The sequence below is a fragment of the Vanellus vanellus genome, assembly GCF_965231255.1.
Source record: "Vanellus vanellus genome assembly, chromosome: 2".
NCBI lineage: Eukaryota > Metazoa > Chordata > Aves > Charadriiformes > Charadriidae > Vanellus > Vanellus vanellus.
The window spans coordinates 154,827,442-155,115,799 of NC_138906.1; the positions used below are offsets into that span (position 1 = coordinate 154,827,442).

The window sequence follows — 288,358 nt, forward strand, 5'->3', positions numbered from 1 at the left end:
AGATGGCAGTTGCTCTACTTCCCTACCTCACTGACGTGATGTGAAAGACTGAGAGGTGCCTTGACTTTGCAGTAATGAGGGACAGTAGACACCCTATTTACAGAGAGGACAGGAAGAAAATGTGTTGTAGGAATACAGACATGTTCTGTCCCTGGCTTTATGAAAGATAAAGAGCAGAATTCACTTCAGCAGAATGCTTTAATGACTCCCAAGTTGAGAGCAGGGTAGAAAAAATGCTACCTGGAAGCACAGCAGTGTGCAATAACACAGTGACAATGAATCTCTTTCTTTTAATACGATCATCTGTGGTTCTGCTGACATAGCCCTGTAGGCCATGTTCCTGTGAAGTAATGGAAGAAAGCCCTGGGTTACAATTTCCAGGCTCTTAGAGAAACCCAGTCATGACTTGATATGGCTTCCATCATGCCATTACTAGCATTAGCAGCCTGGAAGGAAAAAACTAGAGCCCTTCAAAAAGTTATTTAAGAGAGATCTACAGGGAAACTGAACCCATGTGAGCTCTGGTCTAGTTTAAGGACTGTCAGAAAGGGTTAAATAATTTTCTTCAGCAATATAAGGTAGACAAAACCTGTCCCAATTAATTTAGCTGCAAACAGGCACCTACTATCTTTTGAGACGATTTTGGGTACCCAGGACAGCCACGTGAGGCAGCCAGATGAGGCTCTGAGTTTCCAGGTGACCCATCACTTTCAGAGGGCTGACTGCAGAGAAAGAGGTACCGAGGGCATCTGCGGTGGCACAACGAACTGCACTTGGTTTTTTACAGCCACAGAGTGGTTCAAGTTAGATTGAGCTGCTTTGGGTTCTGACCCCTGAGGCCCAGAAAGACAGCAGAGACCTGCCCCACTGGTCAGCACGGATGGGACCTTTGGCCTTTGCAGTGGCAGAAGAGAGCTCTTCTGGTAGCTGTGAATCACTACCTGCTGACAAGGCCCTTCAGCTTCACGGAGCTGATGATCTTTTCTTTTCAAAACTGCGCTGTGAGCTACTTTTCTACACTGTAAACCACACGCCTTTTATCTCAAGCCCACTGTCTATGTGAAAAAATAACAATATACATGGCTGTACTTTGGGCTACAGCAACTGTGAGATGCAGCCACATTGCAATGAGCGGGTTCCAGAAACCAAGGAAGAATCAAAGTCAAGGTGCACGCAGTGCTAGAGCCATTTCTGTTGGACAGCCTTCAGCATCGATTAGATTTTTTTTTCTATTTTTACCCGATTTATTGTGGTTTTATGTAAAGGGCTCGGAAAATTGTTAGTAGATAAGTGTCCCAGAAATACAAATATAAAAATATACTTATGTTTCTATTTTTCAAATCACTTCTTACAAGCTGAATCTTGTGGCCACAAGGAAGGTACACTGCATAGATTACTAAGTGCGTGCAGGGGAAACTGAAGTGAAGCTGGGGTCCGCTGAGAAAAGGCCGTGATAAAAAGAGAAAGGCTAAGAACCTCCTGGAAAGCTGTAAATATAATTAAAACATGGAAAGGAGAATGTCAAATGGATTAAGGTTAATGGTTCATGGACTGCCACAGCTTGCTCATGAAGAGCATTAATGGTTTTATCAGAAAGGAGTGGAAAAGGAGCCAGTGCACCAATCTGCCTCATTTCTGAAGCAATCTGCAAAGCGCTGGCTACTGAACTCAGAGACATCTCTTGACCAGGTCAAGAACAGCCACCTGAAGACTACGGTATATTAAGGTGAGGAGGGAAAAAGCCTTAGAAACAGGGGTCTGCAACCTGAAATCTGACTGAACCTCACCTGGTTTACAGTCTGATCCAAAAGAAAATGTTGCAAAACGCTTGGGCTGACTTGAAATATTATCTCAGGGCATCTCTTTCAGCTCCCTCAGAGCATCTCTTTCAGCTCCCTCCTGCATTATTTGGCAGTGTCTTTTGATACCGCTGTTGTTCTCCCAGTGATTTCAGGCGCAGCTGGCTTTCCTCCAGGCAAATGCTGGCTGGGGAGAGGCCACTGAGGAGGAAAAGCCCTTGTTATATGTGCTGTGCATGGAAAGGAAATCCTAGTGGTGTTCACATCGTGTGTGGTGGGAAAGAGGGGACAGGGACAGTACAGTGAGGAGCTGTATAAGAAACGGAAATCCCCAATCCAGCATGGAATGTGAAATAAAAGCTAAAAACAGTAATAATTTGAGAAATGGTTCAGAAGTGTAAAGGTTCTGGTTTCTTCAGGGAATTAGTAACACAGAAGTCAGTCTGATTTTGCTCAGCAGAAGAGAAACAATACCTAGCTGACAAGATAGCTCCAAGTACAGGAGATGACTAGTTAGATTACTCTGAACAAAGAAGGCTGCCGTGACAGCAAAGTTTCCTTTCTTGTGTCTCTCGCTCTTAACAGATGTTTACTGAGAGCACTTTTTTTCCACTCAGTCTTTTCAAAAATCTAGTTCAAAGGAGTTAGGAATTCATGACCATCGACATAACAAAAGAAGCAATAAACTTATGCATATCAAGGCTGATGTGTCAAAAGCTCCAAAGACCCAGGCAAGCAATACAGTGATGTGCTATGATACAAATAAGACGCTGTGATCCATCTCAATAAATTCTTTTTATTACATAGTCAGAGTGTCTCCAAAAAACACACCTTTGGAAAGATGGCTTCTCTAATAGAGAAAGACTTCCCTTATGAAGAGAGGTATTGGTTCTGTGTCCAATTTTGGGCTCCCCTGTGTCCAATTTTGGGCTCCCCAGTTCAAGAGGGACAGGGAACTGCTGGAGCGAGTCCAGCAAAGGGCAACTAAGATGATTAAGGGCTTGGAGCATCTGCCTTATGAGGAAAGGCTGAGAGAGCTGGGACTCTTTAGCCTGGAGAAGAGAAGGCTGAGGGGAGACCTTATTATGGCATACAAGTATCTAAAGGGTGGGTTGAAGGAGGATGGAGCCAGGCTCTTTTCAATGGTTCCAAGTGACAGGACGAGGGGTAATGGGCACAAGTTAGAACACAGGAAGTTCCGTTCAAATACACGGAAACAGTTCTTTACGGTGAGGGTGACAGAGCACTGGCACAGGCTGCCCAGGGAGGTTGTAGAGTCCCCTTCCCTGGAGATTTTCAAGACCCGCCTGGATGCAGTCCTGAGTAATGTGCTCTAGTCAATCCTGCTCTAGCAGGGGAGTTGGACTAGATGATCTCTAGAGGTCCCTTCCAACTCTAATAATTCTGTGATTCTGTGTATCTGTTTTATGGGTATTCCAAGTGTTCTTTGTCAATTGGACATTTTTTGCTTTAGCAATACCATTTCTATCCTAGTTTTGATTGCCATAGTGTGATTTGTATCATAATAAGTAAGCAGATAATTTTTTTTTTTTTTTTTTTTGGCGCACAAATGTAGCACCACCCCTGTAAAGACAGGCAGGCCTTTTTATGTCATCTTTTCAGTTGTGGAAACAGAGACACCTTCACCTTCATGGAGGTAAGATGAGTTTTTTCAAAGTGATCGTTGCTAGTCCACATGCCTCTCGATATGAGTTAATTTATCTTGTTTATTTCTACTTCCACATTTTGGTCCAATTTAGCTGTTTTACCATCACACACTAGCTTCACATCAAAGATGGCAGCAAAACGTATGCTTCCTGATTTATTACCCTCCAAAAATGTTTTCTGTTTTTAAAGAAGGAGTGGGAGCAAGAAAAGACAAGGAGTTATAGTAGGGGGAAGGTGAAGATATTTGTTCATCACTGTACACTTTAAAACCTGAACAGGGACTAGTAAGAATGACATCCATCTGCAACAGCCACAAGGACTAGTGAGGATCACAGATTTCCTCAGGTTTGGGGTGAGAATTCAAATGATATTTATAGACCTACTGTTGTGCTGGGAGCTGCTTGTGGCTGCCAACACGCAAAACAGAAGACCCCATATTTTTGGTTAAGTATTATCAAAAGTGACAACTGTGTTTCAGGAAGAGAAGTCATCTCTCTGGTACTGTCATCCAAACTTTTGAATTCAATCTACAAGCTCATGGGTAAGCAGTACAACTTTTGTCCACGCTGCAAGTGTAACAATTGCCATAGCAAGTGATGTTCTGCACCATGGACTTGCTTCAGCTTCTGAAACTTCTCCGTAACGCCAAAGATTTGCCTGAGAGGTACAGTTGTGAGGCAGCCAGAAGATCTTAAAGTATGGCCCACATTCATAAAAAAAAAGATGCTTCTCTTACTATATTTCATTGAAAATCATATTGGTTGGACAACAGCCACTTGTGTCCAGTAAGTGCCGTCTGCCCCATTGCCCAACATCAGCTGCTGTGCACACAATTTGACCAAAAAAGGGTCCTTCATTGGTTTCTGGGTGCCAGTTTACCCCCTTCAGTGCTCAGTGTAAGAGACACGCTAATGTCCACTGACGTAGCCTCATACTAAGAGGTGAGGATGATTTGACCCTGCCTTCTTACATGGATTTTAGTGTTAAAGCAGAGACATTAATCTCCAGCAGTTTTCTTCCAGCCATCCAGACACTAAGGTACTTTGCCGATTCTAGTTGCCGTGATTAGTTTAGCTATGAACACTAAGGCATGCAGACAGAAATATGATACTACCGAGACTTTGGACTTAGGCCAGTCAGTCGTAAAGGCAGGGGAGTTAGAAAGTATTTTCCAAGCGAGGAGGCACACATACATCTGGGTAAGTTAGTGCAAGCAGGAAAGGATGGGCAGATAGCCACAACTTCTGAGGCACACATGCATTATTTTAAAGCAGTTTTCCTTTGGTATGTCTCTCACAGCCAAGTTTATTATCTTCACATAAAACCGATTCCTTTCACGGAACTGGTTGCTAGCCATCTCTTTCTAAATTATACGGGATTCTCTGGGGCAGTTTTGCTGTTTGGGAAAGGCACTATAATCATCTGGAGTAACAAGGCCGATTCACACAGAAATACTTCTCACAGAAGCTCAGTATTAAGATGGCAATATGCCTTAGGCTCAGTATTCCTACGTCTGGGAGATTCTGAGTTTCGCTGGAGAGATTTACTCTCAAGAGCTAAATAAATGCCTAGTTGTGCGGGAAGTTCAATTGCCACATAAACTTGGCAGGTTATTGCCCTTTTGTACCACTGCTCTTGTGCCATGCCCTTATCAGCAAACAGCATTTATCCACCTTTGCACCTCCTTTGAGAGCTCAAGATGCAAAATGGTGATCAGAGATGGAAGAAAACCAAAATGGCAATTCAATATCATGGTAAAAAGGGCCACTAAATTCCTCTGGGCAGTGGCGTCTTGCACATTGTTTGGGTATTGTCCACGTCCACTTTGGTCTGAATGCCTGAAAAATTATGGGAGAAGGAGAAATAGGGGATAAAAGACCGAAGAAAAGCTCATGAGAGTCTTTTAGTATTGCAGCTATTTATCCAGTGACCCTCCTCAGCTGGCCACTGTCTCCCAAGGTGCCAGCAGACGTGTCCTGTGGGTCCAGACTCATTGTGACTCACAGCCTGTCTGAAGAGGTGCAGCCCAGGCTCAGCGCCTGGAGGTGCTTGTCTTAGAGAAGACGACAACAGTTTAATATGGCAAACTGACCCTGGAGATCCCCATTTCCCTCCTCTGCCTCTATGCTTATCTGTTTCCCTCCAGCTCTCTTCAAGGTAATCCAACCCAGTACTGACAGCTTGCTTTTGCACTTACTTTTTGGGTTGTCCTTGACTGAACTAGATACAAATGTAGAAAAATGTCAGTTTTGATACTGTTGAACACTTCTTAGTGTGATATGGAAACCTGCTGAACCAACTGGAGGCCAAATTGTCCCGTCACATATGGGCCTCTTCTGCTTCAGGCAGGTGAGTAATCGCTTTGGGCATGTTTCTGTCACTTGGAAAGAGCAGCGTGCCGAGCAGCCGGGAGCTCGCTGGGCTTGGCCTCCACCTCCCATCCCAGCCCTTCCCTCCCCACTGCGGGCATCTGGAGGAAGGTGTCTCTCCAAGTGCCTCAGCTCTGCTTCAGCCCGCCCTTGCAGATGCAGGGGCTGCAGGAGAAGCTGGGCTGGCCACGAGGCCATACCGGGCTGCTGTTAGCACGCGGAGCAGACATCTCCGCTAGCCAGCGAACCCACCAGCTCCCCAGCTTTGACGCGCTTCAGGGAATGCAGCTGGGAAGCAACGACGAGCAGAAAAACTGCCAACGGTTTTTAACTTGTCTTGAGCACGCTGTGTTCTCCTCTGGGGGAGAAATGTTGAATCACACTATCCTTCATGAAGCTCATACACGTGCCAAAACAGTGTACCTGCATATGCTCTTTGGAGCAAGTAGGTCCCCCGTATGGTGTTAAGTCATGGTGTGAGATGAATGGGAAGGCAAAGCTCCAGCTCTGCTCTTTCCTAGCAAGTCCAGAAGATAAAAGGTTAACTAGCAATAAAGTCCAAAATGTCCTTCTTGTGGTCTTGATGACAGAGAAAAACACCTTTACTTAAACACTATAGGAGAGCAGAGAGGAGGAGGAGGAGGAGGAGGAGAAGGCAGAGGAGGAGAGCTGTGCTGGATGAGGCAGCGAAGAGCCCTGAGGCCCCACAGCAGCTCCTGCCACCCTTCCAGGGCTGTGCTGTGCTCACCAGCCCTGCTCGGGACTTGCACTCCCAGCACAGCTATGCCAACACTTCAAGCTTTCTACTTCTGGTCCCTGGGTAAAGGTGCTGAGGAAGCATTGTATTCAGTCTCATCACAGGGCAAACGAAATGGTTAATCCATCACTGCCACACAGTATCACCTGCTTTCTGATGTTACCTGATTTTAAAACAAGACTTAAGGCATTTCTGATCTGGACCATCAATTGTTACCATGCTCTGCTCAGTGGCCTTCCTCAAACATTTCTGCAACACTTGTAGATGATTTCGATATACTGCAGCCACTATTTAGCCACAGGTTAACTCAAATGCACTGCTTCCCTCTTTGCAGTCAGTTCACTTGCTTTCTAACTGCTATCACAGCAATTACATTTTTTCCCCTTTGACTTATCAGCCCTCGTCCTTTCCCACCAAATAGATCTGTGTGCCCGTCTGAAGCTTTCAATAATAGGATGGAGGAACCCTAACCAGCCTTAAACATCGTCTCGAGACATACAATTTGTAGAGCTCTCAGTTGCTTCACTGGGAAGCTTTCATGGTCAATTAAAGTAAGGATTGTCAAGACATCTACTTTCAAAGTCCAGAAAATTGTTTGGTTTGGCACTTTTTAAAGAATATAATTTTTATAAAGACTATAACTGCAGTTCAACAGAACACGTTGACTCCTTTCTTCACAGATTTACTCATAACGATAGGGAGCTTGGTTTTCTGTCACAATGTTTCCGATTCAGACAATCAGTAGATGTTTATGAAAACGCCCTAAGTTGTGGGAGGGATGGCTATCTGTCTGAGAACACCCGCTGAGTGTATATTTTCTGCAGTTATTGTTTGAATTGTCCAAGCTCCCTACAACCCCCACTGCATCTGTATAAACCACAGAGGGGCTGACAGGAGTCGTCTTCTGAATTATCAGATGGCTATCTTTGCAAACCTGGCAAACTACCTAAACCCAGAGAATCGCAGTGATTTCCCAAGATCGTTTATAATACGTGCTCCTCCTGACACCCACCCCAGTACCCTAATCAGAGAAATCAAAACATTTCTTGGTTTGGGTGTTTGGGGAGTGTTGGTTACTAATGTCCAACATTAATCCTTTCAGTCAGCAGAACTAATACCCTGAGATAGAGATGACCAACAATTTTCAAAGCAATAGAGAAGTGTAAATATCATCAATAGATGAGATTAGAGAGATGTGGTCTGTATTGCATTTATAACTGGCCTGCATCACAAAGAACATGTGCAGTTTAATGCAGTTAAAGATAATCTGTATCGCTTGCTAAACACATTCCATCAGTTTTACATTTATGCAGCTAAAGGCAAATGTTTAAACATTTGGTTAATGCACCATATGTCTAAAATGTTTTAGTTCCATCTGACATTTTTAAAATATTTTTATTTCAGTGGTAGCTCACTGAGTAAATTCATTTCTTCTAGAGCCGAGTATCCCATACTCCCTTTTGCCTAAGCATTCCTAGACCTGTCTGCCATGATGTCTTAATTTTTTGGCTCACTAATCTAATTTAATCTAACGTAATTGGTTTGGCAGCTCTATTAACTATTTTTTTTGCATCTAGGTGCTAAATGAGGCAGAATGTGCGCATGGTATGTGAGGCTGCCTTTTTGCACTTGCCCATTTTAAAGCATGATTGCAATTTTCTGGACGGGGGCAAGAAAAGTGGGACAACACAGCCCCTCTGTGCGACCCACCTGGCAGCAAATGAAGCATCCTTCATGGTAGATTAGCAGCGAAGCCTGCTGGCAAGCAACGGCACAGTGCAGATCAGGATCAACTCCGTGCAGACTGCTCAGGATGACTAATGTGCATGAAAACTGTACCTCAGTAAGAAGACCTTCCACGGCCGTATATAGAGACAAGGGAGAGACAGTACAGGGGCAGAAGTTTTTCTTGCTTCATCCAGAGGAATTTAGGTTTGGTAATGGCTGGGAACTCTCCCTACTGCAGGCTGTGCTTTGGGCTCCTCATAATAACAATAGGCAAAAATACCCAAGCAGGTATTATTACTTCAGTTTTTTCATTTGATGACTGCTTCTTCACACATAACTGGCACTCTGCTTTCCAAAAGGTTGTAGCTCTCCAGAAATTCTGTACTGAGGGCAACAGCGCAACAAGTTTTCGGTGAGACACAAAAGCCATTATAACAAATATCAAAACAGCAAGTCAGCCTAAAAGTTTAATGAAGTAAGATTCAAACATAGCTTAATAGATTTTCTTCAAAACTTCACAGAAACATCCTTCTTGGTTCTGAAAGAAAATCTTCCAGTTTTCTGTCTGGATCAATTTTGTAAATTAAAATTGTAAGGAAACCCAAGTAAGTTTTATTGCTGAATCTCCATCATGCAATATTGCGAGGAAGATTTATTAGTGTGCTACTAAAACCAGAGCGAGTGCTCTGACTGCAGTGATAGCAAAACAAATTCTCTGCTGATGTAACTTAGTTTAGGTCCTGGGTGCCATGCCGAAAGGATACTTCACCTGATGCCACAATCAAGTTGCTCCAAGTGGTAGATTAATTTAGATTCAATGGATTTATGTCAAGAGAGAATTTAGCCTAATATTCCTCACTCTGGCTTCTATCTAGGGAAATATTCTAAGAGGAATTTTAAGTGGGTTTTGACTGATTTTACTTATCGAATTCCAATAGAAGACCTTACTGGAGAAAGGAGAAGGTCAGCTTTTCCTCAGCACAATCCAATTTAGATGATTGTCAGAACAACAGCAGGTGCTTTTGAAAAACCAATGATAAATATTTTTCAGAACTGAGGGACAATTCCTTTTTCACGGATGGGGAGGCACCACTCAGTCACGACAGGGTGCAATTTCCAAAAGTACATCTTAGCCATCAACATCAGTTTCCCCAATGTCAGTGGAAAGAGGCGTAAGAGAGAGGTTTGCATGGCTGCAGATTCAGGCCACAAAGGATGTGCAGGACTTCAAGAACAGTTTACACAAATGTCTGACAGGGAAGGCAAACTGTGGGTTTAATCGTGTCTGCCTTGGTCGGAGAGAGAGACTGGACAAGCTCTTGATGTGGACTCCCCTGCAGACCTCTCTGTGCAGCACAGGCTGCTTTGCTGCCGTCTCCTCTCGTACAGATCCTGCCCCCTCGGCAAAGGAGTAAAGCTGTGTACTTCTTCCCTGTGCAACACACTGCTTTATACAAATGCCAGCAAATGAATTCTGATAAAGTAATCAATCAGTTTAACAGAATGAAAGCCCTGTGTACTAAATGGTGATGTGAAATTATTGCCTAACCTATTAAAGGAATAAGCCTGCTGTAGCCCAATTACACCTTCACTGTATACAATGAAATAGCTCTCAAGCAATTCCTCAACAAAGGAATAAACCTGTCATGAAAGAAAAATTTATTGTTCATCAAGGCTATGTATTCAGGAAGTAATACTTCTCTCAGGGTCATGCTGGTAGTAACTCGGCATGAGATTAAAGGAAATTAGAGAGAGTCTTCATTGCATTTTACATTTTCCCTTTGTTGAGCTACCAAATGTCTATCTGAATCCCTAAATTCCACCAGCAAAGGATTATTCAGTGGAAAACAAAAGTGTAAATTGATAAATACAAAGAATAGCAATGTACATATCTACCATTTTTGACTTTGCAAGAACTTTCTTCCTGAAAATAATCTTTGTAAGAGTTATACCAGCTAAAAACAAAGTAACTACACTGACTTTTTTAAAAACTTCTGATTTGCTCTGGCGTAGCTGAGAGTGGAGTCTGGCCTGTTGTCAATACCAACTATTCGGACTCCAGACTCCTGTATCCATCTGTAATTCTGTTTGTAGTCTAACAAAGAAATTGTGAGGTGAAACAGTTCTAATGATTTTCAGCGTTAAGAAGAATTCCCCTATCAATCTTTGCAAAAAAAAGACATACTAAAATAGAAAGGGTCATATCACAGGCTCTTGGTTAGCTGAGCAGCAAGGTAAAAATCACAGGGAGAAAAGGTCGTGAAATAGGTTTAAATATTGATTGGATGCCCAGTCTCATTCTGAAAAGTTTAAGCTGTATATTCCCGTGAGCTTCAGTTGCTAAAACCTTTTCTAACAGCTTTTCCAGGCTATGCAGGCAACTGTATCTCTCCCTAACAACTTATCTAATCAAGCTGTAATTAGCATGGTTTTCTTTAGAGAAAAATAAAAAAATGACCCAATGCTATATTATAGAAGATGCACATTTGGTGAAAGGAAGAAATACAAGAGATTTAAGAACTGCCATTTACAAAATGAGTGATGCTTTTCCCATCAAGGGTTTTTGTGAAGTTCGGTGGAACAATTGCTCCAGATAAATATGATTCCTGAATCATTTAACAATCATTTAAAGGAGAGCAGGTTCTGCTTCTGAGCAATTAGAGGTATGATCAGAAATCACAGAGCTGCTGAGCAGCGAAAGTGAAGCTAGTTATAATTCTGCTCCTCCACAATGGGGTGAAGAATTGCCATATAATTAAGCTTCCTCAAGCTTTTATGGAAATATTTATGAAATGAGAACATCTTTTAAATAAATTACTGGTCTATTTATTATTCTAAAAATGTCGCATTGACAAAATATTCACCCTGACTTGATTGTTAAACTTGTTCGTGAGTCAGGCTCAGCAAACAGTCAGAAGCTAAAATGCGGAACATTACAACCACAGGACATTTTCAGTCTCTGCCAAATACCTGACCACATCAACTCAGGCAGAAGAGACAAAACATACTGGGATCACAGCAAGTGGAATGGGGAAAACATGCCTCCCCAGCATTGTCTGCCCTTACCCTGACTACACAAAGGCTCTCAAAGAAACACTGTGTGAATTACGGGTCCCCTTATTTCAGAGAGAATACTGCAGAGCCGCAGGGCTACAGGAAATCAAGGCAGGTCAATAGACACAATAAAAGTCTTGGAAACATTATCCTAGGAGAAGAAATTGCAATGATTGGAGTTATTTACCTGAAAGTCCCGGTTCATGAATAGGAACCAGTTAGCTTAGGATGGCTGCAGCAGTTTCTGACTTCCAGATGTTGGCTCTGCTCTCTTGGAAGATCCCAGTTGTGCAGCAGCGCTGTATCAGAGATGTTTGTAGAGCTACTGCTGAGCCCCATGGTGCAGGTCAGCTGGAGAGGGACTACTAGGGTCAGCTGCCTTCCGGGCTGTGAAGACCTTAGAGAAGGCAGAAGGGACATTTGTGCTCTTCCTGTCTCAAGGCACCAGCTGGAGGCAGGAATGGAGGTAGTAGGAAGGGAATAGCAATGAAATTAAACACTGAACCAAGTCAAATACAAGAGAAAATTCCTTCCTGCCAAATGAATCTATGCCATGGACCTTGATGCTGCAGGGCACCACTGAAGGTGAGAAAGTGAAAGAACTGAGTGTGAATACTGCTTTGCTGAAGTTGGTGTAAATGAAAATAACTACAGTTTTGATTCTTACTAAAAAGAGTAATAATCTTTCTTGTGTTTACTTTGAAGTATTACTTCATTGCTGGAGCCAATCTGTAATAAGTAGCATAAAGAGGGTGCCTAAAGCAGTAGCTGTCATCAATGGAGGGCTTCTGGCACCTTCCTTCGAAAGGAGAAGGATGGGACACTTCCAGATGTACCGTCAGAGCTGGCCCACTGTACTGTATCCTGTGCTCATTGCCAGCCCCGTTGGGCTGCAGCCCCGGGATGGTCCCCAGAGCCCCTCTGCTCAGGGTCACAGCGAAAGAACAAGGCAATGGTCACAGGTTGCAGCAAGGGAAACTCCAACCCAGCATAAGGAGAGATTTCCCAGAAGAAGCCTAGAGAGGCAGTGCCACCTCTGTCTTTGGAGATATCCAAAACCAGCCTGAACAAGGCTCTGAGCAACCTGGAGTAAGTTAGCCCTGCTTTGAGCAGGAGGCTGGAGTAGCCAGTCTCTCCTGTCAAATGTATCTGATGGCCTCATGTACTTCACCACAGAGCCAGGTTAAACATTTAATACCTCAATATTGGTGAGATTTGTCCTGTGAGATGCTGGAAGGAAAGATGGAAAATTGACTCATAGGAATGACAGTGTGGACTAGTCCTGGGCTCTACAAAACTTTATGTATGGGAGAAGAGCCAGTGCTGGATGCCACCAGCTCTCTATAGACCTGGAGGAAGGAAAGCATCAGTGTGTGACAGCACTGAGGATGTCTATCTCGATAGCTTGATTCTTGACTTGCTAATGGATATACTTTAGTGAGAAGGGAGTTAAATAAAGATTAATCTTTGTATTCTTAGGGAAATGAGAAAGAAATGTAGAATGACCTTTTACCAATTCACTGATACACTTTCCTCACTATATCTGGTAAAAGGCAATAATAATCGCCCTACAGAGACTCAAGGAAAGTCATCAGCGTACATTGTTCCCATTTGATTTTTCATCATTTCTCTCTATCTCCTGCTACAAATCATCTGAAATTGTCTCCATTCATTAGAAAAGAATATAATTAGGAATCATATGAAAACATTTCTTTTTCTTAAAGAGCGCTAACTCTGCAAATGTCTGGTAGATCAAGAATATTTTCCAGATCCGCAGGCCACAGTGGAATGAAACTGAAGCTGAATTATTTTTCAGACAGATACCCAAACCTCCAACATTTTCATTTTATTTCAATATTTTTTTGCTATCCCCACTGGCCTCAGAAACTCATGCCCCCAAGTCACGGAACAATCAACTTTTCTGTTATTATTCAAAGAGAGGTGGTAGTTCCATATTTTTAAATAGCAATGTGATAATAAGGCACAGGTTTATTTGACTCACAGATATCAGCAGCTGCAGTTCCCCTCAGCAGAATAACCACAGCTTCCTAGGCTGCAGGGTTCACATGGCACTCTTGCACATCCTACGCACAAATTTATGGCCAAGTCCATCTTCAAGGCCATCTTAGGAAAAATGATTTTGTAATTCTAGAAATTGGGGATCCAAAAAGCAATCTAGTACATATTGGCAAAAAAAAAAAAATCATTTTTCAAAGAGCAGAAACTCTTTCAAAAAGATCAAAATTCATCCCACCACAAGGAGCTTGAGTAACAGTGTTTGTGATAGTACTCACACAGCTCGCATAGTGCACAAAGACTTGCAATGGCTTCATGCAGTGGTGCTAAACTCAGACAGACTTGACTAATTACCTCTCCCCTGCTTTTTGCCTTTCATTCAAGTCTCCAAGCATGCAGCAGTCATATCTGGATACAGCATTTCTTTATATCTTTCTGGCTACTTGTCCGGTCCTCTTTTAAAAGCACCACATCCTCAGTAATTGTAGTTCTTTGCTCTTCCCTGTAGTTTCATGATGTACTACCAAAGTGTAAGCCCTTGGCTTTTGAGACTGTTAAAACTCCCCTTTATGTTCTGTAGACATCAAGTGTTCAGTGTGAATGAGATCAGGACACCTACATGTTACACAAGCACAAATACTAAGCGCAGAACAGTTACTTTCTGACTTAAGAACTGACTATTTTTCTCCCTCCATTCCCTTCATTTTTGTTAGCAGCATATGAAGGAACTAATTCTGCATATGCTTCAGTGAAGACAGCAGGATGTCTTTTTCTCCATTGACTTCAGAAAAGATGGGATTTCTTCCATGAAATGTAACTGATCTTGAAAAAAATATTATCCTTAAAGACAGCTGAATAAATCTGATCAACAGCAAATTTCAGATCAATCGACTTAAAAGTGTCACCTTTCTGATTGAGTCTCGTACTCCAGTGCTGGTCAGCCAAAGTAAATTTGTTTACCACTCCATGTCAGCAAAACTTGCCATCTTACACCACTCAAGGATCTGTCTCAAATTACAAAGCAAAATCATATCAAACTAATTTTCATTTATTCTGTGACCTTCCCTTACAAAATTACAGTCACTCAGTGTGAGTAATTTCCACTGAATACATTTTCTCCATTACGATCACTAATGGAAGCAGAGAGCAGATGAGAAGATATTGTAGCTATGTTGGCAAATTTTCCCAACAGATTTGAATCACTGTTTTATTTCTCACAAATACTACATTTTTAAAGCAGTCTTACATGTTTTAACTGCGATGGGTAACATAGCTCGTTAGACTATCACTGCAAAGCAGTGCCTGAAGCTCTAAAACATTGAAACTAATGATCTAAAATTTCATAGAGAGAACCACAGGCTACATAGTGGGTCTGTGTTTCTGTTACAATAAAATATTTTTATGTAAACCAAAATGACACATATAATTTCATGAATAGAGCACAGACTAAGGGAAAAGTAGTGGTGTAGCTAGTATTTTTATATATAAATATATATATATATAACATGACTGGTGGGAGTCTATCCCTGTCATGTCAGTCTGAGTGCATGCATCACATTGGGTGGGCTAAATTCATTTTATTTCTACTTTTCTCATGTCAAGGAATTAATCCTCATGATGAAAAAAATCTCCTTTTAGTTTTCATGTCAATTCTCATAACATCTGATAATTTTTTTGTTTTGTTTTAAATGTCTTCATTAACTTTTGACAGGCTAGAAAGGTCACTAAATGATTTCAAAAGAGCCGTCTGATAATTTTCCTATTGTGTTGGTGAGCAACATCTTTATTTTAAATTCATGAACAACAAAATACATTTTATTTTTCTTTCCCCACAGGCAACCTCAACACCATGAGCGCTTGGGTTTTCTGCTTCACGTTGGAAACGTAAGTGAATCATTGCAAGCTCACTATCCCACCTTTTTTTTCTGCTTCAGAAATTAAAACAATATTTACTGAGCTGGTAGTCACGATGATCTTTCATATAAAAAGAGTTAAGGGGTATAAGGTAAAGAAGTACAGGATCACAAGTGGTGTTCCCCAGGGCTCACTATTGAGGCTGGTTCTGTTTAGTATCTTTATCAATGACCTGGACAATGGGATGGAGCGCACCCTCAGTAAGTTTGCAGACGCCACCAAGTTGGGCGGGAGTGTTGATCTGCTTGAGGGTAGGATGGCCCTACAGAGGGATCTGGGCAGGCTGGATTGATGGGCCGAGGCCGATGGTAGGAGATTCCACAAGGCCAAACGCTGGGTCCTGCACTTGGCTCAAAACCACCCCATGCAGCACTACAGGCTTGGGAAGAGTGGCTGGAAAGCTGCTTGGTGGAAAAGGACCTCGAGGTGTTGGTCAACAGCTGGCTGAATATGAGCCAGCAGTGTGCTCAGGTGGCCAAGAAGGCCAACAGCTTCCTGGCTTGTATCAGGAATAGTGTGGCCAGCAGGACTAAGCAATTGATTGTACCCTTGTACTTGGCACTGGTGAGGTCCCACCTCGAGAACTGTGTTCAGTTTTGGGCCCTTCACTACAAGAAAGACATTGAGGTGTTGGAGTGTGTCCAGAGAAGGGCAATGAAGCTGGTGAGGGGTCTGGAGCACAAGTCTTATGAGGAGCGGCTGAGGGAACTGGGGTTGTTTAGCCTGGAGAAAAGGAGGCTGAGGGGAGACCTGATCGCTCTCTACAACTGCCTGAAAGGAGGTTGTAGCGCGGTGGGGTCGTTCTCTTCTCCCAAGTACCAAGTGACAGGACAAGAGGAAATGGCCTCAAGTTGTGCCAGGGGAGGTTTCGATTAGATATGAGGTAAAATTTCTTCTCTGAAAGTGTTGTCAAGGATTGGAACAGGCTGCCCAGGGAAGTGGTGGAATTGCCATCCCTGGATGTATTTAAAAGATGTGTAGCTGTGGTGTTTAGGGACATGGTTTTGTGGTGGACTTGGCAGTGTTAGGTTGATGGTGGGACTCAATGATATTAAAGGTCCCTTACAACCTAGACAATTCTATGATTCTATGAATCTAGGATGGAATAACATTTATGTCAGATACAATGCAGCAATGGAGTACATCTGGTCATCCAAAGCTTTCGGCCAAAGGGCTGCTGAGGTGGTATTTATAGTGGTAGGATAAGCGTAAGTTCTGGGTTTTGTTCCGCACCTTGTAACATGCACACTAGGTATGTGCAAGGGATGTCTCTGCCCAGCGTAGGCTGGGGGGGACAGGTTGACTCCTTCTCTGAAACTCACCAATAGCCATTTGAATTTCTCAATGCAAAAGCAGAGGCTCCATTGCAGCCTAAACCAGTACACCTGGTTAGAGGCAGGAGGTGGGCTACTCTCAAAAATCACACACAAGTATGAGTTTGGAAGCAAAAATGCCTACAGCTGGCATGAGGAAGGAGACATCTGTCCTGCCTACAGCATGCTGCTGGAGAGGCCACCCACCTGGGAGTCTGGGCTCATCAGCCATACGGCCCACGCATCAGCCATTTTGCCAGCAGGGATCACCGGCACGTGCAGTCCTTCAGCCCCTGGGTGTACACTGATACCTACAAGGTTGTAGCAACACTTCATACGGCCACCCAAATTACACTGCAAGCATAGCACAGTGAGGCAGCCAGAGTCACAGCGTGGGCAAGCATGAGAAGTGCCAGGCTTGGGCATCTTCTCACAAGCTGCCCATTGACTGCTGTAGAGCCGCAGACAAAAATCTCCACTGTTTGAGTGTCAGACAATGTCCTTCACTGGAGGCCTTATTCTGTGATCTTCATGGGTGGTAAAAAGCTGGAGGGGGAAATACTTATCCCCCGCCAGGAATTATTAATGCCTTCCTTTATGAAATGAGAAAGGCGTGTATGAGCAATCCCTAAATGCAAGCTAGATGGCTAGATCAGGGGGCTGTCGGCCTGGCAAGGTGCCATCTCCTGTTTTGCCATGAGGTTTCAAGGGGGGCCTCCAGCAGTTCCTTGAATCCTCAGGTTTTCTTCCCTAGTTAGGATGGGCCATGTGGGTAAGGGCAGCAACTGCACTTCTTTCAAGAAATGAGCTCTTCCAAGCAGTGAAGAAGGAGCTACTGACACTTGGCATGTCTAGAAATCATGTCAAGTAATTGTCTACAGGGGTATAGAGCTCAGGCTAACATCATCAGCCTGCTTTTAGAAAACTGGATCTCTCTAATTGTTATATGCATATATTATACATATTACATACATGTATCTATTTGCAAAAAGTATAAAGATGCACAATAGAGTAACAGTTGGGAATATTTAAAGCTGTTCTGCCTTATTTTTTAACCAGTCTTCTTCCCTAGCGAAAACCAAACTAAAAAAAAAAAAAAGCACATGAAAGAGAACAAGAAGGAAACGATATCCAAGAGCAGGATGGGTTTCTGATTAGACTAGGAGAGGGAGCAGGTTATTAATACTAGTTACTTTTTTTTTTTTAACAGTCTTTGCCCATTTATTCTGATCTTTTTTAAAAATGACCTACCAATCCACAGGTATTCTGTAAAATATTCCATGAATTAATTACAAAGGGATTTATCAAATTTTTTGAAATAGGGAAAAACTCTGTGCTGAAGTAAAGAAGCGGCCTTCTACTCTGTAATCGGAACTTCTAAGAATGAAAGTCTTGACTGAAATAAACATCACACAGAGCTGAGACCCTAAATAACCTAAGTGCAAGTACTAAGGAAGTCAAAAGCATACCAGAGATTTCTTAAAAGAAACACCGAACAGCAAACAAACCCAAAAGAAAATCTGCCCGTGATTCTTCTCTAGGAATGACATTGTGCTTTATACTTGTAAATCCCATGTAAAACTCAAGAAAACAAGACTACTCCCACCCTTTCAAAAATGCATGCCGGCCCTCCTGGACATCTATGATCGGGGAGTGACACCTGGCCTTTGTTTTGCCAGTTGCTCTGTTCTGGCAAGTACGTTTGGGTACTTCATTATATATTATCTAAGGTTTTGTTATGGGAAGAAACCAGTGGATTCAGGGACACTGTGAGACCACGAAAGTACCGTCCTACGATTCTGTGCCTCCCATGGCCTGGATGTGTTATTTAACCTTCACTTTCTCAGACCCTTGCTTGTGTAACGGGTGAAATGATGCTGTCCTCTTCAAAGGACTTTTGTGTGAGAAAGACCTTAAACAGATAGTACCACACCTATGCCTTTTTGGTAACTGAGATATCATATGCATGTAAAACAGATCGCAACGCTGCACAGCGGGGAAGTTGCCAATGCAGCCCACATGGCAGAAGGATTCCTGGGTTGCTCCATTGCTCCTATATTCCCCAAACAGGACTAAAATAAAAAAGAAATCTTGTGTATTTGCAAGTTTCCTAATACAGGTATCAGACTTCCAGTAGTCAGCATTTTAGAGAACAGCAATATTAGAAAATAACTTAGAAAAGGGGAAAAGAAAGAGAGTCATAACAAAAATAATAAAAAAGTCAAATGTTCTTGTGCTTCTGCTAGATGAAGTGCAGCAAATTCAGATTTAACAAAAAGTAATCAAAGATAAGAATATAAGTCATAAAAACCAGCAGGTACTGTACGAAGGAAGACAGAGAAATCTTGCAGCATGGGGTGATGGCTGTAGCAAAAAAAATCCCATACCAGGCAAACAGGAAAAGCTAAGGAAAGGGTGAAATGAAGACTGCACAAGGACTTGAGGTAAGTAATAGAACATTTTTTTCAAATATATAAAGAAGAAGAGGTCAACAAAGGAATCATTAGGGTCTCCCAGAGAAAGAAGAGCAGAGACCAGATGCCAGAAAAGGTAAGCATTACAGAAAAATTAAATGAACTTTTTGCTTCACTGTTCATGGGGGAGGAGGACGAACTGTTGCCAAAGAGAGAAATGCGCTTTCCTGAGTGAGAAAAATGAAACATGAAAAAGAACTCAAGGTCAAAGAATATAAAATGATAAAAAAATTAAATTCTGAGAATATTTCTGAGGCTCTGGGGCTGAACGGGTCCCATCCCACTCATTGGGAAGAGCACAGCGAGGAGCCCCTTAAACTGAGTCAGCTTGGATTTACTGAATCAACTTCTAATCAAACTGATTGCTTTCTATGATAAAATAACTGGATTTGTGGACAAGGAGAGATCAGTGGACACCACTTAGGTCAACTTTAGCAAGGCTTTTGACAGCGTCTGCAACAACATTCTTGTAGCTGAGTTTGGACCCTATGGTCTGTATGGGTGGACAACCACGTGGGTAAAAATTGGTTGGAGGTCTCAGAGGAGAGTCATTAATGGGTTGTACTCTATCCAGAGTCAGTCTGGGGCTGACTGGATTTACTGCAAAGGCTCTTGAGAGTCCTGGCAGACAGCACACTGCCCGTGCATCAGGAGTGTGCCCTGGCAGCAAAGGCAGCTAATGGCATCCTGAGCTGTGCTAGAAAGAGCACAGCCAAGCGCTTGAACTAAGGGATTATCCTCCTACTCAGCACCTGTTGGACCACATCTAGACACTGTGTCCTTTTGAACCCCTCAGTACAGGAAAGACATCCAAAAAATGGAGAAACAAAATGTTAGGAACTGGAGCACTAGATTTGTTCAGCCTGGAGAAGAGGTGGCTTCAGGTGGACCTGATAACAGCCTGCCAGAACCTATGAAGTCATCAAGCAGAGTACCAAACTCTTCATAGTCATGCACAGTGGGAGGATGAGAGGCACTGGGTAGAAATTGGAACAAGAATGGTTCAAGTTGAGTGTCAGGAAAAACTTTTTCCCTGTGAGGACAGTCAGGTATTGGAGCATGTTACCCAGAGAACTTGTGTAGTCTACCTCCTGGAAAGTTTTCAAGACTGAACTGGATAAAGCCCTGAGCAACCTGATTTGATCTCATATTTGGCCTTTCTTTGAGATGAGTTTGAACCGGAGACCTCCTGAGGTCCTTTTCAGCCTGAATTATCCTGCAATCCTATGAACTGTGGAATTCAAAGAGGAGCCATCTAAGAAGAGAGCAATTGAAGGCCCAATTAGACCTTGGAAACTTAGACGTGCTAAAGAATAAAGCCCTTGAGAGTCTCTTGGAAGAGAAATAGCAGCAACAACAACTAAACCCAAGATTAGGAACAGAGATTAACCAGCAAGAGAGGAAAAAAAGGGCGTATAGAAGCAAGGGTAGAGGCTACAGTTCAAGGCAGAAAAGTTGTTTCCACCAGCACTGTCCTTGGTTTGATGTGCAGATTTGTAAAAGTCTCGGGGAAAGTTTTCCTCAGTGGTTAAAGCCATGCTATTTCCTGCCTGTCTGATGTAAAAATACAGACAACCAACAACCCAGCCATGGGAATGTCTACCAAAGCAGAGGCAGCTTTGCTGGACCCAAGGACATGATAATGATGACTGTGTTGAAGATACACAGATATGTTCACAGGCATGTTCTCTCCAGCACAGACCTGTGGTCCAGGCCTGGACCTGAGAACAATTCTCCTACCTCTGGAGAAACCATGCAGAGAACCTCACCAGCAGAAGCAGCCACCAGAACAGGAACCACTCAAAAAACTTCCACCATTTTTACCAGCGTTTTCTTTATCCTGGCTTAAATGCCTGTTTGCTGTGGAGGGCTAGTAAATGCAAACATACCAACTCTGCCTGTGGAAATCCCTGAGAAACCCAAGTTTCTGAAGGCTGGAAAAGTATCCTAGAAGTATTACTGCTTTTCCATCCCATTACTATGAGGGACTGGGCTGGGTAGACTTTTTTCTGTTATCTTTTGTACTCTGTTTTTCCCAAGTGATTTTGATCTCTAGCCATAAAATGGGGGAGAAAACCTTGATTCCACTAATACAAGGACTTTGTCAGACTATATTCACTATATAAGGGGCTGTTAGATCTTCAGATAAATGCAGATCACGCAAAACCATGTGTTCTTATGCTTGTAAATAATTACAATTTCAAATGCCGTAAAAAGAAGTCAATAAACCCATTCCCAGGAGATCAGCAAATAGCATTGTCCAAAGATTATAACTCAAGACTGGGGTCATTCTCAATAGATAGCTGTCTCATTTCCCTTTCAAAGAAACAGCCATATATCACACTGTAACTCATCACAAAAGTGTAATAAAAAATACACATTCATTAACCTGCAGAAAGGAAATGGGAAAGGATAAAACATGCTGATGAAACAAAAATAAGTCAGCCTAGCTAAGACAGGAGATTGTCGGGAGTTCCAAATGGACTAAACCAAACTAGGTGATTGGACAGTAGCATACTAGATGAAACTCAGCTTAGACATGTGGTCTGCAGGAAACAGTTTAAAACTACTTGTAAACATTTATGGGCTTTGAATTAGTTGTAACCTCCAAGGAAAAAGATAAAGGCATTATTGTGGACAGCTCAATGAAGACATGTATTCAACATGCAGCTGTAATAAAAAAAAAAAAAGGAATAAAAAGCTAGGGGATATTGAACATGGAACAGACAGAGAATAAGAGAGAGAACATTGGAATCAATGAGACATCCTCAGCCTTGCCAAGTCAATAGGCATTTATTTTGTATGCCACCTCTCCTGAAATCCACAGCCCAAAGTGCCTTGCAAACCAAAGTAACCTAATTGCAGAATTAAATAATAACAAGGGGAGATAAATTTGATTCTCTGTTCACAAACTGAGTAAAGATCAAAGGGTTGAAATGAAGTCTGGATGAGGGCTGCAGTCCTTCACGACAGATAGAGAATTTCTGTCTAGAGAAGATCAGAGATAGAGGAGAAGAAGAGCAAGAAAGCAAAGAAAAATAAAGGCCTGCTCTGACTGCTGAATGGGAAGCAGTGTGAGTAGATGGCTAGGTTTGTTTGCGGGTAGACATTCCCATACATAGCAAAAATCTATATATAATGGATTATCAGAGGTTAGTCCCAGGGGAATCACAGTCACTGGTTCAGTGGTTGCAAGGGTGGACTTCAAGTGGGGCAGCCAGGGTCCAGAGTCAGCTGTTTCGACTTTCTGTGCCTATTTTTCACATTCCCATTTTTGTCTGTTTTTTCCCCTTTGGCTATATATTTTGTAGGTTACAAACTATTTTTTTATGTTTTCTGTGCGTTTGTGCAGAATGGGAAAAACACAGGGTGTTAACTGTGAAACAAATACGCAGAACAATGCTGACAGGCTCAGAGCAAGCCAGCTGAACATCTGGTCTATCAAGGCCATGTCATACATATGCAGTTTTTGACTGGGTAGATTTGCAGACTCAAAAGGAGGAAAAGAATGCAAGGATAATACCAAGATAACAAACAGTAAAATTAATGGAAAGCCTGAGTTAAGGAGGTTTGAGAAATTTAGGTAAAAGTAGCTAAATCTCAGATGAAGGAAGTCACAGGCAAAGTAATTATGCTGAACCCTACTGGAGTGGTCACATTCACACTTTTAAAGGTGGAAAGGAATCACTATCGCCACCACACAGATGAAAAAATAAGAAGAGAGGAGTTAAAGGTCATCCACAAAGTCATAGAGTCAGGCATTAGTATACAGGGAAATCAAACTCAGCTGTGCAGTAACCTACCAACAGACTATCCTGCTGAAAGGTGACTGAAGTGTTCTACTCTGAGAAACACCATTAATGTGCTCTGAAAGTTTCCAGTTAGAGGTGAGCTACGAAGAGTAAAAAGGTGAAAGAGGAAAGAAAAAAGTGTCCTGAAAATGGCATTAACTTGAGTCACCTCATTTCAAAAAAGATGTAGCAGAAACAGAACTGATCAAGAAAGAATAAGTAGATTGAATTGGCACTGCTCAGCTTTTGGGTTGTAACCCCAAGAAAGGGTACAAAAGTCAATGCAAGAGGGGAAGCTGAAGGAGAACTGGCAGTATAATATGCCAAGAGCTTAACTTCAGTCCAAGGCAATTTCATTCACCCTTTGCCTACACATCCTACCTTGGAGGTCAAGTAGTCACTGCCAATCTCTCAAAGCACACACTAGGGTCGACTATGTAAGCTTCATATTGGTATCATGGATATATATTTTATTCTTATATGCAGTGTAAATTTAAATGTGCCAGGAGTGTTTTGGATTTGTTTTTTTTTTTTTAAGTAAGGAATTTCAATCTGAGAAGGTTGCATTAAATTAAATTAAAGATCAGCTTGGGCAGATTTTGAAAAGAAAAATAAATTAGATATTGAAGATGGACCTATTTTGTACCTTTTAATAACTGAAAAAAAAATACTAAAAAAAAACCCTCAAACTCCAAACCAAAAAGGAAAACCTCTTTACTGAGTGTAAACCTATTTTTAATTGAGAACTGGAGCCAAAAATGCCCAGTTTTCAATTTTTTATTTAGCAAATTCTCTCTTCTGAAAGAGTGAAATAAAGGGGGGGTTAAGGGAGGACAGGGGACAAAGCAGTTGGGAAGGAGAGTGAGCATTATTTCTTAAAGAAAGAAGTTCCAGTTTAAATTTGACTTTGTGTAACACAGAGATGACCTTCTCTCTTTTAAAGAAGTGAACAATTAAAAAAAAATAAATCAAAAGTGGTCCTCTTAATTAAACACTCAACATTGTTTACTTACATTTGCCTTTCTGTTAAAAGGGAGAAAAGGGAGAAGGTAGAAATGCAAATAACATGAATTTTTCCTTTCACTTAAAAAAAAAAAAAGGCAACTCTAAAATCTATTTTTGAAAATTAAAAATGGCATAAAATAATTTGAGGAGAACCTATTTCATCAAAAAGAAACTGTCAACTTCATCACAGCCATGCAAATTACTGTCTGGGACAAGAGTTGAGGAAAGACACACATGACCCTTTTCCTACAGCCAAATTCCCAATTGCACAAAAAAATGGTAAAGCATTATGTGGTAGAAATCCAGAAATTTCAGAAAACTGAACTGGAAACCCTGTCCTCCCTACAAGGCCCTCTGCTTCTATATTTAAAGCCTATTCCCTGCTTTCAGTGCTGTCATAGCTTCCATTTCAGTTCTCTCTCCTCTTAGCTCTTCTCAAAGTAATACAGTTGGCTAGATTAATTTAACCTGAAACCATCATCCAACTATAAATTCTATATTATTCCCAAAGTGGTAAGTTCTTTTTGCTCACTGTCCTCATGGTACTTTGGGGACAAGAGTGAATCTGGACTATAATAAATATAAAATATTTCTAAACCTTTTTTTCCATATACAGCTATCCTGAGTAGACACCACAGCCAGGTGTTACAGGATAGAGGAGTGCTTGAGCAGTCATGGTCTCTAACCACTTGCAAGTCAGTTTGACTTGTTGAGTAACTAAAGGTCCTTTGCTTGGGTTGCTGATGTTGATTTGCTTGTGCTGTTGATGTGGAATTTCTCTTTCTTGTTTCCTGTAAGGTATTAAAACCAAGAAGGTTCCTTCTGTAGAACTCCACTATCCTCCTCTGCCATCTGAAGACACTATCCTCACTGCTACTGATACTATTTAAATACAAGGTATTTGAGTTTTTTCCACTTTTCTTCCACATCACTGTTTGTGATCTCTCATTACATGAAATTGTTTGGGCAAACTTGCTCATTGACCCCTCCTCGGAGGTCTTAATTTTTCATCTGAATGACTTCTCTTATATGTCTTCCTCTGAAATATTGGAAGATTGAGGAAATACCTTTCTGCCTCAGTCAAGTAAGTGGAAAACCCATGGCTATGGCAATGAAAGAAAGACCCACCAGCTCTCCTCAAATTCGCATTCCCCTCCCCTAACAAAGTGATCCTGCAAGAGGCTCATTCCATCTGGGAAGAGCAATGTGCTCCAAGTCCTCCATGCAAACTGTCCACAAGTGGGAAATGGGGCAGTCAACATCAGCAAAGGCAGGTAGGACATTTGGGACATATTGTGCTGCTTTAGCATCCTCCAACATGGCTGCTGGCTCCCCGATCCAGCGGTGCAAAGCCATTGCAGGCCCACAGTTCGCTAAATCAACCTTCTGGAGCACCTTCCATAGTGGTTGCACACCAGCAGGACTCACATCTCCTTTGGGCCCCACGCAATGCACCTGAGACCCTAAGACAGAATTAGGACTTTTCATTTTTTTCTCAGAGACACACAGTGGGGCCTGTACCGCAGCAACCAAAGCTCCACTTTACAGTGTGGAAAAGACGGCATGTGTTGCCTGCCTTGCACCACTGCGCAAGAGCACCTGGTGTGTTTTTTTGGTGAAGACTCCGTTATCCAAATTAACATATGCCACTAACTATTGCCATGGTTGACTTGCCATCTTCCACATTCAGAGAAGTGAGTCAGTCTCAGAAAGAGCACCCAGGTCCCCAGTTATTTTTCAAAAGAATTTCAGGTATCTGAACTCCTTTACATGCTATGGACTGACAACATCTATCTTATCTTCATATTGAAAATGTCACATCTAGTCCCAAGCCTTCCCTAAACAGCTGCTTCATATTAGCTGTAACACTTGTTTAAAAATAAGCTAAGAAATAAATGAATAAATTATTAACCTTGTTAGTCAGTTGTACAAGGGATCTGGAGTCTATAATAGAGTATTGTCCAAGGATTTTTTCAGAATCTAGAAATACAAAATTTAAGCGTAAACCCAACTCTTAGAACAACATATCCTAAGTTTTCTTGGTGCTTTTTTTCATTATGTCTGTGTATTGTAACCAGGACAAACAATGTGCCCTTTCGGTTTGTTTCCCCCTCTCTGCCCTGTTGTTTTTCAAGAGAAAATGTCGTGTTCTACATTTACGCTGCTCCAGCTGTTGTTCAGTTATAACTTGCTGCGGGAAACATCCTGGCAAAAGGACCTCAGGAGGGGATGTTACTTCTCTGAAGCATCTAGAAATTAATCTGCTGCTCTGAGTGTGCCTGTGCGGGCAGGACAAGCAAGTCAAGTCCCTTTTGCTCACGTCTGGGCCTGTATTAATATGTTTCATCCCTCGGGGATTCATGTAAAGAATAAGAGCAATAAATGGCTGACTTATTAAGCAGATTCCAGACCAGATGGAGTTAATGCAACTCTACATGGCTGCACCTGGTCAAGAAGACATCCTCCCAGGAGAGGAATGCACTCTTACTATGGCAGTTTATGGTTCCTGGTATCTATACACTCCTCTCATATTAGTCCTTGATACTTTCCTTCTTTTATGCTCCACTCCCATCTCAGAAACTGAAAGCACTCCGAAGAATTGATTGCTTAGAACCACTGTGGAAATAAGAAATATTTCTGGAAATCAATTTCCGCAAACATACAAGATTTTCATGCAGAAATCTGGGTTTGGTAAAGTTTCGGTGCTTCTCAGTTATGCAGTAAAACAGTACCAAACAAAAGGAGGCCAGAAGATTGACCAAGGTCACAACGGGAATCAGTATCTCAGGTTGAGTGAAGCGTACAAACATGTGAGCTCTGATTTTCGTCATCTAGCTATTGGACAACACTCTTTATTTCCAGCTACTATTGATTTACACCCTTCTACCCTCGGAATCCAGCTGGCATTTTGTTAATTCAATATCCAATAGCTCATAATGATCCTGCTAAAGATAGACTGCTACGGGGCAGTCAAACTCCATGAAACGATTGCTTAAAAGTGTGATCAGGAAGTCATTTTTCTTACATAGTCTGATATGTAATTCCTCAGTCTGAAGAAACTTTTTGCTCAGCTAAGTTTTTTGTAGAGCTGGTAAAAAAATCTCCAGTGAAAGAGTTTTCTGGCAGAAATTACCGAATACATTCAGACTGAATGGTTTTCAGAAATGTTTTTTTGTTTTGTTTTGTTTTGTTTTGTTTTGTTTTGTTTTGTTTTAATTTTCAATGGGATGCTATTGAGTTTTTCCATTTTGATAAGACGGAAATTCTTTCCCCTAAAAAGGAAAGAAAGAAAGAGAGAAACTGCTCAGGAGGCATGACTATCAGGAAGATTTCCTTAAAAGAGAGGCTAATAAAAAAAGAAGGAATTTTATCACATTGTTAATTTTCCAGATTCCTTGGATGACACAACATGTCAAGCACCATCACTCACATTATTTGCCATGGCAGATCCTGCTTGACACAGTGAATCACAGTCGCCCAGGGCATGTGACTGGCAGCCATTAGTGTAGCAGGGCTGGTAAATCACTGGTTTTCATTTACACCTACCTACTGCACACATGCAAAAGCTGCGGTCGCACGTGCAGCCAGCTGCTCTTGGCCTGTTTGCAGATTCAGAGAGACCAATAGCAAGGGACAGAGAGTCCTTTTCAGCACTCCTATTTCTTTCCAATTCTCTGTGCAAAATGACTATATATTTCCATTAAAACACCAAAATATCTTTCTGGGTGTAAGACTAACTCTGCATAAGATAGAGAAATAAAAACTGTATAAACAATCTTAGCATTCAAAAGACTTTCCAAGCCAATTGCAGTATAAAGAATTCAGTGTAAATTTGTGCTGACCTTGGATACGAAATGCTCTCTCTCTGCCAATAATTTGCGTAGTGGATATTGCTTTTGAGTCAGGAATACAGTAAATTTCAGTCTGAAGGTTTTAAAGGATGAAAAGAAAGTAGAGACTGAGTCTCAGATTAGAAAGTCCTCCACAAGCCAGAAGGGACACCAAAAGAGTCAGCAGAATTTCCTTCCTAGAGGGAGGAGAGAATTGCATTGTTTTTAAGGAGTAAATGTCTGTGTTTATTTATGTGTGCTAATCTGTCCGCATGTTCTGTCTGGAAGCTGATAAAGTAAATTGTACATAGGGCAGAGATGACAGAAAATGGCTGTTCAAACTACACCTGCTGCCCTGACAGCCGAATGCCTTCCCATCAACCTGGGCACACCTTTGCGTTTAGGGCAGAGGGTAGTGTGGACCCGTGCACCTCATGCTACACGCATGGGAACCAGCAGCTGGATCCAGAACCAGCCTGCATGAAAGCAGAATGGAAAGGAGAAGAAAAATGTTTTCTGGATTCTGCACCAAAAGGCTTTGCTCAGACTGCTCTCTAAAAATTTCACAGGCACGCAACATGCCATTGGGACTTTTGTGATCCACCCAGCTGCAAGGACGGTGCCTCAGCACAGACAGAGCAGCGCTGTCCCTCTGCCAGCACCAGCCTTGGAGGGTCTTCCCCAAGCCATGGGCAAGGTACTGAATAGTCCCAATCCTCCCTGCTCTTGTCAGTGCTTTCCGCTTTCTTCCTTGCCCTCCTGTTACATCAGCTCCTCGGGGTGTCTCCAACATCTCCCCTACCCCTTCAAACCCCATAGTCCTATCAATAGGGCACTTCTTGAGTACTTCTAGAATAGTGAAAGTTAGTGGAGGGCACCTTGCATATGCTAAACACCACTGACCTGTGAGCAAAGGATTCTCTGAAATGATGGAAGAACTGAATGCATCTGAAAGTTGCAGTCCTACACCTTCGAAGCATCAGTCTTAATCACAGTTTGTTGTATGCACTGCACGTGCCTTTAGCAAGATACTCTCTACTGAAAGACTGTTTAGTCTCAGTGTAATATCAAGCCAGCACAGGTATTTCCTCTTACAGGTTGATGTTGTAGAGCATAAATTGTAGTTGCTATTTCTCTGTCTCTTTTTAACACATACAACTATTTAGTGAGTCATTCACGCTACATGATCTTATCTAGTTCAGTCGTAATAAACATCATCTCATGTTTGTAGAACACCTTTGTCCCATAGGACCTGAAAGTACTTAACAGAATTGTACTGTTTTCCTGGATAGACTCATTTTTATTCAATAAGATCATAATGTGCTTTGTACAGTCAGAGATTTTTTAAGCGAATCTTTAGATGTGTCAGCCCTTGCCCAAGAGAATTTCAGTAAATATGCCTAGATCATTGATTCATGTAATTCTGGACCTCTTCCACTTTATTCTGAAAAGTCAATATTTTTGAAGGATTTGGTATAGGAATGTTAGTACAGTACATTGGTAAAGACAGCTCTTCTTCTGAGGGGATATGAATGCTAGCACCAGAAAAATACTGTAAATATTAAGAGAATATTGCTCATGACAGAGGAGTAGATGAAGTAAAATGAGGCCCTGACTAGGCACATGCATCGTTTATTGGGCGGGCACTTCCAACGGCAAGGAAGGGATTCCTGCTACATGGCATGACAAAAGAGATGTCAAGAAATGCAGCGTGGTTTACAAATATGCTTGACTTGCTGCCTGAAGGCATATTCCACCACCTTCCCCAAATCCTGAGTGATAAAAGTATGGAGTGCATGGCACTGTGGAGGACCACGGGGGAAAGTGTTGGATAAGGTTTCAGAGAAGACATGGCAAGGGAGTCCCACCTCTGCCCATGGCATGTTGCACTGTGGATGTCACCAGACCACTCACACTTCATGGTGCTTTTGTCTTCCCACATGCTCAAAAAGGAGCCACTTTCAGCTATCTGGCCGCACTGCCGCCCGGGGCTGTCCCTGTCATCCCCATTCTCCTCATCTGCACGGTGCAGGAAAAAACCTGTTTACTATGGTGACATAAAGGGCTTTGAGACGATGCGGTGTAAAGCACTGAGTAAATGTAGATGACAGCCAGGTCACTAAGAGTAAAGAGCATTTGACCTTTCTTCCTCTGTTTGCACAGGGGATGGAAAGGGAGGAGGTGGCTTCGAAGTAGGATGAGCTATTTCTGTTGATATTATCGATGTTGATGATTCTTCCAGATGAGCTGAGAACAAAGGACTCAAACATACACATCTGCCCAAAATATAGTAATACGCCACTTTGCAACGTCTTTGTAGCTACAGGACAGTGTCCAAGTGACACCCTGCCTCCTGACACCCTGCCCTATTACTAATACCAGCGGTGTAGGCAGACTGCTGACACTCTGACCAGTATGTACGGTATAGACAGACTGCCAGCACCCTGCCCTCTGCTTGACAGTATCCTGCCCACGTTATTCACGTAAGCTATGCTCGTCTCGTCTCACTACCCATTGGTGGAGCCAAGGGATGGCGCAACTCTTTCCGCATTCAAAAGGGATTTGCATCATTGGCTGTTGCTCCCAGATGATGGGACACCAAGTGCCCCTGACAGCGCACAGGCGCCATGGCATCACTTATGAACCTGTGTTTGCTGTTGGTTGAGTTGATGTATGGGCACATTGTTGCTCATCGTTCCCACTGCCTCAATAAAGTTTTGTTTTATAAAGTGTTTTCAGACTCCGTTACTGTTTGGACCATACCAAGTTAGCAATCTTAGAGCAAGTAAGGGTTTTTGATGAAGACACAAGAGTGAGAAGGTTTATGTTCAAGCAGGAGATGATTTAGTACTTCCAAGCACCCAATCGATATTGCAAAATTATCTCAGCAAAAAGTGTTCAGCTCCTGGCAGGGTCAGAATGGTTCAGCTTCCTTTCACAGTTTGAAAACAAGCAAACAAACAAACAAAAGCCTCTTTCCATAGTACCCTGCAGCCTTGTTCTCCAAAATATCCCTGGAAAATGAGGGCCCTAGAGCTGACCCTAGAGAAAAGAAATCCTGCAACACATCCCATAACAGGAGACATTTGTTGGGGAGTCCCCTGATCTGAACTTCCTAATCCTGCTGCATGCGATCCTTACCATCTGTCGGGCCTGACAAAATGGTAAGTCAGTTGGTTTCCCCTAATTGATTGCAGTGGGGTTTGCAGGTCGCTTTTGCTGGGAACTTCTTGGAAATCCTTAGAGAACAAAAGGCATTAAGTGCTCGGTGGTAGAAAGGAGGGACGAGTTTGGGAGGTTCTTGTGAATGCCCAGCTCTAAAAGAAACAAGTCTGAGGTAGGTCATGGGGGAGACCAGGCACAGTCGTTCAAACCCACCTATTTTCTTAGGGGAAGCAACTTCACTTGTTTCACCTAAAGACAGAATAAAGGAGAAAAGCAAAGGGAGATGGAGACTCACACAGATCTGCTCCAGGACCACTGAGTTCTTGAGCAAGACATGTGGCCTCTCTGGCCTCTTTCTTGCATATTCTTTCTCCCAGTCATACAAGTGGGATAACTACACATGCTGCAGGATAGGTGCTGAAAGGAGAATCACACAAGTCTTTGTTCTGTGCTTTGGAGCCAAAATCTGTGCTACAAGTGGGGGAGATTAATGCTATTAATTCCAAGATAAAATCCTGTATGAAGCTAATAGAACTATTTGTTATCAGGACACTCTTTCCTCTGACCCCAGGGTTACTGCTGAAAGCTTTGTATTTTCTTCATTTCTTGCTGGTATGCAGCAGCAGAGAGGGAAAATTACTGCTATACACACAGGTTGTCTGAAAGTTAGGAAAAGTTACCTGAAAGAGGTAGATGGTCAAGGACATTAAAAAACATGGTATTGTGCAAGCAGATGACCAAATCTTTAAGACAGAGGCCGTCACCATAAAAGCTACACAGTCTTGGTCCAATGTCACTTGGGACATGCCTTCAGTAACAGTTGAGAAGGGGCTGCTTGTCCAACACATGCCATCTCATCTGACACCACAGGACATTTAACCAACAGCACATTGCAATGGATGACATCGAGTAGCAAAAGGAAACAGATGAAATATGGGATGTGCAAACTAGGCCAGAAATTGCTAAATATGATGTTATTTGTTCCTGTCTTCCTAGAGGAAAACTAGTAGTTGCTTGATCTAACCACACGGGTCAGATCAACTGGGACAGCTACCAGAAACCAGACGGTCCTCCTGCGCTGGGCAAGGCACTGACCCAACCTGACAATTTTTGTGTTTAATCACTATGTTAAGCTCCAGGGGGGTGATTTTTCAATCATCAGATTCATCTCAGCAGACCTTTCCAAGCTTGATTTTACCATTTTTGCCTAAGGGAGGACAACAAACACGACTGCTGAAATCTCTGCTTTCTGAGGGCTAAAAATACAGGTGAAAGGAGATTTCATTTCAAACACTTAAAGCCACCCTGTTTTTCAGAAAAAAAATCCAAGTTTTCATGTTCGTATCACGGCCTGTGTGGAATAAATCAAGCATTCGTGCTCAGTTCTTGCTCTCAGTGCTTAGGCGAGAACTCGGGTACTAAACCTCTTACTAAATGCAGAGGAGGACAAAAGGCAGTGGACCCAGATTTGATGGCATTAAGGCTGAAAGTACTGCTGCTTTCACCTAGTCATTGCAGCCCAAAATCACATTTTACGGGTGAGCGTTAGTGGACTGCGTTGAGCACTGCCTGGTGATTCAGCGCACTGTGTCCCTACCGCTGGCCAGACCCCTCTGCAGCACAAGCAGGACTCACAGTGACGGTGAAAAAACTTAGGAGCTGCTTGCTTGAAATAGCCTCTGTGACGCTGACATTGCAGTTAATTAATTGTTAACCTTCAAAGTCGTTATTGACTGCAGACTGACAGCAAGCCCGGGAACAGCCTAGGATGGGTCTCCCCTTGTTACCACCCTTCCAGCTGATACAACCGAGGTCTGATCACACTTTTCCACGCAGCAGCAGTGCTGCTTGCACTGGATAGGTTCCCTCCACCACCTGCCCCAGTGCCCTGCCACCCCTTATTCCCTCCCATTTGCCCACCTTTGGTGGGTGCCAGCGTGCCTGCGACTGTGTGGTGGGTTGGTGGGGAACACAGCCAACACCACCCACAAAAAGCGGTGTTCTTCTGCTGCACCAGTATTCTGGTCTGCCTTTTTGGCCACACAAATAGCCCAGCCGGCCACAGGCAGCAACGTGACCGGGGCCAGAGATCAGCAGGACTGCCTGAGGGAGAGTAATGCTGATGAAAAGGGATGTCACACCATGGCCACTGAGCAATCTTTCTCAGCCTAAGCTTAGCGGGAAGGTTATTGCTTCTGTTTCAGACCAGACAGAGGGCTCGAATGCCTGAGAACTTGCTTGCTTTCCTCCAGATATATTAATTGGTCTGATAAAAAAATGCCTCTCCCTATGACCTTCATCTCATGCAGAACATAAACAACCCTTAATATAAACAGCAAACTCCAACTACATGATGATTATTTAGTATGAAGTGAAAATGGAATATGCTGCTTTATGTTAGCCGCACAGGAAGGCAACAACACAGCCATTAAGGGTCTACACAGACCCAACACAGGAAAACACTGGCAGACCCAAGAATGCGATGGAGCTGGTATTATGGACATGTGGCTTCAGTTCCCAGTCATGCACAGGTTTCCATGTGGGTCAAGCAAATTCCTCACTCCTGGATGTAAACTAGGGGGAATATTGCTGCTCACATCCCAGGAGCTTCCAGGGCACCAAGGGGCTGATGTTTGCAGTCTTTAGCAGCCATGGGTGCAGAACTTTTCTGCTGTGGTCGGGGACACTGTTTTGCCGCTACTGGCCTGTATTTTTGCAACTTGTAAACACAGGGACACTTCAGAGAGCCTGGAGTGAGCTGGTGCACATGGAGTCATTCCTTGTTTGGCTCTCTGGAGACTGGGGCTGCAGAGCGTCCACCTCACAGGAGCGAACACCAGGGTGAGCAGGAGTGTCCCTTACACCCACCGGTGGAGAAGTCTGCCAGGAGTGATGGGACAAGGCACTGGATCCTTCCATCCACAGGCACAGGGGCTGAGGTAGGCCTGGAGCAGACCCACAGCTGCTCACCACCTGTGCTACATGAAATAGCAACCTGGAATTGCTGTCAGCACTATCTGAACCCATATTCAGCAGAAATCTGTTTATCTCTGTCCTTACACTCCCTTTTTATCACAGACTAGAGGTAAAGAAACTTTATACCTGAGATAAGGAGGGTATCCATCACTGGGAGCCAGGAGGTCAGAGTTTCACCGTGGTAGGTGCCAACCAGGAACTCCCATGCCCTAATGAATTTACAGACCGGCCAGCACTAAAGAAGAGTGAGTGACTACTGACGTCACGGAGAGCATAAAACAAGTCCTGACCATAAATAATAACTTTATTCTTGTTCTTTGCACAACATTAATAAACTAGTGTAAACCTACTCTTTGCACAGATCAAGAATTGATCGATAATAAAAGCAACTTCTTATCACAAGCGGGCACTTTTACGGTCCCAGTTAAAGCGCAAGATGAACTAAAGGATGTCACCCCTCACAATAATTTCAGCATGTTTGTACATTTAAAAGCTGAGTGGTACTGCTCATTTCTACTTTTGGTCTTCAGAGCCACACCACGAGCACCAGAGTCTAAGGAGCCTCCTGCCATCCCGCAGCCCAGAAGCATGGAAATGTCCACCTGTTCACCCTGGCGCTAACACTGCCTTCCCGGAGGGCTTCCCATCCAACCAGCAAAGGAGGGGTGATTCTAGGTGGTCAGAGCTGGCTGCTGGGATAGACAAGCCCCACGATGAAATTGGGAAAGGAGCTCAGGAAACTATTTCAAAGCAGAGGCTTCATGGAGTAAGTGATAAGGCATGTCTTCCCCTCCTTAGGCCAGCAGCAGCAGCTGAATTTGGGAGAGCAATGCATCCAGAGCAAGGGCCTTGGCTCAGCGCTCCCTTTCCTTCTTGGCTGGGAGAGAGCCCTTTTCCATTGACTGTCATGGATCCTGGCAGTCTTTACTTAGGTTTCCACAGATGGCAACAAGTCAAGGGGCCTAAGCAAGGAAAGCAATTAAGTTTTCCACGCAAGCTGGATCTACCATTGCTGGAGCAGACTGGCGTGCTCAATGCGTACCACAGGACTGGCCTTTGGAGAGATTTCAGGAAGGTGGAGGGACATATTTTATCCTTCAGTATTCTGATTTCTGCATTGGCACAAGCACAGTTGCAGCAGTAGATCTGCAGGCTTTAAGGCCAGTGGGATGGTTACAGTCATCTCATCTGCCCGCCTGCGTACGGGAGCCTGTCGGTTTTCCCTGGTGACGTCCCCGTCCAGCACAACGCTGCGCAGTTCAGCAAAAGCACACTCCTCGGAAAGACAGCCAGCCCTGATTTACAGGCTCCAAGTGATGGAGATTCCCTCCCATCCCCGGATAACCTGTTCCAATAATGAATTACGAGAAGGAAGGGAGCTGTTTAGTCAATGGTATTTGTGTACGATGATTTTACATGTTGCAATGGTGCCCACTGCAGTAAGTAAATTGCCCCCTGGCTTTCATAAACATCATCTGTACACAAACATTATCCAGCGCAACTGTATGGCAGGGAAATTCTCCAGTGTAAGATAATGTCATCTCCACAGCAATAAGAAAGGTAAAACAGTACTTACCAGCTGGGAAAGAGGGAGAGGCGACAAACAGCAGCCAGCTGTAAAATGACCGTGTCAGGGCTACAGCTGCTTGGGTCTGCCTGATTTAAAGCACCAGCCCCACAAAGGCATGCTGAGGAAACTAATTCTGTAAGAGAGTAACTTCATACCCAGGAAAATTATGAGGCACCCAGAGGTCAAGCTGGTTCTGTGGGGTGCCTTTATAATGCGGCCACCAGCAGAAATAATGTCGGAAATTAAGTTCCATCTAATCAGATGGAATTGGCAATGAAGCCGGGACTGCTCCATTTATTTATTTATTACATTAGGTCCAAGGGAACAAGAGCCCTTTTTCTTTCTAAATTTGGATGTAATTGTAGCCAGCTCTTCATTAGTGCTTTCTAACCTCCAGCTTGGAGCGCTTTGCAGAGGAAGCTGATGGCATCGTTCCTGTTTTACTGGCAAGGAAACTGATGCCCAGAAATTGAGAAGTGATTTGGCCAAATTCTTGCAACATCTCAGTGATAGATCAAAGAAGGGAACATGGCCCTGCTGCATCATAGGCCTTCCCCGTGTCCTCTCAAGCTCTGCCCAGCAGGAGAAAAGCCCTGACATTCCAGGGTAAATCTACCACTTCAAACCAGGTACAGTCAGACTGAATGGTCCATTGTGACCATAGCCAACTGCCTGCCTGTGTCTCTGAAGGCTGAAACAACCTTCTCCATCCTGTGATCAAGGGGATCAATATTTTGCTCGTGTAGTGCAGACTCATCTAATTGTGCTATAGGAAGGTATGCAGTGCTCAAGTGTCTCTATATCAGGCTATGGGACACAACTGCTTTAGGCCATTTAATCATTGCTTTAGTCATTGAATTTTACTTTCCAGGACCTGTGATTTTAGAATAGTAGAATCATAGAATTGTCTAGGTTGTAAGGGACCTTTAATATCATTGAGTCCCACCATCAACCTAACACTGCCAAGTCCACCACAAAACCATGTCCCTAAACACCACAGCTACACATCTTTTAAATACATCCAGGGATGGTGACTCCATCACTTCCCTGGGCAGCCTGTTCCAAACCTTGACAACCCTTTCAGTGAAGAAATTTTACCTCATATCCAATCGAAACCTCACCTGGCACAACATGAGGCCATTTCCTCTTGTCCTGTCACTTGGTACTTGGGAGAAGAGAACGACCCCACCTCGCTACAACCTCCTTTCAGGTAGTTGTAGAGAGCGATCAGATCTCCCCTCAGCCTCCTTTTCTCCAGGCTAAACAACCCCAGTTCCCTCAGCCGCTCCTCATAAGACTTGTGCTCCAGACCCCTCACCAGCTTCATGGCCCTTCTCTGGACACACTCCAACACCTCAATGTCTTTCTTGTACTGAAGGGCCCAAAACTGAACACAGTTCTCGAGGTGGGGCCTCACCAGTGCCAAGTACAAGGGTACAATCGATTGCCTAGTCCTGCTGGCCACACTATTCCTGATACAAGCCAGGAAGCTGTTGGCCTTCTTGGCCACCTGAGCACACTGCTGGCTCATATTCAGCCAGCTGTTGACCAACACCTCGAGGTCCTTTTCCACCAAGCAGCTTTCCAGCCACTCTTCCCAAGCCTGTAGTGCTGCATGGGGTGGTTTTGAGCCAAGTGCAGGACCCAGCATTTGGCCTTGTGGAATCTCCTACCATCGGCCTCGGCCCATCAATCCAGCCTGCCCAGATCCCTCTGTAGGGCCATCCTACCCTCAAGCAGATCAACACTCCCGCCCAACTTGGTGGCGTCTGCAAACTTACTGAGGGTGCGCTCCATCCCATTGTCCAGGTCATTGATAAAGATACTAAACAGAACCAGCCCCAATGGTGAGCCCTGGGGAACACCACTTGTGGCCAGCCGCCAACTGGATTTAACTCCATTCACCACAACTCTTTGGGCCCAGCCATCCAGCCCGTTTTTTATGCAGCCAAAAGTAAGGTGTGGCTGAGAGCAGGGCAGGGCACCAGGGCTGTCTGCTTCCAGACCTCAGCATCCTCCTCATCGCCCTGCTCCGATCAAGGGCATACTGCTTCCAGCAGCCACACTTCTCCGCTGAAAAGCAGAAAAGGGAAAGAATTAGACTCTCAGGCTGCAAGCCAGGTTTTCGGAGCTAGTGTTGTAACTATTAGTAGGAAGGGGTTTTAAAGCATCTGTTGCTGAGGAACGGTGGGCCCTTGCCTGCAGGTGCCCCACGGTGAGCTTGGCCCTGCACAGCCGGGGTAGTTGCAAAGCAGGTTTCAGGGCAGAGCACACGGTGAGGCTGTGGCAAGGCCGCCCTTCACTTCCAGAGGTTTTACCGGCTGGCCATCAGCCAGCTGAATCAGAGTGTCTGCTCTCAGCAGCCCAGCTCTTGGAGCTGCTGTTTCTCTCACCCTGATAGGAAATCGCCCAGGAGAAAAATTTAACTGGCATTTTAAACATAAACGAGTCTGTCCTAGGCTGACTTCTGACTTCTTTGACTTCTTTGGATATGTTTAAAAATTAACACTTCTTCCTGCAGCATCCATCTGTTAACACAGAGCAAAACAGGGATTTCATTTCTACCTGATGGTGTCAATTGGGCGAACAGCCTCTTTGTGCACCAGGACAGAGCAGGAATCTGAAGCCTTCATCTTTCATCAGCATTTTCAGCTTCCAAAGCAAACACCAAGCAAATTGCTATCGATTGCTCCAAGGTGGGGACTAAGGAGTTAATTTTATATAAATCATCAGGACACATGACCAACACCAAGCCCCGCGGTACTAGGCAAAGGCATAAAACAAAGAAACCTCATTGCTCCCAAGGGCTTACGAATGGCTGGATCTTTCCAAACAGTTCAGCATGGCTTTTTTTTTTTTTTTTTTTGAAAAATCTGTGATTAAATGTCCCTGGGGAGGCAGCTGTCTGATGAGCACTTCAGGAAATTTGGCCCTTATCTGCAGATGCTTAAATGGGAGCTGAGCCTTGGGGAAAAATTATGCCTCTGAATAGCCCAGTGAGTGGCAGTGAGGGTGACAGGGAGCTATTCCCTTGTCGGGAGAGCATGGAGGTGATCCAGTCTGGATCAAGGCAGGAGCAGTGAGAGCAGCCTGACCTTGTGGAGCACTCCGTGGCCTGGGAGATGAAACTGTGGGCAGCCAAAGAAGAGCGTGAGTAGAAGGGGAAGGACCCAACAGCCACACTACCCTAGGCAGCACCTCTCCTCCTGCAGGCACAGAGACATTGCTTGACCTTGGCCACTGCCAACATACACACACACAAAATAAAAAAAGAAAAAGCTTGATCTACCAAAGAAAATACCTGCACTAAGCTACCTGTACAACATGTACTCTGCTCTGGTGGTTCTTCTGGCTGTTCGAGCATTCCAGGCACCACCAAGCATTGGCTTCGTATTGTAGATCCCCCTTCTCGGTCCATGAAAATTTTGGCAGTATTTCTGCAAGTAAATAAAGCAGGGCCAGAGTGCCCAGCTGCCCACGCTGTTCCCCATCAGCTCACTTCCTGGCATAGCTTTGGTCCGTGCCAGCTCTTTGTCTCCCAGACATCACTCATGCACCATTTTGGGGATGGCAGAGGTTGGGGACTGTCCCTACTGGTGTCTGACCATATTCATATTGATTTGAGGGTGGAAAAGGAGGGAAGGGAAAAACTTGAGGTGACTGGATGCAAGCCAGGCTGTGACACTCAGTCTCGGGGCTGGAGAACAGACCTTGTGCTATTTTAGCTGTACAGTTGGAGCCATTTTCCAGCCTTTCCCCATTTCCAGTCCTCTGTACCCTCTGTTCCCTTTCTTTGGACCAAACACCACAGCCCCAGGTCTGGGTCTAGCATGCTTCACTCCAGCAGTGGGACTTGATGCCTTCATTAGCACGTTACAGGATATTGATGGTGGAAATCACATGAGTCATTCAAATTTCTATGCCTCAGAGACAGCTCTCATCTATTTCTGCTGCCTTTGCTAAACAACCAGTTTCTGATATAACCCAACCCAGACTCCCAGCCAGACATTTTTTCTCTCACTCTTCAAATCCTCAGCTTGTCCCATCTAACTTTTATCTCCAGGGATTTCTTGCGAAAGAAACCAGGCAAATAACATGTGACCTTCTCCCTCTGCTCACTTCATTCTCACCTCCTCCTCCCCTCTACCAGCAGGTCACGGATTTATCTCCCTCCAGTCCCCAAAGTCCCCCAGGACAGGACACCTTCTGTCCTCTCATGGCTATACAAACACAATTTTGATGCTTTTGTTCTTTACAAAAAGTCTGGCCCAATTTGTCTTCCCCTTCCTTCTTAGTCTGGAAACCTTTGCCACTTTCCCTGGTTGCTCTCATATCTTTTTAATGACTCCTCAGGGCTTTTCTTCACCTTCTCTGCAACTTTCAGGGAGAAATGATGTGCATCTCTGCTCCCATTTCTCTTCTTTTCCTCTTCCAAAGCTTATTCCCAGCCTATTCTGCTCATAAGCTGATCATTCCAGGACCTTGCTTCTCAGTTCAGATCTGCAGGGACCGAGAACAGTGCGTTCCTCCATATGTTCTACCATATCTTTCTGCTCACTTGCTCTCTAGTCAAATTAATTGTTAATTAGTCATAAAAACTGAACGTCTCCAAAAGAAACAGGAAAAAAAAAAAGAGTGAAGAGGAAGAAGGAGACAAAGAAATAGACTTTGTGGCACAGCAGGGAGGGTGGTCTCAGGAGGTCAAAGCTTGGAAGCCTCCTTTCTCTTAGCTCTCACCTCCTGAACTGTCCAAGCTACTGACAGCTTTCCTGGAGAGGGAATAGCCTTTGTCCCTCCCCTTTCTTCCTCTTCTGTGGAAATGGCTGCACAGAGAGACCCTCTGAAGCAGATCTGGCTTCCCAAAATGCACAACAACTCTGTGCGACTGCCACTGCTCCGTCATACTCTACTGCCCAAGGGGATGATCCAGATCAGGGCTCTTCTCATGTCACAGACTCCCTCCCCAGCCAACTCTGGGGTGTTCCTCACTCTTCAGCTGATCAAATGCCAGTTTTATATTTTTATTTTTACCTTCAGCATAATCAGGTTGTCCCTTTCTTTCCCTTAAGTATTTTTAAATACACGAGACACCTAGTGAGAAGCAGGCAGATCCCATCCCTGCACTCCTGTCAATAGCAAAGTAACAGCCCCCATAACGAGATCTTTCCAGGTGCCTTCATTCAGTATATGATCACAACACGTCCAGATGAAAGACTTGTGCTATAACATCTCCCTGCAAGGGCAAGACGTATACTACAGGTAGAGGACATATACACTAGATATTAAACATTGAGGACCCCATTTTCTGCTATACTCCAGCTGCTGAGAGCCACTGTGATGCAGCAGAGTAGACATAAACCCAGTCAAACTGGGTTTACAGCTGCTTTGTGTTAGCAAACCAGCACAAAGCAGCTGGAGTTTACCGGTAGAACTGGCCCCTACAATATTCTTGGGGTCGTGTCAGACCTCACTTTATCAGCATACTTCAGATGGTGAGGGTGGGAACTCTGGATCATGAATGGAAATACAATGAAATCAGTTAAAGAGAACAATGTACTCTCTGTGTAAAATTACACCGTAGCAAGTATTGTGGTGGAAACCCTTCAAAGTCAGCTGCTTTGGAGCACAGAGGAGGGAACTGAGGCTCCCAGGAGCAGCAGTGCTGCAATGAGCTTATCCAGCAACACCTTCCTCACTCCCCAGCCTGACCCATGTTTGAACGTTGAAATTAATTATGCTGTGGGGTGAAAAAAACCTGATGTGTTACCTGCTTCTAACTTTCTACCACGGTGACAGAAAGATTCTTTTAGCCTGGAGCTACATGTGAAAAGTTCATTGTTCATGCAAGGTTTGCAAAACCCCCAAATATGATGTGATTTAAATTAGAAGTAATACAAATTTGTAACTGGATAAAAATCACGGAATCACAGAGTTTCGGAGTTGGAAGGGAACTCTAGAGATCATCTAGTCCAACTCCCCTGCTAAAGCAGGATTGCCTAGAGCACATTACTCAGGACTGCATCCAGGCAGGTCTTGAAAATCTCCAGAGAAGGGGACTCCACAGCCTCCCTGGGCAGCCTGTGCCAGTGCTCTGTCACCTGAACCGTAAAGAAGTTTTTCCGTGTATTTGAACGGAACTTCCTATGTTCTAACTTGTGCCCATTGCCCCTTGTCTTGTCATGGATAATTGCAAAAGAGTGCAAGATAGACCACACTTCAACTGGTGCTTTGGAAATTTAAAGTAAAAAAAGAAAGACTCAGCACTCCTCAGTAAAGAAGGAGGTTGTGTAAGCACTCGTGAGGAAAAAAAAAGAAGAAAAAGCTTTTTTCTATATGGAGAATTAATCTGCGCACTGACCTTCAACCTGCTCTGGCACTTACACAGCGGTACAAGGAGAAATGTGGACATAGAGCAAATGACATAAACAAATTCCTGCAGAGGAAACTCTTCTGATGGAGACATCCATTCTCCAGACTCAAACGCACCATGCTAACACGCTTGCCTCTTGCGCAGTGCACAACTCCTGCTTTTCTAATGGAAAACGTCCCGCGCAAAGCGTAGCTTAGAGGAGCGAAAAAATCAGTGCGGGCAGTTTTGAATTTCTCAAGCACCAGAGCTGCCATGCTTTGGCAGTGAGAAAAGCCCTCGGCTTTGCAGGCTCACCCAACCCACGCTGAGCCCGTGTGGGTTGCCAGCCTGGAATATCTACAGCCCTGTGATCTACTGCATTGCGCAAGGCAGGACTGATGACAGCGGGCGTGGGTTATCAGCTAGACTGAGGCACTCTGTCGGGTAAGAAAATGGATGCTCTTCCCTGCTCGGCAGTAAAAGGAAAAGGGAAGCAGCAATAAGGGATAGAGACAGTTATTATAAGTTTGACTAGGGACAGAATTAAATCGATGCAGTAAATGGCACTTAATGCACTTTAGTGACCCAATGCATTTACTTCATCATACTGTGCCGTGTGGCTGATTACATTTGATACGTAACACATGAAAAGCGCTAGAGGCCATTGCTGGAAAATCTTAGGATGCAAACCAAATTGTCTAGGCACCTCAAGTTTTCAGCATTTCTGCACACGTATGCGCATACTCACTCTTTCCTGCATGGTACACCGGATTTGGTGGCACCTTTCTGAGGTCGCCTTGGCACTGACTTCACACTCCCACTGAGTTTGCTGTGTTAGAATCAGCAGTCAGGGCTCCAGCCCTGCATAAATTCTGACCGTTTCCTTGGTTTGGTTTGATTGAAACAGCACAGCTGCTTTTTCTTTTTTTTTTTTTCAGCCCAAGAATTCGAGAGAACTTGGTTCAATCTTGGAAAACTAAATAGGCGGTCAAGTTTGCCAGCTGCAGAGTATAGTGGGACTTCACTCGTTCGCATGGCATCAGTCCATACACACAAACCAGGCAGGCTGTCCTCAGAAAGTTCAACTCTGAGAGCTATGCGAAGGCTCAGATTTCTTCATTTACATGACACCCTCAGGAATATCCAATGCCAGAGCAGCGGAGACCTAAGGAAGGCAACGCAGACCTAGAAAGATGCTAGTTGTTGGGAAAGCTGCATTCTTATCCTTGTCCTGGCATTGATTTGCCTCTTTTTTTTTTTTCCCTTGCCACTGTAATCAAAGAAGATGCTGAAGACCTTCTGAGACTCCTTGAGAGACAACATCAGGCACTCCAACAGGTCTGCCTTGCCCAATTCTGCAAATTCCTGTCCCACGAACCAGGCAACAGGGAGGTTTCTCTGCTACTCTCCACCCAGCCTAAGAGCTGGAGTTGTGAACCTCTCTAACCTGGCTTACTGTGAAGAAGCTAGGCTGGGAAGAACCCTCATGGGTACTTTGGTCAGGAGGTCTGCAGGGATCCACAAGCTCTGTGCGTGACGGGCACCTGCAGTGGACTTGCCCCCTGCCACATCCACCTCCACAGTGATGGTCCTTCAGGGCAGCATGCTGAGAGCCTGCAAGTGGATGGAGAAATATCACACTGAACCCAGACAACTCCTAAATTGACGCTGAGAACACAGGTAACCTCCAGAACAGCTGGACCTGCAGACAGTGTATATCCATAATTGTAATGGACTGGGACTCAACAGGCTGGGGTGGCCATGCCTTACAAGACCGGACCTCAAAAGTCTGCTCCTCTGTTACACAGGGATAATGATTTTGAACCATTTTTGTAAGTGGTTGTGACTGTGATATTGTTATTGCTGTGTGTCACCATAAATCATTGTGCATTTCCAAGCCTTCTCTTCATTTCGAGGTTAAATAGAATAAATGAGTGGAGACTGCAACCCATTACATATGCGACAAAATGAGGGTTAGAAGGAGCCACCTCCAGCGCTCCCACCTACTCATACTGGGTTCCAGAGCTTCTTCCACATAATGTAATAAAAATTTACTCTTAAACTGAGTGCTTCACCTGAGGACCAGAAAGTGCTGGCATGAACCCCTAAAGCTCACATTCTTCCTTGCAAAATGAGGATATTTACGAATATCCACTTGCTGTTCAGGAACAGTGAGGTGCAGAGAGGTTAAACGGGCTTTTAACTCAGAATAAATCATTAGAAGAGTTGGCAATAGGACCAAGAATCCTATCAACCAGTCCTCGGTCTCATTACATGAAAACTGTCTTCCTCGGCGTTTTACTTAGTACTGACATTATTCCTCCAAATGGATCAGACTTGACTTCTGTTACCAGGGCCATAAAAAGCAATTCAGGGATGCTGAGACCCATCCCCACCCTGTTCATCACGTCCCACTTTTGGACTTGTATTGCACAGCAGCACAACACGCGCAGCAAAGCCACCGCACCCTCTCAATTGACTGTGGGGGGAAAAGTTAGTCCCAAGGTGACCTGAAGCCACGATCACCCCAAGGCCACATGGCTAAGGAAGCTCGCTGAGCTGTGGGACCACGGCTTGGGCCTCAGGGGAAGCGTGAGGAAGACCGCAATAATTTTGGATTTACTCCCAGTGCTGCTGAAAGCAGAATTTGGCCCTGCTCAGAGAGGGAGAGAAAAATATACATTGGATTTATTTGCCTTTGGAGTGAACTAGACAGATTTCAATACTTAAGGGGATTGCATTTAAATCATCTGTGGATTTTAAAACCAACATTATTGCTTGGTATCACAAGCAATTCCCAATTTTTAGATCTTCCTGAGCTAGACTTAGTTTTAGTCCTAATAGCAACAATTCTATTACTGCTGCGAGGGAAATGGAATTGCAATGAACTGGTATACATTTTCCTTAAAAATTATAAAGTGACAAATGTTTTATTTGAGCTTCTCTTGAGGATTTGCTGGATATTAAAAATAATCTTAATGTAGTCACTGGTTGGCATTAACATAGTGCTTTAACTGCCTGTTTCAGGGAAAGCAGAGGATTGTGTGTTTTCTTGGCAGCCTCTCACAAGGTGCTGCTCACACTGTAAATGCGCTTGGTTATCTAGCAGGATCAAGACATCACTGAAAAAAAAGGTATTGTAACTTCACGCTTTGAAAGTCGAATTCCACCCTTTTTCAGGCTCAAAACAATCCATGGTTTTCAACACAAACAAGAGGGATTTACGGCAATCAAAGCAAGAGGAAAAATAATTTCCTATTGCTGTATTGCCCTTCATTACTGTGGTTTAAATTCTTGGGTTTTGAACCCAATTTCATATATCCTAAACTTGTCTATTTTCATATTGTCCTCCCAGCTCCCTGGTGCTCCATGAGTGGTAGCAATAGAGTGTACATGGTGATCACGTATATGTATATGGCACGTTATCTACTGCATCGTATGGCTCCACAGCAGGTTTGGGTGATGAGACAGTAAAATGGGGCAGATTTTCCAAAAAACCTTAGAACCCACACAGCAAATCATGGCAGAACTAAAAACTGAATATATTTTAATATCTGACTAGTCTATTTCAGAGTTGTATTTTTAAAAGAGCAGAATTGTTGCAGATGCCTGTTTCTCCATCTCCAAGTTAAGATGCCACAACAGGTTCTAAACTCTTCCTAAAAATTTAGGACCTTTTCAGTTTTCTACAGGGCTACCAAATGAAAACCCCACCAGGGATGCCACAGACCTCAGGACGCTTAATACAAGCAGGAACTGAATGTAGATCCCTTTTAGAAACAAAGAAACTCCCAAATGTATGAAACTCCCAGATGCCAGTAACTGGTCTGCCTTGTGGTTCTTTTGTGATCGTGAATGGGATCTGCTTCTACATAGAGAGAAAGGGAGAAAACTGAGGGAAAATATTTTCTAGACTCAAAAACTCTCATTTCTGCTGCAACTGCGAGAGACCGTTGTGTCGTTTTTTTTGCAGTCACCGCCTCAGCAGTTGTTGTTAACACTACATTATCATTCTTCTTCAGGAATCTTATGGGGTTTTTTGGAAAGAAAAATATCTGTTCCTTAATACAGTTCACCACCACCAGCAAAACAACAGTTAATTACAGAAAGGAACCGGGGCGGAGCGCAAGCTGCACAGAGGAGCCACTGCAGCATGGAGCACTCAGCCATCCTTAATGCGCAATAGAAATGCAGGTAATGTGCAAAACGAGCTACCCGGCACCGGCAGTAGCTGGAACAGGCAGCTCAGAAAACCCGCACACAGCCCTGAATGCCACATAGAGAAACCGAAGTGTGGAATAGAGCGCATCACGCAGCCGCTAGAATGTCACCATCCCATTGCTCAAAATCTTGAGCAAAATCTGTTTCTTTCTGATAACACTGTGGAAACAATCAGCTAATAGCTTTAAGAAAGGGAAAGCGGAGACTTGTTTCTTTTCTCTCTCCCAATCGTTTAAAAGAGAAAATAAAATAAGGCCAGTGCCAACTCTCTTATCATCTCCAGTCAAATGACAGCACAATGAGTTTCACTGAGATCGTTCAAAAAACCCCTCAAAACAGATTATGCATGAAGTATTTTGGGCCAAATCCTCAGTTCACGTAAGCAAGCAAGGTCCTGGGGACTTCACGGACCTGGCTATGCATATTCCAGCTAACAATCAGTTTTTATTCCCAGTGTGGCAGGTTAGCGAGCAAAACTGACACTCAGCGTGGGATTGCCCTCACCTAACAAGTACAACGCAGAGATCTGCAATGAAGCTCGTTCTTCCTTTACAGCCGCTTCTCTATACAGCAGAGATGAAGCGGGCACAAGTCTCTGAGGGCCCCGTTCATCTGACTGATTTTGGATTTGATCTCCACCTACTACCAGGCTGTGAGGGGCGCACAGCCATGGCAGTGGTTGGGTTCAGCTCAGCACTGCACTTCTGAGGCGACTGTCCCCATTTTCCCCACTTACCTCATTTTGGTTCACATCATGGGGCAGCACAGGAGCACACAAATCGGATCCTTTTCAGATGAAACCAAGCTGGAAGGTGCAGACGTAGATTTGACACACTCCATCTCCACCCACACCCTCCCCCTGCCCCCCAAGATGTGTATAGTGTGGAAGTCAGGTTTGGGGCTACAGCTCTGCACCCGCTAGCCCGTGCTAATTGCTAACGCAGACAACAGCCTTCTGGTGGCTCCTGCAGACGTAGCTGTCTGCCTTTAATCAAATGAATTCCACCCCAAGTTGTTTTGTATAAATAACATGGCCACAACCCAACAATTCCAAGTGCTGAAAGAGTAGGAATGCTATTCTTGGGCCATTTTCACAGTAACATTTTTTGTTTGTTTTCTGGCAGGGAGAAGCCCGTAGCCAATATCAAACACCGATGGCTGGTGGGATGCTCTGTTTCGGAGGAACCCATAGAGACTGAGATAACCGGGAGGAGAGCAGTCTCACCTGCATCTCTCAGCCTCTTCCCAAGATAACATCGGTCTTGTATGACTGGCAGATCAGATGGGATGACAATATATGGACCTTGCCATGCTCTGGTAGTCTGAAGCCCAGAAGGGATGAGGCCAGCCTGGATATTTCTGATGGGAACAAACCCTGACTAATTCCTCACAGTTACAGGCCATGACCGTGAGCCCATTGGTGTTATCAGAACGTTCCCAGCGCGGGATTCATCTGATCAGATGTTGGTATCTGTGCCACAGGACCTGCAATCACCATGCTTGTACTGCCCGCAGAGAGAAGCCAACTCACGTGAGGTGCAACCTATCCCATGCTAAAGCCCATGTCTGGAACAGGTGAGGAGGATAACCCTGAGCAGTACTTTGTTCTGTCCGTTGACTACACAGGGAGACAGTGAGGTCCAGCTGTGACAGAGAGGAGCGCTTTGCAGGCATCTGGAGTTAGGTGGGATGAATCCCACCGTGACTCTGACAGGCTTCCAATAACCATAACAATAAATACAGATCAACAAATGAATATATTCTCAGCCTGCAGGGCCTTCAAAGGCCTCCAGGCTGGTGGAGCAACCCTTTTTGCACATACACATTTACAGTGGCTCCTTCTAAAAGTCACCATTACCTACCAATGACTGTGCCACAACGCAGGGATATTGTCCTGCCATGCACAAGTGACACAGACTGAATGTTTTTCTGCCCTCCGGTAAGACAGTAAACACCTGTCAGTGCTGCCGGACCAGTTAGCACTGTGTATATACCATGTATATATATACTGTGCTATACCATGTATATTATCTGTGTAACAGACAGAGGATATACATACAGCCATTGCTCAGTTCAGGTTGAGGAGAAAGCAGATAAAGAGCCATTCGTTTAACTACCCCGAACTGGAGACACATGGCAATCACGCTCCCAAATTTGCATCCTCAAGAGCGCAGGCAAGATTTGTTACTCTAGCTTAAAAAGAAAAACACACTGCAACAGAAATGTACGTCCTTTATTAACAACTTTTCAAAATAAATCTGAAGAAAAAAAGTCTTTGGTGACACTATCTATAAAAACAACCTATCTTAGATGGTGAACCTATGATGTTATACAGGTTAATGAAGTAAACCAAATTATATGGCTTTTTAATTTCTCATTCTCTCTTTTTCTCTCACTCACACACTTGCTTTAGGTTTAATTGCACCATGTTGTCAATAGTCAAACAAAGAGGGAGAAACACTTTAAAAAAGATGTGGCAGCACTATGAAAACATTGGTAATGCATTAGAAAATTTTTCTCAAAAATGTACATTTTATACAAAATAAGATTGTAATTTTTGTTTGCTTTTTTGCTTTACATTTGCCCACCTAAGAATTCCCATTTCAGGTTTCCATTCTCATCATCCAGACACTATACATATTTTCTCTCAAAATAAATATACAGGATTATGTACAAGGTCGCAAGGCCCATTGGATCATCACTAATCCACTGTGAAATTGTCACTAAGAACATCATGAAAGGGTGGGAGGGAGCATCCAAAAGCATCTGATGAGTCCCATAACCCCCCCTAATTTAACTCCCCCAAATGTTACTCCAACTTAAAAAGCGTGTGTGCAGATGGTTAAAATAGTGGTATAAAGGCCAGCTTGACTTAGTTTTAAACAAGGGTGAGATGTACGAAATTTTGGAAGATGCGGTTTCATTTCCAGCAGACACCAGCTCAGAGCCTGCGTGGGGCAGGCCCCTGCTCGGAAGACCCCAGGCCACCCCCGTGAAATCCCGCTGGAGCCCAGGGCACCGGCTCTACCAGGCTGATGCCCTTGAAGGCCACATTTCTGCGGCAGACAGCAGAGCCAGCCTGGAAAAAAAGAGCAAACCACCAATCCACCCCGTGCCTTAAGAGGATGTTCAGCTGGAGGAATTACTAAAACTGTTGTGAGTCAATACAGTTGTTGCGTCAGACACCGAGTAGGCTTTTAATTTCGATATGGGGGGAGAGAGAAAGAGGAGGACACCACATTTCACACTGGGAATGTAAAGGTTTTAAAAAACATCCAAGTCTACTTCTAGCTGTTTCTTTCATTGCTTCAGTGTCAAATGATTACTTCCATTCTCCAAATGACATCTTTTGGTAAATGAGCTATTTTAAAAGGCGCCCATTGGTGAAAGATTAATTTCGTTGTCAAAATTGGCTCTAAAAAAGAAATTGCAATCTGAAATTGATCAAATCCATGATGTTTGCCGATGGAAAAGATCAAAGCGCTCGACAGACATGCATTAACACACCAGTGTGTCCACTATGAAATTGCTACAAAGCTTAAACATTCACATATAGGAAAAGTGATGGTAATAATCAGAGGTTTTTACAAAACAGAAAGAGGGCAAATAAAATGTTGTACAGGCCCAAGGGACTGCAAGGAGAGCCAGGCACTTTCTATCTTGGAAGGTTGCCCCTATTTTTGTGTCGCATTTTTCTCATTATGAAACCCTCCTCCAGCAATAGATCTCATTCAAATTATAACTGGGAAGGGTTTCTTTCTCTCCTTTTTTTTTCTTCTCTTTAATAAATTCAATTAAAAATTCATCAGTTCTCCCAAACTCTAATCCCTACTTTTATTCTGTTTTAATGGCATGGATCTATTCACATTCATCCATCCATCTCACCCCTGATTAAATTAAGGTCAGTAACCTTTACGAAAGGCCACATGCGTAACACTCAGTCAAGTCATCAGGCATTCAAGTACCTGTAAAGTAAAGGCTAACATAGCCTGCTGTTAAAGAAAAATAATTAAAAAAAAACTACAAAAGGAGCAACAAGGAGTGAACCTTGTTTCAGCACCATCTGAATTAAGGGGGGGGGGAGGGGAGGGGAAGAATAAAGAACCATTAACTCGCACGTAGGACGTGATAAAAGGGAGATTTCATTCACTAAGGAAACAACACAGTTCTGTCCAACACAGATGCGCACAGGGGAGGCTGGGAAGCATGCCTCGTGTCCTTAGGAGCGTTGGCCGATAACGTCCGCACTGAGCGGAACAAACGCAGTCCTAAGCCGGACCTGTGTCCAGCTCTTCCCCCGGGTCCCCGGGCCGTGGACACGGAGACCGACGGCCATTCTCGAGACTGGCCGCCAGGCACATTCTTTCCTAGAGGGACGGCTATGCCCGGGTAACGTGCTGCAAAGAGAGACTCTCCTACCTATCCGCATCCCGTCTGGAGCTAAGCCTTTCATTGTTGCTTGTTTAATTAGCGATTTGTAAACAGAAAGGGCCTCGAATCACACTGAGAGTGAGCTTTAGCGCAGGCTCTTTCAGCCACCCCAAAAAGTGACGGTAACAGAATGTCAAACAGCTTAAAAGCTTGGCCTGACTCGCTGCACTCCAAAAATGGTTAGCTACTCCCTTTTTTTACTAAAAACCCAACCCACGTGCCCCAAAATGGCATCAACTAAAGCCCAAGCAGAATTGTAATTCTTGGTTTGGTTTTGTAGGGTCCCCTCTTTCCCTCTCCCTCTCCCTGGCCCCTCTTGCTGGCTACAGACCACTAACTGCTTCCCAGAGACGCTGATGCTCCCGTGGACACATCCACATGCCCGCCTGCACATGGGGACACGAGCAAAGTGTGAGCCCTGCCAACCTCATCCAGTGTTTGACACATTCTCCAAAAACTGAGTCTAAGGAGAAGACCTGTTCCAGTCCCTGAAGGAGCTGCCTGATCTCCAAGAGCAAAAAAGTGGCATGGGAGCTGCTGAGCCATTCACCCTGGAGAATCACACCACAGGACTTCACCTTCCCCCCCCAGATCAGCAAGTGCAGACCTGAGAGCACAGGGAAGTGAGGTTCAGGTTTTTACAGGACATGGGGAGTGGAATTAGCAGCACCCTGCAGAGACAGGAGCATAACCTACTCCCCGTCCCTCCCTGGCCCTGCCTACCTACTCTTGCCTCCTTACATATCTCTCCACATGCTGATTTAACTCTCTAAAATGGCATTTTAAAAATCTAATAAATCACCGGACAGTTTTCTGTGATTTTAGAGTTGAATGGGCTCACAGAAGCATCTGGTGGGCACCAGGGTGGTGGAAGGCATGAGGCGAGACTGTGTGGCCAGGGTCTGGGAGAGCCACGGGAGTGGGAGGACAAGTGGCACCTCTTCCTTTCAGCAGTGTAAGTCACTAGCTGCAGTCTCACGGGTTTTGGCAGATTCCTTTAAAGATTTGGTTCAGATTTAACACAAAATGGGAGGAACCTGATGTTCCTGCCCTAATTCTCTGTGCTCTGTTCAAATATTGCAATACATACGCGAAGCAAAGCACTCTTTGCAAGTCTTCACATGTCAGGTTGCATACAAACATTTAGCAATATGTACTTAGCACTTTTAAAGCAACTTTCTGTTTAAGGATCCTGATTCTTACCAGAAAGAGAAATTATTTAGGCTTCACAGCATTCCCTCTACAACCAGTAACTTTTACAAATGAGGAAACTGAGGCATGCCTCGGTTATGGGATTTGCTTAAAGCTGCGCAATAAATCAGTGCCTGAGACTGAATGAAACTGGTGATGATCCTGGTCCACCCTCCCTATCACTCCAGCTACTCTTCACCCCTGCTACTGGACCGTCTGTTTACACAGGAATGAGGTATAGAAAGGCTTGCTGGTCTTTTGGGCATCGGAATGAAACACTCCCGCTGTGACTTTAACAGAGCTCTTGGGGGTGGCGATCGTTACAGAGCACCCCAAACGCACCTCATCAAAATGTGAGAGTTCAAAAGGTTTTTAAAGTGCTTATTTTCTTAGCAAATCGGAATGGCATCTTCCTGACCCAAATCACTGCTTTTGTTTTCGTTCTTCAATAGACAGAAGCACATAAATAAGCAAAGCACTAAAGAGAAATAAACAACCGGAATACTTCCATTTAAAAATACTCCCATTTGAAATGATAAAACCATTTTGGAGCATAAGCAAGGCTGGTATTTCAGGGACAGGTTTTTGTCGGAGTTACCCTGCCCCAGGTACACCTGGGAGCGCCCGCTGCCGCCAGCACCCAGTGTCTGACCACACACTTTACTTCAGGGGTCAGACCTCCAGGGGGGAATTTCTCCACCTATTTGCACTTAAAAGAAAGAAAAAAAGGAAAAGCCCATGCTTTGATTTCATATAAACCAATTTGTTACAGGCCAAATTCCTGCGTTGCGAGCACTAACATGCTTTGTCTTTTTTTGCCAACACTCCTTTTGCACTCAGAACAAAGCTATTTCTAGAAATTTAGGAGCCACGGCCAAGCGGCACCGGTGCCCCCGGGCAGCAGGGACTCGGGCAGGCTGTGTGTGTCCCATATCGGCTGTGCTGACCGCCCCCGGGGATGCGCCTCTCCTACCCGAATACACAACCGGCACTGCACCCCACGGTGCACGGAGCCCTCCCCAAGCTCCACGCCAGCCCTTTGCTCCCCAGCACTGCTCTTCCTCTCCCCTTCAAGGCAAGGCAGATTGCCTCTAAAAATGGGGTCCCCAACCAGGAGGATCTACGCTCTCGTCTGGCTTGTTGGGGGATCTCCAGTTTTCCATCCATCCAAAGGGGTTTTGCCATAGTGGCCGCTCCCGGCTTGGGAAAAACTGAGGAAAAAAAAAATTAAAAATTCAGCAGTAAATGAGAAACGCTAATAATTCGGTTCTGTCCTGCTTGTGCTCAGTTTGTTTCTGAACCTGCTGCATTTTGTCCCCGTGAGATTCAAGCGTTTAACTTTGCAGGGGAAAATGAATGAAAATTGCAATGACAATCAAATGCATGAAAGAAAGAAACGGCAGCTTTGAAATATTCACAACCAACACAATTTTGATTAAAGAAAGAACTCTGTTTTTAATAGGTTTTTTTTTTTTTTGATCATTAAAAAAGTTTAAACCTGCATAGCAATCATTTCAAAAATAATTATTTAATGTTCCATAATGAAACTGTACACGACCTAGTCTTGAGCGACAGAGGGCTGCCGGGCGGCTCGACGCAGTCCGGAGCAGTGTGCCCCGGCGCCGGGCGGCCGCCGGCCGGGCTCGGGCGCTTTATGTCAGCAGCACAGTCTGGCTCCACGCGCCGGTGGCCGGGGGCGGCTCGGCCCCCTCAGCAGCGCTCCTCAGAGTCGTTCAATGTCTCGGTACTTCTTCCTCAGGATGGAGACCTGGTCTTTAAAGAGGACAGGGTCGAGCCTCATCTGAGAGTGGATCAGCGGCATATAGCCAAACCAGCTGGCGAAAGTGTTCATGCAGCTCTGCCGCTGGGCGAAGTGGTCGGGGTCGGCCCAGCGCGAGGCCCGGGAGGTCTGTGAGGAGAAGAGAGGAGAAATCAGATGTCGGCTGTGACACACCAAAATGGCGGGAGCTGCTGCTGGGCTGATGCCATGCTTGAGAGAGCTCTGCGGTAACTGAAATCAGCTTGGCGGCGGGTTTCAAGCCAGGGGAAGGACACCCTGCCCGCAGCAGGAGCCGGCGATGGCGAGCCGGCCATCCCTGACTGCCAGAGCGGCGCTGAGGGCAGTGCGGCCTGGTGACCAGAGTCTGACCACAAGCCAGCCCGACCCGGAGCATGGCACCCACAGGGGGCCTCCCCCAGACTGCCAGCACACCGCTTCATCTCCTCCCTCACTCTTTATCTTTTTTCAAACCCTCACGCTATTTCAAAGATGGAACAAGTCCTTAAAAACTACCAGGAAGGACAAGGCAGCCACCGCTTTCCACTGGAGGTGCACATCCTCCAGCCAGCTGCTGCCCATTCAGCCAAAGGAGGAAAACACGCTGCAATTATTACAGTTTCTCAGGTCAAAACCGCACTTTTGCAGTCCGGATCTGCAGAAATTTATACACAAGTAATTTCAACTAGCTTGTAACAGCTCAGAAGTCCTTAGGTGCCTGGCATCACTCGTGTGTGTAGACGTCCTGCAGAGAAAAGCAGGGTGCTTCCAGGAATCTCACCAGCCGAGGCCAGTGCACAAGACAGTACCGTCTTATAGACAGAGAAAATTAACTGAAGTTCCAAGTTACATCGCATTAAACTCTGAAACAATGCATTTTCCTATGAAAGTCTACTGAAATTCAGCACCTCTAGAAAAATAAGGCCCTAACAGCTCTGAAGCAGTTATTATTCGCTATCTGTATAAACATAAGAAAACTATTATTTAGGATAAGCTATGAATGCTGAGAACCTAAGTTTTGTTTTTCTCATGCATCTCCCTATAGCACTTACGTTTCCACTATACTTTAAAAACAAATACAAATTCATAAACTCAAAGCGTGTTAATCAAAATGCGAAGAAATTGATAAAGTCAGGGACTTGCCAAATGAATGTGGTATCAGACTTGATCTTTGTCCAAGGCCTGTCCAGTTTAGCTCAAGTGGTACGTTATAATGTGCATTGATTACAGACTCTTGATTATACCGAGCCACTAAAGAGCAAGCAAAAGCTTGTTGCTAGAGGATTATAGCAGACATTCCGGCCATTAACAGTGAATTTCCATACGACTATTAATCTCTGTCACAACATTGAGGTTATGTTAATTTTTTATTTGTCTTTCAAGGAATTATGAACATGGTCCATTACATTTCCCAAAGCTGCAGGAACAACTTGTCTTTAGGAGAGAGTTATAGTTCACGGCTGACTCAAGACACCCGTGCTATTAAAAGAAAAATTAATGTTCAGACTTTGCCAAACAGCCAAAGCACGGCCCTGTGGAGAGGTAAAGCTCAAACTGGAAGCAATAGGTACATTCTGGATGGCACCTTCTTGTTCATAAAAGGTCTCCTGGGTACTCAGATGAATCAGGATTGCTGAATGCTACCTATACGTCAGATGAAAATGCAGTGGCATACAGATAAGGGAGTCAACAAACTGGCACAGCCACTCCCCAGTCAAAGATCCATGTAAAGCTAACAGGAGAAAATGTGAGGGGAAAAACAGAGGTCCCCTTCTTTCTCCTGCCCCTAGTAATCATAGTACTGGTTTGTAGTGCAGATCACAGCCACCGCAGCAGCACAGATGGGAAGTTGTTTAGGACTTGCAGGTCTTGCAGGACTTGCTATTCCTCCCATCGCTCTCTCACACAGGCCAGGAAGAAAAGTGCCCCCAGGTTACCATGTATTCCTGTTACTAGAAGGTATATCCATTTCTGCAATGACAGAGTGCTTATCCAGTAGCTGGAAGAGAATCTAAGGCAAGCATTTCATGGCTGCTAGTGAATGATGGCGTCATCGTGGGACAAAATGTTCCTTGTGGCAAAAAACGCTTGAATATCACAAATTACCTCTGTTGTGACAGTCCGATGTCAGTGCTTGAATCACACTATATACTTGAAAATAGCACAGAGACAGCCCGGTACATTATATTCACTAATAATAATTAAAAAAAAAACAACCTTTCTAGAATTTACTTCTGCTTATAGCATTGCATGACTAGGACTTAGGTCTAGAATATTTAATTAGAACACTGGAGTTTAACAGAAATTTGGTCACTATAATCATCAGTTCCATGAGTTTGGAATCACCGTGAATAACACTGTGTGAGAAAACTATGAAGAGAAGCTGTCATCCACAGCAGATACTTGCCATTTCTCATTTCCTTTCACTACAATAAGCATATCTAAAGTCTATTTACAGTTCTGCTAAACTAAAAACTGAAAAAAAATTGTCCGAATTGCATCACTCTGTAAGCCTAACCCAGAAGTCAAATTGTTGTATTATCAATACATCCCAACTGCTACAACATGCTGTGGATACGTACCTGTCCCATCATGGTCTCCTTATACTGTTTTTTCTGTGTTACTTTGATTGGAGGCAATTTTGTCACAGCTGACACCAAAAAATTCATTAGAATGTCTTCACAATTGGCCAGTTGGTCCACCATATTCTTTAGGCTGGCAGGCAGGTAATGAGTGTACAGGTAGTGATAATATCTGGAATCCAACAGCAGCATTATTAATACAAGAGACTGGGCTTTCAGGGATTACAAACTCCAGGAAATTTCTATCTCAGTTGAGACACAAGTTTTTTACTGAACTCTGGATATACCACTTCCTTTCTTCGGTCTCATCCTCCAACAAGAAGGGAGAACAAATCAGTATCTCATCAAGACAGCAAATAGTGCTAATGGAGAAACAAAACATATGCCTTTTTTGTAACTGGGCTGAAAGAAATAATGCAGTATCAAGATAACGGAGAAGCAGGAAGGAGAGCACCACATTACTATAATGTGATAGAGAATATTGATGAATTCATCTTCCATCTTTTCTTTCAAAACTGTTCAGTTGTAGAGCTCTATTAAACTGGCCTACTGCTGTCCTTATTGTTGAAATTATTCTCCTTTGGGTCTATGTCATCCCCTGTGGCCTGTCCTCTCTTTTGTGGGGATGCGGATTAGGCACTCCAGAATTTGTTGACTTTCTCCTCACATCTAGAGAGGCCTTTGGTCTGCTGAAGTCCTAACAACAGGGCTTTCTCCAACATGCTGCAATACGCTGATGTGTGATGTGTCCACTGTACTACAGTTCTAGAGTAGCCAGAAGAGTTTGCAGACTGCAGCTGTCAGCCAACACATACCCAGCGCTGGTCTGGAAGTAACCTCCTTTCTGCTGTGCTACAGGCCATTCAGCCAAGCAGCTTAATGAATTCGGGAACTCTTTGAAGTGTGTAATTCCTGATGTTAAAAAGAGCAGTCCGACTGCCTCAAAATACAAGTGACTTCAAAGAGACCCAACAAGCGCAATAATGATTACCAGATCCCCAGAGCTAAACCAAGAACTTAAATTATTACCCCATAAAAAGTAGACCCATTTATTATCTTTCCAGTTTTTCCCCTCCCCGGAAGAATGTTCTTCACCCCCCCCACCTCCCCTTACTATTTGTTTCATACAGAAGGAGGACAGCAGATGCTTTGGGTTCTTACTTGTGGTAAATAGCAGCTCCTGTCAATACCATGGAATAGTCATTAGTCCATTTGGAGGTATACCCCCACCTCTCCTTAGTGTTGTCCCAGAAGTGACTGCGAGCAGGGTACCCTACAATCCTCTCTGGAAAACTCTGCCAAACCGTAAAGGCAAAATCCACCTGCGGACAAAGGCACAGGCCAAATGAACACCGAAATTGTTTCAACCAATGTCAACAAAACAAAATATTACCTTGCCACTGATTCGTAATTCAGAATCTTGGAACTGTTGCAAAACATTAATTCTCTGTATTCATCAGTAAATTAAACTGACTGCTTGACATTTTGCCCTATAATTATGCACATTTTAATGGTTCCTGTTAAAGGGAGTCTAAAGCATCACAGCATTACATTAACATTTTCAAGCTTGCCCTTTACATATCAAACCTTTTCAAGTTACAGAAAGAATGGGTGTAGGTGCATGTATTTATACTCAGATGCAATATCGAGTGGTAATAGCTATGTGGTAAACTGAACCTTTTGCACATCTTTCTGCATCTCTCCTACCATTTCAGTACTGTCAACACAAAGCTTGGAAAATCAGGAGTCAAACACCTTAAATTACAAGGGTGGCTCAGTGAGATGAAAACAGGCAATCAATGCAGGGTCCTTTTATATTTTCCATCCATTTTGAGCCTTTGAGGTACATGCAGGTCATACTCTTAAGATTGTCTATATGACCAACAGGGTTAAACATATAGCTTCATAAAGATGAAGATAAGATTCCCATGTAGTTAAATGGCTTTAGGAGCCTATACCTTAAGAAAAATGCTTGATACTGTATGAGCCACGAGAAGATGTCGAATACTGCCAACAGTGTGTTTTTATTTTATTGTTCTGCTGTAACTATTTTAATAACTCAAATCTCTGAGAATTGAAAAGGTGACAGGACATTGCTACCCCAGGATCCCACCAAAAAAAATCCTGGTGACACTAGGAAAGGGATGATTGGGGTAGTTTGCAGAAGGCTCAGCAGCACTAGATTTGAAAAGAATTTGGTAAAAATACATATTGAAAGATTTTTGTCACTGGGAAGTTGGTTGGCAATCCCTTTATTTCAACTTAGGTTTTGGAGCTCAAGCTAGACCAAAATTTAAAAAGAGGTAAAGACAATTCTAATTGTCCCAGTCAAACACAAGAAAACGAGGGATGTGATTCTGCACTGCACACCAAGTTTCCTCCAGTATCAGAGGGACCTAAAACTTTGCTAAAAAATGCTCGGAAAACCTTCCAAGAACCCAGCCAAAATCAAGAGTGTAGAGGTTAGATAAAGAATAGATGCTCTGAGAACAGTCACATTTTGTGTGATTGCTGTCAGACTTCTCTCATTTACAAGTGTTTTTATGAAACAGAAGAGTCGCACATGTACTGGAACACAAAGTTAGGGACTGGTTATTTTCTTTAAAGTTGTTTCAAGGAATCTGAGGCCAACTAGAAAGACAATGTGCACAAACCAGTTACCGTTGTGATAGTTCTGATCTCATCCAAATCAATACCACATGAAAGAACTAAAGGTTTTTTTTTCCCTGTAAAGGCCTTTCCCATAAAACATGACATCTGTTTTCTTTAGAGAAGTCTGAGAATCTCAAAAATAAATAATAAAGCAGCTGCACTCGGTGCCCTCACTTGTGCTTTCAAGTATCTGTCCTTGTACCAGTGAGACACACTAAAGCAACCACCCTAAGAGAAAAATCCCTTTATTAAAAAACCCAAGTCCTCATCCTAACTAATTTTCAGCAGCAACATCACTCAGCTGATCAGCAGGAAAAGCCAATCAGGCTGCCAGTCTCTTGAACCCCCGGATCACTTCTGACCCATGCTGATTTCTAATTACTTCTCACACAAACATCCCTCTGCGCATGTGGCACAGCTCCTCTCACAAGAGCAATTATGCACCGTTCTGTTGTGAACGGAAAACCTTTACTACACTAGAGCCTGACAGAGCAGAGGATGTGCCTGGTGACTGCTCCTCCCAACAGGAACATGATCATGTTTGACCACGTTTCTAAATTGCCTTCTCCGGGCCCTGAAGCTTTGCCACAACGACCACCCATGAGCAGCCAGTTTTAAGGGAAGTTTCACACCATGCGTTTCATGTCAGTGTTTCAATGTGCTGTTTCTTTGCATAAGCCATACGAGGGGGGAACTGAAGCAATAGAAAGACCCCAGTTCTTCATAGAAAGCCACCAAAGAGAGCTGCTGACCCTGGCACAGGCAGGCTAAAGCTGCAAGGCAGGTGCTAGAGAGAGGTGGCCAACTGGTTCACTCCGCAGCACAGGGGCCATGGGGCTCGTAGAACCAATACCCACCATGCAAACATGCAATATCCACTGCAAGCTGCTCACAGGAGGGAAGAAGCCACAAAGAAATGTGTATGTTGTCTCACACAACAACAAATATTTGCATTTCAGAATGTTTAGGGTAAAACATGGCTAAGCCGAATGACAAACAGTATTTATTTCATATGTGTTCCAGAAGCCTGAATGACTCCAAAGTTTGGATGGTGACTAAATACCAGTCAAAACAAAACAAAACCCCAAATCCTCATGGAATCCACAGGCTGGATTGCTGCAAATACCACCACAGTGCAATGAAGTCCCTGACAGGTCTTACCGCAGCCCCCAGAGCAGCTGAGACAGGACCCTTCATCCTGAGCAAAAACCTGCTTAGGAACTTCAGCCCTAGGATAAACGCCAAATTATTGGGTTTGGTTTGGTTTTTTTTTTTGGCTGTGCAGGTGTTTGAGCACAAATGCTTTGACAGCAGCTGTATTCTTTCTCATCTAGCAGAAACTACCAAGGTGTAACCTTGGTATCAAATGGGTTCAATGCCAGCTACTTCTTCCATCTGTGCAGTAGAAGAGGGCTCTTTCTAAGGAGGAGCCTTAAGACTTTTTAAGTCTAAGCACAGCACAACAAATCCATACTGGGGAGAAGAGCAGTTGCAATCTCATCCATTTAGAACAACTTTGGTGACATTCTAGGGTATATAGCAGTGATGGGTGACTAATGTTAGGCATTTCTCCACTGACATAGAGGCAGTAGCAGCATCAGTGAAAGATCCCCACCACTGATATAAAAGCATTTTTATAAAGGTGAAGTGGGGAGATGGGAATGGCCAGGAACATGGGGAAAAAAAAGGGAAAACAAAAGAAAATCGAGTTTATCAAGCTATTCCCTGGCCATCATTAATAATGTATTTCCCAAATATTGCACTCTATATAAACTGTCATCAGTTTCCCCTGTGGTTCTCAGGAAGAGGTTCCAGAAATCAATACTCATCCCAGTTGTAAAAATTGGTTTTCTACAGTATTTTTCTTTTCTTAGCGCTATCTTGCTCTTAGCACAAACACTCTAACACCTAAACTAGCAAAGATCTCCAATTTTATGGGGCGACACAATGGTGAGAGCATTCCTCAGTGAAATCCTGCATTAGGGTGGCAATGCTGTCTTTTGGAGCGACAACAGTCCCCTGCTGCAGACGCCCCTTCCTTCCCCACCTACACCCTACTGATAACGTGGGGGGGAAAAAGCTACCCCAATCAGAAAAGTGAGAACAGAGTATTAAAGCTGACTGCTCTTGGCTGCCTACACCCGCCTGCAGCTATGTTACTAAAATAATAAAGAACCTAAGAACCATATGCTAATGATGAGCCAATTAACCAGGGCGAAAAGCTCCTCTGATGGCAGGCAGTGGCAGGGTTGCTGAAACAAGTGCAACGTGCTAAATCTGAGGAGTGTAGCAGGAAATCTTACAACATTTGCTCATTGGAAAAGCCAAGAAAAGAGCCTATCTGCTGTGCTCAGGATGAGCTGAGGAGCCAAGCAGTCTCCCAAGATGACAGAGACCCTTACCTCAGTGGTTGAAAGCACAGTGTCCTCATCCAGGCTTAGCACTGCATCTGTCACTATGTTGTCGTAGGGCAGGAAGCGACTGCTCATAACCTGTAGGTATCCAAGGCAGGAAAGGGAGGAAAAAAAAATCACTTGAAGGACTCATTTCCAAGGGAAATACTCCATTTTATTCCTCATTCTTATTTTCTCTTGTCTGAGACATCTTATCTCTGTCTGATGGAAAGGACCCTTCAGCTCAAGAGTGAAAGACTCATTTTCATCACCCCAGCAGTCAGCCTACACCTTCTGCCTTACTCTGAGGAGTAATTTTTGAACAGACCTCTCTCTTTGGAGCATGCTGCTTTCCTTTTGTGACAAAGTGCAATGGTCCATACTGGGAATTAGATGTCCCTACGGCTTCTTTAGGGAGGACATTTTTCCTGGTAGCTAGGACTGTCCCTCGGCCCTCCTACGGGGTGTGGGGTCAAAGATAATGAACGCTGAGAAGGACTTGCAGCATTCATACAGTTATGCAGCTGGGAAGCCAAGCACTCTGGGCTGTGTGTGAAGGACGTTATGCCACCAGGACGGTTCCCCTGTAAAGTGCATTGCTGCCGTATCTGCAGGGAGCTGCTGACAAATGGTGCAACATTCTCCATTAGTAAAGGAGAATATGCTAAAGAACATGTGTATCTGTTGAGCTTCACCTGCATCAAGAACTATATTGGTAGTGTAGCATTTTAAAAAGTCACATTCTTAAGTGACGTAGCTATATATGTAAAATCTATATAACTATATGCAGAATAAGCTTTTAAAAACTATGGCAGGACAGTTCTCAAAGCAACAGGAAATAGACAGGAAAGCAGGATCAAAAAGATAACACAAGAAATGAGAATCCATATGGTCTCTTTAGTAGACTAATTAGCACCTTTTGAGAACTGATGAATAGTAACAAGAACACAACACTATTTGTTTCCTTCATTTGCTAGGAAAAATATCCTGGTTAGTTAGTAGACTTCTTTTCCAATTTATTATGCCAAGAAAACACTACAAAAATCAGGCCCAGTACAAGGAAATCACTGTATGGAAACAGGGACATGGAGAAGTTTTACACATCTGTCATAATGGCCATGGTCAGTTCTGCATCCCCTGCAACCTGTTTGGAAGCAAGTGCCTAAATCTATGCCTTGATCCAGGGAAAGCTCTGTCTCTGTAATCAGGAGGTTCATGGCGTCTCTCTGGAGAGGGTCCCTTCATCGCTACGATGGCCTCGATCCGGGGAGGCGGTGGCTGTGAGGAGGAGGTAATCTGGCAGGGGTTGATGGTTTTGCTTTGCTTACACAAAGGCAAAGCAGAGCACGCAGCCAGCAGGAGACCAGCGTTCTCACCCCAGCTCTTTTACAGACCATGTAAAATTGTCAAATAGTAAACCAGTTGGGACTACCCATGTATTTTGTTTTGTAGTTAAAGCTCCCTTTTGTAAAATGGGTGTGATAATATATCTTGATTTCAGGAGGAAGAGTGAAGGTTAGGCAAAGGCAGACCTCTGTGATCACCTGCACAGCGTAACTGTGCCTGCCAGTATGCTTCAGTTAAGACTGAAGATGAAAAGCAGTTCCTTTGTGCAACCTTTGAATTGCACTGCTCTGGCTCTGCAAGCTTTGTCCAAACAAACATCTTTTCCACGCAAGAAGCCATTTGGCATATGTTGGGATATTAGAGGGAAGAGACCATCCACTATAAACACACCTTTGTGTACTCAGGAGACTCATTTGGAATCTAAACAGTGCCTGGGCCAATTTCCACAAATACCATAGAGTTGGTCAGAGATTTTCTCCTTTATCTCACCTCTGCAAGTTTTCCAAAAAGAAAGAAAAAAACCCTACAATGTTCAAAAGACTCAGAAATCACTACAGCCTTTTTTTTTTGGCCCTGCAGCAACTCTCCTGACACTGTTTACATGGCTAGCTAAGGCAAGAGCCATTAGCTGCCAACCTCGCAGGGCTCTTGCTTTTCCCTTGTTAAGGTGACTGGGGGAAAAGACCAAAGACAGGACTATAAATTCAAAATAGGACCGTACAGCCAAAGCAACTAAAAGTTGCCTTTGCAAACACAGAGCTCAAGAGCCAGCTGACAGAGACTGCAGAGAGGACCAGCCCAAATCTGTCTCAGTCAGAGTTTAGAAGCAAGAATCCTTGCTTCTCTCAGGCCTGCATTTGGAACGGAATCATCAATTTCAGTGTGGATTTTTAAAAAAACTTATTTTCTCATCTGGGTGGTGTCTGTTTTGCAGAAGTGCAAAGGAACAAGTGTGTTGCACAGCATGAGATGACATGGCGGTTTTGTTCCCACACAAGTGTCTATTGTCCCTTCCTTTTTTTTGGTGGTGGGATCCCATCACTGGCAGCAGCACCCTACAAGGCCATGAGAGAAGGTACTTTTCAAAGGCATGTTAACATCACTCTTTCTCATCTTTTCCTCTGCTTTTAAGTCCACAGCTGACCCCCAAGTCTTGCATCTGACTGCTCAGACTCAATCCAGCAGCATCGCTACTTTCATGCACCTGCAGAGAGCTAGAAATCTCTGAAGACAGGTCAGCACTACCCTCTCTTGGGGCCACATTTCAAAAGCAGGTCCCACCTGTGAATCTCAGATTCATGGCATTAATTGCCACGCTGATGATTTCTGAGAGCATGGAGACTCATGCATGAAACACGAATCTGTGACCAAGCTGGTACAAAGGGCCAAGGAACAGAAAGGAGCTGTCACACCATTGGGAACTACAAAGCTTTCACCAAAGCAGCTGGAAAAAGAAATTCTGGTCCCACTGGAGAATATATGCAATCTTTTACAATGTTTCTCTCCACCTACCTTGCTCTCTCCTTCAATAACTATGACAGGCACAGAAGTGGCAGGCCAGCGGTGTTTGGCTGGGAGGGGTTTATCACAATTCCATAAAACAATAATCTGAAAGAGAATATTGGACCATGATCAGAGACCTTAGGGGCAATGCAGTCGAAATCCTAAGGGGTCAGATTTCCAGACAGAAATGTTATATTCAAGTTAGGAATTTCAAAATCAACAACAATGATGCAAATCTGTATAAAGTAACACTTTCTACAGTAATTTCCCCTTTCCTGACTATTTACAATATACATCCTCTCAGGCAAATGTAGGCCAGACAGGAACTCAGGAAGTCTCTGTGTAGGCCAGGTCATATGGATGTCACTGATTTACTTTGGCTCTCATTAAAAGCTAAACACTTGTGACGCTCCACTGCAAGAGGGTGCTCCTACTGAACTCCCCAGGGTTTCTTTTAGAGAAGCCAAAATCCCAGCACTGCTGAGACTAAGAGCCACAGCAGGAGGAAGGAAGATAAGGTAGGGGTTCTTGAGGCAAAGACATCCTTCTGCCTTTTGTAGCATATGCAATCCTGATCTTTAAAGTGCAGTCATTATTTGACCTGCCTCATGAAACAAAGGGCTTAATTACTGTCTCTGTTCCACTTATACTATACTCAGAATTCTTTGTTTCCCATGCATGCAGGTCACAGACAGTGCAAATCTCAGAGAAAAAGAAACCACATTAGAATTGAAACAGAGGTCTGAAACAGGACTGAGAAGATCTGAAGTCAGTAGGGTCTTCTCTCATGGGATAGTGGCTTTGTCTTCAATATGATTGACAGTCAAACAACGCTGCTTACCTGTGCACAGTACTGGGACTTGGCTACAGCAACCAGGAGTTTCAGCACAGGCTGAGATTGGGAAACCAGGGGAGTTACTGCGTGGATAACGGCAGTGAATGTGGAAAGAGGCTTCAGACCTGAAGTGAAGAGATATGTGTTCAGTAAAAACAAAACTGCCCTGGTTAGTACAGACTAAAGGACTCTGGAGATATAAAAAAAAATCTGCACTTAATGCAAACCTTGCCATGTTTTTTTAGGCCATCTCCTTTCGTCTCAGATACTAGGATACCAGATGCTTCAGAGGAGATCACACTTCCCTTTAACTCCCACACCCTCTGAAATCCCTGACTCCAACACAATTACTGCCTTTCCTTACTATTTCCACAGATGTCCTGCAATCTCTTTCTTTCATCCAGTTTGTCCCAGAGATAATATTGACATCTAGTTTGTTCCACCAAATGTCTTTCTTGACACAGGTTCTGTTTTGCTGCCTGGCTCTGGATGCTTGATGATTTCTACAGATTATCTCCACAACTTCCAGAAGCTTGTTCAGTTTCCTCAGTTCCATTACAGCCTCTGTCAGATTTTTGCTCTTTCTGGGTCGACCCCCATCCACATGCCTCTTAAATTACCTCCTGAGCTGATAATTCTGCTTGCATCCTTGCCTTTCATTCTGATATTTTTGTCTCGCTATGATTTCCTTTTCTGCCTAAAATAACAGATCCTACTGGTGTCTACCCTTCATTACTGCTCTCAGTCTCATCTAAATTCATCTGTGCGGGGTCATAGTCGTTTTTCATCAAAATTCCCACAGAAACCTTCTTCTCCCTCTTTAACGTGGAATTTTTAGCAGGTGAGCAGTACAGAGCCACACAAGTGGGATGGCACAGGCTGAGCCAAAAGTAGCAGGAACCTGGTAAGCAGGATCACTTCAGCCTGCAGGCATGTTCCCCTGCAGAACTCACTGTTTAAGCTCTGGTTCAGGAAAAAGCCACAAACCTAAGCCCTGTTCATTCCTTCTAGTTGGATCCATATGAAGACACATAGTATGGAGAATAAATCCATACCAACTACACACTCCGATAACAAGTGTCATGGGTAAATTACCACTTTTCCAATTTGCCAAGCACAAATAAACAAAGAAAGCAAAAAGCTATTCCTCTTATGTCCCCTCGGGCCATGAATGGGTCAGCAACTCAGGCATTAATTACTGGCAACTGAAAAGTATGAAGGGACATAGATTTTTTAAAAACAATCTTTGCCAGTAAGAGGCACATGATGCATGTTGATGAGTCAGAGACATTCCAGTCTACAGCGGGCAGGGGAGACAGACAGGATAAACAAAAGGCATCATTAACTAGAAACGAACGGTAAGTCACTTGGCACATGCTACTCAAAGATCAAATTCCAAATTTCCAGTAGAAATTCCAAATACCACTAGATTTTAGCATGGATTCAACTCACCGAGATTAGCATAGTAGTAAGGAAAATCTCCCAGATATGAGGAATACTGTGGCAGTACAAATAACCCTCCAGGATGTTTGTTCCATATTAAGCTGTTACGTGATATGTGCTTAAATATTCTGTCCTGAATAATCTGGAAAACAAGAGAGGCGATGATTTTTAAATAGACTGTAATAGTCACTGGTAGAAGCTTCAGAGACTACAGCTGACTGGAATCATCACCCATTTTGCAAAAAGCTGAGGCACACAAATTACTAGACATTTCCGCTTAATCTCTCTTAAAATGGCACAGAACCTGCACACTTTGACACCACTTCAGCCGCTCAGGCTTTGTGCAGTAGGTTTCAGAGCACCTCATTAGTCTCTCTGGACATGGGGACCTTTCAATTCATTGCATTTTGTATTTCAAGTCAAATATTTTGTCTATTAGAGTATCTTAGCAGTTGTAAGCCTGATTAGTTCATTGCCAGTTTCACTATCCAGAACTCACAGAAGATAATTATATGAGGATGACATTACAAAGCTAGGTATTATTTTGAGATAATGAGAGCATTCAAAACCACAAAGACTTTCAGCAAATCAGGCTGCACTAATTATTCATTTTTGCTTAATTATAAAGGGATATTAGCATTCGGATACATCACTGATTCCACGTCTCAGTTCTACAACAGTTCCTTGTTGGACAAAACAGAAAAAGGTCTTTTGGCAACTATTGTCTGTCTCTGTACAGGGCCACAAACATAGATTCCTAGATTTTTAAGGTCAGAAGAGATTGCCAGAAAAAAAGATACAGGGCCGTACAACTGACGTGAATTTATAAAATGAATTACAGTTACTTCACGTCAATTGCTAGTATGCAAGGACTATAGTGGTTCTTACACCGATGGGAGCTTTTTCAAACTTGCTGCAAAGGCATAACAAGGTTCTGGGGTGCGAAGCTATAACTGGACAAATTCAGCCTCCAAATAAGATGCAGCCTTCTAAGTGTAATCTGATGTTGTGCCACACGTTCTTACAGATGTGCATCAGAGCATCGGAGGTTGGCAGGTCTGGAGATGGGATACTGCAAAGGGCTGGGGCATGGCAAAGAAAGAATTTTTCCTTAAGTCGGCTAAGCAGGATTGCCTTGCTGCCTTCTGCACCTCATCTTTTGGGATCTCCTACAGATATTTCACATAATTGGCAGTTTATGCATTGTACCGGGCTCAAGTGCCACGAACACACTGGTTCTCCCAATCCAACCTCTCTGGGCTTAACATAGGCACACCTGGGTGAAACTTGGCTCTGAAGTTGGACTAAATCTGATCCCTCATCATTCACTCTGGCCTTAAAATCTTCAAATATTGACATTTGGTCAATACAGAACATGAATAAGTGTTGCCACAAGCAGTGGTTTTCCTTGAATTTTTGATTGCCATGACAAAAAAACATTAAAACACCACTTACATTGTGCTAGACAATCCACTGCTGGTGGCGATACACATACTGCTAAATTGGGGTAAATGTTAGGTATTTGCATGCTTGTCTTACTTTTGCCTGCAGCCAATTACCATAGCTAATATGCAATAATTTGCTCACATGCCTAAGTTAATTTAACTTTTTTTTTGGTCCCGGAATAACAGACTTAGGACTGTATTTCCATCACTGAGAGGAGCATATCTGAATATTTCTGTTTGGAAAGTTAGGTGTATCAGTTGTCAGATCTCCTGCATGGTAGTGGGGAGAGGAAAAAAAAAGACGATGAGTGCTGTTTCTCCATCTGCAATGTATGCCACTAAACAAAGACAGAACTTAGAAAGTACATATTTTCCAGTGTTTACCACAAAGCATAAATATTACAGCTCCTTCCTCCTGCTTTCTCAGAACTGGGGCATAATCAGATAAGGAGAAGTCTGCGAATTTACATGGTCAGGAGGTTTTCACAGACGGTAGAGTTTTCCATTGCGCTGGTAGCCAACAAGGCTGCAGGGGAAACACATGGCTCGCATTCAACGCTGCCTCAGCGCACCCGGAGTGAGCGCAGCTCTAACACGGAGCGGGTCCCTGGTGCCAGGCAGCACACGCAGCCTTCGGTGCATGTCAGGCACACAAATCTCACCAGTGCAGTCCCACACCAGGCTGGGGAGACGGCCTTGCTGATTTATCACAGTTACAGATTAATTTATCACACTCAGCATAAGAAACCTAGCTGTCTGTCGTGACAGAGGGGAGAAAAGACAACTTGGCAGAAAGAGAACGGGAAAGTATAAAAAAAGGTAACATGGAGGACCAATCAATTAAAATGCAGAATGTATAGCGTTGCACGTATTGCAGACACAGCAGCTACATGATCTCTACAGTGATGAGGCATGACACAAGTTTAATAAGAGAAGGAAGGGGTTAGGATCTCTGGCGAGATCTCCCTTTTCTTTTTGGAATTCATTAATAGTCCAGTATTTTTGTCTCCCTTACCCTCACACTTCAGAAAGTTCACGTATTGCCTTAACCATTGCTGCTCCTCAACAGGCCTGCCCAAGTATCAGCCATTTCTTGTCTGTACTTTCTGCTGTCCCTCTCCCCTCCTCTTCCCGAGCGGAGGACTGAGCACACCACACAGGGATTTAGGGATGTTCTGGGTTTGTTTTCAGAGAAGACAAAGCTAAAAAAGTGCAGATACACTGCAACATGCGTCCAGATGGTGTTTGCAGCGGTCCACTGCTGTGCTGCCAGCACTCCCACTCACCGCTTGCAGCAGACACTCATAAACACCATTTCCTAACCCACACCACGTCCACAGCATTGGGCATTTCCTTTGTGCCTACAATGTGGGGTTGCTGGCCAGATGATTCAAACCTTTTATGTTGGGCTACGAGTTGTTTGGCTCAGGCCACGAAACAATGCAAGAAAATCAGGGACCTTAAAATGTGACTTAATGTTTTCAGCGGTGTCCAGGACAAAGGGCAGAGGAGAGCTGTGATGTGCTTGCAGACATCTGAGTTGGTGAAGACTTTTTCTGTACTGATATCCTCACACATGGACATGTACCAGCGTTGCAGTCAGCAGGCAAGTGATTATTTTGATGATATCTAGCATCATCAGAGCACTCTGATGCAACACTGTTACAACAGAAGATGGATAACATCCACCAGAAAAAAAAAAATCTTGCCAGGAATTTACTTCCAGGCATCAGATTTTAAGAAGAGGATATACTGCTTGGAGATTTCGGACACTAAAAGTCACTCTCAACTATTCTATTCCTCTCCTAAAGAAAGTTAACTCAGGACTTTACGTAGGCAAGTTGAAATGTGAAACGAGTATCTGTTCATAGAATCCCTCTTAGCTGTCTCAAAAATTTCTGAGAGTCTGAATTAAAAAATAAACAAAAAAACCCTCAAACCAAAACCACCCTTGCAAACAAATTAAAAAAGCCAGAACATAGCTTCAACACCAGGCATACGTTACTTGGTTTCATTAAATTAAACCTTCCAGGAAGATTTTTGGTTTTGCTTTATTTTTTCCCCTCCGAGCGGGAATGCCAGCTTGCTGGTTGCCCAGCTGCTTCAGCTTTGTTACGGGTTTTGCCATCCCCTGGGCACTGGCGGCCACATGGGCCAATGTGTCCCAGGGCAGCGCTAAAGACACATCTGTGAGCGTTGGAGCTTGATGCAATGGACACCAAGGTCATGGGGGCTGCGGATTATGTCCCCTTGAGACCAGCCCCAGCACAGGCAGAAGAGGGGCAGTGAGGAGAGTTGTGCCCCCCTCTCCTTTTCGCAATCCCTAACGATAATAGGGTGCATGCAGGGAAGGGGCAGATGATACAGGAGGCACCCTAAGGGTACTTCTGTAAGGGTAAATTAGACCGTGAGCACTGGCACATGGTCTTCCACCTTTGTTAGTCCGATCCTGGCGTGGACTCTGATAATTATCACTACATCATCAGTGCTTACGGGGAGTCTGAGGATGCAGAGCAGTTCCCAACAGGCAGCACAGATGAATATATGCTCTTCCAAGGGGAGGAGAGCGTTGTGAGGATAGCTATGCCAGGGGCTCCAAAAATGTTCCCTGGCTGGTTTTCTTCACTGGCACAGAAAATCCTAAGGGACTGTCTTGCAGCAGCTGGAGGTAGATCAGCCATAGGCAACCTGTACTGCGGGCAGCAGCACTCATTTGCAGTTTTCAGGGGAAAGCAGGCACAGCGGGAAATGTGGAGCTTTACAACTGTTCACAAAGACGGATGCAATTGCAGAAGAATTAGCATAAGACGAATGCATTTGCACCTACAAAGTGAGCTACTTTCAGTGGTAAAGTGTGTCAAAAATTTATGTGCAAAATTGCAAAACAATTAGAAGAGAAACCTGCTTTTGAAATTGTAGCCTGGGCCCTACTTCTAAAGAGCCTTTCATCTCTCCTCCATCTCTGAATTCAGAAAGGATTCTCTCCGCATTTGAGATCATCGGTCTCCCTGTTTAATAGCAGTCTAATTATGATTATTTATTAATATTTTATAAGGATGATCAGGCCTTTCCCTTACCCTGCGTGTGAAGATAAGACCCAGTGATTTACAAGCCCCCCGTTTTCCTTCAGCCAGACCAACAGCCCCATCACAAGGCTTCAAAATGTTAAAGTATGGTCAAGGAAGAGCTTTACAGTAATATTTTTTCCAAAATGAATTCCGAAAAGGTTTCTTAAAGAAACACATTCACTACCAATGACAAGGATAGTGATTCATAAGCCATAAAGCCTTGCAAAGGCAAAATCACACATGACAACCTTTCCATGTGTCAGGTAGCTCCCATTTTTCACCTTGTCAGTTTTCTAATGCGGATTCCAATAATGAAGAAAGTATTTCCTTCGGGGAGGAAACTTATCAAGATGCCAAGTATTTTTCCCAGTGACCAATCGTGTGTCATGAAAACCAAGGTCCAACACTGGCTGAGGACAGGAGCAGTTGGACAGGTATGGAAATCTTGCTGCTCAGCAAGGTCCCAGACAATTTTTACTCACCTCTAGTGTAGTCAATACAATCTTCTCAACTGAAGAAAAATAAGCCTCCCACAAGAACTGTGTCTGCTGTCTAAGTGCTAGGATTTTATCCTGATGGATAGACCTGATTGTAGAAGGAATCTGTAATACAAGATGTAATATAGTCAGAAGCTTCAGAAAACAACACAATCTCATCAAATTAATATGCTGCTGACAAGTCCTATCCTCTATTAGCAAGCTGCACAGCTTCAGCACTCCTGTCCGACAGAGATGCGCGTGTCAACAGTTAAAGCCTTGATGTAAAACGAATGAGACACAACCCTTTATAACCTTTGGTACTGAATATATGATTTTTTTTTAATCATCTGCTGTCTTTTACTTTTTGGTTGTTTTATGGTAACAAAAGCTCCCTGTCCCCAGCACTGTGGCGTGGCACAGTAAGGAGCTCCTCCCTACATTCCTGATGCACAAAGGTTTTCATGGACTAGTATTTTAACAAACTAGTAGCTGCAGGTATTGAGAGTCCAACAATAATCCCCACTCTCAAAGTATATTAAAGGGATCTGGAATTGCATTGACTGCAGCATGGCAACACTAAGTGCCCTAAGGAAAACATAGCAACATCTTAAGTAAGACTCCACTTTTTGGGAGCCTATGGATCAAATTGCATTTTCCAAATTACTATGGGTGGAAAGAGTAACGACTCCCACAATACCTCTTATTCACAAGGGAAAACATTGCTTGTTTTTTCCCCTTTCCATTAAATCAATCCATTAATTCTGGTCTAAGTTGCCTTATAAATACAACCCAAATTGTCCTGCTACAATGCTTTGCCATTAAAAAATGTAACTGCTCACTGGATCATAAGGGGATGGCTTCACTTCTATGTCTTTACCCATCCCCATGTCCCTCTTCCACACTGGAGGGAAACTAATGTAATACGTATCACTGCTTAACTTCTTAGGACCGCGACCAAGGCCTCCAGCACACCACTTCGACAATGCAAAGTGACATTATCAAGGGAATTTAACTGCAATTTGCTTCAATCGCAAGAGCTACTCACAGCACCAGAAAGGCATCTAGGATACTGGTGTTCTCTTTTTTTCTAGGAATGAAGCATTGTGCTTTTGTGCCTATTTATTTGTAGTTTCAAATTTGGCCACTTCATTCTCAGACACTCTTTTCTCATAAATCTTTTACCGAAGTTGCCAGTTGTAAAAGCACATACCTGGGCTGTGTGTTGCTTTTTGCACATCCCAGCTTATTCTGAAGGTTACCTGCACCCCACCACATCCCGCCCTTTCCTGATCAAAACACACTTTGCTTATTCCTAAACTATTCTGAGAGATGGCAGTGATCATTATTTGCTTTCACATGCTCCTGAATCAAATGATTTCAGATGAAACATTTGCCCGAAGAAAATTTGAGATTTTAAGAATTTAAATGTAAAAAAAATCCACAAGAATCGGTAAATTCATTACAGCATACTTTGCATGCAGGTCTGGAGACTGCATCCTAAAGGACCACGGCTCCACAGGGTACAGTGTCAGGTGGGACAATCTGTGGTCTCTAAGACCTTCATCTCTTAGACCTTCATTTTAGAGACACTGTTAACTACAATACAGGATTTGAGCTTATGAGAGAGCTAGCACTACAGCACGGTGGAACAGAAGAAAATGTTCAAACTGTTGAAGATGGTACTGTACGTTCCTTCTCTATAGGCCCTTTAGGTAAAATATTCCCTGCAAAACTAGTATGAAAGATAAAAGCTAAAAAATTGTATTAGTACATGTTTTTCTAACTGATCATGTCACGAACAGTGATGAACTGTTTCCAATTTAATCTTTTTGAGGTGAATATTCTTTCTTTTCATTACTTTTCCAGTAAGTTCCAGTAAGTAGAGGAATAATGAACATTACTTGTATTGACTCTATGCAGATGTGTCTTAATCACACCTTGATCATTATCGACAGCAAACACATGATCAAAGTCACTTCACCGTGGCGATATGGCATTTTTTCTATAAACTTAAACGTTTCATTGCATTATGGGCATCCTTGCGTGTGTGTGTGTACACGTGTGTAAGCGAGACATAAAATCAATACTCATTCCCAACTATGTCTTTTGAAAGGGAGGGCTGCTCTGACTGTGAAGGTTACTGCAAGAAGTTATGATTTTACAGACCACACTACGCTTGTGAGTGCCTGCAAGCAGCGCCAAGGTTAAAAAAAAAGCCTTGGTGTCTGCTCCGTTACAACAGCTGGAAAGAAAAATCAGAGCTCCCATTTTAACTGCATTTGCCTATTAGTTATTAATCTACTTGTCCAGAAAGACAGGTGGGGAAAATGATGTATTAATACTAATCTGGCGGGATTACACTGGAATTATTAGAACGGGATGACGTCTTAATAAAAGGTCATTTCAGTAATAAGTAGGGGGAAGGGAAAAACCATTCTGCACGAATAAATGCAGAAAGGCTGGATTAAGCTCTCCCAGCGCTATGATGAGGAGAATATGCAAATAAAAACATCCGAGCTGCTCTCAAACAGGAAATGAAAAACTGTAACATAACAAAAAGATTTCCCAGAACAGACATTCAGGCCCTCTGCCAGCTCTTTAAAAACACTGTTAATAACGGTGCAGTAGCTGTTCAATATGGAAGCAGCTGTGAAGAGAACGAATGGCATGTTACCGGAAAGCATGAAGATCAGCAAATTATTATTATTATTTAAAGAGAGAAATAATTTTGCTCAGAAAAAATGTGCTGTCCACAGAAGCAAAAATGAAATGGCCCTTTTATATTTGCAGCTTGTATCACATTAAAGAGAATAGGCAGCACTTCGCAAGGCTTGCTAGGCCAGCTCTTCACAAGTATTTACTTCTGCAGACAAGTAAATAGGCACCTACTAAAATTTTCAAAGGTACTTCATTTTTGGTGTGCCAAGACACATGCACCTTTGAAGGCTTCTCTCCAGGGATGACAATAGCTTGGAAATGAGTTAAATTCAACCATGAAAAAAATCCCTCTTAGTGGCTACTTAGTGGCTATTCTAAATCTTGTGGATCTCAGCTTCATGCTAGGCTATAGCATTTTATCAAGTGCTACTTTGGGGAAACCAACTTTTCAAGAGCTTTTTCTAACACCAACTTCTCCACATACTTTACAGAATGTATTTAGACTATAAAACCAACTAGGGAAACAGAAAAAAAAATGTAGTGAATTTAAAACCAAAGTAGGTGCTGAAGGTAGCAGGGAATTTCTAACTTCTCAGCCCACTTTTGTTCCATGATCTCAAGGAGATTAACAATAAGTGACATGAACGCTGCTTCAGAAGACAATGTTATGTGGTCCAGAAATCAGAAAAGGGACAGATTCTGCTTCCCACAAAACCGTTAGGTGGTAACTCCTGTCTGAGAAAACATCTGCTTTCCTGATGAGTCCCTTCCCTACCTGCCAGCCAGACACACAGCACTGGTGGGAGCCCTGAGGATAAACTATTCTGAAGGATGAGAGCAGAACTTGCCTTCAAATGTCTTCTCTCTCATCACAGCACCAGGCCCAGGACAGTCCTGCCTCAGAGAGGCATCCAGGTGCTCCACACCAGAAGAGATTTCACACTTTTAGGAAAAATAAGAGAGTCGCTTGCATTTAAGAATGTGGCCTGGTGGCTGCAATGACCTTCAGGTCAAAAAATGAATGATGTTGTATTAAATGAGTGCATAGCCAGTGTGACACAGACAATCCCTTCATGATAAAAATTCTTTTACAGCCCTGACCTTTTGGATTCATCTTCCCCGTCCATTTAGATGGCGGCAGCAATAATCAACTGATCTGCTGAAGGCCGCGGTCTTTTTCTTACCTGTAATAACAATCTCTCATCGCCTATGACGGCAGCTTGGTTCCAATCAATCACTTCCGAGAATGGCAACTCCCATCCGTTGCTGAGCATAACCGGGACGCAGGCAGCCTGCATGCACACAGAGGCATCGCGGTCGTTAGCGGGTACCCGATGATTAGGGCAAGCTTTGAGGTTTGCGCCAACACCATGACCGTTGTTTTCTTCACAAGCTCAGAAGGAGAGGCAACGTGGCGAAGAATGCCAGAAGCTAGAGGCCACAGGAGGGCAGCCCAAATGTTTACGGTTTTCCATTTTGCGCTTATTCATATTCACTGAAAGGTGGGGTTTGCATGGAGAGTGGCATTTGAAATCCGGTGCTTATGCTGCCAGGCGAGGGCAGAACTGTTAAAATGCTGTAGATGTAACACTGGAGAATTTAATACAAAATGATGGCCTCCCTCGCTGCTTTGTGAACCATTCAGCAGGGCACTAACTCCCTCAATTTTTATAATATGTTGCACGACAGCCCTACAGAAAATGTATATCACATTTAATTCCAGAGCAGTTTTTCCACAAAGGAGGAGTGAATTCCCTATCCTGTTTGATATCAGCTCTCCAAACAGAGGCAATTGCACAAACACAACTCATCTGTCATCAGTCATCTACAAAAATAAGAATTGCCTTCTGTCTTAAAACAAAGAGTATACACATCTAGGATCTATTTTGTACCAGTATGATCTGTCTAAATTATTTAATCTTTTACGAGTTGCGCAAGTTCCTCTGCACAGACAGCAAGTTTGTGAATATTCAGTATTTCCGTAAATAAATGATTGCCACTACGTTCTGGTCAGCTGGATCGCATGTAAGATCCAAACCAAAGGCCTCCTGATGTGATGCAAGAACCTGCTACCAAAGGATCTGCATCGAGCCCGTGCTCTGGTGTGGTTTCTTTTGGATCAAGCCAAGCTTAAGTGCTCTGAATTTGGTCCCGACTGGGGTCAGTCCCTCTTGTACCTCCCAAAAGACGGTATAAAGAGGAACCTTTCAGACTGCCGTACCTTCCTTGGTAACATGTATTACACACAGGATCTTAGACCGGTCAAGTCTCTGCATTACAGCAGTGCTTATAACGTGTAAAGAACTGTGATATTCTGTAAGGAAATGACATTAATGCATGAAAAATCCAAGCAGAAAACACTTAGCAATGTGTTTTCATGTTTAAAACATTCCACTAATGTGGATTTCGTCTTTCAACGTGCCCTGGAGCCAGACAGGAATTGGGAATTCATCATAATCGGTGAATGCTGCTGCTAGCCTGCCAGGAAAATCCTCAGTGCCTGCATTTTACCATCATCGACCTGGAGCCTCCAAGTTCTGTACAGTGAGATACGCTCCCTGCTTTATTCTCCTGAGATGACGCATCTAACAGAGGCTGTGTGACTTGCGGCACAGATGACAGAAGAGCTGAATGGTGCTCTTCATGAGGATCTGAAGTGACTCGAGATCCCAAATAAGCCAGTCCCACTTCTTCCTCCAAAGAGGCTGGAGAATGAACAGAACTTTGCAGGCTACTAATCTTCTCCTGGGTAGGGGCAAAAAGGTAAGTCACGGTCCAGAACTTGCATCTCAAATGTGACGGTAGGAGTGGGGTTTAGTGGTTAAACCTCAGTGTCCAGTACATTTGGGATGCTCTAAGGTATCCAAGAAAGCCATCAAAGGCTGACAGACATGACACAGGATCTACTGGAGAGGTTCTGGAGAAGCAGCAGAATGCCAGAAGGGTACCCCATGGCTTCCAAAATCATATTATACACCTACACTTAGGTACCTGATTCCTGCTCTGCATTGCAGTAAACAATACATTTTAATAGTGGCTGAGACCTTTTGTGGTTGATGAAGAAAAGTGATGTGATGCTATTCATTAATAGCTTTACTGGCAATGCTGGGACACTTCCCAAAATGGCAAAAGGACATCCAGAGGCAGGACCCTGTAAGGTGTCCTCATTTGCCATCTCAATGACAACAAGAAGTGCCTCAGCCTCCACTTTCCTCCACTCCATCCCCCATGGAAATCCAAACGCCAGTCCCTGCAGCATCTCCCAAGATTCTCTGTACAGCTGACTGAAGACCCAGGACCCCAGGGCTGAGTTGATGCTTGCCAAAAAAAAAGGTCACGCCAGCTACAGCCAGAGTAGGTCAGCATCAGGCTTGACCACTGTATTGCCAAGCCTCGCTGCCACAGTGACTCAGGAGCAAGGCCTTTCGCCTCTGCTGCTGGCCAACAACAAAAAAGGGAAACCATTAACTAAAATGTTTTTAAGAGGTGAAGGGAATTTGGGTGCTGTCCCAGACACACTGAGCTCCCGGAGATCAGCCTATATCCACCTTCACGTGAAGCTTCCATCTGGGGCTTTACAAGCTCCGCGTCACCTTCTGCATGTTCAGCAAACACCATCTCAAGACAGGCAATGCATACGCAGGTCTGTTTTGGTTAAGTGAAAACAAAAAACTATTTTTACTGCCCCAGGGCTTACTTGTAGAGGCCAGTGTCTCCCTTGGGACGTCTCACAGCTTGACAAAATACAGCTCTAAACTGGTCCAACCTCTCAGCCCCACCACATCCAGGGAAACCCTTTTCCAGGAGGTAACACAATTCAACCTTCAGATGAGCTCAGTGCTTAGCCTCTCCTGGGAAGAAGCTGCCAATTGCTCCAGAAGTATGAATAGAGGCTTTTGCAAAGTGGATTACTGTCCACCAGGGAAACGAAACACATTTCCCTCCTCCCCACCTCCTTGCTATTGCACGCTGAATTGCAGCCAGTGTAGCCGATGCTTTAAACTGCAGCTCTTACCTGCAAGGCTTCCAGAAACCTGAAAGAGCCAAGCCTGCGCCCACGGGGAACCAGACAGAAAGTGGCATTGTGCAGCATTTCACGGTAATCATACCTAACAGGAACAGGGGAGAAAAGAGAAAATTCAATTAGCGGTGAGTCCTAGAGTAACTGGGCGTGAAAATGCAAACAGCTGTTGAGACACATCTGGATAAAATCATCTCTGACCAAGACCGCTCACCACCAGGTTAACTAGCTCCCTCCGTGCACGTGTGTCGGCCATCTCCCTGCTCCTTTTTGTTCATCCTAAGGAGCAACCATCATGGGAGAGAGCTGGGAAGAGTGGTAATGAAACCGAGAATGAAGGAAATCATTTTGCCTTTGCAATAATCAGTCATTTCTGCACAAACAGGTGTGCCTCAGTTCTAACGATAAACGCCTATTAAATATTTTGATACCCAAAGCATTGTTGTGGCACTTCTGTGACCCTGATTTCTTTTCAGATTTAGTCAGTCATGCAAAACTGTGTTCATTTCGGCGCAAGAGGTTTGTACAAAGCAAAAAATATTCAAACTATGCCAAAAAAATCTTCCCTTATCAAGCAGGCATGAAAAAAGGGATGGGGGAAAGAGGGGTTACAATGACTCACTTGGAGGTTATTGTCAAGTGTGGTGAGAGGGATAAACTGCCAAATTTTGGCAATTAACCACATAGCTGCAACGACCCCTGCTCCTCCGAATTAAAACTTTAAGTGCTTATAGACACTCCTGGGTTTTTTTCTTCTGATTCAATCAATCACCTCAAAACCATTTACCAAAAACACCCATCAAAATCTAACAGTTTCCAGCCTGTTATTAGCTAATTGTACTTCTGGCAAACCCATGGAACTGTGAATGGCACCGACACCGTCTGAGACAAAAAGATCCGGATTAAACACCCTCCATTCTCCAGAGTGTCCTGGCCTCTGCAGACAGATAACTTGTGGCACTGAAATTTTTTAACACTAATGATCTAATTTAACAGTAGCCTGCAGGCAGTTTTTTAGTATGCGTGTATATGTGTACGTAAATACATTTTTATATGATTATATTTTATATATAAAAAAGTCCGGATCTACGTTTGTATTCTCACGCAGGCCAGACAGATGGGAGTAAGCCAATTTTCAATTACAAGCTCTGTCTTTAGGAAAAGACATCTTGCAAAGGCCCATTTGCTTAAACAAGCGTGTATAGCTAATTTGCACAAGAAAAGGTCACTGTGAATGGATTAAGATTATCTCCACAGAGAGTAAAATAAAAACTCTCATTGCATTAATTAAAACTACAAAACAGACTTCAAAGTACTATTTTTTTTTTTTAAATCGTATCTCAACTTTGGTTAAAATACACATATACATATTCCATCCAAGTGACAGCAATTTCTTTTTCTCCGTGATTGGCAGCCACATCCTAGTTCAGAAGCCAGCAGTGGCACAGCACACGGGGGAAAATATTAGGAAACTAGAATAACAAAAAAATTTAAAAAGTTGCCATTTTTAAGCATTCCTTTTTCACATACCGAGGTCTGAGGCTCATCACTTTCACTGCATATTATATGACAGAAAATGTTAATAAATACCAAAAATAGAATACCCCGTAGGGCTAGAATATACCAGTCAGAAGTCCCCCATCATTAGCTAGCTAAAAATGTAAAACCCTGTTAATACCCCGGCATGCAACAATATCCACAAAACATTGATGGCAGAACCAGAACACAAAGAAAAGCAGAGAATGAGGCCAGCGCAAGCGAGTCCTCCATACGCCAGTGGCATCTTATGTTGGGCACCTTTTCTTTCATATTTAATTTGCTGATGTTAGGATAGATTCTCAAGGGAAAAAAAAAAAGGCATTTTGTTGACGATTTCCTACCTGAAAACCAGTTAGCGTCTTGCTCCCATTCGTGCATTTTAAAGCCTAACGTGTGATTTATTGCTGAGCTCTGGAATAGCACAGTTCATGGTCATCAAGCAATTTATCTACATCATACGTACACAGAGAGCCTCATCCTAACCTTGATCTATGGGCACAAAATTTCCACTCACTTCAGGGAGAACACGCAAATACAACGGGAGCAGACCCAGAGTAAAGCAATATCCATCGAGAGCTGCTGCAGAGAATGAATTGCACCAGAGATTCTTTTCATGAAGAAATTTCTCTGCAATTTCAACCCAAATGTTTTAAGGTGACTCAACATCATCGTTCAGCGCAGTGCTAGCGGACTGGTTTCCAGTTTAATCCCCCTCAGCGACCACTCCGGGATCAAGCATCTATTTGAAATCCTTCAAGACATGGTGCTAATTTTACTTCTCCTAGTTCATGGGTAGGATGCAAAGCAACCGGGGGTACCCTGCCTTCGCTGAAAGACAGAAGATTGCCCAGTATGTTTAAATACAAATTTGGAAACGCCTTTCACACAACACATGTAGCCAGCCAGAAATACATAAACATCTCTCTCAAAGCTGCAAGCATAGCTTTGTAATTTGAAGCATCACTTGCAGAGGAAATCGTTTACATGTAACAAACAGTACTTTAGAGACGAGTTTGCAGCAGAGACCGTTGTATGTTTTTCTCAGCCTGGCAGGCAGCACGCAGAGGAGACCTTGGCCACAAATCCATCACCCGGTGAATGAAGGTCCAGCCCACAGGCCACGGTGGGGACAGAAGGCGTCAGGGCAATCCTCGGTTTCAGACTCCTTCCTAGTCAGCCCTGTAGGAACCAGGTTTGAGCTTTGCTAGTGTTTTGTTGGGGAGGGAAAATTGCTTATGTACAATGGGCATTTTTTTCCACGTAGGAAGCATACGTGTCTCACCTGAAAGCATCTCTGCACTTCTACTAACTCTGACATGAAATGCTTTCAGTGGAGTCAGTGAGATAATCTCTGTGATTACAGGTAATGAGTTAAATTTAAGTTATGAGTTAAATCTTTGCTGGACTTGAAATTTCTCCTTCACCTGTCCAGGAGAGAAATTGGAGCTGGCCCAGACACCCAGAAACACCCTCTCAGCTACAGCAGGACACTCGTACATTAAGTGTTGATCTGGCATCTATTGCAAATACCAGGATAGCATCAACAGCAGGCTTGATTTCCCCACTATCTTCACTGTCTAATCTCAACAAGACCTCGGGGAGGCAATGAAGTATTATAACCCTGCTTGCAACTGGCGGAGAGGCCTTAAGTTACCGAGAAGATAGTCAAGTGTTTAGAAGAGGTTCTCCCAGAGCCTCCTCTTCTTCTTCTCCCCTGGCAACGGGGGTTATATCTGTTTTCAGAACTACTTATTTCCATTAGCTGGTAATGTCTGCGTACGGCAGGGAGATTTGTTACGGTCTTCCAGCTGGCATCGCTGTGGTTTCTGTGAACCCGGAGCTGCCAGCTTGGGGGGACGGCTCTGCATTATTCGGCTATCCAGATGCTCTGGTTTTACCCGACTACAGAGATTTTTCAGGCTCCACTTGCAGCTGAGGGATCCCGTGCCACAACCAAGCCGTGGTCCGACCGGCGGCGGTGCTGCTGTCTCCCTGAAACTGCGGGGCACCGCGTGGGCGGCCGGCCGGGCACTTCTTCCTCACTTCTGCTGCTTCGGTGTCACACTCCTTCTGGCGCTTTCCTTTCCTTTACTACTCGCAGTTAATCTTCCCGAGCATTTATTGCAGGAAAGCTTTGAGAAGAGTCCTCTGCTTTGGTTGGAGGGTGTTTATTCCCAGAAAGCTCCCAGTTTTGGTGTTCAAAAGACTGCTGTGGAGGGGAGGCACACGTTTCTAGCTCATATTCCTGTGTTCCTTCGTTCTGCACGCTCGCGTGGAGGTAACATTTTACTGCCAATTTTAGGGTCGGCTTGGCCTGGGCCTCAGCTGCATCATTCAAACATGTTAAAATCCAAAATGCATATGCCTTTAAAATGACAGTTGGGGCTTTAAAACAAAAATAGCTACAGATTTAACCCAAAGCTGGCATTCCTCTGTAAGGATCAGCAGTGTGTTTTATTAACTTTCAGGCTTCCTTCCGTAATGATTAAGTGCACCTTGTTCGCAGCTAATACCTTTTTAGGCAGCATAAACAAATAGCTCTATTTGTAATCAATTCTAATTTATTCACACTTTAATTGAAATATCCCCTCCCTGCTACCACCCATAGCTGAGAAAACATGTTCGGCCCCATCTATCACGCAGGTGTAAACACTGCAACGCCGTGTGGGCAATTATCCAAAGGAGAAATGCTGCTCAGCCAAATGCTCTTACCATTTTAACTTCTTGATCCAACACACTGCTTCTGTCTTTCCCCATCCCCTCCGCCCCCCCTCCCTTTTTTCTTTTTCTTTCTGATGTGCCGACCTTGTCAGTCAGCACGTGGATTAGAGGGCTGCTTGGGATTCCTGGTTCACCATTATCCCAAGGAGCCCGGGCAGGCTGCAGAGGCTCTACAGTGACTAATCAGCCATGCCATACATTCCTTTTTACAGCTTAAGCATTTCCCCATGCCACTACACTTAAGAGATTATCAACTAGCCTGGGAAACATTTTCACTACCCATTTTAATATAAACTACTTTTTTACATGGCCCTATCGTCATCGCCATTGATTGAAGAGAGGTCTGAAAGGACACCGGGCTGTTCAGACCAGCCGATACGTCCAGCTACCCAGATGTAATGACTGTTGTACTTTATCCAGCTATATGTCACCTGTCACATAGGAATCACAAAGCAGTATACATATTTTCTTATCTAATCCTCTGAACACTGATACGGGATACCATCACCATTCCCATTTCACAGATGGAAAACCTGCGATACAGATGACTGGTGGCTTCTCCAACAGCTAGACAGACCTTGGGAATGCTAACCCCAGCGTCCTCGCCTGCCTCCCTCCTCTCCGGTGATGCAGTGCTCACTGAAAACCAGCTATATGTTACGGCTATCAAAATTCAGATGGACATACAGGAGCAGAACCCAAACCAAATACAATGGGTTTAACCCAGCAGTACGTATTTTAACAGTGGCACACATAATCCATCTCTTGGAAGGTGCTGGAGCTCATCTTTGGCAGGGAGCATCAGCACATACCGCCATAGATGTCAGATGGGACTAGAGCTGTTTTTTTCTTTCCTGAGCCAAAAACTGCTATGGCACTTAACCAACTATGTCCAGGGCTCCCTCCCTGAATCTGCAAGTCCACAAACGCACGCTGCATCTTCCAAAAGTCCCTGGATCAGTTCAAGTGCTACAAAGACAGATATTAAAATCCTACAATGCAAGGCTAAATGGTGGAGCGTTTTCCAGTTTTCCAGTATATTCATTTCCAGCTATTAACCGATCGGCCAGTTTTCCGTGTGTGAATGCTTAATGCAGATGGCTCTGAACTACTGGCTGGAGAGGCTGAAAAGAAACCCACTCTGTCACACGGAGCGTCTCGTTGCTTGGTTTCCATTAAGGTATGTTGGCTTTTAAATAAACTGTCAAGTAAAGCTTGGCATTGAAAAAACCAAGTGAGTAACTGTCTTTGTAGAAAAGCTGACAGCTCAGCTGTGCGTCAGATAGATAGCTGCCCAAGACTGAGCTCGAAAGGCTAACACATCCTACTTGGAAGGGTGCCGTCACCACAAACTGCTTGCTTTGGGATTTACGGCTGCGCAATGCTTTGGGGTGATCTTAATGTCAGTTAACGGGCTACTGGCTGGCAGTTCATCTCCCTCTCCGCAAGCACTGGTTCTGGAATTACAAAGTTTGGAGGTGCAAAAACATAATTGGAAAACTTTTTTTTTCCCCTGCTTAAAGGGCTAATTGATTTCACAGGTGTTTAATTATCATTTGCTGTGAGATAATACCTTGTAGTGCCATAAAAAATGGATTTAATTTTCAAGTGCTTGCAAAACCATTGCCAAAGCCAAGTTAGAGCTAAAGCTAGATAATTATTCTATAAATCAAACACACTGCCTCCTTTCTTTGAAATTTTTAATACTTGGCTATAATGATATCTGACGACCTTGAAACTAACATAAAAAGGATTTTCTTGCCAAGTGCTGAAAGGCAGCCATTGGAGTATTTCTTTCAGCCTGGTTCATTACCGCAGCCGCCGCCGCCGCCGTGCCGCCCAGGCTGCAGGACTCCAAGGGATGCTATGGTGTAAGTACAGCAGCAGCACGCACAAACAGTGACCTCAGCACCCAGGTAATGGCTGAGTACGGGTACGAGCGTGAGACCAATCTGAAAATGCGGACAAATTAATGAAAAACCTGCACGATTCTTCTAGGCCTGCAACTAGGCCTAGAAGAAACTCTGCCAACATTCAGCAACTAACGTCCAGGTACAACTCTTTTCTCCTTTCTGTGCCAGCATCTTCTTTTATTTCAGAAGGCTGGTTTAACAAAGAAAAACAGGGAAGTAGAGTTTTCACTTTAACGTACTGATAAAGGAACTTTGTTACGTTTAAGATGGACAGTAACTATTGAAATCTAAATCATCTTTAAAGTCTTCAGTGACATCACGGTTGGATTCAGTTCATTTCCATATTACGAACAGAAACATTTGGATACACAAGCCATTAAAGTCAATGTACATTCTAACACATAAAAATGCTCTAACGATTTTTGTCTAAATATTTACACAGAAAGCCCTGTAAATCTATACGGTGCATGCAAAGCACGCGTAACATTTGGACTGCCAAATACTATCCAACCGGCTCCCGGTGTGGCGGTTACACCACCTAGAACGAGTAGACTTGCACAGTAGCAAATGCGGTCTCACCAACACCATTTGATGTTTAAAGACAACTGCTTATTTAACAAATGTGCCAGAGAGGGTTCATGGGTAACGTGTCAGAGGCAAACCTTGCCGAGGTGCTTCTCTAGGCAGCGTTACGCCCCAGTTCCCAGCAACCTGCTAATAGCATCGTGTAGTGCTTCTTCTAAAACCAAATGCTCGCTCCGAGGCTTTGAAGCCCTCTAACAGTGCCTGTTTCACAGCAGCACCTCGCTGTGCTGGCAGCAAGAAAACTCACAACACGCCTGAATAAGAGAAGTCCATGAGGAAGCAAATGCACTGCTCGCTTCTGTTTTCCGAGGAATGTAAATGCAGCACCACATATTGTGAATTCAATACCCTCCAGGTCAGTGGGAAAGCATTGAAGATGCTGGTGTTGGCACGTATGGATGCACGTACAGGAACACACACAGCCACAGGGTACGGTTTTATGTGGACACACCTTCCCTGCCACCCCCTCCGAAGTGACATAAATGTATATTTGCCTGAATGTGCCTGTCTGGCACTTACTGCCCATCAAGCTGCTGGACCCTTACAAGGTACGGATAAGACCAACCTGTTAAGATGATCCAGTGGTTCAGGCAGCCTTTTTCTGACGTGATTCTTCTAACAATAAATTACACCAACACTTTGCATCATTATGGTACCTCTCCCTTGCCATTTTCTGGAGATCACAAACTTGTTTTTGCATATTTTAACATAAAGAACCTCAGCCTGTCAGCACGAGAACAAAGCAGCATCTCCATTTCACTGATGGAGAAACCGCTACGCAGCCTGAACTTGGGCTTCATCTACTCAGCCTTGTTCCCCAGTACTCTGCGCAGAAAAATGGAGGAGTAAGTTGAAAGTAGTATCTAACTATTGACAGTGTGTTTCGGCATTTCAACAGAGAACTAATTATCTTGGGCTGCATCAAAAGTGTGACCAGCAGGTCAAGGGAGGTGATTCCGCCCCCCTACTCTGCTCTGGTGAGACCCCACCTGGAGTCCTGCATCCAGCTCTGGAGCCCTCGGCACAGGAAAGACATGGACCTGTTGGAGCAGGTCCAGAGGAGAGCCACAAAAATGAACAGAGGGATGGAACACCTCGCCTATGAAGAAACACTGAGAAAGTTGGGGTGGTTCAGTCTGGAGAAGAGAAGGCTCTGGGGAGACCTTACAGCAACTTTCCACTACTTAAAGGGGGCTTATAAGAAATTGGGAAGAGACTTTTAACCAGGGCCAGAAGTGACAGGACAAGGGTAATGCTTTTAAACTAAAGAAGGGTAGATTTAGATAGGACATAAGGAAGAATTTTTTTACAATGAGGTGGGGAGACACTGGAACAGGTTGTCCAGAGAAGCTGTGGATGCCCCATCCCTGGAGGTGTTCAAGGCCAGGTTGGATGGGGCTTTGAGCAACTTGGTCTAGTGGAAGGTGTCCTTGCCCATTGGCAGGGGGGGTTGGAACTAGACGATCTTTAAAGTCCCTTCCGACTCTAACTGTTCTATGATTCTAATTTTTAAAATTGGGGATACTATACTCTGTCCTTCCCAGAATGACTTTGTTCAGACTTTAGCCGCCTTCTAGCAGTGAAGCAGTGTCAAACACTTGTCCTAAATAGCCCCATCTGGTCCCATTAACTGACCTCACATGCTATGATGGTCCAGCTGTGAACATATTTGGGGTAATTTCCCACTGCAAAGCCAGTTTCCTTATTGATTTATTCTCTAACTTAAAAAAAAAAAAAAAGAAAAGAAAAAAGCCCACTACTGGAATTTCAGTTATTAAAGCATCAGTTTGGATTAAAGACCCAAACAGAAAAATCCATACTGCATTTTCTGAACAAAGGAACAGATTTTAGCTCATCTGCCGCCCACTCTAATTTTGAGATTACAGGACATACCTGAAAGCCTCAGAGTGCAGAGAAATAAAAGACTTATTGTGAGATTTCTCACCTGTCAACACCTACTGGCTCTGAAGCCGATGATTCCCTCCTGCCTGTCAAAAAAAAAAAAAAAGGCCTCCAAATCTTTCTTAATTATTTTTAAATAGCTCCTTATTGAAAACTTGAGGTTAAAAAATGCTGAAGAGGATCAGTTTTGAGTTTCATGCTTCAGTATTGGGTCTACTGAATATTTTAACTAACTGAGAAAGAGAAATGGTTGATTACAAGCCCTGAATGGTAAAATACGAATAAACAGTGATCTGCACCTGTTTATGCCACAGTCCAATAAGTGGACTCTGCAGAGTCCAGAGGACTCCGGCGTAAAGAACACTGTGCTCTCCATTAAGCTGCCTGTAGGACTGGGACTTCAGCGGGATAGTAGAGGAAGTACAAACTCCTGAAGATTGAATTAGAAGGGGTTATCATTTCTGTTCTTGCTTTGAATGTCTGGCTGAGCTCTTTACCAAACGATTTAGAATAGTCCTTATGAAGCTTATCATTTTCTATTCAGCTCCACAGATTTTCCCATTATGGCTATCGAGCTCCTAAGTGGCTTGTTGGCATCTTTAAAAGTTATAGTCCTCCAGACACAACATCTAAAAATGGAAAGCAAAGATGATGTGCAATACTGGCTCTAATTATGCAAGAGTTCATTTCTATGAATGACTGGATTTGTTTCCAAAAAAAGAGGGACTTTACACAGGAACTGCTGGCAGAGCCCCATGTTGTCTAGGCATGCTGACCCAAAATGTTACCATCCTTGGAGGAAAAATGAGTTCAGCAAATCCATGAACAACTTTGAATGAAATAGAGAAGTGATTTATTTTTACTCATAAGAAGTCAGCTGCAGCGTAGTCCCCAGCAGTGGTAACACCACAACATATCTAGATACTTCAGTGTTTTGGTTGTTTATTAGCTCTCATATTTGCCTTCATCTCAGGATCTGGCAGTATTTTCTTTCTCCGTTCTATAAACGAGACAAAGCTAACTCAAAAACAGGAGCAGGACACAAACGGGGGGGGAAGAACCCTAGGTTCCATGCATTTTGATTTTGTAGCGCTGAACTCCAGGGTGAAATCCCAGCACTGTTACAGTCCAGAGTGCGTTTCCACTGACTGACAGTGGGTGCTGATCTTCTGGACTTAATGAGGACTAACTTCTGCAATAAAGCTGTGCAGGAGTGTGGAAGGGCAGGAAATTTGGCAAATCTTTTCCCTATTGCAGTCAACAGTGAGTATTAAAATAAGTTTCATTTTCTAAGAGAGAGAAAAGTGGACATAGCAGGAAAATATATAAAAATGAACTGATAATTGTTTTTCAGTGATGCCTCCCATTCCCACCCTCAATTTTGTTAACACAGAGCTAAATCAGGCCACCCCATATGCAGTTTGAGAACTAGGACTATGCTTCACAGAGTGGCCAGGTAAAAAAGGATCTGTCACTGAGCAGATCTGCTCCTTCTCTGCGCTCACTCACTCCTGCTGACCACAGTAAAATCAAAATTTTCTGTTATTTGCTCTTCTCAGCAAAAAAAAGGCAGCTAGAACAAGAGCACAGCTCTTCTGCACCTCTGCATCACCAAGTCCTCTTCAGAGTTGGACTCTCCTCTCCTCCTGAGCGAGAGGAAAATGTGAGCTGTACCCCAATTAAGTTTAAGTTTAGAATTGCAGCTGGCTTTTGTTAGGCAGTTTGTACCTTTTATAGGGGTGTTTAGGCAACTCCAGTGGTCTTCAGTTGATGTTACACCAGATCAGGGTGCCCACAGCAGGGGGGCTGGACTAGATGGTCTTTGAAGGTCCCTTCCAACCCAAACCTTTTCATGGTTATACGATTACCCATGGTGCACATGGAACTTTTAGGTCCCTGTCTGAGCATACAAAATTGCTTTCTAAAAAACTGCACAAGCACATTTCCATCCACGCATACTTACGTACTTTTGCCAAGAAAGGTTGGGCCAGATGATCCTTGAGGTCATAGAATACCAACCTGGTATTCTCTGATCCTATGATTACATGTACACACTTCCACACGGTTTACAAAGGACTTTCATTTGGAAACCACTGATGCATGTGCATATCCTTCCACTTGCCTGACCCTGCCCCGACACAAAAAGAACCTCACATATAATTTTTGCAAAATTACTTTTTCAAAAATCAAGGCCTGTTTTGAGAACAAAGGTAGAAGAATAACCAATCAAAGCAAACTGAAAACCTCGTTTTGAAGGAGAGCTCTTCTCGAGCATGCAAAGCGAGTCTTTTGAAAACAAGTCTGCAAATGTAAGTGCCAAACGCTATCTAAACCAGACCATATCACAATTCTGAGCGCCGCTTTTCATTTCACTCCTAAGAGTCCCAGGGAAACCACATACCTGCTGATGGTGAATGCCTGACTGCTCGCATCTCTAGCCCTAATGCATCACCACAGTGTCAGGCATCTGAGCTATGTCGGGACCAATCCTAAGAGATGCAGACGGTGCTTCTCTGTCCCTATTGATGCCCATTCCCAGTGGTCAGCACCGCACAGAATCATCTGGTTTGCTTTTTTAGCATTCCTGCCCCGCTGGGCAGTGTCTGCCTGAACGTGCTACGTCTGTTTGCGAGCTAATACATTATTTACACAAACTATTCAGGCATAGCAGCAAGGATATAAAACATTTATCAACAAAGGGACCAGTTTGTCATTTTAAAATAATTATGTTTCTTTAAAGAAACCAACAAATTCAGTTGTCTCAGAATTATTTATCAGGTTGCGCAGGCTTGCAAGGACTCTCTCTTTTGGAGAGAGAAGTGTCTGCTCCAAATAAAGCTTTAACCCTGAGAAATGTTTTTACATCAGCAAGGAAATCTCAAGCTCGCAGGTTTTGTAGCCAGAACCCTAATGAGAAGCACAGGTCAGGCTAGGCGTATGATGGCACCTTCTCCTGTGATCTGCCAGACACTGAAACACCTGGAATGAACTGCGAGGTTGCAGGGCAGGGAACTCTCGCCTGTATTTGCAATTCTGCTCCGTTCTTAGTAGCTGGAGCACACCTACACCACACTTACACCTGGGAGCAGCCATACCAGCCCCAGCCCTGGTGGGATCCAGCCAGGCATCTCCTCCAGCCCCACTGGGAAGTGTGCAGGGCCAGTCTGGCACTGCCTGGCAAAAAAAAAGCCCTTTGCCCTCTACCTGCTCCCTGCCCTGCACTGCCTTTTTATACCTCCTCCAGCAATTCAGGCATAAGGACAAATGGAAAGGGAAAGGCATCAGCATGCAAGTGCTCAGATTGAAGAGAGACCTGTGATCTGGTGTGCTTTGCAGATTGCCAAGGAAAACACGACCATCCAGACAAAAGGGTTTACAAGGGGATGCCATCGCCAGCAGCGATCAGATTAGTTGGAGGAACAACTGCTCTTCAGCCAAGTGCTAACAGCCAACAGATGGAGGGCAATGATGTTGACTGTAAGAGAGGCCATGTGATGACACAGTGCAACATGCAACTGGACTGCTTTTTTATACAGGTGTCTTAATTTTGATATTAGTTTTAAAATATGTAATTTTTTTTTTAACCTTCAGCACAGATAAGCACAGAGCAGGTACAAAGACATCTGTAAAGGAGCCTTCTGTATCAGGGTAACTTCAGATTCCTACCTCTTATAACTGATAGTGGCAGCACCCTGTGCTGGCGGGAGAATACAGTCCCCAGCTGAGTCTGGGGTTTGTGTGCCGTGTCCCCAAGGGGTATAAATGAGACCGCGAGCTCTCTCTGCAAAATTCCGAGCAGCTGTTCTCCCCTAGCTCCCTCTCTCAGACTCCAGATGGGCTGTGATACAGACATTTTCCTACAGCAGCGCCTGCAATCACGTGTTAGACGTGTCAGCAATTTCTGCCAACATCGGAGGCTAAAAAGGGGCAGACCTGGAGTAGGTTTTTTGGAACATCCTCATGCAGCGCACACATCTTTTACATACTGTTTAAGAGACTATAAAATGCAGTAAACCAAAATCCTCTGTAACGCTTGGCACCTGAAACAAGACTTTTTACCTTAGAAAGGAGCAATTCTGTAAAAGATTAGAGGGTCACTGCGGATAAGCAGCTCACGGCTGTTACAGAAGAGCAAATGAATCCTTAGACACATCAACCATGTTGTACACACAAGGAAGAAATTGTCCCTGTGTACCCGGAGTCAGCGAGGCAGATACCAGAAAACATCCAACCCTACATTTTAGCAAGATGCTGAATAAATGAAGTCAGAGAAAAGGGACAGAAAAGTTATTTAAGGGACCGAAGTAAATACCCTTCTGAGAGAGACTTAAAGATCACAGCTTGTTCATCTTATCAGAGAGTAGAGGAAGAAGCGGCTTGATTACAGCACATAAGTGGCTCTACAGGGAGAAAAGGAAAGGAACCGAGAGGTCTTCAACCTGCTGAAAGAGGCCACAACAAGAATCAAGAGGTGGAAGTTAAAAGCAAAACAAACATCAATACAAATCTTTACTAACGCCCCAGCACCGAAGGTATTTTAACCACTGAACCAAACTGCCACGAGAGGTGGTGGCTCCTCCGTTAAGTGAGCTCTTGAAATCGGAAGCGAGTGCTTTGCCAGAAGATCCGCTGTAACTCATCCTGGTTTACTGGATGCAGCGCAGGGGTAAAGCAGGTGACACAGAATGGGCTGCAGCGCGCAGATCAGACAGAGTAATCTCCTGCTCCATCTGGCCTTCCATTTTCTGCAAAAGCTGCTAGTATCTGGTGCTTTCTGATCATCCTGAGCACAAAACCTCTACCTCCAATATTCCCTCATGCAAGCTTTATCCAATTAGATTAGTACTGAAATGCATGGGGACATGAAAAGGGACAGTATCTTCTGATACGCAACCCACAGCACCACTAAGATTGCTATACCAGAGCTACAATAAATTCTGTAAGACTAAACAGTAACAGATTACACTCATAACAAATAACCTTCAGGATTTTTGCTACTTCAGACCAACAAATTCAACTTACTAAAAAATTATTTATCTAATGAATGGGACAGTTTTTAAAGTATCTATTGTTGCACAGAGATCAGTATTATATTTCTACAGATCTCAACTGGTTTCATTCCTGTAACACTCTTCATAAGACTCTTCCACAAGGATGATCATCTCGATCAAAGTAGCAAGTGAAAAGGTTCACTCTTTGATAATAATTTTGGTAAACTTCATAAAGGCATCCATAAATTAGCAGGAAAGGAGGAAAATAAATCCCAAACCAACAGATGATTATGCCTAGGTGGATATTTTAAAATGATCTTTTTTAAAGGATTACTGAAACCCTCCTGAGTTCATATGCAGATACTGGAAATATGAATGGATAAAACTGGAAGCCTAGGGATTAGCAAAGTCATTACCACAATCGCATTTTCCTTATGCACAATATTTTGCTTTCTCCTCCTTCCACCATTCAAAGGTTTATGATCTCAGTCTAGTAATGCAGCTAGTTTTTCCACGAAACGTACCAAGTCCTCTATAATTTAGCGGGGAACATTGGTGTTTATTATCTTTTGCAGTGAGCAGTCCTGTTTAAAACTAGTTTCTCATCACGCATTAATATTCTGGTATGGGAGGTTTGCAGAAACGGAGAAAGAATGAGAAATAAATCTGAAGGCAGCTCCTTGCCTATTTTATCGTCCCCCAGGTTAGTCTGCGTTCAGCGGGGAGGACGGTCTGAGCGTTGCAGTCACACCTCACAAATACAGTTTTCTTGGTTTATACCCTCCTCTGCTTTGGGTTTTCTCGCTCTGCTGAGCAAACACATCTTCGGCAGAAACCCACCTGGGTGAGGAGACGTGTGGTTTGTGCCTTGCCCACACCTCAGCATCTCGAGCTGGCTGTGGTTTCCACAGGTGTCTCCCAGCTCGGCTCAGCCGGCGCCGCACGCAGCCTCGGACCTCGCCGCGCTCACAGCCCCTCTCACCCCCTTCTCCCTTTTCGGCCCGACAGGATCGGGGCGGTGCCGCGGTCACCTTTTCCATGGAGTTTTGAAGGATAACGTAATTGCTGCCTCAGCAGATTCCCCAAGAAATACATGAGAGAGCTTTCAGCTCCAGTTTTGTGAGGAATTTGGAAAAAATTAAGCCTTTAAAGTGACACGCGACCTTGCTGTCTGTCCCAGTGCTGCCACAAATGTCAAAAGCCTCAGCAAACACTGCCTGAATGAGAGATTTGACAAAAGCCCCATAGAGAAGTTATGGCAGATGATGTTAACCCATTACTCTGTGGATTTTATCATAGGCGGTGATTTTTGGGTCTCTCCTCAACCCCCAGACTCTTGACAAATGTGCAAATTCATTTTGCTCAAGGACACCAGCACAGTTACTGAATCACTGTGCATTTAGACAAATGCTGCAGGGAAATGTCTGGGTACATCGTCTGTAGCTGTTTATATTCATCACAGCTGCAAACCAGCAGTCTCTTAGTCCCCGGTCTTAATGCACCTACACTCTTACTCATTTGCAGGAACATAACTAATCAGCATGTGCCAAACGTGGAGGGAAGGGCAGTTTCGGCTGGACTGGAGGATACGCTGCTCCACAACATCCCAGGTGTGGTGGTGCAGTGCTGCTTCCCCAGTAATACAAACCAGATCCCACTAAAAGCTGGTACCTGTCTCATCCAATTTAATTTCCAAGCAGCGAAGAACTCGGTAACCTCAGCTGCACGGGAGAGGAACAAAGCGCCGAGGTCAGAAGGGAGCAGGCTCAGGAGACAGCCAGATGCTGTGTGGGAACAGGAGCTGCCTGCCTGCGAAGGGAGGGCTGGGCTCTGGGGTTAACCGGGATCGAAGGGCCCAGTGCCCAGCAGACGTCCCCACGGGCTGGCCGGGACCCGGCAGTGGCTGGGTGCCCAAAGATGCCCGCAGGCACCCTCCTGCTGCGCAAGGCTCTTACCCACACGCTGCCCTACAGGGCCAGCCCAGACGCTCTCACAAATTAGCGCATCGAGGTCACCGCGTCCAGGTTTTTGCACATCTCATTCTGCAACAGCCCCACCAAAAGCTGTTGCGCTCTTCCTGAAGGCGTGCGGCTGCTGACAGCAGTCCTGGGCCAAGGACACACGGCGCCAGGCAGCCCCCCGGGCTGCTTCGATGCCTTCTGCCCGGGGGGCACGGTGCGGCAGCAGGCGTCCTCCGTAACCTCAGCCCCCCAGCTTTGGCCTCCGCAGTTTGAAAAATCTGGCTGTAGCTTTCACACATCGACCGCAACAAGGCTTTTACTTTGCTCTATCCGCTGCTTAGAAAAACACACCAAGGTCAAGGTAAGAACATGACTTGAAGGCTCTTCCCAGCAGCATCAGGGTCTCGGTGCCTAACAGAGGTTACACCAGCAGGAAAAACGCTTCTGCCTCTGACGTCTGTATCGTGACCCCGAACAGCCAGTACTGGGTGAGCTTTGTGTTTAGCCTGAGGACTGTTTGTAAAATGATCGATGACGCACGCAAATGGGCTCTTGTTTGTCTTACTGTACACAGCAAATATTGCTTTTAACAATGAGGTTTTTGCCAAATGGTTCTGAACACACCCAAACTGGGATCCTGGAGATAAAACTGCAAAAGCAAAGTAATGTGATCGCCGGCTGTATTCCAAGAGGGACTGATCAATGTCTTCTGATTTGGGCGTAGCCTGCAGGACTGTTTCGGCAGAGGTGAAAACCAAACGCCAGTAGTGTCACCTACCCACCTCTGCTGCTCTTAGGATCAGCCCGGAGCACAGGGAGCTGCTGTGCTGCTTTTAAGCTGAAAATCCTTTCCCACAGTTTCTGGAGCAACTCTAGTCGCTAAAATTTGAATTCCCTCAATTTCTAAACAAAATTTAATCAGAGCTTGTTTCTGATAGGGTCTAAGTTAATAACGGATACACAAATGCAGGTTTTGGTAGCGGAATCTCTAATTACTTTTACTAATCAGTAAAAGTAAATTGGTCGCTACTGTATGATCGCACCATGTCCCCCAAACAAGCAAAACTGAATTCACACCTCTCTGAAAATGAGGTGCGAAAGGCTTGTAAGAGGAAGGTAAGTGAGCTATTCCCCATCCCAGCCTTTCCTGAGGTCAGGTGGATGATGTTGGCCAGATTCTGCTCTCAGTTACTCTGGTGTGAATCTCAGCGGAGTTGCTCTGGATTTACACCGACGTAGCTGAGAAAAAAACCTGCCCTGTCAGTTTTCCTTCTTCGATGACCATTCTTCTAAATCTTGGGCTCCATCTTAGATCTGCTTCTTCTTACGAGTTGCCTGACTTCACCGCCATGCCAGCTGGCATCTCTCTGCTGATCTGCCACTGGTTAGCTCAGAGGATTTCCAGACGGCTTCATGGATACTTTTAGTCGTCAGTAAAAAAAGCAGCTCAAGAGGTACCTCGCCTATTCTGAGCGCAATCATTCGGCTAACAGGTCCAAATGGCTCTGCCTATGCCCCAGAAAAAAAAATCAGCAGCACCACGGAAACTGGAGTTTAATGTTCTGCTTTTAAAGCCGAGGGTTTTTTAATCTTTGGCACCCATGAAACGCTGTTTTTCACAAAACTGAGTGATAAAACCCTACAAGAAACACTCATCCCCAAACTATCTGTGTGGCTTTTGCACACATCTGTTTCTCTCCTGTCCTCAAGAGATGTCTAAAATCTAATTAACCAATTAATTTGCAAATATATTCTAATTTATTCAAGGCAGATTTTCTTAGTGTTAAATTATCTGACAGTGAACCATACGCTGTACACAGGAACAGGACTTCATTAAAATACCAAAGGTTACACAAATGGAATAAAAATTATATTTGTACTACAGTCAGCACATACTTATATCCCTTAATGAGAAAATGTGTTTGTATTTCCCTATTTCTAATTTGTTTTTGCATGTTTGGTGTAAACCTGAGGCTAATACATTTGCAACACCAAAGTACTACACCTAGTGTGGAAACACGAACATTCTGAGCGGTTTCCATGTCCAGTGAACTTGCAAAGGGTATTAAATACACAAATAAGCCACCATCACCGCTGGTAAAACTCTTCTCTCAGCTCAAGCGATGCCACAGCTCATTAGTTATTGTGAATTACATCCGCGTCCCTGGCCAGCCCCGCTCCTCCCGCCTCCCTCCGCAGGTAGCACCGTTCGCCGGGAAATCTCAAGTTCTAATTGACAGCACTTGTGCAAAGCGAGTCTGAAGGAAAAATCTGATGCCTTGTTCTTGATTGTTGCGTTGAACGGCTTGCCCCCCCCCCCAACTCAATAGCTGTGTGGGTACAAAATACGACAGCTGGTTTAAATTCTGCCAGCTACTGGAGAGATTGTATCATTCACCATCGCGTGGCATCAGTCACAGCTCCACTCGACCTTCTCGAAAGCGCAGGAGACGTGCTGCGGTGCTCAGTAAAACCCACCCAACAACAACTAACACAAACCCCCTCTTCCCTAGTTACTAACTCTCCAAGTATTTTATTTTACAGCATTAGCACAAACAAAAATACTTTGTCTGTATACACTGGGCACAGAATTATCTTGAAGATGTTAATACCAAACGGCTGTTTTCTTTGCTTGTCAAGTAACTTAGTATTTTTATTATAGTTCATTACACTCCAGTTGAGCCACGGTCAATTAAGACTAAGTTACAGTCCTTCTAGGTGTATGTACGCATAAGGGACTGCTGCTACACTGAAAGGCGCTCTAACTATATCTGTACTGCATTAAAAAATAAGGGACTTCCCCCCCATTGCACAGGGGATCAGTGGCTGAGTGAGGAATAGCAAACAGATCTCCCGGCGCTGCAAACCCCAGGCTGTCGAGGTGCACCCAAGCCTGTTTTCGTGCCACCAGGGCTACGTGCCCGCAGCAGGCTCCATACATCAAGCGCTGCTCGGGGCCGCGGGCGCCGGAGCGGCAGCAATCCAGCAGCAGCAGGGCTGAGCCCCCCGGGAAAGGGGCTGGTGGCCACGGGGGACATGGCACCTCCCGTGGGGTTTGACAGCCCAGTGGGATGGTCTCAGCGGGAATCCAGAGTGCTAGCAGCACTCTTCTTAATTAAAGAAAAGGAGTAGGACCAGCCAGCTATTCTGGGGGTGGGTGAATTAGGTTGGAAGACCAGTAGGGCTGGGGGAGAGTGAAATCCCTATCTCTCAGGGCACACTATCAATTTTAAAATTACACTTTTCAAGTTTTTCTCCATTTATTTTTAGCAGCAATATTTAAGGCAAGTACATAAGGAGGCAGAAGTGCCCTACCTGCCCCAATCTCCTTATATTTAATTTTTAAAGTGTTTACTTTGAGCATGCACTGACCTGGAAGAGGGGACGGCCTGCAAAGCCACCAGCTCTGCAGGCGACTACCTGTACAGGTAGATGTATAGCAACTGTCAGAAGGCCAAGAAAAATATGAAAGGAGTGGGATGAAGGAGGAGGAAAGGACCGTTCGAGCTCACTGGTGGGATATGAATGCACTCCTCAGGCAGCCCCAAATGCTCCCACAAGAGAATCTGGTCTGGGTCCAAAGAAGGCTAACGAGAGGGAGCAGAAACAGTTTCCCCAAAAGAAAGCGAGTGTTTAAGTTCAGGGAGGAGACTGGAGCCAGTCGAATGGCGAATGAAAAACAACAAGCAATACAAAGCAGGCAGACTTGATGCTCCTGTTTGGTTTTACTCTTACAATAAGAACAGCCAATAAAAAGAAGACGGATTTAAAGCACTACAAGATTTTAATTTTTTTAAGTCACAGTTTATAATTAAGCCATGAAACTAATTGTCTCTAAATATAATTGAGGCCAGGAACTTCTGGGAGATCACAGAAAGGACGAGCAATAGATAATGTGACTCTCAGGGCTACGTTATATTCAGTATGATATGAGCAAGGGATGCTTAACCTCCGCATTTCCATGGTGTACCTCGCACTGGAGGTGAGATAGAAGCTGAAACTTGGGAGACCTGTTTTATAATCACCCCTTAGGGACTGTGACATCTTCCTCACCCATCAGTACCAACCACAGCCAGAGGCTGGAGGAGACTGCCCGCAGCTGGCGGTTGGCAAGGGAACAGCACCTTCAGGAGAACAGCTTCAGGAGAACAGCTTCAGGAGAAGCAGAGGGACTCTCCCATGCCCACAGGAGAAGGAGGCATACGGAGGAGGATGGACAGAAAGCAAGTTGTGAGGGAGTGAGGAGCAGAGACAGGGTCTGAAATTAGTTTTAACTCCTTTTTGTATTTCCTTTACAGCTGTAGGTGAAGCGTGCAGAAAGCCAATGCCCAGGCACAGGACCAGGAGCACATGGGGCAGCTTTGGCAGTGAGGTGAACTGTTTGAGTCTCCTATCGTGGCCCATGTCAGGAAGAGCTGTCTGCATGGCTCAATGTGGCCAATTTTTTTTTTTTCTCCAAAAAGCTTTCAAATTCATTTATTTTTGCTCATATCCAAACCGAAGAATTCAGCAGTGCAGCTATTTATTTGCTTGCTGCAGTGGTCACCGACAGAACTACCTCCAACCACTAAAGACTGAAAATGAAGCTCTTGTGACTTCACAAATAAACCACAAACATCTCCTCATAGATGCTCTCAATTATTTCTAGACTTTGACTGGGAACCCTGTCTGTTCGAGCTCCTGCTGACCGAACTATGAAATGCAGACTGTCGCACACCAGCAGCTCGATGAGTAGGGGGGAGCACTGGGTTCACGTTGGTTGCCTTTGTGGGTCAGTGTGATTGTCAATGTACATGGGTGCAATCTTGTTCCCTTACAGAAAATTAATCAAATTAATTACATGGATTAATTGATTTGATTAAATATCTGACAATCTTTACCACTCATGCTGCTCCCGGCCCTTCTTCTGTCCTCAGCCTGTGGCTGGAGACCTTTGAACCCTTGAATCACAACAGAGGATTGCTTCGTTTCCCCTACTTTGAAGCTGTCTTGCCCTAGAAGCTGTGCATATTTCCATACCTGGCTATAATGTACCACTTCAAAACTGTGCAATCAGACAACACTTCTTTGGGTTAGTTATTAATAAACTACAGATGGATCCACCACTGACCAAAGATGCAAACGTTGTGAAACATGAAAAAGGTTGATCTAAACCAGCTCCTGTTCTAGCGACAGCTTAAGCTATTAAAATATACTCGGTATCATCTGCCTTAACGTCAACCACAGTAAATTACTGTCCCGATACAGAGGATTGCAGGAGCAGAGCACAATTTCTTCTACATTTTTCATACAGAGCAGACGACACTTTTTACCTTGCTCAAGCCGGGTCTACCACTGACAAGACATTTCATATGCATGGCACTTTTGGCTCCCCTCTGAAATGGCAGTATATGCTCTCAGGTCTTCCCGACAAGCTTTAGCTTATTTAAGGCTTGCTCAATATTTTCATTTTAGCTGTTGGGAGAGGAAAATAAGGTGGGGAAAAGTCTGAAATTGTCACACCACCAAAGGGCATTGCCTATAATCACGCAGCCGTGATTTAAAGCCAAGTGACAGTCTGTAATTGAATTGTCTGGGGCTGCCTACGGTTTATTTACTGAATTTAGACATACTGCAAGGGGGTCAAAAGAGTGCAGGTATTTACTTATTCGTAGGGAAAGCAGGAGGGGGGCCCTGGCACTCCAGGTACCTCTGGTATTGAGGAACACCCTACATGTGTAGTGGCTTTTACATGAGCTTCAGTGGAGCAGCAGCAGAACATTGCCACGTCGAGCGGAGGGGAAGATGTGCCCACTGGCATGGGACTTCTCACCTGAGGAGAGGATGCAATTCCTCGCAGAAGACTGCTTAACTCTCTCTAGAGACATTTCCCAGGCCCTTGCCTCCATACCCTCCTTTTCTCCTGGGCCTGTCTCATGTGGGTCTCAAGATCACGGAATCACGGAGTTTTCAGAGTTGGAAGGGACCTCTAGAGATCATCTAGTCCAACTCCCCTGCTAAAGCAGGATTGCCCAGAGCACATTACTCAGGACTGCATCCAGGCGGGTCTGGAAAATCTCCAGAGAAGGGGACTCCACAACCTCCCTGGGCAGCCTGTGCCAGTGCTCTGTCACCTGAACCGTAAAGAAGTGTTTCCGTGTATTTGAACGGAACTTCCTATGTTCTAACTTGTGCCCATTACCCCTTGTCCTGTCACTGGGAACCATTGAAAAGAGCCTGGCTCCATCCTCCTTCGACCCACCCTTTAGATACTTGTACGCCATAATAAGGTCTCCCCTCAGCCTTCTCTTCTCCAGGCTAAAGAGTCCCAGCTCTCTCAGCCTTTCCTCATAAGGGAGATGCTCCAATCCCTCAATCATCTTAGTTGTCCTTCGCTGGACTCGCTCCAGCAGATCCCTGTCCCTCTTGAACTGGGCAGCCCAGAACTGTACACAGTATTCCAGCTGTGGCCTCACCAGTGCAGAGTAGAGGGGGAGATTGACCTCCTTCGCCCTACTGGCCACACTCTTCCCTATGGCCTTTTGGAAGTAGGCACAGCTTTTTCTTTAGGATACTTAGAGGTATAGTCAGATTAAAAACAAATAGCTGCGATAAAGCATCCAGATGAACCCATCCCACTATCCCAACGCAGGGCTGCACAACCTGCGGCGTTCGTGCCAGCCCAGGCTCTCAGCAATACTGTCCTGTTTGCAACAGCCTCCAGACCCAAGCAGATGAATGAATGCATGTGGTAGAAGTGAAGGACTGCTAACGCCTTCGCTGCAGGGAGCTGATGCTCCAGCCCTGACCCCAGCCTCTCCGTCAGGGCCATCAGGAACAATTTGGACATCTGTCCATGGAAAAAGAGGAAATAAAGGTCTGAGGCCACCAACGCATTTAACAGTGAAGAGCTAGTACAGTCTGTTAATCTGCACCACCACAACGTGTTAATCATCAGCCCCTGCCTGTGAAGGTCTCTGCTTCTCAGGAGTCCCAGAAGAAAAGAAACACGATGGTTACCGCACATTTTTCCCAGTAAGCATGCAGCCTGATACTTTAGATATTTCTGCAATACTTCTACAGGCAGATACTTCAACAGGCAAAACTGCAGATGTGCTTTGCCATGTGGGCTTTTAAGGACACCCCGTTATCTGCCCTGTTTGCCCTACCAGTGAGCTAACAGCATGCAGGTGTTAGGAGGAACAAGAAGATCTCCTCCCATACCAACCAGAGCAGTAGGTAGGGAGAATAGACATACACAGGCGCGCACTCACAAATACACTCAGATCCAACCAACTCCCTTCGACTCAAACTGGTCTCGGGTCTGTTCGTGGCTGAGAAGCCCCATACTCTCTTGGCACGGTGGATGCACTGCACTGTTTGCTAGGAAAAAAGACGGGAGTGACACTGTGGTTTAGGCAGAATAGCCTGGGTAAGTCCCTGCCACTAACAAAAAGCTTTTAAGAGCCTTTGAGAACATTATCCGTACAATTCTGTGTGCTTTAGCCAACTCTAAAATGATCTGATCACATACTGGACACTCCCAATGCTGATCTTACGAGTGCTTTGAAACACTGTATTTTAACTACAGCATTTTTCTTGCCATTTTTTTCGGTTAAGGACACTTTATGTTTGCCCAGATATTTGGACTCACTGTACTAACCTGGGGCCACCCAGTTGAACCAGCTGACATTTCCTGGTGAAACCGAGAGCATAGAATTAATGCAGGAACCAACTCTGGGACTTTTGCGATGTCACTCACTATTTCGATTCCCTGCTCTCTCAGTAAAGCCCTATGAAGGGGAAGGAAAATGCCAGGTTCTCAGTGGATGAAGCCTGCATGTTAGGGACTTGCTGTTAACACTGTGGCAAAACTACGGGTGTAAGTGAGAAAAAATAATTAGGTCCCAAATCTGCATTAAAACATTTTTGCAGGACTTTGCTCTTTAAGTGGAAAACTGTTCCCATGCCATCTATTTTTAGGTATTTTGTATTAAAGAGATGAGAAAAAGTCTTCATGTTTCAATTTCTCAGTCGGAAGTTTTTACAATAAAGATACTTGGAACCAGGATAGTGGTGACAAAAGAGGGGAATGAGTGAAGACCGCTGTCCCTGGAAATACAAATGTACAGCTGGAGCTAGTGCAGGGGTGGCGAGGGGCGCATTTGGCTCGGTCACTTCAGCAGCCAGGTTGTACTCTAATTAGCCACAGCTTATTTGCACCTTATGATTACTTGCAGAATAATTTCATGTATTTTGGGATAATAAACTGCCCAAAGTACTGCTTATCAGTTTCTTTCACACAAAGTAAGTCCCAGCACCACCCCTTCTGACCTGGCTTCATTGAGACAAGCATCATACTTTCAAGCCAAAGTCCAGAGCAGGGTTGGAGACATCCCCATACACAGGAGAGGATGCTCACGTCCCTCCGGCGGTGCAAGGAGGGGAGGGCAGAGGCTGAGAAGAGAAGACAAGGCTGCCGAGAGTGAGGAGGCTTGAGTGGAGAAATGGATGAGGAGGGCTTTTTTGCCTTTGAGATTAAAAACAAGGCAGGAGCTGCTCCACCGCTTTGTGAAGCTACCAGACAGTTTTTCTGCATCAGTCCCTTGGTAGCAGATGCTTGATTTTATTTTTTTGTAAGTCGCTTTTGAACAGACTGCAAGGTCACGTTCCAGCAGAGCCTCGGCACCCTGGATTCAGTTCTCAGGCTGACGCTCAAAACCCTGAGGTTTTGGTTTCTTACAAGCATGTTTTATGAATTCCCCTGAGTCCGGCCTTGCACATCCACTGCACACATCTCTGGGAGAAAATTATCCGTCCACAAAAGAAGCAGCTTCTGCATCATCTGCCGCGTGTTTTCCCCTTCACACAGAGGGAAAATCTCATCCTAATTCCTTCCAATCTCCCCCCCAAACACGTCTTTAACCCTTCAGATTCACATCCTGCACATTCCCACACACCAACAGGCAGAAAATTCCCCCCCTCGATGACGTGCTCCTCAGTGCCCGGCCAACTGCGCTTCCCTTGCGACTGGATAGATCTTTGGAGACATGTGACATTTCATGCTGTAGGAGAGAAAAATTGCCCAAAAAAGGCTGCTTGAACAATTACTTCTTGCCTTTTTGCTTGGCACCAATTAAAAAGAATTAGGAATACCAGGAAGGAAAATTTTAGTGATGAAAAACCCTTCTTGGGCCTCTCCCTCTTGGCAAGATGCTGAGCAGCAGGCAGCAGCGTTGAACCGTGCAGCATCCCTTTGTCAAGGTCAGGGGGTGACGAGCTCCCGTGATAACAACTGGGACGCAACGCCTCCCAACGCCATGCAAATCCAGGCGTGAGGGACTTGCTTCCACGAACCAACCAGGGAAGGCCAGAATATCATCTGATATTCGCCTATTTGCTAAACACAATGGGATTAAAAGGCCTGACCCTGAGAACCACTTGCAATAGTTACCAAAGCCAGCGTTTCCAATTACATTAAAGGTTAGGCAGAGCATAAGTGAGGTCAAAAGCTATACATTTGCTTAATTCCTATTAAAATAAATATGCGAACGGTGCCTGTGTGCTCCTACGTATCTGGCCTGGAAAGGGGTTGGATCCCTCTAGATCCCCAGAGAGAACGAGGCCATCGAGAGCATTCGCAGTACAGCCCCAAGCCGCCTCTTGCCCCACTGCCGCCGCTCACCTCAGCGGCGTGTCTGCCTCGAACCCAGAATTCAGGTATTTTACCACACAGAGAGGTGTGGGAGAGAGGGTGTGAGCGACCACGGTGCTGAGAAATGAACCGAAGCAGTAATTTATTTCATGCTGACATGGTCCACTGCAAGTAATGGGGAAAATTTTTATTTATTTGGACTTTGAGTGATAAATAAATTGAACCAAGGGTGCCACAGAAAGTGGATAACATGTCCTGTTTGGGGCAGGCACCCCCAAGTTAACTCATCTGATGGAACCTGACAGCCATGAACAGTGGTATGGGGCAGTCCCGCACAAGAAGAAGTCTTGTGCGCCCCCAGCCATGGCCATTTCACATCACTAGGAGGGTAGATGGGACAGACAGCAGCCAAAATCGTCACCTTGAGCTGGTCCAGGGACACCTTTTGGACAAGTGTCCGCCTGGGTGAGAGGAGGTCCATGCATCTCCTGCAGCCCTTTGGCCCGGGTCAGTGCTGGAGAAAGACACGGTACTAAGCTGGCCAGAGTTTCCACATTGCCCTCCCTTCTCAGAAAGGAAACACAAAGCCTAAAGCCCTTTAAATAAGAATTTAACATCATCCTTTATAATAAAGAGAGATATCAATAATACATTTCTGACATCATCTGGTTAGGACATCGCATCTTGTCCAATTTCAGAAAGAGTGCTGCTAATAATTTTAGGCTCCAGATCTTCCAGATTAACACAGGAGCGTGCAGTCACTGCTGCACGCCAGCAGCTCTCTCTGCAAGACGTGTCCCACTGCGATCCCGGGGAGCCGCCTCACAAGCGCACAGCCAACTGTCTGGCTCCGGGCTCCAGGCAATAACCAGCAGCAGACACCAGGCATGTCATTGCATTCATGCAATGCTTATGGTTATTCTAGGAGTAAATAAGCGGCTCTGTCATGTCACCAAGCGTTTGAAGCCGCTCCCGATGATCGAGCGGTTTTCCCTATAAAGATGAGGACATCATGCAACTCAAGAGCAGAAGTAACAAGTGCCTGATGGACCAAAGGAAATCCTGGCCCAAGCTAATTTTTAAACCAGACAATTTTTGAAATTTTATTTGGCAGGGTTTACTGTATGTTCAGAGACCCAGGCTTTATTCTACCGTGCTGATGAACTCTGCTTTTGAACGTTCTGTGCTTTAAGCCATTGCCCCTTACCACTCATAACGCTACAGATTTTCAAACACTGCCAGAAAATAAACCTGTATTTCAAGCAGGATTCTGGAAAACAGAAAGCAAGGGGGAAGGAAGGCTGTGTGAACACAAGCTGCGCTCCTCGGCTAAGCCCTCATTAGGGGCTGGATGAACATCTACCTGGTTTGGCGCCCCATTAGCCAACGACCCACGCAGCATGGAAACGTCCCCCTGTAACACAGCTGAACCACGAGTGCTCATCCGAAGTATCATTGCAGCAGAGCAGGATTTAGTTCCTGCAGTGCAGGGAGTGGAGACCAAACACCTGGGAGGTGTACTGACACGTCCCTTTATGGGCTACGCATCAACTGGAGACACAAGTCAACCATAGCCCCAAGTCCACCAAGAGCTTTTGACCAGCTTAAGCTGTTGGGCTGCTGCCCAGAAACGTTCCCCAGGTTTTACATGGGCAGGTTTTGGCTCGCTGCCTAAACAGCTTTCCTGCCCTTCACTGCTGCAATGGCATCACCTGAACCACTCAGCTTGGGAGGGCAAAAATGTGCAACGGGGAGCAGGGACTCCAAGGGAGTAATTTTTCTTTCAGAAATACGCTTCTCTCTTGCTTTGTATCAAGCTTGAAAACAGCATCTCAGTCGGCTTCTGCTTACTCGAATAGAGGTTAATAAATTACTCTGCTTGAAAAATGTCCATATGTTTCAGACAGTGAGCTTCTGCTCGGAAGTTTCTCTAAAATCTGTTTTCACACTGACAGAATAAAACCAACTGTTTTTCAACTTTTTTCTCCCCCGACGGCAACACCTCTCAGACATCAAATAAGCACCTAACACCAACCATGGGCGCAGGTTCACTTTGGGCGAACCCCTCAGGGCAGCAGGCACGTTTCCACCGTAGCGGCATGCCCAGGAGAAGGACACCAGAGTGCTCCGAGCGCCTTGTCCCACCCCTGCAGCCCGCTCCTGCCATGGCCATCCGCCTTCTCCCACCGCGCTCTGGACGTGGTTACGGAGATGAATATCCCTGGGCTGACGAGAAGGAAATCTGTCTTACATTCACTAAAAATGTGTTCCACAGTCAAAAGAAAAAGTGCTTTAAATTGAGAAGAACATCTTCATTAAAGATGATCATGAAAAAAACCCAAACCCGTCACTGATTAATTTCTTTTCAGCAGGCACTGCCCACTCACTGAAAACATTTGATTTGACATTTCTTGACGCAAAATCAAATTGTCATTATATTTAGTTTTAATATTATAACTGGTGGAAAAAGTCTGGATTTCTGTTTAAAAAGGTTTTGATTTAAAAATGAATTGAAGTTTAAAAGAAAAGCAAGAGCTTAAAATCCAAATGGGGACAATTCTCCTTCTTTCAGTTCCTGTTTTCTTCTGTTTGAATTTTATCTCTGCCTCAGACTCTTCCCATATTTTTCATGATTTCATAACCATATTTTCCCATTAAAAACAAGTTTCTTGTTACTGGAAGAACATCCTTAAAATGACAGGACAACAACTTACTGCCAATCAGTACTGGAAAAATAATTATCCTGACTACGAAAGGCACTATCACAAAGAGTCAAGGTGAAACTCCTTACCATGAAGAGGTCCAACACAAGATTTAGGGAATTCACTTACTTAATAAAATAGAAAAAATATTTTTGCTACTTTTCCTAATCTTTCAGTTACCATAGGTGTAGGTTGCACCACGCTTTTGTAAAACACCATGAGGCTTCAACTGCATGTCCCTAGAAGGTGTCATTTCTGAAACTGAGGAGCCAGAGTCCTTTAAGAGAATTATATGCTGAATATAATGCGCAAAGCCTGTGACTTATGTGCAAACCATCATGGACCAAACAGAAGATACTGCTGCTAATAATCTGTAAATAAAAGGAAAGTGGCTTTTTCGATTTCCCAATTAAGCAAGATAATGCTTTCATCAATTATATTTTTATGTGACATATTCCCAATATGGATATAATAAATGGTATTATGCCTCTTGGTTAACAGCAAAAAAAATCCATTTAATTGTCCCTGCCCTTGCAGAAAGTAACACCCATCTTCTGTAAACCGTTCCCTAACTCGTACACTCAACTGGTATATTTCTGAAAGCTCAGCTCAGCTTTACATACCTTTACTCACTAATTAGTAACTTCCAAATCCCAATCTGACACCACTGCTCTGCTCAGAGTATATTCTTCCCTCCAAAGCAAAGGCAGGATTGTCCCAGCCCCATGGAGGTCCCCAGGGAAGGTGGGCCCTTTGCTGTCCTTGTGCCGATGGCCCTGAGATTGCCAACCAACCTGCACGAGGTTCCCATGAACAAGAGTGGCGGGGTCTTGGCCGGTATTCCCGCTAGGAAAGCTCCAGTGTGGGGCACAGAGGCAGGCGGGAGGGTAAAACAGGGCAGAAGCCCCGAAGTGCTGCTGCTGAAGGGCTGCAGTGGGATCCAGGCATCTCATGCGTAGTAACTGAATAAAGGCAGGTGATGAATGGAAAGGCAAGTAAAAGATCCTGCCCCAACTCAATCAAAAACCTGAGCTGCAGAGGAGAAAAAAATAGTGAAGAAGATCCTACCCTGCCAGCCCCTTTCAAGGGTGGAAGAGGAGCAAGGTCTGTCCAGTTGTGGCTACAATCTCAGTCCAGGCCTTCTCATCGTCCTCCACTCCATTTCAGGGCATTACAGCAGAAAGATGTTCTTCACAGAGTCGTTTGTCTCCCGGCCACCCGTTCTGCTCTGTGTAAGCAACATGGTTTATGGACTCAGCGCTTAGCAGCTATTTGTACAGCTCCCCATAAGTCATGAAACACTTTATCCCTAAATTTCATCCTGCATATCCCTATTTCATTTACGTTGGCGCTTTGCATCAAAGCACGCAGCGGCAGGCAGCTGCAACCTCATCCATCTCCCTCACCTGGGCTCTGAGCACGCTGGCTGAACGTGCTAGTGGGTTTGATGATTGTACCTTTATTTTAGTGCAGGATGAAGCAACTGAATATCCAAGTTAGACCTCAAATCCTTGAGAAAAATCTCTTATATTTTTCAGAAGCCAGGTGTTTATGTACCCTGGCCAGGAGAGCTGCTGAGCTTTCTGATGCTCCACGGAATGGCTACATGTCACGCCAACAGCAGCAAGGCATCTCGGCCCACATCCCACCACAGGCTGGGTGTCCCAAGGAAGCAGGTGGTCACCAGCAGCCAGCTCGCAAGCCTCATAAAACCTCCACTGAAAGGCCATGGATGCTGCTGAGGATCCCCCAGCCTGCCTTCAGACCTCACGGTTGTCATCTCATCCGCTAAAAACTCATGAAACATGACGAGACAAAACCTTGGTAGTTTCTCCATTCTTCTCCAACAGCGACGTCTGAAGACCAAATGCAATGGGAGCTGGGACCACGCTGGAGGCTGTGCTGTTTGACCGCAGACACCTCCTCAAGAACACCACCCCTGCCTGATGCTTAAAGCCCAGTGGGTGACTATTTTCCCCCACATGGAATATATCGTGCCAGGCTGATGGAAAAAAATCTAACATGTACCTGTTTCTAGGTTTTAATTTCAATTAGGTGGGCGGTGAGAGAACAGCTCAGAAGCAGAGCCAAGACACAGAGTCACCAGCAACTTCTATTCCTCAAAGCTTCGTCAAGTGGTAAAAAAAAGAAGAAAAAAAATCTATTATTTCCAAGGCAGGTTGCTTCCCCTAATTAGTGAGTCAGCTCTGCTAATAAAGATTACAACAGGGCATGAAAGCAGTGCTGAAGATGGGAGTATTTATGCAGGTCAGTGGGGGTTTTCCTAAACATTTTGATTACAACTTTAACTGCACTAAAACACATGCAAAAAACCTATCATTAAATTTAAACAGCCTGATGATATGCGGTACCAGACTATGAGAACTGCAAATAAATTGCTGTAATCTGCCATACTGTCACTTACTCCTGCTCCTCAGCAGCCATAATTGACTAATAGGATAATAAGGTGGCAGCTACGAATCCGAAGGCTCAACTCCGTTGTTTTAAACGCCCTTGAGGAGAAAATACTCCAAGTCAAGAAGACAAAGTGGCCTGATCACAATCATCTCCTTTGATTCAACATATTTAAATGCTCATCTGGACTCCTGGATTACTCGGTGTAAAATGTGATGCCAATTGTCTGTTCTGCAGGGTGACAAATGTCCAAACAATGCCCTTGTCCCAGAGAGCCCTCAGTATCCCCCCTACTATTTTCTGCGCAATCCTGCGAAGCCACAGCAAGAAGCAGCCTCTTAGGCTGAAGAGCTCAGCGAGAGACCCTGAGCTTGTGCAGCTCAGCTCTGCCACAACCTGGGGAAATGTTCTTTTACCTCCCTGAGGACATCTTAAGATGACTTTGGGACCAGAGCACCAGCAGCTATCCCGTCCCATGTAAGGGCCACAGGGGAGCAACCTCATACTGATTTCAGCAAGTGGATCATCGCCGTGTGAAAACGGTCCTGGTGAGCTATGACATGGTATAGTGATGACTGGGGCAGATTAGGAGGATTCACTCTTCAGTGCTGTTAACAGAGGAATATTTGAGAGGCTAAGAGCGAACAAGGCATTTTCCAAGCAGAGCGGAGGCCAATCTGGATTAGAGAAATTGCCTTTTTGTTATCGCAGCACTCCAACCCATCCCATAGCCATCCTACGGCTGGAGTCAAAGCTCACACGCAGACCTCCTACTATGTCTGTGTACACACGCAGCAGAGCTGCACCACGGGAAACATCCTGACCAGCACTCAACTCCTTAGAGACAAAACCCTGGGGCACGATAAGCCGATACAATATGGACATGTGGGTACCAGAGCAACCCCTCACACCAGCAGAGTCTTTCAGAGAGCTGAACTGCTCCCTGGTGTAAATGGAAAGCCAGTGATGAGAAATGAATAAGCAAACTGACCTCCAGGGTGGATCAGCATCTGTACTTCTGCAGTCAAACGTGCTCCTCAACACAGCTCGATGCCGGAGGGAAGGCTGGAATCAGTGCCAGCCCTCTATCTCCCACGGCTCCCTCCCCGCTGCTCCAGCCTGCATCCCAGACAAGCGCTTTATTGCTTTTTCCCCTGCCCTTTGCCTTTCTCAGACATCAACAACTCATTCCTCCTCTTCCTTATCGGGAATAAAAAGGAGCAGCGGGGCCGCTCTGCCGCGCTTCCCGCAGCAGGGCTCCGGGGCCGCCAGCCAGTGCAGCGCTGCGGGGTGGCCGCTGCCACCGCTTCATTTCACCCCGAATCCACGTTGCTTTGACCGTCCTTAGCCCGGGTAAGAAACCACATCATAAAACTCTCCAGTCATTTCACAGTGATTAGTTTTCAAAATCTGAGGCACTGCTGCCAGTTTTGGGAACATCCTCTGCACAGGGATGGAGTTGCAGAGAAACGAAGAAGGCATGGCAAGCCTCAAAGCAGCAACGTGGGTCCATGATCAACAGGGAGAGAGACAAACCCAGATGACAGAAAAAAAAAAGCCAGAAATAGGATTCCAGAATCAGAGACGGGATTGCTCTGGAAGCACCCAGGGCTAAAAATGAGGATTAGGAACTACTAAAGGGTTTTTTTTCCTTTTTTTTTTTTTTTAAGGACTTAGTTCCCTTGATTTAACAATAAGGATTAACTCTTAATTGGAGCCAGCGCCTTTAACCCTACCTAAAAAGAGAGCTGGAAAGGACTGCTGTCTATCCGTGATTCAGTCTGTTTACAGCATGGCATGTTAAAGCAATTAAGGGTCCTTAAAAATAAAATACTCCTGAACAGTACACCATTAGGTCCATTTGAGCATGCAGTGTCAGCAAGCAAAACAGTATCTTTGACTCAGTTCTCTAAGAAAGTTTGAGCCTGGGTAATAACTTTTCTTTAATAATGCAAATTACAGAAAATAATGAGAACATTTGCATGCTTCCTTGACAAAGAGGGGCATTTCAAAGTCTCGGGGAGCAGCCGAGGCAATAAGAAATGTTCTTGTTCTCATGTGTCAAACTGCTTTGCTTTTCCTCTTTCCTGCTGACCGAAGGGTTTCACGCTGGAAATGCTAATCACGCTTACGTTTGCCATAGCTCACCCTCTTGTTTTTATTGTCTATAGAAACCTGCAATTCAACCAAATCACCGTCAACCGCGGTATTCACTACAGCACATCTATATGCCCACACATGCTTTACCCAGGAACTCCTCCGCACATCCACATGCATGAATCATCGCAGAATTCAAGACGACGGCAAAGGCTGAAACCTCCTAAGTGTTAAGCCAAAGAAGATGAATCCTCTCGTTTTTTTCTCTGCTGCCAAGTTCTTAGCTTTATGCTCCCATCCAATCATCAGATTAAAAAGCTTGGTTTCCACAAACTTTGAAATTGAGCTTATTTGAGAGTCAGAAGATTAGAAGCGAAGGGTGCCTTTTGCTGAGACACAGGCACTGCCTGGACAAGCTAAACAGTCATTAAGGAAACTTGAAAACAAAGAAGCAAAGTATTTTCCAAGGCCTCAACAGGAATGTAAAACAACTGGAATAATAATATGTAAGTAAGAGATTTAGGGGCTTTAAACCAGTCCAAGAATACTGCTCCGGGCTAGCACAAGCCATTTGAGAGAAAGCCCTTTCAACTGTCATACCTGGGAAAATCAAGGTGCAAGATGCAAAGTTGTACTATACAATGAAATCTGGCATAAGGTTTCCTAGTACCATAACCCAGACACCACATCCATGCACCACAAAGGTCTCACCCAGCGCACACTCAAATTTGCTCAAAAAATTTCTAACAGGCTAACTTTGACTGCCACCGACCCCGGGAGAGCAACTCATATGCCCAAATGCAGACGTCTGCTAGCTTTTCAGGGTCTTCTGCCCAGCCTCCAGCTGCCACTCCAAAAGGGCGCAGATGTCCATCGTGTCCCAAACCACATCTGCCAGGCGTGGGCAGATGCCCTGGATGCATCTCAGCTGCTTGGGATGCACGGATCACTCTCCTGGGGTCCTCCTGGTGCATGAGGAAGCAAGACTGCGCGGGAGCCTTCAAATCCAGCTGGTGTTGTGCTTTGGCTGTCCATAGGGTAATGGCTCAGCCGTGATTGACACATGATACCCTCATTAAATCAGCACGGGGCTCTGAGAAATCTTCCCGTTCAATTATATTTGTGGAAACCAGAATGATGTTGGGATGCTGAATGCCTGGAGAAAACACAAATTTGGGATTGTTTTCAAACCACAACACTCCACCATTGTCTCAGGGTTTACGAGCCAGGTAGTTCATTCACACTTACACTACCTACACACAAAAAGATCTTGAAAAAACTACTGTTTGTTTTTAAACAATCTCGCTGTATTTTTCCCTCTGACTCTTCTGATAAGGTAGGAAGTGAAGCTTCTTGAAAATGTTGTTGAAAAACCTAAAATTTCATTTGTGAACTGAAAAGAAGCAACTGCAAGTGAAAAATAGACTCCAGTTTTTCCATTTCATCTGTGCTATATATTTACAATAGAAAGCTCTGCATTACCTGCTAACGCTGGCTGTATCGCAGGGCAGAAAAAAATGAATGAATGGCACTTTCTTAGACCTAAGATAATGACAGCGATCAGCTCAGAAGACAGTGTGGGAAATTACTTCTAGGGAAAGAGTCCCGATTTGCTTTGTTACACAAGGAAAAAAAAAAAAAACACCAAAGACCTAAAACTCTATTACGTTTTCCCTAATCTACACAAAACTTTATGATGGATAATAGGGTCTTCAAAATGATCCTAAACCATCTTTTGAATGAAAGGTCACTTGCCTGTATATACAGCTATCCGAATGCATTTATGCTGATGTAATATGCACTCTCCCACTACAGAGGAAAGGTTGTATCCAGGGAAAGCACTTATCAAGATTAAATTTACATTTTTTGAGATTGTCAAAAAGTGCTTTTCATGAAGAACAACTGCAGAAGCCGTGCTCACATTTAGAAACACTGCAAAAAGCACTTTCCGAAATAGGCTTTACTACTCCTGAACCTGACAGACCTAGAAAATCCACAGAAGGGCTGATTTACTGTTCTTAAAGAAATGTGTTGATGGGTTTGAGATTAAGAACAATATCTAAATTAATTCAGAATATAACTTAAATGAGAAAGAGGTTCATAGACTGAACTGCACGCTTAGGTACAGCTCTGATTTAGGACCTTTATATACACATCTATATACATCAGCATGCACAAAACACCTTTACTGTATTTATGTAGGTCTCACCCAGTAAAAATACATTTCATATATGTGAGTTCGCACTCTTACATTAGAAATGTGTGCACTTAATACACTGGGGACACACATGCAAGAAATTCCTGAGATTGCAGGAAAAAGGGTTCTCAAGTTATACGAACCACAGTTTTGTCTGAACACAAAAGACTAAAAAATAAACCAATTCCAGTAAGGCTCAGCAGCCATCTCTGCTGTTTCAAGAATCTGCACTTTGAACTAGAACCAAACCCTGCAAAGCCTGATAAACCAAGAGCCCTAAAGGATTCACTGCATTAACAACTCTGCTCCTCTCTCCTTCAGCGCACACAGCTGAGATGACGGTTACGTTCTCATTTCAGATAGAGGGGAAATTTATACCTATAGCAGCACTCATCAACAAAAAAAACATACACTCTCATGTTTAGTGAGTGAAGTTGGATTTTGCAGACGACATTAGCAAAGTCATTTGCCAAATGGGTTGTTGCAACTCAAAATTCCTGACCACATGAAGAGAGTTATTGCACAAATTAATCCTTCCTGGTCTGTGCTCTGAAATATCAACAATTTGTCTGAGTTGCAGTCTGTGTTGAACCTTTTCCGGTGTCCTATGAGAAATGAGTCTGGTATGTTTAGTCCAGTTGCCAGAGAGCTAATATTTCTGCACCACAAAAATTATAACTTCGGTTATTGTTCCCCTTGCTGGCAATTCTCAGCCCAGACCTCAAAGACTTAATATGCCTCAAAACAGAAACGACTAAATGCTGGAAGCAGCATATTTTCAATTGCCGGGGCCATTGCTGTTGCCATCGATAGACCCAAGATTTTGCTTCATCCAAGAGGAGGAGCCCCACACAAGTTGAAAGAAAGACTGAAGGAGTTTGCTGTGTTACGGTTACCTGTTCTGGGACTACATCTGCTTCCTAGAAATGTCAATAATTATCTATTATTGAAAAGAAGATGCTAAAAGACACGACTTAAAAGCATTCTCGTTTTGATTAATTTTTGCCACTTGTAGGCAGTAACTCATTAAACATTTAGACTTGAAATAGCTAATTTGGGGAGATTACTACCACATTTGCAAAGGCCCAGCAAGCAAAGAGCTTCTCCATTTTAAATCGCTACATTTTTTGGCTAGAAATGGTTTTAAAAAGTGCAAAAAATCGGTGTGCTAGATCACCAGCATCTTAGTTCACTGAGACGGTTTTATTCTTTTCCTCTGATTTCTGAATGCATTGAAGATATTCTCCTGTGTCAGTTTAAGAACTACATCACTCCAGTGCCAAAACCAACAGCAACAAACAAAAAGACCAAACTAGTATATTTGATTTTATGCATATGCATGTATGTATATATATCAAGCAAGAATACAGCACAGCATTCTCATCAGAAAGCTCCCTTTAGCTTTAAAAAAATTATTCCCCAAACACTCTTTGTTGGCCAAATTTTATTTACCTTGATGAATATTCCATAAAGGTTGACGGTTTACTTTTTTTTTTCTTCTCAAGGCAGAAAAGAATCAAAGTAATTAAAGCAAAAGAGTATCCTCCTCCTGACTTGCAATAAAAGCTGATCACCCCCACAAACTTTCCTCCTTGCAAACAGCATGCTGCTTCTTCCAGCCCGCATGAAACTCTACCTTGATCTTCAGCAAGAAACCAACACTGACTTCCAGTAATAGCTGGTGGGTTGTAACTCTCGAAAGCAACAGAAAAGGAAAGGAGAGCATTACTAAGAGAGATGATGAAGCCTACTGTGCCTGGTGACAGTAGCACAGGGCTGGAAGCGTGATGTGCTGGGGTACAACCGCTGGGGCCGCTTCCACAGCCCTGAGACCATATCACTGCAGCATCACCTTGTAGATAGGCTGCCTATGAACTTGCAACAACTATCTCCTGAGCACTTCTGCTGCTCAGCCACTAACACGGGCAGAAGGTATTTCAGATTGACCGTGTTGTTGTGCCGCTATCAGCTGTTTAATACATTGTCTTGCTGAAATCTGGCTGGGGTATTCTTTCCGTGGTGGTCTGACAGCTCAAGATGATATCTCAAGATGATAAATTTGACCTCCCCTCTCCCCTTCCTTCTCCTTCCTCGAAGAGCCAGGATGCCACAGAAATCAATGCTGACCAGCTCAGGATTATTCTGCTATTCATCAAATAAAACCTTTATCAGGGGCCAAAGTGAAAGGAAATCCAGGAAGGACAGAAGTGATATTTCCATAGAAGTTGCTCATCTGGTGAGCACATACAGAAACAAATGAGCAAAAACGCAGCACTTGTGAGACAATGCTGTATACTTCTTCCAAGCTTACAGATATGCACAGTGGAAGCAATTCAAAATCATACCAAGATGTTTGGAGCCAAACACGAACTACCACAGGCCCGCTCATCTCTCCAAAACTGTTTGCACACATGACCCTCTTGGAGCAATGTCTACTCTGTATTAATTATGCCTCTGCATAAAAACACAAAATTAAGGTTCTCAGCATCCTGTACCACCCTGAAAACATAGTAATTCCAGGAAGAATTATCTCCATTAGGATTCATAACTATGGAACAGGAGAAACGTAAAGATGGAGCCTAACTAATTTAACTGCTCTACAGTCTGTAACGCTGCATGGAGCTGAGAAGTCAAACCCTAAACCTCTGCCATCAATTCAAAACAAAAATTCCTTCCCTGTTATGGAAATAATGGTTGATTTATAGCTGGAGAAAATAATGTTGGCAGGTTTAGTATCTCCTCCAAGGTCGCAGAGAGTCAGCAGCTGGTCAGGAACTGGCTGGTGGAACCTAAACCTCTCCCTGCTCCGAGTCAACAATGGGTTCACCTACTCTGGTGAGCACACACAGGGCTGGAAAGGTTGGTCTACCAAAGCCAGATAGTCATGTAATTTTCTCCCCTCAGGAAAACAAAAAATGCATATTTTGGATAACTTCTGATGAGGACAAACTCCTTCCTGCAAGGTCACTGTGACGACAGCAAAAGAGGGGGAAAAAAACCTCCTCCCCAAACCCACTATTAAATATTAAGGTTGGTACACTTAATCTTGGGTTGTTTTAAAGCACATATGCATGGATGTATAATGCTTTCCAAAAAAACTTTGGAAAAACTCTTGGCAAAGGGTGCTTCCCTTGCCTCTTATTTGTGCCAGTCCAAAGGAACGAGACAGACAATAATAGCTGCCTCCCTGCAAACAAATGCTGCTGGGAGTGCTGGAAACAGCCAGTGACCAGAGGTTAATTTTTTATTAATTAGAGCACAAAGCATCCTGGCTTGTCCCTCATTAGGGCATCTCCAGGCAGTTTGGCCTGGCTGAGCGAAGAGCCGAGGGAGGGGACAGACACCCTACGACAAGGCTGTTGTGGAAAAAGCTGATCACTCCTGCTCCAGGAAAGCTTCTTCAACCAGGACACAGCAAGTTTGACCACCAGCAGTTTCCCAGGCTGTATAAAGGCGATCCCAGTGCATTGCCGGCTTTGGTTGTCTGACAAGGCTCCTGAAATCTGAGCCTGCAGCAACAAAACCCATCCATTTTAGAGTGCCAGGAAAGGCAGGCAGCAAAAATCATCAGGAAAGCAAGCAAAGGGAGAATAAAAGAGAGTGAGTGGCTATTACAAATTCATATATTTAAATATAACCCTACTATGTCTGATACACCAGAGCACAGGGTCTCAATTTGGAGATTAAAAATAGCTTAGACTGTGGAAATGAACCTTTCGGGGCAGGCACCTCTTGAAATATATAGTACCAGGAGCCACCAAACTTCTCCCCCTGCCCCTTATTACAAAACAGACTCCCAGCATTGAAAACTTAACCCCTCTAGATCATCCCCAAATCCTGGGAAGTCAGCTGAACATCTCCAGATGTGACTGAGAAGAGAAAGAACACACAGTGCCTGCAAAAACATCGCTTACGAGCTACGTATTCTTTCCCTATGATACACTGCAGATAAGAAAGGCTGCTTCGCCCAGGACAAGCGGTGGGGAGGTGTGTGTCCGTCCTCACGTGCACGCTCATGCGCTGGAGTTTCCTCTTTTTTCATTTCTTCTTCTCATTTTTCATTTCTTGTTCTCCTGGGAAGACAGCTCAGACAGTGTCTGGCCTTACCCGCAGATAAACTTCCTTGTTCTTGTCAAAAGCGGTGCCGGATGAATGGCAGTGCAGGCAGCGCGGTATTTTAACTCTTCCTCTTAAAAACAGATTAAAGAATGGCAGCATCGCATTAGCACTGGCACAGGTTACGCACAACTCACCGACAATATCCACGTCTTTCCAAATCACCTGGTATTTCATTTAAGTGTCAGCTGAAACATTCTTATTTGCAATTCCTAACAGCAGAAAATCAAATGATACTTGCAACATGGTAACCTATCACCTCAAATTAAGGAAAGTTTAAAAATTAAAATTAATGACCAATTTTAAATTGACTCCTCGGTAAGCTGAATGTTGCTGCCGACTGCCATTTCTGCCAGGCACAGGCAGCTTCATTCCTCAGCCGTCCTTTTTAAATACCATGTTTTTGATTCAGCTGCATTGCATCTGCCTGAAGATCAAAACACGCTTTTCAAAAAATTACAAAACCCTGAATTAAGTAAATAAATGCATAAGCTGAGGTTGGAAGTATCTAGGAAATATACCCCAGAGTGAAGTTAACAAGCAGCAGAATTAGAAATAAAGCTGATCTCTAGATTCAGATTTCTTTTAAATTGGAAGTATTTTCAAAGTTGTGAAGAAGCTGAGCCACTGGGATGCAAAACCAAGTATCTATTTCTTTAAATGACTTTAAAAGGTAACTTTATACATCAGAGCCCATGACTGTTCAAGTGTTTTCAGAAAATTTGCTGAAAACTCATTAGTATGCCTTTTATATGCTATACTGTAGCCCAATACGGAGGCAATAGCCATAGGTACCACATTTGCATTTTTATACAGACATTTACATGAATAAATGGAGTGTTTTGTATGTCTGGATTCCCATTTAGACACAAATCCCTGTTTCCGAGAGCACATTTTCAGGAACATGCTGAAAACAGAGCCCTTAAACAATGTCCTGCTGCAGCAGCCTTCCCCCAATGTGGCAGTGAGCTTGCAATTTTAAACTTATTTTTCCTCTGTATCTCCGGAGCTGTGCAAGACCCTTTGAGTATTTTAAACCGCTACAAGCATGCCCGTCTACCCATGGCCACACTACAGCTTACAGCCAACTCATTCCCTTGCAAATGATCCTCTCGGTGCCACGTTTTGGAATTTGCTCTGTCATTTCCACAGAGGGTTCAGCAAGACCTACAGAAGCATCTAGGCACATACATCCCGTGCCTTTTTAGCTCATGGGAAATTCAAACAATTTTACAAAATGGAAATGGGGGGAAAAAAATGGACCATGGGAAAAAAAGGTGATTAACCAAAATATTCAGACTGCCTTCCTGCATGCAGGAAGGCTCACTTCAGCTGCAGCTTCTCCCAGATAGATGGTGATGAGGAACTGCCAGGGACTTCGTGCCCTAATCAGTCTCTGGGGAAGGCTGCTCCAACAGCGACAGACGTGGGCTCTGGTCCTGGGTCTGCTCAGAATTTCCTGTGGGACTGGGCAAGTTATTTAAAACTTGTAGTGCTTCAGCATTTCATTAATTCATCAGAGGGTCAAATCACAGTTTAACACCAGTTCCAATTTCCAAAAGGAATGTGTTTGGTTCAGAAGTCACTCTTACATGTTCTACTCACTAGGATACAAAAGGGAAAAGAAATCCCCCATGCCATTATTTAAAAAAAAAAAATATCCAAACCATCCCTTGCTGCAGTACTGCCTTTCGCTAAATTCTGTGAAATGCTACTATTTGTTTCTATCCCCAAAGAATTCCCCTTAAAAACTCTGCAGCTCAGTTGCAAAGTCTTTATTTCAAGCCTTTGGAAAGCTGGAGTTTCTGAAGGACGCAGCAACCTTCGCTCCCCCTGAGCCCCGCAGTGCACACGCACCTGGAAAGCGTGGGCTGGGGGAGCACAGGGCTGGAGCCCGCCAAAGCCAAGCACAGCTTGGAAAAAAACCCCGAACTCCACAACTCCCTTAACGCACACGTGTTTTTCTCTTCAAGTCGAATCTCCTACTCGCCATCTCTGAGGCTAAAGCTAAAAAAACATATAAAGTGTCTAAGTTATTCCATTTTTTTTTTAAAGGCTCAGACATTAAATTATTTGGCAAACAACTCTTTTTAGGTGTGAGAACAGCAGATGAATCATTATTTTTATCTATTTACGTTCTGTATTTAAGGGAAAAATCCCCTATCAGGAAAGAAGACTGTGCAGAGCCTGGCTTTGCAGATACAGCAGCAGAGGGTAATACTACTACTCTGCCATGAAAAGACACCACAAAATACTTAGACCCATACTCTGAAGTCTCTCTCTGTAATAGCTCCTTACCTGAAGACGGTGCTCAAGGCTTGCTGGACTACTCTGAACCTAGGATTGAACACCACGCTGCCCAGGTATCAAGTAAAAACCTGCTGGAGCATCTGCCAGCCCCACCAACCCTCCTTTCTCCTTGCAGCCACCACTGCAGAGCAACCACCAAAAGGTCCTGTTCTACCACTGGAGCTTCAAGGACTGGGTTTCTCCCCCATAAAATAGGCTAAGTTTCTGAAATTGTTCAATATCTAAGGCCTTGTTTTTTTCCCCAAGGACACTGCTAGGGTGCTTCACCTCCAGCCTGGCCTGCCTGCAGCTCGTGATTAGCTTTTTCTTTTTTTCTTCCTCCCACTGTGCTCTGAGCTGGACAGAGGCTAATTGAAAAAGCAGCCCAAATATTGCTTGCACGGTACAACTCTATCATCAAAATGTCACACCTCCTCTGTCAGGTATGGCAGAGCATACCCTCAAGCTCAGTCTCAGATGGCACTATGAAGGACACGCTGCCAATGGTCCTCAACAGGCGCCAACTCTATGATGGCAGCTGCAGACAGGAGCATACCTCAGCAGCAATGATGGGAGAGATTTCAATCTTATTAGGTCACTCATATTAAGCTTAACGAAAGTGGGAAACACTCCTTTTGTCCGTCATTACAAAGGCGTCAGACCAGCCGAGGCTGCCGTCTCAGCTCTATTAATATTATTCTTGTTAGTGTGTGTGTACAATTCTGGACTCTTCCCTTTACACCCTCAGTGTCCACATACAGTACCTGAACCACCTCTCTTTTTCCTGTCTTTAGAAGGGGCGGAGGAGCCTGCCCGCACCTTACTCCGCCATGATGCAATTCAGCTGCTGTTTGCAACATGCGGTGAATTTCTGGAGGAACCCAGCGCTTTCATTAACCGCTCGGTAACTGAAAGCTGAACGACTCGAAAGCTGTGTTCCTACTTGGCTCTTCTGTGGAGTGGAAATTTCTGTAACAAAGGTAAAGTCATCAACCACACGAGGAGCTACTGTAACGCAGAGACTCGTGCTCTGGCTTTTCGGGTCTGTAATTCCAGCGGGCCTTGCACAGGGTGCCAGGACAAAATCAGCACGGCAGGGAGAGAGACCTAGAAATGCAGAAGGAGAGAAGCCTGTGACCCTGCAGCCTCTGCCTTCCAGCCTGCTTCATGGCCGGTCTATCCAAAAATGCTGAGGCTCCTATTTGCCTGCAAAGAACCTGGAGGAAACATCAGAGATGAGTGCGCACACCCACCTGGGGCAGCAGGGACGCGGGTTTCCCGGCCAGCGGAGTCCACGTGAGCAGCTCGTGTTTTGCCCCTAAGACTGGTTGGAGTGTTTCACTATGGTCGGTAAAAAGTTGCACAGCACTATATTGCTAACACAAAAAATACTGATGCCATTGAACGCACCAACAGCGTGTTGATGTGTTGGAAAACAACTAAGGCTGCAGAAATGCTCCGACGGAGAAGGAGAATGGAGTTTGTAGGTCCAGTAACACCAAGCCCTTACTTAAAAAATACCTCCTCTCACACAGTAGAAAAAGAGCCTTCAGATATTTGGTGTTAGCCACCAGGAGGCAGGCAAATCTAAACAAGTTCATGTAGACGCAAAATTAAACCTGACAGCCGTACCGCTCCCCGGCAAGCAAACAATATGACCAAAGGGAAGCAGCAAAACAGTCCCCTGTTTGTAAGGCCAAGCTTCATTGTAAGCACAAATCCTTCCTAAAGGAAGGTATTGAGAACTGGTGGAAACCGATGACACGGCCTGTCACCACCGGGGGCATCGTCTGCCTCTGCTCTTCAGGCAGTTTGTGGCCAGTGGCCCTTGAATCCTGGGTGAACTTGCTGGGCAAAGAGGACACACCAGGTCCAACACCCCAGCCCAGCCTGGGAAGCACGGCATGGGGAAGGACCCAACCTGCTCCTCATCCTCCAGCACCTCCTGCAGAAGGGGGTTACCACTAAGGGCTGACCTGCAAGCACGAACATCCAAAAAATCCTTTAAGGCGTCTATACGTAATTAGGAAAATTCCGTGAACTATGGTGCGTAAATCACAGGTATCTCTATAGACTGCGAGAAGGCATTTCAAGGTAGCTGAATTATCTTGACACAAAGGAGTTATTTATACATAAATTACAGTAACTTTGCCCATGCTAACGAGGCCGTCATCCCCCCCTGTGATTTACCGTGATCTTGTAATGGAAAAGCTTCATTTCCCTGACACCGGAGTGGTAATGGGACCGGTAATTCCCGCGCCGCAAGCGCTTCCCCCGCCGGAGGTGGTGGTGAACCCCGGGTGCATTTGCAGGTCAGGGGTGTCCCGCTGGCCGCCCCGGCCCGGGGAGGACACCCCACGCACCCGCATCGGCCCCCGACCCACTGGCCGCTGGGGCGGTCACAGCCTGAGGACGCCTGCCCTCACCTAGCAACCGGCTCGGAGGAAATGGCATCAATATATGAGTAATTAAAACGAGGGAGACCAGGTTTAAAGCTGAAAGCTGAGCAGGAAAATTAAGACGTGGCTGAAGTGAATTCTTTCATAATAAAACACACGAAGAATTAGACACATTAGGATATTTGCTTTAATAAACAAGGCACTTTTTTATCTGCCTGCTAGATCGGTCATGACCCACAGGGTCTCACCGGGTTTGCTCTGGCCACCACCAGACTGCCCTAAGCAAGGGGAGGGATGGCGAGAAGAAGTCCTCAGCACAGGGTGCAGCTTGGCTATGATTCGGAGGTGCAACCACAGCTCCCGGCCCAAGGAGGGCTTTCCAGTAGGCACCCTTCCTTTCATCCCTGCAAAAACACTCCAGCTTCCCTCTCCGTACTCGGCTCCCATTCAGACATGAATCTGTACAAATGCTACCTTGGTCCCTCTTTTTTTTTTTTTTTTTCCATTTATGAGGCAGTAAAAATATATTTATCTCAATTTCAAAGCAGCAGTCATCCTGTGTGAGCCTAACATTTCCAACGTGGCAGTGTGCTGGCCCTTGGTGGAGGGTACAAACTCAGCCAAAATGACAGAAGTCAGTGTAAAGTCTGCATTTATGCTAAGCTGGAACGCAAACTTGCTTAATTAAAATACCCGATGGGGAAGTACTGGGACCAAGTGAGAACAATTAGTCAAAGTACTGAGTCTTCTCCAGCTGGACTCTGACACAGGGCAAAACTTGGCCAAAGGATCGCAATGTCGCAACTGTGCACGTGCAGTTAAAGACCAGCCTTACACCCACCCAGCCTGGGTCACCCTTTTGCCAACGCTCTGCCCCCATACATCCCTCCTAGCACAGAGACACACGGATCGGGGGGAGCCTGGATCCATCCCACAGCACAGGACTGGCTCCGACAGTGGCAGCCCTTTTGGGAGAGGAGGCTGCGGCATCCATGGCCACCATGCTGCAGTCCCTGCCCAGGCGAAGGCCACCCATCCAGCAGCAAAACAGAGGATAAAATTAGAAGAAGAATTTTCTCCAATCTGTGGAAATAACGCCCACAGAGCCGCCCTAACCATCCATGTAAACTTCAGTTTCCAACCCTTCCCCATATTTAATACAAAAAATAGTTTGCTGCTACGCTGGCAATTAAAAAGGTCCCTTAAATCCCTGTAAGAAAGGAAAAAGCTCCCTCATGCTCAGCGGGGCTGTCCTGCTGAAGAAGATAATCCGTTTAGGAACAACTGTAACCGTTCTTGGAGAGAAAACAGAAATCTCCTTGAGAGACTTCCACCTCATTCTCAAAACTCCCAAGTTTTAGCAACAAGGCTGCTACCCCTCTTCTTTGTTGCAGGACCCAGGAGTCTTGCTTTAACACTAAGAAAAAGGAGAGGGAAATGGCAAGTAAAAAGAAAACCTCAATATGAAGAGAAACATTAATTTTGATTTTCTGTGAATAAGTGTTCAAGAAATCTGGCAAATTTCTTCATACCTTTTTATTTCTTCAAACTGTGACCAAGTGGTGTAAATGCTAACACCAGCTACTAGCAACAAACACGGACAGGAAAAAAGGAGTCACTTTCCCTGGGGGGGCTGGCTGCTTTTCTAGTAGTACTTAGAAAGCCACTCTTGACCAGAAGCTCACCAGGGTATTTCTTGGCTAACAAGGCTGCTGCAAAGTGAACTGGAATGATGCTAAATGAGTGGGAATCCCTTTGGTTGCACTGCTAACAGCAGCTAAAAGAAAATTATCTATTTACACCTTCCTGCAACTTCCTCTCAAATCATCTGAGCACAAAGGTAATCAGCATTTGCCAGTGATTGCTGCGTTGCACGGCTCATGGCAACCTCACGTTGGCCTCATGGGTTATATCATCCGCTTCAGAGAAAAAATAATTATCACCGCAAGCCTAAACAAGTTGAATAAATAGGAGATCTGACCAAGCGGCTGCAGTGCTGTCCAGCAGGTTTATGAATACAGAGTAATTGTTACCGCCGTACCTTGAAGGCACAGAAAAAGAGGACAAAAATGCACAGAGGTAATCTGATACGCGACATTTCATACACAAATCGGAGTGATGATGAGCGATTCAAGAAGCAAACACCTCCAGCCAGTAGACTAACTGCAAACCACACATCTTCCTATTTTGCTGATTCACTGACTTCTCAGAAGAGCTGGCTCTCCAAAGCAAAAACTGTAATTGACTGGGGGGAAGCCATGTGAATACTGGGACTTGTCACCTATCTTTCTGATGCACATATGGCCTCAGAGATGAGAACCTCTATCCCACAGCACTGAAGTGCTTAAGAGACAAGAATTAACGGGAATTAACGGGAAAATAATGTGAAGTAGTGGGTTCGATATGAGACAAGCAGAGCACAGCACACATTTCACATAGGCAGGATAGGCCAGACCCTGCCAGACCCTGCTCCAGACTGCTCAGCTCCTTTCCAGTTCTGCCCTTCCAGCTCACTTTGGGATGGTGAAAAGCCCATCGGTTTTTTTCTCCATGGGCTAGCTTCCACATCCATAAAATGTAAACAGGGGTACCCATCTCCTTTGTAAAACTCTTTGAGATTTATGACTAAAAAGTATTCTGTAAGGTTTTTGCTATGCCAGGCTTATGTGACACAAGCGTAGTTTACAAAGGATTTTCTGAAATGAACTGTTCCTGTTGTTATTAATACACTCCATGCGGGGTGGGGAGAGACTAATTAGATTACAGCCTTTCAGAAAAGGACCTGGTGATTACAGTGAATCATAAACGGAGCGTAAGCCAGGATATATCCTCCTGTTTCAAAAAAAAAATCAAAAAACAAAACCCAACAAAAAGAAGAACCCCAAATGCTGCTCAGCCTGGAAAGCAGAGATAGGAGCACTGGCTGCAAGACGCATGAAGTCATCTTTCCACTGCTGTCAACAGCTCGTGCGGTCTCAGCTGACAGAGCAGAGGTGACGCGCTTCCAGAAATATGTAGGGCAGTTGAGTTTCTAGAGAAAGCCCAAGCGAGGCCACGTTGTACACCAGGGGAACGGGAAAAGTCCTGGAACCAGAGAGCCCTGCTGTTCACACTGCCAAGCTGGCTGTGGGTCGTGTCACTGAGGTGGCCAAGAGGATGTGGTTGGGATTAGCCAGCCCAGTACTGCTGCACAACTGAGACACAGGACATTTGGCCACCCTGGCAGTGAACCGCCAGGGAAACACCTGAAGCTACAGGTGTCAGCCCACCCAAGACAGCCCCCATGGCTCTGGAAATAAAGCTGCGTGCTGGGGATGGCACACTCCTGCCGGGCACCACAACAGCTGCGACCCCAAGAAGGAACTGTGAAAGGCACAGCCATGAGCTCTCTCCTACCCCTCCACATCTCCCGCTCGGCCTTAGTATGGATCCCCTTTCCAGCAAGTTAACAGAGTGGCCTTTAAGGCTCTACGGGTAAAAAACTCTGGGTCAAAAGACCTTCCTCCACTTCTCGGAGACCTGCTGTATAAGGCAGTGAAGAGAAGGTGCGGTTCTCACTCCTCCTCCCTTCTCCAACTCGGTCCGTGCTTCGGTCTCCTCCCTCCCCTGCTCCCGGCAGTATTTCCATGGGCTCAGCTGGAAGGGTTGTAAATAGAAGCGGGTCAGGACACGCAAGCTATTCAATATTTGCACCGAAAGAGGTCAGGTGCCCAGGGAACCAAAAAGCCCATTTTCCTCCCGGACAAGAAGCATTAGCACTTTCTTAACAAGACTGTGCCCAGTTAAATTTAGCGACTCGGCACACGCGTTGCACAAGGTCACGCTGGCTTTTCAGAAGTCTATCTAGCTTTGAGATCGTCGCACCTCATTTCTTTTTCGTCTATTTGCGATAAACCAATTTGTCATTCATGCTTGAACATCTATCCTCTGAGTCATGTCTAGGCACAAGGGTTTTTTAAGACCGGCGTCTGGGGGCATGAACAAAAAGGCCATTAATGGCAGTGGAGGCTAGGGACAGTCAGAGGTTTAACTCACTCAGTTTATGAAAGTAATTTGTTTTCAGGTTATTGGTGATGATGGTGGATATCAGACTCACATTGCAAATATGAAGAAAGAACAAAATCAGACTCAAGAACCAGGCTAAAAACAAAGCTGCAAATGAATAACTGTGGAAAACATTACTGAAAAACATTATATATCCTCTTTCCTAGAATGGATAAACCTGTGAAAAAGAGGCCAGGTCTGGAGACTAGTTCTCCTACAGTCTCTTTTTCTCATTTCCCCATTGTTTTTTAATACTTCATATTCACCAAGTGCAGTATTAGATTATGACTGGCATTTCTCTTATGTGGCTTATATCAGAGAGGGGCCCAAGCAAGAGCCAGCTGGAAGGAAAAAGGGAAAACATTTCCCAAAATTTTTCATTAAAAAAGTATCTGCTATGAAATCCACATCTGGATTTTGCTGCTGAGACTTATCTCTATCTTACATATTTCAATCTCTTTATTATTTTTGCATATCTATTATTGAGTTTTCCTTATGCATATACCATTATGTATACTCGGGTTCCCGGGTAATCTTGCAGCCAATAAAATCCTTTTCCATCTAAAATCAAATTACTGTCCCCAGTCATCAATTAAGTTGGATACTGTATTACACTCTGCTTGGGTTTTCTAAGTTGAAAGATGCTCTTCTATACATTGTTAAGCAGATAACCTGTTTCTTAAAGGTTGTGTCATTTTACTACTGAGCAAAAAGAAATAAAACATGTTTGTATACAAGTTTAATTTTCCCCCAAATTTCAAGGTCCTTTATGTTAGGTTACATAACCTAACACTTTTGAATGGAAGGTACCATATGAATACTTACTCATATATGAAAATATGTATACATATACACGTATATAACAATATATTATTTATGTGAGCATATATATCTCAAATGAAATGAATGAATTTTGGTAGTATCACTTAAACAATATTACTAGGTATCTGTGCATTTTTTTTCCCCTGAATTTTCCATGACTCTCACAGTGATTGAAAACAACTGCACTACCAAGGTCTCCTTGTTAATGGATGTGTCAAAATCCCAGAGGTAAAAGTAGTGACTGCAGCTCCGCACATTACACTGCATTTCTCATCCATTTCACAGCACAGAGCTGAAGTTATTTTTTAAGCCATATGGTTTTGCTATGCTTGCAACCTACAGCTACCACTATACTTTTAAGTGCACGAGTAGGCATTTACATACATAGACAGAATACAAAACTCAGTCTCCCAGCACTTATTTACATATATATCTTTGCACACACATGTGAGATTTATGTATAATGGATGCACTTAAGAATCCCCTTCTGATCCTCGAGATATTGCCAACTTCAGTAATATGCTCCACGTTTGAGTGGAGCCAGGTATCTCTCTGTTCCCTAGACTTTGCACATACTACTGCAAGGCATAAACTGGTCTATATAGGCATTACGTATTTATAATATACGGCACATCTATACCCAGAGAAGTACTCCCCATGCATCCATTCTGAGCAGCCTGTGCATAGATTGCTGCATACATCACTGGTGCAATCTCGTAAATCAGTCACCCCTAAATTGAATCTCCACTGCCACACGCACATCTTGTATGAAGATGTTATAACTCAGCAACAGTACAATAACCACCTCTCATGACCTACTAAAAATTGCATGCCCCCATTTGTGACCCTACTGCCTTAAGAGTTGATGGTGCACAAAGTCGCCGGGCTCAGCTGTAGGCTTGTGTTTGGAGAGGAGCAGCCAAGGTGTAACTGGTACCTAACCAAACCTAGTATATGCTCAGACACAACCAGCACCAGCAACTCCCCGGGTCATCTTCCATTACACGAGGAACAAAACCCGTGGACGCCTCCAGCCACCTCAGCCAAGGAGCTGAGCAGGGGGCCGCCCTCGTTACCCAACGATGCGGCTGCTGCCTGCATCCCCGCTCCTGCACGCTGCCTGACACGCCTGGCACTTGATGAGAAAGAGAAAACAAAGCTCTGAAGGCACTAAGGATACCATCAGGCGAAAGCCAGGCCAGGCTCCTCAGCTGGTCCACATCACACACTGCCCAATGCACTTTTATTTGTTCTACAACAGCCAGGGACAAACATAAAGATAAATAAATCGTGAGAACTGGTGAGATGCTACCTTTTATTCAGACTGTTTATTCACGAGGATAAAGCATGGTTGCCTCTACAGAAGGGCTCAGCTCTCCCGAATTAGAGCAATACAACCAACAAGAAAAATTACAAAGGGACCCTTCCCAAGACTAAGTGCTACGCAGACAGGGCACGGATGACAGGTTTGAGTTTGGCTGGGCATTTGTTTTCAGCAGGTCAGGGAGCGGGGTCACACCACACCAATGTACACAGAGAATATATGCTGGGCAGGAGAATTACAAGGCTGTAAAACACATCGTGGGGTCTGGCCGGCATCACATAAACCAGAAGAACGGAGCTCAAAGGAAATGATGCCAAAGAAAAGCTGTGAAGTGTTTACCGCCGGGTTCAATGTCACTGTCATTTCTCTTTTGTACAGTCCCGTTACTCAGGTGCTGCAACATGGGCCATTTTTACATTTCATGGCTTTTGTGAAAGGGTTATTCCTATTTCACACTGTACTTTCCCCGAACTACATCAACATGAATTTCAGCATTAATTCCCACCCATTGCCTGATCTGCAGATGGTTATGCACATAAATATTTGTGTGTACCAATCATGCTGATTCATGGGAATTACTCAAATGTATAAAGACGAGCAGAAAGGTAACAGCAAACAGGATAACAGTAAACAACAAAAGATGTATCTTGGTCAATATTCTTTAAAAAAGAGATACATGTTAAAACACAGAGTCAGAAATATTCTTGAGATTATTAATGAAGTATGATGCTGCATGATGCTTTATTTCTTACTGTTACTTACCTGACTTAATTAAGGGAATAAGCTAATTAAATAAATGAGTGGCACACAAAAAAATCTGAAAAACCTGATGTACTGGTGTTCATATTTTTCCTCAATGTCATCCACAAAGCTACTGCCATGCGAGTCCTCCTCAAACACCTTGAGACTAATTTGCCTATAAAGCCAAGGAGACTTATTTTCCCCATGAGAAAGAGTAATTTCATTCTGGAAGCAATGTGCTACACAAGCAAACCCGGGACGAGGTGATGGAGAGGCTGAGTGTGCGTATGCAGGGTGGGAGCACAGATGCTGCAGAGGTCGAGGAGATGGGGCTGCCACTGCTTCTCCCCTCTGAACGCCTGATCCCCAGCAAGACATAACTGGAGACCCGTGTCAGAGGACAACCCGTATCCCTTGACAGATGTACCAGCATTTCAGACTGCTTAGAGCCCAGCAACAGAATCTGGGCAGAAAACATATTTACTGTGTTTTTAAAACATGCACGGATGCGAGGAGACACTACCGAGACAGACAGGGGAGAGGTTTTCCTTCTTCTACCCATCTCTCCCCAAATAATGTGAAGAGCTGAAGAACTGCAAAAATGAGGAGGGAGGAAGCGGTGCTGCCGGCAAGCCCTGCCGGCACGGCACAGGCAGGCAGCGTGCAGGCAGCGTGCAGGCAGCTGTCTGCCTCAGCTGAGCACAGACCTGCGGGGAAAAAGGCTCTGCGCAGCCTGGGATATACCGGCCCGTGGTGGGTGAGTGGGTAAATCCTGTTTAGGGAAGAAACCTATTCCATGCCTAGCATAAGGCTCAGAAATTAGGCCTTTTTTTTTTTTTTTTTTTTATTTTGTAAAGGAGTAATTCTAGCTGACTCCATGGGAGTAATTCCTGTTACAAATGAAAGGCTGAGGAAGGAGGGAAAAGGCTTAACATGTATATTAAATTTAAATACAGACATTTGACATTTGGAAAAAATTAATCTGCAGTATTTAACCGCAGAGCTGTACAAATTGGTGCTTTCTGTTTACATAGGAGGCTTATGCAGTCAATTCTCATAGTTCAGTGGATATTGTATTTTAGCTTTTAACTCTATTAAGCTTATTTTTCTGTGACAGAACAGAGGGGTCCAGGGAGCACGGTGTAGATTACACTTGGAGCAGATATCCTACGAACACGTCTGGAATGGTTTAACGAACTCTTAAATTGACAGCCAGGACGCGATAGCTTTCACTTAGAAAGGGCTGGAAGGAGAAAAAGGAAACAAAAAAGGTCATTTTAAGAACGTTTTTGCACCTCCCCGATGGCGAGCTGTTGCAGAGCTGTTGGCTAAACCAGGGCTGCTTCACAAGCAAAGGACTCTGGGAGCCGCATGCCCTCTCGTCGTACCGGCCCCTTGCTGGTCCCCACATCAGCAGGACCTCCAGAGTCCCTTCTGCGCTGCCCAGCACACAGCCCGGGCAGGGGCCGGATCCTGCCCCTGACCCACCGCCCTGCGCTGGCCCTGCTGGAGCCCAGCCCAGCCCCGCCGGCGGGAGCGGGCGACTTCTGTCCGCTGCTTCGGATTGAAAAAAGAAAAAAAAAACAACCAAAAAAACCCGAAAGAAAAGTGGTATCTCTCAACAAACAAGAAACAAAACCCAATTTTGCCTTCCTCAATCTGTAACCGAAGGCAGATTATCTATACGCTGGCGGAAACAGAAAGGCAGCTGCACGGCCCGCATCTCCCAAACAACAGCGTGGGGTGTCATTTATCGCTGGTCCTGCACGATGATCAATCAAGCCTTGTTTTGGCTGCTCATAAATTTACCTCTGTAGATAACGTACCGTGTAAGACGGAGAGGAAGGGAGGGAAGGAGAGCGAGAGAAAGCAAGACAACAGAAATGCCACTTATCCCCAAGGCAATCTTAACAGCTTTTGGCAATCTGATGCAAATTGTATTTTAAAACTTCAATGAGCATCTAACAAAATTTGAGATGGCAACATATAAGGGTATTAATGTGCCAAAGAATCACGTCCCTTCTCCTTTTCTTTAAGTAAATAAAAGTTGGAAACCTAACATCTAAAAACCCCAAACTTGTCCAATGAAACTGTTCTGTAATACCCTGCAAACAACCGGGCTTGCACAGTAGTGATGTCAAGTTGTCAGATGCACAAATCTCCACCATCAGTCAGGCTGATTAATATTTGAATAAAGCTCCTATCTCTACGTACACAGGAAAATATGTGCAAATGAGATACAGCAATGTAACGGAGATTAAGAATCCAGTACAACATGAGATTAAAGATATTGCTTCTGCCTGGGGTCTTGAGGTCAACATCACTCGCTCTTCCCGAGACACAAAGGCATCTCTCTTGACTGTACACTAAGGACCCTCCATGGCTTTTTGGTCAACTTCAGTTGCAGGAGATAACACAGGTCCCTTGGACTGGTGGTGGGTTCATTTGGAGGTTTTTGGCTTGGATTCAATGCAAGCCAAATATCAGACAGAGAGGAGAAGCTCAAGTGTCCTCCTGCTGGGAAATGCAAAGTCTGGAGAAAGATGATGAGGAAGCTGGGTCAGGGCTGTGTGTCCCAGCACCTGTGCGGGGAGGCTGCACCGGTCAGCGGTGCTTGAGGGGCAGTGGGACACAACTCTTCAGATCCAGTACCTCCATAATGTGGCTTCATGGTTTCTATGTAGATGGGGCTCTCATCTCTTAAGAGCACATATGGTGGTTGCTCATGACTGCCTGCAAAACGCTAAGAGGCTGCCAGCACATGTGTCAGCCCCGCTGTAGGTGGCAACAGAGCGAGACACCCCAAAATGGCCTGGAACCATCCAGTAACCAACAGCTGGCACCAGTTCAGGGTCGCTGGCAAGCCCCATGTCTGCCAGGAAAATGCTTCTATTGATTGACCTTTCTAATCCTGCTGCATCTCGTACACCGCACAGCGGATTGAGCCAAAGCGCTAAAGTTAGGCTTGGGAGTCCCCATTCCTCAAAAGCCTTATCCCTCTGACACAGCTCATCATCTAAAAAAGAGATTTTCTCAGTCAACTGGATCTGCTCTGAGCGCCTGTCTCTGAAAGAAGGCCAAGAGCGGGGATTCACAGGAGACGAGGCCAAATACCCTGCCCTTCATGCCAAAAGCCATCAGCTACTGGTATTAGGCGCCGTTGCCAGCTATTCACAGGACAAGAGCTGAGGCTCATCAGCCCAGATGAGCGATCTGGACACGCAACCACAGCAGTTCGGAGCAGTTTGGTGGCACAAAACCAGGCAGTAGCAGCCCTGTGGAGAGCCACGGCAAAGCCTGAGGTGGGCAGCGAGGCTGAAGCTGGGGGTCCATGTGCAGGTCCTGCCGGGGGACTGCAGTGGTACCCCAGTTCTGCCGCTTCCCCTTCCCTCCCTGCCTGTTCAGGCAAAGTGGGGCCATGCCTGTTTGTAACAGAAAGGGTCTTAAAACAACAAAAAAACCCCAGACAGCTCTGCTTTTCTGCCGCTTTGTTAATGACACGCTGGCCTCCAGTCAATACAATAAGGTTCAAAGGAGGATACAAAGGTCACGTTACAAGAACACAACTCCCCTGACTTCAAAGAGAAATGCAAAACCACTGGCAGATTATGGCTTAAGATCGCCCGTAGGTTTCCTGGTGACACGTACCACTCACATCCCTGGGTAGACCTGGCCCCTGCACACAAGTCACATTGCAGCTCTGCTCTGCTGCTCCCTTGTGTCACTCTTCCAATGCTCCATGAAATCTTTTTTTTTCCTTCTGTGTTTTTTTGGTTGTTTTTTTTTTTGTTTGTTTTTTGTTTTTTTTTAATTTAATTGCTTTCATTTACCAGCATATGTTGGACATCTGACATACAAGAACCTTTCTAGACCAAGAAGGAACCATCACGCCTGCTTCCTGACATGAACAACCTCATTTAAAACTAAATATGCACTTGAGGCAGGGCATCCTGTGCTGAAAGGCTGAGGCATAGCAATCACTTCCTCCCTGAAAAAAAGGAGTGAAGATTAAAACCACTTTGACACCAAACTGTCTGACAAGGACCCTGTTTGTTCCAACACACCAACAATCAGACACACGTGCATTCGTGCCTACCACAGCTGCAAACCATGTTACAGCCACGCTTGGTGAATAAAGAGCAATCAAAACCAGGTCATTATCGGCATGGATAATGGCCGCATATAGCTAATCATACAGGAAAAAGTCAATTTTCAATTATTTTGCATGCAAATTATTTATCATGCTCCATTCCAGTGCCTTTTCTTCCATGCAACTTTGCCGCGTAATGGATGCAAAGCAAAATTTCAGAAGCACTGAAATGTCTGGCAAGCCACCTCAATCCCACTGACTTCAGTAAGACCTAAGTCAATTCCATCACTTCTAAATCCATCTAACGTACCTTTTATGTAGTCCTAAAACTGTACTAAGAGTGGAAGCACAGTCCTATGGTCCGAACACAGGCTGTCAGTCCTGAACTGGCCCTGATGGCAACTCTGTGGAAGGACTTTAGCAATTCACTTCACTTCTCTGCCTGTAATTTTTGCCTGTGTGCAGAGGATAATAATAACAGGGTTTTATCGAGCATAAAGGGGTTCTGTTGGGATTAACATTTAAGAAGCAGAGTGCGATCTAAGTGTTACGTTTGATTAGGAGCAAGGCTCAAACTCTGACACAGAGAATATCTAAGAAAATGAGGATGTATAAAATTCACCATATGAAAAGCAGCTCTGTAACAGAGGAGCCGTTCCACTCGGCCCTGCAGGACCATCCCAATTGGAAACCTTCAAGCTATGATTTGGCATTTCTATGTAAGATTTTCTCCTCCTCTCTATCTCTTTTTTTTTTTTTTTATGTGATTAACAGCTTTATTAATTTAACAGCTCCTTACTTAAGAGGATTCCACCAGCTTACTGGTAGGATTCTGGATAGACAGCGCAGACTGTACCGTATACAGAAAGGCAATATAAGCTCATCCCAATGTAACAACTTCACACAGTACTTAATATAATCGAAGACACAATAAAAGTATTCTTCCTAAACTAATCAAACCATTAAAACGTCAGCCTTGGCCTAGATGCATGATGTACTGTGTTCAACTGGCGGGGAGTCAATTCGAATGGCATCTCCCTGAACCTCCCTGATTTATTGAGTCTGAGCGCCGTGCTTCCCCCCCGTACCCCTCCTCGGTTTTCAGCGCTGCCTGCCCGTGTAAAGCCTGAGCGAGCGCATACCCTGGCGCACCGCCAGGCACCGGAGCACAAAGCAGAGGCTTCTCAAACCCTTCCCCTGCGAGACACTCTAATAATAATTGTTGCAAAAAAAAACCAAAAAGAAATTAATAAAATAATCTACCTCGGGATGCAACACACTTCTGTGTACTTTGCAGTGTTTGCTCAGAGCCAACCGCTCAACAAACCAGGCCATAAATAAATACAAAAAAAAAAAAAAAAAAAAAGACAAACCCCCGTATATAACACGCGGCAAGGCAGGAACGAGCGGGTTGTGCTAGCAAAGCAGCACATACCACAAGTCGGATACAGACTGATTACTCAGCAAGCAGGAAGCCGGTGTCATGATCTGACTCACATTTCTGAAGTCACTCTGTGATGACTACAGTATCCACAGCCAGAGATGGCTCAGATTGCTCCTAAAGAGGTAATGCCAAAACTATGAACAGCTAGTTTACAAGTTCGTGGGAATCGTGTGACTTTTTTTTACTTGAAAAACATTCAATCTAACACAGACAGCAACCTTCTTACCCCCTCTGAAAACTGCTCGTCTCTCCCAGAGTCAGCTCCAAGGACACTGCACCCAACGCAGAGCAGAGGTTGGTTGCTACAGGCCCTGCGAACACTTTTCTTGGCAATTGCATTCACACAATACAAAGATTTTGCATTTTCTTTGAAGCAAGGATTTGATAAAACTTTTACTTTTTTTTTTTTTTTTTTTTAGGTACTAATGGTATTTTTAATGTCTGTTCCTCTTCCCTCCATTACGTTTTTTCTGCGAAGCTCTCTTACCTTCCAGCACAAGCAGTGAACCTGGCACAAGACAAGGTACCCGATGGCCCAGCTCCTGCCCCGTCCCCATCCCCTACATCCTCCCAGCTCCTCCTCACCCCTCAGCCAGGGCTTGCCCAGGGAGGCGGCGTGTGCAGGCAGGGCTGGTCTCACCCACCACCTACCACAGCCCATTTTATCCACCCTCCCCTAACACACAATTGATTCACAGCTCTCCCCTGGCCCGATTTCAACGGTATAAACACAGGGAGTATAACAGTCGTGCCTCCAAGAGGCTTCTCCCCACTTTTTAGCATTAAAAAGGAGCAAAGTTCAAGGGTAAGCTTGCCCGGTGACTCAGCTTCCCGCCCCCTCATGCCAAAGGACTGAGCTGTGCTCTCCCTTGGGCCACAGCCCCATGTGCAATATTGCATCTGGCCGGGAGCGTGGAGCTGCTCACACGGTCCAGGGAGGTCCCTTCTGGACAGCAAAGGATGTCAGCCATCATGCCAAGAAGAAAAATCTCAAACTTCCCTTTCCCCAGAGAAGCGCCGGGAAGGAAATGGCACGCACTTCTTTGACCATCAAACATGGAAAAAGAGAGCAAACAGGGCAGAGTATCATCTTCTCACTGCATACCAGAGACGGCAGCTCACACCAGCAGTGTCCCACGGTCTGCACATCCCCGTTTCACCCCTTTTTGGGGGTTTGGTCTATCAGGCATCGCCTTCCCCACCAGTTTTTTTCTGTACTTTGAATCTGAGTCATAGCACTCCCTTCCCTCCAGGTTGTACATCCTCACACAAACCCCCTTAGCCCTCCAGACACACTAGCTGGTGAGGCATACTGGAATGGTTCATTGTCCCCCTGCAGAAACTTTTTATTTCCCCTGTTCCAAAACATGTCCATGGCAATGCCCTTGCAAGCAGTGCTTCCAGACTCAGGGCAACGCACACTTATTCTGGTGACAGTCACCCTTCCTGCACCCACGGGGTACTCCTGATAGCTCAGTCTGCTGCAGGAAGCCCTCAAACAGGCTCTCACATACAGCAGTCACATCTGATTCTCCTCCAAATGTTACCGTTTCTTTCTTGGGATAGCATTGGCCCTTAATGATCTTTCCTTTGTCCTTCCCACTCTTGTAGCATTACTCACACGCAAGCTGAAGGACATCTACAACCTCTACCACACAAGCATCCTGAAGTCCTTGTAAGAGTTTCCTCCAATCAATTTTAACCACAATGATCTCTTACTCACGAGGAAGTGTGAATTTATAAAGAACATACCAGAATGTCTCTCTGGGGTATAATTTTGCTTATTAATTAATTTAGGATTAGAAATAGCACCAATGAGGTTCAACTGAATCATCCCCCGTCCTGTAACGGGAAATCCTCCCCTGGCTGATGGCTGAAGCTATTGCTGAAGTCAGATAAGATGGTATCACTCTCTTCTGCTCCTTTTGGTAGGAACTGATGTAAAGATGTGAGCCAAGGGAGCCTTTTTCCATGTGCAGCAACACAAATATGCTACATACTCTGAAGATGCTCAGTGAAGGTGCTTATGGACTAAACTATTTATCTACTTGCAAGCAGAAAGGACTCAGGGGATGTTCCCATTCTCCTCCATACCCCCAGGGAAAACCTTCCTTTTCCACCCTCTTCCTTATTTGAAAAGATACAGAGAGTGGAAGCTGCCAGATGGGAAAACACAAGGGAGACACAAGGCATAAAATAGGATAGCACATAAGACTAACAAATGGGAGAAAGAAAACACACTTCTTCCATGGTGTGGTGTGATCTTGGCCAAATAAGCATAGCAGGATTTGTGCAGGTTCATAACCTGCTTCAGTAAACAACAGACTTCACTCCAGAAGAGAAAATGTCCCTAATAATTAACTTTCAAGTTGCTCTGTGGGATTTTCTGATGATCCCTTGCTGCCATTTGGCATCTCTGCATGGGACTTTCTGGGCCTGACTCACATCTCATTATACACTGTTTCCTTACGCCACTATAATGTAATCGACTCCAATAAACTTACTCATGATTTACATCACCCCCAGCAAGAAAAGAGTTGAGTCTCCATCAGTTCCTCATTCTTAAGCAAATCTTATTTTTTAATTTGTCTAAATTGTGTTCAGCACAGTTTCTCTGTTAGAAACCTAGACATAAGGAAAGCTAATGCAGAGGGTTTTTTTTTATTATAGGGTAAGAAACAGGTTGATTAAAGACCTCTATAGGATGTTCTCTGCAATATGAACTTAACCAACACTGCACAAGAAAGACATGCACAAATCAATGTGAGAAATTATCTCCATACATGCACAAACCCCTGCATTTCCACACCTACAGAAGCAGTGCAATTTCGAACTCTTCTGTGCTTTTTATGGTACAATGCAACCTTAGATATCCCATTCCCCTTTATTTTTAACCCAGGGTTCACATAAATTTGATTTTCTCCTTCTTGTATTTAATGCTCTTTAAAGAAAAAACACACTAAAAAAAAAAGATAATTTAAAAGAAAGCACTGACCTTTCTGCAGCGTAAGGGAGAACAGCAGGAATGCCATAAGAGCACTAGCAGGCAGAGATGCTCTGCCTGCTCCACGACATCTCTGCATGCCCCCTGTGGTAACGTCCTCCCCAGCCAGACAGGACCCTTCCCTAAGTGCCATTCCCCATCCCAGATTTCCCCGGGAAGGGGCTGGCCAAACGCACAGCGAGCCAGGGACCCAGCAGTGCGACCTACGCCTGAAGCTGGCCCTGCAGGGACTCCATGCCTCCAGTCCCTCTGTAGCACAGCTCTTCCTACCCAGGGAGGATTAAAATACTAAAGACTGCTACGTATTCAGGAAAACATGCTTTCAGTCTCTGGAAGACCAGGTGCTCATTTCCCCTATGACTTTGACCTGGCCTCTGAGAAGACAGCTACTGAGCAGTGCTGCCACGTGGCCCCCAGCGCTGGTGTCGTGCGAGAGGCAGATGCCCTCTAAAAATGAGATTTAAACTTGCTCAGTTTTGCAGCGATCAGACTTGAACTTAGACCAAGAGACTGGGAACAAGCACCCCGATTTTCTCCCTGGCTCAGTTGCTTATGCATTTTCTGCCTCGTGTCTCCAAAAAGAGTAACCAACTTCAAGTGCACTTGCACAGGCATTATGAATAGGAATAACGCCTTAAGCAGCTGCTAGTCATTCAATTCTTCAAGGATTATAAGACTCGCTTCAGTGATCTCTGCTTTAACCTACCCATATAAACCAGCTGTGCGTCAGCCCTCCCCATTTATGGTCACTGACACTTCTAGGCTGGTGTTTAGCTCTAAACCCAGGTTGTATAAACAGCACAAGGCAGGCTGCATTGGGATTTCTTTCATGCACACAAGCCGCGGCTTCTTTCTTTTTTTTAATTTAAAAAAAAAAAAAGGCCTTCCATTATTTAGTCCTTATTTGCCTTTCAAATAAGAAGGCAAGGCACTTTAAATAAGGCGATCTGCACTGGAAAAGATTAAGAGGGATAATTTCAAAAGCACAAAGGCCACTTATGCACCCAAGACCCGCGGAAAGGGGACAGCAGCAGGGAGAGGAAGAAACCAGGAAAATTCAGGAGCCTTAGCGCTGCCGCTGCTGGTGCTGCCTCCCTCCAGCTCGGCTGCTTGTCCCCTTCATTTCATCGTCTGAAACAGCACTTGAGAGCTGTCTGATGCGCGTATTGCAGCCTGTATTCAAACCAACGGTTAATGCCTACGTGCGCCATTGTCCTCCAGTGGCAGAGCCCGATCCACTGCTGGGGACCTCCCAGAGATGCCTCTTTAGCTCGAGAAATACAAACCATTAGTTTGTAGCTGAAAACACTGGATTCTCTACATATTTTGGTAATGATGTTCCCAGGAGTTTATCCTCTAGTCTATTCTGAAGCTCGACAACATCCTCCAGAAGTCTCAGCTAAACAAATGTTTAAGGGCATGGTGTGCTTCCATAATGGGACAGTGAGCATTGTCATTTATTTTTGGGTCCTCAGTTTTGGCATAAGATTCCCTTCTTCCGTTCTATCAGTTTATGGTGTTCCAGCCCGGAAACGTCTACTTCTCAGAAGGTTGGATGTGAAGTGCTCTTAAGTCTTCTCTATTATAGTGTGACATGCAAGCATTAAACAAAGACAAAAAGGTAAAAAAAAACAACAAACAGAACAAAACTCTGGAACGTGCAGAAAGCTCTATTAATAAAAAACCCCAAAGCAATCTGAAAAATGGTGTCAGGTGCATGTTTCTGAAAGCCACGTGGGGCTGAAGGGGCATGAAACCGCAAGCCTTATAAAGTGACTCCCAGGCTCTCACATCTAACTGCAGGAAGGAATTCATGTCCTGCTCTGCTTGGACAGAGCGAGCCAGCAATAATTTTATACCAAAGAATGCAGCCTCATCTTACACTCCTCAGGAAAAAAAAAAAAAAACAAAAAAAAAAAACAAACCAAAACAGAACATGCCTAAAATGCTTCTGCTCCTGTCTAGACTTAGGCAGCCGAAAGGATTAATCAGCTCCTTTTGCCCAAACTGTGAACCATCCTGGCCAGCCAAGCGATGCTGGTGGTAGTGGAGGGGGACGCAGAGGCCATGGCTGTACAGTCCCAACAGGGGCAAGAGCGCTGTTTAAAGCAGGGAGTGGTGCTGTGCGGCTCCACATCTGCTCTGAGAGGACACCCAGCAGTCCTGCCTTCCCCACCGCTGTCACTGCTTCCTCGGGATGAAACTACAGCAGTGCTGCTTCAGTACAGAAAAAGTCAAAACCAGCCTTAAGAGAAGCAAGCCAGCTGCCCTTTGTGGCAGGGTCTGCCCATCTCACTTGATTAGGGCAAATGCACTCCCTTCCATATAATCTTTCGAGTCGTCAGCTTTCTCTCCATCTTAAGCACCAGGATGCACTGGGAGCATGGCGACGGGCAGGGACGCGCTGGGGCAGGGACGCGCTGGCCATTTCCACACTGACCACAAGAGGATTCCCACTCAGGCACTGAACCATCTGAGCAGTTTGACACACTTAACCACATTTACATTGAAACATGTTTCGTTATAATTGCAAACCGGTGTCAGTAAGATTGGGCTATTGGGATTAGACACCGAAGTGATTTTCTCCATTTAACCAGCTATTAGCAATAGATTTTCTAAACAGGCGGCCACAAAGCAGCCAGGCCCACCCAGGGCAGAGCAGCCTCTTCATCAGACCTCACCATCCACAGCACCGGCCGCAAAATGTCTGTTATGCTGCAGATGCTTGTCCCCTTCCAGCACGGCACGCTGAGCAGTGAGAGCTCATCAGGGCAGGAAGAGGAAAAGCGCACACATAAAGAAAAGTCCTTACTATAACATCTTACCAGTAACTTTTTCAATAGGTATCAAGAGCTCTCGAGCTTGTTTTAAGATCTGGCAAGCCGTGGGTGAGGAGGAGGGTTGGGGAAGCTCGGCAGCGTATTAGAAAGTGGCTGTATTAAAGTCTTTTGGTGGTGTGGCTGGGGATTTTTTATAATTTTACAAGAATCCCTTGTAAACAGAAAAACTCAGAATGACTCAGAGATATCTGACTTACGAAATCATGTTAACTTCAGCCCATAATGGAAATTTCTGTTCAGGAAAACATCTGTGTTGGTTTAGGTATCAGTGAAACCAAACATGTTCTGTAAGTAAAGGCACTCCAGTAATAAAAACCACAAAAAAGGGCAAAAAAAGCTCCCGTCACCCTGTACCGGATCCGGATCTCAGCTGCACAGATGCAAATGTAGAGGAAACACCACTGACTTCAAAGGGAACACCATGCCAGGTTTACACTAGGCTCGGAGATCAGCACCTGCCCTTTTACCTCCAGCCCAACATGCAAATGAAACACATGAAAAAGAAGCTGGGAAGCTCCAGTCCCAGGGGCACCGAGTCGTAAGCCAGAGGGGCGACTGTAGGCGGACAGGACACCCAGCAGCATAGAGCCAAGCACGGTGTTGAAATGGCTGTGCTTTGAGGTCCCCACCACCAACCGCCTGCACTGGATGCCTGCACTCCACTGCACCTGAATTATCAGCTCCTATATGTGACAAATTTTAAGCATGGCGCACGCAACATTTCAGATCCAGTCCAATCCGCCTCCCAGTCGGTAAATGTCCAACATGAAACTACACCATTCAATTAATTAAATAACCCAAAGGAAGTTTCTAAGAGACTATCATGAATATTCAGTCAGAGCAGCACAGGAACTTGAAAAGCTGATATTTCTGATCGTCTGCTGCTCAGGTTAACGTTCTCAAACTTCTTGCTCATTAAAAATTGGCTGTTCCCAACAAAAAGACCTTTTATAGATAGGTACAATTCAAACACCACAAATACCAGGCAGTAAAGAGTACCTTAGAGGACTCAAAGCTCATTTTTAATATCAAGCATATCAAAAGCATAATACCTACTCCTTCCACAGTGCTAGTAGGGAGGGAAACAAAGAGGAACCTCCACAGAAGGGATGGGGCTCCCCACTGGGCTCAGCAGAAGCCATCTCCAAGTTCATGTGCTGAGAAGCCAATCTCAGCATGGCTAGAACTGTGACTTGAATTTGAAATGAAAAAAAATTAATTAAAATGGTCTCTCTCAGCTGACAGCCACAGACAGCCACCTTCCTGATGTGACAACCTCTGTGACAGCAACAGTCCAGATGCCAAGAGCAAGATGGAGGAGAGCAGCATATAAAAGTAATAGTAATTATATAATGCTGTGTAAAAAAAAAGCTTTTTGTGATCAATAATTAATCCTGTAAGAGAGAAGACGGTTGTTATATCTGTGTGCTAAACAAAGAGGTCAGATACAGATCTGACTCTGATCTCAGCTACACTGAGGTAAACCAAGATCACTTCTGGAGATTTCGGTCAAGTCAGGCCCAGTGCACAGCAGAAATGTGATAACATACCCGGAGGTCTGCGCAAGCACGCACAGCGATCCTGAACTGGGAGTTTCTGGCACCGATACTTACTACTTTAGATCACTCGGTGCCCCTGCTTCACGCAGCAGCACAGAATTGTTTTCTGCCTCGGACGGCACATCACTTGTAGGGTACCGGGAGGTTAACCAGCACGGGCATGGAAATATTTCCGACTGCCCCCCACGAAGGATGCCAGTGTCCTCACCGGTGATCCACGCCTGGACTGTGGCTGCACACGACATTTCCCCAGGCGAGACCAGCAGCCACGGCAGCAAGCAAACTGCTGAGCAGCAGACTCCCTCAAGGGCCCAGACAATCAAATACAGAGGACATCTGCTGTGTCATAAGACCTCCGAGTTGTGAACAAGCTCAATCCTCTGCCCTCTTCCCCTTCTCCTCCTCCTCGTTTAGCAGTTACCAAGCATTTTCTACATGCTGCTTTTATCACTTAGGCTATTGTAGGGAGCTTTTTCCACGCGTTGCAGTTTACAACAGCAGCCAAAGTGACTTTGGACTATTTGCATACTAATTTATAATTAAAAACGGAAAAATATTCCCGACAGGGTAATTTTAAATTCCGGCAATCTTTTTTCCCCTGTAAATTTAACAGGTAATGCTATAAATCCTCATTTCCTTTTACACTGATGAACAATGACAGAGCCTTGCTCTATGGAACAAGAGTGTCTGAAAATCAATTAATTTTCTGTCTACCTCCCCCCAAAATAAGCATGGGGGCTGGCAGCAGGAGGGCAATGCCGCTCTTCTGCATCAGCAATCCAGCGAAAAGCTTCCCTGAGCCCGACGGCCACTGGTACACAACGGAGAGCCCGAGGAGCCATGCATCAAGTCTGGCTGGTAGTGGCTCTCCAGCCAGGCTGACACTTTTACAGCTAGGTCAGCCCAGGAGGGGAAAGGGCAGGGGGAGATGGGGCAGCATTCAAAGCGAGCTCCCAGTGAGCCTCAAACTCCTTCCTCCAGATGCCAAGTTGCCTCCAAGATGTAAACACAAGGACTTGCTATCGTGTCTGGCTTGGCTGGTGATTTAGACGCGTTATTTGACTTCAGAGCATTGCAACAGCATTGTCTGGCAACAGGTAAATCTTACCCACCATGGGAAAGTCTGAAAAAGTGAAAAGGGGAGGGGGGGGTTAACGTCTGTTAATAACACAAGGGTGCTTTAAAATTCCTGACTTAACTACTCTCTTCTTGTGTTTTCATCAGAACCTCTGCAAAGACAGACACTAATTAGCTTTGACTAATTCATGAAGAAAAAAGCTAATTAGCAACCCTCCAAACTTTGGATGACCTCTCTAACCGATGCTTGCTGTTGCAGCCCATAAGCACCCATAAATTCTTTCCTTGATGCAAAGAGAAAGGATGAAGGCTAACAAAAGGGTAAATAGCAGTGGCAGCTAAGGATCAAAACGCAAGCTTTGTTTGGTAGCCCTCCACTGGTGTAAAAAGGGAAAGATGGGCTGAAGACACAGGAACTAAGGTACTAGATACCCAAGAGCTGGCTTCTGCCCCATCCCCTCCACCCCAAGGCCAGCGAACCTTTCGCACCATACACCACCTCTGTCAAAGGCTCCGCCAAGCCCAGGGAGGATTCCACCATCCGGCAGCGGTTGTGTGTCACTGCGTATCCTCTTACATCTTCCTAATCCTTGGGCTTAGCCCACTGCCTCAGGCGGGTACAGAAAACAGTAAAGACTAGATAAGTAAAAGCTCAAACTCAGGAAGATCTCTTGTTCTCCTCCTGCTGGGGCCCAGGGAGGCATCTGGTGCACTCCGCTCTGTTAAGTGGGATGCTTTCTGGTGGGACCTCAGAAAGAGGAACTCTCCCAAAACGCAAGCGTTCCACCCCTCCTGATGGCCCAAAGAGGTTTGTGTTTTGAGAGGCAAATTCAGCAGCGGTTTGAGAGCAGCACCTACTAGCAGCACAAACACTTCCATTACAAATTTAGGATAGAAGTGAAACATTTACCTTGGCACGAAAGCCTGAGCTATTCTTTCTTAAAATTTTCCCAGTAAAAGGAATTTATTTGCATTACAAGACGTTTGAAGAGCTTATATTGGCCAATAACACTGACACCGTGGTATCAGACAGTGCAAACTGAGGGCTCACCGTCCATTTGGTGAACTTCAAAACATTTGGACAGGAATCAGCTCATCTCACCCCAGTTTTCCCATCCCAATAAAATGGCATTAGCAATCCACTTTAACTCCCCATTTCCTGGCTGAATTAAAAACCAAAATTACTGAGAAATGCGTATGTTTAGAAGGCTTCAGCTTCATGATTCCCAGTTAAAATAAATTTGAAGACATGATTATCATTGAATGCATTGATCTATCTATTTATCCAGTAAGATGATGTTTTAATATACCCAGGACGAACGGTAATTCATGTGCAAACATATTTGAATTGAAAAATTAAAGTCAAACATAAATTATTCCACTATCCATCATATTTACAAAAGCTGCTATGGCCATTTCTAGCTGGCTAAATCATAACATTGTCCCTAGAAATACCAAGCAATATATCTATTTGTTCCTTCCATCTTTTTGTGGGTCTGTCTTTACTTTTTTTTTAGAATGTGCTCTCTCCATTTACCCTCATTTCTTTAAAATTGTATGTTTCATATCTGTTTCCCCTGCTACTCTTGAACGCAGTTAAAATTACCACCGCTGAAAAAGAAAAATAATTTTCTCTTTTTTCACCCTGTTTATTTTGTATATTCTTGGCTTCTCAGTTTCTTCTGAATATCTGGCAGTTTCTTTGTTTTCTGTGTGTTGTCTTTCACATAGCAACAGAAGAAAGAGCAAGAATAAAGAGGGGGAAAAAAACCTTCACACGGGAAAATATGAGCTCCTCTTGAATCCAAAGAACTTAGTATACTCAGAAGAGCTAATTAACAAACTAAATAATATACTTTGGAAGCAAACACTGATGCACAAATGCAAAACAAGGAATAAGAATCTGAGGGTCATGGCAAATCACAACATAAACATGAGTCAACGAAGTAATGCTGTTACAAAAACCCCAAAATTCTGACTTTTAGGAAGAGGAGTGGCATACATAAGAAATGGGAGATAATTGCTCTGTTTATTCAGCCCTTGTGAGACCTCAGCCACATTCCTGTGTCCAGGCTCAGACAATGCATTTTAAGACAGATATACAGCAGCAGACAAATTTAAAACAGCCCAGACCCCGAACAGAGGAACAAAAGGCAGAAGAGATTTAAAAAAATTATCCAATGACTAAAGGATAATAGAATTAGATGTATGAAGTCTCAAATAAAAGAGGATTACAAAGTAAAAATATAAATAGTAAAGCTGAATAAAAATTTAATTTAAAATACAAAAAATACAGTGGAACATGACCGTGTTCAATGGCGGATGGACAAAAAAATCTCAAATTGCAGCAAAATGCATTTTAGTTGTGTGCCAAGGGAAAAAGAATTCAATATTAAGGGTAGTGAAACACTGGAACAAGAGCTTCCTAAACCTGCTGTGATATTAACTTCACGGAACTTTTCAACAGCAGCTTAGACAAATGAGATCAGGGCAAGACTTCTTCTTGTTCCAGTGCCAGAAACTAGATCGCTTCTTGCAAATGTGTGTCGTTGCTTCAGGATTCTTATGAGTCTTGCTCCATGCCTGAGGCTAAGGATGGAACTGTAATACAAGTAGCAACAACTTAGGGCAGAACAAACAAACAAACAAACAAACAGAAATGCATCACACCCATCTAGCACCTCTTCAGATCATGGGGAGGATAATGGTTTGACAAGAGACATTCATTGCATCTGCATTTCACTGACATTATCCCGTGCCAAGATCCTTGATGTTCATCTTCACACTGCAGAAATGTATTCCTATATTTAGCTAAACATCCAACCCTGACAACTAAATGTTTCATCAGCAATCTTGATTAGCAGGGATGGAAGAGTACAGATCTCCGCTGCAGTTACGTTTCTGTTCCCCAAAATATTCCCCAACCACGCTGCGGGGAAGTTGCGTGATGGGCCCGTGCCTGCTTTATGGACCAGAAGCAACTGCAAAGAAGTCACGGGTTCCCACCCCTTGGCTGCCCAGCGCTGCCAGCCAGCTGCCCTGCGCCCACTGGCACTGGCTCCGAGCGCGGCTGCAGCGGTGCCTAAGATCACTTCTTGCCACACCTGATTCCCCCATGGAGCCCATATAAAATACCCAATTCATTATGTCCACTCCGTTCCCGGAGGTGATTGAAATAAAAAGCTGTTCTGGCAGAAAAGCTTAGGAAATGAAACACGAGAGAGATGGGGAAAGAGAAGGAGAAAAACAGAAATCAAGAATAGAAAAAAGCACTCAACCAGGTGGATGGAATGAGTCCAGAATTACTTACAGCTCCAGAGCTGAAAGAAAAAGAAGAAAATGAACACCTGGGCATATTGTGAGATTATAAGTGTATTTAGTATGTGTGTCCCAAAAAGGGCAAGTCATAGATCTGAACCACGGGCTGAGAAAAGAAACTCTTTTTCCCACAAAGATGGAATCTCAGTATTTAAGTTCAGGAAAGAAGTATTTATTCATAAAGATAGCTTTCTTGTTCCCTGCCAGAAGTAATGAAGATCATACTCAAAATCTACCACCTGCACATGATTACCAGTTATTTAACCACAATCAAAATATTTTAAAAAATGTAAATGAAGTACACTGACGGACAGAAATGCCAGTTCCAGCCAAACCTCCCTGTGAAATTCCTTCCGTAAAGCTGGGATTGCCACAGGCCATAATTAAAAAAATTATCAATGTCTGAGGTCCTGAGTATTTTCCCACAGAAAATCCACAGAGAGATCCAAGATTTGTATGCTCTGTGGCAAACATTAACACGGGCACCAGCACTGAGAAGGTACAACTTGGGAAGAGCAAAATGGAGGCTGGTTCCCCAGTACTTCCGTGGTGTTCCAGCACCTCTCATTCTTACCGGTTTCTCCTTTTCCCTCTGTTTTGCATGAAGGATGAGTATTCAGTACTGATCCTAAGTGGTTAACTTGAACAATAAACTAGCAAACTACATCTAAACTGAATATACTAAATTGAAGCAAGTCTCTTCCCTTCCCTGTCTACTGGGAGACCTTCTGGTACAACTTATGTTGACTTACTGTAACGCTTTGCCCTTACAAAATGCCTTCCAGTTTTCAAAACACACAAACACAAGGCGTTCATTCTAGCGCTCCGCATAGGCAGGTGGAAAAGTCTAGCAACGCCAAAACACCAAGGCATTGTCTCCCATGATCTCCAACCCGAAAGCTTTTTCACATGGCTGAGCTTCATCTCTGCAGCGAGCACCCAACAGGCAGGTTGGCGGGTCCTCCCAGGCTGCATGCATCAGCTCATGTGCAACCTGACACGGAGACCACTGAGCCATGCCGAGGAGCACGATGGATGCTCTCCTCCACAACCTTTCACTGAGGAGGGATTTTGTGCCAGTGTTTGGCAGTTCTGTTATAAAAGGAGTTTGGAGTGATTTGGTTTAGACAGCTAGATATGGGTGGTTTGCAGAAGTAAATGGGCCACTCCCTCATCTAAGCCAGGAATTGAAAACACCTTTTAAAGAGAGTATAATCTGTTATTAATAAATCTTCAAAGGCCTGCTGACATGCCCAAACACACACACAGAGAAAATGAGGTTTTGCAAATGACACAGTGTTCAAGGCTGGTGCCTGCTTACCATCCAGTCAAGAACCAGTACGGAGAGCAACAGAGGATGGCTTTTATACAAATACAGAGATAGTGGAAACCTTAAAATTTGAGTAGTGTCCCCTGCCCATTAGCTATCTTGCCCATTTTTTTTTCTGTTTTAACACCACATTTTCCTATTTTTACGAACCTGCTTCCTGTAGTTATAGGAAAGAGCCATGCAAACAACAAGGGGAAGCTGACGACACAGGGGAAAGAGTGAAGCTGGCTAACAAATGAGAAATAAATCATTTGAAAAACAGTGATCTCTTTCCTCTAAATTCATGTAGTTACAACAAATTCCTGTAAAAGGAATGGAGAAAAACAGATCTCATGCAAAACAACACAAGGACTCTTTTTTGTTGTTAGGTTGGCAGTGCTCCTTGAAAAATGTATCCCTTCCTTGATGGGGGCTGTAATCTTAGCCTTCAGAAAGGGTGCTGGCGAAGTTAAAACATGTTTAATTCAAAACCAAAACAAACTCCTCTTTCTGGCTTGCAAATATTACATCACTGAGGTAAGGGATTGGCAATACGATTAATTAACTAGTGCATTTAAGGTTCTTTAATCCTGGAGGCTACTTGCATGTACACTTGGCAATGGTCTGCAAGGGACAACTCATCACGGTATCTTATTCCAAGGAGATACTCCTTGGCATATCCTCTATGCCGACTGTTATAAAACAAACTTGTACCAGAGTCCAGGACTAGAACCAACTGGTGAGGGTCATACTGGGGAGAGATGGCTCAGACTGCACGTGCTTTGGTGCTGGGACTGCTCTTTCGGAGAGGTTGTCCTCTACCAGGACGAGGTACATCATGGCAGGGTGAAGCAACTAACGGAGTTACTGTTGGATAGGAATGTGCCAGTCTGATGGGCCCACGACTGCAAAGCCTGCTATCACCATAAAAATGATGAAAAATCAAGTTCGTCCCATTCACCATGGGTGGTCCAGGGCAGAAGCTGGGTTATGGGCAAGGGAATCTATAGGTGCACCTCCACTGTTGGTAGGCACCTTTAGGCACAATGATGCTGTTTAACACATTTCCTTTTTTCTCCTAGATCTCTCAGCAGGGTTCATGGAAAGATTATTTATAAAGCCCTCTTTGGTGCACTGTGATTTAATCAGATATAGTTTGAATATCCCAAGATGTATTAATTACCATTGCTGCACAAGTGCAACTGAAGAAGCAAAATGTTTTTCATTTGCACAGGCTGAGTATTTGTTTAAAACGTTCTTGGTGTCATTAGGATCTAATCAAAACAGAGTGCATGATAGTTATGCAGGAAATACAAAAAAAATTACCTGCTGTTTAAGTATCCAGTTTTCTAATAATATTGCAATAAAGTCTTGACAGATAATTGGCTTCCCAGTTATAATGGAATTCCTTATCTAAGTTGGAAAAATTACCTATTGGTATTTTCAAAAGACAAGGGAAGGTTGGGAAGGAAGTGATAATTTTCTCCAGTATGGAGAGATTTAATCAGGGAGATAAGTAAAGATATATCACCTGACTTCTTTTGAAAAATAAAAATAAAAATGATTGAAGCAAGTTTTACAAAGGCTCCAACCCTTTTGGAAACTCATGCAAGTGTAATTTTAAATTAAAATTTAGAATAAATTGATTCATAACTGCTGGGTTGTTTTTAATGACCTGTTTGAAGGTCCCTGCAGGTAGAATACCTGATTTGAATTTTACGAATGGATGTAGGAAAAGTACAAAATATTTAAATAGTTTTACTTCAAACTGTTACCAATTGTGACCTCTCCTTTCCTGTCTACCATAGAGAATGGTAAAGGGCTACACTTTTACATTTTCATGACTGCTTTTTTTTATTTTGGTAGTCCCAATCCCAGGAACCTACAAAGCGACTCAGTTTCCCAAATCCTGCACATACAAGCTTGGAAAAGTGTAATCTTTTAAAACTTCCCAAAGTGGTCTTCAAGAATTATAACACTGCTTTTGAGTTTAAGCAAAAGGATTTTAGGAACTATCAAATGTTCTTACTCTGTGAACAACACAAAAATCTGAAAGCGTTCATTCATGCAGCCTGCGCTGCTGTGGACATCCTCCTATACAAACTGGCGTTTCCAGTCTTTGCAGCTTCAGTCCTGCAGCGACTTCTGCAGCCTTCGGTTTCGGTTGGTCAGTTCACATGCAGAAATGCATGATCCAGGTCACGGGCCGGACTGCAAATTATTTTCAAGAAGATCTTAGTCTTCAAAGTGTCCTGTGAATTACAATTGCCTAGGAATATAGTTAAAAGATGTGGCCTCTAACTAACTGAAGTGAGCACCTGAGCTAGATTTAAAATTTCTCCAGGATTTTAAAAAAAGTTTTTTGAAACCTGTGGGTTCTTAGTAAATCAATACAACACGGTTTTGGTTTAGGCGAAGCACTTCCTTAAATGCTAGCTTTTTTAATACTGTGGTATTAATACTTTAATACCAAAGCTAAGCCATGACTTTAACACCTATCACTAAAAACACATCAAAGTTTGACAACCTTTTTCCAGAAGAGTTCAGGCTTTCCTTTCTAATCTTTTCTTGAATGTTCTGCAATTTACCTCACCTGGGACATTACAATTCAGAAGCATGATTATGTCTTGACGAAATGTCTTTCTGAGGTGTCCTTTGGTAACGTCTTAAATTTTCCTAACAGTTAGCAAAGTGTAAGCAAGTATATAGCAGACACTTTAATGTGACCATAAGAGGGGCTGGAGATGTGGGGTGGGAAAAAGACAAACCTACAGTCTTAGCACTTCTAGGTAATTCTTTCTGTACTACGAAAACCAGAATAGTCAGCTAAAACCAATAGCTTTAAGCACAGTATAGATGGTATCAATAGAAAGTATATCATTTACTAGTTGTGAGAGTTGTGCCCTTTTGCGGAAATAAAACTGAGAGACATGCAGAGATGGTAATTTCTAAGTAGTGGAATTTGTTTAATGCTCGTTTGATAGTTATCATGCTTTGAGAGAAACAGTCTAGCCACAAAATCTCACATCCTATCTGGGTTCTGGTGTCAGGCCCCAAAGCAAAGTTTTACTCACTGTGCAGCTGACAACTACATCCAAAATTCCACTGTAGATCTAAGTTTGGATAGAGAAACCAGCTGCCCTTTGTCCCTCAAGTATTCCGAGGGTTTGAATCCAAATGTCTTGTTCAGGTCAATCCTCCTCACAAGGAGGATAAGCCAAATAAGTCTCAATAGAGTACGTATTTGCAAGTGACCTAAGAAAAAAAAAAACTTAGCTATCGAGTGCTGTACAAACGTATACAACTCAGCATTTGTTCTTTTGGAGGACTTCCTATCTGATGATTTCTGTGTACTTTATTAACACTCGAGTTTCAGAACACGTATGAGGCATTATCTTCATTTTACAAATAGGAAACAGATATTTATTCAGATAAGGCACAGAAAGGTGAAGTGACTTGCCTGAGGTCACATCAAGGTTTCTGGCAGAGGCATGATATTTCCAAATCTTCTGAACTCTAGGCCTCTGCTTTAAATTACAAGACTTCATCAGGTTTATAGCATCTCACTCTCTCCTCCTACCAATCATTTGCAGTGCTGAATTCGCTCCGAGCAAAATGTATTCATTGATGAACTCTATTACTTGTTCCTAAACATTACTTACGGACTGCAACTTCAAATGAAATTCTCTGCACTGCAGTCATATTTTACCTACACGGTTATTCTAATTGAGTATCGAGCAAAGTGGCTAATTAGGAGTCTTCAAGGGACTGTTTGTTTAATTTTGTTTTGGAATGTGTGCTTGCATAAATGCCATACAAGAAAAAGTCTGGAGGCCACAATCATCTGCAATGTAAAAATATTTCGGTTTCTGTGAAGTTTTGCCTCCCCCGAGGGTTCTAATTCATCTCTACTAGTTGATAAATCAAGTCAGAAACACCCTCCCCCCCCGCTTTGGTGTCTAGCAGAAATATGACCCTTTTCTTGTCCAGGCATGCAGACAAGTGATGAATCAGACTTTCCCCAAGAAAATGCTGCAGCTCTTTTCCTAAGGCACATTGCTGCCTGAATAACTCAGGTTTTCCTACAGTGGGCTTGCTCTAACAGCCTTTATTTACACAAAGAGTAAATACAAAACAAGAGGTATGATCTGGGTCTGATCTGGAGAAGGTTATCAAATGCCATCCAGAGAACACCTAGAGAAAACTGAGAGGTCTTTCAGAATACACTGTTTCACTCCCTGTTCTGGTCCTGTGTGACTGCTGAGAAAGTGCCAGAGGTTTCAGCTGCTTGCTGCAATCTCAGCCCATTCTCTACTGTTCACTAAGGAGCATTTAGGCACCCTGGGCACACCAAAAATATCTGCGAAGACTGCCGAACATGACTTACCACTACCTGCAACACATACCAATATCCTTACCTCCTTAAAGCGTTAAAATAAGTTTTAACTTGAAACATTATTATTATTCATTATGATCTAAATCACAAGTATTTAAAAATATTTTCAACTCATTAGAGCCCTAGGGCAAGTGGATTTCCCCACAAAACTGTTTCTTCCCCTTCAAAGTGGAACAGTGCCAATTTCTTTCCTGCCCTGTAGAGAAAAGACAGAAGCTGATCCAAAGAACTGAAGAGACGCAGGCTATTTAGAAATGTGAATGCTGTAACTTTAAATATGTAACTGCTCCCCTGATTATCCGGGCTTTCTTTGTATCTGCTGGCTTAGCCCATGCTCTTCCTTAGTATCGCATTCAACACTGGTTACCAAAACTTTTCCTCACATTGTTAGGCACCAACATGACTGAACCAAGAAAATACAAGTTTGGTCAACGTTCGGGCAATAATGAACCCATTTGTCCTCAGAGGACTCATGCAACATTTATGAACACTCCCACTTTACAGAAGAAAAGGCTTCTGCAGAAAGACAAAGTATACTGCCTCGTTTGCTACAGGTCAGCAACAGACCAAGTAAGAAATTTGGGGTCAGGTAATATTTATTTCTTGCACCCTGGAGCCTACAACAACTAAGTGCAATTATTGGGGTTTCCCTACCGATGCTCATTCTCAGTAATCCTTAACTCCAGGTACAAACATGGCTCCACTGAACTCATCAGCAACTTTCACAGCATTATTTAATCAGGCCAGGATCTCACTCTCTCTTACTTGATGAGCCACTGGTCACAGGGAGAAAGAAGCACTTGCTCACAACAAAACAAACAGCTAGTATACGGCATGGCAAGGACTCGGTCCAGCTAGGAGGGAGTTGAAATTGCAATGCAGCTGAAGCGGTGTATTCTTCTCATTTGCTCTAAAAGCTGAGGGAAGAGAAGAGCCTGACTGGTGGTGATCCTTTATCTTCCAATTACTCTTAGTTGGGAAGTTTGGTTTATTTTTTTGTTTGTTTTGTTTTGAATAAGAATAAACTAAAACTTTGCAAATGTGCCAACTACTCAGATATGCAAGAAGAAATTAAAGCACAGTGAACCCATTCCTTTCCATATTGCCTTGCAGCTCGGCAGGTTACTTTGAACTTTGCCTGCAGCATATGGTTTGCTACAGTATATGCTCCATAGCGTACTAAAACCAGAAGGGGAACAAGAAGGTAAGAGCAAAAAAAATCCTCCTAAGGCAATAAGCTTGTATTTGTTGTACCTTTCTATACAGTGCTTCAAATTGTTCCCAAATCTTTTCTTACCTGATCCTGTGTGTTTGGTTTTGTGTGTTTTTCCGAACTACTTTAAAATACTGTTCTTTAAGAACAGGATTAAAGAACAAAAGCTACGTGCATTGGAAATAAAAGTACAGTGCATCCCATGGCTTTACAGTTGTTAACTACTAATCAGTTGTGTACAGGCACCAATATTTAAGAAATTTTGTATCAAATTTGGCAAGCCACTGTAACATGAAACAGACTCCCAGTCTCAAAAATTTTTTCCACAGCGCTGCTCCCATTTCTTCCTTCTGAGTAGATACTAAACAGACTTTTTTCATCTCCCAAGAGCTGCGTAATAGAAACAGAATACTGCAGGATGTATGCATCCAAATGATTGTTTATTTGGATCACTATAATCCAGACTCATTTACACAAGAAGAAGGGTCCCTATTTAAGTGAGTTTGTTTCAGTTCATTCCCACTTCACACTTACACCAGGACTCCCCGAGCCCCATGAGTTAACACAGATGTTTGAGACATGAATCGGTAACAGAGACTTAATATAAAGTTTGCAGACACCAAGCAAAAAGAAGCACAGCTGTAATGCACAGACCCCCACTGTGCAAATGACTCCAGCTTCCTCTCTAAAATAGCTTCAAATATTTTATTAATTCAGAGAAGGTCAGACTTACATAGCAACATCCACTCATTTCAAGATGGTCTGTGCTGCATGTTGTGAGATCTCTGGGTACAGTAACCAGCTATCCAGGTATCTGTCTGGGGAACGAATACTCTCTACATGGCAGAGACCAGAATTCAATTTCTCAAAAGGTAAACTGAGCCTGTACAGCACAATGAAAGCTTTTGGTAAAAGCAGTGAGCAGACATTTAGGATGAGAACTGGGAGAGATCAGCTTTAAACTAGGAAGTGTATGTGAGTAGGGTGTTACCTCACCTCGGTAAGTCTTCTGTTAACCCTGCTCTCAAATTGCTGCTCTGTACCCTTGGGAATCACATACTCCACACAATTTCAGGGAGATGACTGAACTTGCGCACTCGCTGTGCTGCTCTGAACATGGCACAGGCAGCATGGCCAAAGTTGCGCCCCACAGACTCACACACACACACACACCAGCATCAGGGTGTAAAAACTACAACACGTGGATTTGGGCATTCACGCTGCTCCTGAGTGCTGTGCCCCACACCTGATGGGACCACTCCTTGCAGCTCAGGGATTCACATGGTAGCGAATTGTACGGGGCAACAGAAAATGACTGGAAAGACCAAGATCCAAGGTGCTTATTAAAGTGGTCTAGTTAATGAAATAACACTGACTGTGCTGAGCTTCACCCTCCCTCTCCTGAACTGGGCTGACAGAGGAGGTCTAGGGGGATCTTAAACTTCCTACCTACTTAATACCAACTAACTTGAAAAATTAATCAAGGAAATTCACATTAATACAACTGACAGGCAAATGTAATTACAGTGTGCATAACATTTAATTCAATATGGTTACTGAGCCTAAAAAGCACATTACTTTCTTTATGAGATCGCTTCGCTATTTATTAGGGAAAAGGTCTTTGTAAAATGACTCTTTATCCAGCTGCTGGGAAGAGAGAGATCTGGGAGCTACTCCCATGGCATGGAAACCGCTTTATTCGCTTCAGCTAGACTTGCTTTTTAAAAATGAGATGTAAATCAAAGCCAGAATTGCATCGCTGGTCTTCCGCTTCTTCAGAGCAACTTCTTCGTGACCACTGTAGAAACCCAGTTTGAGCTGCAACTCTCCTCTTCCTCTAACCCTTCACGCAGCTCCTACACACATCCCAAACTGCTGTTTATCTTGTTGTTTTACGAGACTTTTTTTTTTGGCTTGCCCAATAAAGGTCCTGTTCAATTCTATGTTTCAAAGCTATATCAGATGGCAGAGTTTTATCAGTTTAGCTTTCCTGCTTCTTGGGAAAGGAATGAGTAGCAGTGGTGACAAAAGAGTCACCTACTTGTAGACCTCAGCAGAACTCACTAATGCCTTTTAAATTAATCTGAAAGGCTGTCTTGGCACAGAAAGGCCAGACCTTCCTCTTTTTAATTAAAACTTAAAACAAAAGAATCAGGGTGAATTTATGCCTTAATCTTCCTCTCTGGTCAAACAACGTAGCTTTACTCACCACTAGCAAGTGGACTTTTTTTCCAAGCCCTGCCCTTCGCTCATAAACAAAACCAGCCAGAGCTATGTCTCATTATAGCCTGCACAGACACATGGTCCTGCTGCGAGGGCAGCCCCATGCAGAGAGGCACACAACAGCAGAAGGAGCAGTTGTCTGCTAGTTTCTTATTATAACAGAGCCACCGTTCATACAGCGCTGGGGCTGTTTAGAAATTCCATTTTTAAGCCCTGTTCCAAGGGTTTGTAAACCTGGATGGGAAAATTCGTTATGGATTGAATCACCACACGCTGAGCGCTGCTCGTGCAGCAATACGTGGACCCCTGCCGATGGACGCTTACGGATACAGGGCGCTGGCTCCCTGAGCCCCATCGCCTCCGACCTCTCGCCTCCACTCTCAGGCAAAACTGACTTTTGGTCACCAGCTGAAAGAGCAAACTGTGGTGGTGATATCTATATGCTACAGTAAACATGGCAAGAGTGGGGTGTAAATTTTCTCATTTGCTCTTCAGTTTTGGATTTGGGCAAAACATGACAAATTTAGCAAGCACTGTGAACAGAAACAGATACATCGGTAAATAAATCTATTCCTTTGCGAAGCCAGAGCAGTGCTAGCCTTAGCTACACTTTTATAGCTGTCTTAAGGAAGTTTACAACTGTCTCAATACAATTAAAAGAAGAAGAAATTTTGAACCCTGCAGTAACAATTATAAAATTAATCTAGACCTGACAGATATGCCAAAACATGCACCAGGACAAGCAGGATTTTTTGATCCACGGATCAAATGTTACATCAGGCCTGTCAGTCAGCTGCTGCTGAGTGCAACAGCCCTGAGGTCTGTCTGGCAGTGAAGACAGATTAATAATTGGGATAAAAGTGTGGACTGCTAATACCTACAACAAGGGAGGTACTCAGCATGGCTGCTGGTTTTGGTGATGGACCGCACGATCCTGTGGCATGCAGGCAGGGATGTGGGCAGGCTGTCCCTGTGGGTGCAGGTAGCACCCCAGCGCCTCTCAAATGGCAATGCTCATTGCCAGGGGCGTCTGCCTGAAAACCGCTCCACGCACCAGCCGGTGACTGCTGCCAAAAGCCATGCATGTTTTAAAAGCAATCCTCTGGATTATTGTCCAGTCTTACCTGCTGGCTGCTCTTCCCACCCAATGGGTGGGAGAGAAGCATTGGCTCCTTTTCTCCCCCCTTTCTTTAGATGGGCACACGCGCACACCGACCGGCTTTGCAGCCACTGCCCTGCCCTGCCGGCTCCTGGCTTGCTCGGGGCGGGCGCCCACAGGCTGTGCCCCGGCAGCCAGCTGCTCACCCTCGGCCAGGCCAGGATCCCCGCCTCTGACAGCTCTCTGTCACAGATCTGTGTCACCGATTACCAACAAGAAGCTGTAAAAAACAAGAGCCAGGCAACGGATGCCCGAGACACCCCTCAGTTCAGGCTCCCCCGTTTCCAGGGCCGGAGGGGGGGCATCTGGCCTTCCCTCGCCCAGAGGCCACGGGCCTGCATTCATTCCGGATGGCTCCATTGTAGCACCAGACTTTTCTTCAAATTGCCTTTGTCAGGCTGAGGGGATCCAGGGAATAACGGGAGCAGGAGGCGTCTGTGGTTCCGTGGGGGCTGGGGGTAGCAGGCGCAGCGCCCGCCGCGCGGCCCGGGCACGTTCCAGCTGCCGCGAGGGGCTGCAGGCCGCCATACCCACACCCGCACACCCGCTTTTGGCAGCCACGGACACAACCAGGGGGGGTCATGTTTGGAAAATATGAAGTGATCCAACTTAAAAAAAAAAAAAAATCCCTAAAAATCTCCTGTCAGTAGAAGCCTTTCAGTTCCATGCTCGGGGCCATTTTTTTCAGCTCGCTGTCACTTTTCACTTCAAAGGTTATTCCTTAAAGCTAAATAAAATATTTATGGTATCCAGTACAAAGCATGAAAAATTTCTGTTTTGCTCATTTCTGCACACAAATTTGAAACCTGCCTGCAATTTCCTTTCTGTTGTTCACAGGTTTAGCTGCGAATATTAAATGCTCATTATTACTAGAACTGAAAAACCAACAACCAATCCCGAGGTCAAACCCGGATATTAAGCGCTGGGTCATTTCCTACCTCAGTGACAAATCTTCCCCAAAATGCTTGCTATCACATCAAATCAATTAGATTTTTTTTTTCTTTCTGTATCAGAGGTTATCAAGAGGTTATTTCATCGGTTAGCAGGAGGTGGGCTTCTACCCCGCAGGGAACCCTGCGCAGGTTATAGACTGTCAGACCCCTATTTACACGCACACAGTAAATGTAAATACCAGAGCTCAACTTATCAAACAGATTTGGTTTTATTTGTTTATATCAATATATCAAAGATATCCAATTTTATTTTCTTCAACCAACTCAGTTAACAGCTCACTGCATGTACTGTGTAAATAAATCTTGTAATATTGCCATTCCATTTTTGTTTGCTTGTTCAAACCCCCAGCTTCAGAGCTAGCAGCTCCCAAATCAGAAATGGAAAAAACAGCTTTACTCATCCCTGAACAAATGTAACTCCTGCTAAATTCAATCTTATTTTGCTACTAATTTCATTTAGAGTAAGAGAAAGTCCAAGTCTTTCTATGTCCCAAGTTAAATACTAGAACTATAGTTTTCACCAAAGATTGGAAGGGAAAGGCATCCTGTTAGTTTTGCATGAGTAAATTCAAGGCTGTTCTACTGACCTCACTCCTATTTTTCTATCCCAGCTTGGCTTAGGCAGGTTTGAAACACGTGGACAAGAACACAGTATCTCCAGAAACACAAGATATACACAAGATATACTTTGTGCAAATATTGGCCTTATCAGAGTAGGTGCTGAAATCCACCATGTAAGAGGCTTGATTAAAGCATTATAAATAAATAAAAAAAAAAGATTAATAAAGCATTTATACACTTTCAGTGTAAAGGGCCATAACACACGGAATCATGGAATCACGGAATTTGCAGAGTTGGAAGGGACCTCTAGAGATCATCTAGTCCAACTCCCCTGCTAAAGCAGGATTGCCCAGAGCACATTACTCAGGACTGCATCCAGGCGGGTCTTGAAGATCTCCAGAAAAGGGGACTCCACGACCCCCCATGGCAGCCTGTGCCAGTGCTCTGTCACCCTCACTGTAAAGAAGCTTTTCCGTGTATTTGAACGGAACTTCCTGTGTTCTAACTTGTGCCCACTACCCCTCGTCCTGTCACTGGGAACCACTGAAAAGAGCCTGGCTCCATCCTCCTTCAACCCACCCTTTAGATACTTGTATGCCATAATAAGGTCTCCCCTCAGCCTTCTCTTCTCCAGGCTAAAGAGTCCCAGCTCTCTCAGCCTTTTCTCATAAGGGAGATGCTCCAAGCCCTTAATCATCTTAGTTGCTCTACGCTGGACTATCTCCAGCAGTTCCCTGTCCCTCTTGAACTGGGGAGCCCAGAACTGGACACAGTATTCCAGTTGTGGCCTCACCAGTGCAGAGCAGAGGCAGAGAATGACCTCCCGTGACTTACTGGCCACACTCTTCCCTATGCAGCCCAGGATTCCATTGGCCTTTTTGGCAACAAGGGCACATTGCTGGGCCATGGATAATTTACTATCTACCAGGACCCCCAGATCCTTCTCCTCCAAGCTACTTCCCAGCAGGTCCGCCCCTAACCTATACTGGTGCCTAGCATTCTTCCTCCCCAGGTGCAGGACCTTGCACTTGGTTTTGTTGAACCTCATTAGGTTCTTCTCTGCCCATCTCTCCAGCCTGTCTAGGTCACGCTGGATGGCAGCGCGGCCCTCTGGAGTGTCAGCCATCCCTCCCAGTTTGGTATCATCAGCGAACTTGCTGAGGATACACTCTGTCCCCTCATCCAGGTCATTGATGAATATGTTGAATAAGACTGGACCAAGTATTGACCCCTGGGGGATACCCCTGGTTACAGGCCTCCAACTTGACACTGCTCCATTAATCACAACCCTCTGAGTTCTGTCATACAGCCAGCTCTCAATTCACCTCACTGTCACCTCATCTAGCCCACACCTCCAGCCTGTACCAGATGAGAGGGAAATTCCTCCCTGTACACCGGGACTAGCATCTCTGCCAAAGCAAGCATGAAGCCAAGAGATGCTTAGTGAACCAGAAGAACCGATCTAACCTACAAAGGAAAACGAAACGTTCATTTTGAGGGAGTGTAACCAAATATACTTCAGATGCAACACACAACATTAGGAAGCCAACTTAATGATGAAGACTGTATTCACACAAGAGCTATGGCCACAAGGTCCCCGCGTGTCTTCTCAGATACTGTGGACACAAATGAGTTTCACTGCAGGTACGGAGACCCATCCAAACACATCTGGGGGCATCATCCAGAGCTGATGTACACCCATGTGTTAAAAATAGCCCACTCGGTGTGGTGATAAGTGTGTGGGGCCATCGTTGCTTAACACTTACTCAACAGGCCCCTCTAAAGAAAACTTTGAAAGAGGGCCTCTTGTCACACACGATGAAATCAAGTTTTCCTGATCTTGACAGCATAAGAAACAGAAATGAAGAATAATCCAATAAGTAAACTGTTACCACTTGGGGGATTCATGTATTAGAAAGAAGCTACTTAAAGCCAATTGGGAGATCAAATATTAAATAATAATGTATTAGAACTAATAAATTAAAGATGAAATGTGCTTTACAATTTTAGTCAGAAGTACCACTGGCTATAATCTGAAAAAATGCAATGCAACTAAGAACAACTGAGACAGCATTAATCTCTGAATTCAGCGCTGTGACGAGGAAAAATAGAAAGGAAGGACTTTAATCCCACATGAGGTTTTATCTTGCACTGTTTTGATCTGGCAAACTTACTTTGAGGTTTGCTTGTTTTCACAGCATTTACTAGAGAATGACGACAAGGGGCCAAGGTTCCCCGTTCAGCCAAAGCTTCCTGGTAGCCACCAGTGCTGCTGCCCTGCTCTGCAGATGAAGTGGCACAGTGTCCAACCTCTGCTGGCTGCACCTCCATATTAGAAGATAAGCATGCCTGCAATCTGTTCCACTTCATGCTAATTACAGACAAATCCTGTTTAGTCTACTCATGAAAGTAAATTGATTTGCATGGGATTATTTACAAGGGTAAACGGGATCTGGACTGGCCCAAAGGATTTGGGGCTTTTGGGTGAGATATCGATGAAGTCCCTGAGGGTTGGATGAATTTTGAGTGTCATTTACATTGTGTTAATACAGGTCACCAAATGCGATAGAGAGATATCGTCTCTCCACCAGCCCTATACAACACAACTTTTTTTTCTTTTTTCTTTTTTTTTTAAATAACAGGGTTGGTTTACTGTTGTAAATCTTAAGCTTTGCTTTGAATAGCCAAGGGATCTGGTAATAGTAGATAACTGTAGAATTTTTACATTTTTTTTGAAGGTACACCCAAAGGGACTACCTTCTTTAGAGCAGTTAGCATTTTTGAAGGAGACAGATAAAGCAACACTAGAACTTGGCCCAAACCTTCCCTTTGCCCCGTTTACTCCACTCCTCAGGGACCCATGCATCATTTTTAAAACAAAGCATAGCTTATCTGCCTCATACATTATTAGAGCAGCATTTTCTCCCCAGGCTTTCCAAGCTCTCAGCTCCCTGCAGAGTCGCTGTTGACACTTCACATGCACCTACTTTGTAGCCCCTTTGTCTTATGACAAGATAATCAGTGCAAGGCAGCTAACTTCCTTCACGCAGCAGCTAAGGTGGCTCTAGCACAGGGTAGTCTACCTTCAACAGCAACGAGACTGAAGATGACATGAGGAGAGACAGCCATATAACTCCAATCTCTGAATTTCAATTTTCTGGAATTCCCCCATTACATGACAGCACCGGTGCCGGCAGAGAGGGAAAGGGAAATTCAGCATCTCTCCTGTCATGCTGTGAAGCTCAAAACTTCACATCTACAGCAGCTTCATCTTTCAGCAACTGCTGCATTGGCTGGGGGGGGCAACCACATCTTGTTGGATCCTCGCTTTTCTCATATATACACGTATGTGCGCTTGCTGTGTTAGTGGCAAACTCTTTCATCCCTGGACAGGTCTCCCAGTGCCTGGGGTCTCACAGGTCCAGCACAGCTCTCAGGCTCTTCTATCTCAAAACAGGCATCATGGATTCAACTGTTCCCTCAAAGACCACTGTCTTTCTGCACTGACTGTACTAGATTCTTGGACAGTAACACAGATGTTTCTCTCTTGGATATTCAAACTCAGGAGAGATTAGCCCGGTCTTGCTGTGACCATCCTCTCTGGGGCCAGGCCCAGAATACAGCACTTTCTGGTCTTATTCACTCTCAGACACTGTTGAGGTCAACTTACTGTGTCCAACGAACGGGTGGGATTTTTGTAAACCATTTCCAGGTTGGCTACATTTTTAAATGTTCTAAATGGTGCACCAGCTCAAAAAAAATTCCCTTTGCCCCAGCTCTCATAACCAGATAGCTCTGTGAGTAGTTTTTGGTTGTTTTTTTTTTTTTTCCCCAGACGCTGATAACCTTCCCTTTAAAGCTCAGCAAATGTCAGGTATTTACAGTGTCATTGCTCCTCTCAGGTTTCTAAGGCCTCTCTGATACAGACACTCAACCATAACTAGGGCTTGTACACAAGAAGCTTTTTTTTTTTTTTTTCAGTTTCTCTGCCCTAACAGCACTTGAAAGCCTTTTAAGCAGTAAATTCCAAGTCAGCTACAGGACAAGAGACAGAATTGCTTCAGCCCAGCTCCTCTGCTCTCCCTGTGATCCTTGTTTACTCTTCCCATCAGCAACCTCATGTTAATAAATTTCCTGGTGTACTTCTTGTACCCACCACAGCCACTCATCTGCTGCTTAGGACAGGCATCATCTCTTTGGTAAGCCCTGGCAGCGACGCAGAAGAATGAACACCAACTCCCTGCGAGACCCTAGATCTACTAATGCCCAACAGCAGCAGCTGCAGGACAACATCCCACAGTCCAGGTAGTGCCCGCTCCTGGGAATCAATAAGCACTGTGAAGAATTATATGACCCTAAAATCCAGCCCAGTGGGCACCCCAGCCCTCAGCAGCTTAGAGGCAGGAGGCAGTCGGTCACGGATCTCCTGCCTGCCAGTCCCTACGGGCAGTTTATCTGCAAACCAGCAAGCCTTCAGGTGATGAGCCAGACCTTTTGCCAAAGTCACAGGATGTGTTCCTGACTCCACATTGTCTCAGTTCATGACAGCTCCGGATTTGGCCCAGGAAACAGGCTCGTTCGGTCATTTCATCCAGCATCCCCCACTTCTAGACAGCCTTATCTTCACCAGTTCAGTCTGGCTAAGAAATGCCGCAAGGCATTTGGCTGTGCTTATCACTGGGTGTATCTAGAACCCATATCACAGACAGCAGTGACAATAGAAGCCTGCAATTCCCAAACTTAACTAATTAGAAGAATAAGATGAATTCAGGCTGGATCAGGAGATCTCCTCTGCTAACTCAGTTTATTGTCTGTATTGACCGGCACAATCTGGCCAAATCCCCAGTGCAAACAATCAGTTTTAGCCAATATCATCACAGAGCCAACAAGTCTTAATTTGCTACAGGAAATGCTCATTTTACTGTATCTTGTACATCTGGCAATGGCTAAAATGCATCTAACTTAGTCAACAGTCAGATGTGATGAAACACAGCCAGCATTTTTCCACTGGCGTAACGCAGAGCTCAGCAGACAAGCTGAATCCAAAATTTGAACACCACTGAACATCAGATGTTTCTACATTCATTTTCAATTAAATGTTTTTGTGCAGGGCTCAGAAAGGGAAAGAGGCTGTCTAGAAATATGCTACATGACAAAAAATACATAAAGGAAAAAATAAATAGAAGCACCTACACGAAGCGCAAAGCTGTTCCAGTAGCACTGCAGAGACAATCTCTTCATCTTGCGAATCAGGTTTTCCCCCCATATACTGAAATAATCGGAAAGCTGGTTTATCTTTTGAAAGTTCACAGAGTTGTTTTTTTTTTCTTGACAGATGCCCAATACAAATAATTAAGTTTGACAATTTGTTCCCATCTGAAACATATTTCAGCCTTCTGACCCACATTAGATCAAATCCCCAATTTTGTTTTGCATTTGGATAACATTTCGTAAACATGTGGTTTACTTCTAGCCCTTTGGTCAGAAGGGAGCAATCGTCCCCCTAGGTGCCAACACTGCCAACAAAATGATGGAGCAGCGAATTCTCCTGGCCACCTTAGCCACCTCCTCCCTCCATACACACACTCTCTCCATGCTGATTTCAAGTTTTCCAGGATGGAAAACTGCTCCACACAGTTGCACATAGAGTCACGGGGAGCAGACTGGGAAAATTTTCCTCCGCTGCTGGAAAACGTGACTAACCAGCATCTGAGATGGCTCTAAAACTGACTTTTTCTCCCAGCAGAACAGAGGCATCAGTTGCTAATGTGGAAAGCCCAAACTCCCAGCAATCATGCTTCATTTCTGACTCATTCCTGTTGGCATCATCCATTTCTCCATCTCCCCTTTGATGTGATCTCCCCTCGACCCCCAAATACAAAACCTTGGGAAAAAGTAATGCAGTAGCAATTACATTATATTTTATGTTTGCTTTGAGAAATTGTCTCCATTTTCCTTGTTGATCAAACGGAAAGAGGAGGTGATGAACACACCTGAAAATAACAGTTTCAGGATAATTCACTGATTACACCAATTTAGGAATACTCAAACTTTGATACCAATTAGCTGATTGGACTTAGTTCATATGAAGTAGTACTTCGTTTCTCTTTGACCTGTTTCTCCTAGAATAGCAGATAGAACAACAATAACATAAACATCCCCCACTTAATTCTTTGATATTTTTAGTTTTTCAGGGTGCTAAACCCAATGTTTAATACCAAAGCATTTGAGTTCCTATTAAGAAAGATATTTTTGCAAATGAGAAAAAATACAGGCAAAAAATTAAGTTACTTGATCAAGGGCACAGACATTCATGGTCAGAGCAGGGGCAAGAAACTGGGTCTCCAGTGAAAGCTGACATCTATTTCCCTCCAAGCAGAGCTTCATATAAAGGTCGGGGATTTTCTTGCTTCCTCCCTTCTTCACGCTATCACTCACTTTGGGAGTCTTTATTTTGGTCTGACACTTTTAACAGGGTTGGGACCAGCTCTGAGATTTGCCAGTTTTCTCGTGGGAGGGATCTGTTTGGTTTGAGAGAGAGTGGGAGAGGAAATGTTTGATTTTGCAAACACAACCTGCACACAAAGATATTTTTATTCCCTTGCCTTCATATCAAAAGGCCTAGGCTCAAAACCACTTAGCAAAAGGTGGATTTAAAATACTGAGATTAAGCTGAAGGCTGCAGGTGGGAGGACCTTCAGTTTTCACTGGGGGTTTAACCCTACCACCCTCCACTGCTTTGCTACAGGCTGGGGGATGAGACAGACGCCCTGGATGTAGCTTTTTTTCTCCTGCTACACCGCTCCTGGCATCCTAGGAACTTTGTCTGATTTTTTTAGTCATTTTTACCTGGCGTCAGGCAGAAGCTGGAGGTAGAGGCAAGCAGTGAGTGTGGAGATGCCAGGGCCTTCCTTCCTAGAGCTGCCAACAGGCAGAGGGGATCCTCACAGCCCAGCCACTCGTCCCTCTGGGAGCCAGGCAGCTGAACAGGGATCACCATGTGTTGGGACCAGGGGAGGTAGGTGATAAGTGGGGCTTGGCCCCAAATCTTGTCCTGCACTTGTCCAGCAGCACACAGCCCAAAATAATCTTTCCAAATCACATTTTTTCATTCCAAAAGGAACAACCTGTCTAATGCTGAAAGCACCCTGACCTCCTCTCCCCCCTTAAGACTCTTGCACTGGGTGGTTGGAATGGTACCACCCCCTCCAAAAACCTCCGGGGAAAGTTAAAGCTAAGCAAACCGGTGCTATGCTTTATCCTGGGGCTTAACAAAAGGAGGTTCCCTGACAGCCTGCTCTAATGAGATGCATCGCACGGGCATTTCGCATTAAATCAGAGCAAGCCTTTACTGCGCATTTCCCATTCCCTCCCCAGCAGGGCTCTCCAGCCCCGCACCTCTCCCAGGCTCCCTGCATGGAGCCATACACCCTACTGCTGCTCGCAGGGCAGGAGCACCCCAAAGCAGCTGCCCAAATGAGCTTCAGCTGCCCGAGCTCTCCAAAACACGCGGCCACCTTTCTTTGGCCTCCACACATGCCTCACAGGGCTATTTGCTAAAATGATGCAAATAAGTAAAAAAACTCTAAAACCAGTGCAAAAGGTAAAGTACCATTGGGATTAATCACCAAACCTGCAGAGCATTCGAGTGCTACTGAAGTCAGCAGCAGCATCTACAAGTATTCAGCACATTTGAAGAATCCATCAATACTCTGATAGATTTTTTTTTCTGCGTGGAAATGTTGCTTTAATGTAATTTCCCTAGTGTATTTAAAATGACAGGATGTGTATCTTCTGATCCAAAGTAAAAATATTTTTTTTTACATCTCAAAGCCAGCTACAAATACCTATAACCTATGAATGCAAAAAAAAAACCAAACTAGGAAGCAGAAGTAAAATCTGCCTATCTATATACTCATTTATTTCATGCAACAGATCAGGACTGACAGAGGGCTCTGGAGCTGGAACAGATTTTCGACTGTGGCAAAAATTGTGACAATTCTTCAGCAAATACAGGAGAATCCAAAAAATGAAGCTTTTATCTGCCTTCTGCTGTGAAGTGAGCTGTGAAGGAGAATCAGTTCCATGGTACAATAAAAGTTTAAGTCATTTAAGTAATTCTCCCCCACCAAGAGAAAAAAACAAAGATGGAGGGAGGGGAACGGGACAGACCCACATTCATATCTGGAGGGAAGAAAGCCAAAAGCATTCTTCATTAAATTCCAGTCAAATATTCCCTGTCTAAAATGGCTACATACTGCAAGAAAGCAGCAAGATAAACTTCATTTCCAGGGCAAAGAAATACCTGGTTAGAAAAAGTAGTTTGAATGAATCTGGTGTAGATCATGCGAACATAACCCTCAAAGCTATTTCCAGCTAGGCAACAGTAACGAGAAAAACTCTTCAACTGGAGAAGTGGGTTACTTTCTAGCTGCATTCCTTTCCCTCTGGATTTAGCCCCTTTCCTTCCCCAAAATACACTATACTTGTGGAGCAAAACTAGAAGCTGGGGTTTTTATTTCATTCTGTGTTTGGTTTTTGTTTTGGAGCAACTGTGTCACAACCATAGTATTCACAAACACTGTTTGCTCCTCAGACAGATGTTGCATTGTAATTCTGTCCAAATGAGTTGGTTTGGGTTTTTTTGTTTGATTAGGGAACAAATCCGATAAGAGCAAAACCACTGGGGCCACACAAAATTTGCAGGAGTTTCGACGAACTAACTTGCAAAATTGCCCGAAAGCAACAAGACTGACCACTTGCACTTCCAAGATAAATTCATCAACGGCTGCTTTCTACTTCCCTCCCTAGTATGTGTCTCAAAAGAAGCCTGAGGCAGACCTTCTCTCTTAATCCATCAGAGGGTCGAGGTCTAACAAGCTCCTGGGGAGGGAGGTCAGAAAAGAGGAGCAGGACACCGGGGACCCGCACATGCACATCCAGAAGGGTGCTGCACGAGCCCTCTGTCCCCACGAGCCCACACTCACCCAGATTGTGCAAAACCAGATCAAGGTGGCAGAATGTTGCAACAAGACCTAAAAGCATGGCCTGAAATGAGACTTGGTAAAGAGGAGATAAGGGGAAAAAAACCACGCACACATGCCAGCAGAAAATGATGGCCCCAGAAGGTCAAATACTGCACAAAGGAAAAAAATGTTGGCTATTACACAATATGAGATAAATTAATCGAGGCCAGAGAAACAGCAGCTGCTATGCAGATGGCACTTTCCACATCTTGACTGCCAAACCGGACAACTCAGGACTCTTTATTTCCGTTAATCTTCTTGGGCAATGACGGGCTGCAGCAAGCAATTTAAACAGTCACGTCCCAGCATCCTAGGGGTCTATGGAGAGACTGTGGAAAACGATGGCTCTGGGTTTAACTAAGCCACGATTCTGATGAAAAGCAGATGCCATTTAATTGGGGGGGGGGGGGGGGGGGGGGGGGGGGCCTTCCACTAATTATAACCCGTGGAAGTATATTTTATAGTACACTAAAGATCAGAATTAACAAGAGCCCAAGGCTACTAGTCCACACTGTTCCTCCCATGCTATTAAAATTGTACAAGTGGGCAGAGCAACGGGCCACTTCAACAAAAAGAGCCGTACTGCTGTCGTTACAGTAAGTCCTGTATCTTGATATAAAAAGCAGTACAGCCTTAGTTCAAGCTCCCCTTCTACTTGTCTGAGAGACTTCCTTTACCAAAAAAAAAAAAAAAAAAAAGAAATTTCACAAATTAAATGTGTTTATCCAAAAGTTTCTTCCCTAGCCTTCACACTCATGAACAGAGTACCATTCCTGACTAAACTACAACACAGTCTTTGGCAGCTGATTTTTTCTCTTTTAAAACTCTGTTTCACATTTTCTGTATATAGGAGCCCCTGAATTACGTAACAGGATCTTGGTCAAAACCTAAGCATTTTAAACATTTTTTCCCCTGTCTGCAACAGTGATTGTAAAGGCATCTAAACCACGAGCTCCTTTAAGCTGTAAGTTCCCATTCTGCTATGTTTGGAAGAAAATGCTTTCTGTGAAGAGTGAGGTAGGAGGCAGTGGCAGATATCCAGATAAATTCCTTGCTTTGGTCCATATGCAATCATTTCTCAGTACAAAGAAATCCTAATGACCTCAATTTTTGTGCCTAAGGTTCACTTTTCACAGTATTTTAAACATACCACCACCCCAAATGCTCTTCAGATCTAATACATGCAACAATCCCAGGAAATTCCTTTTGGTTTACCCTTTACTTACAAAGAAAGCCTCACAGATGAAATTCATTTCTCTTAAATTCTTTAAACAATATGCAAGCAGCGCAGGCTTCGAATACAGTGCTAATTATGGGTAGTGGGCCTTTTTCTGTTTAAACGGTCAGGTTAAAATTTACGGTGTGGTTTACAGACTTCGAAAATTCCTGGGTTAGTAGGTAATGTTTGTGGCCCTTCCTCATGAGGAACAAGCAGGGGAATGTAACGGTGTTAAAATGTACATCAGGACATAAACAGCAAGATTTTAAATCACGTGTAGCAAAGGCTAAGGTAATCTCACCTCTAAGTTAAAAAATGCCATGGGCATAATTTTCCCAGTGTTTTTATCTTCACACGGAGGGTTTACCACATGAAAGCTATACATAGGTATGAAGAAGGAGATGGTGCAGAGGCAAGAGTTTCCATAGAAAGGTGACTTGCTGTCCTTTGTCAGAAGAAAAGTCAGCCTGACTCCTTCAGTACTAACCCACAGCAGAAACTCACAACCTCCCGGGTTAGCGGTGGTTTACACATCTCTGAGAGTACTCAGCACATCTTTCAAGTCAGGGAAAAAAGCCTGGAGAATGCCTGTGCTAGCGCCTTGCCTTAAAGCCCTCTTCCTTTGGGGTCAGGCAAGGAATGACACCATTTTGGATGTACAGCTGAAACTACTCTCCTTTCGCGCCTCCCCACCTTTAACTTGGCCCAAGACGCTGCTTTTCTGCTATTCAATAAAGACCTCAGGCCTTGCATTTCCTTACATTTCAGCACTGCTCCCCTGGCAGGCGGGAGATGCCAGCAGAAGGCAAGTGCAAGGCTGGGGGTTCATCTCCCTCGCGCCTCCCCACAAGAGCAGACCACTCGCCAGCTGTCCTGCAAGCCCTCACCCCCGCAGCAAGCGGCCTGGAGACCGTCCCGTTCTCTTTAAATCCCCCAGGAAAGACAAAATCGGATGTGCCAGGTAGCAAAGAAAGCTTTTTTTGTACCACAGCTTCCTCACTTCGCATTATTAGGGCTTACTTAAAAGGAGTGGAGGGCTGGTTTGAATTCTTAACCCGCTTCTCCCCCTTCCCAAGGAAGCTCTGGCGTTCTGACCAGATGCTGGGAGCAATTCCAGCTCCATCTGTTTGAGAGTTTTGAGTTGTGCAACATAAATTTTACTTTAATGTGTGGTAATAATGACCTCCAAAACCCCATCTTGCCTCGTTCAAATGTGCTAGCTGAAAGCCAGTTTTCATATACGTTAACACATTAAGTATTGCGGGGTGCATGTTAATGCTGTTTATGAAGATTAAGCCACACAAATTCCCATTAGCGCTAATGGTGGTTTCATGACCTAATCCCCGAGAAACAAAAAAAAATTCTATCTTTCAGAAGCTCAAATCTCACCCCCGTACTCCCTACCCGTGCCTGTCTGATCACTCCCACGTTCAGACATCCCATTGCATCAATTCTCATTAGGTCTCGCAAGCTCCGCAGGTTCAGGATAGGTCAAGGCTTCAGATTGAAAAGGCTTCTACAAAAGTTAGAAAGTGCTACAGGAAACGGCACTGGTGCTTCATTAAAGTGAATTTTCCCTCTTAAGGTAATATCAAATCAGTGCCAGGGTTTGTCAGAAAGTTTGGAAATTCTAAACTTTGCCGAGAGTTAGTCTTTTGGCGTTCTTGCGCAGACATCTGCACAGCCTGTTTTAACAAACCAGAAACAAACGCTGGCTGTGCTCTGCTTCTGTAGTTCTGCTTTTTCACAGCCATCCTATCCCATTTCACCTACTTTTTCAACGGCAAAATGAAGACACAAAAGCTGATGAACCAAATGTTTTCAAATGTAAATCTCAATTCTCCTGTGAAAAGGCAGAAAGCGCTGTATTTTCCTGCCACAGGATGCTCGCCCCATCTTTGTTGCTTCACTTAATTCACATCCTAGCAGATACAGAGAAGCACTGAAGTGTTGCTTTCTGGGTGATGTATTATTATCATAATATATGTTATTTGTGTTCACAAGCACATACTTAGAGAGAGAGAGAAAAAACTGTCTGTTCTTTTTCAGGTGGCACACGTTATTCAACACTTTTTCTTTTGCAAGCAAGCAAACATCCAGCTTTGGCAAGAATCAGCACTATGGTTGTTTCTTTTCATTCTGTAAAGATCTTTGCAGAGGTCAGGGTCACGGCAGAAGGAGCTGTGGAAACGGCAAGTTTCACCAGAAAACAAGGAGGGGACAGAGTCGGGTCTTGAGGCAGGTTCACGCTGAAACAGCCATTTGCACTGAGCCAAGATTCCCAAAGGAGCAGGTTTCCCCTTCATGCACTCTGGCCTCCTCTATCCCAAGATCGATATTAAAATCAGACGGCTCCTTCTTTTCCCTGCTTCATCCCCCCCTTACTCTCAGAGTACCCCTAAACCTGATGGCAGGGTCTTGCACACCCATTCGCTCTGCACTGCCACACACAAAGCAGCTCAGGGCTCCATCTCAGAAGGTGCGGGACCCACATCTAGAGAATGAGATAACATGTTTCGTGCTATTCATCTCAGTTTAGAAACTAGGGTCAAGGCAGTAAGCTACATGCCAGACAATGGAGTAAAACAACGATAAGCATCATTTACCAATGTTATTCAGCTCTTAAGAGAAAAATAGTGTCTGTATCCAGTTACCAGAGAAAAATGTTGTCCCAAGGCACACAGAATGAAGTCACACACTTGGCCTTTGAGGTAAAGGAATTTTTCTTGTGAACTGTCACTGGTAAAAGATGAATGACAAAGTAGTCATTTACTTTTTGTTGATGATACTACATAACACACTGGGTTCTATCTCCTGCACCAAAGCTTGCCTTTTAGTTTAATCTAAATGGCTGGGAAGAAGACTCATAGATATATAGATTTCAACTGCATGCTCTCCCAGAAAAAGAAACTGACGTTAAAAAAAGAGGTCATAATCCTGTGCCACACAATACTGTGCATACCAAAACTTAAATTAATTTGTCAAGTAACTTGTCTTGCATTCGGCAATCAGGCACAAACCTGAGTCCATGCTGAAGCCATGCTCGGCAGTGAGGTGATGGACACAAACCCCTGTATCTGTAGTGGACCCAAAAGTTAATCTCTGATTTCAGATTGTCTATATTTCTTGTTCCTAGCATCTCACACTAACCACTAAGGGGGGGGGGGGGGGTCAAACGAAAAAAAAAAAAAGAGATTCTTGCCTAAATAAACTACAAAGCCAGAAGTTTAAGAGGAACTAAGCCACTAAGGAAAATGGGTGAACTTTGATACAGAGCAGCTGATAATATACACTGAAGTAAGCCCTAAGCCACGTTTGCAAAGCTCCAGTTGGATGCAGTGAAAGAGCAGAACCAACAGTCAGGATAGATTTGAATGCCTGTGATGAATACAGAACAAAAGAGATAAGGCCAAAACATGATGAAAACACAATTTATTTTGTTTAGGGCGGGGAGCCCAGACTTTTCCCACTGGCCCTTTTCTAAAATGAATAGGAAAAATTAACTAACAGTCACAAACTACAGAAAGTTCAACATGCAAAAGGATTCAGCCAGGGGTTCTAGACGACAAATTCTAATAGCTGGTGCTGGCACTGGCATCTTTCATCCTGTTCTGGCTTGCCTTTGACCAATTTTTCAACAGCTCTAAACAGTCAAAGAGAATCATGTTTTGGGCTTAAAAGTTTTGGAGCAGGGGAGAATCCAGACCTTCCCACGTAATGTAACAGAAAGACTTAATCTAGTTTCCTCAGTAGGGCTCACTGCCAAAATATTTAGCCACTTTTAGTCTGTTTGCTTTTGATACAATTATACATTTCTGGTTTGTCATATCCTTATCTGATTCAGTTTGATATTTGTTCAACATGACTGTTTGGGAGTGGGGTATGCTGTTTGTGTGCACGCTCACATACACTTCCGTCCATCATTCTCTGAAACACACACATGCGTGGACTCCCCCACGCTCCCACACACAAATGAGGGCAGATTTAGTTAATTGTAATACGGAAAAACAAATATGCCAAAGACATCCTGTGAAAGAAGACAAGGAGACTGGTAAACTCCCGAGCAGTACATAAAGAGAGGTTTCGAGGCTTTTATTTGAGGAAGAGATCAGATCATCTAGCATTCTGTTTTGGCGAATTTGTGTCAAATTGACATTCCAATTTCGGCAGCATACATAAAACTGCACAATTATTTAGCACTGTACAGATTTTACATAACTCTTGAAGTTACCGACTCGATTCATTTTCCTTGTGACTATAAGACAGATTAATCTGAAATGAATTAAGACAGGCAACCAGAAATAATGTTACTATAGCCAGTAAACATTCTTTAAACTGCTGTATCAGTAAGCTGCTTAAAAGCCTCACTATCACCGTATGCTACATCTGCTCAATAATTACTACCTCTCAAACCAAGGATTATAACTATATACTGCGTATTGCAACACAACAGGCAAAACAGTACAGGTAGTCAGCAATCCCAAAAGCAGAATTTGGTGAAATACTTAATTATTCACACACAAAATGTTAAGCCCTGGAAAATCAGGGGGTGTAGGCAATCATGCCCACTCCCTCATATGGGCAGATGCTCTGAGCCTTGAAATCAGAACTGCCATCTCATCTTAGGAAAAAAATAGAAATCAAGCCACCATGTGCTTCGCTACAAGAGGCAGAAATATCTCACAGAAAGAAAGAAAAACTGCATTATTAAGGACAGGAGAGTATATTGTGATTGCAGTTTACTAAGGTTAACCAAAAAAATAACAGTGCCCAGAGCGGCATGGAGGAAGAAGGAAAGATTCTCTCACTGGAAAAAAGGCTTTAAATATTGAGACTAAGACAAGAAGCACTTTGGGAAAAGATCTGTTAATTCCTATAGGACTGTGGTTCTGTCGTGGTTTAGTCCTCTACACCTAAAGGAAATGCAAGTGTTTAATAACAACTCCACAACTCCAGACAAGACCAGGATAAAACATAACCTCCACCCACAAGCACTTTAGTCTAGAAAAGGTTTCCTATTGCACAGAAAATGTGGCAATTGTGCACTTAAAGAGTTTGGGCTGGCAGAAAGGAAATCATCACCGCCGAGTGCAAAGCACTTGCTAACTAAGGCCAGATTCTGGTTGCATGCAAAACTGGTATTACACAGTTGCAGTAGCTGCACTAACTGCAAAAATAAAAATACCCCCAAAACAAAAATTATGCTGTTCAAAAGACAGGCACAGACCACAGCATGGAATAAGAATAAAGAGAATTTTGTATAGTAAGAATGTTTCAGTTCTAAGTTTAAAATTAATTTCTCTAAACTTGCCAAAGAAATACTTATCTCCAAGATCTTAATTCAGTGATGTCTCAGTCTACATAGTGAGAGACAGAAAAGAATCAAAGAAAGAATTAATTGGCAATGCAACAATTCCCAGTCTTGATTTGGTTTGTCTCCTCCAACGTTATCTTGCACATACATGTTCTAATCCTTGACAGTGGAGGCCTGTGAATTTTGCTCTCAATACCCAAGAAGAATGCAAGAACACAAGAAAATAGCTGTCTTCCACCTAGGCACTTGTTTATACTCTGCTTATCAGATTGTTTCCCTTTAAAAGTAAAAACAAAATTAAAAATCAGTTTAGTTAGTCACACAGAAATTTTAATTACTGAAGGTAATTCCTAGGTTACTGGGAAGTTTTCAATCTCGTCAGAACTGATTAAGAACAATGTTATCAAAATACCCAAAGATACATTAAGGTTAGGGGAAGACAGAGCTGTACTATTAACTCTTTAGTTTCAAGATGTTTGGTAGCACATGGACCCTCTTCTTACCAAAGACTTTTGAGCACAAATGTCATGGAGTTAAAATTTCAGGTAGAACCAGAAATACCTTTAAATTGTAGTTCTGGAAGAGACTCAAAAGAAAAACAGAGAACACAGTCCTACAAGCTGCTTTTTTCAAAGCCAACATGTACAATTTAATATCAAGTAAAATTATGGCTGTCTGGCACGGCTTTGCTGAATGGGTGTGCTTCAGAGGACTTCAAATGTGCTATTTAACAAATCAAAAGCAATGGACCATGCAAATGTTTCAACAAAATAGGATCAATGCTTGATATAAAGTTACTTAGACAGTGCTCAAAGTAAAAGAAAATTACAGTCTACAATGAGAATATTTATGAAGATGATAACTTGTATGAAATAAGCTCTCTTTTAGTCTTGCCCTTTCTTTCACATCAATAATTAATTTGGACTAGAGGACAAAACAACGTAAGGACTCCCATGCAGGATACCGTTTTGTCATTACCCAGTATAAAGAGCATCTATTAAATACAAGCCTGAAAATAGTTCAGCCCCAAGCTTTAGATCAAGTCCGCTAGCATATTTATACCCTCACTGCTGTTACGTGGCTTAAAAAATTCCAAAAAGGTTCTGCATGGAAACAGAGGGATCAAGTCGAAGGGGAACTAAGGAAATTACCCAGTTACTATTTCCAGGCTGTTTTCTGGCCCAAACGCATGCCCCTGCGTAGTCAAAAGAGAAGCCATGTCCGGAGGGCCCAATTCTGCAGCATGTACAGACACAACCAAACAGGATCAAAAACCATTCGGGGGTCATGCAACCACCCTGGGGCCAGAGCAGGCTGGCGACCACCATCTGGTCCGAGGTGTCCCAGCCAGCCGGCTGCTGCATGCCCAAACTCTGCTGGGGACACAGACAAGGTTTTAAGCACCTAAATGCTTCATTATCAAAACCCCCACAGGGGACCCACGTGGATGTCTGTGGATGTCACACCCACTTGTAGTGCCACGATCCTGATGCTACAAACAGAAGCACCTGCACAGGCTCCCCAGGTACAGACCCCTGCTCCACCTTGTACAAAACGCACAGAGAACATTTGTGACAGCTCAGAACAGACACCCACTAGCAGCTACAGCGATAGAGTATTCACCCACTCCTCCGATACCGATAACCTTACCTGTCCTTCTCCATCTGTATAAAAAAATAAAATAAAATTACCTTTATATCCTGAGAACCTGGCATTGCAAGGCACATATCCTCCAACCCAATAATCCATTTTACATGTGTAGATCCGGTCTGTGTGGACACTCCTGATGATTTGCTATCTACTGGTCCACCAGTGAGGTGACCAGTGCTGGTTTTCTACCCTGGGAGAGCACTGGCTGACTGCTCTACTGCATGCCAGATCTGTGTTAGGGTGACATATGTGTCTGTGACAAAAGGGCTGAGGACTTCAAATGACTTGGGGGGGGGAAGCTTCTCCTTTTCTGTGTTTCATTAGGAAATATTATGGTTCCAAAATCCAAATAGAAAATTTCACTGTATTATCTGAGCAGACAGAAAATGTGAATCTTTTTTTAAAAAAAAATAATAATACAAAACTGCAAAGCATTAGACAAAAGACAAGTAACTAATCCTTGTTTAAAATAGCTTGCTTTGTTTAAAATACAACATATGCCCCCTGGCATTAACTACTTCAGATCTCAGGGGCTTGAGGTTATTTCAGGATTCTGTAACTAATGGAATAATTATATTACTAGGGGTTTAAGCAACAATGTCTACATAGTTTAAATATCTTCCTGTAACTACTTGGTGATAAACTACATTACACATCCTCCAGAAGGCAATATATTCTGAATGCTCAGACAATATTTATGAGTTTGTTTCAAAGGTTTCTGATTTTATTTAGAGTGTTCAAAGTGTGTAGCCATAGTCAAAGCAATACATTTTAAACCCTGCTATAAATCATTCACTGTGCAAAAGCAAACTTTCATTAAAAAGAAAGCCCTTAATTGGTGAGAACTTCCTGAATGTAAACTGTCACTCTGGATACCACCTCTTGAGCCTTTCTTGTAGCAGATGGTCATTAACTTGAGGCAGGATGCCTCCGACTGCCCGAATCATCCGGCTCCGCTGTACTGCCTCCGAGATCCCACTGATGGGTCAGAGACCCCTCAGCCGGCTCAAGCCCTCTGCAGCCGATTCAGCAGCACAGACCATCTTCACCATCCAGAGGACCCAGCCCTACCCTGTAGCTCCCAGGCAAACATTCAGCATTTCAGCACCCGATCAAGTGGCTCCAAGCTGAACCACCGAATAACCATTAACAGAGACATCCAAGATCTCTTTTGCTGTTATTCACATTTTTCTCTAGTGCGCGTTCTTTAGCTCATACATTTAGCTTGGTGATGTAAACAGCTATTTATTAAGTGTATGGATGTTAAGGATTGGCTGTTAAGATCTCAACTGTCTAAGAGAGATTTCTAAAAGTCACAAGCTGACAACACTCCAAAATGTGAAACCAAATTCCCAACACTTCCTTCCCTGCCAGCACTTCTGAAGGCCATTTTACACCTGGATGAAACCATTCACATTTTAATGTATGTGCTTTGACTTCACTGAGGAATGCTGATTTGCCTTCACTTCCCTGGCTGTTCTACCTGCAGAAGTCCTTATAAAGCACATTGACGATGCCCAGCAAGGGACTCAGCAAGGATCCTTTCACATGCAAGGATTCCCAGGCCAAATCCAGGTGACACCATCCTGTTAGCCAGGAGGAGTTTGCAAGTGAAAGTCAAAAGACAGAGATGTTGAAAAACACATGGAAGGACAGAATTCAAAACTTCTTCTGAAGATAAGACAATGTCACTGTAACTGACCTTATCAGCATACCCAGGAAAAAAAAAAAAACACTCTTTAGTGGAAAAGAAATCCAAAAGATTCCTTCAAGCCAGGTGAACAATAAATAGGAGAGAAAATATTACTTTCTGAACCCAACAGTTGTTCAAAATATGGACACTGAGTTGTGTGCATCACAGCTTTTACATCAGCCCTCTACATCTGCACAAAGGTGAATAACTCAGAGATACGAGAAGGCGAGGGAAGGAGAGGAACTATAATTATCAATAAACCCCTGATATTGTTTACAGGTATTCTCAGAAGAAGGCACCTCACCCCTTCAAGCTTGGCTCCCAACAAAGAACGTAACAATCTCACATAGAAGAGCACAGCAGTGTTTTCATCTTTCTTCACATACCATCTCTTATCACGTCCCTTAACTGGAGACGTTGGGGCCACGGCCCGGGTCAGAGCTGGTCTAGTTACTGGGAGAACAGCGATTCTCCTGTGCAATGTCGATTAATATCATTTAGGCAGCTGACTTTGTAGGCATTAGAAAAATCAAATTAATTTCATCTACATTACAAAAATCTAATTTATTTCTTTCATAAGCACTAACTGGCTTTGCTTATCCAGATTTTCCAGCAATGAACCTTGCTCTTAAAAGCTGGTCACTGATCAACATTTTTCTTGTACTGGCCAGAAATTTCACTTAGCTTTAATCTCACTTTGTATCATGTAATTGAGAAAAAGAATACTCTGTAACAGCCCTACCCTTCACAATGCTATCATCTTCATGAAATTTTACACAAGAGTTTTATCAGCTCCTGTGGTGCCTGTGCCAGGCAAAACCGCTCTGCAGGGCCAGTTTCACCATCACGTTCAGGGAATATTCAGGGAAACTTCCAACTTCCCCCATGGTCACAGCCCATAACGTAATGCTTGTCAGCATAAAGCATTTAGATACTTTAATATACATTGCAATTCGTGTAATACAAGATCAAACTCAGTATGGAATGGGAGGAGAACAGGGATGGCCAAGTGGAGTAACAGCTGTAGATTAAACACCATCCACAGTGCTTTGCTGGAGGGAGGACAATAAATAAACACAGAACTGCTGATCTCAGCTCCGTCCTTGAGGAGCTATAAGGTCCAGGCCACAGAACAGGTCTGGCATAAAAATGCAAAAGCTACTATGCAGACAAATTGGGTAATGTCGGTTCAAGAGAGAAATCTAGGATTGAGCAGGGAAGGATCACAGATGTGTCACTGCTGAGAAGGAAAACCCAGTCAGGTAAAAAGATTTAGGTCACCTGCATAGCAGGACTAGGAAAATCCACGCTGGCTGGCTGCCCTGCATGTGACCTGCCAGAAAAAAAGGCTCAAATTTACTCTCCAGACAGACAGCTCCTTACAAAGGAAACTGGAGATTAAGACTCCACTAGAAATTACCCCTTTGGAGATGAATATGTGCACATGCAGACGTGTACACACAGGCACTAACGCATCGGAAATGCACTGCTGGAAAGGCATCTGGTGCAGGTGGAAATGCAGCACGGGGAGCAGAGCAGGCAGGCGGCTTCAGGCTGGGAGGGGTTAATGCAGCCGTAAATATTACCCGGCTCAGCTAGTCCAGCTCCACGCAACCACCGCTCGTCAATATTACTGTCAGCTCCGCATTAGCGACAAGCCACATGACAGCCACGGGTCACCCGCTCCCCCTGGCCCGGAGGGACCGTCTGCAGCCAGAGCTCAGCGTGCCCGCACAGGCGCAGCCCCGGACACCTTCCTGCTGGGGCAGAAAGAGGAAACGCAGATGGGAACCCAACACCGGGTGTCATCCAGGAATTTGCTTGATAGCAGCTCTGTGATCGATTGCTCGGGGTAGTGGGCTTTTTAGGAATTATCCAGGAATGCAGAGGCAACCAGAAAGCTCCCTCTGAAGTCTCGCCGCAGTGAGTGATCTGCCGAAATGCCAAGGTGGCGGATGCCTGCATCAGGGAGCCCGTCCTCTCCTCCCGGCCTTGGAGGGGCTCATGGGCTGGGAAAAACAGGAAGGTTTTTTGATGCAGTGCCTGGGTGTACTGGGTGTCAGTGGGTGTCTACTGAGTGCTACAGAGCTGTCAGATCACTTTCTTAATGCAGCCAAGCCTCTAAATAGAAGAATGAGAAATTATCTTTAACGTTATGTTTTTAATTTCAAGTTCTTCTCAAACCACTTTTTATGCTGAACTCACCTACAGGGAGAGGGCTTTGCTCCTTCCTTTGCTAAAATGACAGCTTTCAAAATGGTATCTACAGTAAGGTATATGAAAAGCAAGGTTCAGTTGATGGGTTTTTAGAAAACCTTTACTATTTGTTCACTGGTATTTACTTTGCACTCTTTAAAATACTCCCCATCCCTCTTCACTTTTACGTTAGGTCTCCTATAACGTTGTACCTATAACTGGGTTGGATCTTCAGAAGGAACCACCTCTAGCATGAATTCATCCCTGCTTAAACCCACAGTAAAAATGTAAAAGCCTTTGGTCAGCAGTCATCTAGACAGCAGCGATGCTGAGGAACTTTCTCTATGAATATTCATTTTCAAATTTCATTCTGTTGAAATGTTTTGGTGCCCCTTCTCCCCAAAGCAAGCAACTTCACCACAAGATTCATGGGCTTTGGTGGGTCTAGTGTTCAAAGGCGCCAATATCCAGTGTTTTCTGGGGAAGAAGATGCAGAGAAGTGGGCTAAGCTCTGCAGACAGGGAGAAGTAGTGGAGAACAAAGTAGAAGAAATATTTTTTCTCATTCACAAAAGGTTTTAATGGGTCTCACCATCACAACTTTCCCGCGAACAGACTGGCGTAATTACACACCAGCCTTTGCACAGCCCCGGGGGAAAGCCTGGAACACTGCACCACATCTGATATACTGAGCTGCGATACTTTGAAGAGACAAGAAAATGAGTTTTCTAGTTATTTATGTAAGCAATTCAGAAAGTACATCCACCGGTTTCTCATCTCAGAGAGATTTTATTTTTGTGGGGACTTTTCAAGGACAAAGGTTTCAATATCAAAACTTTGCCCAGGAAAAGAAAAAAAAAAACACAAAAAACCCAAAAGAGATGAAAACCCCATGACGCTACTTCAGTGACAAGCAACGCTGCAGTAGTCGCTCCCGTCGGTAAGTTCTTGGTGCCTCTGGGACAGACAAGGGCCCAGGGACAGCACGCAATGATGGTGGCGGCTTCCACCGCTCAGTCCCACCGCCACAGCTCCTGATGGACGCTGCCCGGCCCGCACCGCAGGGTGTCCTCCCCCGGGCACCCGCAGCCGCTGCCTACAGAAGATAAAACGCTCCTGCTGCAACAAGGAGTCAATAATGAGATACGAGAACAGCGGACTCGCATTTCCCTCAGGCAAATTAACGGAAGGATTTGAGTTTACAGAAAGGTTTGAAATGGGAGGTAGGAGGGAAAACGACTGATAAAATACACCCTCAGAGCCTTACAGGCTGCAGTTTATGTATTCTCACCTCAAATGCAAGTTATGTATCAAACAGGGATCTCTCAATATCTGCCGGCAGGAGCTCTGAGCAACAGCCCGGTTAACACAGCAGCCCTCCGGGCCAGGCAGAGGGGCATGATGGCCCCCGCTCGCCCAGCCCCAGGGACACAGCAGATACACTGGATCCCTCTGCCTTTAGGAAGCCATCCTGCACTCTCGGAGGGGGCTTTGCTTTAGGAATAGGCATGGCAGTTTCTCCACCTCAGAGGCAGGAGCACCCCTTGCACCACCAGCCGGAGATGTGCAACAACAGGCGCTCATCGTGCACCGGCATGGCCGCCCACAGCCGCCCGCCCCCTCGGCCAGCGCTGGCCCTGGACCCGGCCAGGCAAAACCCGCCATACCTTCTCTGCCTTTCCCCAGAGTGCCGGAGACCCAAAGCGGGGCTGTGAGGCTCCTTTGCATTTTCCCTTCCTTCCCCGTTTCCTGCACTGCAATTATTGCTGGCCGTGGCAGACAGATAAGTGACAGGGGGGACAGAGAGCAGCAGGGAGGTGCTGGCCTCACCGCCTGTAATGGTGGGGTCCTTCCCTGGCACCATGCCGCACAGGGCGGAGGTTGGCCATTTCAGGCCTCACCAGTCACGAAGCCAGAAATTACTGAATCGCAGACTTAAAGGTTTATAAAAGGCACCATAAACATGTCTCCAGTGACAGGAAGGACGTACTCGACAGGCTTCTGGAGCGTTCGTCCTAACGATGGGGACAGCAAGGCAGCGAGGTGCACGTCGACTCAAAATGGAGGCCAAGGGCATCTGAAAAGGTCATGTGTAGGGGAAAAAAAACACTTTTATCAGCATTTCTCTAGAAAACCCAAGTGATAAAACACGGGATGTAAAATACCAGTGTCACATTCTCAGCAGCACTGTGTCTTACCACCAAACCAGTCCTGTTAAATACAGCTGGAGTATTCCTTCACTAAAATAGTACCGCACCCAAGTCAAGAACAGCAGAGCTGTTTGCTGGAGAACAGAAAAACAAAGCAGGAATCTGAGAGAGAGTTAACCAAATCAAACTGAGAGGTTTGCAAAAGGCTACTAGACAGGGTAAATAAAAGAGAACAAAAAAATTGAGTGGCTGTATGGAAAAATTGGGAGGTAGAGCTGGCTTCCCTTTTCTCAATATTTCTGAGAAATACCATTGCAAAGTTTTGACAATTACAAAGTACGTTAGCTAATCATGAAAATTCATCAAGTATGTCATAAGTGACAAGGAAAGAGTACTTGACTGCTAAAATTGGATGAGCCACAAAACCTCCTGACAATCACTTACATAAATCACAGGAACATATCCATCATTTGACACAGAAGGTGTTTCCAGAGAGTAATATTTTCATGCCAAGAACAAGAAAGTTTGTATACCTCATTTGGAATCACACCATATTTAGATCATTACCATATCAAAGCATTTCAGTGAAAAAAAATGGGTTATGCTTTTGCGGTTTAAAACTGAAATATCTGCAAGTGAAGCAGAGGACCTTTCTGTCCACATCAAGGCAGCACAAGCAAGGCAGAGCTGCATGCCAACATCTTAGGACTACCACTTGCATGTAAGTAATGAGGAATGACAGTAAACACACATGAACACTTTATGCGGTGACACTTCGATCCAGGAAGTAGCAACAGATTACAAATGTTAATCCTAAATGGTTTACGACATTATTGGAACAAAAGCAACAAGGTTTATTGCATTTCGTTTCAACGACTGTACATGTGGCATTACAACACATCAAAAGTTAAGAGCACTTCAGCGAGTGCAGTTGTGATTCCTTTGTTTTCAAATGTCAGGTTCTGGTTTTGCATCTGTAACTAGAAAGTGTCCTAGTTTATTTTGCTGCTAGTTTTTTAATTTGTTTCTTTCTCACCCCCCATCACAAGTATTCCAAATATGAATTTATAATGTCAGTAATAGAAATTTCATTTCTTCCTACTACAAATACAAACTCAAGGAAACAACTTGCAATCTACCTGAAGATAAAGTGTTCTTTGCTGGTTTTTGTTCTTTTTTAAAGGAAGCCCTGCTCACCTCCTGTAGGCTCTTCAGAGCTGATCCCAGTTAGCAGCCAGAACTGCTCTGCTCTTTACGCATTTGGTTGCATCCACCCCACACTGGCTACTCTCTGCATGCTTCCCATTACAGCAACTAACTGCCTTCCTTTTCCATCAATCCCAAGTGCAGAGCAGGAAATTGCACATGGACTAACATGGGTTAGCAGCTTACCAGCTTCAGCAACTGATCTTCACACAAGGCATGGGTTTTCCTTCGGGAAGGCATAACACACAAGATACGGTAGGTAGTTCTGCATACAACTTAATAGGAGGATGCAAAGAGCAGCAATAAAACACACATTTCTTGACACATTATTCCAAGAAATAACCTGCCATTCACAGCTTCTACCCTTCCTTCTGCATTTTTTTTTCATTCTTATTCTGAGTCTTGATAGTAGCTCTCAATATCCCACCATGGAATTATATATAATATTATGCATTGTCAACATCCAGTGGACTTTGAGGACGTCAACAATACCTTAAAAAATAGCACACTTGTTCTGTTCTCTACGATTCTTGAAATGCTGTCAAGAGATATATTGATAATTAAATCTCTCTGTACATCAAAAGACATCCCTCAGCCAGGTAAAATGCATACACTCCAGCAGTACAATTAGTCTGAGATGACATCCTAGATTTTCTAGCTAACAAGGTCAAAAGAGAAAAAATGGAAAATAACACCTATTCAACTGCAATCATTACTGGCATATGTCTGTGAATGTTTGCTGTATTTCTTTTTTAAATTTAAAACTTGTCTTGCTAGCAAAAGAAGGAAAAGATTGATTTCATAGCCCATACACTAAAATATAGCATGTTGAGAAACAGATTATAGAACAATATTCCATGTGCCCCAGCAAGACCAGTAATTGCATAGCAGTTCTCACCATCTTCATGTAAAAATTTCTGCAGATTTGCCACCTACTTGACAATGAAATAAAAAGTAGGTTGTCCCAGTAAAAGTACAGCATCTCCATATAATATCTTGAGCAAGTTATCTTGGTCACCAGAATCACAGGCAGGTGGACAGTTGAAAAACATCTTATCTTCAATTATTTTACAACATTTGCGACCAAATGTGCTCAACTACATTACTGTCAGTATACCTCTGTGGGAGCATGCGGAAGCAGGGTAAGCAGCTACAACTCCCTGACAACAGCAGCATTGGTTATGGCCACACAAAGGAAACAAAGAAGTCACTGGTATTTATACTTTACTCTGTTTATGTGACATTATTCTACAAAAGTGGATAAATCTGAAATCCCAGTTCTTTGGATGACCTGCAGGGTATGCAATATAACACAGATCAGTAATTTTGCTCTTTACCTCTCCAGAGAAAGAGAATTACATTTCTCTGCACGTGCTGTGATTTATAGCATTCTGTTTTGTTTGTGCTCATGGATTCCTATTAATACCATTAAATCACATAGCCACTGATGGACCTCAATTAGCACTGAAAACACACAAGAAAAGCTTTGTTAAAAATAAAGTTAGCTTACAAAAGACTTCTTGGACTCCAAGTTTTCTCATACAACAAAACAAATAACCTGATGAAACAAAATACAATGGGAAACTACTTGCAACCTTAACTATGGAGAAACACCCCATCAGTTCATAATGAGCACGGGACTGTCATTTATCCTGAAGCTCAGAACAAGGCATTGTCCATCCGCTCCACCAGTTCTTTGTTACTATCCCCATGACTGTTTGCAAGCATATTCAATCCAATTAACAGTTTTTAGGAACAAGTATCTGGCCTTTGCTAGGAAACGTAATGAACTCTCTGGAGAGAAATCGGAACCTCTCACTGAATTCCCTTTCATTGCACAAGGAGTCCAGGCTCCTTCCCACCCCCAGCCCCAGAGGATGGATTTTGTCACGGTCACTTCACTCAGGGCTGAACCCTCAGAAAGCCATAAGAGACTCAAATGGACAGCCTAGAAAAAATTGTGCTCCAGAAATTCATTTGAAACAAGGATATACGGCACAGTTTGAGTATAAATTCAAATTCATCAAGTGCTAAGGGGTGACAAGAACTTTAAACTTCCATCAACTTCAGCATTTGGCAGTACTGTAATCAGAAAACCTCACCAGCCACAAAGCAAAAAAAAAAAAAAAATCACTATGCATTTCGATTTAACAGCTTGTCTGCAGACTACCACCAATACTTCAAAATTTGTTGGGTTTTTAAAAAATGTATCAAAAGGGTACATTAAAATCCATCTTAAAGGTACCAACTGAAGATAAAGAATTAAGGTTAAACTAATGACCATGAAAACAAGTTAAGAGGCACCAAACAACCCTCACTACTGTTTTCACTTTCTAGAAGATGTAGAAGAAAAATTTCTTTCCAGCATCTCCAAACAGGCTATGGGTTAAGATCTTCACTGTACAAACTTCTGGCTAATTACAATAGACTAATCTTTTGCAACAAGACAAAACCAGATATTTTTTTTTCCTAAAAAAACCCAACTTACAAATCTGTAGTTAAAGTTATGAGGGGGGAATAAAAGCAACAAAAAATGAATAGTTCCTTTTTACCCATTTTCTTTCCTGCAAACAGCTGAAAATTATTTTTAAAATATTCAATTTAAAAAAGCTTGCATCAGTTGGCTTGGTCTAAAACCATGTAATATGTTTTTAATTAGCATAAGAGAAATTCTTCATGTGTTTTTAAGAATAATAGAAGGATTCAATTAGTAAAATATGAAGCGCAATAAAGGCACAAAAGGAACTTTCAAACCTTTGCACTGACAAAGCTTTGACTTGACTCCTGTAAACCCCAACCACTGGGCATGGCACTTTCCCTCTTGTGCAGCCCTGGAGGGAATGGCTACTTCATGTTTTAAACAATGCATCCCAAATCAGACAATACTGGTCCTTAAGAGATCATGGGAAATTAGTAACACTGCTAAGGACCATATAATATGAACATCCTTAATAGCATGAACATCCCTAATAGCAGGCTACTTTCTGAACAGCCCGCAATGGGAGGAAGGAACCTTGTGCAATGCCAAGGAATTAAATTTGCCTGTTGGCAAGAATGCACCAGTTTTATGTTTTAGATCTAGGGGTAAAAAAGGAGTGAGAGAACCTAGCCAGACCATGGCCCCTGATCCTCAGACCTAGCAAACGACTAAGTTTTCATTTCCTACCTAATATGATGAAGCCGTGGCCAGTTTAGAGCTTGGGAAAAAAAGAAGTTCCAGAATAATGCAGATAAATTCTTAACTGCAGGTAGACTCAAACACTGGCGATCCAGGGATTTAATAACTAGTGATGAGGAGCTATGAAGAAGAAAAAACTAAAGGAAAATTTGTGCTGAAGTAGCCATGGGGAACTTCTACAGAACAGGTTCTGTATTTTCCAATATAAAAGGAAAAGCAAAATAATAAGCATTTTAATTGGAATCATCTCTTATAAACTAAATATCTAGTCTCTCTCCGACTGAAAGCAATGAATCGCATTCTATTCACAAACAGTTGCAAATTTGTGAATATTTTAATTTCCAGTCTTCTACACCTGACTTCTGGCATTTATCAAAAGTAACACAGGTTTCTACAAAGGGAACTGGCGTGCATCACATCACCTCATAAAAATACAATCAGAAATCAGCAAAGAACAATGCGACTCAGAATTGCCGTGCCTTCTTTTGTAAGTATGCACTTTAACAAATCTCAGTATAGTTCAAATAAACCAACTGACCTAATTAGCAGACCACAAACCACAGGACAAACAAGCGAAAAGCTTCCTTGGCAAGTGTGTTTGCTTTTTCATTGGTGTCTAAGACCATACTGTGTTTATTACTTTCAAAATATTCTAAATAGATCATACTTTGACACAGTATCTAGCAATGCAACTCTTCCCTTTCCAGGTACTTTAACACCGTTTTAGAAGTGGTATGAAAAACAGTTCTGATGGTAGCTTTTTGAAAAGAAAAGGATCTGGGCAAAACACTGTCATTGGCAGGTAGGCTCCTGCACCTTCCTCCTACTCTCCACCAATTTAGCACATTCATATTAGCAGATGGAAAGACGACAAAGATTTATTTGCTTATAAACACCTCTCAAGTCAGCAGCAGACAGCTGCCCTCTATCTCAGGGAGAAGACTCTATTCTGACAGGCACATCGAACGCATTTGTCAGTATATATTTGGGTATATTGATACATGCTGCCTCTCATCCCCAAGCGGTACCTCTTCCCCACTCCTATGCCATGTGACATGAAATCTGACTTCTCCTCAGGGGAGAAAGAAGAACATGTACACTCACACACATCTTTGATCCATATAAGCTCAAGAAACAGTAACTCCCCCTCCATTATTCTTTCCCTTAAATTTGACAATTGCAGAAGAGAGCTCAGCCACTTCAAGGTGAGATGAATCTCGAACAAGTCAACAACACTAGAGGAAAAAGACAGACACGCTTTCAAATAAGCAAAACACCTCGATCAGACTTGTGCCCAGACTCCTGTAATTTCAGAGGTGCAAGAGATCTGGATTTGAATTATGCAATTTGGAGCTCACTCCAGGCCACCTCTTCCATCTTCTTCCAACAGCTTTAGCTTTCAGTCGAGGTAGGCTACAGCTAACAAAGTCATACAATTTAGCTGACCCGATAACATCATGCAGATGGGAAAGATCCTTCCTCAAATGCTTTGTTATCTTAATTAGATAATAGAGTTTTAAAAGTTCTTTCGTTTGGGCTGCTAGGAGGTAGACACATACATATGACTCAGAAATTACTCTCTGGGCAAAGTTCAGCTATGTCCTTGCACATGCATCTAATTTAGCATGACTGTTTCTTGTTCCTTCCCCACTTGCCACATTAGCTCCTTGAGATTCTGCAATTTCCCAAAGTGGGGCAAAACTCTTTATCAGTGAGTGTAGTGACAGGACAAGGGGCAATGGTTTTAAACTGAAAGAGGGCAGATTTCTATTAGATATTAGGAATAAATTCTTTATTGTGAGGGTAGTGAGACACTGGAACAGGTTGCCCAGAGAAGCTGTGGATGCCCCATCCCTGGAAGTGCTTAAGGCCAGGTTGGATGGGGCTTTGAGTAAATTGTTCTAGTGGGAGGTGTCCCTGCCCATGGCAGGGGGGTTGGGACTAGATGATCTTTAAGGTCCCTTCCAACCTAAACCATTCTATGATACTATGATTCATGAAACGGATCTTTGGAAAACGTCTCCTTTGCCTTCTCTGGAGGAAGTCTTTTCTTTTAGTCCCCTGGCTATTCATGCCAAATAAAAGAGGCTACACATACTAACCAAGCCAAGAAAGGAAAAAAGGTCCAGATGGTTTAGTAAGGAGTATGACATGATTACAAAAAGTTTCCAAAAACTAATAACTTTCATGGACTAAGCTGCAACCTACATTAGCAGAATGATTTGTTTTCCATGATCTCCTTTGGTCTTTTGAAACCTCCCAAAAGCAGCACATTTCAGATGGTAATTTGCTTTAGGTCTGTTAATTTTTGCTACATTCTTCACAGACAATGCTCCTCTTTCCCTTCACAACAGATGTTTCAGGAATCTCCTTCTGTTCATTTTCTGAGAAGCTCCACACGTTCTACATGTGCTTCTCTAAGAAAAGTTCTGCTGAACAGGGCAAACACATGTAGAAGCAACTAGGCTGGGCAAGAGGAATGGTACTTAAAATTGTCTCAAAATAAAACACAATTACAGCCACAATATCCACAGCTTATGCTTGAAAATAATATGATGAGAGACAAAGTTGTTAAGTAAAGTTCTGGAACTTCAGGTGTCCACTGCTGGAGTAAGCTGTTTAGAACGCGTCTCCTGACACCTAACTGCAGCCATCTGAGAGCCAGGCACTGTAAGTGAGCTATACAGGCTCTCTGAGTCAAGAGAAAGGGATGTGTTTCCCCAAAACCCTGTTTATTCAATCTGTCCATGGCCACAGCACCATGTGGATACCAACCTGAGGAAGGCACAACCACCCTCTGAAGCTGCTCTCTCTTTTCACTGCCTAGAACAGGGGCTTGGTTGCCCATGCTAGTTGAGGTGTTCACGTTTCAGAAGACTAATTCGGAGCAATACAAACTACTCTCAAAGAGCAGGTACTTTATACATCTCTGACAGAGATGTTCTACACTTTCATGTACAGATCTCGGCACATCTTGTATACAGACACTGGAAGAAATTACTGATTGAAGTAGCACACACCAGGGCACCCTACTTTTATGACATACCAGTGGCACACAACCACCACTCACCCAGGTCTGTCAGCCAGATGCAGCAGCTTTAAGTCTACTTTATACAGCAGATCAGGCACATATGAGCACGTCCTGTAACATTCTGTACAGCTCACCACTACCCTGTTGGCATATCTGAAAATGGAGACTGCATAATCAAAACAGGAGCAGATCTAGTGATGGAAGTGCAGCAGCAGGAAACAGAAATACTCAAAGCCACTTCTTTATGCGCAGGAAGATACCTCCCAAAGGAAATAACTCACTTTCTTCTTCACAGAGCAAAAATGATGTGGCAGTCATGAATGAGTAAAAGGGAGAGGAAATAACACAAAACGAACGGAACACGGCCTAAAGCCCATTGTGCAAACCATGGACTTTAACCCCCAGAGCACTGTCTTGAAGAACTACTGCCACTGGGCTAACTAGGCTGAAAAAATCTGCTGTTTGCAGGCCACAAGATAACACCTCACAATAAAATGGCTCTAAAGTAAATTATTATGAGATAAAATTAGCTGCACACACCATGTGTACAAAATCCAACATGCAACATCAGGTCTGCCCTTCCGCAAAGGAACAGCAGTAAGACAGAGAGCCTGAATTTACTCAGAACATGATCGCTCATTTCATTTATCAGTCTAGGGCATGCACATCTTAAGGCACTATGTGAACAGCCTATAACAACAATTTATAACCTACAATGATATTTTAATACATGCTCAAAAGCTAGATATCTACATCCTCCCAAGTGGAACTGAAATATATAAGGCCCTTATGCAAATACTGGAGCAGTGTTATTAATCTAGGGATCCCAGAAGAACTACTGTAGGCACTCAAAAAAAAAAAAAAACCACCAAAAAAACCCCAGACCTGGCATAAAACAGATCAAAACTAAAGTTTAGTAAGATAAACAATATCTGGATATAACCAAATGGGGAAAATACAGAAGGCTGTTTCAAAGTTAAGGCTGTCTGTATCTAGGTAACACTGGGTCCATTCTGTGCTCCAAGACATTGTCATTATTGTTTCAGCCTTTCAGTTTTTGTTGTACCTACAAATAAGAATCAGGCTCAAGCATGTCCTCCATGCAGTGACCCGAACATTTTCTGTCCTCATTGCCTGCCACACCCCAGCTGCAGATCAGGTTCGTACCAGTCACATCACTTAGGAAAAGCTCGGTCCATCTGAGCTGCTCATGAAGGCTGCAGCTTGCTCAGTTGCACCTCTGCCGGATCCCATAAAGACCTACAAGGCAGCAGGACATCTTTTTCTAGGAGCTTCGGAGTTGAGCCGAACTCCACGCCTGAACACGTGCACACTCCCAGCAGAAGGGAAGGCATGCTGCGCCTTAGACTCTCCATCCTACTGTCTGGATTTGGGGGCAAACCTATTTTCACTAGCAGGTTACACTAATACTTAGGACAATAACCCCGAAGCCCAGCTGACATACAGGTGCACATAAGGGGTTCACCAACTCTACTACAAGCCAGTCTTCCAGTAGAGCTATAAATAGCTGACAGCAGTAGCACCTTACAAGCCTGCAGCAAGATATACCAAGTCTCAGTGGCACACAAAAGCCTGAAGAGGAAGAGATAACCAGCAGCATGCCTTCAGCCAAACAGAACCACTGATAAACCAGAAGAGAAGCCAGATTTTGCAGACATCAACCTGTCAGACCATGTTAAGGTTTGTGAACGCAGGTGCCAACAGCTAGGACCTGAAATTTAGCTCGGTGGCCTGATTTCTGAAGGTCTGTAGACAAGGAGCACAGAACTGCCAGAGCAGCACAAGGAGCTTGAGGGAAAGGGTCACTGCTAGCCATGCCAGTGGATCAGTGCTGCCCCAGTGCCATTACCAGAAGCGTTTTCAAATCTCCTCTTTGCAAAGGGATGGGAAGGAAGGTAAGAGCCGCTGCTTTGTTTGGATGGCAAAAAAAGCTGTGCACTAGAAAAAGGCTAAACCAGTATAAAGATGCTGATTAGAGATGCCTGTTACTCTGAGCACCCTCATTACAAAGGTAAGCACTCAAGGGAGGGCTGGAAAAGCAAAGGTGTCCCTCGAGACTGCCCACCTCTGCCAGACCTTTTCTGAACACCGCCCTTACCATTACTGTGCCTGTTCAGAACTACATGTGAAAGTGCAGTTATTGTGAAAGAGAGGTTGGGGCAAGAAGGGAAATCTCTCACCCACTGCCAGGTGGTTTCGACAGCTTTCATATTCAAATTTCCACAGGGTAAAAGACTTCAGCTTAAAAGCTTTCCTTCACATCACCAGGAAGAATGAGCTTGTGCTTGCAAACACCGAAATCAGAACTCAACCACAAAGCGTGACTAGAGCAAAACCATGCCCCAGGTACCCAGCCGATGTCGATGTCGCGCAGCTGCAGTCCTTTAAACTAACACCTCTATTCAGAGCTGTCCCCACCACAGAGGCACCGTGTCTTCGTCGGTGTGACCAGTCTTTCACACCACTTTGCTTCTCTTAATGGTTTCGTGTCCACATAACCCAGGCAGGTGACAAGTGCTTTGGGACACCCCCAGGTGAAAATGATCTGTGACTTTATCAGCTGTATTATCAGAGAGGCTGGTGGGAAGGGAGGAAGCATTACAGGGAATTTAATAAAAAAACAAACACACAGGGGCAAACTTAAGTGCATCTGAAATCGTTATTTTTGCCTTTCAGGTGTTAATCTTAAAAAAAAATATACTGGAGATATCAAGACAGACAGATAGATGAGAATCAGAGGAAACAGCAAAACAAACACATAAACAGAGCAATTTTGGAAAGGGAATTAGCTCTCATAAAATGTTAAGCATGCTAAACTCCAACATGTTGATTTTCTAATACAAATGTAAATTTTACTTAAAACTTAATTTATTTTCTTTGCATTTTTCCAATACACACATTACAAGTAAGTTGTTGCTGGTGGGCTTACTCAGCTATGAACACTACACTACTGCTATCAGTAAGATCAATCATGCACTAAATTGCTACTGAAAATATACTCTCTCTTCTGGCTTTATTTCTCCACATGGTTGAGCTGCTATTTTCCACTGTATGTTTTTTATGTAGGAAGTAACTGCATTTTGAGGTTGCCTGCAACTTAACCATTGGCTTTTGCACAAGGGTCAATATGAAGTATTTTTTTCCCATACCCTGATGATACCAAAAGCTGTGGCCAATACAAACACACAGGTTGTGGTCACATTTTGTTTGGGACTGTGCTGGTTAACCAAGGAGTTAACAGGCTTTTAAATGGAACTACATCCATTTTCGTTGGTTTTCACTGACAGATGAACCCATAATACTTTTCCTCTTCTCTTCAGAACAGGCAGATTTCAACTACTTCTCTCCCTTAGAAACTAACTAAACAATGATTACACTTTAAAAAAAATTCTGTCGGCAAAAAATAACTATCAGCAACCTAGCACCACCATTTGCAAATTAAAAGATACCGAAACAGAAGGCTTACAAAGCCTCTGCTTGGCTGTGATTTACTACAGTTAAAACTCCAGGAGGACCCTGGACACCCTTTCAAGGTTTCCAGCCCGTTAAGCAGATACGCATGAAGGGAATGTGGGGCCATAGGGTCGGGGATAACCCTGTGGTAGGTGTTTCTGATGCTACAAATACTGGTTGACCACCTTAAAGATATCTGGAAAGGAAGCTTATTTTTCTAGCAATTGTTTGGGTTGTTTTTTTCTTTTTCTCCAATAGATTGCCTATACTTCTCTGCTCCTTTAAGAGATTTAAAATACGGCTGGAAGACTTTGGGGGTAAGGGATTTCTCAGTTAATTTTTACCTTAGTATGCTAAGATACAAGAAATCTGGTTTTCCCCAGTGGGACACTGAAACACGAGTCTTAAAGACAGTTTTGTTTTAACTGAAGGCTTTGAGGTGTTGCATTTCTTTGGGCTCACTCCTTGCGAAAATTCATCGGATGCTGAATTTAAATGGGCTTTACAAAAGCTTAGACACTCTCATTCAATTGTTTTTACCCTCCCATTGTCTACAGTCGTGGTAACAAGTTGGGTCCACCAGTGTGTACTTAGCCTTTTTCTAACAGATGTTCTCCACTGTATCTGTCAACATTGCCATGGACTTCAGGAACTTGTATCCATGACACTATCCGCATGCACATTTCTGCCATCGCTGTGCCATAACATCATAGCTGGTCTGCAGCTTATAGAAAACACTGCATACCAGAAAAAGAGGAAACAAAGACTGCAGCATTATACTGAAAATTGAAAAACAAGCAAGCGTTGCTAGTCATCACTTTGGATTTAGCTCAGCCCTGGGTTAGCAAGTTTAGGTTTTGTAACACCAAGCACACAGGATTTCATTTTCTGTGATCTTGAAGACCCCTGATTCAGAAAGTAAAGCCTCAGCATCTCTTCCAATTCTCCAGCTCTTTGATAACCCTTATTCTAATGCTGACCCAGCCCTTGTAGGTTGGGTTTGGTAGTGTAAAATACATTCAACTTCATCCTCAGACAGAGGAAGGAGTACCAAAGAGACTGGGTTTGGGGTTGTATTCAACTGTATAACCTGAGCATGCCAGTCAACCTCCCCATGCTTCATTCACCACCTGAAAAGCTGTGATAACGCTTAGACACTCCAAATGTCTGCTACAAGGCTTAATTAATTAGTATCTGGGCCTTGGCTCAAAGGTACTGAAGTGACCAACACAGCCACTTGGTTTCTCTGAAGCTGGGGGTGAGGAAGGGAGGCATTTTACACCACACAGGGTCTCTAGGAGCATGGCCATTGATTGGTAACAACAGTCTCCTTAAGGAAGGGTGAAAAATGAAGCGGTATCTCAGTCAGGACATAAAAGTGAGCAGGACAACCTGTCATGCACAACTGCAACCCTCACTCTTAAGTACCTGCATAGGTGGGGACTAGCACTGTACCATACCAGGGGGCCACACAAGCACCGCATCTTTCCTCTGAACACTTCTCAGAGGCCAAAGTGTATTATCTTCACTTTGCAAAAAGGAATTACAAGGACACAAACTGATAAGTCTAAGTGGACAAAAATTCTCCAGCAGAGCTGGGATTTGAACCCACTTCCAGTCCAGGGCCTTATCTATTAGGCAAAGCTGCCCAAAAAGATAAGCTCTGTTTCCACGTCCTTGCTAAAAAAGCTTTTCTGTGTGGGGTTTTTTCCATAATGACCTAACTCTTTCTCATTACTGTTTCCCTTGGAAACAAAAATGTATTTTGCACAGTTTCCTTTGATTTGTCTTTTTTTTTTTTTGAGAATAATTGCTCCTAAAATTAAAGATTTTTTTTGTTTATTCAGTTCTATATGGCTCTTTCTGATAAACACAGAATGAAAGGCAAATACAGTTCAACAGCCACCATATTACTGAATAACCTTGATTTATGGATCCCAGTACCACTCTGCACAGACCTGACCCAGGAGCTGACAAATCTTGGCATTGTGCTTAGGCAAGGTGATTGCTGGACCAGCAGCCTGTCGGGGTGGTTTTCAGGCTTTCCAAGCTACGTTTTTACTCTCTTTCCTTGTGCTGAAGAAATATTTCATAAACGTTGCAAGCAAAATGGACAGCGTGCTATCTCCTGGACATTAGTCAACAGTGCCACGTCTGTGTCAGTAAAGACTGCATCTTTGTATTTGTGCTGATGTCCTTATTGTGGGGAAGAAATTACGATATATTGCATCAGAAGAAAACATTTCTTTTAAAAGCAAATATCCAAAATAACTGTTCTGAAGTCATCTATTTTGGCAATATAGAGGCTTGGCCATGCTGCGTGAGACACCTTACCTGAATGACAGGACTAGATGTAAATTCTCAGGCAGTTTCCCACAAGGAAAACCTTTTATGAACATGGACACAGAGAGAGTAGAGTATATGTTTCGTTTGGGTGAGAACAGCACACTTACCCACCAGGGGACCTTTTTTTGGTAGGGCAGAAGCTTCATCACTGTGACCTTATTAGTGCAGGGTTCTGTGCTATCGCGTCTCTCATCAGAATTGCTGTTGGCCTCTGCTGCATCTCCATCATAAGGTCAAAAGTTATCAGAGATGAACATCAATAAAGAAACAAGCTTAAAATATTTTTTAAGAACCAAATGTGCTAAATAAGCATGCCCTCAATCCTTGATTACTGACTATAGCAAAAGAGGGCAGTGGCAAAACCAACAATCAACTTTGCAAGATCAGCAGGGGTACAGGGAGAAAATGGAAACCCAGTTGACTGTGAATATACACTGCCAAACTATAGCTTTAGGTTGACAGGGCCAACAAGTTAGGTGGTATTCAATCCCCACCAACCTTACCTGCTAAGTCACAGTAGAAAATACTAATATTCTTGACTGTTCCATCTCTTTATAAGCAATTACAACAAGAACACAATATGGTCACAAGCGGATGAGAAATTAGGAATGGACTATGATAAAGTTTTGTTCAGACTGCAGCAACTGTGAAAAGTACATCTTGCGGTACTGCTTATCTTCTGCCAAAAGTCATACAGCAGATCCCGTTACGCCTCACTCAAGCTTATTTCTTTTTGGAACCGCTAACAGTTATAAAGCCATTTATAAAATTCAGTGAGAAACAGTCAATTATCTTCCTTTCTTTTTTAAATATATTAAAAATAGAATGCAATAAAAGTCTAATTTCACTGTGTCAAGAGTACTACTCAAAATCAAGTGCTAAATTATTACTCACTTTCAATTCATCACTGCTTTGCAGAATTCATATACATTGAAATCTCAATAAAAACAACTTCACAAGAGTTGTAGACAGGGAGAAAAGCAGACCTGGACAAGACTCTATAATAAACATAATCATCCAAGCCAAGCTTCTATGTTTTTTCAGGCTGTAAACCTGTGTCCTAGCACCTCTAACCAAAACTGAAAAGTGAAGATGTAAATAGAACAAATTTCTTCAGCTGCAATGAACTGCAGGAGAAAATGTTTTCCATTCTGTAAGTCTTAAGTTCTTTTGAATTAATTTTCACTCATACGGCCCTAAATAGCTAGGAAGCCAACATTTATTTCAGCATACATTCCCCTGCTCTTCTTGGAGGTGAAGAAAAGAAAGAAGGGATTGGCAAGAGACATTTAAACTCTAAAATAATCCTTTCAAATGACATTTTGCCAGGAAATTCCCTTCAATGTAACACAAAAGAATTAATGCAAATAGACTATCCTTGTAAAGAGAATTGAAACATTCCCGTTTTCTCTGTGGTCCTAAAACCTTTTAGCAGAACCACTGTAAAATAGTTTCATTCAGCAACGTGAGCACAATACACCAGACTCTTTTCTCGTTTCAGAGACACTGAAGCCCTTATCGCTCTAATCCTTCCACAAGCATCACAGCACTCGTAGCCCACTCAAACCCAAACTGGGGCTATGCGCACGCTGGCCTGCTTCCCCCTCCCACCCCACTCCCCCTGCACATGGACACCTCTTCTCCCACACCACAACTTTACCCAAAATGAAACTCTTGCAGCTGGTTTCAAATCATTTCCGCAGACCCTTTTTCAAGCGGATGGGCAACTTGAGCGCTTTTCCCAAAATGGAGGCAAGAGGAGACGTGTACCTGGGGTTGCCGTGACATGCCCACGCGCCAGCTATGCTGCCACGACCCAGGAGAGCCATCCTGTCCCCGGCAGAGGTCTGCGTGCGCAGCAAGTGGCAGGCTCCAAGCCACATTTGCTGAGAAAACCCTGATTCGATACCTAACTGCTCAAACCCTGCATCACCTCGCTGCCCCCCAGCTCCTTGAGACCATCCTGCCCCAGGGGGTTCAACTCCTATAGCACACAGGCTGTGCACGGGGCCAGCTCGTGAGACACTAGCTGAAGATGGATTATGGTTTTTTTCTGATTTACCATTGTAGAGGTCTGGAAAAAAGATGTCTCAGAGAGGCAAGTGACCGACCAAGTGAAACGAAGACACTTAACATTTCTGCTTCCTCAGGTTTTCCTTGCCACGTTCCCAGGGAGGAAATCCTCCCCAGCGCAGGGGGTCACCACGAAACCAAGATGCCACTTTGATCCACCTATGAAGTATTTTGGCAGATATATGGAATTTAAGTGACATCTAGGTCTCACACAACACGGGGGAAATTCAGCCTCCCACAGATTAAAACCTTTATTGGATGTTTCTCTGCATGGCCCGGAAGCATTGCTCTCCAAAATGAAGATTTGTATCTGCCTGACAAAATTCAGCTATTGAACAACACACCATGGTTCATCCTTAAGGCTCTGTAATACTATCCCCATTAAACGGACCTTTTTCCGAGCAGCCTATGCAGTCACAAGAAGCTACAATTTTCTCCGGGTCTGTCAGCGAGATACTTTCTAAAACCTATAGCCCAATGCAGAAAACCTGCACTGGGGACCACTACGAGGTTCCCATATTCATCCTTTTCATCACGTTTCACAATCCAAAGGAACCTTGAAGAGAAGGAGAAAATGAGAAGAGTGTCCTCATTGCTGCCTCCTCCCCTGCCCTTTTTAAGATTTCATTTTATTTTGTTGTCACGCCTTTTTTTAATTATTTTTATTTACTTACATATTTAGATGACACATTCCCCACTCAGCACAGTTTGGAGCTGGCTCCCAGGCAGGCTACTAGCCACGGCCCGGAGCAATCAGCAAAGCCTATGTCCACCACCACCTCAAGAAGAAGAATGACCCACACAGGATAGAAGCCAAGAGTGAAAAACAGTACTCTCTAGTAAAATCTTCAAAGACAAGAATTTCACCCAGTTTATCCGCTTTTCGTTCTCTGCAAAAAATAAATCTTGTACGCCAACCAATCACTGACAAAAGTTCCCCTTTATTTTAGCTGTTAAATCTATTTGTAATATTTGAAATACTAAAGAGGTGAAGTAAAAGGATAATAGATAATGCACTTCTTTAAAAAAAAAAAATCAAAGAAAGAACAGACCAAATTGTGCTTTCAGAGTAAACTGGCATAAGCAGAGTAACATGGAATAAACTTCACTTCTGAATTCAGTGTATTCTGGTTTTACTTGAAAACACGATCTGTATGTTTACATGGCAGCTATGCGCAGTATCTATACTCTCCACATGACTCAGAAGCTGGAGGCCCACTGGACAAAAGAAGTGGATGGTGATTGTTTGACTCAGTGACAGCACTCAACACTTACGTTTTACTCATTTCTGTCCAAAAGGTGAAAGAAGAGGTTTTGTATCAGTTTCACAAATACCGGGGGGGGAAGGAGATGCTCGATTTCCCTCTTCCCTCCCGATGGTGCTGGTAGTTTAGGGACTTGTGAACTCCTTGGGTAAAACGCAGCTGAAGTTTTCCAGACCAAAACCCTGCAGGCAGCTGCAGCAGTCTCTGCACAGCCGGGTCAGCCCCATCAGTCCCTCTCCAAACTGTGTGTCTGAAGGAGGAGCACATGCAGACCCTAGAATACCAGCTTCCAAAATCAGCCACCTATGCAAAAGCACACAGTTGGTGCTTTGCATAGAAAAGGGTTTTTTAATAAGCACTTTCAGTATTAAAGCAGGGCTGTCACTTTATAGTTATCCTACCTAGGTTTGGTGCATACTTTGGTGTTACTTGAACCCATGTGTAACTGTGGAAGGTGAATTTCTTTCCTCTCCTTGGGAAGATGGAGGAGGGAAGCAGGACCAAAGGCTCCACTCAGCAATCTGGATACAGGGGGCAAAGGTGATTTAAAAGAAGAACTGGCTCTATCCATAGCATAGACTTTCCACACACCATTCAAACCTTACTTAATAAAAGGCAGATTGATTTCATAAGATGTAATTTCATGGGCCCTGTACTGTGTCCCTCACTGTGAGCTGCGAGCATCACCCAAAAGAGTAAGCAGCATGCAACCACAGCGATCAGCAAATTTTAGAGATCAGCTCTACAAATCAACATGTTCACAGAACCTGTGACTTGTAACAGATTGATGGCCCCGCTCTTATTCCTACAGACTATTTGCCACAAAACCATTGAGTAGCAAGGACACCGTGACAATTCCAAGGGACCGGGTGAACGGAGGGTCCTACATGCCCACGGGTGTGCTTGCCCACCTGCAAGCGTAGGTCAAAGGCAAAAACACCGGGGGAAATTTCTAATGCCAAAAGAACGTAGAGTGGTACCTCCGAACTTTATCCCAGTGCAACATCCAAAACAAGCAACAGGGAAAGCCATTCATTTTCCAGACAAACTTGGTATGTAGCTTTTCCACAGGTAGTGGAAATAGAAATATTTGTTCTTCCATGAAAGCACCACTTCTGCTTAGACTGGTTTTAAGCACAAGCCCAAACCCATATTCATCTAATCCAGGTACAATCATATCTTCATCAAGTAACTACAGCCTGAGCTCGTCGTCTGGTCTCTCTGCAGAGTTCATGGTCAAGCTTTGGGGCCTGAGTAATTTGATCTATTTTTTAATGCCATGTTAGGAGGAGAATTGCACCCTGGAGTGCGCATTTCTCTCCAGCAACTATCACACAAATCCAGACAACCCACCTTGCACGAAACACGTCTGCATTTCATTTCACACGTCCAGCTTATTCAGTCTGCAAAACTGATACTCAAGCCCATACCTCTGACCACGGCAAGCCTCAACACTGGTCACCGTAAGTATCCACCTGGGTCTGGAGGCAGCTGGCATCATCCCCTGTTTGGCATCAGTCCCTCAGACAGGATAGCCCTGTGGCCCGCTCCCAGCCCCCCGGGAAGGGGCCGGCAGGATGGCTGAGCTCAGATGGGCTGCAAACAGTGTGAACACACCACACTGACCGCACAGCTGTCCCAGGGCTACCTCAAGGCATGCACAGAGGGTGGATTACCAAGAACATTACGCTTTTGCTTGTTTTCTCACTGTAGACACTGAGAAAGGCTTGGGTGGATTCACTTGCACGCCAGTAACAGCTTCAAGTTCAAGAGAGAGATTTCCCTGTCCTTTCTCTCGAATGTTTCATGTCAGAGGAGTCTGAGGGAGTAGGACACCTGGGGATCCGACCTAATGAGATTCCAGCACAGAATCAGAGTCTCAAAACCAAATTCCGCTGTCGCTGAAATGTTGCTAGGTATCTTTGTTATTCCTTCCAATATCTGTTTTCTTGTTTTGGTGCTGTCAGAACGATGGCGTTTCCTCAGCATGCGAATGCCCCGGGTGCCACTGTTACCGTACTCCAGGAGCTCATGTGGCATTTCCCGTGCCTGGGACACAACAGGGATTACTGCAGCACACGCTCCTGCCAGGGAACTCGCAGCGCGCAAGGATCAAACAGCAAAATATAAGAAAGCAATAGGTAAGTTACTACAGTAATTAGATTATACAGTTGTCATAAATACAGAAGTGTTTGGTTGCAGCCTGCATTCATTAAAAGACATACTACCAAACAGTTGTTTAAGAAAGATTGGGTTTTAGCACGCACATATGTTTTGCTACTGGCAAGAGTACAAATATTACCAGTGACTACACCTCTGAGTCCAAAGGACTTGTTAGCTCTAGCTATTGATCCACAAACTAAATATATTTTTCGGGGAATGCCTGGCCAGGGGTGTCCATACTGACCCACACTACAGCAGGTTTAATAGGTTGCTCGCGGACTGTAACATCACTCTCCACGTTCATCAGGTTCACGCCTCCGAACACGTTATTACCCACCAGTCTCCCCCACTAAGTAGCAAACTGCTGGGATTTGATTCTCTCTTTGTTTGAGGGTACTTATTTGGAGGGGGTGATGGGATACTAACATCAGGGTTTAACTCAAGTACACAAAAGCCAGGAAATTCACAGCTAGGGCTGAAAATGTGTGCTGACACAGCAGCATTATCTCCTGCCATTAAGCCTTTTCTGGATCTTTTGGCACAACCGCCTGGGTTAAAGCCTGCGTGTCAGCAGAGATTTTTCAGGCTTCGCCATGAATTTCTTTGCTTAAGTCAAGCTGCTAGCATCACTTGGTTATATTAATATTATATGAACACCTCACAAAGATGAGGGACACACGCACACACACACACCCCAACACCCCATGCCATTCCATGTGGGGTTTCACCCTCATTCTCCCCACGGGCTGTGAATATGGCATGAACCAACTTGCAAAATCCCAGCCGATGTTCCAAAGTGGACACAAAGAGGGATTAAGCAGCACTGAATAGAGCTGACAAACAGACCTGGGTAACCGTAGCAATGGGCATTTCAGAGCAGCATCACATCCCAAGGATCCGGCTTTGGCTCCCCCCAAGCCCAGGAAGGTGGGTGGGAGGAGGACCCTGGGGATTAGCCGTGGCAGAGCTCTCCTGGGGGGGAAGCCAAAAATGGAGCCAGGGGGAACTGAGTCTTGGCTCTTTCACCCACCCCCACTGAATTAATTTAGTCGCTCCTTAAATAGGAGGGTGAGGATAGAAACTTGGGGAGAGTTTATTGGGAAAGCTCCGTCCCTGGAGGTGTTCAAGGCCAGGTTGGATGAGGCTTTGAGTAAACTGGTCTAGTGGGAGGTGTCCCTGCCCACGGCAGGGGGGTTGGAACTAGATCACCTTTAAGGTCCCTTCCAACCTAAACCATTCTACGATTCTATGAAATGACCTCCCAGAAAGGGGAAAAACTCCATCCTGACAGCAGCGATGGGCCTGGGCTGGCTGCGGGTGGGCACAGCCATGGCCACTGCCCTCCCCTCTCCCCTGCTGTCCCAGCCCCTCGAGGGGCTTCTTTAACCTAAAAACACTGCGGGGCAGGGGAAAGAAAAACCCAGAGCAGTAAGGTGAAGTTTTTGCCCATTTCTGCTTTCGTGACTAGCAGCCACACAATGGAGGGGCAGCTTAAATCGGGTTGAACTGTGAAACACCCCATGGGGTGAGCCCACTCCTGTGGGACACGCCTGGGACCAGGCTGATGGGGTGACGAGAGGGAGGGACTCGGGATGTTTACCTCCCTGGCTTCGCAGCAGCTCCCATCGCAGACAGCACGTGCCCAGCACTGGGGATTACAGCCCCGCTGGGTCCCCAGGGTCTGACAGGCACAGAACATCCCATACACAGGACACCGGCACCACACATGCACACACAGCTCAGATGGGGACCCGCTGTCTCAGGAATGCTGAAGCAGGTGAAGTCTCTGTTAAACCAGCTGGAAAAGGGAAAAGGGGACCCAGGTGGAAGGGGGGAGCTGGAAGAGGCTGCCTGGATTAAACACCGAGCAGCCCCCAACTCTGAACCAAAACCTGCTCCTTTCCATGTGATTTAAATGTCTCATCAAGCAACGGCATCTACAGGTGCCCTTATAGCTGAGATGGCAGAAGGCGTACAGTACAGCCCACACCACATTTCCTCCATCCACTTTTAACATCCAGACCAAGACTTTGCAAATTTAAGAAATGACTTAAATGACAGTGAACGGCCAAGAGATCCTATCTCATCAGGAAGAAAACTAGGTAACAGTTCCCTGAACAGGCACTTTAGAAATTACAAACTCATCTAATTAGAGACTTTATCTTGTCAGTTACAAACCACTTGCTATAGATTTACCAGTAAATTAAAAAAATGGGAGGTCACTTACACTGGTCCACAATTTACCAGCTTTATATAAAAGTCTTGCCAGAAAGACTCAACATCAAATAAAAGGGCAGGGTTGGATTTTACAGTTTTAAAGACATGTAGTTAATATAATCTATAAATAACTGAAATTGTGTTTCTGAGTGAAAGGGCCATTGTTCATTTTTATCACGGGTATGAAAAGAAGTGCTATGGGGAAGGCAAGGGAGGCTTTCCAAAGGAACATTATAGATTTATTTTATAAAAAAAAAAAAAAACCACAAACAACCCAACAATACAGAAGGATACATTTGGGGAAGGAGTTTCAGGTCTGCTTTGGTACAGTGGCAGGAGCTTTGACAATATGGATGCCAAAGGGATGAACCTAACCAACATACACTGGGAAGAGAAAGGTGACACTGGTGACAGATAAATTTGCACTTTATTTGGATTCTGAAACCCTACAGAATTAAATTTATAATTAATACAGTATAGTTCCTTATGAGGATTTTTCCAGATGAATGCAAGCAATTTTAGACAATGACACCTAAGCAGTTTCATAGTCACTCGAAACCTAAACCTAAGCCAGTCATCAGCTTTAAACCAAAACAGTTCTGAATTCTGGTTCACTGGGCAACCACAGAAACATTTGTCTTATCACAGGGGAGGCAAAGGTACAGTCAGAGGCAGATGTGCTGCTTTTGAAAGCAGTGACATCATTTTGACGGCAAAGCGACAGTAAAAATTTGGCAGGCTATAGATTCCTCTCCTAAAATGCCGCTGCAACAGCACTAGCTGTCAGGAGCAGGCAATGTCTTGGGCCGGAGAGTTCTTAACCAAACGAGCCTGCATCTTCGCCCATTAATCCAACTGGAAACCAGCGGGTCCCATCTCGCTTCCCACGGGGTCTGTGCAGAATCCGCAGCACTGTCAATCGGGGAGGAGAGCAGAGCTCCCCGGATTGATGGGGCTGGTGGGAGAGCAGGCTCCTGCCCAATTAGTCTGCCCCGCAAGGTTGGCCAGCTGATGTTAGCCCTGTGGGGACACCAACCCCTGGTTCCTACCACACAAGGGATTAAAAACCTCGGGCCGAGATCACTAGTCTTCCTTACAATTAACTGAAATAAAAAGATAAACATCAGGGTGGAGAATGTTGCTTGAAAGAGGTAACCTTAAAGCCATGCAGTAAACAGGAAAACAGGCAAAAAATAAACTGAGGCCACACTACATCACCCTTCCCCCCATACATGTTTTATTCCATCAATGATGGAGGACTCAGTCAGTCAAGATCTGCAAATTGGTAGGCAGTACATTCTGTACTGTCTGTCAGTATTACACATCCTAAAGGGCTGAATAAATAATTGAAGAATAAATAATTGTGCCAGGGCTTTGTCTCATGGGCCATTTTTATAGATTGCTGTCTAATGATAGCACCATCTGCGACACTCTGCATTAATATGGGATAAAATTACATAGCGCTTTGTTTGCTCTGACACTGTGATGTTATGATGTCTCTTAGTATTATCTTGAATAAAAGGCTACAGCAATGATGGAAGCGTCCCAATTGCTTGTAAACTCTCATTTAGGGAAAACCAAGTTTAAGCAATCAGAGACGTTTTTCCCCCAGGGACAGGACAGGGAAGAGTGGGGAAGCCTCGCTGTTTCCAATGCATGTCGTATCAAGGTAATTAAAAACAGAGGAGCTTGTTAGTGCGTTTTTGTTATGCATGTCCAATTCAGAGCCTGCAGGTTAAAAGCCCTATGCTGGCAAGGAGGCAGCCCAGCTCCCCTCCAGGAAAACTGCACCGCAGCTCCAGTCCCTTCCTCAGCACACGGAGGGATGTAAAGAGATCAATCATAGGTTCTCACTCCCTAAATCCAAGGAAGTAAAATGACTTACATCAGTTTAATCTGGCACAGAAGCATACCATGGGTGATGGGGGGCACCTGCGAGGAGACAAAGGCTTTTTGTACGGGAAAGCAAGCAAGCTTTAGCTCTACGATACAACCACCACTCGCTTTCCAGTAACACTTTACTCTTCTTTACAATTCTCGATCCAAGAAATGTTTTCTTCTTTATTCTTCGAAAGAAAAACCTGAAGCCATGCTAAATATTCACTGACAATACAGCTTACGCTCCTCCAGTCTTCTGTGCACTTCTCCATGCCTGCAGGACACCAGCGGCATTTCCCTCCCCTATGGAAAGGGTCTTGCAGACGCCGTCTGTCTCTCCCTCCCTCCCTCCCCAGCAAAAGGGGCAGGGGGCCGGGCAGAGCGGCATGCCAGCAACCCCCTACACAGCTGCTGCGATGAGCATCTGTTGACCTGGTGGGTCTGCACGGACAGAAGCTAATTCAGATCCCAGGGAGTTAAAACAACTGCATTTGCTGCCTCGTAGCTATTACTTACCTGTGGAGCAAATTGTGAAATTTTAAGTGGGTTTTGCAAAGCCCAGTCTCACCCCCACCATGATCCAGCATCACCCTTGGGAGGCTGCGATGAGAAGAGCCTCTCAAGCCCCAGCCCTCCCATCCCCAACCCCAACCACCGCCTGGCACCTGCATCCAGAACTGAACATTTCAATTTTCACATCCCAGAAAAGCAGCCCGGGAGAGATGTTGGGCAGATGGGGCCCCTGTAGTTACGACACCTGTAATGTCATGGCTGCCATCGCAGGCTTCAGGAACCAATTTGCAAAGCAAGAGTTTTCAAACTCTCCATGGATCAGGTTGAGTTAGACTTAAAAAGTACAGGGACCAAAGGAAAAGCATTTGCAGGAGGCTTTGGAGAGCAAAGCACTGTGGCTGCTCCAGTCACAGGGATGATGGTGAAAGGAAAAGCCTCTTACCTCCAAGCCTTCCTCCTGCCATCACAAAAATCTACTTGGATCACCCAATCCCACTCTATCCCTAGGAGCTGACATACACACCGACCTGCGATGTGTGGTTAGGCTGACCGGAGACTAAATTATAGCTAGACTAACAATCAGAAAACAAGACCTACTGATCCAATCCTCATCAGGAAGATGCCTTCTACCAGCATGAGGCTTCTTGAAATAGACAAGGCGTGCAGCATCCTATCTGCATTCTCACCAGCGTGGACCACAGCTGAGATACTATGTATTCATCAGCTACAGCAGTTCAGTTTCTCTCAAACCTCAGAAGCCCCAACAAGTGAAACAGGCTCCAAAAGCACACCAACACAGGACGGCAGTGGTGGAAACCTGCTTCTGCAGAAAGGGCTTGCTGGGGCTTTCCAACAGATTTGGCCAACTATACATTAACCAGCATCAGCACGCACATGGAAATCAATTAACCAGTGACTGCGGTTCCTGTAAAATGAACTCATGGGCTTCATCCCCAAACTGGTATTAAAGGAGATATAAGCCAAGGGCCAAAACCAACGGTGGCAGTTTTGCCCTTCGTACGTAGTGATTCGCAGCTTTGATGTGTTTCCAGGAGCTCTGTTACAGGCTTCTCAAAGCACTCCAGACAGCACAGATGTTGAACAACGAGGCCGTCTGATTTAGGGGGATGTACCTGGGTCTACAAATCAATTAGAACTCAAAGCTCACAACGGGATACAACTGAGGGCTGTGTTCAGCACAGATAATGTACTGGTAAGTTTCTACTTTATTATTTTTAGAGGTTCCACCTAAAAAACCCTCATAAAAGAATTTTAACTCGGGGGCACACTCTTCTTGTTGGCTGAGAGCAACTTAAAACCAGGAAAAACTCTGTGGGTGGTGTTGGGAGCACCTAAAAACCTGAAAGTGGATCTATGTGGTGAAAACTAAAAGGGAGACAGATTGTCATTGATCCCACCACTGAAAAGGAAACATTTGTAACTTGGCTATAACGGGCACTGATTTTAATTAGACTTATGTAGATTATGGTATGTTTTCATTTTTCAGGTAGGAACATCATCAAATAAAACCAAGTAGATCTCCTCCAAGGTGTACAGATTGCTACTGCACCTGCCTTCTGGAGGAGGACATGGCAGCAGATTTCTAAAGCACTCAGCACAGATGCGTGGAAAACTCTCACTCAAAAAGCCATCAATGACTTTTTGGCATAACTGGGTGCCACCAGCAGAAATCCCTGATCTCCAGCTCATCCCGCCGGTGGCCACGAGTCACATCTCATTCAGAGCACAAGCAACGCCTGGGAAAAGCACCTGCCACACAGCCCCCCATCCTGCCCTCGGCTCTGACACAGAGATGCTGTGTGGCTCTGACAAATCCTGTCATTCATCCCGCAACCCCACCTGGCCAGCAGGGAATGTAAATCCCCACCCTGCAGCAACAGCTGGGCTGTTCTGCATCAGCGATTATGAAACGTTCAGACGTACCTAAGCAGACACCACAAGCCATTTAGAAAAACTTATTTTAATACCAAAACACCACCACCCTTGCCATGTGCAGCTGGGTATCCTGGGCATGCTTTCCCCTTCCTCCTGGAAGAACTAAGAGCCTTCCTTGAGAGCAAGAGGTGGAGCACAGACTGCGGGTGTGCATAAGAAGTGGGGGACAGGAGACAACACAGACACCAAAAAATGACAAGGGAAAAAATATTTATCAAATAAGTTACCAATAAAGACAGAGGACTTGGGCTACAAATCAGAACAACACATTTTCTTCAGGAAAGAACTAAAACGCACAGGGGGTGCGCCCCAGACATGGCAGATCCGCATGCGCCCTTCAGAAGTGGCTCTGCCTCGCAGGCATTCCTCCACTTCTGCTGCAGATAAAGAGAGGCCAGCGACCCATGAAGCGTGGGGAATTCATCCCCCGGCACCCAGGCGAGGCATGGGACAGCTATTGTGTTTGATTGAAGTTCAACCACGAACCCTGTCAGAAATGGCTCTGCTCCCCGGGGGCTGCAGAGGAGGGCCAGGGGGAGGAGGAGAAGTTTAGGCTCTTGCCAACCTGCAGATAAAAAAGGGGGTGGGTGGGTGTAAAAAGTTATTAAAATAAAAAATAATCAAGGCCACTGTGGCATTACGATAAACTTTCTCAGAGCTACAGCTAAAAAAGGGAGAGGGTGAAGAGGAAGGTGCAAGTGGGGTGTGCAGGCCATGTCAGTCACTGCCTGGTCTGAGGGTGAATACCCACTTTTGTCGAAGAAGAGTGACCAAAAAAAGAATAATAACAAGTACTGCTCTTGACATTAAATATTCATGGCAACAGCTATGGCGTGGCTAATGGGAAGCATCCATAAAACCTTGAAGAAGTTTGTTAATGCACGGAGACCAGCAGAGGTCATGGCACGCTTGGAGCAAATCAGGAGCAATTGAACAAAAATAGTTTGTCCCTTTTCGGACTAGCACTAAAAAGGTGTCCATTTATTGCACGAAAACCACTGAAGGCACCAGGAAAGGTCATAAACACTCATTAACACTATTCCTGGTAGCTGGCTGCTCAGCTGTGCAGCCATTAAAACCTCTCCCCTCGCGATTCCGACATCAGATTTTGGTTGTCAGCAGAAAGGAGGCCTCAGTGCCACCTTCCCCTATCCCACACTAAGAGGTAAGGGCCAAAATCCACATTCTCCAGCCATCTCCACCCTACAGTGAGGCGCAGATGTGGCTAGTGAACAAAACACGCCTACAGAAACACCTTGCAGGCCACATGTCTTCACTATCTCGATTTTGTGACGAAGTCACAGACAGAACTCGATACTCCTGTACTTTTCGGAGAGCAAAACATCTGATGCTCCAAGGCCAGATAAGCACAACTGCAGTTTGCCAAAGCGCCCAGTACTGTTCCTAGCCCTCATCCTCAAAATAAATCAGCTACACCAAGTCGATAGTCTCAAACTCTGATTTTTGCAGTTTCCATCACTATTTTACTCTGAACAGCAAAGAAGTTCAACTTCCCATTCCATCCCACCCCAGGCCATGCAGAGGAACATCTGGGTTTCTGTGGCAGAGTAGGAGCTGCAGCAGTGCCCAGCCAAGCTCCAGCTTCTCTTCACACACCAGTCTCTCTTCACCAGCAGTGCAGATGAAGGGAGTGGGTATTTCTACACGACTGATATTGGTGTCATGGTTCACTCCCTGTTGACAGCGCAGGAGAGCGCCATTTAAAACCACCTTCAGCTATTTCAACAGAGAACACTGCCTACTACAGTCCTGCAGGATCACATCAGCTGGAATGAAAAGCGCCAGTTTTGAACACCGCATGTTGCCTCGTGCCTCTCTTTCTTTCAAGCAGACCCGAGGATGCAGCCGACAACAGCAGCTTTCTGTTCGGAGCCCCATCTCGTACCACGTATACATCCACAAGCTCCAGCACAACAGCCGCTCAGTTCTGACGCCAGTCTTCCAGCACTTAATGCCATGCAAATAACAAGCATGATAAATCACAGAACCCTGCCACCAATCCAGACACAAAAGCAATTAAAAACCTGTAACATCTACGTGACGAATACTAACCACACAGGCAACTTTGAGGCTGCCAGATAAGGGCTGCCAGCAGGTCATCAGGTACATAACCACTCGCAGCCCACAGGCCGCACAGAAAAGCATGCCCAGCTGTTTTAAATGCATATAGGAAGACTTTAAGGTATAAAAAATTGCCCGGATCACTTTTTCTCCCTGTTGGATGACAATTTTAATCTGTATGCAGCTCCTGCTGCATCAGCACTGCATTTCTAATACTACTTCTAATGGCAAAGATCAAGACACCAGTTGCTTTGTTTTACTCTGGATTTCGGAAAGCATAGTGCCCACGTAAAACCATTTGCAATTCAAGAGTAGATCACATTGAGAAACCAACATATTAGTCATATTAATAAGTTTCTGTCAAGGATTTGAAGGCACAGGAATCTTGTCATTTCCATTGCTTCGTTCGATTAATCTGTACCAGTTTATTTATCTCCTATGGCTTGCTCAGCTTTCCCACCACTTGTATAAAAAGGTTTCCTCTCTTTTACTTTTTAATTAAAAACAGAGTGGAAAAAAAAAAAAATAATTGTGATTCACTCCCAGGACACAGAAAAATCCATTTGTGATGGAAAAGAAACCATCAACACATGCAAATGTTTCCTAGAAAGCCAACAACTGTTTGTGGGCCTTTTTAGATTAGTACCCATGGCATTCCCCGGCTTCATTTTACATAGAAAGGGTCGCTATCACCATCACGTTTTCCTCCTGAACATTATTAACCCTCCATATTCTGCAGGTCCAAACACCAGACATTCACCGTGGCAGACCCTTCCAAATTGTCACGGTCCCTCAAGAACCCTGAGCTCTACCAGTGAGCACAAGCACTGCCCAGCACAGAAAGGGAAGAGGGGCTCTCAGGTTGGGTTGTGCCGCTCCTCGCACTGCCATGGCTAGGTCCAATGAGTGGATTTATGAAACAGTCATGAATAATACCTGAAAAAATCCACCGTGTTTCACACACTGAACTTTCTGTTTGTGGCACCTGTGCTCCATAACACCAACTCTTCCATCCGCGTGTGGTTGGCTGGTTCTCACAGCTAACAGATGAGGCACATGTTATTTCAGAGTTTGCAGTGGCCTAATTGTAAAGATGATTAAATGCAAAGTAAGGAGAATGAGTTGATGGGATGGCAACCAGCAAAACACAGAAAGTCACAGTGTGTTGAATCCATTAAAAATGTGTGTGTGTGCATATAAATGAAAAACATGGTCTACACATCAGTTTTGAGCACACACAGAGAACACACAAATCACCCCCATAACAGAGAAAAATTCAGACGCCACATAATGTACTACACTGACACAGATTATCCCCATTCCCACTGAGGACAAGGCTTTGCAAATTTAACTTTGGTGCAAGAAATTTCAGTTTGGGTGAAAGTTTTTATTTCTAAGAGCATTTACTTTTAAGAGCATCCATTTGGCTTCCTGAAGCAATGCCCAACAAAAGCAGAGCAAGGCATACCAGAAGACCATGTTGCTTTATGCTCGTGTTACATCAATACGTACCCCTCACCCATTCCATGGGTCATCCCAGTCATCATTTGGCCACCAATTTCCCTTCTGGTTTCTTCATTTTTAGAACATCTCCCAACAAAAATCTCAAACTACTAATGGACTTGCACACACTTACCTTACACAAACATTGTATAGGTACTAAATAGAAGAACCTTTCATATGGTAAGCATCAAGCCTGGTTTTAAGTAAGGGAAAAAAAACAGACCGGGTCAGTCAAGTATTCAAAGCCACAAACACAGCACAAGAGAATTTGTATTCAAGACCTTCCCAGATTTGAGTGCAGCATATTAGATCACTCTTTCCTGCAATAGTGTTTTTCTTTCTCTAGACTTTGCCACAACAACAAATCAAACCCATCCAAAGCCAGAAAGCATCAGAGATACCATTATCCTCAATAGACTTACATCAGGGCTGAACATGACTTGCAGTACCCGGAGGAAAGAAAGGAAAGTGCTGAAAATAAGATATTAAGAGCCAAATTAATTGGTGACATAAGCAGGTACAAGTACATTGAGTGAAATGGAGTACCTTATGCCTGCAATGAATATAACTGTAAGCATTTAGCAGGTTCTTCCTCAAGTCTTTGTTTAAACAAATCCGAATTTATTAGTCTGCTGCTGAATAAATATGATAAATTCTTATTGAAATTATCCTCTGGTGAGCAGCAATAAATACTACGCAATATTCTTTCAAGTGATCCATTATTTTAATCTGGCTAAGAGCAACTCCAGGTTTTCTGCATGCACAGACAAAAGTTATCTTCAATACAGTAAGTGAGTGTAAAATAGCATGATGCTGCGAGTTTAGGGAGGAACAGGGAAACATTCCCAATCTCGGTACCAAATGGAGCAACTCAAGATACCCCATCTCTGTGGAGTTCATATGGTAACAATACAGAACGTTTCCATACATAATTTACAAGCTACTATGAAACGTTAGAGGTCAAAACTTCCAGGGCATAATTTAATGGTAAAAACACGCGCTGCATGTCAGATCAGCCTTTGTGATATTATATATAAAAAAAAAAAAAAGCGTGGAGTAAAAACGCAGACAGCATTTGTGATTAGGAACAAAAAAGTCACCATTTGTCAGACATTGCATCCCTTCCAAACACGCTTCAGAGTTTATTTCAATAACCAGTATTTAAACACACATGCACACACCGGCCCCATAAAGGAAAGGTGGAGGAAACAAAAATAATTTAGAAAGCATCCTATTTGTGTTCCGTTACCCAAACATACACGCAGAGTCACCTCAGCACTTCCCAGTGTCCTCCAACCATAGCATTTAACAAACCTTGGTGTTGTGAGACGCTTGCAAGCACTGCATTTTAACACCACAGAAGATGACATCCTTTGGATGCTTCAGTCTGTGGAAGCAGAGGCTCGGGCTGCTGCCTCACTTGATCCTTGATTGCACAGGGACCGAGAGAAGGCAATGCCTCATCTTTCACACCGTCCCTCCAAGACATCATTTACGGCAAAGCTTCAACCACCATTAAACTCTTGGTGCAGTCGCGTTGAGCGGTGCACTGAGCACCTCCTCCAGATGTGTTACAAAAGCCCCCAGTGGCAGGGCTGCCCATCCTGGGCACCTCTTCCCTGCCTGCACCAGCCCTGCCTGCACTCCCCTGCCTGCTGCCTGCATCTCCCATCCCACAGAGCAGCAAAGTGTCTCACATACCACTGCAACGACTGCTTCCCAACTGTGATTTCAGTTGGGATAGAGTTAACTTTTTTATTAGCAGCTGATATGGTTTGGATTTGGGATGAGAAACACTTTTGATAGCACACTGGTGGTTTTGTTTGTAACTAAGCTCTCAGGGCCTTTTCTGCTCCTCGCACCACCCCACCAGTGAGTGGGCTGGGAGGGCACAAGAAACTGGGAGGGGACCCGGCTGGGACAGCTGACCCCGACTGACCAAAGGGATACTCCATGCCGTACGTCCTGCTCAGTATGTAAAGCTGGGGGAAGAATGAAGAAAGGGGGGATGTTTGGAATTACTGCATGTTGTCTTCCCAAGTAACCGTTACGTGTGATGGAGCCCTGCTTTCCTGGGGAGAGCTGAACACCCACCTGCCAATGGGAAGCAGTGAATGAACTTCTTTTTTTTCTATTCTTTTTTTTTTTTGATTGTTTGCGTGCGCGGTTTTTGCTCTACCTATTAAACTGTCTTTATCTCAACCCACAAGTTTCTTCTCACTTTTACTCTTCTGATTCCTTCCCCCATCCAAACTGGGGGCAAGCAAGAGAGCAGCCATGTGGTTCTAGCTGCTGGCTGGGGTTAAACCACGACACCAATGCAACCACACCTGATTCTTCATACAAAAAAAGCCCCTAAAACACATAAGCACATAATATAAAATCTGCATAACGTGAGGGAGATAGAAAATAAGACAATTTAACTTAACTGGTTACATAAACTCTCTGCCAAAGGGACACAAGACAAATACACTCTATTTAAAAACGTCTCACACACCACTTTTACCACATTTAAAAGAAAATCACTCTTTAAACAAGTCATTTGCTAAAGGTCAGGGCCCTGTCAGCCCTGGGCTTTCCCCAAGGCTGCAACACCCAGGAAGCCTGCAGTGGGGAAGGCATCTCCCCAACAGCTGTGTCCCCTCTGCCTCCATCCTGGTTTCATGCCGGTTTCAGAAGGTGAAACAGCACCTGATGTGAAGTACGATACCCCAGTGGATAGCTAGCTCAGCACAAACCCTGCCAGATCTACCTCACATCATCACACTTTGGAGTTTTGTTTCGGTTTCTAAGGAAATGTGGATCAGTGGAGTGAGTTCACGCCAGGTTTGTGCTTTGAAATCATGTGCTTGTGGTGCACCACTGGCAGCTCTCAGATTTGTTTTGGTTTTGAATCAAGGTGCAAGACACAAATGCCCTCACACCAGAAGCCCTCCAGGTCAACGTGGATGCATTTCAAGCCATGGTGAGCATCTCTGCTGCAGGTGTGTTTGTTTCAACTATGTGGTTGCCCATGTGGTTTACAGTTTATATCTCACATTAAAAACTGAGAGTAACCTTCTCACCCTCTCACTACCCAAACCAAAACAGTGTAACCCTACTTCAAGCGAATACACATGGGAAGAAACAGAGCTGGGAGAGGAGAAAAAGCTATTGCACTGAAAGATACAGAGCTGCTTTACAGATTCTTAATTCTCCCTCTCCTTGGGTTTTCACACATAACATTTATCTCCTTGTTATCTCCTTGAAGCTCACCCTACTTCTCTCGATGCCCAGCAGACGTCCCACCAGGCACGCACCCAGCCCTGCAGCTGAGCCACCCCGGCAGGGCAGGGGCCACCTCGCACACCCCAACATGGCTCAACCAGAGACCCTTTTTTTTTTTTTTTATTTACAGTAAGTAGCGTAGACCTTCACACCCTTGGTCGTGAATATACCCCCTACTTACAGGGGTGTATTTTACTGTTTAAAACAAAATATGCGTTGTTTTTTTCCTAAGCCACTCCTGCTACTACTTTCTAACAGCAGGTTGCTTTACGGTCTTATTATCATCACCTAACTCCAAAAATTACAAGGTCCAGCAACAGACTAATTCCTAACAACGACACTGATAACCATAAACAGAAATGGGTCAGACAACAGCTTTGTCTATACCTCAGGAAACACTGCAGTGCCTGCAGCCTCCAGCTCTTCACTTTGGCTTTCCTTTGCAACCCCAAAGATGGCACCTTTGTCCATGCACTTTTCTCTCTCAAACACCCCTGCAGTTTACTGCAATTTGCCTGTGAAAACACCAGTAACTGAGAATATCCTCTGTCGAAAGACACCCGTTGCCTTGATACCGTCCCTTTGCACAGAAGCCTCCACCTGACAGAAGTAGCTCCGTCCTTTCCTCCACTTCTTTCCAACCCACCAAACAAGCAGATGCAGACACAGCACCTACACACAGACATTTCGTCAGGAGTACACTGCTCTGACAGCAAACTGCCAGGTTTCCATAAAACGCGTCTGGGAAACGGCTGCACTTCAGATGACTCAGGGAACAAAGGCTTAAAGAAAAATCACTGCATCTGCACCAGATCTTCGGAGTATCCTTACCTCCTCCCTTCTTCCCACTGGTCATGCTTCCCCTGAGTATCTTCACCCAGCAGTTGTAAGGGAAAGCAGATACAAGAATACACCATTGTCATTAATGAATTGGCTCAGTCATGCCGTTAACAGCCCCACTTAATTGTACAGTAGTATTCGCTTGGCAGCTTCTCCCACCATAATGTAATAACAACCCACCACACTGTCCCAAGTGAACTACCAGGGCTCAGCTTACCATGTCTCTTTGTTCTCCACACCAACTACCTGAAATGCTATCCGCTCGACTCTTACTGCCCTGTAATCAAGCATATAGTCAAGATTAGAGTAGTCAATATCCATCTCAGCTTTCATGACCAACCCACAGACATGATCAAATAAAGAAATATCACTGCACGGGGATACTTACCAGCAGGATCCTCGTTATAGGCAAATCTGTCATTAATCATGAGGTCCAAGATGGTGGTTTTAGCTTTTTGTAGTAGAGAAATGAAGTCAAGATTATATATAGAGCTGGCCTATCAATAAGAAGACTTATCAAGCACTCCCTTCCTGTCTCACCAACCCTGTCTTACTGTTAACTAAGTCCCTTAACTTAAAAGTCTGCCTGGAAGTAGAAAAAAATCTGGACTTTCACCATTTCCTAAGTAACCATGAACGCTACTTGCGAATGGCTTTGGATGCAGCCTTAGAAAGACAAAACCTCATCTGAAAACAGAAATGGGAAATACTCCATGCTGTTTTTTCCGCATGCAGGAGCACAGCTTGATACACACGTAAAATATTACCAAAAGCTAAGCCAAACCCCCCATTTAGGAACAGAAGTAGCTTTATGTGATACCTTTAATCTGAGGATCATGAAACACTTCTAAAAATTCAGTAATCCCATCTTGCAGACAAAGAAGCTAATGTACAGCAAAATTGCTCAACTGAAACGGAGCTGGAGAAAACAAAACCCTCAGCTCTGCTTACCGCACCGCATGGCACAGCAGACTGGGTTTTCTTCTTTTAACTTTGGTGCTATGTCTAAGACAGTAAAAACTATTTTCACCCTTCTACGAGGTAGGCACTATTTTAAAAGAGTGCATTTTTGAAAGCATGTATTCTATTTCTTCAGGCTCCAAAGACTTATTATTCCGCTAATTGACCCTGCCAGCTTCACTGCAATCAGTCAAGCTGCACGGCACGCTGAGGAGCCACCCGCTGCCTCTGCTAGCAAAGTCCTCCTCGCAGACTCTGGTCCTGGTCCTAAAGGGAATCCATAGTGGGGGCTGATCCTGGTGGCTTCAGTAGGAAATAGAGAACCTCCTCCAAGCAGAGGAAGCAATCCTATAGAAAAGGAGACTATCAAACAGAAACTCACATGCCACTGTTTCTGTGCTCCTGTAGACGAGAAATACTTATAATTTCCAGCTATTTAAACACGGTGAGGTCAGAGTCAATGAGAAAGGTCCGGTACAATTGATCCTGGAACAAGGCAACAATAATACTTAGAAACCAATATGGATTTATTTTTTTTTTTTTTTAACAACAGTGTAACATGGCATGTTACAAAAATAGCGAAACCTGATAAATATAGATCTGTCTTCCACCAAAGAGCTGAGTGCTGGAGTCTCTATTTATGTATACATTACTAGCAACACCATGCACTGTATCCAATTACAGTACGATTTTTGGTTTTGCGCATGCAATTCCTGCCTGCTGCCCCCACCAGCCTCACAAGGAATCACACTGTTCTGCACAGCAGACAAAAACCCAAACCAACCCCTGGCTACAAACATAGTTGTCTTGCCTTGTGACGGGAAGCTTTCCTTTATGGCCAAAAGCATTCAAACACAGAAACCTGGTTTCTTCTTCCCCACACTTTAAATATTTGTCTAGGCCATTCCCAAAGAAACAGCTACGCTCACTGCCCTGCTACTGCCAGACACTCAGGTTCGGCTATTGATAAAGACCAGAGGAGCGACATGAGGATGGGGAAGCGGATCTGGCAACAGGAGTCTGAGAAACCTGGGCTTCATTTTCTGTTCTTCACCGGCTTCCCAGGCAGCCTCAGTGCGCTGCCTGGGGCCACGGTCTCCCAAACCCCAGCACTGGGGGTGACACTGGTGGGACTTTAAGGTCCCTTCCAGCTCTAACCATTCTGATTCTATAATCATAGAATCATAGAATCAGTGAGGTTGGAAGGGACCTTTAAGATCATCAAGTCCAACCATTAACCTACCCTGATAAAAACACCACCACTCCTAAACCATGTCCCTAAGCACCTCATCTACCCTTTTCTTAAACACCTCCAGGGATGGTGAATCCACCACCTCTCTGGGCAGCTTATTCCAATGTTTAATAACCCTTTCAGTGAAAAAATGCTTCCTAACATCTAATCTAAACCTGCCCTGACATAACTTGAACCCATTTCCTCTTGTCCTATCACTTGTCGCCAGGGAGAAGAGGTCAGCTCCCATCTCTCTAAAACCTCCTTTCAGGTAGTTGTAGAGGGTGATAAGGTCTCCCCTCAGCCTCCTCTTCTCCAGGCTAAACAACCCCAGATCCCTCAGTCGTTCCTCATAATGCAGGGCTTGATGTCCTATGTTACTCAAATATCAGTCACAGTCCATGTAGATCACACAACCAAGGTGGGGTGTTTCGAGGCAGCAAGGAATGCCTGGTCATGTATTGAGCTCTGACCTTAAAGGAGGACTTCAGTAATAAGCAGAAGCTTCTCCATCAAAAACAATAGGAAAAAAAAAAAAAAAAAAAAGCACTTCTCTTTCCTTTGCAATGGGTTTGGCCCAAAGATATAAAGTAAAAAGCTGTAAGTAAAGCTAAAGGACTGCAATTAATTGATCAGAAGGTACACAGGCAATTGGTCCTGGCTGCACTTGCTCTTCAACACCAACAATTTTTCCTAAAACTTTCCCTCTACTGCTGGAGACCAGGCTCCACCTCCACTACACCTGGACGACAGACCCACAACAGCCTTAACTGGTCTCTGTTGGGGATACCCAGGTAATGCCTCCTGTCCTCCACAACTGCCCCTTCTTCCTTGCACTCACTGGTGTTCATCCAGACACACTACCCCAGGCCAGGGAGCCAGCTGAGCTCATGGAGCTGGCACGAGATCCCAGCAGTGGGATCAGAGCAGCATCAGTGCCAATGCAAGAGGAGCAGTAACCGTCCACCCTACACCATGGGCCAGGGACATGGGCCTTACCCCATCCTTGTGGGATGGTAACAAGATAACCAAGCCCCACTGCTGTCAAACCACAGCTGAACAGGATTATGCAAAAAAGTATGAGTTTTCTGGTCAAACCACCATCCCACTACACTGACCTACAGCACCGATGTGCTCCTTAACACCAATGTGCACACTGCCAATCATCTGGTAGCCCAAATCCAATTAGTATTAAGCACAAGGACACAAATCACATTTCTGCCAAACCAGTCATAGCATGTGGTGTGGCATTTACATGGCATTGCCTCCTGCCTGGAGGATGTCTGCTTGATCTAACAAAGCCAGAACCGCTCTATGAGATGACACCCACAAAAGCTTGCCACGAAGTCTGGGGCCACATCGCTCCTTGTGCGGCATATCAGAGTGGCTTTGGCTTCAAAGACCACTTCCCAAACAGAGATAACACCACTTAGGTAGTGATGCCTGCTCCATCTGATCTGTTGACGGGTCATGGTCACACCTAACCCCACAGACAAAGAATCAAAGAATTCAGAGAATCTCCTCCGAGTAATCTTTACTTCTTCCTTGGGGGGATTGAAAGAAAACTAACAAGAGCAACGGTGGCTTCCTCTTCGATTCTTTCAAGCCTCCCATTCAGTTCTTGTTTTCTGGGAAGCACAGGTGAACTCAAAAGCTTTCTGAACACACATACCTCCCAGGGCCGTAGCTGCAGATGTTTTGGAGCACTCATCCTCCTGAGCCTGGAGTGGAAAACCACACAAGGAAGTCCACCACTTGGCGCCAGATTGCAGAAGCCCTGAAATCCCCCCCTCCTGGCAGCTCTACTGTCAGCTCCAGCAGAGCCAGGAGATCCCTCACTTGCCAAAGCTCAAAGGAAAAACATGGAATAGTTTGAAGTAGGGGGTTTAAGTGTATGGGAGCAGAGATCTTCAGTGAATTGTACTTCCTATAAAGAGTCTCACAAGTGACTCAAGCTGCCCAACGTGAGTTCAAGCCAGGTCTTTTTTCCCTCCCTTTTTCACCCTACTTCTCTTCACAGGACCACACTTAATAATGGAAGAGTTTGTGTTAAAGTGTCATCTACATAAAGGTTGCCTAGATACTTTGAAGACAAGTGCCACAGAATGTGTGCAAATAACAGGATTTCACTTTATGTCACATTTAAAAAGAAAATGCACCCAATGCTACCACTCTGCACACAATGGAATAAGAACAAATAACGAGTCCACGTCACGCTGATAGCACGACTGAAGCTAATGGCTCGGGGGGGGTATGTGTTTCCCCCCCACATTTACACTGGTAAAGTGAAACCCATTTATTCTGGAGAAATGAGAAGTCTGAATCGGAAGCTACCCAAACTTATAAATGCAATTCTGTTGTTGTGAATGCAAAGCAACTCTGGTCTCAGAACATTCTGCAGACATTACTTACTTAAGGACCAGTAGACTTTCCAGGGAGATATCTCCCAACTCAACACAAGTGTAGCAATAGCTCAAAAAAAAAAAAAAACAGAACAACAACAATACCAAAGATGTGTTTCAGACCTTGCGTAAAAACCTAAGTGGAATATTATATAGTTTGGGGGGTTGTCAAACATCTCAGACCATTTGACTTACAGCTGGACTCTGCAGCCTCTGACATACATGGCACATTTAGCTTATGTGTGACACAAGACTTTGCTGCAAAAGGACACATTTACACATCAGCCTGCAATCTGGCACCCATCCTCTGCTTCTCTAGAGGAGGGCAGGCTTCTATTTGAATAGATCAAAGACTTCTGGCCACGGAAAATAATGTAAGCACAGACATAAGGCAGCGGGTGCCTCCTAGCACCCTACCTGCTGCTGCTGGCCATCCGCTGGCTGAAGACCCAGAGTAGCCACAACAGTGCTGCTGAACAACTAAAGCCAGCAACTGCACATTACACTAGTATCCCCAGACAAGATGACAAGAAAAGCATATTTCAAGGAAAACGTATTTCAAGGAAATGACTCCAACGCAGGACAGTGGCAGCTCAGCACGAGGCCATGGCTGGGCACCGGGCTTGCTGGGGGAGCATCTCCTAGCCCCAGCCCCACCGTCGCAGCCTCTTTGCAGCACAAAAGATGCAGGGAGTGAGGCGCTTCAAGAGGGGGAGATTTCTCTCCCTGCGAGGGTATCGTTTAGCAATTTGCTACATGCTCCCAACCCCATTGTTTCCGAGACTCGCGGAAGAACAAAAGCAGCTGCTAATCAAGATTCAAAATTACAAGGCTCGCCTTGCAGAGAGAAAGCAATACCTAAGTCATATCTGCTTTTGAGAAGGCTGCAATTCACATAAAAGCTGAGCTAAGCTGTACTTCTTCTATCACTTTAATTAATTGTGCAAAGAAGAATAGGGTCGAAGCAAACGTATTCCAAAGCACACTGGAGTTGAAGGTGCCTTGCAGCCCCACAGCTCTTTGTTTTCATTACAAATAAGTGGATTTTTTGCTTATTAGTATTTTAAAGAAAAATAAACAAACAATAGGCTCAGACTGTGAGCTTTCTAAAATGATTTGGTTTTCACACTTTACCTTTACAACAGCCATAAGCTACTCACACGTCTCACTTTAATATCTAATTGGTTTAAATTATCTAGTTCCACTTTTTCCCAGAAAAAAAAACAAACGCTAGCACATGGTGGGTTAGAGCAAGACGTCGGAAAGAAAAAAGGCCCGATGACCAGATTGGAGGTGGACCAAGCCAGCAATGCTCCTAAGAGATGAAGACACAGCAGCAGTCAAGGTCTGTCAGCAAAGCAACAAGGGTCAAATCAAATAGTCCTCGCACACATCCAAGCGCAAACATGGAGGTATGGCATTGTCCTTTATGCTGAGAAGGATAAGCAGAAAGGGCTCAAACTCAGCTTTAAGGCCCACAGCTCAGAAATGCCGACCTTGCTCATGTAGCCCACAGATTTTTCTCCCTCTTACTTTACCAAAGCTTTCAAATAAAATCCATTGTTTGGAAGGGAAAATTTTCCAAAAGGAACACAAAAAGGCTGTTCCCCACCCCTAGAGATCCACCAGTGCAATGCTGTGCGTGCACTCACGCTACCTTACACCCTTACACACCAGGGTTGGAAACACTGTAATAACGGATTCTCTACTAATTTGGAGACAGGCTAAAACCATACAAAGGCATCCTTTATCTTACAAATAGACCAAAACAAGGCAGAAACGATCTCATTCTTAGACTTATAAAACAAGCCTTTACAGATAATTATGTTTTATTACTCTTCATTTTATGAGGATTGTGTTATACAAAACAAATACCAGATGCCTATTTGTTGTGTTTGAGGATGGGGGAGGAGGAAGAATCTCCGCGAGCACTGCTGTAAGCAGCTCTGCTTTTAATTAAACTCAATAAATGCATAAAAATTAATACTGTTTGAAACCAGCAGGTAGGAAGCAAATGCATGAACTGTAGCTGCCGAACGATCCTCTCCCCTCCGAGCTCCCGCTGCAAGAGCAGCCGCTCATGAGCCTATTGCTCGGGGCTGGTGCTCTCTGAGCAAGGCTCATCACATATGCACTTCCCCGAAAAATTAATAGCAAACTTTGCAGATAACCAAAAGCTTAAAAAAAAAAAAAAAAAAAAAAAAAGCAGGGGGAGACGGCAGCATTTAATGCTACTTCTGTTAGAGAGACACACAGACATAGCCAGGAAAACCTGTAACTAGGAATCAAGTAGCTTAAAGATGGGGGAAGAGAAGGCAAGGAGGTGTGAAGGGATTTCTGGCAACCTTAAAATAAAATAACCATCCAAAATGGGCCGGGTCCTTCAACTGTTGACTTGCCAGACTCATACAATATGCTCTCAAACGGCCTGAGAGAGTGTGCAGGACCAGACCCCACGCCTGAGATGAGGAACACGTACCTGAAACGCAGGGACACCACCGGAGGGAGGCACGCACAGCACGCACAGCACAACAGCAAAAATGGGACACAGCTCCTCAAGGACAGTAAAATACAGCCAACTTTCCAGCAACAGCCAGATGTCAGCCATCCACCCCCCAAGAGGCACCACTAGGAAATCTATTTCCCATTTTCAATGGTGGTTTCCTTTTTCATTTTAATTGCATTAAGACCCAATCACGGGGGTGACAATAGACACTTCTTACTTAAGGCCGATACCAGCCCTACATTGTAAATCTGGTTTTCAACATCGTGCCTGATAATGCTTAAATGTTCTGCAAAAGAGACTGAAATTGTGTACGCAGGACCTCATTGCAGTGGGGAGGCTTCTTCTGGAAAGATTTTTTTAAAAGGAGAGAATTTAAAGACAGGGTGCAGCAGTAAACACAAGGTAAGCGGCAGTGGGATGGTTTCTGTGCTTTTTCCAGGTTTCCATCTGTCGTGATTACTGAAATTGAGGATAGGTCTCCGCTATTATCCCCCACCAGTGCATATACTCAACCTACTTCCTAATGAAGTTTGTTTACAAATATTCATTAGATTCCACGCTTTATTAGCCCAGTCAGTTAATTATAAGACCATGGTACCACAAAATGCAATTATAGTAATCAGCGCATTGATTATTGTGAAACACGGTTACGCTGAGACTGAAGTTAAAGTAAATGAGAACTATTGCTATAACCAGTACCCAAACCAACAGGGCAACCGGGGATCATACCAATCTCTCTAAATCCTTAGATCTCCAGTTTTATACTCAAGCAACAAAGACAACCTCACCATTAATTATTTTACCGTGACCTCTGTCAGAAAGACTTTTCATTAAAAATGAAAGAAGAGTAAAAAAACCTTTTGCTAGAAAGGACTATTCTTGCAGGTCGCCAGAAATAGCTAACAGAACAAAAGCTGAAAACCTGTTTTCACTGCAGTTCACTGATGTTTCGATGCACAAAGCCAAGAGATCCATGTCCTAATGGCTCCACCGGTTATTTTGGTTGTCGGCAGCAGTAACTAGGCTGGGGGCAGTAAAGAATAGTCCCACAAAAGATGGCAGGTGCAAAGTGCAATGATTTTTTGACACCTTCAGATGGTTACAACAAGGACCAGGATCCCCTGGCACAAACATAGAGCAAGAGTCCATCCAGACTGTGGGGCGCTCAACCTCCGAGCGCCACAGCAAAGATAAAGCAGGGCTTGGGCAGAGGGCAACGCAGGCAGACGTGGCAGTGGAGAAAATAGCCAGCCCCATGGTTAGCTCCACACCAAAAGACATGCACAGAGAGTTTAGAGATGAGTGGGGATTCAGGGCTTCCCTGAGGCTGGATCGATGGGCCGAGGCCAATGGAAGGAGGTTCTACAAGACCAAGTGCCACGTCCTGCACTTGGGTCACAAAAACCCCATGCAGCGCTACAGGCTTAGGGAAGAGTGACTGGAAAGCTGCCTGGTGGAAAAGGACCTGGAGGTGTTGGTCAACAGCCAGCTGAACATGAGCCAGCAGTGTGCCCAGGTGGCCAAGAAGGCCAACAGCATCCTGGCCTGTATCAGGAATAGCGTGGCCAGCAGGATGAGGGAAGTGATTGTCCCCCTGTACCTGGCACTGGTGAGGTCCCACCTCAAGTACTGTGTCCAGTTTTGGGCCCCTCACTACAAGAAGGACATTGAGATTCTGGAGCGTGGCCAGAGAAGGGCAATGAAGCTGGTGAAGGGTCTAGAGCACAAGTCTTATGAGGAGCGGCTGAGGGAACTGGGGTTGTTTAGCCTGGAGAAAAGGAGGCTGAGGGGAGACCTTATTGCTCTCTACAACTACCTGAAAGGAGGTTGTAGCGAGATGGGTGTTGGTCTCTTCTCCCAAGTAACAAGTGACAGAACAAGAGGAAACAGCCTCAAGTTTCCAAAAACACGTAGATGTGGGGCTGAGGGACATGGTTTAGTGGTGGATTTGGCAGTGTTAGGTTTATTTGATTCTTTAAGATCAAGTGTTAAGACTTGATCTTAAAGGTCTCTTCCAACCAAAACAATTCTGAGAGCTGAGGGCACCTGAAGCCCTCGCACTGGTGTGGAGCACCTGCATGTAGCTGGGCAAAGGGCCTGCCCAGGCCACGGCTGATCTGACCAGGATAGGACACACTGGGTCTCTGCCCATGCGAGGTCCAGCCAGGGGCAACCAGGCGTTGCTCAGATCTTCCAGTTCTCCTCATCCAACCTACAGCAACCCAGAAACGGCATTTATGGGCAAATGGGACAATAAGGTACTGGTCTGTTCTTAGCTGAAGGTGAACAACCAACCACCTCCCGCTATCAACAACTCGGGTACATATTTCCTAACATGCCATGTCTACAGAAGCCATCTTCCAAGGAACAAAGTTAAGATTTCATTACTATTCTCTGCAATTAAATTTTGGGAAGGGCATAGAAAAGCAATCACATTTGTGTACATGTGAGCTCACAAATTAACCCCCAGGAGCTCCATTTATGGCAGGGGGGTCATTTAGGAGAGGCGAGAGCAGCGAGCGCCTGTACCCACCAGCTTTGATGTGTCACCCGCCGCCTTCACACAGCTCTAGCCGCTCGCACTCTTTGATTATCCGAGCTTTCCCCACCACCGCTTCACTCTGTTGCTTTAATCTTGCCACAACAACAGCATCATGAAAAGAAAGGAGAAGGAAGAGGGCGAGAAAGAGAAATAAAAAGAGAGAGAGAGAGAGAGAGAAGAGATTTGGGGCTGGAAGTCAACTTGATGGAGGAATCTGGAAAGATCTGACGTTCCATCAGCAAGATGAAAGAGCTAGAAATAAGGGATGTGTCACATGTTTATAAGATGGTGGCACGATTCCCGTAAGGAAAGCACATCTTTGACACCTCCTCAAAATCAAGAGCCACCCAGCAACCTAGGACTGCTAATTTTAGCACCAGTTTTATCTTCTGTCAAATATGCATAAAAGCTCCTCAAGATACATGTCCAATCCAAAACTAAAACATAATATATTTTAAAATCTTACTTAAACTGATCCACATGCCAGACTGATCATCAAGCCAGAGCTAACATCAAGCAGTGAAAGGAAACCTAACACCAGCTTGAATTAAAACTTGCAGAACTGTAGTTAAAAAAACAGGCAGGGAAGGCGGGGAGAACAGATATGAAAATGCAGGATTGCCTGAAATATTTCCCCACCTTCAAAAAGTCTCGCCTTGAAATTCCTACCCGCTTCATTCACCTTGCCGCTATCTGATTTTTTTATTACCGCTGCTTTTGAGAATTTCTCTAGCACTTAGTATGCAGGAGCAGAGCGCAGGAATAGATCCCGCTGCCATAGATAATGCGGTTCTAAGGGAAACCCATCAATTGTTAATGGCCATGCAAATTGTTGAAACTAGAGAGTTATTCACAGTTATCTCGCTGTGATTTGGTAAGTGTCCATGCCTGATGTGATCACTCACTTGATATATTATTCCATTACAATTCAAGTAGTAGCCTTACCTTTCAGGTATAACAAAAAAAAAAAAAAAAAAAAAAACACGTGAGAGAGTGGGAGGGTGAAGGGATGCTATTTGTTTTAAATTATTTTAAACAGTCATACATACCTTCTCGTGCAAAGGTTTTACAGTGCAATAAATCCTTCTGTGAGACTACAGTCATGCCTTACTGAAGCGTTTACATCCCTCCGATCAGAAACTAAAGGAGTTTAGCATGCAATTTCAGACCTTGATCTTGCAAAGCACTTTCTTACGTTTCAATCGTACACATGGTTTCCACATCCTTTGTGGCACTGGATCTTTCAACTGCAGGTTGCATTGTTTTATATTTTCTGATCAGGGTTTCCTACTGCTTATGCTAAAATTTGCTGACATTTAATAAGCTATAGGCGTCTCCTCAAATCCATAATGCATATACTCTCTTGCAGCACCAACTTACTGATCATTAATTTTCAGCTTTATTACAGCTCCAACATATCAGACGCCTTTTTTTTTTTTTGCTTCTTGTCTGAGATTTATTACTTTCAGCAAAGTGTACTTTGTTTTTTTATTTTGTTTGCTCATTTTTAAACAGCCCTTAAGGGGGAAATGTTACTCTTCTTTATAAAGCAATTCTGAAATCACAGTATTAAAAAATAAATCCTGTAATTATGTTTCCCATTAGGATTGGATAAATTATAATTAATTAAAAGAAAAATCTGCTAGCACCCAGCACAATGGTTGGTGGCAAATCGAGGAGATGAAACATTTATGTGTTTATCTTCTTGAAGCAGTTGAGTCTGTGAGCAGACACACCCAAACAAGCCTTCAGAGATATAAATTCAGACATTATAAACAAAGATTTGTCCTTCCCTTTACATAAAGGTTCTGATTTTTAGAAGCAGCCTACAACAACTACAATTTTGATGGGCTTCCTAGCAGTTACACCCTGAACTACCTGATCGCACCAGGAATTCTAGTATTGTGATTAAATGTCTGCAATCATGCATGGGGCAAAAAACAGTATCAGATGAAGCTGAGATCTTCTAAGAGAATGAAGAACATCAGGATTCCTAACCAAACTCTGCCACGCTCACTCCTCTCCAGCACTGCTGTTGGGACGCTGATGTTCTCCATCAGCCTGAAGGCTGTAGGGGTGATAACGCATACCACAGTTGTAGGAATCAATTTATACCATCCCCCTTTTTACAACCTCAGAGAACTAATTATTAACAGGACAGGGTCCCCCACATACACTTTGCAAACGTTACAGTATGCGTTTTCCATTTAGGAATTGCTGACAGTACTGCTACCCGCAGCCCATCAGCATCACGCTCTCAATTTTGTTTAGGAGCTGAAGAATGATTGATCTTATTGATTTCTGTCAACGGTCTGACATGGCCATATCGACGGGTGGTAATTTTGTGGGAGGAGCTCAGAGGGGAACTGGAGACCACATTTTCTGTAACACACCATCCTGCCCAAAGAGGACATGTTGTTAAAGATGACAGTACTGCCATCGGTGGGACGGCACCGGGACTCAAACCGACACAAGTGAGCAACGAGACATTTCCCATGACCGTGTTTACAGCAAATCCACTACTAAACACCCAACTGTATAATTATAATCTATTACAATTATGCAAAGAACTAACATTTCAGAAAGGCCTTCTCATTTCCCATTCTTAGCACTGAATACTTTTGTTTTGCAGCCAATCAAGTAAATTAGCCCTAATTCTGTTTCATTCACAAACACAAAGAGTATATTAGAGGAAAAAAACACGAACAAACAGGAAATTCACTTAAGAACCCGGGGAATATTTCATTTTCATGTATTTCGGGACTAGAAACCATCATGGGGGAAGAAAGTGAACTTAAGGCAGAAGAGCTTTACTGAATTTGCTAACTGCACAGCGAGAAGCCTCGAAGGAGTGATCAGAAACGGCAGTGCTTCAGCGCCTGGAAAAGTGGTAGCCTTTGGTAGTGTCTGAGTGAAGCAAGGAGAGTTAAAAGGCTCATATACCAAACGTGACCCAGGAAAAGTGTCAAACCCAAAAAAGCTTTTGTGGGGATTTCCCGCCCCAGCCACACAGAGAAGAGCGGCTTTATGCTGCTTCTGACAACTATGACCTTTTATCAGAAAGTCACAATTTAGACCTACACTCACTGATGCTTCCTGAGAAGGGGACACAGAAAACATTTATGAATAATATTTTGGTTTCCCATAGCACTTTCCACAAAACATTATAAAGCACTAAAGTAGCTCCCAAAAACACTTAGGGAAAGCAAAGCATTCTTCCCCATTTCAAAGGCATATGGAAACGTAACCACAGTGGCCAGCAGCAATCCTGGCTGTCGGACTGCAGACCCAAGACCACGTGTGCTACAGGCAGGAGGTCCTGCGACAGCCCTGCCAGCACATTTCACCCAAGGACTGCAGGAGCATGGAGAAGTCTGTCTTACCAGAAAATGAAATGGAGCCTGATTTAGCCAACACAAACACCCCAAACTCTACCACCTTTCAGGAAACACCCGCTTAGTGCCCCACCTGCACCCTTGCCCAGGAGACAGTGCTACACCACCTGAAAAACTCAGGTTAAATCTCAGCAAGAGGCAGTGGGGGAGACAAGCGGGGAAAACACAACAAGTTTAAAGAAAATGGCATATTCTCTCTCTTGTTATGAGGAGGCCTAACCCCCTTAAGTTATGGCTTAAAGTTATGTTTTCTTATTCCAAGAAATGATAACATTCTAGGAAGTCAGACCGCATTTGCAAAGCCATCGGAGTGGCGGCACTTACACCGGTTCTTTCCCAGCAAAGCAGTTAGGCACAACATTTTGCTGAGATAGGGCCTTTATTTCTTAAAGCGTTCGTTCCCTTTTCTCATGTGAAACAAATTTCCTCTCTTTTGTTCTCATTTGGAATTCACTCCTTAAGCTAGTTTCTCCCGCGCCACCGCAGCATGCTGATCGTCGCCTCTGAACCACCTCCCAAGCCCCGTGGCACCCGAGCTGCAATAGCAGGACAAGGACTGCTCTACACACGCTCTTCAGTTTCTTCCACTGCATGGGTGTCAACTGTTCTACAGGATAATTTGCTCCCCAAGTGAAAGAAATAGTGACTCCCACCACCCTCTGGCCTGGATATTTACTCCCCCACGCATGCCTGGTGCCACAGCCCCCTCCTGCCCCAGCTCCCTCCCTGCCTGCTCTAGAGATGGGGAGATGAGTTACTATCAGCGTTGCATAGCACTGAAGGTCTCCCCAGTTGACTGAGGAGGCTCCTAAAGGAAGAGTGAGACACTGATGATGTATGTCCCGTTTCCTCCTTAAAGTTGGACTAAAAAAGAGGAAAACAAAGCCTTATGTAAAAGCACAGCAAAGCTGGATGAACAGAAGAGGAGGAAGAAATCTACTGCTCAGTGTAAACCATGAGAAGGTTTTGAAACCTATACATCCCAAAATACTTGGCAATGTGTAAAGCTGCAGAACCTTAAATATAACCTGAAGTTGTACTCACACATTCCCACACGCTGAACTAATCTCCATACGACATGGGGACAGGAGTATATATCTTGCATCATCATCTCGATATAGCCAAGTCCTTGAGAAGTCAGTGACCCTGGCAGTACGGAGCACGGCATTTAACTCCCTTCACAGGCCAGACAGTTATCTACGTACCTACCGATCATTTTTCTCTGGTTAGCAAAACTGTTTGTTTACCCAAGACCACAAAACTCTGTGGATTTTCTGAAAGAAACCCTGCAGAGAGAAAGGGAAAACAATCACAGATAATACTCCAGAAATCATCAGATTACAGCACATTCTCTTGACTCACATCTGTTGAGTAAATAAGTGCTTTGTGCCGACCAGTTTCATTTACCTCCCTCTCCCGCAAGCAGCTGCCGGTTTACTTTCCAGTGAGCTGTTCCAGGGCTGTATGTGGGGCAAAAGGATTATTTCCAGCAGAGTCAAACCAGTAGCCTTTTTCACTCAGGTTTGCCTTGAGCTGAAACTCCTCTTGTTCAATCCCATCCTCTCGAGGAGATGCACCGCTTCAGAGCTGCAGGGATGCAAAAAGGTCCACACGGCTGGGAACACCCTCAGTGCAGCAGGGAGCAGCAGGGAGCAGCAGGCAGCAGCACACAAGAACCCTAAATGTGGCCATCCCTCTCCCTTAGGAGCAGTTTCAGTGAAGCTCACCTTAGCCTGGTATAAAAAGCCCTGCACAAGTTGGGGTTTGCCCTGTGAAACGCCCAGCCAGGGAGATCAAGAAGGTGAGGGCACCGCGAGATGCTCTGCAGCACCTTGCTGAGGGTGCCTTGCTGGGGGCAGGGCAGAGCTTCATCTTGCCCAAACGGGTAGCTGGAAACATTACTTTTAGCTCAGTTCTGATCTGGGTTCAACGAACCCTTCAAACCACCCGTTTCAGGATTAATTCTGCTTAAAATTAAAATGATGACTCAGGCCATTTTTTTGGTTTGAATTCTGTTCTACTGCCAAGCATCTCTTCAGTGATAATTACTTGTCAATAAGTTATCCTAGAACAATTTTCCTAGGCAGAAAAAAGAAAATCAGAGCCTCTCCGGCCGTGAAAGCAGTGTTCACCTACGTTTCTGCATACAGAAGATGCCTGCTCCGGACCAGATCAGCCATCTACTGTAACGCTTTGTCACCACAGGGCCTCATATGAGATGCTTCACAGAAAGATGCAGAAAAGCCTGGGGCAAGCAATTATAATAATAACTCACCCCACAAGAAAACTTAATTACTTGAGGTTAGGAGGGCGCCTAGTTTAAGGCCCGTGGGCAGGGCGGGTTCCTCTGCCGGTGCCTGACCCTACATACCCGGCCACACACGCTGTGGCACTCAGCACCGCTCGCATGGGGAAACACACTCATACCCACACATCCACCCTTTTCCGAGAGGGAAGAGCCTGGCGCAAACGGCCCGGCTGAGGATTGCACCTCTGGCCAGCTGCGAACGCAGCAATGCTCCTTTCGCCCCTGCCGGGGGCATCAGTCCAGAGCCTCCTACCCACCCCCCAGGGCACTACTTGCATTAAGTCATCATTTAAAAGGCACGTAAGGCCACTTCGCAATACACAGAGAGAGCAGGAAGAAGAACACGATAAAGCAAATCCCGTGTATCTCAGACATACGTTAAAGCTGTGTTATTTACCTGCTTATTGCATTTTGGAATAAACGCATTGTAAACCAGGCAAATTTCCAGTTTCTTGAAAATTGATATTAAAATAAAAAAGCAGTCTGGTGGGGATAAGGTCTCTGCAGGAGCCAAGACACTCTGGGAAAATGCCCAAGCTCTCTCAGTAGTTCTTGAGTTTCATCCAAGCTCCAGAAGCAGCCTGGTGATATACAAGACACACGGACTGGTTCCCTCCTCAGTTCAGATGTCCTGAACTGTCAGCCACCCTGAACCGGGGGATTTCTCAGCCCTGTCCTAAATAGCTGCAAAGGAGCTGACTTGTGAAAGCTTTCAAATAATTCCTAAAGTAATCCAGCAAGTGATTAAGTGCGGCATGTATATAGCTATTTTAATACAACACATTGAGGGTCAGTATGCTGGAAATACAAGAATTTCACCTCTGTTCGAAACATGCACATACATGCATACGCAACCTCCAGATTATCATCGCATGTTGGATGGGTATACCTAAGCCTTACTTCACATTTTCCTGCTGGTCTTGTGAGTGGCAAAGTCATTCCTAGTGTCTAATTCTACCACTTCTTTTTTTACATGTGTATTTTATTCCTGGTAGGAAGGAAGCAAAACTAAAAGTTGCTTTTCTTCCCATTCTGTGCTTATTGCACGACTGTAACCTTTGCTCAGGACAGTATTTTTATGGGTGGGAGGTTCAGCTGTGATTGACACGTGTTCCACTGGTACAGTGCACACCAGGTAAACCTACTGGGTACCAAAGACCAATGAAAATGTTCTGATGGATATTTTCACCTGCTCAGTGCTGTCTCGTGCCCTGCAGAGATGTCTCACAGGCTTAAGCACCCGGTGTGCTGCTGCTCTCTCCCTCCTCTGCCAGCACCCAGCAGCCCCAGGTAGATCTGTGCACAGCTCCTTCCATAGGCTCCTCCTCAGCCACACGCCTCCAACCTGCTCTCGCAGAACTAGTCCCACCTCATGAGGTCCTGCATGTTTTGCCTGCCTTTCTCAGTTCACTCTTGATCACACAGGCCTTCTGAGCACTGACTAGCCGAAAAACTTATTAAGTCTATAAAGAACACCCCGCTATACTAGTTGTTCTCCATCGTAAGTTCACATTTCTCCAAAAATATATTTTTTGCTCACTTCCCTGTCTCCATCCTACTCCCTTCAACCCTCTTCACTATTCGTTTTACCCCTTTGTTTCATTACCATCATTAACTTCAGCTATCCTGCACAGGTATGAGCAAAAAGCCTCCTCAAATGAGCATTTGACAAAACCTTACGTCTTTGGATACCATCATTTTCTCCATCTTCCAAGGGCAGGGCTGCTGCAGATCAGGGGATACACCACTGACAATATTATTTACTTTCCTAGAAAGATCCCCATTTTGGCGCAAATCTCTTCTCTGCATCTGGCTTTACTAGAACATCGCATTCTTCCATTTCTTTCGGCATCCATAGTCATTTATATTACCTTCCAAAAAGTAATTATTTGGAACCAGTTAAGCCTGTACGTGAATTCTGCCTTTGTTTAAAACACATTGTACATATGTATATATTTAGACTGTCATTAAATATTTAAGAGGCTGTCTTCAAACTTCAGCAGCAGCACTGTTTATTCGCTTAACCCTTTGTGAAATGGAAAGCTTGACGCTGAAATCACACCATGGAGGAATTCAGAAAGCCCAGCTGCCGCAGCGCTGGGTGACAAAGGCCAACTTTGACAGTCAAGTGCACCATAAAGGAACTAGAGTTTTTCTTGTTTTTTTTTTTTCCTTTATATCCTGTTTGCTAGTAGACTAATCGTGATAATACAAATCATTTTAGTCTGCATTGGCTTTATCTGCTGAGATGCATAACTGGGATGCAAATTAATTAGCTGTAACTTACAGCTGGATCTTTCAATACAATTCAGGGAGACAGTCAAATACGCACATGCCCTTCCCTCCTTCCTCCAAACGAAATAAGACACTCTATGCATTTTCCACAGCTCACGAAGTCACCTTTCTCAGCTTTTTCAATCTCCTAGAGAGGAAAAAACACATCCTGCAGACAGGTGGACCTTGTTCAAACCCAACACCAAATGTTGCACTGCAGATGAAACCCCATCACAACTAACTTGCAATGTGCACTGGCACCAAGCATAACACTACCACCCTGTTGACAAAGGATTACCATGTTTTAAAATCTGGTCACCTAATTTACCTAGCTTGGCAAAGCCTCCACCCAGAGCTAACCATTTATATATCGCCCTGGTGAGGACCACAATCTCGGGGCCAGCTCTCCATGGCCAGGGCACCCCCACTCCTGCCTTTCACACCAAGTGAAATAGCATAAGCATCACAGCAGAGGATGCGAAAACCAGCACAGAAGAGTGCGATATGCAACTTTCACAACTCTATATGGATACACAAATATACGTATGTTGGAGAACACATTTTTCTTCTTTTTGATTAAAACCTTGAGGACGCATTGTTAAATCCGAGCCCAAAAAGCCCCAGGAGAGCAGCTCTCTGTGTGGTTTTCAAGGCCCAGCTGTATTTAGAGACATTTCTTTCCCAAGCACGACAGCCTCATTCATGATCAGATGCTGTTTTAGGTGGGGTGAATAGCAGAGTCCCTCCTACAGCTTTCACACCTGGGTTACACATCGGCACAGAAGCATTTCAACCGGCTGACTGCCGCTAGGCTTCCCTGGGGATGTGACCTTGTCAGAATTTATAAGGGGAGTGAAGTGCCAGGCGCGGTCCATACTTGCATGGGAGAGACAGAGAACGCAGGCCACCGCAGGATGCAGTGCTGGGAGATCAGCAGATGGCATACTTTGCTGTGAATCGGCGCCGAAGCAGGAGTGCGAAGGGGCAGCAGCACGCTCTGGCAGGTGCGCTCGCTCAGATAAGATGCTGGGTTAAAGAGCTTCAGCATTTGCAGTTTTGCACCAGAGCAAACCCGTTCATCTCAGTGGCCCAACCACAGACTCAGCCTCAATTCTTGGAGTAATCTTATTTTCTTGTAATCACCTTTTTTACTTCCTGTCTTTAACAGCAGCGTTGCGATGAATGTTTAAGTCCCCATATCCCACCCCGGACACAGCCGCATCTTAGCGGCAAGTATGGTTTTTGCATGAATAGCACAGCGTACCAGTCAGGTTCATGCTTCCATATCCCCTGAGGGTTGTTATGTACAGCCCTCACTACAAAATAAGTGGCAAAGGCACTTTAGGAGGGGCAGAACTTACAGGCAGAGGTCTGTCTTTTATTAGACCAAATGGCATAGCTGTAAAAAAAGTGAATATGGCCCTACTCACGTCAAACCACGGGAGGGTATGTTTGCTTTTGTGACAATTCGACAGCACACATGTGGTAGAACACAGCAAATAACCAGGACTTTACCTATCTGTAAATTAGCTCAAATTGCTGAGATCTATGCTAAAAACCAGCACAGCCTGCAAGGCTACAGTTATCAGGTCTCCCTTCTTCCTCCCAAAAAAATATTCCCTAAAGGAGGTCACAAGCCAAAGGGACACCCAGCTCATGAATAACATGGGCTTAGCTTAGTATCTCTACTGATGGCTCAGTACCACCGCTGTATCGCTTCCACATGTGCATCATTTCACCACTCACCCATCAGTTTTCTGAAAGCAAATGGGATTAAAAGTCCACCAAGTATTTGCACTGCTCTTTCCTCCCCCTCTGCAGCGGATTTACAGTAACCAGAGGGTGAGCAGAGTTCGCGCAGGCACACGCAGGCTTCCCGGCGTTGCGGCGCTGACCTTCCCGGTCTCTCCCAAACCCCTGTGGATAGTTTCAGTGGAGAAACCGGCAGCCAGCTGGAAATTTTGATCAGCATTAATGCTACCATAGTTTCTTCCCAACTGCTCTCCAGGAGTATTTTTCCACCCACATTCCTCTGTGCATCGCAAACCCCTCCAGCCGTTGGCAGCTCTCGGTGCAGCTCCACCACACGCTACTCAGCGCTATACGGCTGGTCTATTTTAATTCAGCGTCTAACTCTTGCTACATGGGAAACATTCTCATGCGGAAAACTTCATATATAGACACCCACTCTGCAGCAAATGTAGCGGTGGTCGGCATTTAAATGAACTAATCAGTTGCAAACGGCTTAGTCAGCATCACAGTCCTGGAGGCAATTCCCAGGAAGTGATTTTCCCGGCAGCTATATATACAAACCTGAAAAGCAGACTGGAAGAGAAGGGCAGCACCACAGCGACGCAAAATTTGGCTACACAGTGACACTACGAACAAATAAAAATCAGGGAAAGCCAAAAAACCAAGCATTCCCAGAAAACACACTCTGCTCGCACCACCAGTGTTTCCTCTCACATGCAAAAAAAATCAGAAACTCAGACACAGGACGTGAACAGAGTCAGCATTTCTTTTTCCTCCTTTCTTTACCGATACTGTGCCGGTCTGAACAGAGAGGAAAAAGACAACAAGGCAAGTTACTGCCTCGTCTCTGCAGACACACAGACACTGGGCAGACGACGGGCAGTGCTTTTTGGAAAGAGCATCCCAGCTATTGCCCTCAGCAACTAACCCACCGCGGGAGCCGGGCTCACACACACATTGAAGAGGGCTGAGGACTCGCACAAACTTTGTCTCGGGGCAGGGAAGGCACAGGCCATCGACTCTAAGAGGCACTGGGGGGCCGAAGGGCAGTGCCAGATGCCAGAGCATTCTCCGGCAGCATCTTTGCCGCTGGCCGCATTTGCAGAGCCAACAGGCTGCGGATACAGGTCATCGGTCCCCAGGGCAAGCAAAACCAGCGCTGCGGGACACCTCCCTACCATCTCCCCCAGCCAAGGCACCATCCATCCATCCAGCAGCCTCGCCGGGGACAGGAGGAGCCACCAACCCGCCCGAAGGAGAGATCGCAACTTTGCTCTGGCTGGCAAGCAGCCGCCAGCGCCTCAACACACATCTGCTCACATCTGCCCAGCATCCAGGGCATGCCGGAGAGCCCCCGGGGACACATGCACGGGAAGGGACGGTGCACACTTACTTTTCGTATTCAGCGTTGTCTCGATCGCAACGCGAATCCTTGTGCTTTTGCCAGTCTTTGCCATGCTTGCAGGTGGTCAGGAGGACAACATCCTCTCCGTTATGGACGTGATATAAGGCATTCCTGGTGTCTGACCCTATCCCCGTCAGGTACCTTTTCCCCTTGAATACCAACATGTACTTCCTGAGAGGAGGGATGGTGTTAAACCTCAAAAATCCCTTCTCCCCTCCTGTCCTAGGATGATCCTTAGAAAAGAGCGGGATAGAAACGTCAAAGTTGGGTCTGAAGTTTTCAGTACTGATGCTGGCTTTGGCCAGCATGGCCTGGCCGATGTCGAACCCCACATCCTCAGTGTAGTCGGGCCAGGTGCCGGAGTATAAATTAAAAATCAGGTGGTTTCTGCCGTTGTTCCACAGGTGGAGGCTCTGCACCTTGGAGCGGAGGTTGTGCACGTACTGGGGGGAGAGCTGGTCCCGGTCCAGCGTGTCCAGGCTGAGGACGAAGAGGCAGGCCTGCCCGGGGTCGGAGGTGTAGAAGCGGGAGCCCTCGATGGCGGCCAGGACGTTCTGGTAGCTCTCGGCGATCTTCTCCCCCTTCTGCTGCGGGTAGACGTAGACCTTGAAGCCGTTTTTCCGGCACTGGGCGAAGTCGAAGCAGGACTCCATGCGGCAGCGGCGTCCGCGGTAGAGGCCGGCGCTGGCGTCCCGCCGCTGCCGGGGGGAGACGCGCCCGCCGCCGCCCTCGGGGCCCGGCCGCTCGGCGGGCGCGAAGGGCCGCAGGGCGTCGGGGAAGCGGGGCCAGGGCCGCTCGGCGCCGGGGCGCGGGGGCGGGCCATGCCGGCTACCGGGCGGCGGGTGCCGGGCCGCCCGCAGCCGCACGCCTCCCAGGTAGAGCAGCAGGGCGAGACAGGTGCCGGCGGAGAGCAGCGTCAGGTAGCGTTTTTTGGCCTGCATGTGTCCGGCGGGGGTCCGGGGGGCTGCGGAGGAAGGCGGGGGCGGCCCGAGCTCGCCGGGCGCCGCTCTCAGCTCCGCTCCGCCATCTTCCCGCCGGCGAGCGCTTCAAACTCTCTTCGCCCACCTCCGCTCGGCGCCGTTCCCCAAGCCGCCGGCCGGGGCCGCGCATGTGGGCGACCGCCGCAACTTTCTCCCCGCCGGTCTCTCAGGGGCGGCGGGAGGCGGCGGCGGGCCGGCGGCGGCCCGGCGGGGCGCCCCGCATGCACTCAGGGGCCGGCCCCCCGCGCGGGGCGGGCACCGGGGGCAGCCCCGCTCCCGCCTTCCCGCCGCTGCCTGCCCTCTCCTCCGCCACGCTCCCGCCTTCCCGCCCCTCCCCTCCCCGCGCCGCCAGCCCAGCCCAGCCCAGCCCGGCCCGGCCCGGCCCAGCCCAGCCCGGCCCCGCCGGCTCACAGCCCGCGGCCGCCGCGCCGCAGCCTGACGAAGCCCTGCATCGCCCGGCGCCCCCCGCCCGGCCCCGGCGCCGCTCGCTCTTCGCCGCGCTCCCGCTGAATGGCCCCCGGGACGGAGCGGCGGCGGCGGCGGCGGCGAGGACCCTCCTCCCTCTCCTCCTCCCTCCCCTCCTCCCTCTCCTCGCCCCTCCTCCCTTCCCCGCCTCCCCCGGGCCGCGGCGGCAGCGGGCGCCGACCCGCCGAGCCCCACGCGCTGCCCGCCCTGCCCTGCCCTGCCCGCCCGCGGGCTGCGACCCCCGCCTCACCCGGCCCCCCGCGCACCGCCCCCGCCCCGGCACCGCCGCGCTGACCTCATCCAGCCACGCAGCCCCGCGCCCCCATTGGCGGGGCGTCACGTCCGGGGGGGCGGGGCTTCCGCTGCACCCATTCATAACCCGACGGGCGGGGGGCGCCGTCGCCGGTTTCTTCATCATCCTCATTGCTGGTCCCGGTGGTGACACTGGGGGGGGGGGGGGTGGTCCTGCCCACCGGCGCCCCGCGCCTCCCTGGGCTTAGATCTGGCGAGGCCCGGACCAGCGCCTGGGAGGGCTTCCTTTGCCCTCCGCCCGCCCGTCCGCTCCGGTTCGCCGCCTCCCCCTCGCCCCGTGCAGCCGGGACAGCCCGGTTCGGTCCGGCCCGGTTTTCTGCCGCCGCTGCTGCCCTCTGCCGAGCGCGGAGCCGCCCCGGGGCACGGCTGGGCTGGGAGCGTACTGGGGGGAACAGACCCAACTACCCAACAATGGGGGGAAATCCCCCCCTCCAAAAAAAAAAAAACGATTATAGGGAACGCATCCGTGGCGTGGGCAGGGTCGGGCCCAGAGCCGTGGCTGCCCTCCTGTCTCGCTGGTGGGGAAGGCAGAAGAGAGGAGAGGTCATGGCTGTGCTGCCTGCACTGGGGCTGCTGTGAAATCCAGGAGCACCCAGCGCTCCCCGCCACCGCTGGCTCCGGCTGCGGTGCCATGTGGTTGGCATCCCTCAGGAGCTGGCCCTGTGTGCCACAGAGGTGGGTACTCAGGGCCAACAGACACTGAAAAAATGCTGAGCAGATGAGCAGGCTGTAGGGAGCTGCTGAAGCACTGAACCACCCCTGCAGCCACGTGTTTGTGCTTAATCTCATCTGCTCCTTGGTGTTCAGTTCCATCCCCGGCAGCCCGCGTTACTGGGCAGAGCCCCCATCTCTTGAGCAGGCTGGTTGGTGTGGCATACCCAGGGCAGGACCTGGATGGAAGGGCGGCGGGAGTGCAACCGGAGCCCCGGCTTGCTCTGGCGCACGCGGCGCTGGAAAGTGTGATTGCACACCAATGGGTGTACATGTTTCAGTCCTGCTAGCTCAGCAAATAGTAGCGGGGAAATTGAATGGGATAGGCTTCAAGCTGGTTGCACAAGACCCTGGATGTCAAGAAACTCCCATGCTAAAGCCTGAGCCAACGTGCTTTCCCCGCCACTCATATCCAGCATTAAAGCTGTAACGGATTTGCCTTCCCCAGGCCGCGATCCCACCTCCCATTCTGCTGCCAGATCCAGAGGTGTCTCACACCAGCTGAGAGACAGAAAACCTGTCTTGGCCAAAAGCTTCCCCATCCCCGTGTTCTTCCACACCCATCCCAAAAGTGAGCTGCGGCCCCTGTCATGTCCTTTCCTCTTCTCCCTCCACTACTGCAGAGTTGAGGAGGAGAAATGTGAGGATAACACTCATGAAGGCAGCGTGCTTCCTCAACAAAAGAGGTGAGAGTCTACCATGGAAGGGCACATTACTGACAGTAAATGAGGTTCGATCTTGCAGCTGGAGCCAAGAGAAGACAACTCCCTTCCAAAATAATTTGATCATAAGGAGGGCTGTTGAAGAAAGGAGGCCAGGGCTTGAGGCAGAAGAAGGGAGTTGGGAATGATGATAAGAAAAAGATTCTGAGAAGAAAGTCATATTTATGGCCAGCATAGATTTGGGTCCAGGGGGCAGAAATTTCGACCAACGACCTGATAGTGGGAAAGCGGGATTAAATATTAATGTGTTAATTAACCCTGTAATCCTTCCCTGAAACATTTGTCACAGCCCACATACCAAAACTGGGATGCTGTTCAAGAAAAAAGAGGTCAGCTTCTTGAAAGGTGAACCAAGGCTGCTCGCAGAGACACCTTCTGTCAGGCGCAGGAAGATGGAATCCCATTACCGTCTGCAAATTAAGCCTCTGGGGACCGGTTTCAAACAGAAAAGGAAGCCTGTGAGCTCTGCTGCCTGTGCCAAGGACGGTAGCTGTTGTGAGTAGATTTTGAGGATGGGGTGCTGGTGAGCCTGTGGCACAAAAGCGCTGCTCACCGCAATCGAGAAGTGTGGGAGGGAAGCGAAAGCTGTTGGGTTTCCAGCTGAACTGCCCTGTGTTTGAGGTACCCACGCTGTTGCCTGCTTCACAGCAGCAGCGACTACTAAAGATTTAAAATATTTGGATTTGGACAAAGGCAGTTAGGGGGTCATTTTAGAGCACAGAGAAATAAACCTCTGCAGATTGCTGTTACCAGCCTTCAGCCATAGGATTCCTGAGTCACGGTATGATTGCTCCAGGTCCAGATCTGGATCCTGCTATGCCAGGCAAGTCTTACTTCGTGTGACACGTGCGTGCCCCTAACTGGGGAAAGAGGGGCTATGGTGATCGGTTGCCTTATTGAAGACTGCCTTTCTAAACCAGCTATCACCCACAGTTTGTAATTTTCCTGCGTAACAGAATGAACTCAGCCTGTCTCCAGCCCGTTTCATTGATGCTGCTTGGGCCCTGTGGGCAACGCGGCAGCCGACAGCAATCACACAACCTGCCTTCGACTCTTCGGACGGAGAGTTATCTGCAGCCCGGGCAGGCGCTAGAGGCAGAGCACTCCAGAAATGGCAGCCTACCTCTCTCTGCAGTAATAAATCTGCCTGCATCTGCTACTAGGCAGGTGGATGGTGGGGAACAAAACCAGCATATAATAGAAATTTTGCGCGGTGAAAAGGTATTTCAAGATATCCACGTGGCAAATACACGAGTCGCAACCCCCAGTTTTGCTCTGGCCACTGGTGCCTGCTAAGGGTCTGCAAGCTTGCAGGTAGCTTTTGACCCTGGTCCATTACCCTTTGCACTCGTCCAAATAATTTATATCTTCATATGGCTGGCAGTTGTCTGGGAATCTGTCCAAGGCCTCAAATGAAAGGCCAGGAGAGGGAATCGGTTTTCTATTTCTGGCTTTGCAACTTAACACCTGCCCAATCTGTGGCAAGTCACTTGGGGCCAGATTTGTAAAGAGGTGGATTAGTGTGGACTCCTCATTTTGGGTCTTTCTCTTGGTGTCCAGCTGTAGCTTTAGAATAGTAGAATGGTTTAGGTTGGAAGGGACCTTTAAAGGTCATCCAGTCCAAGCCCCCTGCAATGAGCAGGGACACCTTCCACAAGACCAGCTTGCTCAGAGCCCCGTCCAACCCGACCTTGAATGTTTCCAGGAATGGGGCATCTACAGCCTCTCTGGGCAACCTGGGCCAGTGTCTCACCACCCTCATTGTAAAAAATATCTTTCTTATACCTAGTCTAAATCTACCCTCCTTAGTTTAAAACTGTTAGCCCTTATCCTATTGCAATGGGCCCTGCTAAAAAGGTTGTCCCCATCTTTCTTATAAGTTCCCTCTAAGTACTGAAAGGTTGCTATAAGGTATCCCGCGAGCCTTCTCTTCTCCAGGCTGAACAACCCCAACTCTCTCAGCCTGTCCTCATAGGAGAGGTGTTCCAGCCCTCTGATCATTTTTGTGGCCCTCTTCTGGACCCGCTCCAATGGGTCCATGTCTTTCCTGTGCTGAGGGCTCCAGAACTGGATGCAGTACTCCAGGTGGGGTCTCACCAGAGCATAGTAGGGGGGCAGAATCACCTCCCTCGACCTGCTGGCCGTGCTTCTTTTGATGCAACCCAGGATGCAGTTGACCTTCTGGGCTGCGAGTGGACATTGCTGGCTCATGTCCAGCTTTTCATCCACAAGTATCCCCAAGTCCTTCTTGGTAGGGCTGCTCTCAAGCCCTTCATTCCCCAGGCTGTATTGATACCAGTGATTGCCCCAAACTAGGTGCACAACCCTGCACTTGGCCTTGTTGAACCTCATGAGGTTCACCTGGACCCACATCTCGAGCTTGTCCAAGTCCCTCTGGATGGCATCCCATCCCTCAGGTGTGTCAACTGCACCACTCAGCTTGGTGTCATCTGCAAACTTACTGAGGGTGCACTTTAGATGCCTCCAAAATTTATTTCCTCAAGAGTTCTCTGCCCAGTTGCCATCTAACTCTGGAGGAGCATTAAGTCCCTTCCACTTTTTTTATGTGAAAAATTTCCTACTGCTTTGCACACTTGGATGCGCCTTACTTTCGATGATGTTGAGTAATGTCCTTGACTGACCCACTGGGCGTTCCTCCATCTACTTTGTCTATGGGGTTCAAGCCTGAACCTCAAAACATGCTTTTTGCATTGAAATCCACACAAAACATAAGAGAAAATGCTGTCACATGCTCACCTGTCCCTAACCCCCTTTTTTTTTTTTAATCTTGTAACTCTGTGCTTAAAGTGTTTGCCCAGGTAGGATACTGAGAATCACCCTTGTACCTTCCAGGAGAGCATCCTCCCAGAGTAGGTGGAGTGGGATTCCCCTCCTGAGACTGGCTTGGTTTTGGTAGCTCCCTGGGTTAATCACTCTGTTAGATTACCTGTAGGCCTCAGATTTCCAGCTAAATGGGGTTGATAATGCTTTCCTGGCTAATAGGACAGTCTGAGAGCTGATTTATCACCGTTGTCAAGTGTGTCATGATCCAAGGGAGAAAAGCGGCAGAAAAACACAGCACAGCTAAGATGTTTGGAAGGGCTTGGTGACAAGCACGTGTGCAGTTAAAAAATGTTACCCTGTTGCTTAATTAGTTCAAACCACCATTCTTTGTGCTATGGACACACTTGTCCATTGCTAAGTGCAACCAGAATTTCCAAAGAGTTAAGGAAAACCTTGCAGAGCTGGTGGCCTGGAGCTCCAGGCTTGGCTCTATACTCACAAGCCTAAATGAAAGCAGCCCAGTTTCCGCAGATGCCAGGTACACGTAGATCCCACTTTGATTTGGGTGATTATACACAGATTGAAGAGAGAAGCTTTTAGCAGAAGTCCTCACCCGAAGGCTGCGGGAGAGGAACCAACTCCTGTGTGATGTTTGCCCACCTTCTGGTAGGAGCTGAGAAGGTCCCTGGGAGGCAAAGTCAGTGCTCTCTTTTTATTCATTAGTGGACAGTGCCGGACTAAACTTTGGAAAGCATTTTTTTAAGTCCATTCCCCATTCTGTAAGGATTTAAGGCTGGCTTATAAAGTGTTTCTGCCTTCAAATAGCCCTTGCCCAGGGTTGTGTTGTTTTATGAAAAACAAAAGGAAGAGGGGGGAAAAAGGAGGGAAAGGCAGAACAGACTTTCAAATAGTTGTTTGTGGAATGGTAATACTCTATTAAAATTGTTCCTCAGCTTGGGGCAAATTAAAGTGATCTTTGCTCCACAAATTAATACTAACGCTATGGTTGTTTATCACTTCTTGGTAATATCACATAGGAATAAAAGTACCAACTCTTATCCGTTCAAATAGCTGAGATGTAACTGGTTGAGCTTTGGCATTGCAACAGCTGTTTCTCATGTCCTCGGAAATAATTGGTTGTTACAGAGGCTATTTAAATGTGAGAAAATCACTGCGGTTTTATAATTAGTTTATTTTTAAGGAAAAACATAACTGACCTTTGCTAATAAGGTGAGGGTTTCAGGTGGGATGGAGGGATAGCAGTGTAGGCACCTGATTTACCGTGACATTAAACAGATAGTAAAACCAGAGGCTTATAAATATTAAGATCTTAATCTCACAGTAGAGCTCTGCTGGGGGAAAGCCAGAGACAAATAAGGCTTTGCCTGAAACTCGCTGTAGGGTCGGGGCCCCAGTGTGCTGCGTTATGGAGCAGGATGACTGTGCTGAGAAGGTATAAATACAAGCAGCTGGCTCTGACAGTAGCATTGTGTGAGATTCATTAGAGGACTTAGGCACTGGGTGGCTATTTTTAGTGCATAAATTCATAAAAGTCTCTCTTTGGGTGCAGCCTAATTCGGAAACACCTTAAATCCACAAGCATCTAATGTGGTGGGTTTGGGAAAACTCCCTGGCCGCCTGAATGTCTGCTCTCAGGCATGACCAGCGTCGCAGATGGCAGCAAGGTCCCTGGCTCACACCTGACCCCCCTGCACAGAGCTGGTGGTCCGGTTTCCCACCTGGGTTTAACTTTTCCTTCGATAACCCCCGGGAAGAGACTTGGCCAGCGGCCACTTTGGGGAAGAGGCCTCCGCTGGTTTGCACTAGCCTGCTGGGCAGGAGGGTTAGCAAAGAGGGAGGTGACACAGGACACAGGTGGCCGAGACAGCAGCCAGGCGGTGGGCAGCATCCCACCAGCAGCCTTGCAGAGATGCTGCACTGTGGGTTAAATCTCCACCGCCAGTTTTAGGAAAGAGCTGGCAAACGCCGCTCACTTTGCGAGTGAGTTGGTGGCCAGGAATCCCCATGGAGGGGAAAGGGAGGCATTTAATGACGGCACGTGGCACGACCCTGTCCCTGGTATTTCATAAGGGCTTTTTTAATTAGCGCTCTGCCTATCGCCTCGCCTTGCGTGTCCTTGGCTTTTGCTGGCTGTTCCCTCCCCTCCTGGGCTGGATGGGGAGCGGGTGGTGGTTTGTGCAGTCTGCGCAGCATCTGCACATCACCAGCTGGGCTTTGGCCCCTGGCTTCACTGGGACAAAGAGTCAGACCGAAGGGCTCCTCAGACACGAGCCGTGGGGCTCTTTCCCGCGGCGTGTGCTTTCTCCGCGGGCTGCCAAATAAAAACTGTTTCACGGCAAAGGCAGGCTGGCGGAGGGAGCCGTAGCTCTTAGGCGGGTGCTATCCCCAAGAGCGCCGGCAGTCTTAGCAGAGCCTATTTATTGGTGCTTCTTCCTTCGAGGAGTAATAACTTCCAGATTTACTCCCTTTCTAACTGAGCATCTTTCAAAGTGGGTGTAAAACTATTTAAATAGCTTCTGTGGAGGTGGGATGAGAAATTGCTCTTATTCCGTAGTCTGCAATCAGCACCAAACAAGCACTTTTCTCCACTGCACACACAAACAGGCAAGCATCTGCCAGCAGCCTCAGCACTTCAGATCTGATTTTCTGCTCACTGGTGTAAGACGCAAGGAATTCCACTGACATCAACAGAGTTTCAACAGTGTAGTTTTTATTTTATTTTATTTTATTTTTAATCTGGTTACATCTCCATATTATTTTTTACCTCGGGGACTCCTCAGTGGAGGCAAGCCCCCCTGCAGCACGTGGGCAGCGCAGCCCTCGCTGCCTGGCAGAGCTGGGTCACGGCAGGGTTCTGTGCAGCCCTTCACCTGGATTTCGGAAGGGTCAAGGAACAGCTATGTGAGCCGCTTCTTCCCAGACAGCCAAATGCATCCTTTGCACCAGCAAGAGGAGCTTGCAGCATCCCTGGAGGAGGCAGAGGCTGCAGGTGTCCTGGGGTGCCCTCCTGGGACATCCAAAGTTGGTCTGTTTGCTTTGCCAGCTCCACTGCAGGAAGAGCCTCAAACCCAAGGGCTGATTGCTGTAGCAGAACAGACCCCAATGAAGAGTAAATGTAAAGAGCAGAAAGCCCCAAACTCATCCCTGCTTGGGCGGAGCAGAAATGTAGTGGGGAGCAAAGAGTACAAACAAGCCTCAGAGGTGGTGGAGTAAAAGGAGAGCCAGCCCCTCCGGTGGCTTACAGAGCGAGCCTGTGCCTGTACCAAATGGAAGTGTCGCCACTCACCCTGGCAAACCCCAATAAAAGTTTGGGTCGTTGCTGAGTCAGTTCTGTAGCTGGCGATGTATGGTATTTTCGTGCACTGCTTTTTTTTTCTTTTGGTGCAAACATGGGTGGCAATCTGATTAGCTTATGATTCACAATTTGGCTAATGTCACTACTTCCCCCAGTCCCCACCTGTTCAAATAACTACTAGTGTAATGTAGGCTGTTAACTTGAAATAACTTTTCCAACCCCTTTTGTAAATGAGCTGTGGAAGCTGCTTTGAGTCTTGTCCATGGGCAGAAGTTGTAATAATTTAATATCAATGCTTTTAACACCAACTCAACCTGGTGAAAAATGCTATGCGGGCATTTAGGAAGAAACAAGTTCACTTTGAGCTGTTCCTAATCAACTAATGCTGTGATCAGACATGCTGTTCTGGGAGAGCCTGGTTTCCAGCCCCTGCTGCTCGGTGCTACTTCTTGCCAAAGGCCATCCCCTTCCCAGCTCTGCCACGCAGAAATACTGCTCCTCACCCAGTCCCAACAGCAGGAGCCACGTGAGCGAGCCCTCCCGTTCAAGGAGTCTCGGCTGACCTGGAATGTTGTGCTGGAGCAGGGCGAGGAGAGGCTGCTCCATGCAGTTTGAGTGCCAGACCTCAGCAGAGTGGAGGGAAAGCCTGCACGAGCAGCCGCGGTGGGTTGGGGCTGGTGACTTGAGCCAGCTCAGCTACTGTCACATCAGTGAGCCTGACACTGCACCTTTGGTCACCCGGTGCCATGTCATCACTGCGGTTAAACCAACCTGAGTGAGTTACACCAGTGGCTCCATGTGCCCTTTGCACCAATTTAAACAGATCAATCAGGCTTGGGGCAACTTCCCAAAGGACCTAAATTATGTAAGCAATACCGTGCAATCAAAAAAAAAAAAAAAGAAAAAGGAAAAAAATGAAATACCGGTACTGAACTCTCCAGAGGATTGGTTTATTCTATTCCCCAACTAGCCAAGATATTGCACCAGAAAGTTTAGATAATTTTGAAGCACACATGCATTTCAGCCTCCGTGCTTCCACCATCGTGAAGACCATTAGACAAATCTTGATCTCACCCAGTCCTCTTCCAACCACACATTCCTCTGCGTTCACCTGCCTTGTTCCCTGCACAACCCTCAACTGCTGGTTTGGTGCGTTGTAGTGTGTTTAGCTCTCACTTCCTCCATTACAACAGATGTCTAATCCTTCTCCTGTAAATTCACCCTTCCCCGTGGAAGGTTGGGCTTTGCATGCAGTGCCCTGTGCCATGGGCAGGAGGCAGAGCCTCTGGACCTCCCAAAACCGGCATAAAGGCAGCGGGGAGAGGAGCGGCTGTGTGACCCTGCTGCTGCAGTCAGGATCCAGGTTTTGCGCCAGGGGAGGTAGATGCTTTGCCTGTGGGTAAAAGCAGTAGGTTCACCACGGAAGTGCCTCTCCATAGGTGGTGTGCTAATTTCACCCCTGGCAAACAGCATTAATATAATACATCAAGCTGGCTGCATTAATAGCAAACCAAGGGAAAGGATTTGCTATACATGCTAGCGACTTTTCAAATGCAAATGTCTGTTTTAAATCAGATTAAGACAGAATGAAGTCTAGAGAATGCCAATAATTAATACACGATACAGGCGTAAACATCCAGGGCATCAAAAGGTAAAACACAATGACAAAGATGAAAGGAATCCCCCTTCTCCACGCAGCCTGCTCTGCTGCACGGAGTAAGTGGGTGTGAGTCCCCATTCCCATCTCTATAAGTAGATGGTGAGTGACCCAAAAGATGGTGATGGACCCAAAGCAGCTGCTGAGGAAATAAAAAGAATCCTTAAGCTCAGCTGGGGAAGTTGGAGAATCCCCGAGTTGGGCTGGGCTGGGCTGGGCTGGGCTTGGCTCTCCTCTCCAGAGTCCCCAGATTTTGTCAACTGTGCTACTGTGGAGAGGGAGCCTTTAGCAGTTCCTTCTATTCATTGGCATGACCTCGGTCCCTTCAGGGTGTACACATCTAGCTCTGTGGCTTTAAACCAGTGAGAAAGGTGATGTTCAGGATCCCCACTGAACCATGTGTGGACCTCAGAAATATTTTGCCCCAGATTCCCAGCCTCCTTTTCCAGACACAAAAACCAGCCCAGCTTCTCCCCTCGCTTCCCCAGACCTGTGTGTTGAGTTACAGTTGAGGTTACAGCAGGATGTATCTCATCTACCTTGAATCTTAAAAGAAGAGAAATTGGAAACTTGAGGGAAAATGTTAAGAGACTTTATCCCCCTTTCATATTTCTTACAAGTCACACAGTGCTGGCATCAGACCCCTGGCAGTGCCCTGTGGTTTTACTTCCTTCTTCAGCTGATACTGAAATAGCAGCACTTGCTCCAGCTTTATTACACTTGCATAAAGCACCAAACTGTAGCAGGCCTTGCATATCGATTGTATCAAGAGATAAGCAGGCCTGAGTCGCACACAGTCCATGCATGTGGAAAGCGAGCTTCTCTGAAGGCAGATAAACATCGCCGTTAATGTTTGAAAGCTGCTGCTCAGCGGTGAGCTCCATCAGAGAAGCCATGTGGCTGCTGGTTTCACTGACTGGTCTATGTACCAGTCCCTGGATTTGGAGGGAACTTATCTCACCAAGTGGTTCTTTATTTTCAGCCGTAGATACCAGAAAAGAAGCAGAAGTTTCTTCTCAGACCTTTTAGGAGTTGTGATGCTGGCTTAAAGGTTTGCAAAGTGCCTCCAGATCAGAACATAGGGTTAAAAGTCAAATCATAGAATCACAGAATGGTTTGGGTTGCAAGGGACCTTCAAAGATCATCTAGTCCAAGCCCCTACCATAGGCAGGGATGTCTTGCAGTAGATCAGGATGCTCAAAAGCTCAAAGCTCTGTCCAGCCTGACCTTGAACGCTTCCAGGAATGGGTCACCCACAGCTTCTCTAAGCAACCTGTTCCAGTGTCTCACCACCCTCATTGTAAAAGAATTTCTTCCTTATACTAATCTAAATCTACCCTCTTTTAGTTTAAAATGGTTACCCCTTGTTCTGTCGCTACAGGCCCTGGTAAAAAGTCTCTGTCTTTCTTATAAGCCCCCTTTAAGTACTGGAAGGCTGATATAAGGTCTTCCCAGAGACTTCTCTTCTCCAGAGTGAACAACCCCAACTCTCTCAGACTGTCCTCACAGGAGAGGTGTTCCAGCCCTTTGATCATTCTTGTGGCCCTCCTCTGGACCCACTCCGACAGGTCCATGTCTTTCCTGTGCTGAGGGCACCAGAGCTGGATGCAGCACTCCAGGTGGGGTCTTACAGGAGCAGAGTGGAGGGAGAGCATCACCTCCTGCCCACACTTCTTATATAGCCCAGGATAGGATTCACTTTGCACACTTTGCCAGCTTGTAGCCATTGCAAATTATTACAAACTGAACAGTAAGGATACTCCAGTCTCCCCTCTCCTGATTTATGATCATCTTCATATGGACAAAAACCTCTCACTGGCCCTTGGAAGCCCAGGAACACACTCTTTTTAAAATAAATTGAAAAAAATCCTACAGTTCCCACAAGTCTTTTTTACATTTCTTTCTCTCTGATCTTCATTCAAACCCCACGTTGGCCTGAAGGGAGCCCCAGGCACAGCCACAGGGTGGACAGATGGACAGAGTGGGCAGCTGGCCCTTCCCACCTGATACAGCAGGGATGGAGGTTACTGCCTCCATCACCCGTTGATAAATCTGTGCTTGCTGCTGGCAGAAGCAAAGACAGTTCCAGTGATTCTGGGAGAAAGGCCCGCTGCAGCCCAGAGTGCCATGATAGACACATAGATTTGTTTAGGTTGGAAAAGATCTTTAAGATCATTGAGTCCAACTGTAAACCTAACACTGCCAAGTCCACCACAAAACCATGTCCCTAAGCACCACATCTACACATCTTTTAAATACATCCAGGGATGGTGACTCCATCACTTCCCTGGGCAGCCTGTTCCAATCCTTGACAGCCCTTTCAAAGAAGAAATTTTACCTAATATCCAATCAAAACCTCCCCTGGCACTACTTGAGGCCATTTCCTCTTGTCCTGTCACTTGTTACTTGGGAGAAGAGACCGACCCCACCTCGCTACAACCTCCTTTCAGGTAGTTGTAGAGAGCAATAAGGTCTCCCCTCAGCCTCCTTTTCTCCAGGCTAAACAATCCCAGTTCCCTCAGCCGCTCCTCATAAGACTTGTGCTCTAGACCCCTCACCAGCTTCATTGCCCTTCTCTGGCCACGCTCCAGCACCTCAATGCCTTTCTTGTAGTGAGGGCCCAAAACTGGACACAGTATTTGAGGTGGGGCCTCACCAGTGCCGAGTACAGGGGGACAATCACTTCCCTCATCCTGCTGGCCACACTATTCCTGATACAGGCCTGGATGCTGTTGGCCTTCCTGGCCACCTGGGCACACTGCCGGCTCATATTCAGCCAGCTGTCGACCAACACCTCCAGGTCCTTTTCTACCAGACAGCTTTCCAGGCACTCTTCCCCAAGCGCTGCATGGGGTTTTTGTGACCCAAGTCCAGGACCTTGCTGCAATGGCCCATACTTTCCTGCACTAGGTGTATGTTACCATTATCATCCTCCCTCAGAGCATCCTCCAGGTCCCTCCTGGAGGATGCCTGTGCAATTTACAGCATGTTCTGGGCCTCTTACAGGGATGCAAAGAGCAGGTTCCCGAAGGTGAGGTCTCTCATTGACTGGGCTTTACATTCAGCCCATTCATAAATTCAGGAATCGTTGCTGGCATAAAAATCGGGGAATCATAGAATGGTTGAGGTTGGAAGGGACCTCTGGAAGGCATCTGGTCCAACCCTTCTGCTCAAGCAGGGTCACCTAAAGATGCTAAAATAAGAGAAATGCAGTCAGTGCCTGTGGTGGTTTGACTCTTAACCACAGTTAATGACAAAAATCCAGCCAATCCTTCCTTCCTGATATTCTTCCACCCGGAGCATGGAATCAATCAGCAGGATCAAACTACAACCAGCCAGTCCTTGTCCGGCCCTTCCTTACTGTGGAGGACCCTGGCAGGCGTTCAGATCCAGATGTGATAGTACCATCTGTGCTGTCCAGATTGCATGAAGAGGAGATGCCAATGCCACCAGCAGCATTAATGTAACATAGCCTTCCTGACAGCACCTATAGGTCTGCAGAGGCCATAGAAATCAGCAGTTATCCTTCAGAAGCCAAGCTGAGCCAGTGGAGAGGATGGTCTTCTGGGTCTTCTGAGCGAGGAGTACGTATCCCCTCAACCAGTGTTTTTTTTAGGTTTGACTATACCCCTGTTGATGATATCAAAGCCTTCTGGTAGACTGCAGGCGTCAGCATGGACTCTGATCTTTGGCTGCTGCCCAGAGAAAATTATTAATCACTCCGATAAGCACTATCCTAAGCAAGTCTAAACAAGTAATGCTCCAACATTCAGGATTTCAGGTAATATTGAAGTTATGAAAAGTTTGAATTTCCATCTTGCCCTTGGGACCCCTACAGTTCAGTCCTACTAATTAATGTAATCACTGTGACCAAATATTTTAGAAGTGCTTACCAGCCTGGGCCAAGGGGATGTCTGAGATGGAAATTACCCAGGGGTGGTGTTGAAACAAACACTGCTTCTAAGACCTGCATATAGTTACTTTATATATGAACCAGAGGAGAGTTGTGTCCTCACAGGATGTAGGTGACTACCGTGAGCCGGGCTAGATTACGTGCAAACCTTTACCTGTGTGTGGGGGAGAGGAAATGACCTTTACAGATTTATTGGAATTTTGCCCTTGATTTCAGCAGGATTAAAATGCCACCTGGGCAAATCCCACCAAGGGCTGGGCTGCTGTAAGGAGAGCCAAGCCCCACACCCTGCTGGCCTTGACATTGAAGCCCCCTTGTCTTCACAAGACATTCTAGTCTTAAAAACCAGCATTTATTAATTTAAATTCTATGAAGAAAGTAGGGCTTTCAGTGGGGAAAGAAACTAGTAGATTCTGGTGGATTTGGGTTTCGACTTCACAAGCAAGTCACTTTTGCTGTGTTGTGCTGTAATTTTCACGACCCGAGGGAGCAAGCTGAGTTTCGCAACGTTTTAGGTTCTGGTTGGGCTTCCATCACAGACAAAGGTGATATTTGCAGGTTGAAGTACAGCCCTTATTTACCTTAGTGGCACATCTCCCAGCAACTAAAACTAGGGAAGAGTTTTGTCCGCAATGTCTTTCACTGGCGGGGGTTTTGTTCCCACGGTCAAGTGATAACCTTTCCGTTCACCTCTGTCCCTGCAGCGTGACGTGGGGCAGCATCATTGCTCTTCTGCGGCCACAACAGCTTTGCTCCCTCTCATAAACAACCACTTGCTTTGGGTTGATTTCTGCCCTAAACAATATTTCTTCTTACAACTTCATTTTTATTTATTGCCTAAAATCCTAGATTAAATGACATCTCCTAGCAACTGGTATATTTTTGTCCCTAGTCTGCTAACTTTCAGTGCTTGGATATTGCTCTCCGTTCATTTTGCTGTCTCAGAGAGAAAAGAAAACACTAGTTTCCAGCTACCTAGTTGTATTTACATTTGTTTGTTACATTCCTAAACAGTTGAGTCAGTTAAACAGCTAACTTTATAACCACCTGTTTGTTGCCTCTATAGATGTGCTTCAGAGAAACAAAAATATACAGTGTGGTCCCCCTGTTTGGTGCATCTTTGAAAGAGAGAGACACGGGACAGGAGCTGCCTCGGCAGGGGCACCTCACCTGAGATGTTTTGGGATGGGGCTCTTCTTCCCACTGTGCAAACCCTTGACATTTCTTGACATGTCGAAGAAACATCAAGAAATGTGCTTACTACCTCTGTAGACTAAACCGCATGTGTCCTCCCAGCAAGCCACAGCAGAAGCACGTGATGAGTCTCAAGAGGAGGACGGGGCTGAGTTACGCCCACAGTGAATTTTACACGGTAGCGGGTGCCTGTCCTGTGAAATGGGTGCAAGAAAGACCTCGCATTAAAAACCAGCCATTTCGTTTGGGCTGTTCAGCTCGGATTCTACAACGTGACTTTTAAACTTGCATGTGGAGAGGTATGTGCGGCTTTTATCTTTGTAGGTAGCACCGCAGAAGCTCAGCATACTGCAAAGAAGGGCTCATGCATCAAACCGGGTATCTCATCTGAAATTCTCAAAATTATTAGGGACTTGTCTATGAACTTGGCTTCAAGGAGCATTAGCAAGTAGGGTTCATCTCACCTAACTTTAGTAAACCACAGTCTTTATCTGAGCTTCCTCTGATGGTCTACAGAGGGAAACAGGAGCTTTTAGGGTGCGCTTTGTCATTGTAGCTGCCTATTTTAGACTGGAATGGAGAATCCCTGAGCAGAGCCCATGAACAAATATTGCAGATGTTTACTGGTGGTCAGGTGGATCCCACTAAAACAACGGGGCGGAATCCATCCTTAGACTCGCAATTTCTTGTTCTCAAAGCTGTGTCGCTTTTCTATCCATGCGAACTTGACTTCAGCTATTTTTTCTGTTTGCGATGGTTATAAATTGAATTTACGTGTAATAAAAGATGCTGTCCACGAGCATAAAAGAACAACTGATGATTCATGACTTTTATTTCTGTAACTTCTCACTTCCAGAATATCTATTTGACAAACTGTGAATCATATAGATTGGCTTGGATGGATATACTTAGCTCTGATTTGTACAGTGAGAAGTAAATAATCAGTTAATTAAATGGAAATTTTCTCTGTGAATTACTGCCCACCTCTCTCGCCTTTCCCATCCTTTCCTTCTGCTTTAACTCGCCACTGTTCAAAGGCATGATCCTGTCACCTGACGGCCCGAAATCACGCCACACACCTATTCCAGCAGCAGCAGCATTTCATTCAGGGCCATCGGTGGGTATGAAGGTTGAAGCTGCCCATGAATTCCTGCAAAAACAACATGGCACCAGGACTAGTTACAAGCAACGGGGTGTTTCATTTTACACCTCTGCTAAAAAAAGTACTTTCTGCCCTATGCTGCAACTGTGCTGGCTCAGAGAGAAGGACACTTGCGACGTGTTTTGCTGCACAAGCCCCTGCAAGGTACTGGACAAAGCTCTGCTTTGACAGACGAGCTTGAAAGGGCAGATCTGCATTCTGCTAACTCTAAAATTCATAAAATGTCCGTGTAAGGAAGGATGCGTGCGAGTGATCCCCTGACGGTTGAGTGCAACCATAGATAGCTGTGATCACCCGATGAGAATATGAATTTTGTCTGATCTTGCTGAGCTGGTTGGGTCTTGCCTGCTACATGCTATGGTCTCATTAACACCTACTGATGGATATGTTCCTCTTGGTCTGGCCAGGGGTGCCTGCTTGTCAATAGGCAACGCTGAACGTGTGTCAGCGTTTGGCAATTTTATGCAGTTTGGCTCCAGAAGGATTAAACCCTGCTCGTAACACAAAGTAAGGTAACTGTTGTGAATTCAGATGGAGACCCGCTGTGCAGTTGTGTATAGCAGTATCAGGTTAAAAAATTCTGAGCACTGAGGCTTTGTAAAAGAGGGTATTTGTCATTTTTCATAGAGCAGAAGCAGTGAAGGCAGTAGAGGATTGCTTTGGTGCATCCTTTCTGCTCTCTTCCCCGTTACCTCAGAGCACCGCTTGTACACAGAAGGCAAGGAGCTCTTCTCTAGAAAGCAGTCTGGGATGGGCTTTTCCATGGTCTGACTTTACCTCCTGCGCAGTCCGCTCCGCCTTTGTGGGACCTCCTGTTCCTTCTCTCAGTTTACAAAGAGAGTCCTGCGGTACTGGTCTCCTGCACTCAAGCTTATCAAGGTGGGTTATTTTAGAAAGATGAAGAGCCTTAAAATACAGACTTTGTCTAGATGCAAACTGTACCGTGCCATTGTATGGCTTGGAACGACATACGGGCATTTAATAATTCACAAGAATGATTTCTCCCTGCTCCAGAATCCAGGTCTGTCACTGATACACTGTATTGGGTTTGCATGGTAAGGTTTTGGTAACGGGGGGGCTACAGCGGTGACTTCTGTGAGAAGCTGCTAGAAGCTTCCCATATGTCTGATAGAGCCAACGCCAGCCGGCTCCAAGCCAGACCTGCCGCTGACCAAGGCCGAGCCCATCAGCAGTGGTGGTAGCTCCTCCGGGTTAACACAGTTAAGAAGGGGAAAAAACCTGTGCAATGGCAACTGCAGCTGGAGAGAGGAGAGAGAATGTGTGAGAGCAACAACTCTGCAGACACCAAGGTCAGTAGAGAAGGAGAAGGAGGAGGTGCTCCAGGCGTTGGAGCAGAGATTCCCCTGTAGCCCATGGTGAAGACCATGGCGAGGCAAGGAGTGCCCCTTCAGTCCATGGAGGTTAATGGTGGAGCAGATATCCACCTCCAGTCTGTGGAGGACCCCACACTGGAGCAGGCAGATGCCTGAAGGAGGCTGTGACCTCATGGTCTGTTCTGGAGCAGGCTCCTGGCAGGACCTGAGAACCTTCAGAGGGAGAAACCCACACTGGAGCAGGTTTGCTGGCGGGATGTGTGACCTCATGGGGGACCCACACTGAGCAGTCTGTTCCTGAAGAACTGCATCCTGTGGAAGGGACTCACATTGGAGAAATTCATGGAGAACTGTCTCCCATGGGAAGGACCCCAGACTGGAGCAGGAGAAGACTGTGAGGAGTCCTCCCCCTGAGGAGGAAGGAGCAGTAGAGACAATGTTTGATGAACTGACCACAACCCCCATTCCCGGTCTCCCTGCACCGCTGAGGGGGAGGAGGCAGAGAAATAGGGAGTGAAGCTGAGCCCAGGAAGAAGGGATGGGTAGGTGGAAGGTGTTTTGAGATTTGTTTTTATTTCTCCTTGTCCTACTCTGATTTTGATTGGTAATAAATTAAATTAATTTTTTTTTCCCAAGTTTAGTCTGTTTTGCTCATGATGGTAATTGCTGAGTGATCTCCCAGTCCCTATCTTGACTCATGAACCATTCATTATATTTTCTTTCCCCTGTCCAGCTGAGGTGAGGAGTGATAGAGTGGCTTTGGTGGGTACCTGCCATCCAGCCAGGGTCAACCCACCACACACACCTTGGTAGTGTTCCCCTGATCTTGATGCACCAGCCAAGGATTTGGTCTCAAACAGCTGAAGGCTGGAGGTGATGTCCCTGCAGTAAACTGGAGAAGCATGAATAGATGGCTCACATGTCTATGGCTCTATCACTTTTTAATGTTCCATCTCCCTAGGATTTACCTTTGTTTCTGTAACTTCTCACTTCCAGAATATCTATTTGACATAAATCCCGCGACAGTCTTGAAAACCAAACCAAGCTGCCAGGAAGATATGACGTGTCATGATCTTCCCTCCTAATTCCTCTCTCTCCCCCCAAAAGGTGGATTTTCTGGCTACATTTTTCCTGCCATAAACCTTAAGCCATAGACCCAGTGGCATGACCTGCTCACAGCTTAGAAGCACGTGTGGCTGAACCCAGTCTGATGGGTGCAGATGCTCCCAGCATCTTTTCGTTCACCAGCATGGATGTGTCTTAGGGGCCCTCCCTGTGGACTGGTGCTACACTACATGAGCCTTGTTCAGAAAAAAAGAAGGGGATAAAAAAAAGAAAGTGGGCAAAATGGGCCATGAGAGGCAGGAGTGAGCTGGTACCAAATGGGATGAAGAGGCAGAGGTGGGGATCACGCTGTGAGGGGCAGGAGATGTGTTGCTGGAAAGGCAGAGGGAAGAGCCAACGAGGCAGGCAAGGAGACAGGAATGGCAGATGATTTTTGCAGCAGCAATCTGAATGGACATGTGCCAGGAAAGATTTCATTTGTCAGGGGTGGAAGGAAGGATGTGGTGATGAGACTTGAGACGATGTGAAGTTTAGCTGTGTGGACGGAGGGGCACGGCTGTATCTCAGCTATGGTATGAAGGAAGAGTCTGGAAGGCTTCAGCGTATCCAGGAAGCAACTGAGGGATGCCCTGTGGCCTCTGTTATGCACAAGGTCAGATTAGGTAATCACAGTGGTACCTTCTGAGTTTAGCATCTATAAATCTGTGAAATAGGAGCTTTAAACCACTATGAAGGGCTCAGTCCTTGGAGCATCACACTGAAAGCTTGGAGTATCCTGAGATATTGGCCTTTAATACTGGGATTTGGGGGTATAGGAAATCTATTTCAGATTATTTTTTTTTTTAAGGCTTATTTCATCTACCTGGTTTTACAGGCAGAGTCTGTAAAAAAACACTAATAAAATATTTAAAGCTCTCTAAATATCCCTAAAAGGGTCTTTTCATAACATATGTTGCATAAACAGGCTAGGTGCTGCAGGGAAGTGATATACAGACCTCATCGCTTTGATAGTTTCATAGATTTCACAGCCAGAAAGCAGCACCACAGTGGTTTCCTCTGCCCTCCTGCATAATGCAGACCATGGAGCTTCGCCCAGCAATTCCCGCACCGATACATGAGCTACATCATGTAGAAAGACATCCACGCTTAATTTAAAGATCTTTTTGGGTGATGGAGAATCTACCATATCCCATGTCAGCTCCTCCAGTGGTTAATTACAAGGCCATTAAGGAGAAAAATGTGCCTCGTTTTCAACTTGATTTTTTTTTTTAGCTCCAGTCTTCCTGGCTTATATGCCTTTGTCTGCTAGATTAAGTAATCCTCTGATACTGCATTCCTCCTCCATGTGTAGATACTTATAGATCTTGATCAATTTATCTCTTTTACTCCTCTTTGATAACATAAATGGATTGTGCTCTTTTGGGTCATTGTACGATACGCTTTCAGTCAGTCTTATAGCTCTTCTCCCAGCCTTTCTCAGTTTTTCAACATGATTTTTAAGTGTTGACAGCTGAACTGGACTATTTTTGTCTCATTAATGCCAGATATAGAGCTAATACATTTCCCCTACCACTCAATATTCCCATTTATACATCCTAGGGTCATATTAGCCCCCTTAGCAAGAGCATCACATGGGGAAGCCGTATTCAATTGTTTATCCATCATGACCACTGAAGTAAACAGCCAAGAACAGCTTCTTGAATATTCCCTCTATAAAACCTCCCATGGGATCACTCTACATTTGCAACTCCTCTTCGGAGACCTCCCATTTAACTGCCTCATAATCCATTTAAAATGTGCCATATTGATTTTTTACAGTGCTACCACTCAAAACTAAACGAATGGCAGAAGGTAACCCCCAGAATTGCTCAGATGCTTCCCAAGTGCCTATTTCCATGGAGACGCATGTCCACATTTTCTATTTCACCCAGTTGTAACCCAGGCAGCTCTGCACCTTGGCTGGGAGCAAGCGAACGTGCAGCCACCCAACTCCTGTTTCTGATGAAGGTCTGCTGCTTCTCCAAGTCTATAATGGGAAACAAAGGAAATTGGAGCAAAAAATGTCAGCCATGAGCTCCAAAACAACCAGAGAAGGTAAAACTGGTTTACAGCTAATGTTTCAGAGATCGTAGAGCTCTGAGGTAGAGCTCTACGTAGAGGTTTTGTGCTTGAATACCAATGCCTCTTGATGGCTTTCGGGGAATACTTTGAGACAATATGCAACTCTCAGGGGGTCCCAAGCTGGCCCGTGGAGAAGTATCAGTCTGAAAATCCCATATAAATGCCCCGCTGCTAGTGCTTGAAACCACACTGCTTTTAGAGTGGTTTTAATTTAACGGGGAGGGATGTGTGACTGGTGACCCAAGAGAAACGCTGAAGGCTGAGGGTGGTCCTTGGTCCAACGCGTTTGGATAATAATCCAGACAATTTTGGTTTTCCTGTTGGTTGCCACATCCCTCATGGGATTAGCAGAATACTGTTCAAAAGGTCCATATTTTGGGATTAAGAGGCAGCCTGTTATGGGACTAATAACACAGAGAAAGAAGGGAAGCACAAAGCAAGCCCGATTCCCCCTACCTAATATCGAACAACTCAGAGAAGCAGGGGGGGAGAGAAGAGCTACTTCCCCAAGGTGAAACGAGCAGCTGTTGTCTCCAGGTGGAATTAGGCACTGGAGGCCCAGGCTCCCCCTATTCCTCACGATTCTGACAAAGTTTTACACCCCAAGAACTGCCAAAACCAGGACACGAGGGACATTACAAAACCAGTTAGCGTAACAGGATCCTTCATGCTCTGAGTTAAAGCTTAAACAAAGGCAGAAAACCCCCTGCATTTTCCCCACAGCACTAAAATTTCTTGCTGTAATGACAACCGGCAGGGGCTTATCTGGCCGTCCTGCATGTGGGAGTGTTGTCATTGTGCAAACACTTGCAGCTGCACTTTTCATGTGGGGCAACTTCTGCAGCTAAATAAAATTGCTAAAATGAGCTAATCAGCTTAGTACAATGATTCCAAATATTTTCCATAAAACAATTTGCCTCCCACGTAGTCAGCGTCTCCATCCCATCGCGCAGCACAGAGGAGAGCCGAAGCGCCCCTCGGGCTGAGCATCCGGCGCTCAGCACCGACCACGCTCTCCCGTCTCGCCATGGAAAGTGCCAGAGCGGAGTGTTCAAGCTGAGACTTATGATGTGCCCTGGAGTGCTTCATTTCTCTGCAGTAAAACTCCCCAGTGAAGGGAAAGCATTTTTCCTAATCAGCCTACAGCTTTTGGTGAAGGCTGGAGATGACGACGTGCACCCCATTGGCCTGCCCTCTGCAATGGATGGCTGAAGCTCTCAAGGATTTGGCCAGCTGGCTATAAAATGTTGCCTCTTTTCAGCTTATAAGTGGGCTCAAAATATATATATATTTTAATTTTAACCCCCTCATTTCAAGGCTCTTCTTCATCTAGCCCTAATACCCTGACGGTGCCCAGTAAAGACCAGATGAAAGCCTGGACATTGGAGGTGGGCTGAAGCGTGATCCTTACCCTGACCCTAAAGGGTGTCATCCTTTTTGTGTTCTTAGTCTCACGAATTGCTGCTATTTGTCACTGTATAGCACAGGAATTGGACTCATGATAAGCGTGATTTTGGGTGAGAAGGTGGGCCCGGTCCCTGCTGTCACCCCAGGCTCTGCCTCTGCGCCTGGACCGGCCGCGTCAGTGGATGTGTCCCAGTTTCTCAGCTGACAGCCTGATATATTGACTTAAATGAGCCTGGAATTACTCATAGCTATATAGTAGTAGATTTTTACCTTGAAAAGGTAGAAAAAGAAGAGCTAAATTCAGTTCCAGTTGAAATGTAAAGTAATGATAATTAACAAAGTTAACCCTTTGCTTCCTGTTCAAGTCTAACCTGCAGAAATATTTGTCTGAAAGAGATTTTGGTAGACAACTTGGTCCATCCTCCCACCCTGCCACAGGGTCAGGATTGCTGATGGATGCTTGTTGAAGCTGTTCTCCATCTTTTTAAGCTGTCGCTACTGTTTCAGCATCCTTGTTCCTAGAAAGCTGTTCCTGGTGTCCAGTGTTCATCCTTCTTGCTGCCATTTCAGCCCACCGCTCCAACACAGCCACGAACAAGAGGTTAATCCCCACATTGCCCTAGAACAAACCTGTAGCAATTTGTCCCCTCGTCATCTCTTCCTAAAGCCAGTGCCTTGGTGCCATTTAGTTAAAGCAAAACTGCTTCACTTGAAAGTGTGTTTCTCATGTGCTGTAACTCAGTGTATTTCCCACGTGACGTTAACAACAGTAGAAGGCAAGAAATCACGTCAGGTGCAGAAAAGCAAGGAGAAGGCAATGACAAGGCAGTGACATGAATGAGACAAAAGAACGTGCAGAAGAGGAATAAACCTCAGACAAACCAAGTCCGGGCTGATATGACACCTCACCCATGAAAGTGTCACGCCATGCACTGAGATTCTGACAGATTGGTGCCTGGGTGCCACGGGACCTGAACGTCAGATAAGCACAAGCTGTAGATGGCAACTTCTAGTCTCCCAAAGAAAGTGTGTTTCTTTTGTACCAAGATGCCTGGGTTGTTCAAATCAATCCCACTTCCAACACAATCTTCTTGGAAGACTTACAGTTTCTCCATTGAGTTTCGAGGTTTAACAGTGACAGGTAAATGTAGTTCCCATTTTACAGATAAGGAGGTGGGGACATGAAGAGATGATGTGAGGGAACTTGTTCTTTCATATATAGCAGCAGGTCAATGGTGGGATTGGGACCATCACTTGCATTTTCTAGGGCTGTACTTCATTCACTGGACTTCATTACGGACTAAGGACACTTGCTCACATCACAAGGTTTTGCTCAAATGAGCACAGATCTGCTCAGCTAACAAGGTCCCAGTTCAGGAATCCCATTTTTGGACACGGCATTGGAGCGCAAGGGTTCAAGCAGCATGGCCTGGGCCTGTAACCCGCGATAGCTGCGCAGGGTAAGGCAAGCTCTGACAGCCCCGCGGGGCGTACGCGGATATAACATAAGATAATGCAAGTTGCAGGAAGGACTAATTGTCACTGGAAAGAAAACAAGCAAAAAACCAAATTACACAGCCAGTTGCTCCACCGATGACTTCCGAGTAACAAACTGCAATCCCGTCGGTGAGATTTATAATACGAAATCCGTATGCGCACACATGGAAACTCCTTCTTCCACCACATCGGTAGCTGTTTTCTCTGTCTCCAGGGAGGAGTATTTCATTACCACGGTAGCTGCTGTTTCATTATAAAGCAGATCTGATTTAGGTGGCATGTGGTTTATAATGGAAATAATCTTAGTGTGCAGCACCCAGAGTAGTAATAATATGGTGCCACTGGAACCCCTATGGAGACCCCGACGGTTAAAAGGGACACATGACATAGAAACCATTTTCTTTACTTGTATGATTGGTCTAATATCCTTCAGCCCAAGATGTAACATGCACAGATTTGTACCACACCAGAGCTTTCCCTGCTAACATATTCTTCTCACTGGCAAAGTTTATGGAGTAGAAAGCTTTTTAAAGATATAAACAGAATTTAGTAAATTGCAGCCCAATCATGAGATGTTACAATAAAAAACATGATTTATGATTTTTTTTTAGATGGCAATTTATCTTGACTTTGTCAGTTATACTGCACACTATATAATTTCATTCTATTATTTTGTATTAAGCCCAATACTCTGTGTTTGACCAAAACATGTCATCAGTTTCTACCTTACAAATGCGAGAACATTCAGAATTACAGCTGAAAAGAAAAAAAACCCCACATATATGGGAGAGCATAATATCATGCTGGAATTTCAGCACTAGTTTTTCTGAAAAGTACCTTATCTACTGACTTTTAAATTACTTTTATGCCATAAATGCTGAGAATAAACGGGGGGTGGGATGGGAGTGAAGTGCCATGCACCATAAACAGGCCGGTACCTGCTCCTTTTGCGGTCTGGACTCCTTAGAAGATGCTTCACTGCTTACAAGAGCATCCTCTAAGTCTTGAGAAATAAAGGCAATGAGAGCTGTATCCTTCCTTGCAGTGTGCAGTGTCTGCATGCAGTCGCACCGCACTAAATCCCGGGTAAATCGAGCCAAGTCAGCGCAGTCGGTCTGGATTTACACCCAAACCCTGCCGAGCAGAGCAGAGCCCTTTGCTTGGTTAACACCTTCTGTTGCATCTCCGAACGCGCTCCATTTATGTAGCACCTGTACCGCCGTACAGCAAAGCACTGCACAGACACAAAGTACCGCAGCTGGGGAGGGAGATGTGCTGACGGGTGAAAAGCTTTGCCCACCCTCAGGTGCCGAAAACCCCCCAAATGAGACCAGTCGGAATGCCAAGTGAGAGGGGTCACTGGCAAAACCCTCTGCTTTTTTTTCTTTCCTCCTGTTCATGCAATGGCTGAAGCCCTGACTTTGTTTAAATCAAACAAAATACTTTTACTGTATAATAAAAATTCCATGTTTTAATACATCGCCATGCACAAATGAAGTCAAACAATGCAGAGTACAAAATTGTCAAATATACAAAATGATAAAGCAGATATCCAAAGCTTCCAGAGATCATGCCCAAAGATACCAAAAATTTGATATTGATTTTAATTTCATTGTTTAAAAGAACTCCTCCCTCCCACCCGGGTTTTATTTTTTGTTGATTTTTGAAAACAGAAGGAATTAAAGAGTAAATATAAAAACTGTAGGGTGGAATTAACAGTGATGGCCACTTCATATACTAAAAATTAGATTGCATAATAATTTCTGTCTTGGGAAAAAAGCACTGCTGTACAGATGAACACCTTGGATGCCTGGGGAAATGCAGTGTACATCAAACTAAAAGGCACACTTTTGTCTTATGCCGCCTCATTTGGCTCCGTCTTTAAAAAGTTCAGCTGTAGACGGACTGGGAATAACACTGCGTTGCTTTTTAATCGTTCGAGTGCTGGCGTTTTCCTAGATTTCCAACCAAGTTAACATTAAAAGGAGATCGCTGACTGAGTATTTCCTTAGCGAATGTAAACCAGAACTGACTCCAAAGGAAGCTGGACCAGACACAACTTGCCGGCTTTGGAGGCCGTTTTGACCGTACGGTATGGCCATGGGCTCGCACTCAGCCTTTCTGCATCCAGCCCTCCTGCATCAGGCCACCAAATTCCCGAGACCTCGATCCCAGCCTCCCTCTCACTCCCTGTAGCTCGTGTCCATCATCAGCTGCCGGTGCTGATGCGCAAGCCCAGCCTGGCACCCGATTCTCTCCATGGGCTACTGATTTGGGGGCAACCTTTGGAGACAACTCTGGTGCGGCTATAATTCCAGCTGTCAGTTATCTGCTGTCCTCAAGGTCAGGTCCAGTCAACCTTAAATTCAACTCCCCAAAGTAGAGGAGCCCAAATTTAGAGCCCGCTTTGCTGGTTTACTCTGCGCAGGGTCAGGCAGGCGTTACTCCCGTCTTACCCCCCACTTGTGAAAAAGAAAGAATAATTGTGAGGCAGGTCCAGATAGCTACCGTCCCTAAAAGAAACTGAAAACAAAGCCCAGCATGTCCCAAAGCACGGCCCTGCCACTTTCAGATTCCGCAATAACCGTGAGAAAGTTAAAAATATGCCCCTTGCGCTCGCCAAGTATCCCGGCAAAGCGAAGGAGTCTCCTCCTTAGAGCACACAGCCTCTTCGGGGACACACTGGCAATTCCCATTGCCACAGCATCGCCCCGTGCACTTCACCTCTATTTCAAGGGAAGCCCAGCAGACAGCAGCAACCCCGGCTGATGCCCTGAAACACGGGGGCCGATTCTGCACGGTAATGTGCCTCCTGCAACGGCGTCGAGAGAGCGCTCAGCATGGCACAGGACGCCGGGCTTTGCTTGCGGGTTAGCCCAGCGCGGCCCCACTCCTCTCCTCCGTCAGTGGCGTTGGACTCAGGAGAAGGCCGAGCTCTGGGTCACGCTGAGGTGCTTTGCATAGGCTGGAAGCTCAGATCCCTCTGTGCTTTCTCTATTGCCACTTAATCTCTTTTCAACCTTTCTCAGGACAAAAGCAGAGAAGGAGCCTCTTGCATACAAGGGATGCAGATGAAGTGGTGAGAGGACTCCAAACATTTCTCTATCTGGACTGTCTTGAGACCAGAGCTTGGCTCAGTAGGGAAAACCTCTGTCTAGATGCAAACCCACGCTCTAAATAAACAAAACCAACCAACCAAGTCCCCTAAGCATCTGATGGGGCAGATTGTGGTTTGGTTTCTTTTCTCTGCAGCTTTTTATTGCTTATGTGCAGTTTTGCTGCAATATCGATCTCCCTGCTTTAAAAAAACCCTGTGTATCGCTATTTAATTTGGTGACGTGATATTAAATAGATGAATTCAAGGCAAGTGCTTAATAGAAGTAACATGATTAGAGATGTAACAACAGCTACAGAGGATTTTTTTTTTTTTTCTGAAAAAGCATTTTGTTATATTTGGAATTAAAATCAGAAAGGAGCTTTTCATCTCATTCTCAGACTAAGCCTGGAAGTGTTATAATAATGCCGGCAAACCTACTTTTACAGCAGAAGCAGACATTACACAGTCATCTGCAAGTTCAGCTTCTTCCCCATCCAGCCTGACCCCAGATGTGCCTGTTAAGGACCGCTCTCCTCCAGACCGGCAAGGTGTCTCCGCAGCGGGAGGACACTCGTAAGCCATCACGCACCGAAGCCAGTGACTCTGCAGAATTTATTTGACAGGCGGCTGGCTTGTACCAATGTTCTTTAAACAATAAATCTAGACCAAACTCATTTTCTTAGGATTTCACACTGGATTAGAGCAAGAATCCCCAAAGATCTTTATCTTCTTAGCTACGGCCGTAGCTAGCTCCCTTCTTGTTTCAGCTTTTTGATGTCGATTCAATACCAATTTGCAGTAAGTATTGCTTTTATGGTTTCTCTTGTCTGCGCGAACTGTTTACTCTTTAAAACGTACATCCTAGCTCCTGATCATCCCACCGCCCAATGAAGCCCGGTAGAAGGTGGCTGTGACAGTTTGCACTTGCCTCGCACCTACTGACAGCGGTTTTGTGAAACCTGAATCAGACGCCAAGTGCTCCTTTGCTTATTTCTAAGGTACAACATTCAAACCAGTCAACGGTAACAGGGCCCAATCTCGCAAAAAGCCACCACTGGGAGCAGCTCTCATTACTCTGGGTAGTCCCGCTGAAGTCATTTCAGTTCTAGGGCTTTATTAACCGGCTCCGATGGGGCTCGTCATGATAGCAGGAACAGTTTGCTGTCTTTGAAGCAAGGAACTCATGTACCGTGTTCAGCTGCGCAGCGATACAATATAATTCTCAACCAGCGCCGCAGCTTCTCTGCCGGTTGTTGAAGGCAGGAAAATCTGTTTCTTGCCAGCAAGATGCTACCTCCTTAATTAAGAGGCAAACCGAGAGTTGTTATTCCTTGCTCAGACTGCACTTCCACTTGGCCCCATCATGTGAGTGCATCGTTTTGTCACAGGCTGTTATTAATGAAAGACAACGGACTTTCTCTATATGTCCCAAGGTTTGTGTTGTCCTTTTTTGTCTGGTCTTCTTCCTTTAATTACGTGCAGAAGGACCGTGCAACTGCAAGCAGACCTACCAATGCTCAGACCAAATGCCGGCAAACACAGCTCTGTTCTTATGAGCTGTTTAAATTAAGACCACTGTGTGTGAAAAAAGGTATGTAGGTTGCCCTGCCTTCCTGTACTGTTGGAAACTTTAAGATATTTTTAATTTAGAAGTTTACATCTGATGATCCAGTCTAATCCTCGCATAAAGCATGCCTAATAACCTCATCCAGTAATTGCTGCACCAAGCCTGGATTTCAGTTTGAGGTAGAGTTTATTGACTTAGAAAAATACTCTGCATACATTTAAAGACTTTATGTGATGGAGAACATGCCAGGTAACTAAGTTAGTTGTCTCCACGGGTAATTATCCTCCCTATTGAGCATTTGCACTTAATTTCTAGCCTGAAATCAGTTTCCAACCAGTAGAGCACATCATTCCCTTTTCTTTGAAATAAAAGAGCTACCTGCCCTCAGACAGCACTTGCCTGCCTAGGTAGAAGATTGCGATTGCAGATGGAGATCAAGTCAACTCTTCAAATTGCCTCTGATAAATTAATAGCTTGAGCTTCATTAGTCTGACACTGTAATAAGACCTGTTTTCCTGCCCTTGACTGACACTGGGAGCTATTGAAAATAATCTTTCCAAGTTGTGGATACCCTTTTTGAAAGACGGGCAGTAACCGAACTGGAACAGCGTGGCTATTGCCAGGTCCTACATCCCAGCTGGCAAGAGCATCTCTGGGGTTATGTTGAATGGATTATTTATCAGACCTTCACAGCCGCTATATTATCCCAGACGTACTCCCCATGCCTTGAAGCAGGACCTGCTGCCATCTCTCCTGGATTTCTGACTTTGCCGTCCTCCTGGTTACTCTCTACCTCTGACCTCCTCCGTATCGTTATTTATCACGCCCCTGTTGTTGTCACCTCTGGCTGTTGCCAACAATAATTTTCTCTTTCCCTGGGAGGAATACTGAAACTAGAGCATACCTTGGGAGAAGCTGATTAGAAATAGTCTTGCTGATGATAATTCCATATTTAAAGTTATTTTTTGTGATCTAGCCTGTAACCAGTTTTAATCCACGTAATATGGGCTATATTGATTTTGCATTGTGCTATTTTGTTCTCTATCAGAATCAAACGATCTATAGGAGGCTAAGTATAGTATGTCAGAAGAGTTTCTTTTTTCAACAAGCCTTTGACATCACAAAAAATGACAGCGAGTTTATTTGGCATGATACATTTCTATAAAAATAATCGGGAGATTTTTAGCAATTTTTAATTGCTTTAAAGATTGTGTCATGTCAGCTTTTCCATGGTTTTGCCTAAGACTGATAGGAAGGCAATGAACCTATAGTTTCCTGGGTCAAATCACTAGTTCTTTGCAATTCTGGGGGTGTTTGGTGTCATTTCAAGCTTCTTTTATGCTTTCTGGTTCTGAGGATTCCTAGGCAAGTTTTCCTGCACTTTTGGATTCAGTTAATCTGGTTCTTCAAATTTAAAAAATATGTTTGGAAAGTTGCTGCTTATTATTCCCCATAATTACTGATGGAGTAGGAGGAATTTCATTTTAACGTGCAATCTGACTCCCTCCTTCCATTCCTTTCAAATACCAAACAAGAATATTTGTTGGTTTTCGCATGTACTGTGAGTAATCACTGTGCTGTGCCCGTCTAACATCAGATTTAGCTTTGCTACAACTGTGTTTATTAGGATATATGTACAGCCTTTGGTCTAACTAACCCTAACCTATTGGCCACTGACTTCCCATACATTTTTTTGGCTTCCCTCATCAAATATCTACTTTTCTGACTTGCTGATTTATCCTCATGAGCCTGCCTAATCACCCATACATTATGCTGGTGGGTTTTTTTGCACTCCAGATAGCACTCCTGAATTTTACGATAGGAGGTTACAGGTAAGGCTGGTAGTACTTTACCCCTCACCCATCAATTTTAATTACACCGGAGGACCTTTTCTTTTTAAATTAAAATCTTATTGACCACAGTCTATATATACCAGGGTCAATTGCAGCACAGTCCTGCAGTGGGGCCTTTCAAGGAGACTCCGATGGCAGAGATGTTAATTGTTAAAAGGGGACTGATGTGAAAGACGCAGGCATTTATTTTGCTTGCCTGAGACAATTTTGAATAATTGAGATCTTGTGACTTTGTGGCGGGTGGAGGGAGGTTAGTTTTAGTGATGACAAAAAAACCACCCCAGGCCTAGCTCCATGCTGGCATTAATCAACACCTCTCTGGAGACTTTGATGGAGTAGTGCCAATGCAGGTCTGCCAGGGCACTGGCCGGGGGTCTTCCAAAAATTCAGGGCAAAACCAAACCAGAATTTTGTCATTTTTAATGGTTTGATTTCCTCAGTGACGCTACAGCTGCTGTCGAGTCACAACACTTCCCCTAAGGAACAGACAGGGAGGGATGAACCCACTGGTAGAGCATCGCCATGCAGCTGGACGGGCAAAACCGGGGACCTCACGAAGGTTTTTCAGACTCCCCTCCTGGAAGACTGCATTTCCCTCAACAGAACCAATGGTGGGTGTTCAGGCACAGAAAGCCACGCAGATGAAAAATCCAAGGAACAAACCAGCGCAAAGGATGCTTTCAGCTGCGGTGTGTTTTTGGGGGCGAGAAATTCCTTCAGGTTTCTAGTGCAGGACTTCTCACGGTTTGAAGCACTTGGGATGGCTGAGTTTCCGTCAGCGTTTCTTAGCGGGGTCCGATGCTGCAGCCTTTCCCGACACAAAGAAAGCAGGCGAGAGCAGCGGCAGGGAGAGGGACCGGGCACAGGACGAAGGCTGCAGGTCTGCACACAGGGAACGGTGTCCTGATCACAATACTGTTTTGTTTCGGAGATAATAACTAGTGATCAATGTAACGGTAGCACTGGCCTTTGCGAATTTATCTATCTCCACAGGGCTGATAATTGCTGCTTTATGAAAATAGCGTCAGGCTCCTACTCTTTTGCACCAAACTAATGGCTCTGAGCATATTTAAATTCACTTCCTTTGCCGGAATAACTTATTCGCTCCCTTTCATGTTGACTTGGTCTTTGGCACTCTCAACATAAATGATTTATTGACTAGAGATAAAGCATTCTTTCCCCTGAACTGTTCCTGCGACCCAGGCAAAAGCGGATGTGTCTGCTATTAATAAGGTGTTCAGCATAAAAAATGCAATAGACTTGATTGTCTGCACTCAATAGCCTTTCCGAGAACACAGTACCTGCCCCCATTCATAATAACAAAAATCTCTCCCACATGTTTATTTATATTAAAAAGTTTTCAGAAGAATAAGCTGGGATCCAGAGAGCTGTTCAGGACATGTAGAACAATTTCATAAATATCCCTGAGGAAGCATGGCCTACTTTGGGAGAATAACAGTGATTAAAAAATCCAAACACGATGAATAGTTAAATACAAGCCAAAAAGTACAGTTATTTCCTTACGGCTCCGGCAGACAGTTACACACGTGAGAAGTGTCACGGGGCTCGGGGGAACTATGCTTGCAGTTACCCACATGCACAGGCTGGTTGTAGGATGGAGACCTACACCAGCTTCAAAGGAGATTTGCCCGATAGGCACCTACAGCAGACTTCTCACCGAGTATGGCTACACAAGGGTCTGGACTTGATTTTCACATTTCTCAGGGCCTATAACACTGCTTTTCTAGGTCACCGTAGCTAAAATCCTGGGAAGCTTTTAAAACAAACTGTTTTAACAGGAGAAGTGCACACATCTAAATTCATGCCCATGTACTGGAAGATGTTCAAAACTAACATTGATACAAAAAATGCTTCTAGTGGCTCTCTGCCTAACTCAACTTCTTCTTGTACGCCCCTTTAAGATAACACCCTCTGATAAACTCTTCTTTTATCATTCAAATTATTCTGCACTTTTCACTGGGTAGTAAAATAAGAGAACCCCTACTGTAGAAGTATAGCATTCTCCTTCCTTTTGAAATAACGTATATCAAAGTGTAGTTTTTTTTTTTTTTTAATTGCTGTACCGACATGAAATTGATGTCAGTTGCCAGAGCGCATTTTTAAAACCTGTAGCAGAAAGAGCTGTAAAATTTGCTGAAGCTTACAGTGGACCTGTGCCATGCACACGGCTGGGTCTCTTGGTATCGGATTCCAACCTGCAACCCTATGAAAAGCTCTAAAAAGTGCAAATGTTGCCATTGGCAAAGATTCTTATGTCTGAAGGAGAATTTTTACACCAATTAATTTAAAATTAGAGACCAGGAGTTTCAGAAAGAGAATGTAGAAGCTTGCTGCTTTGTAATTCTTGGGAGCTTCTTTGAGTACCCATGGAAAGATCCAAACCATTAGAAATCACTAGTGACTTGAAAATCTTGGTTACCAATAAAAATAATTTGCTTTTGGACTGAATACTATAGAAGTATCCAACATGTTGAATCTGAGATGGGTGGAGAGCTGAAACCTAAGACCATACCCATCTGAAAAAAAATAAGCCCGAACAATATTTATCTGTTTGTTGTATGGGCACTCTCAGTGGTTGACCTTCCATTCTCTAGCAATGAACTGTACAATAGTTTGTAAGAATTATAACACAGGAGCTTCCACTAAAAAGATCTCTTGGACTTGATGTAGCTGCATGTTCTCTCCATCGCTGCATCTTTATACTAGTATGGCGTCTCACCTACAGTTTGGCATATATGCTAACAGCGACTCTATAGTACCTGTCTATCAGACTGGGGAGAGTGATGGTATTTAAATAGACAAAAAGCTACCTTCGATATTAAATGTCTCAAACCAGGACATTAAAGAAAGAAGGAACGAATAGGTAAGTCCCCTCAGTATGTTGATGGCATCAGTTCATCACAAAGAGTGTGCCAAGAAGGTCCTGATGTGAGGGACAGACGCTAACCCCACTGAGTCCCCATGGAAGAAACAGTACCACAGCCAGCTGTGATACAGCCAGTGATGAGGCCAGCTGTTCAGAGACTGAACAAAAAACAACGCTCAGATTGAATGCAACAGTCTTGAGCCTGCTACAGTATATTGAAAGGCTTATTGGAGCCATTTGCTTATTCCCAGTTCCTACCAAAATACTGTTTTGGATAGAAAGTGGAAAAAGTTAATGAAGAAGTCTGCGCTCTCCAAAGGGAGTGTCTTGCTCCTTAGAAGTGTAGTCTTACACTTTACCTTATTCAGAGAGTTTGGTTTGGACTATGATTCCCCAGTCCCACCCAAAACATAAATGGTGGCCAGCATAAAGAGCCTGAATTCTTCCAGTTTATTCTGGTTTTATCGTAGACCAAACCCAGGGTCACAGACTTCTCTGGGAAAGGCTGTCTCCTTTGCCTCTCCCTCGCCGAGTAAGGAAACACATTGGCACACTAGAAACAAGAACCTTTGATATTTGGTGGATGAGAGGGAGAGCAAACACAGTGTCCTACAGCTCATTCAACCTACCCTCTTCTTGGCTACCTCCGTGACAGCTGTTCTCTAAGTCTCGATAAAAGAAGTCACACCTCTGCTGCGTGCAAATCTATCTACACAATCTACTGGTTTGAAGGTGAATCGGTGAAGGTATGCTAGTAGTGGACTTCAGTTTGGATGCAGTCTCAGCACAAATACTGAAACGTATCCTCAGTATTTGAAGAGAAGACCATTATATATATATGGACTGTGCTAGTTCTGTGCAGAAAGCACGTATGAAGTGCTGATATTGTTTAACAGAATACCATTAGACTGCAAAACTAACATATACAAGACGTTTACATTCCTATCGGGGTGTAATATTGTGAACATATCCACTGAGATTAGAGAATTGCTGTAAGTTTTTCCTAAAACATCATGCCATCTGCATACATAATAAAAGAATCCAGTAGTTGCCATGCTAAAACAGGACTTCTAGTGAAGGGCATAGACAGTCCCCTAAAGGGAACTCAAAAGTTATGCACAGTGATGAAAACTGGAAGAAATTTTCCAGCTAAAGGTCTGTCAATGACCATTTTCAACAAATTAGCACTGGATATTATGCACCACATTTTTACTCCACAGCAAACCAGGTCTTCCCAGAATGCATCATCTTGATTTTACTTCAAGTTTGGCTTCAATCCTCCATGGTCACCTTCTGGCAGTGCCATTTATTATGTTTTTTTTCATGAGGAAAGTTCACTTTCATATCAAGTGGCAGGACAGCAGCTTTAGAGGCTGGAAATGTTTATGGAGAGCTCTCTGCTGGGGCTGTAAGAAACAAAACAGAAAACCAAAACCAGACAGTGAGTATACAACAGAGAAAAAGAATTTTCACCATTTTATTTTCAACTAAAATAAAAGTCAGGTTTGGGCTGAGCATACATACTTCTGCTGTAAAGACACACTACTCCTAGAATATATATTGTGATCCTGGTACTTTCTTTAATCAGTTTTACTCATCAACCAAAAAACTCAACACTTAATCAATTCCTTACATAATATAAAGTGCAGACCGGCACTTTTAAAAAATCCTACATTAATTTTTTTTGCCTCATGTGAAAGCACTGCTTACCCTTCCTCCAGTCTGAGTCCCAGAGAGCAGGCTCTTTGGTTTGGTTGGGCTTACGTTGACTGCTGAAGACCTGATAGCCAAATGCTGGAAAGGCTGTGCCAAATGCTGAAGTAGGGGCTGATGTTCCTTCACCATTTCTGCTGGCCAAGATGGCAAGAGTTGGCCATTGCTACATAGGAGATGTGAAAACAACTGACCTGCTTCAGACCCCATAAAATAATTAGGGGGTTGCAGAGAATTTCTCTTTCCCTGCTAAAAGCAGTAAAGCACCCCCAATTTTGGTGGCTGCTATTCCTTGCCTGAAAGCCCTTACAAACCTGTAAGGTGATCACATCATAAAAGAGGAACACGTAGAGGTTTCTTATAATTTCTCTTCCCCTCCACCCTAACTCTTCTTTGAGATGCACAGCAAAAGGACAAGAAGTAATGGACATAAGATGCAACAAAAGAGATTCTGGTTAGATACAAGCAAAAAAATTCGTCCTAGTGAGGGTGGTCAAATTTCAGAACAAGTTATCTGACCAGGTTGTGTGATCTCCACCTACAAAGATATTTACAACTCAACTGTATGCAAGGACTGAACAACCTCACTTGGCCCTGCTTTGAGCACAGTTGAGCAGAATGATCTCCAGAGGTCCCTCCCAACCTAAATTATACATGTCCTGATGGTGATACGTGTTCCCTGTTCTGCTTTTCTGAACAGGATATAAATGCCCGTGTGGGACTGCTCACACTGAAGCGTATTAAGTCCTGTATTCAGTATGTAGCCACGAAAAGGCATGTAAACCCATCACAGGCGTACGCTGGCCTCTGGAGCCAAGCAGCCTTGCAGAGGCAAGTTCACCGAGTTATTTCAACGTGTTTGGACACACCTTTGTTCCTCACAGAGCCCTCACCCACCGCTAGTTTTACTGACTAGATCTCTGACCAGGGCAGTGCTGGGATGGGACTCATCGAGGTGGGCTTTGCACCCTTTCCAGCTGATGTCCTGCTTCTTGCAGGAATGTACGTGTCTGTATGTGTGGGAAGAGCTGGATCGTAGGGGTTTTTGGGCCAGAGTCCAAATTGTGAAGCTAATGGGATACTGTTGCTGCCAAGGCAGCATTCACGGCAGCTGAAACTCAGGCTGGCAGTGGATTTCTGCTTCTCACCCCTTGAAAATCACGCCCGGCGGGCTCTTCTCTGCGGGGTGTGGGCTGACTGTCTCTGCCAAGCTGTCAGTTTGCCCATCTTTGCCTCTCCCAACCCCAAACCTTTGCAGAAATGGACACGAAGGTCTGATCGAGCAGGGAAAGGATGGGCTGTTAAACCAGCAGGTGCTGGAAGAATGCTGAATAAGATTTAAAAAAAAACCCCACACCCTGCCATGAGCACTTTATCCTTCAGTCTAAATATGGCCTATGAAATAGAGGAAAAATTAAAAAACAGTCTCCTTAGTTATTTCCTTCCTTAGGTGGGCATATTTGCCTGATTACGGTGCTACTTTTGATTTCTGTTTTTACAGCTTCCTTGCTTTTATTCTCAAGGTTCTCTAGTGCTATGATCCCACCACCACCTACCATCATCTAATTATATGAAATACCCACATCAGTAGTGGCCTGACAAAGACACACATTTGGGACCCAGCAACTGTTTCATTCCACAGAATAAAGGGAAGGTTTTGAGCCTTCAGCTGGTCTAGACAGATAACTGACCACCACATCCCCCAGGACGAAAAAGAAAGGAAGGGTGATATTAAGCAGGTATGAAGATAATGGGGAGATCTGGGGGAGGTTTTAAACTTGGGGAGAGGCAAACTGGTGCCTCACCTCAAAAGTGTTTGATTGCAGGTGAACTGGAGGATATATCCCATCTATGTAGCCTCAACAGAGACAAACCTATCTCACAAAGGAGAAACGGGACTTTTTTTTTGAGGTTAAATAGCGCATCTGCCGCAAAGAAGGGAAAATCTGAAAAGCTCTCCCAAGCAATGGAAAATACCTTGCCTAGCCACAGAGCTGCACGACTAAAATAAAACGGGTAAACTGGCTAATTATACCAGGTCAGGCCTCAGGATTGCACTCGTGCTGAAATTCCCCAATCATCCCCATTGTCTAAGCTGTTGGCTTGTATTCGTGCTTAAGTTCGAAATGAGCCAGCTGGCCCTTCAGACAGAAACCCGTGAACAAGGAGAAATGCGGACTGGTCCCAACCTGAGCTCCATCCACCCTGCAGAGAGAGCACAACAGCTTTGAGCTATGCAGGACACCTAGCAGAGCCAGACTGGACACAACTGGTGACACCGACTAAGGGAAAAGTTGTAATTCTTTTAAGCTCTGCATTTAGAGCAAGCAAACTGAGGATTTAGTGATGATCTAGTCCATTTCTTCTCTTCTCACTCTGCCTTTTGAGGCCAGGGTTTTAGAAGCACTTGTTCTTCCTCGTTACCTATATAATTTTTGGTGCCCAGCTGGAGACTCCTCTAAGGACCCTGGTTTTCTAACAGTACGTGCCCAGCACTTTCTGAAAGTAAGATCTTTTTAAAAGGTATCACAAATGAGCAGTTGTCTTTGAAAACCTTGCCTGAGACCATAAGCTCTTGGAACAAAGACCGCCCTTTGCAGGGGTTTCGTACGCTTATCAACACAACGGTGTACAGATCTAATCTCACCTGACATTTTCAAGAAGGTGCTGTAGAAAGACAACAATCATTTGAAAGCCCGAGATGTATTTCAGTTTTTGAGTACCTGTACTGTGTGATTTTTTTCTAACTGGGAAAGAGACATATTTTTCATCCATTTTAAACACACGTTAATTCAGCTCAACCTAGTGGTATTAGCTATTTGTCGCTTTTTCATAATTGAGAGATTCTGATAAAGGAAACAAGCATCTGGTACCTTTGCTAGGTTTATTCTCCTGGAACTAATTTTATACTGTATTTCTAAGGTCAGGACATTTCAAACATGCGATTATTATGAAAAATGTCTATTTCCAACATCCACCAACTATTCCTTGGAGTCTGTTGAAAAACTGCATTCGGCTACATTTACTAGTATTTTTCCTGTGTCAGAAAGGCCACGAGTATCTCACTTCATGCTTCTCATGTCACTTGAGACATTATAATATGCTGTACATTATTGCAGACTTGTTGCAACTTGCTACTTACTAATTAGAGATATCGCTACCTTTGAAGAATTTTGTGCACTGACAGAAGGAAACGGCTGGCAGCCCATCCGTAGATTTACCCTTTTCTTTATGGCGCACTGAATTATTATCACTGAGGTGTGAGAACATGAGGTGTCTCTGTGAGGCTCACGGATGTTAATGCAAAACCAAAATACCTGCCTGGGGAGCTGCCGACCCTGGTCAGTCACCACGGCGGAAGGAGGATCAGCAGGGGCTGGGAAATGCTGCCATGGGGCAGCCTTGGCAGGGACAGGAACCTCAGATGAGGCCGAACTTGTCCCAGAGTTTGGTTTCACTCTATCGCAAAACCGTCCCATTACGGTTCTGGGTGGAGAACGGCAGCAGTTCTTTTAACCTCTAGGTCAATGCAGCTACCGCTGCACATCCTTATTACCTAACAGGTCGCTGATTAGCAGAGTCAACAGTGCCAGAGATCCAAGGTTGCCTCAAACGTCCGCACGCCTGTAGCTCGCTGGAGCCAGCAGGGAGGAGGCGGAGAAGCAACGCTGGCCGGCCTGCTCCCTCCACCTCCCGGCCACCTCCTCTCCTCCGGTGGGATCAGCCCCGGCTCGGACAGGCGGCCAGCCGAGCCTCGGGGCTGCGCACAGACAGCGAGCTGCCCGGCTGCAAGTGTCACAGCCCAGCCGCCTGCCGTAAGCAGGGACACGTCCATCGGTGGGCTGAATGCAACACCCAGCAGCTGAGAGAGACAAGAGAGACGTGGATGGCTTTTGATAAGACTGCCATTTTTGCTTTGATTCCCAACCAGTCATGTCTTGGTCTGGCCTGCCTGATTTTCCCCTCATTACCAAGACCTGGGAGCTGATACAGTCCTGAAGGTTATTTAATGTTGTTTGTCAAACGCAGTGTCAGCACGGTAGAAAAATACCAAGGGGGAAAGGAAGGAAGTCCCTTCTTGCTTTTGATTTTTGAACTTGCTTGCCAAGCAGGAAACCAAGATTTTAGTTTTGGAGTAGCTTGACAGAAAAGAAGGATCTATGAGCAAAACATCTAGAGTGTCAAACACAGTAATCCTAATCCCAAGCACTCAATATTCATTAACGAAGCCACGCAAAATAATTATAAAAGCTGAAAATACATGGAATTAAAAATAAGTGTTGTTCTCTCTTCACCCCTACTTTTTTTAGGATACAGTTAGGACATATTTGTCAGGAACTATGAAACATAACCATGAAACAAGACATTTTTTGTTCAAATGATCAGAGACATGGATGTATCATCACAAGACTCTGGGATAAGAGTCTTTAAAACAAACAGCAGCTGACACGCGAATTACTATTTCTGCAAGGATGAATTCAGGGTTTCTCTTTTTGAAGACACTTCTGGACAACTTGCTCCCGTAACCAAGTACTCTTAATCCTTCTGGATATAGTTTTAATATCTGTTGATACCATCACCATAAAAACGCTACTGAATAAATATTCCCGTATGAGATCTAGGGAAGTGAATGACTTTATATGCAATAAACTCTTTGGCGTTATTTATGTATTGCTGCAGTGCTCACTCCGAGTGGTCCCAGGTCCACACAAGGGCTTTCAGGCAGCAGCTGGCATACAGCTTGCGCACAGCCTGCTCGGGCACGGCACTGTGTGTGACGCTGCCTGACGCAGTGTGAAAGCCCTAATAAGCCATCGCGAGTACGTGGGTATGCGGGATCCTGGCTCGCTTGCAGATTTGCTGTCTGGATCAACGGCAAAGCTCGTCTCAAGGAAGGCTTCAGGGTGGCCCTCAAAAGGCAGCTCAGACAGGCTGCTCAGAGCTTCAGGACAGATGATGAACATTCAACAAGGTCGGGCAAATCCTTTCCCCCACATTCTAACTCAGGGGAAAACTCACTTCTTGCCTGCGATGCTGGGCTCGGTAGCCTGCATCGGGCAATTCTGAGATGAAACATTTCTGGGAGAATGGATGTCATGGCAGATGCTCTCAGCAGGTAACCTTCTGAAAAGCCAATTAGTCAGAGGTTATCGCAGCTGCTCTGTGGAACACAGTTGGTTCACACAGAATGGGTTGAAAATGTAGTTGTCCAAAATGTGTTTCACTAAGCTGTTCAATGCCCTCAAATAGTCAGATTAGCCAAGAGTCTCTTCATGAGTCACGCACAACTCCAGCTTCCCTACCAAAGCAAATCTCTAAGCAACTTTCCTAGGTTAAACAAAATGAGGACACACGTCGATTCTGTGTACAGATGATTTATGCAGGAATTTTGGTTCCTTGCCCCTTCCTTCAAAAATCAGAGTTCATGCTGGACAAGTCTCCAAAAGGCTTGAGCTCACACTCCAGCCTTGTTCTGAAAAATATCTTAAAAGCCTTTCAGCATCTTCTGAGCTTGATTTTACAGTGCTAGTGTATAAAAACCTCAGAATAAAAATCCGTCCCAAGAAATTATGTCCTTTTTATGCCCGAGCCTAACCAGTGTGTGAAAATTTCCCAACCTTAAAAGTTTGGTTCGAAAACCAGGCAAAATCCTGGGAGAGACTCTTTCTTCTTTCAAAGTGATTCATTCATCCCTACTCAAGATGCTTCATATATCACACCACCTACCTGCTGCTGCAAACATACAACACAAAAAGAAAAACGCTTTTGCATTCAGCAGATGACAATGACTTCCTTGAACTAGCAAGCAGTTAAAATATTTTGAAAAAGCACATGCAACCACTTCCTTAGAGTTTACAGCTTCTTTCAAAGAATTCTCGTGATCTGCTGCACACTTACCCATCGCTGTGAGCAGTGAACTGGCTGTGCACCAGCATCCTTCTCTGGAGACTCAAATTACAGAAAACAGAAAGATTTAATGGAATGTCGTGCTAAGGAGTCTGATAGTCTCAGCTGGTGCTGTCTGAAACTGAAAACGCATACGAGAGTGCTGACTTTATGGTTTACCATGCATATTTCTCACTGCCTGCCTGTAATCAGTTCTTGATCTCACAAGTCCTTGTGGGGTGCTCTGCAGGAAAAAGGTTGTCACAGATGAATAGTCTTTCACACTCTCTGGCTCTAAATAGCCATTTGCACTACAGCGTGAGGCTTTGCATATCTATTGCTTTCCTCTCGAGAGACTGGGCTTTAATATGAAGCAGCAGGAACGGTGCAAACCGAGTGAATTTAAAAAAGACATGGGTATCTTCAGCATGCCCAAAAAGTGCTTAACCACACAGTCCCCAGTGGCCCGCAGTGGTTTGGTGGCTGCTCTGATCATCAGCTGGAACTTTTCCTTGCATTTCTCTTGCAGCATCTGCAGGACGCTTTCAAGCCTATCCTGTTCAGAAGCGTGCAGCAGCATTTGGGAATTGGTTCTGTCCATTATATCATCCTATTACTCGCTGTAGGATCTTCAGCAAAATACGCGTTAAGTTACGAAACATAATCAGATGAAATCAAAGACTTCACCAGAAAAATCAAAGTAGTATAGCAAGAGGGTTTGGAAACTCTCTGGAGCTACAGCTCCCTCGCTGCTTATGCAGAGCTTATGCAGGGTTAAGAGGTGGAACAAACTACCCACCGTTAGGGAGATATTCACTGTGAGGTTCCCTGAAATGAAAATTTCCATTCTGTAAAGTGAGTAACCAAGCGAAAAGGGAAATTATACCTACTAAAACCACCTAAAAGACTGAACATATGTACACACACATTTACGACAAAACAAAACAAAAACAGATCATGAAGCCTACAAAATCAGCCCCGTCTCCCCCATTAATTAGTTGAACAAGCAACTTTATATAGCCCCTTGGAGGAATGAATTGATATATAGTCTTTACCTGTATTATCACATCATGTTATCACTGTCAACGTTACAGTCCAGCATGGCCCTCCATGGCCACTGGTTGTCTAGGAAAAAAGCAGTCACCATTTCACCCTCATCAATCTGGTTGTGACCAGACCGAGGAACTCTTCCTAGGCATCCTCAAAAAGACCTACAGAAAAATTAGCACGGTGCATACACCACTATTGTTTTAAAAATCAAATCAAATAAAAGCCCCCTGGTCTAATTCTCCCAGCTGCAGGACCAAGCTCAGGGAGGGCGCTGCAGTGAGGGAAGGTCCTGTCCAAGGCAGAGGTCCTCTTCCACCCCGCCACTGATGCTGTGACAAGGCAGGCAGCAGGGAGTGCTCGCCACTCTGCAAATCAAGTTTCATGTCTCTGTCTGGGCAGCTGGAAGATGGACTACAGAGATCAAAATGAGTTACCCCCTTTGAAGAGTTCCCGAGGTGATTATTAAGACTGTATTTTGATGTATACCCACCAGAGACCCCAGATACCAGTAATACCGCCTCTGCAGAAGGGCTTGATAAATGAAGGGTGGGCTGATTGTATCGAAGAGGTTCTTAAGTCAGGCATGAAGTCCAAGGCCTGAAATAACGTGGGTTGTATTGGCCACAGAGCCAAGCAAAGAAGTCATTCATGAAAACGTGACAGGTATGAAACAAAGAACACCTAGCCAGTGTTTAGAAGGCATTACGTGTTCAGTCAGTCAAATTTTGGGGGAGTAATAATTAGCTCAGCACAGGAACTCTCTGGTCAGTTGCAAATTCTGCTTTACTCTCATTTGCTCCTTTCCTATTATTTTAGTTTGGAGGCTATCCAAAGCACCTGCATATTTTTCTGTCTCTTTCTGCATCACGCACATGTTCCTGAAAATACGATTGCACAGAAATGTATATAAATGGTTTCGGACCACAGTGGCTGTTCAGTATGCTGTGGAGATGACGCTAGATTTGGTTGCTGCCATCCCAAGCAAAATGTTGTGTAATGTCCCCCTTTGCCCAAACTAAGCAATATGAACCATGTCTGCAACGTGTTGCAGGTGGGTCCTGTGGGGCAGATTACAGGACCTACTGGAGTACTCCCTGTTCCCCTGGATGCCTGCAAACCCAGCTGACCTACAAGGGAAGGCCATGCCCAGGAAGATGGCACATTCCTCATCCTCACCCTCACAGGCAGTCATCCCTGGCCAGGCTGGGCATCCAGCGCTCGGGGCTGGGGCGTGCTCTCAGGTGCTGCAGTGGAGGCATAACCAGTGTAAATCAAGGACAGGACCGAGGTACTTAGTAGCAGAAAATAATTCAATACCAGGTAGAAATTGACCTTTAAAAGTCAGACAGAAGGGCATCGCCACACTTCAAACCAAGGGGTTTGGGGCTAAATGTCATATCAGGAAAAAGACTTTCATTCATCATTCGGATTCTTTGCTTGCAGAAGATACCTGTATGGACTGATGGATGCAAGATAGTGAAATATGCAGCAGAACAGCAACTCAGTGGTTATGGTGAAGGCCTTATCTGCCATATCACAGACCACTAGACTTCCCTTTGCTGTCTAGTTAAATAAATAGATAATTGTTCTACACAAAGTGGAGCAACACCAAAAAAAGATATATAGCCTATCTCTTTCCCACCTGGAAGCTTGTCTTTAAGGTTAGAGACGTAAATAAATAAGCTTGCATTGACTTCTGAGATGATTCAGTTGAACTCCTCCAGGTAGCTTGATTAAAGCTAGCTGGATATTTCCACACATAACTGCAGAGTGCAACCCAGACCTAATGCAACTCACAGACAGAAGCGGGATAGGAGAACGCATCCCTGCCTGTGCTGAGCTGTGAGAAGCAACTCCCCCTGCAGAACACCAGCTCACTTGGCTCTCAAGTTTGGGTGGTGGCTGCACAGACAAACTCATTTATGGGTTCAAGTTATGTCAGGGCAGGTTTAGATTGGATATTAGGAAGCATTTTTTCACTGAAAGGGTTATTAAACATTGGAATAAGCTGCCCAGAGAGGTGGTGGATTCACCATCCATGGAGGTGTTTAAGAAAAGGGTAGATGAGGTGCTTAGGGACATGGTTTAGGAGTGGTGGCGTTTTTATCAGGGTAGGTTAATGGTTGGACTTGATGATCTTAAAGGTCCCTTCCAACCTCACTGATTCTATGATTCTATGATTTCACCCATCCTAGACAGGCCAGCTAGTGATCTAGGCTTCTTCAAGGAGCAGCGGAGAAAGACGGGGCCCTTGGAAAAGTCACCCACCTACTTACTTGCCATATTGGACAAAGGATTCTTTGGCAGCTCCTCTCTTCACTGATTATCGAGAAAGCCAAATAATGAGCTCAGAGTAGGTATCCAGCAATCGAATGGCAAACAAGAGGTGACAGGAATTGCAACTTTATGCTGAATTCGATTGTTACAAATTCCAATTAGCATGTGAAATGTAGGTACCAGAATGTTCTGGATTAGCATGTTTAATGCTTACATTTCTACTGAAATCAAGAATGATATAGATTCCAGTGAGGGATAAGAGCCCTAAATTCCTTTGAGGCCTTGGATATTGGAATTTGACAAGGAAATTACACACTGAATAATCTTCTTAGAAATTCGTACACACAACTGAGATAATGAGATGCTTCCTGCAAACAATCCACAAAGTACTAAAGTTTTTTAGAGGAATTATTTACTCAGCACTATTGGTATAATTTTGCAGCTGCATAATTTATTGTGTCCATGCTGCCAAATTGTTTCGATTTGCCACTGATTTTCTTTTCATTTCCACTTGCAATATATGAACAAATCGACATCACAGTCAAGGAATTCACATGGGTAAGTAAAATTAGAGTAAACAAAAATAATGCTTTGTTTATTATTAAACACCTTTCATATTTTAGCTATGGCAGGCAATTAGGTTGGTAGGAATTTGGAACTGGAGAAGTTCTACCATTTTATCTCAGGCCAAACAGTTTATCGCAATTCATGCGCAGACAAACTTCTGTGCTTCAAAAATCAGGGGAAAATATCTAATGGGATGTGGTATTTCTCTTCCAGTGCCAGAAAAGTATGAATCCCAATTAAATTTTTGCTCCAAGGAAGAAAGGAAGGAAGGAAGAGTTTCTGCCATTGGAGCACGAAACAGATTTTGGCTAGAAAGAAGATGGACAAGATTTTCAAAAAACCCCACGCGATTTGCACACCAAAGTCTCATCAGAAGTCAACAAGACTTTGATTTCCAAGTTACTTGTGAAAATTTTCTGTGATGATTCCTACAAGTCTTTTAATATTTATCCTAAACAAGTGCTGACACATCATTCAAAAGCAGATCCGGGGCTGCAACAAGTTCTGGTAACCCCTCAAGACATTTCTAAAGCCTCACCCACAAGAGATTCGAAACTTCTGGCATGTCCATATGTCTGAAATCTTCAGTCTGCTTCATGCATTTGTCTCTTTAGGATAATTAAGGGTATGCCTCCGTGAACACATTACTGCGAGGTAACCAGCGTCTGGATTTACAGCAGAACAGATGCTCTGCTGTAACTGTCCATGTGTATGCCCTTACCCCGTGCTAAACGCAAGGCAGCTCCGTGCATGGTCATTGAAGAGGAGCATGCAACGCAGGTTCAGCATTCACACTCGATCTTCAAGTTGCCTCACTGTAACTTGCTCAGGTAGCCACGCCGTCACATTTGTTTTACAAGCCCAGCCACTATCACAGCCTGCCCAAGAATAAACACAGGCGGAACATCTTTCGCTAAAGCCATTTTTTAGCCTGTTCACTGTCATCTCCAACCTACCCTTCAAGGATTTTGTATTCGGTACTCATCCCTGCTTAGGCTGCACCAGGCTGGGTGGATCATGAAGAAATGGATGCTGGCACTGGTCAGCCAGGAGGTTAGCTGGGAGGATCTGTGCCCTAGGTTCCCAAAGAGGCTGTGTTTATACATTGTACTGATAAAATGCATAAACGATAAAAAAAAAAGAAGCTATGATGTTGCAGAGAGTGTAAAACTAAACAGCACCCTGGTCAGGAAAGCAGTGTGAGACCTGCCACTTAGTTTGCCCCAGCAACGAAGGGGTTTTCCCTGGAAGAGTCCCAGATTTCAGAATTCTGGAGTTTGGTTGTAAAGGGTGTGTGAACTGAGAGAGCTGTAAACATGTTGAATATCAACTTCTTAATGACACTGTCGTTCAGCTTCTACTTTCAATTCTGAGATTACAAAGAGAAATGATCTCACCTCAGCAGGGCGTAACTACAACATGCTGCTACAGCTCAGGTCTCCCCGTTTTCTCCAACTTTCTCTGGTTAGAGGCTCCCATGAGATTACTGTATCTGTGGCCCTAACGGAGCATCCTGGAGACGTCTCGGTGATCACTAGCGCACAGCCTGCCAACGAGAACGTTTGTCTTCAACCTCTTGACTCAGATTCCAAATCAGAAATTCATTCTAATGTCTCAAGAAATTACATCTTCTGATATAGTTGAAAGGTGTTTCTTCACTGCACATGGATATTGTCCGCAGCTATTGCACAGGCCAGGCCAGGCCACTCCAGTGAGCACTTCTAAATCTACTGCTATAAATCCACCCTGACCATCAGTTGGAAGTTGAGGAAATCCATCCATTCCGGATTTTCATCTTGCAGATACTCCTGGCTTTATGTAGAAAGCAAAAAAAACCCAACCCTAAAACTTGAAAAAAACCCTTTTTGCTTCTGATTCAGTGTCTCAAGAATTTAACCAATAAATAACCTGTGATATGTTTGGTAAAAAGGTAAGACTTCTGAATTCGGTATACAACAAAGATGATCCAGTAGTTCTGCCCTTCTCTCCTGGAAAGCAAGTTTTGCTTTCTGTTCCAGCTTCTTATGCTAAAATATATGGTTTATGCAACGCTGGGATTGTGAATATCCTTATCTATGCAAACTCCACATGGCATTTTGGGACTATCTACCTCCTTTTGGAGTATGCATGTTCTGTGTCCCTTCAGAATGCCTAATGGGAGCGTTCTGTTCACCCCCAAGCTAGCTTTCTCTTTGCACCTTCGTGCAATGGGAAGATTCCCCTCCTGCCTGTGGGCTGAAGACCATGGCTCTGCTTCCAGCGTGCAGACAACACCAGGAGAGCGATTCCACCTGACAAACCCCGCAACCGTGGAGACAGCGGTGGTCCTCCAACCTTCCCTACCCTCCCTCCACTGCGCTGCTGCCGGGCCAACCCTGCTGCACAGTACAATGGGCCTCTGAAATGAGCCCGTGAGAAAAGCTAAACCAAAGCTTTAAACCAGTTCATTTCCCAGATCTGCTTCAGAGCTCCACCGCAGCTAAAGCGGTCCCGGCAGGGAGCGGGGAGGAATGGCTGCGGGCAGCAGCAGGAGCCTCATCCGCCAGCTCCGCAACGGAAGGGTTCCTAACCTGGAGTCCTATCTTGTGTCTCCCCGAAGGCTGACCGTGGCCTCCCAAAGAACACTGACCTTTAACTCAATTTAGAAAGGTAATAAAGAATGAAGCCAGCAGCCTTGCGAACGGATAGACCAGGCTGTAGATAACAGGCACGGCTAATTCTGGTTTTAAATAACAATAGGGACAGGAGACCCACTGGCAACAGCCAGAGCTTTTCTTCAAATTATGCATTCTCTGACTTTCCTTTTGCTACTGGAGGGCCCAACTCTGCAAACTATTTTTAGTAGCGTTACTTTGTCAGTGCCCAGCCATGAATCAGGGTCCCACTGTGCTATTCAAACGCTTAACTAAAGGCTGGTTTCTGCCCAAAGACTTTGAAATCCAACTTACAAAAATCCCATAGGTTTAAATGGCAGAAAGAACTACATTAGCGGTACTTTCTTTCACTGTCTTTTATTGCTTATTTTACTAAATATTATTTACTTCATTTGTGGCAATCAGAGTAGAATAAGGAAAAAAAGTGTTTCCAAGCAAAAGACTGGAACGACTCTGCAGTACTGCTGGTGAAATAACAAACCATTTAAATGAAAGAAACTATAAGCATTGAACAGCCCAAAATGGCTTCTGCAGAGCCACAGCAGTATTGTATGCAAATATATAATTTAGTTGTTTTTATGTAACCTGGCTATTTTGTAATCACAGAACTAGGGATTAGACAAATGGGCATATGCCATTTGTAAAGAAACTACACGGGAAAAATATGCAGCACAGTTATAGTCCGGATATTTAAATTTAGATACTCAATAAACACATTGTCAGCTAACAGCAAATTCCTTGGTTTCATTAATGATACTGATTTGGACTTAAAGTAGAAGATACAGAAATGGAAGTCTATATATGTACACAATCTTTTAAAACAAATTTTAATGAATGGTGATTATCTTGCTTTTATCGAGTGCTGTTCATCCAGGCGTGCTTACAAACCAACTGCACAATTGCATACGCGTTTGCCCATGAACAAAGGAGTTCACTGTGTCTATCACCAGATAGCCATCGTCGCTGGTGTGACAACATGAGGTGCTCATAAGCGCGCACAACACTTTTAAAATACGTTTTGCACAATAAATGCAAAATATAGATAGGACCTGTGTCTAGAATCTAGACAGGCTATGTGTCTACAATAACTCTAGCTAAAATGTCATGAGAAACATATATATCTATATATATCACAAAATCTATCATGACAATATATATAAAATAATCACAAGTGATTATGACTAAATCCCTACATTCTGCAGATCCAGCAACTCATCCATACCACCATGCTGAGATATCATTTGCAACGACCTTTAAAGAAAATGACCCCTATTCCCAGAGAGCAGACTGCCTGCAGGCCAAGTGTCTAGGATACAAGCTCATGATTGAGTAGCTAATATCTTTGCACAACTCCGGTTTACCTGATGTAACATGAAAAACAGTACTGAGACCATGTTTTTGCCCTGCGTTTGAGATTCTGCTTCCGAAAGCTTTGTAGCAGCCTCTAAGAGGTTTTTGGAGAGCTTGATAACTTTCTCCATTAAAGCCAAGGCTAAGACACAGCCTTCTGCGCTCCTGACAGCCACAACTTAATTGGGTTTCTCCAAATAGTCTTTAAAATCTGTGGTAAGGATCTGGATCCATTCTGAAAACACTACCAAAGACCAGGACAAAAGCACCGCTGAAGGGGACAGCAGCTAATGGTTTAAAAATTCCGTTTCCCATCACACAGTATTAGCTACTCATGTTATACAACACGTTCGTCCCAAAGTCAGCCTACCACGCTTGGTATTTTTGGGCTGCTGTACCAGCAAAGGTCTTGCAAATGAAAGTGTGGCCCAGATTCATCCAACTATTTATAGACACCTACTGCTGTTACCTATATTACATCTACAGACTCTCGACACGGTCAGTGCCGAGACAGTCACCTGCCTCCTGTCCCCAGCCCCAAACCTCATCGCTCTTGGGACATCCTTACTGCTGGTGACAGTGGGATCACAGGGAAACCGAGGAGGCACCTGCAGGTAGACAGGACATCAAAATTTGATTTAGTAATGCAGAAGACCAAGGTTTTCATTGATAGAATAGTTCAGTTGGAAGGGACCTACGACGCTCACCTAGTCCAACTGCCTGACCTGTCCAGCTGTTAACCTCAGCTAACGAGTGAGAAAATGAACTGTAAGCTGTGCTGCACCTACAGAGCTAAAGGGAGGGGGGGGGGGGGAAGCAACAAAACTATTTTCGTTAACCAAAGCTGCATGCAAGGATCTGAATACACACAGGGAACAGATTTTTTGAGTAAGGCGGTGCCATTTTTACATACTGATGAGTAATAACACACTCTAAAAATGTTTTATAGGATTTGATTGTGAGAGACAGAATTAGTCTGGATACTTTGCCTTTTGAAGAACATGGCAACCACTAGCAAGGTGAAAAACAGCCCCCCTGGGTCATTTCTATGGAGGTTTCTGATAGTAGCTCGGCTGGTGCTCACTTCTCTGCGCGGCAGCAGAATTACTGACTTTGCTGGGAACAGCCAAGACTCCTCGTTTAATACCAAGTTATGACAAATCACTGTAATTCTAGTGTTGGCTATAAATTGCATTAAAATCTTTATTTGAGATTATAAGGACATGACAAAGGATTTGGAGGACTGCATGGAAGTTGTGCCCTGTTGACCAGTTTCCCTGTTAATTCCATACAGGTGCCTTTATTCTTGGGCTTCTGCTTTCTCTAAATAAAAATCTGTGAAGGTCTGACACCAGCTATCTGCCAGCTGTTAAACGTCCTTCTGTGACCGCACAGCAAATCACCTCAGTCTATTCTGACTGGCAGTAATGGAGCTCTTCTCACCCAGAAGCAACATCCATCTTAAACGGACAGTACCTCCCAATCTTTTTAGTCTTTGGGACTTCATGGTGTTGCCTCCCCACCCCGTAGCAGTTGCTTACTGTAGGAAAGGGCCAAAACTTATGCACAGAAATGTGTGTGTGCGTATACATACACTATGAATGAAGAATTAGCAACTTCTTCTCCAGCACCTCTTGGGGACCTAAAAGCATCACCCGTAACCCTGCTGCATCAGGGGTTCGCCAATGGCTGGTTTCTAGTGTTGTTAGACACCCTTTCCCCTTGTTTCATTTTTGGAACAGTCTGCAAACTTTCAGCTTTTTAATACTGAATGTGAAATCAATTTATATAAACAACCAGTCTCTAAATCTGGTAGAAATATTAAGTTCAATCTCAAGGCAGGGTATTTAGATTGGGGGGGATCCCATTTGTACCTTTAAATGGAAGGCTTGCTTTTGAGGTTTATTGCCCAAAACAAAGGCCGTTTTAATGCTGATGATTTGCCCCAATTTGAGTCACTGATGGCCAAGACGAAAGGGCCAGAACCAGGACAAAAAAACCTCAGCCCTTCTGAAGATGACATCTGGGCCTATGGAATGAACACTGTCACTCATACAGACAGTGAAATCTGCCCTGGGGCGATGAATCAGGAAAACACCCCGTATCGACATCTATCTATCTATCTGGATCTCAGATTTTGTCTTGTCTCCCTGTATTGGCACTGGTTACTGCATACACCCACATTGTCAGCAGCTCCAAACAAAAATATCTTTCACTATTCCCGTTCATCCTTTGCGTGTCACGATGCATGCCAGACTTACCCCTAAAAGTCTGCATTGAAGTGCTTCTGTTTTGTCTCTCCTTATTCTGAGTAACACTTACAGGAAATTTGCTCTTTGATTTCAAGGTAAGACCAAAATGGACTCACAGTGATACTTAACCAGAGGTGATTTATTTAAAAACATACTGTCGTCTCCATAACTAGTCCATGCAAGCCAAACGCTTTAAAAAAATACTTTGGGTATTACTAGGGCACTTGAAGCCTGCTGCCAATTTTTGTGGGTTTTCTGCCACATTTTTTCTCTTTAAATAATCCCGGCTCAAAACAAAACAAAAAAGCCATCATCATCGGCACCCACAGAGTGGTAAGGAAAAATGACTTCACTTCTGATTTGCAGAGATGCTCAACTGTGGCAGCCTCCTTTAGCTTCAGGAGAAAGGGAGTGAAAAAAACAATCCTGGGTAACTATGAAGAAGACCAAGCGTACATGTATATATATTAAAAAAAGACCAACGACAACGGAGTTCCATCATGTAAGTTATAACCTAAACACAAGCAAGCAGACAAATTAAGCAGATGTATGCCCTGTGTATACATTAATGTTGGTATTAGACCTGTAAAAAATAACTTCCCATTATGCCCTTCCGAAGCAACTATAAATTTGGCTGGCACCTGCATGCCAATGGAAGGACTGAGGCAGCCAGTGATATGAATTGTTGTTAAACTCTATTTAAAACAATTATATCTTTATCCTAGCTGAAATTCTTCACTGTTCATAATCAGCTTTCAGATTTAATATCCAAGTCTCCGGGATACATATATAACTTACATTACACTGTAAGACTGTGGTTGTAAAAGAATATTGAGGAGGAACCCTTGCCAAAATAATACTAAATAATTCCTTTCTAGTTAAGATTAAAATTATGGCTAAGAGAGTAGAGGCTTGCTAATTCACTTTAATGATTGGGACATCCACTGCAAATTACTGAATTTTGTAACTAAGTGAGAAACACATTAAAAAAGCAAGTGTAATTTATCACGAAATGCACTTTGCTCATTTATTTTGACAACTGTTGTTTAAATTATTTATGCCCCTTCATCATGTACTTGTAAATGTACTGTAGTCTGTTTTGTAAAAATAGTCATCAGTGAGATTAGAGTAACATAACATCCGCTATTACCCTTTGCTTGGAGGTGAGCAGAAATCAGCATTTTGTGCCTTGCCAATGCAAAACAGGGTTTCGGAAAAGGGCGGTTTTGGTGGCTCTTGGGTTTTGTCTTTTTGTTTAAGCAATGCTGAACCTACAGCAGCTCCCAACCATTTCAAACATCTGTATGGAAACCTGAGTGAGAGGAGCTGAGTGTTGTAACCTTGAAAGTGGGGCCACTTATTTAAGTGCCTTATTTAAAGGCTTAAAAATGTGGCGTTAGGATTCCCACCCTGGAAATCTCCGTCAGCGCCCATAAACGAGGATCTAAACCTGACCTCAAAGTCAGTAGGAGCTTTGCTTGAACAGGCTGACGAACATTACTGAGTACCTACTGCTTTGAATTGATGCATCTTCTTTAAAGGAAGAGAAACTCTGCCTTCTCCTTGTTCCTATTTCAGGTCTATCTGGAGGAACAAAGGAGGAAGCCACACCTTCCTCTCCTGAGCTGAGGTTTGACTTTACAAACTTGGATCGCGGGCACAAAATTGAAGTGAGTAAGTGCAAATGAGGAAGAAGAAAAGTTAAAGCAGATTTGGCTCTAGTCATTCCTGGAATCAAGTTATGTCAAGACTATGAAACACTCAGGGTGTTGGCTGGAGTTGCATCACAGTCAACCTACGCTTGATGAACACCATGTACTCAGGAAACGAGGCAGTTGGGCATCCCATGAGGATTAGCGCGGCAGGCTTGCCAGTGCATGTGCTTCCATCCATTCTATCAAGTATATTGCAACTCTGAAGAAGGAAAAAAACCCCAAAACGCAGCTCCCCACCTCCCCAGTAAGAGATTAGCTCTTGTGAAAGATGGTGGACTGACAGCCTTAATTAGGAATGTGAGAGGTTTTGGCATCGGTAGCTAAGCAAGGAACACTACAGGAGATCTTTGGGAGGGAGCTGGAGGACTTCTTGAGACCTCTTTCCTCCATTATATACAGACATTGGATCAACAAGAGTCTGACCTTACAACTGCATTCACCCCACCTAATTTATACCTTCATTAATGATGATTC

At 44.7% G+C, this 288,358-nt stretch overlaps 1 protein-coding gene across 1 annotated transcript; it reads right to left on the reverse strand.

Moving 5' to 3' along the window:
* Positions 1 to 53,056: 53,056 nt before the first annotated feature.
* Positions 53,057 to 235,404, reverse strand: EXT1 (exostosin glycosyltransferase 1). Its single transcript, XM_082479018.1, has 11 exons — positions 234,365 to 235,404; positions 77,819 to 77,912; positions 74,988 to 75,095; positions 71,149 to 71,268; positions 66,163 to 66,295; positions 64,717 to 64,835; positions 63,885 to 63,980; positions 61,035 to 61,124; positions 57,142 to 57,302; positions 55,981 to 56,152; positions 53,057 to 53,530 (listed from the first exon to the last, which is right to left on the reverse strand). The coding sequence occupies exons 1-11, from the start codon at positions 235,315 to 235,317 to the stop codon at positions 53,345 to 53,347; spliced, it is 2,232 nt and encodes a 743-aa protein (XP_082335144.1). The 5' UTR covers positions 235,318 to 235,404; the 3' UTR covers positions 53,057 to 53,344.
* Between the last annotated feature and the right edge of the window lie 52,954 nt (positions 235,405 to 288,358).

Coding starts and splice junctions, on each gene's coding strand:
- EXT1 (XM_082479018.1), bottom strand. CDS start 235,317: ATGCAGGCCAAAAAACGCTACCTGACGCTGCTCTCCGCCGGCACCTGT. Junction 66,296..71,148: donor TTGTATTGACTACACTAGAG/GTGAGTAAAAAT, acceptor CTTGTTTTCCAG/ATTATTCAGGACAGAATATT. Junction 56,153..57,141: donor GGAGCTGCTATTTACCACAA/GTAAGAACCCAA, acceptor GTTGGATTCCAG/ATATTATCACTACCTGTACA.